The sequence below is a fragment of the Lynx canadensis genome, chromosome C2, assembly GCF_007474595.2.
Source record: "Lynx canadensis isolate LIC74 chromosome C2, mLynCan4.pri.v2, whole genome shotgun sequence".
Lineage (NCBI taxonomy): Eukaryota > Metazoa > Chordata > Mammalia > Carnivora > Felidae > Lynx > Lynx canadensis.
Window position 1 is genome coordinate 59393280 of NC_044311.2, and position 288358 is coordinate 59681637.

Consider the following 288358-nt stretch of genomic DNA (forward strand, 5'->3'; position numbering starts at 1 on the left):
TAATTCATGTATATTAGATTATGATCTCATTGTTTTAAAGAAAAACAAATTTTACTGCTGACCTCTAATAGCCTTTTTGTGAGCTTCTATTTTAAAAGAGCATTTAGTTTTCTATAAGAAAAAACATTCTAAGGAAAAGAAAATCACATTGAAACTTATGATCTTACATTTTATTTTATTTTATTTATATTAAATTTTTTTAAGTTTATTTTTTTTTTAATTTTTTTTTCAACGTTTATGTATTTTTTTGGGGGGACAGAGAGAGACAGAGCATGAACGGGGAGGGGCAGAGAGAGAGGGAGACACAGAATCGGAAACGGGCTCCAGGCTCTGAGCCATCAGCCCAGAGCCTGATGCGGGGCTCGAACTCACGGACTGCGAGATCGTGACCTGGCTGAAGTCGGCCGCTTAACCGACTGCGCCACCCAGGCGCCCCTTTAAGTTTATTTTTGAGAGAGAGAGAGAGAAAGAGAGCGCGCGCGAGAGAGAGCATGAGCAGGCGAGGGTCAGAGAGAAAGGGAGACACAGAATTTGAGGCAAGCTCCAGGATCTGACTTGTCAGCATAGCACCTGACTTGGGCTTGAACTCATCAACTGTGAGATCATGACCTGAGCCAAAGTGGAATGCTTAACTCACTGAGCCACCAGTCACCCTGATCTTACATTTTATTTTATTTATTTTTTTTTTCAACGTTTATTTATTTTTGGGACAGAGAGAGACAGAGCATGAACGGGGGAGGGGCAGAGAGAGAGGGAGACACAGAATCGGAAACAGGCTCCAGGCTCTGAGCCATCAGCCCAGAGCCCGACGCGGGGCTCGAACTCACGGACCGCGAGATCGTGACCTGGCTGAGGTCGGACGCTTAACCGACTGCGCCACCCAGGCGCCCCTGATCTTACATTTTAAATGAAATGCACATGATCCCAATACATAAAATAAAATTAGAATAAATCTGTCATTCATTATGAAATATTTTTCATTATGTATAATGTGTATTTATAATATGTGAATTTTGTGTAATGTGGTGAAATTCCAAAAGGAACGGAAAAATCACATCAAAACTGAGCAAAATGCATTTATCTGAAAACTTATGATTCTTTTTTTCTCTCTACTCAACAAAATGTTCCTTAGAGGACAGTATGATGACTATTGCTCAAGTACTATTTCCAGGAGCTTTGTAGAAGCTATTTTTACCATAAGGGTTTTAATTTACTTGTTGTGAACAGATTAAGTGCCCACTTTGCATGTAGCCCTGCCTGAGGCCTGCAGGGGATTCCTTTTCCAAACCTCAATGAGTCTTTGTGGTAAAGATATATTATTTTTACATTTAAACCTTTTATATCAAGGCTTAAAATAAATTCCACACAGAAAAAGTAGTGAGATAAACTGTTATCAGAATACTAAGGAGCAAAAAGTCTCTTTCAACAGAGGGTAAATAAAGTGGAGGTATCAGAAAACTTCAAATAGGAAGTTTCATTAATGTATATCTTTCCTGGTGCTTTGAAAGGCTGTTGTCAGTTTTATCTCCTATTCCTTTGCTGGTCAATTTTTTAGAAAATAAAACATTTGGGGGTGCCTGGGTGGCTCGGTCGGTTAAGCGTCCGACTTCGGCTCAGGTCATGATCTCACAGTCTGTGAGTTCGAGCCCCGCGTCGGGCTCTGTGCTGACAGCTCAGAGCCTGGAGCCTGTTTCAGATTCTGTGTCTCCCTCTCTCTCTGCCCCTCCCCTGTTCATGCTCTGTCTCTCTCTGTCTCAAAAATAAATAAACGTTAAAAAAAAAAAAGAAAAAAAAAAAGAAAATAAAACATTTGTCAGGGAATTTTAAAAATTGAATTTAAAAAATGCCTTAGTATACCAGATGTCATGCAAATTAGTTTCTGTTGTCAGTGTTACCCAATTCAAATGAATGAAGATGCATTTACCTAAATGGATTGATGAAGTTAAATTCCTATTTTGCCAACATAAGATATGGCCCAAAGGATAAGTTGGGTCTGCAAACATTTCTGGGATAACTATTTTTAATATATCACATATCAACTGGTCATATTTGATATCATTTAAATTAGCTAATTTAATAGCTAATTTTAAGATGTTCTTGTCACCTCTTTTTTAGTTCTTTCAGAGCATTAGGCAGCTGTGTTTCTCAAGATCTAAAGGTATGTTGTTGTGTTTTGATTGACTTTCGGAGAAAAAAATTCCAGTTTTCATGTGTCTCAGTGAAAGTTTGATGAAAGAATAAGATTAATCAATGGTATTTTTTAAATGAATAATTTTATTTAAATATTGGATGTCAAACTGCTTTGGGCAATGATTCTTTACCATGAAATCTACAAGCTAAGTGTATGGATATGAGAATATTATGACCTGTTTTCCACTGAGTGCGTGGGCTATGACCCTATGCATCCCTGCTTTAGATTTTTTCCATTTATTTATCAAACACCATATAGTGTTCTGTGCCAAGCACTACTTTAAGTGTGTGATCAAATAGCAACACAAAATGCTGGTCTTGTGAGTAAAGTATAGTTATTGTTGTGGCTATATTACAGGTGAGAAAAATGAAGACAGAGAAGTTACATACCTTGCCCAAGGTCACACAACTAGTAACTATGGGTCAGGATTTGAATGCAGGGAGTGTATCCCGAGAAGCCTACTGACTGGATTTTTTCTCTTTTCATCAGTATTCACCCATTCAGTGAGCCAATCCTCAGAACACTCTAAGGGCTCCATGAGGTCAAATAATTTTTAAATTATACTGTTATTCATCATTTTTTACTTTTATTCTTCAAAAATGTACTATGGAGTTTTCTAAGGGTGGCATGACATCTGATATAATAGGAGATTGATAGCAGAAGGGGAGAATTCAGTTGTGGTCTATGAAGCCAACATTAAAAAGTTTTGGCAAAATGTAAAAAAATGGCACTCATTATCAGATTTTTTGTGTGTTTTGGAAGTAAAGTTATTTTTATAAAAATATATTACATGACAGATAATGGATTTATTACTATTACTTTACTAATGATTATTAATACATATTTCCAAAATTTATCATTTTTAATATCTAATGTGCAAATATATAACAATTATATATTTAACAATTATATATTTAACAATTATGTATATATCTATATCTATATCTATAATCTCACACAAACAAAACCTCTTTGTGGTTCTCAAGTTTTAAGAGTATTAAGGAGTCCTGAAATAAAAATACTTAAGAATCTCTGCCTTTTAAACTTGTTTAAGCACTAAGTCATCTCATAAATTAATTATGACTTAGGAGTTATTATTTTAACTCCATAATTAACATTTAATTTTAACATGAAACTTTAGAGCTTTAAGATTTAAAAAATTAAAATAAATAAATAAAATAAATAAATAAAATGTAAATTGGAAAAAAAAACATGAAATACAATTGATGGGGCTCCTGGGTGGCTCAGTCAGTTGGGCATCTGGCTTTGGCTCAGGTCATGATCTCATGGTTCATGGGTTTGAGCCCTGCGTTGGGCTCTGGGCTGACAGCTCAGAGCCTGGAGCCTGCTACGGATTCTGTTGTCTCCCTCTCTCTCTGCCCCTCCCCCACTTGCACATGACATCTTGTCTTTCTCTCTCTCCAAAATAAACGTTAAAAAAATTAAGAAAAAATCAAATACAGTTGAAAGTGCACACACAAAAACTCAGCTGAGATTTCAAAATCTTTTATTTCCTATGCACAATTATTGTGTGACTTAAATTTCTTCCCAGCAAAGGTGGCTTTTTATCACAGATGATTCTCTTAGAGACCTCACTCATCATGCTCATTTTCACTTATGCTGAATTACTTACATATGATATATGTAGCATAACATAATAGAAAAAGGGCAAGATATTGTATTGAGTAAAGTCTAAAGTAAATTTTGGCTCCACTACCTACCAGGCATGTGTCTTTGGCCAATGTGTTTGACCTTTCTGACCAATAGCAGTCTTTCTAAAGATCTGGTGTGATGATTGTATGAAATATGAGTCATTTTATCCTAGCTAAGTATCAATCTCCTTATCAGTAAAATTATAATAAAGATTGTTTTCAAGCTTATTGCAGCTCTTCCATAAAGAGTGTTTTGAACAACTTTATTACTGAGAACGCATGAAATAATTGTTAGTGATTAAATTAGTTAACTACCATGTTGTAGACATTAATAAATAAGAGTTTCTTCCCTTCTCTCTCTCTTTTTTTTTTTACTACAACCAGATCTAAGTTTCATGACCTAAATTAAGTTCAATGTCTTCACTAAAGTCTACATTCTGCTTTGCCTTTCCTTCGCTAACTTTCAATATTGAAACACATTTATACTTATGAGCACATGTATATGTGCATAAAAGTGTAGCATTATTTATATACTTTTATGTTTACTTTGCCGTAATGCAGTAACAAGTATATTTTAGAAGTATATTGTTAAATTTATAACAAACCAGGGTTTTTATATCTTCCTGGTAAATATTAAGCAACAAAATTCTTTATCCCCAATAATTGTTTTTTATCTTGAAGTCTAATTTGCATCGTATTAATTTTGACTCATACATTTTTTTGGACAGTGAATACATTTTAATATAACTGTCTTCTCTCTTGTAATCCTTGTGTTGTTGGTTAAATTTATTGTTTCAGAAGCCTACTTTAGTAAAATTCTTATTTCATGTTACGTACTAAGGTCTTCTATTGTTTAAATTCAAGTAATGATTCAGTGGAAAAATATTTTGTGTATCCAGTTTTCCTAGCTGTATTTGTTTCACAAGTTATAAGGGAAATAATAATATGGATGTAGTCATCATAATCTCCGGAAAATGTTCTTCATTTCTCTAGCGAAGGGAGGGACATAAATGCCAGAACAATCAAGGAAGAACTGATCCCAGCTTTCAGTTTCCACCTTTTATATGTCTTTGTCCTGCATTCCCAATAGTCCCAGACTTCGTATAAATTGTGCTTTACTCAATGAGTGATTTGCAAAGTACTTGATTTATCTAATAACATGTGTTACAATATATATTAATTATTTACTCAACATCTATCCTATTAATTTTTTCTAGTTTTATTTTGTATTGTAGTAACAGTTGGCCAAAATAATATTTCATATTATGGTATCATTTCTGTTCCCTGCGGATTTAAATCACATTATTTTTTATCTTTTAAATATCTTTCAACTATAGAGTTATATCTAGCTGATTGAGAAAATGGATTAAAATGTTGTAAGTAGTGATACCAAACAGATGAACATAAGGGAAGGGAAGCGAAAATAATATAAAAACAAGGAGGGGGACAAAACCTAAGAGACTCTTAAATATGGAGAACAAACAGAGGGTTGGTGGAGGGGTTGTGGGAGGGAGGGAATGGGCTAAATGGATAAGGGGCATTAAGGAATCTACTCCTGAAATCATTGTTGCACTATATGCTAACTAACTTGGATGTAAATTTTAAAAATTTTAAAAATAGAAAAAAAAATAATAAAAATAAAATAAAATAATTTTAAATAAAAATGTTATAAGTAGTGAATATAGAAACTTAATCCACTAAAATTGAATTCATAAAGGACTTTATATTCAACATTTTCCATGATGAATGCTACATCACTTAAAAAAAATAAACAGGCTAGTATATGTAATTATCTTTTCAAGTAAACTTTGAATCGTAAAACAAAGGGAATCTCCGATACAAATGATGAGTCACAATGTTTACATTTTGAAGCTCCTAGAATATTTCCACAATGTAACCACTTTCACTGTTCTCCTTTCAAAAACTATTTTTGAATAAAAAAAAATAAAGCAGGCATAGAAGCACATATTTGTTTCAATATCAATAATTATGAAATAAGGTAAAGTATGTATGTGAAGGTAGACAGGAGACCAAGGGCAAACGGATCTTATAAACAGAGGTATAATTATTAATAAAATATTAATTAAAATGTATAAATATTTATAAGATCTATGAGTATTAATATAAATTAGTTTGTATACACTTAATGTTACAAGTTATAAAGATGTTTGCTCAAAATAAAGCACAAAATCCTTTAATGTGTACATATTGGAGAATAGCATAAATGCAATAGTGCTACCAAGGAGGTATTTTCTTTTACGTTATACAGTTTTCTAAACACATTTTTCTTCTTTTGAATTTTACATAGAGATTTTTAAAAAGCTATAATTGTAAAATATACATGATAAATTAAATACTTCCCCTCAAAAATTATGAATTTACCAACATTGTAATATACTGATAGTCATAGAATTAATATGTGCTGTAAAAATGATTCAAGATGAAATAAAAATCATTTCAAATTTATCTGCAGAGGTTAAAGATACTTGTTGCAGATTTTTCAATTATTACAATTAAATAATTAGACCTTCAAAATACGTGTACTATTACCTGGGTTGTATTAATCTATTTCCCTGATACTTGTATATTTGTCTGATTAAAAATGAAATTTCTAGGGGCGCCTGGGTGGCTCAGTTGGTTGAGCATCTGACTTCGGCTCAAGTCATGATCTCGTGGTTAATGAGTTCACGCCCTGCATCAGGCTCTGTGCTGACAGCTCAGAGGCTGGAGCTTGCTTCAGATTCTGTGTCTCCCTCTCTCTGCCTCTCCCCCACTCACTCTCTGTCTCTCTCTGTCTCTGTCTCTCTCTCTAAAAAAATAAATAACCATTAAAAAATATTTAAAAAATGAAATTTCTGGATCCAGATAGGAAATCAAATGGGATTTTACATAAGACCCAGGCTTTCAAGGCCTGGGCAAAACACCAACAGTTTATAATTATGTAGTTTTTCTGAAACCCAACGACAAAGAAGGAGGTCTCAAGCCAATGCCTAGTGTTAAGGATCAATGTTTGTTTTTTTTGCCATTTTACACAGAAGCCTGTACTCTAACGTCAAAAACAACAACATGATCAGCTTCTTTGACAGCTTGTGAGTACCTGTTAAATATAATTATATTTCTTCTTTTTTAAAGATTCTGACTTGTTAATATGCATTACACTCAGTGAATATTCATTAATTATGTCATTGCTATTATTTTACAAGCATCAAGCAGTTGTAGTCATGAAATATGACTAAATGGTAGATGGTAGATAGTTCACTCCTCAATGGAAGGCAAAGTTTGGAGTCAGGCCAATCTAACTCAGTAAAAGTCAGTACGAGTAAGTCTTACTCTCAGTAAGCATCTCTCCAGTTCTTAGATTCTTCATTTTTAAATATGTTACCTTCTTTACAATAAGCTGCTATTTTAGATGGTTAGGAACAACAATTTTTAATAGTTGTCATTCACTTATCAAGTAATTCACATATTATGTTTGCATACTGTCAAACAAGTAGTCAATTTCACATACTTTTGATGGTGATATAAAAATCACCCTAGGGAATATTGCAGGAATTGCAGAGCCGTCTCTTCCGTCTTCATGTTACTCTGAGATTTGGATGAGTCTATTTTCTCTAGTTGAAATTTGAAGAGTCTAATTTGTATGGTTAGAGTATAATATGTATAATTTGATCCTTTGACCATTGTTGAGACCAAATTATCTAGGCCTGTGGTTCTCAAATAGGGTGTGGATATAGCTAGGAGTGCCCAGACTCTTCAGGAGGTTTGCAAGGTCAAATTATTTTCATAATGCTACCCAGATGTCCAAAATTTCACTTTTGTTTTCTCATGAGTGTACAGTCATCTTCTCCAGGGACTACATGATATGTGAGATCTTAGCAGATAAAACACAGACACTGATATGAGATCCCAGCTGTTGTTTATAAAGTCAACACAAAGGAGTTTTGCAGAAATGTTGAACACAACTCTTCTGTTTTTCTTTTAAAACATAATTATTTTTTATAAACTATCTTATGTATATCAACATGTATTACCTTTAAATGAACATATCAAAGTTCTGTTATATTTACATATAACATTTACATTTAAATGTAACATATTACATTTAAATGAACATATCAAAGTTCTGTTATATTTACATATAGCATTTACATTTAAATGTAAACATATTACATTTAAATGAACATATCAAAGTTCTGTTATAATTTCTAATATATTAAGTATCAAATGACAACTCAAACCAAGAAAATTGTGCATTGTTCTCAATCATTTTTTAAGAGCCTAAATGGGTTTAAAAATAAAATTAAATAGTTGTATCCAAGATTCAAGGCTGACCATTAAAGAATAAAATCTTGGGGCCAAGTATAGTAACGACCATCAAGAAAAAAAAGAGAAAAGAAAGACATTTCTCACAAGTTATGGACACAAGAGAAAAGAGCAAGCAGAGACAGGTGGTAGAAAGAGCTCTTCTGATATCTGCTACAGCCTTTTTATCCTGGCAGGTGTTATTGCACAACAACCTGGCCTTCTGTCCTCATATGCTGCCACATTAACACAAATGATTATTGTTGGAGAAAACATGGAATGCCATTGTTAAACACAAAGCCAACTGATGGTTGTGAAGAAGGGTGTTTCTTCGCATTCAGTATTGATTTACTTTAACAAAATTCTATTAATATATTTAGGAATTAATGTTTTGCATTCTTTATGTATTGATGTATTTCTCAATATTTAAAAAGTTTTGTATTTATGAAGTACACATTTATATATTTATAAAATGTATATACTCTATAGTGATAATAGACCTTATGTCAATAGCTTTTATACATTTAAAAGTCAGTATTTTAAGTTAAAATAATTTATTTTATTATAAGGAATTAGACATTTTTGTTCTTTTTTATTTATTACTAGTAGGTGGTTTTATTTTATTTTATTTTTTATTTTGTTTTATTTTTTTATTTTATTTTATTTTTTTTTAGAGAGAGAGAAACAGAGTGCAAGCAGGGGAGAGGGAGAGAGGGAGAGAGAGAATCGCAAGCAGGCTGTAGACTCAAGCACAGAGCCCAACATGGGACTCAATCCCACCACCCTGGAATCATGGCCTGAGCTGAAGTCAAGAGTTGGATGCTCAACCAATGGAGCTGTCCAAGCGCCCCTAGAAAGTTTTATTCTATTTATTCACCCTGAACCATAATATAATTAAATATATTGTTATTTATGAATAGTAAAGTTATTTTATTTTAGAATAAAGTTTTAAGTTAAACCCAATCACTTGTAAAAAGGAAATCAAACATTTTGTCTTGAAAATGATGAGTCAGTGATGAAGAAAAAGCTTCTATTGAATCTTATTATTAACAAGGATATATTTTTATTCCATTATAGCAACCTATAAAAGCAAAGGAAGAGATAGAACAGTTAACATCCCACTGTTCTTTTGGTTTCTGACTTTGGTGGCAAGATTGCTTTTAGAAGTTAAGAAAATTCTATTTAGTTATTTTAGTTATTATTTTTTATTAATAAAAAGTAGAAGAGTTCAGATTACATTATTATGAACATGTGAGATTTAATTTTAACTAACTTCTAAAATCAAAAATGAAGCAAGTACTACTACTGCCTTTTCAGGTGATAAAATTTGATTAAGCAATTATACATAGAGATGTTTCAATGTATGGTACATAAAGATAAAATTAAGAAATAATGTTTATTTCATATGATTACTTGATGAATATATACTCAGTGTGAAAATTCACAAAATACAGACATTTCTAATGAAACAAAATCACCCATAAGCTATCACATCAAGATTATCAGCATAGGTAGTATGTTCTGGCCAGTTAATTTATGGGACATTTGATCCTTAACCAAGTGTAAATCAGATTTCTTCAGGCCAGGGTTCAACTGGATGAGAATATAGGATGCAGGATTCACTATACAGTTGTAAACTACTATTAACTTCATTTGCTATTTTCATATAAATCCATCAGAGTTAATTTGATTGCCTCCAGCCTTAATTGTAATCGTATTCTGAGCAAATCTTGGAACAATAAAAAATAAATTTCTAGAAATCCTAATTCTTGCTTAACACAGGTTGTGTGTTAAAAATTCTTTAGTTTATGCCTTTTTGAACTATTTATTGATTTATTTTTAGGAATTGGAGATATATGGCCATATGATAGGAACTATGAAAACTGTGGCTTTAATTAATGTGTACACATTTGTCCTGAAAATATGTTATGCTAAACTAGAGCAAAGATTAGAATTTAAATTTAGATGGTTTGTAATGTGCAAAACGATCTGAGTGTGAGAGACCTGGTGGTGTGGTGGTTATGAGTAGGGTGGGTGTGACTCATCTAAAAAGCCATTACCAGGCAACTCAAACAGATGGCTGTCTTGTGGCAATGCAGGTCCAGTATTGACATTGCCAGAGACTCTTATTTTTCAAGAGAGATGGAAAATCTGGATCTTAAATGAAATCCCCTGCTTTTATATTTTGACCAAGAAACAAACAAACACACTAGTGTGAGCTGCAGCAGACACGCACCTTCCTTCAAGGCACCCAGTAGGGACATGTAGTTTAATGAACTGTTTACCATTGAGAGAACATTAGCCAACATTACAAAGCTTGTAAGTGAAATATTAGAATATAGTTTTGCAACCTATATTTGGAATTTATGTGTCCAAAATTGTTTTATGACCTCTTTCCTCTTACAAACAAACAACAGCAACAAAAACCTACTTGCAGACTAGATTAAGCACTTATTATTTTTAGACTTTCTCAGTCCTAAACTTTCAAACTCCTAAACCTTCCTTTGAGACTTCGGTTCTTGAGCTATAAAAGAAATATCATTTTGTTTCCTACTGAGGTCATAAAAGAGAGTTTTTTAATAGTGTAAGAACCTTTTTTTTTCCTAACCACTTCAGGGTGCTCCACTATTTATATTCTTTGGATATAGATCTTATTGATATAGAAATTCAGAGAGAGATAAGAGGAAGAAAGTTTTTTTTCACCCATAGGCTAGTATTATTTTTGTTTGTTTTAAAACTTAGTATTTCCACCAAGATGAATTCCATCCAAACTTTACATTTGTAGCCAAATATGCCTTGAAGATTTCTTGCCCATATTTATGGTTTATGTGGGTACAGAAGAATTTTTCTTTGTGAATAAGAAAGGTGGCTGCCAGAGGATGTCCTCATGCATTTTCCAGTGTCTGGTATATGACTCACTAGTGGAACTATGCTGGACTGAAATCGGGTTTTCTCAAACCTTGTCTCCTGCCTAGTATCTGGCTAAGGGTAATTTTTGCTCCAATTGTTCTTGAGTAGGTGAAATTTCTTCTTTTATTGAATATAGGGCTAGACTCTGTTTCAGGGGCTCTTCTTGTCTTTTATATTAGGGAACTGCACATTCTACTGAGCTGTACTGTGTTATCTTTGATCACACGTAGAGGTAGAGCCATTCATGTTTGACAGAATGGACAGCACATAACTCTGGAGCCTTATAAAGCTCAGGGGTTGATTCTTCTAGTCAGTGGAGCTTATGCCTCAAGAGACTGAGCAAATGGGGGTGAAGGGTGGTGTGGATAAGCCAATAAACAGACATCTCCATATATTTCCTAGTAATCCAAACTGCGGTCCACCAGAATGAATAATGCGTGTGTCAGCAATTATGTTTTTTTTTTTTAATTTTTTTTAACATTTATTTATTTTTGAGACAGAGAGAGACAGAGCATGAACGGGGGAGGGGCAGAGAGAGAGGGAGACACAGAATATGAAACAGACTCCAGGCTCTGAGCTGTCAGCACAGAGCCCGACGCGGGGCTCGAACTCACGGACCGCGAGATCATGACCTGAGCTGAAGTCGGCCACTTAACCGACTGAGCCACCCAGGCGCCCCTTGCAATTATGTTTTTTGAATCGCAGTATTTCTGGTTGCAGTAGTTACCAGAAGCCCTACAATATTTCTGTATTGACTAAATATTGACTATTTTCTTTATACTAAAGTTATAAAATTTTTAAAAATCACTTATCAGTGTTTTGACAGAAAATAGTTAGGGTATTGTAAAGGAGTAGTAGTCTGGTACCATCTTTATACAGAACTTAAATTATTATATTTCAAAATTTACAGTGTGATACCTTTTTCTAAGAGAAAATTACACTTATACACAGTGATAAAAATTATTAACAACCAATACACATTGGGATAGAGGGAACATGCATAGCTGAAATTCATGAAAACCATAATGATTATAGTATAGTTGTAAAAAAAAAAATTTAGCTTTCCTCTCACTAAGCCATTACCAAAGGGAAAATTGCTATAATCTGTATGCTATGGACTCCCAGCAGGTCCTTGCTGACTCAGTGACTGACTAACAAGTAGACTAATTTAACTATAATATCTTCTGTTCATCCTTCATTAGTGGTGTGAAAGATTATTGAAAAGGCCAAAAGTCAGGCAAAAAGAGAGAGAAATAACAATATCTTGATAGTCTATTGAACTGGAGAATTTTGAATACCTAGAGTTTGGGTTTTAACATAACTAGTAATCTAAGTGGTTATATCCAAGTCCAATTAAGTAACTAAATCTGGGCAAATAAACAAAAGAACTATACCATTTCAGGACACATTTCTTCAATCTTTATCTACTTAGAACTCCAGAGAAATAATATTGCAACAGTGCACATGGAGGTATTACAAATCTATTGGCAGACTAACTAATTGTCAAATTATCATCATTTCTAATTGTGCCATGATATATGGATGGGGGACCAAAGTATACTTGGTAAATTTATAGAAAAAGATAAATTTTTATAGGAAATTTTATATTCATAGACAATTTTATAGGAAATGATTTTAATTTCCTCTTTGAAACAAAAAACATGTTGTGAAATATTAAATGAAATGACAAAGAGAATTTTAAATCTTGCAGTGTGAAAAAAGAAATTGTTCCTAAGGCTTTTTAGTCTAAAGATGGAAACCAGACTTGTTTACACTTCTTGGATGTGAAATTCTAATGAGTAATGACAACAGCTTCTAGGCAGATGACTCAAGTCTGTTAAGAATGCTTGTGTCATACAGATAAAAAGGAAAGAGGACAACCATAATTAGGAAGGCCATTCTGATCACTGGTTTGAAGATCAGCAGTACTTATTCCTTGGTCTTGGGATCAATGATTCCAAGACAAGTTGACTACTGAGACTACATGTGTTGTCAGACTAATTGGAGAATTTGGCACTGATGCAGTAAATGCAATTGAACTAGAGCAGCTTTAAAATGTCAACACTTCTGTGAAAGAGAGTTTGGGTTAAAAGGGAAAAAAAGTACCTCACAGTAGATAAATCAGAAATATAACAATTCTACGGGTGATGCACTATACATTACAGTTAATGGATGAATGAGCAGTGTACAGGTTGGAGGATCCTGATTACATTACCGAATTTTTCTGAGATTATTGTCTCACCTATAAAAAAGAGAAAGAGTGTTTTTCTCCCGAGGTTTAGAACAGGGATCATTTTCTTGAAGGTTAGCAAAATTATAAATTGCTATTCCAATGAGATTTTTTATAGGTTACATAGGCTTTTTGCCTATGAAGTGCTGTATGAGACGTTCCGACTTCACTCCAAAAGATTTTCTTAGTTCTTTTATAGAGTAGAATGCTCCCATGTGTACTCGTGGCCTTTGTGGCTAATTTTTCAGAAATTTAGTGGATAGGATTCTAGGAGTTTATTAAATAAGGTTTGGGAAATGTAGAGATAGACATATGTAAAAGGGTTTCTTTATTTCAGGACTTCTCAGAGACTTCAATATGCCAATGTGCTTTGTGACTTCCCAAGAACTTGTGGGAAAAAGAATCTGTTGGATCTCAAATATGTCATTCTATTGACAATTTTTCTGTGTGCAGAGATTTTTAGTTTAATGTCCTCCCACTTGCCTGTTTTTTACTTTTGTTGCTTATGTTTTTGGTGTCTATACAAGAAATCATTTCCTTGACCAATGTCATGAAGCTTTCCCCCATATCTTCTTGGAGTTTTGTGGTTTGGGGTCTTATGTTTACATTTATAATCTATTTTAAGTTGATGTTTATGTATGGTATAATGTAAAGATCCAATTTCATTCTTTATTATATGAATATGCATTTTATCCAACACGATTTTTTTGAAGATACTATACTTTCCCCATTGTTTATTTCTGACACACTTGTTGAATATTGGTTGACAGCACAAATGTGGGTTTACTTCAAAAAACAAAAGATAATAAGAATTTGTGAGGAGGTGAAGAAATTGAAACTTTTGTGTACCTTTGGTAGGAATGCTGAATGATGTAGCTACTACGGAAAACATATGGAGGTTTCTCCAAAAAAAAAAAAAAAAAAAAAAAAAAAAGGCTGCCATGTAATCCAACAATTCCATTTCTGAGTATATATCCAAAATAACTGAAATCAGGATCTCAAAGGGATAGCTGCATTTTCATGTTCAATACAGTATTACTCACAATAGCCAAGATATAGGAGCAACATACATGTGTCCATCAATAGGTGAATGGATTTAATAATGTGGTATATACACACAATGGAATGTCATTCAGTCTTTAAAAAGGAGAAAATTCTGCCATATATGACAACATGAATGAACCTGGAGAACATTATGCTAAATGAAATAAGCCAATTACAGAAAAGTAAATGCAGCATGATTCCACTTATATGACACATCTAAAATAATCAAATTCATAGAAACAGAGAATAGAATGGTGGTTTTAGGAGTGGGGAAAGGGAAATAGGGAGTTGCTATTCATTGGGCATAAAGTATCATTTATACAAGATTGATACATTCTATAGATCTCCTGTACAACCTTGTGTGTATAGATCACAATACTTTTATGTGCATTTAAAATTTAAGAGAGTAGATTCCATGTTAAGTGTTCTTTCCACAATAAAAAAGTTACTATTTTTGTTAATTTTTAGAAACAAGACTATGGCAAAATTGTGGAGAAAATAGTTTGCCTGAATTTTCTTTACTAGATACATAACTTTAACAACACGTTAGCCAATGAGTGAGTCTTAATACCAACACTATGACTGAACTTGCTTTCCTTAGGTAATACTTCCTATGCTAGAACCCTCAAATTTAACTTCCTTGGGGCCCAGTTTCTGCCAGATGATGAATTAACCTATGTATAATGAGTTCATGTGCTTCTCTTTCTGAATGAAATAGGTACTGTATCATTATTGTTTCAGGAGTTTCTTATTCAAAATGGTGCTATTGGTAAAAATTCTAGGATTGTAGATTAATTTTAAGGTATGAAGTTTCTTTTTTCATCTCTAATTCAACAAAGTGATACATCGATAGTAAATACTATGTGCCAGATATTAGTAATATAGAGGAGAATAATAACACTCTAGCAGTAGCTGCCTGCTGAATGGGGTACAGATGAAACAGAAAATAAAGACACATAAGAGTCAGTTTTTATCAAAAAGTCTATTATTGTGATTATTTGATATGCAATATTTCAATGAAACTGAAAAACTGAAAAATGTTTTGTTTTTTTTCTTACCAAATTACAATCTAGATTTGAAATGGACACTAATTGTGCCTAGTGAGACTACTTTCCCCTTGAAACAAGAATCTACAGGGGTGCCTGGTGGGCTCAGTTGGTTAAGCATCTGACATAAGCTCAGGTCATGATCTCACAGTTAGTGGGTTTAAGCCCTGCATTGAGCTCTGTGCTGACAACTCCAAGCCTGCAGCCTGCTTCGAATTCTGTGTCTTCCTCTCTCTCTCTCTCTCAAAAATAAATAAATAAATAAATAAATAAATAAATACATAAATAAATAAATAAACAAACAAATAAATAAATAAATAAATTTTTTGAAAAGAATCTACTTTATCTCATACAATTAAAAACAGTTATGTATGTTGCCTTTACTTAAATATTACTGAGAAGAGGCAGAATTGTTAGAGAATTGTTAAGTACGTGTGGATAAATATCTATCTCCTTGATTTATCTATACATTTATTCTACTTTTGCACTCTGGAGTAAAAAGAGAAGTCTACTTCTTTCACATGACAGCCCTTCAAATCCATCTACACTTTGATGTTGGGATCAATGACTCTAAGACAACTTGAACAACAAGACTACATGTGTTGTCAAGTAATCAGAGAAATAGTTATTGGTTCACTGCATGCTAATAAACTTGAGTAATGTATGAAAATTAAGACTGAGATTATGTCTCTCCCTCACCCGAATGGTTCTCTTCTCTTTGCTAAATGATTCTAATTCCAACAACCTTTATTTATAGGACACAGCTGACAGTCCTGTCATCATTCTTTATTACCTTCCTGATTCCAGTACTTAGCACAATTTTTAGCAATCTTATTAAAGTGTGCTACCCAGACTCACAGGTATGGTCAGTTGTAGACAAACAAGAATGATCCAGATTGCCTCCATCAAGGTCATGTGAGTCTTATTGTCATGTAGTGAGATAAAAACCATGATAACTTTTTTACATAAACTATTTATCAACCCACTTAATGTATTTTGAAATTAGCCAACTCACTCATCTTGGATGGAAGATACTATATTTGTTCAGGTTTATACATATGATTTCATTGTTCATTTCATATTAGTTTTCTATTTGATAAAGATATTAACATTAATCATTTCATTGACTAAGATAACCAACTCAATTTCACCTGCAAATTTTAATCATGTTTTGTGTGTAATCATCTAAGTTAAACATATAGTGAATATCATATGGCCCTTTGAGTCTTCTCTTGCATCTTTACTAGATACTGTCTCTAGTAGCTTTTCTCTAGCTTGACTTCACTATAATAATAAACTTTAAAAACTTTAATCACACATATAGTTTGAACTATTTGTCATCAAGATTTTGTTATTCAATCAGTCCCTTGAAGATATTATGAGAAATTGTGTCTAGTGGCTTCCTGAAATCAAGATAGAATAAAACTATGTCATTTTCCTTAAATCTGAAACAAACTGTTGAAACTAATCTGCCTTAAGGCCGACAAAAAAGCAAAAAAGGATAAAATACTCAGGGCTAAACAAACAAAAACAAACAAGCAAACAAACCCAAAGACAAAACAAAACAAAACAAAACAAAACAAAACAAAAAAGACGTTATGTTGGCATAAACTGATTTCTTCAAATTTGTCTCTGGGCCTCACCCTCACCCTGTTATTTAATGCACCTTGTTCTATCATGGTTCTTGATACTTGGCTTTATTAACCACATCTGATCAGTTCTTCATTTTACCCCCAGTAACATCCCATTTCATTTTCTTCCTACTTGTCTTCTTCTGGTTTTCCAATATGTGAACAGATTGAGTTCTAAGATTAGAACTGGTTCTAAGGTCTCCCATGATGACCTTCCAGTAAAATATTATCTTTTGGCTGACTTCAACTACAAAATATTTGATTCTGGTTACCATTTCCCAAACTTCTTCTTGCTGAATTCTAAACTTCAATGGTTATGATTATATATGGTGTACTTAAATTTTTATTTTGATATACTTTTATTTTTTATTTTCTATAATTAATTTATTTTCTGTATTTTATATTCAAGTTAGTTATCACATGGTGCAACAATGATTTCAGGAGTAGAATCCTTAATGCCCCTTACCCATTTAGTCCATCCCCCCTCCCGCAGCCCCTCCAGTAACCCTGTGTTTGTTGTCTGTATATGAGTTTCTTATGTTTTGTGCCCCTCCCTGATTTTATATGATTTTTTGTTTCCCTTGCCTTATTTTCAGCTATTTTGTATCTTAAAGTCCTCATATGAGTGAAGTCATATGGTATCCGTCTTTCTCTGACTGACTAATTTCACTTAGCATAATACCCTCCAGTTCCAACCACATAGTTGCAAATGGCAAGATTTCATTCTTTTTGATTGCTGAGTAACACTCCATTGTATATATATGCCACATTTTCTTTATCCATTCATCCATCGATGGACGTTTGGGCTCTTTCCATACTTTGGCTATTGTTGATAGTGCTGCTATAAACATGGGGGTGCATGTGTCTCTTCAAAACAGCACACCTGTATTCTGTGGATAAATGCCTAGTAGTGCAATTGCTGGGTCATAGGATAGTTCTATTTTTAGTTTTTTTGAGGAGACTCCATACTGTTTTCCAGAGTGGCTGTACCAGTTTGCATTTACAACAGCAGTGCAAAAGAGGTCCTCTTTCTCCTCAGTCTTGCCAGTATCTATTGTTGCCTGAGTTGTTCATGTTAGCCATTCTGACAGGTGTGAGGTGGTATCTCATTGTGGTTTTGATTTGTATTTCCGGGATGATGAGGGCTGTTGAGCATTTTTTCACATGTCGGTTGGCCATCTGGATGTCTCCTTTGGAGAAGTGTCTATTCATGTCTTTTGCCCATTTCTAAACCAGATTATTTTTTTGGGGGGGGGTGTTGAGTTTGATAATTTCTTTATAATTTTGGATATTAACCCTTTATGTGTAATGTCATTTGCAAATATCTTTTCCCATTCTGTCAGTTGCATTTTAGTTTTGCTGATTGTTTCCCTCAGTGTGCAGAAGATTTTTATTTTGATGAGTTCCCAATAGTTCATTTTTGCTTTTGCTTCCCTTGCCTACGGAGACATGTTGAGTAAGAAGTTGCTGCGGCCGAGGTCAAAGAGGTTTTTGCCTGCTTTCTCCTCAAGGATTTTGATGGCTTCCTGTCTTATGTTTAGGTCTTTCATCCATTTTGAGTTTATTTTTGTGTTTGGTGTAAGAAAGTGGTCCAGATTCATTTTTCTGCATGTCGCTGTCCAGTTTTCCCAGCACCACTTGCTGAAGAGACTGTATTTTTTCCACTGGATATTCTTTCTTGCTTTGTCAAAGATTAGTTGGCCATACTTATTTTTGTGACACAGAGAGAGAGAGAGCATGGGAGGAAGAAGGATAGAGAGAGAGGGAGACACAGAATCCGAAGCAGGCTCCAGGCTCTGAGCTATCAACACAGAGTCTGATGTGGGGCTTGAACCCATCAAATGTGAGATCATAACCTAGGCTGAAGTCGGACGTCCAACCAACTGAGCCACTCAGGAACCCCTCCCCCTTTTAAAAATAATTTCTTTAACATTTTTATTTATTTTTGAGAGACAGAGAGGGACAGAGTATGAACAGAGGAGGGGCAGAAAGAGAGGGAAACACAGAATTAATTTTGTAAGCCACGTTTAGAAATAGAAAATGAATTAGGAGAAATTCAACATTTTCTACAAATATTGCTTAGTAAGTTATAAAAATTTATAATGTTCCTTCACATAATCCCTTCAAGTGGGTTTTCAGGATTTTCCCTGATGATAAGTTTAAAGGCATGAAGTTCATAAGTTTAAGCAAAAGCCTTCATAGATATTACATAGATAATGTAATAAAAAGAGATATTAGGCTAAGCAGAAAACTATAGATTGCTAGGTCATTTATAAAGGAGAGAAAATACAATGGCAAACTCGAATGTTTTCATATATGCAGACATTTTACATGTATTCACTACTCATGTATTCACTACTCAGGTCCATGTTTTAACTACTAAAAAATGGCAAATCACCCACTACCTGCAGAAGAGCAAATGCAGGAAAATAAATATTTAATGAAAGGTGTGTCCATTTTCTATTTTTGAAAATCAAAAGCATTTTCAATATATCCATATTGAAAAAGCACTGATTGCATTTAACTGTACTAAAATTACAAAGTCTGAATCTTCATTTATTCAAAGAGAACAAATTAAGTTGAAGACGTCCACTTGGTAGCAGATATTTGTTATTAGCAGTAGACTTTTCCACTCATGTTATGCTTATGAAACTGTCCACCCATGTTCACCTTCTGATAGGGGCCCAGATGCAGCCATTTGTTTTTCTACTTTTTTTCTTTTTCTTTCTCTACTTCCTTAGCCTGAATATCCAAAATATCCCAACATGCAGCCTCCTCCTGTCTTCTCTCTGCAACCTCTGCAAACTTTGCTCTTTTTTCTTTCAGATCTGACCAGGGAGGTGCAGACTCCCCACGACAGGGAAAACACAGCCTCATCTGAAAAGTGGCTGGGGATCCCATACTAGGCCCATGCCTGACCATAATAAAACTTGGGGAAGTTTTATTAAAACTCATTACATTCCATTGTCAATACTTTGCATATTAAAGGGGGAAAAAAAACCTTAAAAATGGTTTGAACATAAAATATACTAAAATTAAATCAGTTAAAAAACAATTTTGGGAATAATAGTTTTCTTACATGGTAAAGATTATATGAGGAAAAAGGAATCTGAATTTGAATTTCAAGTCAATATTGGGTGACATTTCACTTTTTAATTTTTTTATTGTGTATAATAACCTTGATTATCAAGAATATATTAGCAAATCAGTTTGACTTTTTCTCTACAGAAAAAAGCATTTAATGATAATGCCAGTATTAAAGTCTATGAGCATTTTGAGACTTAATCAAAATGTCATGAAATATATTTTCATTACTCTACATGTACTTACACAAGGGATTTTAAAGTTTGATTGAATTCATTAATGCTATTTTAGAGAGTTCCAACATACTAACTACTTAAAATAATGTTAACATGTTAAATATTTCTTTCTAATATGTGTTTATAGTAATTATGAGCATTATAGGACATTCTAGAATAAAATTATGGTATGAAAGTGTTACAGACAGACAACACTAATTGCACATAGTGTGGATATAAAGTAAACTTTATTGGGGAAAAACTGACATGAAGTTTAAGTACAAGGACATCATAACCTCAAAAGATTAACCCTGAGCCCACAGTTTAGGCTTAATATAGATGGACTGTATCCACCATGGCCAACTGTTCAGTAGAGATGCACCTTTATTAATTACTTATAATTAATTAGTTATATTTATTGGGCCAACTTGTAAGAAACAGTTGTATAAACATGTAAAATTAGAAGTTCTCTGGTTGAAAAGGAGGCCTGGTAGAAATTAGAAATGTCCAACAGCAGTTTCTGGTATTAAACCATTCTAGTGCCAACTCAAACCTACCAAGTCAGCTCTTTACTGATCTACAAAAAGAAGGGAAGAAATTAGCCACCAACATAATCCAGATCCATCTCTTCCTAGTGTAGCCCTCATGGGAACTCACTTATGGAACTATTTCATTTTCTCCCTTTTATCTCTGTTTCACTTCGGATCATAGAGATAATTGAGATATTTTCTGGGATGTGAGAGTAAATAAGGTGTTATATAATGGCATCAGAAGGGAAGTGACATAGCCAACATTATGAGGAAGTTACTTTATGAGCTACTACCTGGGAAAATCATGGGAGGTTGATTGGAGCTTTCTGTCCCTGTCTGTTAAAAGGGAGAGACAGATTTACCACACTCCCCTGGTCTCCTAACTCTTTCAAAGATTGACTGCCATGGCTTCTCATGGGTAAGACAGACTGTTCCTATTCCCTTTTTTGGAGTGATAAGTTTCATAGAAACCCAATAATTATCTTTTTGTCACTATGAATAACAGCTGGAGGCAGAGTACAGTGGCTGTGGAATCATCTGAAAAATCCTGTGTCCTTGTTCATGTTCATCAGGTGTCTGTCATCTGAGCAACGTTATCTACCTGTTTGCTGAGGTCAAAAAAGTTAGTATAAAAGTGCAAGAATCACTTTAATTAATTGTTTCCACTCACGGTCTTTTTATCCCTGACTCTTGGATGCATAAAAAGGCTGCCATGTATGTATGTTCATGTCCACTTAAAATTTTTTTTAATGTTTATTTTATTTATTTTGAGAGAGAGAGAGAGAGAGATTGAGAGAGAGAGAGAAAGAAAGAGAGAGAGAGAGAGAGAGAGAGAGTGTAAGCAGGGGAGGGGCAGAGACAGAGGGAGATAGAGAGTCCCAAGCAGGCTCCTTGCCTTCAGTGCAGAGCCTGGTGCTGGGCTCAAACTCATGAGTCATGAGACCATGAACTGAGCCAAAATCAAGAGTCAGACACTTAACCGATTAAGCCACCCAGGCACCCCCCCACGTGTCACTTTACTAGAATGGGACTAGCTGGTCCTATAGAAGTTATCATTGAGAAGGCTGTCACAGTGGCAATTACATAAGTCAGAAAAATTTCACACTGGTCATTCTCATCCTTTCTGGTGGTTCCATTATTATGATGGGTCACAACATGGGTTTAGTGGGCTGTAGAATAGATGATGGCTAACATGCTTAGTTGGCTTTGTAAGTCCAGATGGTTTCTCTAGATTGTCATTCACATAGGCATTTATAAGTGTTATGTGAAGATCAAATTTATGTATAAGCTGTTGTATATGTTTCTAGAAGGTAGCAACGCTTTAACTAATTCAGTTCTGAATACAGGCCAATACTCCTACTCAAATAGGCCATTAGTGACTCCTCCCTTCCCTCGTTCTCCCAAAAATCCTGAATAAAGACTTACTTTAAGGGAGGTATGCTCTATAGCAGTAGTTCTCAACTGGAGGTTATTTTCCCTGCAGGACATGTGTGGCAATGTCTGGAGACATTTTTAATTGTCACATCTGGCAGTGGTAGGGGATGCTATTGGTACCTGGTAACTAGAGGCCAGAGAAGCTACTAATCATACTACAATGTCCATAATAGCCCCCAAAGAAACAATGATCTGATCTAAAATTTGAATAGTGCCCATGTTGAATAACTCTACCCTATCTTTAGGAAGGTAATTAGAAGAAAATGCACTTAATAGATTGGGGTATCAACAATTTATCATCATTAGGATGATTGCTTATAGTATTCTACTGGTTTTATCACAACTTTAGAGGTGGACTATTATATCAGTTAACCATGATACCAATTTAGGTGCTGAGTATCATAAGCAATATCTTCGTGAATCAATTTTTTTTTAAATTATCACTATATTACAAAGGCCTTCCCAGTGTATAATTGGAAATGGCTGTTTATAGTCTTGGGACTATAAGGTTTGCACTTCATTGGAGTTATAGCTTCCATTTCATAATGGAACTATATGAAACTTGTCTCACTTTATGGGCATTTATTTCTGAAAAGACCTGTGGCAGAATGAGAATGTTTGAGTAACGACTTTTCTTTCTGTGAGATGATCTCTATCAAGTAGGTCCAAGCTAGCAGTAATTGCTCAGAAACAGTTCACAGATTTAGGAAGCTCAGAAAACACAAAAGAGATTAATTAAAAAGAAAATCATACCAAATCACACTTTGTTCCAATTGCTAAAAACTATATGTTAAAAGAAATCTCAAAAGTAACCCAAGATAAAAAGATTATCACATACAGAAGAAAAAGAAAAAAAGAAAAGAAAAAGAATAGGTGACTTAGGAACAAAGGACAAAAGGAAATGGACAGAAAACTTAAATTGCTAAAAGATAAAATAAAAACAAAAACTATTAATAAAGAATTCTCTAACCAGTGAATATATACTTCAAAGTGAAGGTGGGGGAAAAAAAACACACTTTAGGATAAGTCAAAATTTATATTATTTATTTATTTATTTATTTATTTATTTATTTATTTATTATTTTGAGAGAGGGAGAGAGAGTAAACGCAAATAGGGGAGGGGCAGACAGAGAGATGGAGAGAGAGAGAGAGAATCCTAAGTAGGCCCCATGCTGTCAGGGCAGAGTCTCATGTAGGGCTCAATCCCACAATACCTGAGATCATTACCTGAGCCAAAATCAAGAGTTGGATGCTTAACCTACTGAGCCACTCAGTTTCCCCTAAGATAAGTGAAATGCTATGCTAATTACAAAAGATGAATTTGAAATTTAGGGACATAAGTGGGTTGAAAATGAGAAGATGGAAAAGATATAATCCACAGCACAATTTCTACAAAATCTGAATGCTATCAATCCATTTAACCTAATTGACATTTATAAAGTCCTCCCTCAACAAACATTAAATGATTGAAGTCATACAGAGTATGATCTGTAACCACACTGGATGAAATTAGTAAACAGTAACAATGAGGTATCTAGAAAATCCCCAAAGGATTTAAACTGAGTGACAGACCTCAAATTAACTCCTGGATTAAAGATGGAAACACCAAGGAAATTATGAAATATTCAGAACTGAATGCTTATGAAAGTAAAACTGAATTTTGTCGAACAGCTAATGAAGGACCTACACATTTCTTTTTGTTTCTATTAGAAAAAAAAAGCATCAGTGTATTCCAAAGTGTAGATATCACTGTAGCAGACTGTCTGAACATTGGCCAGCACTACATACTGCACTTAGGTTTATCAACTGTTTTGGTGATGTATCACTAATGAGTTCAGGAGCGTAAAGTCATACAACAGGGCTTGTTAGATGAAGGGAAGCTGGTTTTGGTTTTCCTCACCGAGTAAGTGATACAAGACATAGAGCATTAGCAATGTCCAAGGCTACATAGCAAGTTCCAGCCATTGCAGGCAAACGGTCCTAATTCTCAGTTATAAAGGAGCAATGGTGGCCATATTCCTACTGAAGCCCTGTTAGTCCTCAGTAGGAATTCCACTGGCCAGACTGGGCTCTGAAGCTGGAGATAGCATTGCACAGAACTTTCTCCTATTCTGAATTTTGTGGATGAAGACCTAAATTAGTTACTAGAGCTGCCATACCAAAATACCACACACTGGTTGGTTTAAACAACAAACATTTATTTTCTCACAGTTCTAGAAGCTAGAAATACATGATCCAGGTGTTGGAAGGGTTAGTTTCTTTTGAAGAAAGGCTCCATGACTTTCCTCTAGCTTTTGGTGAGTTGATGAAAATTTTTGATGTTCCCTGACTTGCAAAAGCATTATGCATTCATCTTCACATGGTGTTCTCCCTGTGTGCCTATGTCCAAATTTCCTCCTTTTAAAATGACACCAGTCATATTGAGTTTGGGTCTCACTAATTATCTCATTTTAACTTGATTACCTCTGAAAGACTCCATCTGCAGGTCGGATTTCATTCTGAGGTACTGGAAGTTAGAACTTCAATATATAAATTTGTGTGAGAATTCAAATTTGTGTGGTAAATTCAACCCAAAATGAGACCATTACATTTTCTTCTGGAATGAGACATTGTTATAACTGTCAATATTAGCAAACTTTATGAACACAAACCACTTAGTTTCATAAATTTTCCAACTTCCATAGCTGCCAAAAACAGAACCTATAAGGCTTGTAGCAAAGCAACATGTCCATGCAATCTTGCACCTAGACTATTTATATGATTTCAGTACTTAACAAAAGAAAGACAAAGACAATCCTCACACAAGAGTAAACTAGGAACCATGTAAGTCCCAATATCGAGTTACTTTAGGAATATTTCGAACATCCCCCTCTCCCCTGAAAGGAAGAACAGAGATCTATCCCCTGACCTGGTTCTTGTCTCTGCCTCATTTATCCTGTTAATTCTCCAGAATCGAGGGGAAGGGTTGACTTACGTAATTGTTGCTCCATAGTATGATAGGGAAAGATAGGGTAGAGTAGGCAGAAAGGGAGAGGCTAGGGCTCGAAAGTCCCTGGGAGCAAAACCACATATTTTAAAACATTGCTGGGAACTTCTGAGTAAAACTCCCTCAGGTCTGGCCATGGAGAAAACTCCCTCAGGTCTGACCATGAGATAAGCTTCCTCAGAAATAAAGCTTTTCTTAAGAATGTAACAAGCGTTATCTACTGCTCCCTCATGTTTCCCACAGAAATAAATAACCCAGCACCTACAGTTATCAGGCCCACAAAGGGGGAAAAAGAGGGAACAGACCAAAACCCTATAAAATAAAGTCCCTTGCCCATAGTTGGGGTTATTCATTTTCAAATACACCCTCTCTGTAAAGAGAGCTTTCCTACTATTCTTACTTTCTAATCTTATACTCTAATAAACTTTTTCTTGCTGCTCATTTTATTTTGTGTCCACCTCTTCATTCTTCTAAACGGCGAGACAACGAACCCCAGGTATTGAGGTAAAAAATCCTTCAACCAAATCCATTCTGAATTTTTGCATCAGATCATCAGCTTGGTTGTGCATTGAATCCTCATATCTGTGAGTCTGTTGGTCCCTTTGATCTTATCCTTCCCTCAGACTTATGTCATAACGTGCATGTGTTTTGCAGGGTTTTTCTGAGCTCTAAATTATCCAGCCTCCTTTTTCTCTGTTACTCATTTTACTACCCAAGGTTTTCCTTTAGTAGCAAATCAACCTTTCTTTTAAGATCTGAGTGTTTTAGGGACATTATTTGCTTTACATTTTTTATGCTCTTTCAAATTGCCTATTGTTTGGGGGTTTTGGTGAGGGACAGACTGCTGCTTCTTTGTCACCCTTAGGGTCTGGAACAAACCTTTCTGAAGGTCTGATGGCCCTATGTTAGCACATCCTATTGCTTCCATACTTGCTCTGGGGCTGGGAGCCACCACACCTATGCTCTCTGTATAGGGTTTGGAACAATTTTCTCAGTGGCCCTTTTGGAAGATGCTGAGCTGGGCCACTTCATAACCATCCTTGGATGGTATCCACGTGGATACTTGCAGAACTTGGCCACCAGCATTCCATATGACCTGCAAATGCCCCTAGAAGGGGTGTTTCCCACTATGGTGTAATCTGTGGGGGCTGGACAGATACTATTTTAAAATCCAAAAGCATTGATACCACTGGAGTGCATCCTTTTATGGCCAACACCCACCCTATACGGTAGTTACAGATACTCAGATGTTACCGACTGAATGTTGTGTTCCCTCAAAGTCCTTGAGCTGAAATTCTAACCTGTAGCATGATGGTATTAGGGGTCTCGGGGGAGTGATTAGGTCATGAGGATGGAGCCCTCATGAATGAGATTAATGCCCTTACGAAAGAACTCCAGGGAGTTCTCTCGTTTTTCCATGGGAGGATACAGCAGGAAGGTGGCTTCTCTCATAGCAGTTTTCTCACCAGACACTGACTCTTTTAGTACCGTGATCTTGGATTTTCCAGCCTCCAGAACTGTGAGAAATAAATATTTATTATTTAAGCCACTTAGTCTATGGTGTTTTAGTTATGGCAGCCCAAACGAACCAACACTCACCACTAAAGCCATCTGTGCAAATAAGATTTGATGTAAGTAAGCAAATAAGCCAGATGTAAAATAAGATTTACTGGGAAAAATTTTACTAGCACAGAGGTAATGAAGCACCTAATTTAGCAAACTTATACTTTGACACAGTTTATTCCAGAGATTGACGGACTATCTGCATTAAAGTCAAACTTTTCAGCTAAGAGGAATCCTTCTCCATAATTCTCACCATATTTATAGGAACAGTGGATGAGAAACTTCTACGTGACTACATAACAATAGAGGCTCCCTGGTAGAGGAGGGAGACTTTTCGACAAAGAACCTCTAAAATTAGCAGCTAGATTCAGGCTGTGCTACTGAGCTAACTGGGACCAGCTGAACCAACTTTCTACTAAGTACTAAAAAGTTTTAGTGTGTGTGGAGGAGGAGGAGGCAGGGAATGAGGGTTCATTACATTCAGATCTGTCTTTTCTCAAAAAGCTACAGAACTAAAATACATTAAGAGGAATAACAATTTTTTTGCAATGTATATATGTTAAACATCTTTAAAAAAGAAATATCGGTATCAGCACTAATATGGTATTTGTTGATCAGTTTCTTCGTCAGGTACAATCAAGCAATTTTACTTGACTGTCAAGCAGCTCTGCTTTCAGAACAATGGAATATCATAGTTGAATTCAATTTAATCAGATACTGACACCTTTTCTGTTATAATGGTCTAATTGTCTAAAGAGCAGCATCAGAGGAGACATGTGGGTTTATGGAAATATAGAATAATAGTTTTTAAAGGTCCGCTTGTCATTTTAAATTGCCCTGAAGAATCAGGGTAAGAAATTAAAAATAAAGTATTTTGATGCCAGTAGGAGAATTTAGAACATTTTGGAAATGTCCATTCCCTTAGAGTAATTCATGGTCCTCCAAGTTATATGAGCATATTCATCAATTATCCAAGGCACATATTCTATATTAATCCACTAGTCAGATTCTCCAGGAGATCCTTTCATATTTCCAAAATACAATGTTTATCAGTTGAAGTATGTTTAGGTCTTATTTATTTACCTACTAAAAAAGTCAAGTTAAAACATTCTATCTTAAGCCATTTAGTGGTAACAGCAGTGCTTCTTTATTTTTGAAAAATTGTCACATATTATACCAAATACAGAAGCATTTGTATTTGCAGAACTAAAACTATTCCCTGGAAAACTGCTCACAGTAAACTGCTCACAGTAAGGCTAGATAATGTCAAAGCTCTAAATTAAACATGACATCTTGCTATTGACTTACCTGTCTCTTCCTCTAATTACAGATATTTATATACTGATGACCATAAAACGAAATCTGAAGCTATTCACCAGCAGTGCCTTCTTGGGAGTCTTTTTCCTCCTAACATGAATAGCTATTTTCTACATGTCTTAACTTCTGTTTTAAAGTTCTACTGTTCTATCTAAAGAAAATTCTGTATTGCATTTCCATTAAATTATAACTGGTGATACATAATGAAAGGCGTACTTCCATTCACCCTCATCTATTTTCATATTCAGGACGATTTCGCACCTGCTCATATATTTATGTTCCAGTGTACTTTGTATCTCCCTGAGGCTCCATAAATCATCTATGCTAGTTCCTCTGTGGATACTGTGTTATGTAACATTTCTTTAGAGCAGTCAGGACTCTCCCCAGGTGAGGCTATTTTTTTTTCCTCCTGGGAAAACTTGAATATATTTTACTTGTTCGGTGACATTTTTATTTTACCTCTGTGCATAGCTCTAGCCCTGACTCAGAATTTTTAGTTACTTTCTTGAATCACATCTAGAAGATGTGGTTAGAATTAACTTGAGCTCGCTCTTTAGAACCGAGTAATATTTCTGCCTCAGATACCATGGTACATATTTAGGAGACTTCGATGTTCCTTATCTCACTAACATGTAGAAGAGTTTTCATTTCATGTATAATTTGATACTCCAAAATAAATAAATTATACATACTGTTTTATGCACACTTCCTACATTTGTTTGATCTTATTGTATTTTCCAAGTTTATTTTCAGCTGACCTCTGATTCATTTGTACATAAATATTTTTGTCTTGGCTACTCAAGCCACCCAGTAGATTATAAAAGCATTTACACAAAATAATATGACTTTATGACACCAGATCAAAGCATCCCAGTAATTACTTTTATATAATAGTTGAATTGAGAGAATGTTTACTGTGCTAATTCCACATGCACTTTCCCTTGTTACCTATTGCTGTTTGTTGTTATTCTTCACGTTGATTTTTTCCAACCATGTGTTGGAAGTTCAAGAAGGTCAGTTAAAAAGACATATATTTATCATTATAGTAATTATACTGTATATCTTAGACTACTATAACACTGTGTATTAATTATACTTTAACAAAAAATAAAATACATATATTTTTTCTTGGTTTTTTCAAGTTGGAATTGGTATCAGATAATGGTGAAAATGGAATATTAGCTCTAGTGTATATAATTCAGGAGTTCAGGTTCACTGAGGATATAGTGTCAGACATAGAAAATCTTGAATTTTGTCATATAGAAGAGATAGTTTTAGGAGTAAACTCAGAACTTAATACCCCAACTTATAGAGATAAAACTTGCTTCATATCCTGCTGAGTAAAATGATAGGTTTCTAAGCCTTGCTGTCAGTCTTGGGGTTGATATGGTCATTATTTGATAAATCACACAGGCTTTCTCTTCCTGGAGAAATTTTGCTGGGAAGGTTAAAGAGATTATTTTCAATGTATCTTGAAAATGTTGCCATCCCAACCCAGGAAAGTATCAGTAATTATGGGGTTTTATTTTTTTTTTTCTTAACTTGTTTTATTTTTTAAAATTTACATCCAAATTAGTTAGCATATAGTGAAACAATGATTTCAGGAGTAGATTCCTTGGTGCCCTTTACCCATTTAGTCAATCCCCCATCCCACAACCCCTCCAGCAACCCTCAGTTTGTTCTCCATATTTATGAGTCTCTTCTGTTTTGTCCCCCTCCCTGTTTTTATATTATTTTTGTTTCCCTTATGTTCATCTGTTTTGTCTCTTAAAGTCCTCATATGAGTGAAGTCATATGATTTTTGTCTTTCTCTGACTGACTAATTTCACTTAGCATAATACCCTCCAGTTCCATCCATGTAGTTGCAAATGGCAAGATTTCATTCTTTTTGATTGACGACTAATACTCCATTGTATATACATATCACATGTTCTTTCTCCATTCATCCATCGATAGACATTTGGGCTCTTTCCATACTTTGGCTATTGTTGATAGTGCTGCTCTAAACATGGGGGTGCATGTATCCCTTCGAAACAGCACACCTGTATCCTGTGGAAAAATGCCTAGTAGTGCCATTGCTGGGTCATAGGGTAGTTCTATTTTTAGTTTTTTTGAGGAACCTCCATACTGTTTTCCAGAGTGACTGCACCAGTTTGCATTCCCACCAACAATGCATAAGAGATCCTCTTTCTCTGCATCCTTGTCAACATCTGTTGTTGCCTGAGTTGTTCATGTTAGCCATTCTGACAGGTGTAAGGTAGCATCTCATTGTGGTTTTGATTTCTATTTCCATGATGATGAGTGATATTGAGCATTTTTTCATGTGTCAGTTGGCCATCTGGATGTCTTCTTTGGAGAAGTGTCTATTCATGTCTTTTGCCCATTTCTTCACTGGATTATTTGTTTTTTGGGTGTTGAGTTTGGTAAGTTCTTTGTAGATTTTGGATACTAACCCTTTATCTGATATGTCATTTGCAAATATCTTTTCCCATTCTGTCAGTTGCCTTTTAGTTTTGCTGATTGTTTCCTTTGCTGTGCAGAAGATTTTTATTTTGATGAGTTCCCAGTAGTTCATTTTTGCCTGTTTCCCTTGCCTCTGGAGACGTGTTGAGTAAGAAGTTGCTGCGGCCAAGATCAAAGAGGTTTTTGTCTGCTTTCTCCTCAAGGATTTTGATGGCTTCCTGTCTTACATTTAGGTCTTTCATCCATTTTGAGTTTATTTTTGTGTCTGCTGTAAGAAAGTGGTCCAGGTTCATTCTTCTGCATGTCGCTGTCCAGTTATCCCAGCACCACTTGCTGAAGAGACTGCATTTTTTCCACTGGATATTCTTTCCTGCTTTGTCAAAGATTAGTTGCCCATATGTTTGTGGGTCCATTTCTGGGTTCTCTATTCTGTTCCATTGATCTGAGTGTCTGTTCTTCTGCCAGTACCATACTGTCTTGATGATTATAGCTTTGTAGTATAGCTTGAAGCCTGGGATTGTGATGCCACCTGCTTTGGTTTTCTTTTTCAAGATCGCTTTGGCTATTTGCGGTTTTTGTGGTTCCACACAAATTTTAGGATTATTTGTTCTAGCTCTGTGAAGAATGCTGGTGTTATTTTGATAGGGATTGCATTAAATATGTAGATTGCTCTGGGTAGCATCAACATTTTAACAATATTTGTTGTTCCTATCTAGGAGCATGGAATCTTTTTCCATTTTTGTGTGTGTCTTCTTTAATTTCTTTCATAAGCTTTCTATAGTTTTCAGTGTATAGATTTTTCACCTCTTTGGTTAGATTTATTTCTAGGTATTTTATGGCTTTTTGTGCAAGTGTAAATGGGAATGATTCCTTGATTTCTGTTTCTGTCACTTCACTGCTGGTGTATAGGAATGCAACTGATTTCTGTGCATTGATTTTATATCCTGCAACTTTGCTGAATTCATGAATAAATTCTAGCAGTTTTTTGGTGGAATCTTTTGGGTTTTCCATACAGAGTATCATGTCATCTGTGAGAGTGAAAGTTTGACCTCCTCCTGGCCGATTTGGATGCCTTTTATTTCTTTGTGTTGTCTGATTGCAGAGACTAAGACTTCCAATACTATGTTGAATAACAGTGGCGAGAGTGGACATCCCTGTCTCATTCCTGACAGGGGGAAAGCTCTCAATTTTTCCCCATTGAGGATGATATTAGTGTTGGGTCAGTCTATATGGCTTTTATGATCTTGAGATATGCTCCTTCTATCCCTACTTTCTTGAGGGTTTTTATCAAGAAAGGATGCTTTATTTTGTCAAATTCTTTCTCTGCATCTTTTGAGAAGATCATATGGTTCTTGTCTTTCATTTATTGATGTGATGAATCACGTAAATTGTTTTGCAGATATTGAACCAGCCCTGCATCCCAGGTATAAATCCTGCTTGGTCGTGGTGAATAATTTTAATGTATTGTTGGGTCCAGTTGGCTAATATCTTTTGCATCCATGTTCATCAGAGAAATTAGTCTAAAGTTCTCCCTTTTAGTGGGGTCTTTGTCTGGTTTTGGAATCAAGGTAATGCTGGCTTCATAGAAAGAGTTTGGAAGTTTTCCTTCCATTTCTATTTTTTGGAACAGCTTCAAGAGAATAGGTGTTACCTCTTCCTTAAATGTTTGGTAGAATTCCCCTAGAAAGCTGTCTGGCCCTGGACTCGTTTTTTGGCAGATTTTTGATTACTAATTTGATTTCCTTACTACTTATGGGTCTGTTCAAATTTTCTATTTCTTCCTGTTTCAGTTTTGGTAGTGTATATGTCTCTAGGAATTTGTCCATTTCTTCCAGATCACCCATTTTATCGCCATACAATTGCTCATAATATTCTCTTATTATTGTTTTTATTTCTGTTGTGTTGGTTGTGATCTCTCCTCTTTCATTCTTGATTTTATTTATTTGGGTCCTTTCCTTTTTCTTTTTGATCAAACTGCCTAGTGGTTTATCAATGTTGTTAATTCTTTCAAAGAACCATCTTTTGGTTTCATTAATCTGTTCTACCATTTGTTTGGTCTCAGTAGCATTAATTTCTGCTCTTATTATTTCCTGTCTTCTGCTGGTTTTGGGTTTTATTTCCTGTTCTTTTTCCAGATCCTTAAGACCTGAGGTTAGGTTGTGTGTCTGAGATCTTTCTTCCCTCTTTAGGAAGGCCTGGATTGCTATATACTTTCCTCTTATGACTGGCTTTGCTGTGTCCCAGAGGTTTTGGGTTGTGGTGTTATCATTTTCATTGACTTCCATATACTTTTTAATTTCCTCTTTAACTTCTTGGTTAGCCCATTCATTCTTTGGTAGGATGTTCTTCAGTCTCCAAGTATTTTTTACCTTTCCAAATTTTTTTTTGTGGTTGATTTCGAGTTTCATAGTGTTGTGGTCTGAAAATATGCATGGTATGATCTCGATCTTTTTGTACTTACTTAGGGCTGATCTGTGTCCTAGTATATGGTCTATTCTGGAGAACATTCCATGTGCACTGGAGAAGAATGTATATTCTGCTGCTTTAGGATGAAATGTTCTGAATATCTGTTAAGTCCATCTGGTCCAGTGTGTCATTCAAAGCCATTGTTTCCTTGTTGATTTTTTGATTAGATGATCTGTCCATTGCTGTGAGTGAGGTGTTGAAGTCTCCTACTATTATGGTATTGCTATCGATGAGTTTCTTTATGTTTGTGATTAATTGATTTATATATTTGGGTGCCATCATATTTGGCACATAAATGTTTATAATTGTTCGGTCTTCTTGGTCTATAGACCCCTTGATTATGGTATAATGCCCTCTGCATCTCTTGATACAGTCTTTATTTTAAAGTCTAGATTGTCTGATATAAGTATGGCTACTCAGCCTTTCTTTTGTTGACCATTAGCATGATAGATGGTTCTCTATCCCCTTATTTTCAATCTGAAGGTGTCTTTAGGTATCAAGTGAGTCTCTTGTTAACAGCATATCGATGGATCTTGTTTTCTTATCCATCTGGTACCCTATGTCTTTTTATTGGAGCATTGAGTCCATTGACGTTTAGAGTGAGTACTGAAAGATATGAATTTTTTACCATTATAATGCTTGTACAGTTGGAGTTTCTGGTGGTGTTCTCTGGTCCTTTCTAATCTTTGTTGCTTTTGATATATACAAACTTTCATCTTTTCTCCCCTCAGAGAGTCCCCTTACAATTTCTTGCAGGGCTGGTTTAGTGGTCACAAACTCCTTTAATTTTTTTGTCTGGGAAACTTTTTAGCTCTCCTTCTATTTTCAATGACAGCCTTGCTGGATAAATAATTCTTGGCTGCATGTTTTTCTGATTCAGCACACTGAGTATATCCCACCACTCCTTTCTGGCCTGCCAAGTTTCTGTGGATAGGTCTGCTGCAAACCTGATCTGTCTTCCCTTGTAGGTTAGGGACTATTTTCCCTTGCTGCTTTCATGATTCTCTCCTTGCCTGAGTCTTTTTTGAATTTGTTGATGGCTGGTTTTTGTTGAATCTAATGGAGGTCCTCTGTGCTTCCTGGATTTTGATGTCTGTATCTTTCCCCAGGTTAGGAAAGTTTTCTGCTATGATTTGCTCACATAACCCTTCTACCCCTATTTCTCTCTCTTCCTCTTCTGGGACCCCTATATCTCTGATGTTGTTCCGTTTTAATGAGTCACTACTTTCTCTAATTCTTAAATCATACTTTTTGCCTTAATCTCCCTCTTTTTTTCTGCCTCATTATTCTCTATAGGTTTGTCCTCTATATCACTGATTCTCTGTTCTGCCTCATCCATCCTTGCCACCGCTGCATCCATCTGTGATTGCAGCTCAGTTACAGCATTTTTTTTTTTTAAGTTTTTTTTTCAACGTTTTTTATTTATTTTTGGGACAGAGAGAGACAGAGCATGAACGGGGGAGGGGCAGAGAGAGAGGGAGACACAGAATCGGAAACAGGCTCCAGGCTCCAAGCCATCAGCCCAGAGCCTGACGCGGGGCTCGAACTCACGGACCACAAGATCGTGACCTGGCTGAAGTCGGATGCTTAACCGACTGCGCCACCCAGGCGCCCCAGTTACAGCATTTTTAATTTCATTCTGAATATTTCTTACTTCTTTTATCTCTGCAGAAAGGGATTCTAATCTATTTTCGGCTCCAGCTAGTATTCTTGTTATTGTGATTCTAAATTCTGGTTCAGACATCTTGCTTGTATCTGTGTTGGTTAAATCCCTGGCTGTCGTTTCTTCGTGCTCTTTCTTTTGGGGTGAATTCCTTCGTTGTTTCATTTTAAAGGGACAAAAGGAATTAGAGGTAGAAAAATTAAAATTAAATAAAGTTAAAATTAAAAAATTAAAATTGAAAAACTACACACACACACACACACACACACACACAAAGCGAATAAATGATGCTAGATCCCAGGTGTGTTTCGGTCTGGGTGTTGAAAGTGGTTTGACAGATTAGAGAAGAAAAAGGGGGGTGGGGAGAAAAGGAAATCGTTTGAGAATTTGAAAAACTGAATACACTGAAGTAGACTAAAATGAGATGATAGGAGTAAAATAGAATTTGAAAAAATTTACACAAAAGTAAAGAATATAGTAAAAAAATTAAAGAAAAATATTTTTAATAAATTTAAAAATAAAAATGAATTTTTCTCTTTCTGTATTCAAGAAAAAGGAAAGAAATGAAAAAGAAAAAATAGAAAAAAAAATCGTTTGAAAATTTGAAAAATTGAATACACTGTTGTAGCCTAAAATAAAATGATGGAAGTAAAATAGAATTTGAAAAATAATTTACATAAAAGTAAAAATTATAGTAAAAAAAGTAAAGCAAAATATTTTTAATAGGAATTGAAAGTAAAAATGAAGTTTTTCTGCATTAAAGAAAAAGTAGTGTAAAAGAGAAAAAAAAAAAAAGAAAGAAAATTGAATAGATGGACCTGCCAACAGATTGAAGTAGAACTGAAGTTACTTCGTTTTTCCCTAGAAGTCAGTCTATGTAGCGCTTTATAGTCCATAAACTAAGCAGGCGGTGAGACTTGTGTTCTTGAAGAGTGAAGTTGGCCCAGTTGGGTGGGCTCAGTGTAATAGCTCCGTTCTCCACTAGATGGCGCTGCTTAGCCTACTGGAGTAGATTGTTGTGGCGCTCATAGGTGCCTGCGTACACGCATGCGTGGGAGGGGTGAAAATGGTGTTGCCCTGCTGCCCAGTCTGTTCTCCGGGATCAGCAATCGCGCACCTGTCCTCTGTCTTCAGCTTTCGTCCACTCCCCGCTTTTTCACTCTCGGTGACCAGGCCCCAGGCAGTACCTCTCTCCCGAGTTTTGTCTGAGATGTGGCTGTTTTCCACGGCCCCTTACTTCTGAAGGACTGCGGCTTTGACCCGTTCTGCCCCTCTGCGGGAGGGTCTCACCAAGCAATGGCTGAATGCTGGCTGCACCCAGGAATGCTTGCTGGACCCTGCTGCTGCCGGTGCCCTGAGACTGTGGCCAGGTGCCAGCCCGCCCCAGAAAAAGTTTGTGAGGTAGTGTAGCAGCAGCATTTCAGGGATTATGGAAAATCACAACACACATCTGGCACCAAGCTTCACCCTTAACGACCTTGTTCCAGCACCAGCGAATGTGGCCGTTTTCTGGGGTCTGCTGGGACCCAGGTGGCTTCAACAGTCTCTACCAAATGTCCTTCCAGCAGTGGAACCGCTTTTCCCCGTGTGGCCCGAGAACCTCCTGGACCCCACTCTGTTCCTGGGGATTCGCCTTTCCCACCAGAGCACCGCCAGGTATGGAGCTGCGGAGTTGCAGCCTTTGTGCTCCCCTTGTTTACAGTCTTAATGGAATTTAAACCCTCTCCTTTCTCCTTTCTCCCTTTTTAGTTTAGTCCCTCTGGCTGTTTCCAATTTTCCACTTTCTCTCCAGCTGCTTTTGGGGAGGGGTGCTTTTCCCTTATGCTCACCCCGTCCCCAGTCTCTGTCCTCTCTCCACCCGCAAAAGCGGTTCCCTGCCGGCTGCCGGCTTCTCTCTCCCCAAGTTCAACTCTCCGCACCCTATACCTGCTGAATTCTGTGGTTCAGGTTGTGCAGATTGTTGTGTTAATCCTCCAATCAGTTTTCTAGGTGTGTAGGATGGTTTAGTGTTCGCCTGGCTGTTTTTCATGGACTTGAGACACACAAAAAACTTCTATGCTGTTCTGCCATCTTCAGTAATTATGGTTCTTCAAAATATATTCATTGTAGGAAGTCAACATATTTCTACAAATGCCCCCATTTTTATTTATTTATTTATTTATTTATTTATTTAAATTTTTATTAAAAAAAAAATTAATGTTTATTTTTGAGTGGGGGCAGGGGGGCAGAGAGAGACACAGAATCTGAAACAGGCTCTAGGTTCCCAACTGTCAGCACAGAGCCAGATGTAGGGCTTGAACCCACAAATCGTGAGATCATGACCAGAGCAGAAGTCGGATGCTTAACTGACTGACTCACCCAGGTGCCCTGCAAATGCCCCATTTTTAAAACAATGGGAAATTATTTGACTAAAAGAAAGTGAATATAAGTTATTTAGCATCACATCTCTTTATTAACAGCCTGTATCCTCCTAGTCTGAACCTTGGTGGAAAATTAAAATGACACAACATCAGTTTGAAGCTGCAGATATGGCCTTTGTCCAGAATAACCCCAGATGGTTGACTTCTGGTCACTTCAGTGACACCAAATCTTTGGAAATAGATGAGATGGCATTTCTTAGCTGAGTATGCTTACTGTAAAGGGAATTATAATCCAATAGTTACTCCAAAGAAACCAGTTTCCTGAGGAATGAACTATAGTGTTTATACCTCTAGAGTGCTCCCTGGAATGACGTTTGGCCTAAGATTGTAGAACCACAGGAGAATGCAACTTTCTGTGTTGAGCCATACCTTATTTTATTTATACTATTATTTTTATTTCATTATGTGCTGCAAAGAATAGGGATAGAATTTTAAACATAGTAATGTGTTTAAACACATTAGTAGATACGTATTAGGAAATAATGATAACTGAAAATATCATGCTGCTTCATGATGGTTATGGACCATGCTTTTCGTTTCATAAAGGTCTTATTTACTAAAAGACTCAAAAACTTCTACTCTGTCATATAACCCATCCATAGTAATTGGAAGATCTTTATTCTGTAGGATTGAATTATATATAAAATATTAACAACATTTTAAACATGAATGCCATGGGGAAAACAAATTCTTGATTAGTAGGGGTTTGTAGAGTTTGGGGAATTCCTAGACTCAATGCTCTCGTCCTATTACCTTCTGTGGTACTTTGACAGTCTCAATTGCTTGTTACTATTCTCAACAGAGGAAAGAGAGAAATGAGACAACCTTCAAATTCATCAATTTTTTGTTTTCCTATATAAGTTAAAAATATTTTTAAAGAAATAGGCTGAGCTGATTCATGGCTGGGATAAGCAGCAGTGCTGTACTTACCTTGAATACAGGCAACCTTGTAGAAGGACGCTGGCCAGATACATAGGAAAGATGATGAGAACCCAAGAAAGTGGTTGACAGTAGACACGGAAAGGAGAAATCTATTCAAGGTACATCTAAGGAGCCAATATGAAGAATGCTTGGTTGTTTCAAGTAAGAAAGGGGGTCAAACTCTTGACTTCTAACATTGGTTAACGTATAAACAAAAATGTCATTAACAGAGATCAAGGCCAGAGATGAGAACTCTGGGTTGCATAGTGAGAGAGAGTTAGGATTAATTCATTTAATTTTGGATTTGAGTTCGGAATACCCCTGAGATGTCCCAATACATAGTTTCCCTTTCCCAAATTATTCTCAATAGCCAGGGATTGAAGGCAAAGTCATTGAATACTATTCAATTGATCTTTTGACCTAAACGTTGCCTCCAGGTTGCATTAAAAATATTGCCAGAAAATGGGCCATCAAAATAACACAATTAATGTTTTTCTTGACTACAGTTATAATGGCTTCTGGCATCACTCCACTCACAAGAAAATGCTAAAATCGTTATTCCTTTGCCTACTAGTTGAAGGTCCTTTCCAGATAGGTTGTTACTAGAAATAAAAGCTTTTGTTTAAAATTATACAACTCAGAACCAGAAGGAAGATAGAAAAACATACATAGAAAGTAGACACTCTCTCTCTCCTGAATCCACTTCAACCTCTCTTTTTCAACATATACAAAGACACGTTTTCCCCTTTTCAGATAATTATGGCTTAGGCTTTCATATACTGAATCTACAATTAGTAAAAAGAAATGAAGTAACAGTAAATTACAATCAGCAGGTTTCAAAAATTCCTGGTCTCAAATATTTCCATTGTTTTTGACCATAACTACATGTGATAGAACAGAGGTTGTTGGCCAGAGATTGCAAGCATTGGTTTTGAATATAGTATTACATAATTGGTTGGCTTTTGTTTTTTATTGTTTGCTTATGTTTGCATGAAAGCTTACATACGTATGTGTGAGTATGCATGGTTGTATGTGTGCATTGTAGGACATTTGTTTTCCATGACTAAAAAATGATTGAAATATTATTTCAAATAAAATCTCTGAGGGTTTTTATTGTCACATCTGAAAACCTGGCACTATTATGTTCCTAGAAAATCTCTGGAAACCCTCAACTGGTCTCTACAGTTTAGTAGTGGAGCATGATCTGACCCAAGGAAGTTCTCATCCACATTCCACCCTTAGGAGAGCTAGTGTGTCAGCATCACTTTAAGCCTATTATATATGCAGAATTCCTAGCCCCACCCCCAAACATCTGGATCAGAGACTGCATTTTAATGAAATTCCCAAATGGTATTTGGGCACAGCAAAACCTGAGACTTTTGCTCTAGACCAAAGTGCTCCATATATCAGAGACACTTCTGTAAGACAAATTCTGTGAGACGCTAAACACTGATAGCTACGGTGTTAATTTTTGTGTGCACCTGTCCAAATGAGATTAAAAAAAAGAGACCCAAGCATCAGAAAGAGCTAATGCATTTTAATTTATAGTTGAAATTGAGACAAGTGCTCATCCATTCACTACTGCATTCAATTCCAACTGTATTTCATGGGTTAGTAGTTTCCTTTCCATCAGTATAGAGAATGAACAATCTTGATTTTTTATGATAAATAAAATAAAAGCATAATGAAAGGATATACAGTGCATTGTATTTCTTAATCTATTCATACTGAGGTTTTGAAGATTTGAAGTCACTGTCCAAGACTTTGTAAATTCCTTGACTTTCTTAGTGCTATATGAATGTGTAGCAATTAGCTTTAGACTTAGGGATTTGTACTCAAAGAAAAAGAAGGAAATTGACAATTTCAAAGTATTATATGTTTGTGTGCATGTGTAATCTTTAGAAAGAAACTTATATTTTAGTATTTTACTAAAGAAACCTGCTTAGTGCTAATTTAAATACATGATAGATTCATTGTGGTATAAATATTTTAAAAACTTGATCATCATTGGGGCACCTGGGTGGCTCAGTCAAACATCTGACTTCAGCTGAGGTCATGATCTCACCGTTCATGAGTTCAAGCCTTGTGTTGAGCTCTGTGCTGACAGCTCAGAGCCTGGAATCTGCTTTGGATTCGGTGTCTCCCTCTCTCTCTTTGCTCACACTCTATTTGTGTGTCTCCCTCTCAAAAATAAACAAACATTAAAAAATGTTTTTAAAACTTATTCATTACAGTAATCAGAATACATTATGTAATCTGTTCAGTAGAAATACAAGAGTCAAAATCATCAATACAAACAGTTTACTCACTAACTTCTACAAATCCATTAATTCCACATTTTATTACTTATTCATTAACAACTGACCTTATGTTCTGAGTGATTTACTTTTTTCAGTAAATTTTCTCTGTGTTGAGTCCAATTCTTTAAAAAATATATTTATCACGAGTATGTAACAAGCAAGGGTCATCAGGCATTTTAAATTAAAGGAGTGAATTGGTCATACAGTTAATTCTGGTTTACTTAATGGAGATTTAGTCTATTTGTGGATGAAAACTGTGGCGTTATTTTTTATTTCCCTTCTCTTTTTCTTTCCTCCATGCCTCCTACTTGCCTCCTCATGGCCCTTCATCACTGTCCCCCTCTTTCTTAGACACAAACACAGATAATGTACATAATGAAAAATGTTTCTAGTACTTGTTCAATTGGAGACTAGAAATGAGAAAAGGAATCCTAATTAGATGGGTATATTATGTAAGAATGTGTGTCTCTTTAATGTATGGGTAAGAAAGGAATATTAAATTGTGCATGTTATTAGAAAAAAGTATTGTGTTGGTGCTATTTATAGATTCTAAAGAAGTAACATTGATTCAAGAAGGAGAAAAATACTGGATTAGCTTTATTATTACAAATATACTACTTTGTACTCATGCCTAAACAGCATATATTACAATAATTATTAAGCATACCAATATGTCAGATTATTTTGGGTGCAAGTGTTACCTATTTAACAACATTAAACTCTGTTTACTGCCTAGGTAAGGTTGCCTCAATTCACATATTTAGAAGACAAGGAATTCTTCCTCAGACTAAATACTTTGCTCTCTATTGAATTGTTGCTTCCATTATTTATCATCTATCATTTTCTCATAACAAATTTCCTTTCCTTTTTGGTTATAAATCTAGTAAGGAGAACAGAGTATTTAAAGCACTGTCAGTGAAAAGATATTACTATTAAGAAGAGATGTTTTGTTTTGTTTTGTTTTTGAAAAGTCATCCTAGAATTCAGAAGTACCAAGACAAACACCCCAGAGGCAATTGTGAATGAAGGAAAGGTAGTAGAAATAACAGGGTAGTGAAAAATCTGAGTAAAGGGGCGTGCCTGGAATGAATGAATGAAGCAGAATAAACTTGCCATAAACATGTGTCATGTTATGGCATTGATCAACTCTAATGTAAGTGCAGTTTGTAGGCTAGCCACATAACTCTGGCTTGCCCACTACACATGTAGAATCCTGGGCCTCATTTTCAAATTTGCTGAAAGAGAATCTCTGAGGGTAGGATCCAGGAATCTATGTTTTAACAAACTTTACAGGTTATAGATATTAAATTTCTAGAAGTGTTGTACTAGATTCTAAACACTTCAATGTTATTCAGCATTTGTCTCCAAAACCTAGGAGAGTTCCTGCCACATAGTAGACAAGCAGTGAATATTTCCTGAAAGAAATAATTACAGGGAAAGAATGCCATATACTATGTTTCAATCACTGTGAGGAAAACAAAACATTGATAGTAAACAAGACACAGAAATTTTATTCTGGGCTACTATAGCCATATATTATATGTTCATATAACGTATGTTCCATATAGTATCTTGCACTAAGAATTTATTTATACAGGGTGTCCATAAAGTCTGGGAACAGGTATTATTATTATTATTATTTTATATTGATCTCCTTCTTGATAGCATTGTGGAGATTAATCCATATTTCCCCACATTAGGGACATCCTGTATACTCTCTACCCAGATATATATACCTGAGACAGAGCTTGTACTGTGTGGCTCAGTTTAACACAATGTAACAGTGTCTCAACCAGCATGAGAGTAGTGCTTTCTCTGTCATTCAGCCTATGCTCCTCCATCCAGTCCATTCCATGAATACTCTCATGCATTTTCAAGTGTTGTTCTCAATGTGACATTTTTATAGCAGTTAACTATGTCAAAGACTCTAGTAAAGAAAATGACAATAATGATTAAAATTATTATTATGATTGTCTTAATTGTTTTCAAGTACTATTTCAGTTATTATTTTTAATCCGTGCTTCACATAAAGAAGATATAGTGATTATCCATACCCTGGGAGAAAGGGAGACTGTGAATAATTGAGATGCATGAATAATTGTTTTCCACTGATGTTGTTACATTCTATACAACCATGTGTTAGATTGTTACTAGTCAGAAAACAGTGACAGAATATTCTAAGTTTTAGTTCTTGCATCTGTCCATATCTGAATATGGATATTGCCACAAATGAAATAATTCAAATTTGGGTAATGAAGAAGAAGAAATGGTATCAAAGGAAAAGAACACTTTTCACAAATTCTATAGCCAGCCTCTAAGTTCAGGGCTTGCTTTATAAAGCACACAGGCATCCATCCATTTTGAAGAACTATGCGGTATGAAATTGTTATTAGTGGTGTATCCTCTACTGAAGAGCAAGTAGAATTAAGGACCTTTACTTCGACCGTGCATTCTCAACAGAAGCGATATTGCACCCACGGGAGCACAAACCAGTTCTTGAGGGAATGTTTACTCGTTTTATTTTCAGGTATAAAGCACAGGAATATATACAGTACATAAACAGATATACAAATATGATCTGTGACATTAAAATTTCACGTGAGATGATTAGACAAAACAAATGCCTAAAAAGGATCCATCAGAGTGATAATGAAAAAAGAGAAAAGAAGGTTGAGAAATGCTGACTTGAAGGAAAGCTAAACACAGTAGTAGCAGTTGCAACTCCAGAATTTCTATATTATGGGGAAAGGGAATTTCAAAATAATAATCTTATTGGAAATAAGACAGAGTTAGGAGGTGATTGCAGAAAAAGAGTTAGGAGACTTTGCTTGGACTTTTATTCTACTGTACACTGTGGTAGCTGGAATCCTAAGATGACTCCCAAGATTCCTAACTGCTAGTGTATGTGGCCTCTATAACTCAATCACTTTGACTGTAAGAAGGATCTGTGGAGCTGATGGATGTTAGTCCCATGATTATATTACACGGCAAGGGTGAACTCATTTACATATGAATTTAAGGCCTCAAATCAGTTGACTTTGAGTCAATAAAAAGAAAGATTATGCTCAGTGGGCCTGCCCTAATCAGGTGCAGTTCTGATGCTGAAGCATCAGAGACATCATCCTAGTCACCTGGAAGACAGCAAATGACCGTTTTGTCAATGTCCTGTGAAAAGAGATGACCACAGGATCTGAGAATCTCAGTTTCACAATGGTACGGAAATGAATTCTATCAACAACCACAGAAGCTTGGAAGAGGATTGTGACCTTCCAATAAGAGCTGAAGTCTCAGTTTATGCTTAGATTGCAATTTCCTAAGACCAGAGAAGAACCAGCTAAACTGTACTTGGACTGCTGTCCCAGGGAAATTGATAAAAAATAAATGGGTGTATTTTTTTTAAGCTGGTAAATATGAAACAATTTGTCACACAGCTATAGAAAACTAATACATATTGCAAATATTCATTTTTTAATTTAAATATGTGTTATCTGATACAGATTTGGAGGCTGATATGATAGTAAAACCTACCTACTACATCTGTGCTCCCACTGAAAGGAAAGGAATTTTAGACAAAAAATACTTGGTTAGAAGCAAAGTGTTCAACATCTTTTCTGAGTATCATCTAGGATGAACATTCTTCTAATCGTGATTTCAAATGGACTTTTTAATTGTGAGAATTCATATAGTACCTAAAACTTTAAAATACGTTTTTGTATACTTCAATTGATTTGTCTTTCAACCTAAGGAAATATCATTAAGTACACTTGAGAATGGGGAATAGTAGCATCTATACAACCAAGTTGTTGAACCCAAGAAGAGTTGATGCTTCAGTAGTGGACTAAAACCTAGAAGCTTGGTCTTCTGAGGGATTAGATGTCTTTCTCATACCCTTTCTTGATTCTGCCCCATCCTAGTGGCAGTTTCCTTATTCATTAGAATCCAGCTTTCATCTGACTCATGATATTGCTTACCAGAAAATTGTACTTTAGGGGAAGTGAACAATTTTTTTTTTTTTTTTTTTATCGCTTAAAGGTAGTGTTGTATGTGTGTCTGGAATAAACATATATAGCTATCTTTAGTACTTTTAAGTATTGCTAATTCTTTTAAAATGGCCCTAGCCATCATATCTTTTATTCAATCTTCAACTGAAAACTGACATATCCTGCAGTAGTGACTCCTTCCCAGCTGATAAATTCTCTATTCAGTTTCATATCTGTAAGTAAATTATTGATTAAGAAGCTCTATTCCGGGGAGTTTCTCTTTCCCTAAAAGTTATGAAGAAACAGGAAAATGTTTGCATCCCTCTCTGACATGGAGAGAATACCCATTTTCTGTGAACTGAGGGAATCCATTTACTTGTCAATATTTAATAAATTATTTTACCAAATATTATAATACTTATTCTCAAAAGTTATATCTGTGTCTACATATCCTCAATTCCTGAATTTTGCATTATACTTCGTATAGTTTACACTCACTGTTCAAGTTTGATAAATGCTTCTATTTCTGCTGTGAAGTTAGTTCTGAAAAATTGAAAAAGATCCCCACATTAAGCTATTTATAACTTGCACATAGCAATGTCACTTTTAGCCCCCCTCGAAATCTCTCCTGTACAGACGCTTGGGGAATATTGAGCTCCTACAGTACATACTGTGTCCCTTTGAAAGATTTTGTGAGTCAACCAGGATAAGCAGATTCTATATTCACAACTTTGATAAGTGCCTCTATAGAGGCATTTGAGGGCAAAAAGATCTTGTTCTAGCGCATCTCCAAGTGGGATTACAGAATGTGAAACTACAGGACTACAGACGGTGGAAAATTACTACAAACATCACATATGTTAGGCAAAAGCTCTTTGAGAATTTTAATTTACATTAAGAAACACATGAGCTTTTCTATATGGCAACTTCAGCCTCACAGAAGTTTTAGATACTTCATTCTTCTTCCCTTTAACATTATTCCACCTACCTTTCTCAAAAATATATATATGAAGAGTAATATTGTATCACAGGCATACCTTGTTTCATTGTGCTTGGCAAATAATGTTTTCTACAAATGAAAGTCTGTGGCAAACCCTGAGTCAAACCAGTCTACAGGTACCATTTTTTCCAATAGCAGTTGCTCACTTTGTATCTCTGTGTCACATTTACATAATTCTCACAGTATTGCAAACATTTTCATTGTTATTATATATCATATGGTCATCTGTGATCAATGATTATGAAATCTCAGATGATGGTTACCGTCTTAAAATGAAATATTTTTAATTAAGGTATATACATCATTTTTTAAAACATAATGCTATTGCACACTTAATACAGAACAGTAGAGTGTAAACATAAGTTTAACATGTACTAAGAAACCAAAAAATTCATTTGACTTGCTTTATTACAATATTCCTTTTTTTTTTTTTTTTTTTTTTTTTTTTTTTTTTTTTTTTTTTTTTTTTTTTTTTTTTTTTTTTTTTTTTTTTTTTTTTTTTTTTTTTTATATGAAGTTTATTGACAAATTGGTTTCCATACAACACCCAGTGCTCATCCCAAAAGGTGCCCTCCTCAATATCCATCACCCACCCGCCCCTCCCTCCCACCCCCCATCAACCCTCAGTTTGTTCTCAGTTTTTAACAGTCTCTTATGCTTTGGCTCTCTCCCACTCTAACGTCCTTTTTTTTTTTATTTTTTTTTTCCTTCCCCTCCCCCATGGGTTCCTGTTAAGTTTCTCAGGATCCACATAAGAGTGAAACCATATGGTATCTGTCTTTCTCTGTATGGCTTATTTCACTTAGCATCACACTCTCCAGTTCCATCCACGTTGCTACAAAAGGCCATATTTCATTTTTTCTCATTGCCACGTAGTATTCCATTGTGTATATAAACCACAATTTCTTTATCCATTCATCAGTTGATGGACATTTAGGCTCTTTCCATAATTTGGCTATTGTTGAGAGTGCTGCTATGAACATTGGGGTACAAGTGCCCCTATGCATCAGTACTCCTGTATCCCTTGGATAAATTCCTAGCAGTGCTATTGCTGGGTCATAGGGTAGGTCTATTTTTAATTTTCTGAGGAACCTCCACACTGCTTTCCAGAGCGGCTGCACCAATTTGCATTCCCACCAACAGTGCAAGAGGGTTCCCGTTTCTCCACATCCTCTCCAGCATCTATAGTCTCCTGATTTGTTCATTTTGGCCACTCTGACTGGCGTGAGGTGATACCTGAGTGTGGTTTTGATTTGTATTTCCCTGATAAGGAGCGACGCTGAACATCTTTTCATGTGCCTGTTGGCCATCTGGATGTCTTCTTTAGAGAAGTGTCTATTCATGTTTTCTGCCCATTTCTTCACTGGGTTATTTGTTTTTCGGGTGTGGAGTTTGGTGAGCTCTTTATAGATTTTAGATACTAGCCCTTTGTCCGATATGTCATTTGCAAATATCTTTTCCCATTCCGTTGGTTGCCTTTTAGTTTTGTTGGTTGTTTCCTTTGCTGTGCAGAAGCTTTTTATCTTCATAAGGTCCCAGTAATTCACTTTTGCTTTTAATTCCCTTGCCTTTGGGGATGTGTCGAGTAAGAGATTGCTACGGCTGAGGTCAGAGAGGTCTTTTCCTGCTTTCTCCTCTAAGGTTCTGATGGTTTCCTGTCTCACATTTAGGTCCTTTATCCATTTTGAGTTTATTTTTGTAAATGGTGTGAGAAAGTGGTCTAGTTTCAACCTTCTGCATGTTGCTGTCCAGTTCTCCCAGCACCATTTGTTAAAGAGGCTGTCTTTTTTCCATTGGATGTTCTTTCCTGCTTTGTCAAAGATGAGTTGGCCATATGTTTGTGGGTCTAGTTCTGGGGTTTCTATTCTATTCCATTGGTCTGTGTGTCTGTTTTTGTGCCAATACCATGCTGTCTTGATGATGACAGCTTTGTAGTAGAGGCTGAAGTCTGGGATTGTGATGCCTCCTGCTTTGGTCTTCTTCTTCAAAATTCCTTTGGCTATTCGGGGCCTTTTGTGGTTCCATATGAATTTTAGGATTGCTTGTTCTAGTTTCGAGAAGAATGCTGGTGCAATTTTGATTGGGATTGCATTGAATGTGTAGATAGCTTTGGGTAGTATTGACATTTTGACAATATTTATTTTTCCAATCCATGAGCAGGGAATGTCTTTCCATTTCTTTAAATCTTCTTCAATTGCCTTCATAAGCTTTCTATAGTTTTCAGCATACAGATCCTTTACATCTTTGGTTAGATTTATTCCTAGGTATTTTATGCTTCTTGGTGCAATTGTAAATGGGATCAGTTTCTTTATTTGTCTTTCTGTTGCTTCATTGTTAGTGTATAAGAATGCAACTGATTTCTGGACATTGATTTTGTATCCTGCAACTTTGCTGAATTCATGTATCAGTTCTAGCAGACTTTTGGTGGAGTCTATCGGATTTTCCATGTATAATATCATGTCATCTGCAAAAAGCGAAAGCTTGACTTCATCTTTGCCAATTTTGATGCCTTTGATTTCCTTTTGTTGTCTGATTGCTGATGCTAGAACTTCCAGCACTATGTTAAACAACAACGGTGAGAGTGGGCATCCCTGTCGTGTTCCTGATCTCAGGGAAAAAGCTCTCAGTTTTTCCCCGTTGAGGATGATGTTAGCTGTGGGCTTTTCATAAATGGCTTTTATGATCTTTAAGTATGTTCCTTCTATCCCGACTTTCTCAAGGGTTTTTATTAAGAAAGGGTGCTGGATTTTGTCAAAGGCCTTTTCTGCATCGATTGACAGGATCATATGGTTCTTCTCTTTTTTTTTGTTAATGTGATGTATCACGTTGATTGATTTGCGAATGTTGAACCAGCCCTGCATCCCAGGAATGAATCCCACTTGATCATGGTGAATAATTCTTTTTATATGCTGTTGAATTCGATTTGCTAGTATCTTATTGAGAATTTTTGCATCCATATTCATCAGGGATATTGGCCTGTAGTTCTCTTTTTTTACTGGGTCTCTGTCTGGTTTAGGAATCAAAGTAATACTGGCTTCATAGAATGAGTCTGGAAGTTTTCCTTCCCTTTCTATTTCTTGGAATAGCTTGAGAAGGATAGGTATTATCTCTGCTTTAAACGTCTGGTAGAACTCCCCTGGGAAGCCATCTGGTCCTGGACTCTTATTTGTTGGGAGATTTTTGATAACCGATTCAATTTCTTCGCTGGTTATGGGTCTGTTCAAGCTTTCTCTTTCCTCCTGATTGAGTTTTGGAAGAGTGTGGGTGTTTAGGAATTTGTCCATTTCTTCCAGGTTGTCCAATTTGTTGGCATATAATTTTTCATAGTATTCCCTGATAATTGTTTGTATCTCTGAGGGATTGGTTGTAATAATTCCATTTTCATTCATGATTTTATCTATTTGGGTCATCTCCCTTTTCTTTTTGAGAAGCCTGGCTAGAGGTTTGTCAATTTTGTTTATTTTTTCAAAAAACCAACTCTTGGTTTCGTTGATCTGCTCTACAGTTTTTTTAGATTCTATATTGTTTATTTCTGCTCTGATCTTTATTATTTCTCTTCTTCTGCTGGGTTTAGGCTGCCTTTGCTGTTCTGCTTCTATTTCCTTTAGGTGTGCTGTTAGATTTTGTATTTGGGATTTTTCTTGTTTCTTGAGATAGGCCTGGATTGCAATGTATTTTCCTCTCAGGACTGCCTTCGCTGCGTCCCAAAGCGTTTGGATTGTTGTATTTTCATTTTCGTTTGTTTCCATATATTTTTTGATTTCTTCTCTAATTGCCTGGTTGACCCACTCATTCGTTAGTAGGGTGTTATTTAACCTCCATGCTTTTGGAGGTTTTCCAGACTTTTTCCTGTGGTTGATTTCAAGCTTCATAGCATTGTGGTCTGAAAGTATGCATGGTATAATTTCAATTCTTGTAAACTTATGAAGGGCTGTTTTGTGACCCAGTATATGATCTATCTTGGAGAATGTTCCATGTGCACTCGAGAAGAAAGTATATTCTGTTGCTTTGGGATGCAGAGTTCTAAATATATCTGTCAAGTCCATCTGATCCAGTGTCTCATTCAGGGCCCTTGTTTCTTTATTGACTGTGTGTCTAGATGATCTATCCATTTCTGTAAGTGGGGTGTTAAAGTCCCCTGCAATTACCACATTCTTCTCAATAAGGTTGCTTCTGTTTATGAGTAATTGTTTTATATACTTGGGGGCTCCGGTATTCGGCGCATAGACATTTATAATTGTTAGCTCTTCCTGATGGATAGACCCTGTAACTATTATATAATGTCCTTCTTCATCTCTTGTTACAGCCTTTAATTTAAAGTCTAGTTTGTCTGATATAAGTATGGCTACTCCAGCTTTCTTCTGGCTTCCAGTAGCATGATAAATAGTTCTCCATCCCCTCACTCTGAATCTAAAGGTGTCCTCAGGTCTAAAATGAGTCTCTTGTAGACAGCAAATAGATGGGTCTTGTTTTTTTATCCATTCTGATACCCTATGTCTTTTGGTTGGTGCATTTAATCCGTTTACATTCAGTGTTATTATAGAAAGATACGGGTTTAGAGTCATTGTGATGTCTGTATGTTTTATGCTTGTAGTGATGTCTCTGGTACTTTGTCTCACAGGGTCCCCCTTAGGATCTCTTGTAGGGCTGGTTTAGTGGTGACAAATTCCTTCAGTTTTTGTTTGTTTGGGAAGACCTTTATCTCTCCTTCTATTCTAAATGACAGACTTGCTGGATAAAGGATTCTCGGCTGCATATTTTTGCTATCTAGCACCCTGAAAATCTCGTGCCAATTCTTTCTGGCCTGCCAAGTTTCAAAAGAGAGATCAGTCACGAGTCTTATAGGTCTCCCTTTATATGTGAGGGCACGTTTACCCCTTGCTGCTTTCAGAATTTTCTCTTTATCCTTGTATTTTGCCAGTTTCACTATGATATGTCGTGCAGAAGATCGATTCAAGTTACGTCTGAAGGGAGTTCTCTGTGCCTCTTGGATTTCAATGCCTTTTTCCTTCCCCAGTTCAGGGAAGTTCTCAGCTATTATTTCTTCAAGTACCCCTTCAGCACCTTTCCCTCTCTCTTCCTCCTCTGGGATACCAATTATGCGTATATTATTTCTTTTTAGTGTATCACTTAGTTCTCTAATTTTCCCCTCATACTCCTGGATTTTTTTATCTCTCTTTTTCTCAGCTTCCTCTTTTTCCATAACTTTATCTTCTAGTTCACCTATTCTCTCCTCTGCCTCTTCCATCCGAGCCGTGGTGGTTTGCATTTTGTTTTCCATTTCCTTTAAAGCGTTTTTCAGCTCCTCGTGACTGTTCCTTAGTCCCCTGATGTCTGTAGCAAGAGATTCTCTGCTGTCCTGTATACTGTTTTCCAGCCCAGCGATTAATTTTATGACTATTATTCTAAATTCACTTTCTGTTATATTATTTAAATCCTTTTTGATCAGCTCATTAGCTGTTGTTATTTCCTGGAGATTCTTCTGAGGGGAATTCTTCCGCTTGGTCATTTTGGATAGTCCCTGGTGTGGTGAGGGCCTGCAGGGCACTTCCCCTGTGCTGTGGTGTATAACTGGAGTTGGTGGGCGGGGCCGCAGTCCGACCTGATGTCTGCCCCCAGCCCACCGCTGGGGCCACAGTCAGACTGGTGTGTGCCTTCTCTTCCCCTCTCCTAGGGGCGGGATTCACTGTGGGGTGGCGTGGCCCGTCTGGGCTACTTGCACACTGCCAGGCTTGTGATGCTGGGGATCTGGCGTATTAGCTGGGGTGGGAAGGCAAGGTGCACGGCGGGAGGGGGGGCAGGCTTAGCTCGCTTCTCCTTAGGTGATCCACTTCAGGAGGGGCCCTGTGGCAGCCGGAGGGAGTCAAATCGCTGCCGGAGGTTTGGCTCCGCAGAAGCACAGAGTTGGGTGTTCGCGCGGAGCGAGCAATTTCCCTGGCCGGAGCCGGTTCCCTTTGGGATTTTGGCTGGGGGATGGGCGGGGGAGATGGCGCTGGCTAGCGCCTTTGTTCCCCGCCAAACTGAGCTCTGTCGTCCGGGGGCTCCGCAGCTCACCCTCCCTTTGTCCTCCGGCCTTCCCGCTTTCCGAGCAGAGCTGTTAACTTATGACCTCCCAGACGCTAAGTCGCGCTTGCTGTCTGAACACAGTCCGTCAGGCCCCTCCGCTTTTGCAAGCCGGACTCGGGGGCTCTGCTTGGCCGGCGAGCCGCCCCTCCGCCCCGGCTCCCTCCCGCCAGTCCGTGGAGCGCGCACCGCCTCGCCGCCCTTCCTACCCTCTTCCGTGGGCCTCTCGTCTGCACTTGGGTCCGGTGACTCTGTTCTGCTAATCCTCTGGCGGTTTTCTGGGTTATTTAGGCAGGTGTAGGTGGAATCTAAGTGATCAGCAGGACGCGCGGTGAGCCCAGCGTCCTCCTACGCCGCCATCTTCCCAGAATCCCCCTACAATATTCCTTTTATTGTGGTTGTCTGAGATTGAACCCAGAGCATCTCTGAGGTATGCCTGTAGTTTCCACTGGCTGATGTACCAAATTTCCACAAACTTTGTGACTTAAAACAAGAAAAATGATTCTTTTTTACAATTTTGTAGATCAGTTGTCTGACATGGACCTGACCAGGCCAGAATCAAAGTTTCATCAATTATGATGCTTTCTTGTTTCTTAGATTCTAAAGAATACTCCTTGGCTCCTGGCAATACCATTTAATCTCTGCTTCCATTATCATATCATCTTTTTTCTTTCTCTGATCTCCCACTTTTCTCTTATAAGCACATCTGTGATAAATTGGGTCCACCTAGATATCTTCTCACCTCAAAATCTTTTTTTCTTTTCCTCTTTTTTTCCCCAAAATGTTTATTTATTTATTTATTTTGAGGGAGAAAGAGCACAAGCTGGGGAGGGGCAGAGAGAGGGAGAGAGAGAGTCTTAAACAGGTTCTGCTGTCAGCATGGAGACTAATACAGGCCAATCTCACGGATGTGAGATCTTGACCTGAGCCAAAATCAAGAGTTGATGCTTAACCAACTGAGGCACCCAGGCGCCTCTCAAAATCTTTTTCTTAATCCCAACTGCAAAGTTCCCTTTGCTATGAAAAGCAACATTCACAAGTTCTGGGGGTTAGGATATGGAAATCTTTGGGGTAGTTATTCAGCTAACCACAGGTACTGAAGGTCAAGTTCATGACAATAGTTTGGGAGTCACCATTTTATGACCAGCAAAAAAAGAGCCCCCCAAAATAATAATACTTGGAGGGATTATGCTTGGAAATTCCCTGGGGAGCTTGCTGTATGGGTAAACTGAAGGGGGAAACACAAGACAACGTCGTGAGTTCGAGACCATGAGTGGCAGAGCTATTAATGTGATTGCTCTCAGGAACCTCTGAAAAACATTTTTTTGTTTTGTTTTGTTTTGTTTTGTTTGTTTTTTAAGCAGCATTTATAAAGATTAGAAACTACCTAGGCTCATTTTTGTTGTTGTTGTTTATTCAACTGTGATAGTATAGGCTGTATGATATATAAGGTGAAGTGTTGATGTGGCTTGGATGGATACATCATTAAAACATGGTCATGGAGTTTTGAAGAGCCCACTGGCTATCTAGCACTCTTTGGTGATGCTAAGAGTTCTTTGCCTGAGGATTCAGAGGGCTTCAACATCCATAGAGTTGTCAAGAACATGAAATAACAAGACCAGAAAGACATTTGAACCCAGGCAATGTGGCTTCAGGCCTGATATTCTTAAGTTAACAACTGGCACTATAGTGTCTATATGAAACTTTACCAAACTTCGTCAAACTGTACTTCTAAAATCCTGACAGGAATTATATTTAAAAATCAGCTATACATTAGTGAGAAGTGCTAACATGCCCAATGAATGAAGTCATGAAGATGACACAATTTGACAAGGAATATAAAACAGGTAAATATGGCCTACTGCGAGATAAAGCAAACAGCTTTATGGATCACTTAACTTTCCGTAAGGCAGCACTGATAGTACCCGAGGACTGAGAGCTTCATTCTCTGGTTCTGTACTCTTCTTTCATGGGGGCCCCCTTGTAGACTTCTTGACTCTATGCAGATTCATTAGTCAACATTTGTTCTACAAATTTTTTATTGAACAAAGTGATAGAAGTAGTATCATCATGGAGTCAGAATGTCTAATAGTAAACATGTATTTTCCTAAATATTTTTTTTACTACGATTGTAGCAAGGGCTACAACTATTACCCCCAAATATCATTCTTGTATCCTGACTGATGTGACACTTGCAGAAATTATTGGATGTACAAAGGTAGGCTTAAATACTTAGAATCTATATTTGTCCTATGCACATGTATTGACATCTATATACACTTTCAGCATATCTTGAGACATGCTCAACTTATTACAAATATAACTTGTCTCAAATACAGAGGCACTCGACAAAGTTACCCCTGCTTTCAGATGTTATCACAAGTCCGTGGAAAGGTGAGAAGTGAATCTTGAGGTTAAGAAAATATTAGCTTTAAAATATTAGGTTAAGGGCACTGGGTGTTGTATGGAAACCAATTTGTCAATAAATTTCATATATATAAAAAAAAATAAACGGATTTTATTTTAAATCATGCAAAAAAAATAAAATAAAATAAAATATTAGGTTAAAAATAGTACCATGGAATCCCCCCAAAAAGGTCTGTTATTATTACCATAGCTCTCTTTTCATATCTACAGTTTAACTATGAAAAGCCCTGACATTTTCTTTCTGGCTCCCCTTCCCCCAGCTATCCATCCGAATGTGAAAATTCCATACCTGCTTTTCCCATACTCTGATCCATACAAAAGGGTTTGGTTCTCGGGCATTTTGTCTGTAGTATTAGAATGTCAACGCATAAACCTTCGACTATGCCTGAAATCCCAAGCTATCTGTGTTATTTTCTAAAGGCTTCTGGTTCCCAACTCACCACCTTATCATTTCTGCTGGTGCTACTTACTGTTAATGACCTAGTCTTAGTATTTGTTTCTGTCCCTATTATACATCATTTAGCTGAGAAAATACCAGTAAAATGTGATAAGTCCTAAATGACGGTGGAGTATGATTTCATAGGCCTTTTGAAATTTATGTGGGCAGTGTTAAAATTTCCTGGCTGCATGCTGTCCCAAAGATTATCTTTATTGATCAAGAGCATTTTCTTCTATAGCTGGTTATTGTTACTCAATTGTCCTCTAACCATAATATCAGGCTTTAAAGGCATGACTGTTCTTGCTAGAAGATGCCTGCTTTCGTTTGGGTTTATACAATTTGAGAGCTTGTGTTTTTGTTTACTAAAATTATAAGTTTTAGTTTCAATACATGTTATTATTACCATGCTATTAAAATTTTCAGGCAACATCCTTTTTAATTGATTTTTATTCCCTCCAATTTATTTTCTCCTATTTTGCAAGAGATCCCTGTGTCCCTAGTAAAGTATTAAAAGTGGGTTTTGCTATATTTATCATGATTACAGAAACAGAAAATACCGTAATGACCATAAAAAAGTTAAAGCCAGTCTGTGGTGACTAATATTATGGGCCCTGGTTATAAATACCAAAACAAAATTCAATTTAGCAGAAAGAGAACATCTTGAATTTAAAGCAAGCTGCCTCTATGGGCTGTCTCCCAATTACAATAGCTCAGTGCATCTTCAAAAGAAAATAGTTAAGGGAGTATGGATTAAGGAAAAAACATAAATGCTCCAGACACCTTTTGTAAAAATAAATTTAATTTCTTCTTTATTAGCTAACGCCCTTTGTTATCTCAGATATCTCAAACAGCAGACCTAAGTGAATATTTTAATTTGTTTTATTAACATTCCCTGGAAATTATTTTTGCAGTTAAGAACTTGACTTCAGGGGTGCCTGGGTGACTCTGTTGGTTGAGCATCTGACTTCCACTCAGGTCATGAGCTCATGGTTCATGGGTTCAAACCCTGCATCGGGCTCTGTGCTGACAGCTTGGAGCCTGGAGCCTGCTTCAGGTTCTGTGTCTCCCTCTCTCTCTCCCCAACCCCTTTTCCCAACGTGTGCTCTCTCTCTCTCAAAAAATAAACATTTAAAAAAAGCGAACTTGATTTCAAATTATTTTCTGACTAGTAAGTAAAACACTGTCATCTTTTTAAAGTAAAAATTTATATTAGATTGGCCATGTAAGTTATCATAGGCTTATAGTGCCACAGATTGCTTTCTAGAGAGTGATTTTTCAGATGCTGTGGAATTCCTACACTGAATGGTACCATCTGAAAGTAACACTACAGAAGAAAACAGGTTTATAAAGATGTGAGATATTATCTTATATACCTAAAAGACAAAAACATGATAAACTTTAAGTGGCAAATAAATTATATGTGGAACTTTAAGTTAATAAGATACATTTGTCACGATATGTAAGATTTGAGGCAGTTTCTCTCTCTCTCTCTCTCTCTGTCTGTCTCTAATGTATATTTTTGCATATAGATAGTTGTATGAATAAATTCTGAAAAGGGACCATATTTGCTCCCTGATTTTTTTTAAGTAATACTGTTTCTTTTCTATAATTTATGTATTGTTCATTTTTGGATTTGGGATTTGAGTCTATTCTACGTACAACTCAATAAGTGGACCTTAATTGTTACGTATGCTAGAAGACAAGAAAGTGCTGGGTCAGAGCCATAGCACAGCAAGCAGTGTGCCCATCAGCATATTTGTGCCATTTCTCTGTGCCCCCAAGGCTCATGAAGGCAATGTGAAGTGGCCAGGGGCCCATGAATGAAGCATTCATGCGGCATACACAGTGGGTTTCTTCATAGTTGAGGACTGAGCTTGGGGAATCTACTGCTTTTGTAGCAAGCAGTAAGCAAACCTAATATTTGTTTCCTAATTCCTCACCTCCCAAGGTTGCTCACTGCAAACATGAACCTAGAAAATGGCATAAGCTAAGAGCTGTCAGAGCTTTGTATTCTTGGTGTACTCAGTAAGATGCAGGAAAACAAGGACTGCATAGTGGATTTCCAGTACTCACATGGCCCTTTCCCAAAAATGATAAAAACAATTTCAACTAGCTTGTTTACACAGTCATAGTAGACTTCAGAAGAAAGTTTACAGAACTAGTGATGTCATAGTGATGTCTGACTGTGTATTTTTAAGTGAATTTGTCATGTTTTAGAAAAGATGGACTACCTGAATAAAATTTAGACAATCAAAATTCCTGCTTTGCTCAAATTCTGGAAATGTAAAATTCTAATTATTGTGATTTTTTAATGAAGTGAATTTTTTAACAAAAGTAAAAAAATCATTTTTTAAAATAATATATTATGGTCTCATAGTAGTCCAAGATTTTTAAAATTTTTTAATGTTTATTTTTGAAAGGGACAGAGACAGAGCATGAGTGGGGGAGAGGCAAAGAGAGAGGGGACACAGAATCTGAAGCAGGCTCCAGGCTTTGAGCTGTCAGCACAGAGCCTGACGCAGAGGTTGAACTCATGAACCGCGAGATCATGATCTGACTGAAGTTAGATGTTTAACCGACTGAGCCACCAAGGCACCCCAGCTGCCCAAAGTTTACAGGTAATTGAAAAATGTATTATTATGAAACCAGAGCAACTATATGACTACTTCTCTCTTAATTTCTCAAAAATAAAAATATTCCCTGGATGAATTTAAGGAGAAAATATGTAATCAACTGTCATACTTAACAACATTTGCTTATCTGAATACAAGAGAGCTAGATGAAATTATATGAGATATAGATGCTATATTATTTTATAGGTAATAAAAATATACTAGCTTTATAAATTTAAATAAAATTTAAAAAGGCATTCAGAGAGATATAGCATATTGTAAGAAACAAAATATAACTTTGTAAATTAGTTTATTTTCCATGCAATTTTAGGTAAAATGTGGGAAAGTAGATTTTATCCATTTTAATTTTGAAGAAGTTGAAGTTCAAATTATTTAAATGGCCTGTCTAATTTCTAGGACAGTACAGCTGCTTGCAGAAACAACAATCTTAAAATTGAATCATTGAAGGCCTCCAAAACATGGCAAATCACATGATTTCTCCCTCCTGGCTTGAAATAAAGAGCATATAAAATCAGTATTATCCACATTTTTTTGCTGATCTGCCACGTACTATATCAAATGGCATATAAAATCTATAGACTTTCTGCAATGGAATAGTAATTGCTATTTTACATGTGTATGTCTTAACTTCACGTTAGATTTATTAACTCCTTGAGAGTAAAAAACTTTTGGGTTACAATTATTTATTGAACTATTATTATATGTTTTCTCCCTCATGTAATTCTCCTTTAGTTTAAACTGGGTACTGGGGATTATAATTCCTTGCTTTGTGGATTGGGGATGGGTTTAAACCAGAAGCAGTTATTAGCCAAGCCTCTATAGATTCTTTCTAATGCTTAAATATATGCAAGGGATTCTGGTTAGTAAAGATAAGGGGAGAGAGTGAAAGAATATTTGGATATTGAGATGAGAGCAGATTCTCCAAAAACCTTTGAAGGTAACGATAGTCTAAGGTCTCATTTTTATTTCTTAATGAGGTCTTTCCTGACCATTTTATTCAAATTGCTCACATGGTTTCCCTCCCCAACCTCTTCTGTGTTTTACCATATCAATTATTACTTTCTAATGTACTGTATAATTTACTCATTTGCTGTGTCTATTGTAATAGTCTGCCTTTCTCCACTAAAAAGCAAGTTCCGTGAAGACAAGCTTTTATTTTGTTCACGACTGTTTCCTATTTTACCTAACTTCAAAAGTAAAAGGCTATTATGCTTTTCAAAGTGATGGCTAGCATGGCAAAATAAGGAATAAGAATATTTAAAAAACCTGGAATTTTCTGACTCGAGGGTGGGAAAGTGAAAGATAAATGTAGCTCACATGCACACATTTCATTCAGCATATTTTATGGAGGTATCTGAACTGTATCCACTTATTTTATGAATCAATAAATAACTTGGAGTTTTTAATTAATTGGACTAATGGATGACATAGATGCAGTGTATGAATATTGTAACAGGTGACATTTACACTGATTAACAGGATAATTAAAGAATGTTAATAGTCATAGTGCATGAAAATGATTAACAATACACTACTTCATCCTTTTATGTAAAAAGGAGGAAAGTAGCAAGGCTGCTTTATTCAAAACATCAAAAAAGAGAAAGGTCTATTTTTGTCAGACAGATTTAAAAAACCCATTTTGTAAGTAGTTTCCTTTTCTTTTTCTATGAATATGCATTTTGTTAAAATAGGGAAAGAATTTGAATTTCTTTAAAATTATGCCCGATCAAGGTCTTAAAAACCGATAAATGCCCAGTCTAAATATCTTGCAGTCACAAGAAATAACACATAAAAATTAAAGCGATTGTTTATTGAAACACATTTTCAGTGTTTCCCTGTTAAAATATACCTGAAAGTTAAATAAAATGGTGATAACCTGCTTTTCACTGTTCTGTTTCAAATTAGTCCAAAGAACATTAAAAACACCTCAACCTGTCAGAATCTAAGGTGTATCTTTATATCTTCATTTATCTCTAGTTATTGTTTTCTTTTAAAATTCCCGTCTAACACAACCACAGAGAACAATATTCTAAATCTTGTCTTTGTACTTCCTCTTCTACATTTTCATCTCCCTTACCTCAAGAAGGGCTTTCAGAATTGTGAAAAAGAACACAGGATTTTAAGGAGCTATGAATTCTAGTTCTATATAGTAAGAAGGGCAAATTGCCAAACATTTTCTGAGTACCATGTTTTTCTTTTGGAAAAAGATGGATATAGAAATTTTTAACATGAAAAAACACCTATAAAGCTGCAATTACATATTATGCATTCCATGAATGTTCATTCAAGTCTCATTTCCCCAAACCCAATCCCAATACCTAATGGCGAGGGAGTGTGGGGCAGCTGAGGGCAAAGCGCAAGCTGCCGCCTCCCCCACCCAGGTGGAATATGTGTGATATTCCTTGGACGCTCCTGGCTACTCAAGAACAAAGGAAAAGGGTTTAAGTACTTGCTATGGTGTTGTGGGAAACTAGGGCAAATGAAAAACTAAATTCCCTTACTGTCTACAGCCCACTGACAAGTCCTTGCAACTGGCAGAGTAACCTCTCTCTAGGAGCTCATCTGCCTTCATGATGACACTTTGCTAGGGGCAAAAGAGAATCTTAGCTTAACATTATACTCACCCCCCAGGATCCTGTAAGTCTATTTTAACATACAAAAATTCCTTTGGAAAGTCCCTTTATCTCAACTGCCCAAAGATATATGCTGGCAGTCATATTCCAAGCTTATGGCCCCCTAATATACATCTGAAGGGTCTCATGACTAATGTTTTACTAGACAGTAATAATGGTATTTCCCTAACATCAGCCAGCCCCTCAAGGTCCTAGAAACATTGCTTCCAAAATTTCTTAGAGACTTACTCTATCCCTGACCCCATCCAAACCTGAGGGTTTATAATGAGTTACCCGGCACAACCCCAATGCAGCTTTTCCTGCCATGGGTCATGTCCCCGTGCTTTAATAAAATCATCTATTTGCATCAAAGACATCTTCAAGAATTCTTTCCTGGTCGTCGGCTCCAGACCACCCCACCATCACCCCAAAACTTCATCATCTAACAATACTCTCACATGGCCCTTGCCTTTTTTCTACTGAATAAACCCAATTAGTGTAACCTAGATTTTAATGATTCATCCTCATCTAGGGGTATTTTTGTTTTTGTTTTAATAAGTCCAAAGGGACATATTAAAACAAAGAAATTAATGTCCATTTATGGAATAGAGATGTTAACAGATGATTTAAGAATAGGGGCATTAGTACTTAATTTAATCACATATGCAGACAATTGCCTTATTCTGCTCATCACTGAGACAATTATATCCATTATATGTTTTCCTTTTTCATTTTAACTTAGTTTAGTTTATTCACAGAATTCCATAAAGTTTTGTTTTGGGGGGTTAGATTGATGAGTAAGCATATTTGGTACAATTAAACATTCATTAAGTAAATGTTAATTGAATACCTACTATGTGTATGGAATATTTCCAGGCACTGGGAATACAAATATAGGAAAAAAATAGACATAGACACATTTTATACAGAAACATCTATCTGTGACATGGAAAACATGGAAAGAACACTGAACTTGGGTAACTACAGCTAGACTTATATTTTAGAGTTAAGTCAGTTTATCATTCAGAGATTCAAAGCTCTCATTTATCAAATAATGAGGTGGAACTAGATAATTTTAAGTGTATTCTAGCCATAAGAAAGTACGTATAAGCTATTTATACCAGATGTCAATAAAGCTGGTTAGAAGAATTCAGCTAAAATGTTTAACCAATTGCTAAAGACAGAATCTGGGCTAGTATGTGAGTATAGAACTTCATGAGCTGCATACTCAAGAGGAATTCATACCTGTACTCAGGCCCTTCTCTACAAAACTCTTGAGGCATACACCAAAAAGATGAGGGTCAAAGCCAGAGACTGAAGAAACTTACCTTTGTGGTTCGAGTCAGGGTGGAGAAGAGCAACTGCTATGGAAAAAGCATGAAGTCATGTACACCTCTTCTCCTTTACCCCCTTTCTGGAGAAAGACCTTAAACTTGAGCAGGAAGGGTGCTGAACCTCACTACCAACAGGACACAGGTAACCCACTGCAGGCAGAAGTAGGACATAGACCACTAAGAACCACCTTCTGCTAGGAGAGGAAGGACAAAATCACTGAGGAAGTCCCATCCATGAGACAAAGGGACCCAGCACCTACCCAAGACTGATGATGAACAATAGCTATAGAGCAGCACTCCCAATGAAAAGCGAGCAAGAATTAAGTGAAAAAGAACTGCAATTGAATGTGAAGGAGGGGGAACAGCAAGGAGAGACATAAACTGAGTTTGGAGAAAATACTGAGAAAAATCCTATAGGAAATCAGCCTCAATGTACCCATAAAGTAACACTAGAGGAATTTAAAGTCATGGTTCTCTGAGAGTAACTATAGTGACAGCACATGCCAAATCCAACTCAGGATGTCAATGATTCAAAACCCACAGTAGAAAGAAAATGAATGCTTATTTCCAGGAATGAATAATATTTACAACATTTTCTACTGTCATACAAAAGATGTCTGACATTCAACCAATAATAATGAGACCTGTATAGGAACAAGAATAAATCCTTATACTGTCAAGAAACAAAGCAATCGACAAAATTAGATTCCAGAATGAACCAGATGTCAGCATTTTCAGACAAGGGATTCAAAACAAGTATGATTAATATGTTATGAGTTATAGTGGAGAAAATAAACAGTATGCTTGGAGAAATGGTTAATTTCAGCTGAGAGATGAGAAAAGTAATGAGGAAATGGATATGCTATCAGTGAAAACACAGTAAAAGAGATGCATGGCTTTCAATTCACTCTCAAGTTAAAACAATTGAGAAACAATATGGGCCAATACAAAGTAATCAAGCTGAAACAAAGTTAAATAAAGAGTGAAAAAAACCCAACAATGATGGGACAATATCAAATGGTCTAACTTAGTTTGAATCTCAGAAGAAGAGAGAAAGAATAAATATTTGGACATTATGTTTGAGAATTTTAAAAAATAATAAAAGGCATCAAAACAAAGATCTGAGAACTCAGAGACATCAAAAGGGATAAAACGAATAAACAAAATGGCCCTAGACTCATTATATTTAAGTAGCTGAAAATTAATGAGAAGGAGAAAGTCTTGAAGTTATCAAGAAAAAGAGATTCATTACACATAGGTCAAAGATGAGAATTATAGCACATTTCTCACCAGAACCATACAATCCAGAGGGTAAACACTAACATTCTTAAAGTTATCTAATCACACAAAATGGATTAACCCAGAACCCTTTACTTACTAAATATATCTTTCAGAAATGAAGGGTAAGTACTGATTTCCTCAGAAATACAAAAGCTGGGAGAACTTATTAAGTGGAGTTATCCTAAAGGTATAGTGAAGTGAATTCTGTAGATCAGAGGAGTAATGGCATAGGAAACAAACCTGGGTCTACCAAAGAAATTAAAACTTTAGAAATGGTATTAGTGAAGGAAAATTGATTTTTCTTTTATATTTTAATTGCTTTAAAATAATTGATTAAAGCACAAACAGTAGCAATGAATTTTGTGTTTATAATCTGTAAAAGTAAAGTATGTGATAAGATAGCCAAAAAGATCGAGAATCAATTGGAAATACAGTTTTGAGGTCCTTACACAATATGTAAAGTGAGCATAACATTTGAAATTAGATTGGGACTAATTAAAAAAAATATATATATATGTATATATATATATATATAATATGGGGTGCCTGGGTGATTCAGTTGGTTAAGCGTCCAACTTTGGCTCAGGTCATGATCTCATGGTTCATTAGTTCAAGCCCTGCATGGGGCTCTTGTGCTGACAGCTCAAAGGCTGGAGCCTGCTTCACATTCTGTGTCTCCTCTCTCTGCTCCTTCCCCACTCACGCTCTGTCTCTCACTCTCTCAAAAATAAATAAATATTAAAAAACTTAATATGTATATATTATATATTCACACCTTTTTTAAAAAGGGTATAAAAATTAAGCCAAAAGTGGAGGTAAAATCAAATGGTAAGAATTTTTCAATTATTCCAAAAGGACAGAAAAAGAGGAAAAACAAGAAACAAAGAACAAATGAAACAGATAGAAAAATAACTACCTAGATGGCAAACTGTGATACAATTATATCAATAGTTAAATATAAGGAATCTAAGCATACCTGTTGAACAGCAGAGATTATCAGAATGAATCAAAAAGTAAAATCCAATAATTAGCTATCTATAAAAACTAACTTTAAATATAAGAATATAGTTAGGTTAAAAGTAAAAAGATGTAGAATAATAAAATATATAAACATGAATCAATAGAAATGTGGGGTGACTAAACATCAGACAGAGTGTATTCAAAAATAATATTTCCAGGAATAAAGGCAAATATTATATAATGATAAAAGGATTAATTCACCAAGAAACATAATAAACCTAAATGCATATACACATAAGAACAGAGCTTCAAAATATATTAAACATAAATGGTAGAATAGAAAGAACAAATACAGAAAAACACAATCACAGTTGTAGACTATCATAACCAATGGGTTAAACAGGAAACCCCAGGAAATTAGAGAATACTTTGAGTTAAATTAAAATAAAACACAACTTAAATTCTTTTTAGATTCAAAGAAGTAGATGGCAATTATAGTGTTACATGTTTATAGGATATGAAAGGACTCTAATCAATTACCTAAGTATATACCATAACATATCAGAGAAAAAGGCACATCAATTAAGCACAAAGCAAGACAAAAAGGAAATAATAAAAATAAAAGCAGAAAAAATATTGAGAATGGGAAAAAATAGAGAAAAACAATAAAAGCCAAAGTTAGTTCTTAGAAAAATCAATAAAACTGATAAAGCACTAGCCAGACTGACCAAGGCATGATATACAAGTATTAGAAATGAAACAGGTACCTTACTATACAAGCTACACATATTAAAATGTTACTAAATGAATGCTACAAATAATTCTATGCCAATATATTTGACTGCCTAGGCTAAATGGTCAAATTTGTTGAAAGACAAAAATGTCCAAAGCTCATCAGGAAGAATTAAACAGCACAAATGGCCCTATATATGTTAAATAAATTGAATTTATAATTAAAAACATATCAAGAAAGATAATTTTCGGTTGCAATGTGTTCGTCTGAAAATACTAGCAAACATTAAGGAAGTAATACTGATTCTACACAAATTCTCCATAATATAGAAGGGACAAACCTTGCCATCCCATTTTATAGAAATAGCAATCACCTTGATTCACAAAGAAAAAACGTGCCAATTCAATATAATTAGAGACCAATATGCTCCAGGAACAAAAATGCACAAATATGCAACACAGCGCTAGATATTAAATCCAACCACGTCTAAAATATAATGCATCATGAACAAATGGAAATTATTACAGGTATTCACTTCAATCCAAGTAATTCCCCACATCAGCATATTAAAGATGAAGAATCATATGATAATCTCAATAGATGAGGCAAAAACATTTTACAAAATTTAATATCCATTTATGATAAGCACATTCAAAATGCTAGGACTATAAGGAAAAATCACGTACCAGATAAGGGTATGAACAATATCCTAATTTTGCAACAAGTCTGAAGTTGAAAGGCTGAACATTTTCCTCCTAGTGTCAGAAACATGGTATAGATACCCCCTCTCAATGCTGTTATTCTGTATTGTGCTGGAAGTCCAACCTACTGCAAAAGGACAGGAAAAAATAAAACTGCAACTATATGCAAACAACATGTTTGCCACGTAGAAAATCCCAAATAATCAAAGGCATTAGAACTAATAAATGTGTTTAGGAAGGTTGATGGATATCAGGTCAATATTTGAAAATTAATCATATTTTTTTACTATTTTTCATGGTCAATTAGAAATTAAAATTTTATAAAACACAGCACTTAGAATACAATCAAGGGTATAGAGTTCTGTATACCAGAAATTGCAAAACACTAATGAAAAATTAAAGAAAATGTACATAATTGAAGGGTTATCCATGCTTATAGTTTGAGAAACTCAAATGTTAATTTTCCCAAACACACGTGCAATGCAATCTCTATCAAAGTCTTAGTAGTGATTTTGTAGAAATTAATAAGCTAATCTTAAAATTTATATGGATAGACAAAGGAACTATAATAGCAAAAAATTTTTTGGAAAAAAATAAAGTTGGATATTTCAAACAACTCAACTCCAAGATTTAGCTACATTAATCAAAGATAGACACACTGAAATTGAATTAAGATTCCAGATTTAAATTTAAAAGTATAGGTTTTCCAATGGATTGCAATTAATTTGCAACAACTACAGAAAGGTAATTCAATGAAGAAAGAATAGCATTTTCGATATCATGCTAAGTGAATGGTATTCACCTATAAAAAAAGAGCCTCAATCCTTATATCTCACCATTTATAAACATTAACATTATCACTTATCTAAATGTGAAATATAAAATATCTAAGTATCTAGAACAAAACATAGAATAAAAGTGTTTGTTTTTTCTTCAGATGGGCAAAGATTTCTTAGACAACAGAAAGTTCATTCCATAAAATTAAAAATTGAAAAATTAACTAGAGTTAAGGATTTCTGTTCTTTGAAAGGCACTGTTAATTGAATGCACTATTAATACAAGCTACACACTGAGAAAAATAATTGCAAAATATATATCTTGTAGAAATATTTTATCCCTAATATATTAATATTGTATATAAACATGTCTCAAAGGTAAGAAAAGAGAATCCCCACTAAAAGACAGGCAAATTATTTGAACACTTTATTAAAGAAGATGTATGAATGGACATTAAAACCAGTTGGAGTTATCACTACAGAATAATACTTTATAAATAATAATAATAATAATAATAATATCAAATGCTGCTGAGTAAGTTGACTAACTTTGTGTAAGAAAGGTACAGCAGCATTGAAAAACACTGAAAAAATGTTTGGAGGTTTTATAAAGTAAAACACATATTTATGCAACGCAACAATCCCAGTTTTAGGCATTTACCCAAATTAAATGAAAAAAGTATTCTCACCTCAAAAAACTTGAAGTGTTTATAGAAATTTTATTCACAATCTTCCAAACTAAAAACAACCCAGGTATCCTTCAACTGATGAATAGATAAACTACATTACTTCTATATAACAAAATAAAAGGAAGTAGACAACTAAGGCATGCAATAACATCAATCACTATCAGATGAATGATGTTAAATGAAAGCAGCCATAATCAAAAGGTTATATGCTGTATGATTCCATTTACATGACATTCTGGAAAAGACAAGAAAATAAGGTCAGAAAACAGATCACTGGCTTCTAGGGGCTAGGATGTTAACAAAAGGCATTGGGAATTGTTGGGGGTGATAATATTGGTGTTTTTTAAGTAATTAATTAATTAATTTAGATTCAAGTTAGTTAACATATAGTGTACTCCTGGTTTCAGGAGTAGAATTTAGTAATTTATCACTTAACATAAAAGACACAGTGCTCATCCCAAACAAGTGCCCTCTTCAATGCCCTTCACTGATGTAGCCCATCCTCGCATCTACCTCACCTTCATCAACCCTCAGGTTGGTCTCTATATTTAAGAGTCTTTCCAGGCACCTGAGTGACTCTGTCAGTTGACTGACTCTTGATTTTAACTCAGGTCATGATCATGTGGTTTGTGAAATTGAGCACCAACTCGGGCTCTGCTGGGACAGTGCAGAGTCGGCCTGGGATTCCCTTTCACCCTTTATCTCTGTTCCCCCTCCTTCTCTTTCCCAAAAATTAATAAATAGGGGTGCCTGGTTTGCTCAGTTGGTTAAGCTTCCGACTCTTGATTTCAGTTCAGGTCATGATCTCATGGTTCGTGAGTTTGAGCTCTGAGTCGGGCTCTGCACAGACCGTGCAAAGCCTGCATGGAATTCTCTCTCTCCCTCTGTCTGCACCTCTCCCACTCGTGCTCTCTTAAATAAGTAAGTAAGTAAGTAAGTAAGTAAGTAAGTACTGTTTTTAACGAGTCTTATAGTTTGCCTCCCTCTCTGTTTTCATCTTATTTTATTTTCCCTTCTCTGTCCCTATGTTCATTTGTTTTGGTTCTTAAATTCCACATATGAGTGCAATCATATGGTACTTTCCTTTCTCTGACTGATTTATTTCGCTTAGCATAATATATTCTAGCTCCATCCATATTGTTGCAAATGACAAGCTTTCATTCTTTTTGATTGCCGAGTAATATTCTTTTTGATTGCTGAGTAATTCTCTCTCTCTCTCTCTCTCTCTATATATATATATATATATATATGCACATACACCACCTCTTCTTTATCCATTAATCAGTCAATGGATATTGGGCTCTTTCCATACTTTGGTTATTGTTGATAGCACTGCTATAAACATTGGGGTGCATGTGTCCCTTAGAATTAGCATTTTGGGGTCCTTTGGAGAAATATCTAGTAGTGTAACTGCTGGATTGTAGGGTAGTTGTATTTTTAATGTTTTAAGGAAACTCCAAACTGTTTTCCAGAGTGGCTTCACCAGTTGCATTCCCACCAACAATACAAGAGGGTTCTCCTTTCTCTACATCCTCACTAACACTGGTTGTTTCTTATGATTTTAATTTTAGCCAATCTGACAGGTGTGAAGGAGTATCTCATAGTGGTTTTGGTTTGTATTTCCCTGATGATGAGTGATGTTGAGCACGTTTTCGTATTGTTTATATTTTGATTGTTGTGGTTATAACTGCATAAGTGGCTAAAACTCTCTCTCTCTCCCTCTCTCTGTCTCTCTCTCAATTTTATAAGCTTATTCCTAAAGATGGAAACCTTTCAGAAGAATCGGATTTAAATTTTTTTTTTAACGTTTATTTATTTTTGAGACAGGGAGAGACAGAGCATGAACGGGGGAGGGTCAGAAAGAGAGGGAGACACAGAATCTGAAACAGGCTCCAGGCTCTGAGCTGTCAGCACAGAGCCCGACGCGGGGCTCGAACTCACAGAGTGCGAGATCGTGACCTGAGCCGAAATCGGCTGCTTAACCGACTGAGCCACCCAGGCGCCCCCAGAAGAATCAGATTTATAAAACATCATGTGTGCCTTTGGTTGCTTCTTTGTAATGAGTCATGTTAGTAAAACTAACATCTCTGTTCTAATTAAAATTAACTCTCAAGTCAAGTTTTAACATTACAGAATAAGCTCAAACAGATCACTTAACAACTCTGGCTCAATATAAAATGTTAGAATAAATAGAACAAATTCTATAGATTTACTAATTGACAGACATGTTTTGTTTATGTACTTTTGAAACAGAGAAAGAATAAAAAAGCAAGCTAAAATAGACACATATATGGAAACAGTTAAACAGCAAGTAGCACAGAAAATGATAAACCTACTTTTAAATGGAAAATAGATTTTCCAAGTTAGAACCCTGTCAGTGATCTTGTTTGTATCTCTACACTATATCCATGGTTCATTTTTCTAAACTATTTAAAAGTCTCTCTCTCTTTTTTTTTCCTAACAGTTTATTTGAGGTATAACTGATATACTAAAAAAAAGCTGTACAATTTTAATGTATACAATTTTATGAGTTTGGACAAATGCATACGTACATTCACAACACTTGACACTATCACCACAATGAAGGTAATAAACATATCCATCACCTTCACAAATTTCCTTGTGTGGTAAGAATGCTTAATATGAGATTTATCCTTTGAGCATATAGAAGCACACAATACTATGTTGTTAAGTACAGGCACCATGGTGTATCGTGGATCTCTAGAACTCATTCGTCTTACATAACTGAAACTAGAGACAACATGCATGAGCCTGAGACACTGTACTAAATAAAACAAGCCTCTCAAAGGACAAATTTGTATGATTCCATTTATAGGAGGGATCTAAAATAACCATAATTGCAAAATAAAATGGAGGTTTCTAGGGACTGGTGGGAGGGAGAATGGAATACTTAACAATCTCTGATTGATTTCCCTAATTCCTTTTTTGTCACTTTCAAATATGTCCTATAAATGATTAAAGGTTTTCAAAGTGTTTCATTTTATTTTGTAGGTAGAAACATATGAAAATTCTAAGAGCAAACCATTTTCTGACCTACAGAACAAGCTATTTCTTTAATTTAATCGAGAAATGCTTAAATTCTTTATGGGACCTATTTGATTAAATGGGCCCTGCTTACCTCTCCCACTCAGTTTTGCCATTCACATCTCTCTCTCCACTGTCCAAATCGCCATCTCTCAGTTTCTTTAATATTTCCTTCTCCTTCACAGTTAGGTTATAGTACTCCTTTACCCTCTATCTAGAAGTAACTCCACTTAATTAAACACTGTTTACCTAATTGTTCATTAGTTCTTGGCTCAGAAAATCCAACATATTATTGTCAAGTACACCCTCTGTGACCTTTCTGGACTAGATTGACTGCACTTTTACCCATCTCATAATCTTTTGTCACTTCACACTTATTAAAAGTGAAATTGAATAATTAACAGTAAAATCATTTCCTTAGCACCATTTCCATGAGATTATAAGGTTTATCGGATCAGGGGCTCTGGCTTGTTTATCACCGTATCCCCAGAACTGAATACAGACCATAGTAAATAGACTGTACTCACTATACATTTTTCAAAATAAATCTGAAAATAATTCTGAAAATAATTAATTTATTGGTAAATATTCATCAACCATGGTGGGAAAGACTTGACTGTCAAATGAGGGAGGGAATTTGTTTTTAATTTATACTAAGTTCTAGTAGAAAGTTCTGTAGCATTTTGCTTAGGAGAATGAAATCTCAATTTCTATTAATTTAATCCTAGACCTATTGTTTACTATTGGCACTCTAGGTAAAAATTCCTTGACTATTCCAGGTCACAGTTTCTACAACTGTAAAATTTCAATAAAAATGGTATCATTAAATGTTTTATGAGCCTTAAATGAGATTATAAATATAAAGCACTTAGTACAGTATCTGGTATTCAACTAATTTAGTCTATCATTGTTATCTTACTTATTCAAGACCAAAAAAACTATACAAATGCATCATTTCTAACTATAAATTTACCATTAATAGAAATATGTTTCTCTTATTTTTTTCAAAATCCTAAATTCCAAGAATAGTTTTGTAAAATGTGACATTTTTTTAGAATAATTTTCTTGGCATATGAAACAATAATTTTGTCATTTCTTGAGTGCTTCTAAGCACTATGCAGCTATCTTTTTAATACATTTAATTATCTTAAAAGCAGATATTAACTCAAGTTTGACGAATAAAGAGAGGTAAATAGGTGAATAACACATCTAATGATATAATTTGGGTATGTGCTAGAGCTATTATTTGAATATGTGTCTGCAAGATTCTAGGTCTATGCTCTTTTACTAAACCGGGATTTCACTCCATGCAAATACAGATAGATCAGATGTTTATTATTCATGACTATTTGTTTGATTATGTAAAACAAACAATGCCTCAATAATAAATAAAACTGCATAGAGGGGTGCCTGGGTGACTCAATCGGTTAAGCATCCGACTTTGGCTCAGGTCATGATCTCGTGATTTGTGAGTTCGGGCCCCACGTCGGGCTCTGTGCTGACAGCTCAGAGCCTGGAGCCTGCTTCGAATTCTATGTCTCCCTTTCTCTCTGCTCCTCCCCTGCTCATACTCTGCCTCTCTCTGTCCCTCAAAAATAAATACATCTTTAAAAAAATTGAAAAAAAAACTGCACATAGAAATTCCAACATAGTGTCTCACCTAGTTCTAGTTATTTTGATTATCTTGATAGACACATGAGCTTATTATTCCCTGGGGTTAGCAACTGAATAGTGATTAGAACAAATATTTTTGAAAATAATCAATTCAGAAATACAAAAATATATTGTTTTTAAATACTTATCTATTTTCTTATATTCCTTTTAATGTACTTTGATGTTCTTACTTTTCTGTGTACATAAGTGTTATATGAAAATGAATGTACTAAGATTAATTATTATACCTAACACCTATTTGACCTATATTACTGTGTCTCAAAATATTTAATTACAAAAATGTTAAATGTGTAAGTTCATATTAAAATAAAACACATCCATGTCCAATAGTCCATGAATATTTAAAATTGATCAGTGTTATATAAATATATTACATTCACATTTATGTCAGGAGACACAATTTTCACCACTAAAATACAGTTATCTAAGAATTAAGAAACCAAAAAAAAATGAGCAAAGGGGTTAAAAGAGAGAGAGAAAGAGAGAGGCAAACCAAGAAATAGACTCTTAACTGTAGAGGGGAAACTAATGGTTACCAGAGGGGAGGTGGGTGGGGGGATGGGTGACCTATGTGATGGGGATTAAGGATGAGCACTGGGTGTTGTAGAGAAGTGTTGAATCACTAAATTGTACACCTGAAACTAATATTACACTGTATGTCAACTAACTGGGATTTAAACAAAAACCTAAAAACTAATGTTATCTAAATACAAATGATGGTGACAAAAAAAAAGTTAAATGGAAATTTTAATAGAGTTTATAAGTTACCAATGTTTAATATTTAAAGCTTTTAGGAATTTATTTAGAAAGAACCTTAAAATGTGTTTAGTGTTTGACAATGGAATTATAGTTTTGGAAATAGGGCCTCCAATAATAATCTGCAAAGTTGAATAGCTTTTATGAACGATGGTTTTTCAGGACATGATTTTTTGGTGCCAGCTATGTCTCACCCTTCCCCCCACAAATTGTTTCAGGGCTGTCTCTCTAACTCAGATTGTGAATCTCAGTGGCCATGCTTGTACCTCAGGAATTTACACCCCAAAACAAAAAAATAATCCAGGGTGAAATACTTGCCCTAACTAAAGAACTATTAACTTTGGACAAATTATATAACCCGTTGATAATTAGTTTTCTAATACATGCACTAGAGATGGTAATACTTTGTGGTTTTGTGAGAAGTATGAGGCATTTATAAAGTTTAGTGTTTAGCTTGTAAGTACTCAGTAAAGTTAATATCCTTGAATTATTATAATTGACAAAACAGGAGTCATTGGCAAATGATGGATTAAAGCACAGATCTTAAAATTTTATATAACACATTTATTTAATGGATGATATTTAAAATATAATTATCTTGTTCTTAGTGATCCATTAAGCTCCTCGAAATTATAATATATTTAGAAATAGAAAATTATCTCCTTGGAGTTTATCGTAGATACAACATGCTTGGTAACGTGCTTGGTTACCTCTGAAAGATTATGTAAATCCTCATAGTTAACAGGATTTTGAATATTGTTAAAAAGAGTTATCGAAAATATAAACAATAATTAATAAATACTAAATAAATATTTTGATGTTTATATATATTCTTTTCTTTTAAAATTTATTTTTAATAAAATTATACATATTTAAGTTGTACAATATGATGTTTTGATATACATATACAAAGTGAAATGATTACTGCAGTCAGGTAATTAACATACCCATCTACTCACATAATTACTGTCGTGGGTGTGTGTATGTGGTGAGAACATCTGAGATCTATTCTAAAAAATTTCCAATATGCAATATATTATTATTAACTATAGTAACCATGCTATACGTTAGATCTCTAGAATTTATTAATTTTACATTATTGCAACTTTGTACCCTTTGATCAACATCTTCCCATTTTCCCCACCTACTTGTATCTGGTAACCATCAACAAAATGAAAAAGCAACATACACAATGGGAGAAAATATTTGTCATACAAATATCTGAGAAGGGATTAATATAAGGAACTATAACTCAACAGCAAAACAAATAATCCAACTAAAAAATGGTCAGAAGGGGCGCCTGGGTGGCGCAGTCGGTTAAGCGTCCGACTTCAGCCAGGTCACGATCTCGCGGTCCGTGAGTTCGAGCCCCGCGTCGGGCTCTGGGCTGATGGCTCGGAGCCTGGAGCCTGTTTCCGATTCTGTGTCTCCCTCTCTCTCTGCCCCTCCCCCGTTCATGCTCTGTCTCTCTCTGTCCCAAAAATAAATAAAATTTGAAAAAAAAAAAAAGTCAGAAAACCTGAATAGACATTTACCCCCCAAGAAAGACATACAAATGGCCAACAGGTAGATGAAAAAGAGCTCAACATCACTAATCATCAGAAAAATGCAAATCAAAATCATAGTGACATCACCCTACAACTGTTAGGAAAAGTTTTGTCAGACAAAAAAGTGCCAAGTGTTGGAGAGGATGTACAGAAAAGGGAATTTATATTCTTTTCTAAAAATAAACAACAATAATGGAAGGATAATAACAACGTTTACTTTATTTTATACATTTATGAATGTAATTCCTTCTTAGGTTTAATTCTTATTTTTAGATTCATAAAATGCTTTTCTTTAAGAAAATTATTCTAAATTATTACAGAATTATTGTCCTTCGTAGCTATATATTTGTAGACTATCTTATAGAGTACCTATCCTATTAGCAAAAACAGTGTTTGATAGTATATATGTATGTTTATCATGTAATTTCAGTTTTCCTATGTTATTTTATAAATCTAAAAGGAGAGCGTATTATTTATGAGGATTTGTTATTGCGTTCATCGTGAATAGGTCAAATACCCTCCTGTGAATTAGCCTGGGCATCAGCAACTGATGTTTACACATAAAACATAAAGTGCAAAACAGAACTTAGCTTAGCAGAGCATTGATTACAAACGATGCAAAGATCATAAAGAAAATATATATATACATTTATGAGAGTTCACTTTCAAATCTGAATCTGAGATTTTTCTCTCTCTTCAAATTGATCATTTTTTATTTATAATACTATTAGTTATTTCTAAAGTAATATTATAATTTAATAGATAAGGAAACTTAACCTCTCTGGAAGGATAAGGCCAGGCATTCCCCTTATTACATTAATTAAGCCTGAGTATGGAACAAGCACTCCATCCAAATCTTTGCATCCTCATTCCGTACCTAAGTTCCCACAATTAGTCTTTTTGTTTGTTTGTTTGTTTAGGATCAAGATACAGAGGTTGCCACTTAATACAAAATTTGGGACCAGTTATCCATTATACAATTACAAGCATTATAATTTGAACACACTCTCTCAAAAATCTGGAGGCATTAGGAAGATTTTGATAAAATCAGAAAGGGGATTCTATTCCAAATTAGCTAAATTTTCTTCTATGATAAATTGGGAAATTTTTGTGAAGCTGAGGGACAGTAGTTTACTAGAAATCAGAATGAGCTTACTAACTTGTGCAAGGTTATCTGCATTTCATGAAAGTTCAGAAACGTTTGACTTATTTCATATTTGCTGTATTGACACAGGGCACAAAAATTTCACACACTGTAGATGTAATGGCAAGTATAAGCAATTCAGTTTTTTGTTTTGATGAAAAAAACAAAATTTTTTCTACCTGGATCATTGAAAATGTTACAACAATGGTAATTTCAACCTTCATATCCACAGGAAAATTTATTCATTCTTTCTTTTCTATTCCCTATTTTTTTTTTCTCCATTTGTTAGTCAGTGATGGTTCTCTTTAAAAGCAGAGTAGAGGGCCACTGGGGTGGCTCATTGGTTAAGCATCCAACTCTTGATTTTGATTAGGTCTTGATTTCAGGGTTCATAGAGATAGCTGCTTTGGGCTCTGCGCTGAGGAAGACTGCTTTGCATTCTCTCTTCCTCTCTCTCTGTCTCTACCCAACTGATTCTCTCTCTCTCTCTCTCTCTCTCTCTCTCTCTCTCTTTAAATAAATAAATAAATAAACATTAAAACATTTTTTTTAATGTTTATTTTTGAGAGACAGACACAGTGTGACCAGGGGAGGTTCAGAGAGAGAGGGAGACACAGAATCCAAAGTAGGCTCCAGGCTCTAAGCTGCCAGCACAGAGCCCGATGTGGGGCTGGAACTCACAAACTGTGAGATCATGAACCAAGCCGAAGTTGGATGCTTAACTGATGGAGCCACTCAGGTGCCCCTAAATAAATAAACATTTGAAAAAATAAAAGCAGAGTAGAGATTTATTGGTACAGACATTAAATTTAATGCTAAAACTTCTAGAATACAGAAAGCTGCTTTCCTTTAGAAATATGATAGAACAATGCAGGCACATAATATACAAAATGTCTGCTGATTTGTCTAAATATTTAGCAATGTATAAAATATATATAAAGCTGTTTGGCAATAATATTGTAAATTTTCTGCTCCAAGCAATATTTCACAACCAGATTAAACAAACAATATATACCAAAAGTTTTTACAAAAAAATACTGAAATATTTTTAATTTTGCTGCTACTAAAATATTCATACTTAAGCACCAAATGATATGACCAGGTCATTAGCAGTTTATTGAGTTTTCCAAAGTCATGATTGGTTTATTTCCTACTTTTTAGCAGTTCTTTCTATTAAAATTTGCCATTTTCTCTCCATGGGTTTAATACAGTTTGCAAATTTTACTTATTTTATTTTATTTCATTTTATTTTATTTTATTTTTTTATCTAGGATTCATTTAACATTGGCAACATTGCGCAGAAAACTTGGTATCAAGTGTTATTATACATTAAAAACTAACTGCCTTTTAATCTGTTATAGCTGTAAGATACTTATGAAACCAGTTCATACATACAATTACTTACAAAAGTTTAAAAGATGGCCAGGCAAGGGGTGCCTGGGTGGGTCAGTGGGTTGAGCATTCGACTTCGGCTCAGGTCATGATCTCACGGTTCGTGGGTTCGAGTCCCACGTCGGGCTCCGTGCTGATCGGAGCCTGGAACCTGCTTTGGATTTTGTGTTTCGTTCTCTCTCTCCCCCTTTCCTGTTTATGCTCTATCTCATTCTGTCTCTCAAAAATAAAGAAATGTAAAAAAAAAAAAAACCTAAAAGATGGCCAAGTGAGTTGAGAAAATAGATATATCTTTCTAACTCTGTCATTAGCACCATAACGAGGAATAAATATAAACTAGCCTTAGATTTATATTGAGACCATTTAATAGTTTTGCTTACTGTTATTTTTTCTATATGAACATTAGTATCATAAAAGAAAAGTGCTGCAAAAGTGTTTTTCTAATAATTTCCATGATAACAATAAACATTTAAATAGGCAATAATCAAGCCAGGCAAAAAGAAATGCAGACATATATTTGCTGGATGATTGATAAGTACTGAGTGAATAATAAGTATCTACAGCTTTGGACACGAGCATGTTTATTTAGAGTGAAGTGTGGCCAAAGGCTACATGTAGAATAGCAAAACTGTTGGCCAGTTAATCCAGTCCATGTAAATATAGGTGGGTCCGAATCAGTGTATAGTTTTCTGTTATCGCTGTAAATACCACCAAAAACTTAGTGTTTTGAAACCACACGATAATTTATTATCTTACTGTGGTAAAGACCAGATGTCTTAAGTGGGTCTCATTGGGCTAAAATCAAGGTGTCAGCAAAACTGCATTCTCTTTGAAGCCACTGCAAGTCTCCCCATTTGCTTCCCTGTTCACTTACCTAAAGGACCCTTGTGATAATATTTGCCCCTCACCCACCATAATCTGAGACAATCATTTATTTCATAGTCAATTGATTAGCAGCCTTTGGATTAGGGACTATGAGCATGTAGGAAGCCCAAGTGCTTTGGGGGAAGGGTGAGCAGTTTATAGGCAGAGGAAGCAAATGTTCTAAGTGCTGATTAGCTGTGTATTTCAGGCAAATCCTCTAAAATGGAAAGGGAGGCACTCTTTCTTCCCAACTTCTGTCTGTCTTATGTTTCTCAGGAAAAACATGAAATCTTCCAGGGTCCTCCATGTGCTTCTTCCAGGGTACACACCTTAGTTCTGATTAAACAGCTAATGCTATTGACAGCGGAGCCAGGAAGGATTAGAGTCCACTACAAAAAATCTTGGCTGCACAATGCAGTGTTTCTTAACTTCCTATTTTTCCTGAGAAAAAAATAGTAAGTATTTTATTCAAATGAAAACAACAGCAGCAGTTTTAGTTCTCCTTTGCCATGCAACACCACATTTTCCCAAATTTAAAGAGTAGGACGTGGATATCTTTTGGGGGGAAGGGAGCATTACTCTTTCTACCATAAGAGGTCATCATAGTATAAAATGAGATACAGGTTGGTGTTATGATATGATGGAGGAAATCGGAATTACTATGTGTGAGGGGAAGGGATAAGAACAAACATTGTAATATGAAGAAGAGTTGAAGGATAATTAAAATGGGTAAGGAAATGACAATACTGTGTGTTGATGCAGTGTTTTTAACCATAATATAATTGGGAAAATTATTCTTTATTAACTTTTATTTGGGCTCAATGAAAGTCAAATTGAAGTCAAATTCATTTTGTTTAATATATCTTCTTTGTTTTCCAGCATCTAACATTCTTTACCTTTCCATTATGTTATATATTTAATAGGAGGGTTTATTTGCACTCCAAAAAAGAAAAAAAAAAAGTTCTCCTTGGTTCTGTCATGCATTTAATATCTAATAATTAAGGAATGTTTTATTAATTTGATCTAGTGAGCAGATGTTTGACATGAAGAAAAATATAAAATATATCCTTGGTGTCATAAACAAGTAAAGTCCAGACCCATCTGAAAACACTTCAGTATCTGTTTGAAAATATTTTGGTGAGGGGCGCCTGGGTGGCTCAGTCGGTTGAGCGTCCGACTTCAGCTCAGGTCACGATCTCGCGGTCCGCGAGTTCGAGTCCCGCATCGGGCTCTGGGCTGATGGCTCAGAGCCTGGAGCCTGCTTCCAATTCTGTGTCTCCCTCTCTCTCTGACCCGCCCCCGTTCATGCTGTGTCTCTCTCTGTCTCAAAAATAAATAAACGTTAAAAAAAAAAATTAAAAAAAAATAAAAGAAAATATCTTGGTGATCATAGGTAAAGGTAAAATATCCTAAGATGCCGAGACTCAGGAGCAAAGCCCAAGATCCCGTGTCTCTGAATGATTTAAGTTTCAGATTAAAGCCACTCCTCAATTTTTCTGATAATATTCCTGATTTTGGAGTTACTGAGGCATTGATGTCTATCACCTTGGGAGGAGGGAGAGGAGATGAAGTGAGAGAGGAGTGTGCAACACTGCAAGGACACGACTTGCCTGTCCTTTTTAAGTTTATTTATTTATCTATTTTGAAAGAGAGAATGAGGTGGGAGGGGAAGAGAGAGAGGGAGAAAGAGAATCCCAAGCAGGCCCTGAGCTGTCAGTGAGGACCCCAACGTGGCATTCGAACTCATGAACTGTGAGATCATGACCCGAGCTAAAACGAAGAGTTGGATGCTTCTTGGACTGAGCCACCCAGGTGCCCCCATTTTGTAACTTTTATAAACCTGATCTAAGCTTGACATAGGAAAATAAAGTGCTCAGATGTGACTAGTTGGCCTTATACCATGAATAAAATTTAAAATTGTTATTCTTTTCTGTTCATTCTGTATTTCTAAGAGATTCATGTTAGTAATATCCTGTTACTTGTAAAATATCGACCTTTGCAAGTCCCAGTTGATCTACATAGAATAGAGTTGTTAATTAGGCAACTGTCCAACTGAGAATAAGAAATAGGCATGAGGTGAAGCTGATTGGGAAATTTATTGGCTGAAAATGTTATGACATGAAGCTCCAGGCAAACTTTATTAATTACTAATATAGTTATTTTTAAGATTATGTATTCTATCTCTTGTAGTTTCTTAAGGAATAGTGCAAATAGTGCAAATATCTTTGTCATATTGCATAACTAGCTTCTGATAGTTAAAAAAAAAGTGGTTTTATTCAGGTCAGAATTTTTTTAAAGAACATGAACGAGAAAATGTCTTTTTTTTAATGTTTATTTTTTATTTTTGAGAGACATAGTGCAGGTAGGGGAGGAGCAGAGAGAGAGGGAGACAGAGGATCTGAAGCAGGCTCCATTCTGACAGCAGAGCATGATGTAGGGCTCGAACTGTGAGATCATGACCTGAGCTGAAGTCAGCCGCTCAGCCCACTGAGCCACCCAGGTGCCCCTCAGGTCAGAGTTTTTTAAATTCAGTGAGTGTAATAGGCTAGTTTTGTGTTGGGGTTTTCTTCAATGAATATCAGTAAACTTACTTTTTAAAAATTTTTAAAAATGTTTATTTTTGAAAGAGAGAGAGAGAGACAAAGCATGAGCAAGGAAGGGGCAGAGGGAGAGAGAGACACAGAATCTGAAGCAGGTTCAGGCTCTGAGCTGTCAGCACAGAGCCCGACATGGATTGAACTCACAGACCATGAGATCATGACCTGAGCCGAAGTCAGATGCTTAACCAACTGAGCCACCCAGGCACCCCAATATCAATAAACTTTTGTATTTTTTACTGGAATATATTTCTAACACATATACTCACAAATATTATCAAAGATAATATTATGTATGATTTGCCAATACTGATACAGCTTTTTTTTCCATTTTGTTCTGAAATTCTTATTGTCACATGTATAAATTTCATATTATAACAATGACATTGTACACATCATTATGTTTTCTATAAACCTTAATGTAAGACATGTTTTACTGTTTGCTTTATTATATCTGTATAAAAAAAGAATTGTCCTGTGATATTTTATATACCTTAACTCAATTAATATTTATTATCAACTAATATTTGACAAGTAGACCAAGAATACTTAATGGAGAAAAGACAGTCTCCTCAGTAAATGGTGCTGGGAAAATTGGATATTCACATGTAAAAGAATAATATTAGACCCCTATCTTATGTCACTCACAAAAATTAACTCAAAAAGGATTAAAGACTTCAATGTGAGACTTGAAATCACAATACTCTTAAAAGAAAACAAAGGGAAAAAGCTTCTGTATATTAGTCTTGGCAGTGTATTTTTGGATATGACACTTAATGCACAAGAGACAAAATTAAAATTCAACAAGTGGGATTACACCAAATTAAAGAGCTTCTGCACAGAAAAAAAAAATGATCAACAAAATTAAAAAGCAACCTATAGAATGGGAGCAAATGTTTGCAAATCATATATGCAAAATGTATAAATAACGCATATAACTCAATAGTAAAATAATAATAATAATAATTCAATTAAAAATTGGTAAAGGAAATGAATAACACTTTTTTTAAAGTTTATTTATTTATTTTGAGAGAGAGAGTATGAGTGAGGGAGAGGCAGAGAGAGAGAGAGAGAGGGAGAGAGAGAATCCAAATCAGGCTCCATGCTCACCATGCAGCCTGATGTGGGTCTCGATCTCAAGAACCATGAGATCATGACCTGAGCTGAAATCAACAGTCAGATGCTTAACTGAGTCACCCAGGCACCCTGAATAAACATTTTTCCAAAGTAGGTAACAAATGGTCAACAGGAACATGAAAAGATGCTCAATGTCACTAATCATTAGGGAAATACAAATCAAAACTACAATGAGGTATCACCTCAAGCCTCTTAGAATGGTTATCAAGAAAAGATAAGAGGTAACAAATTCTGGTAAGGATGTGAAGAAATACTTGTGAACTCTTGGTAGGAATGTAAATTGGCACAGGCACTATTGAAAACACCATGGCGGTTTCTCAAAAAGTTAAAAAACCTAGCAATATGATCTAGAAATTTCACTTCTGGGTATGTATCTGAAGGAGAAGAAATTACTGTGTCAAAGAAATAGCTGGCTTCCATGCTAAGTGCAGCTTATTTACAATAGCCAAAACACAGACACAACCTAAGAGTCTATCAATGGATGAATGGATAAAGAAGAGTGTTGCACACAATGGAATACTGTTCAACCATAAAAAAGAATGAAATCTTATCATTGGCAACAACACGGATGAAATTTGAGGGCGTTATGCTAAGTGAAATAAGTCAGACAGATAGACAAATATTGTATTATGCTCTCACTTACCTGTAGAAACCAAAACGACAACAACTGACTGAAAAAGAAAAAACATCAGATTTGTGGGTATGGTGGGGCAGAGTGGGGAGAAGAAATGGATGAAGGTGGTCAAAAGGTACACACTTCAATTACAAGTTAAATAAGTATTGAAGATGTAAGGTGCAACATGATGACTACAGGTAGGTGGCATACTTGGAAGTTGCTAAGATGGTAAATCCTTGACATTCTCATCACAAGAAAAAAACGGTTTTTTCTCTCTCTCTTTTTAAAGATAATATGTGAGTTAATGGAAGTTAACTAAAATCATTGTGGTACTCATTCTCAATATACATAAATCAAGTCATTATGCCGTACACTTACACAGTGCTATATGTCAATTATATCTCAATAAAACTGAAAGAAAAAATTAACTAAAAATAAATAAATATTTATTTATTTAATACTCTTGGACAAATACTTTCAAGGAAGTATTTAATAAATGAAAATAAATTTAAGTACTTATTCATAATTCTTCATTCAAATTGGTTCTACAAAATTCCATGGAAATCATTTCATCTTATTTGCTAAAATATATCAAAGATCATATTACTGGGCACTTTTCTCCATCTGCTTTTACCTTAGTATCTGAGATGTTTTGAACAAATGAAATGTAATCTAAAAAACATATAGTGAATATGTGCTTTACATTTTAAGACTGAAAATTTTAAAACTCAATTTTAAAGGAAAAAAGCCCATTTTAATTGGGCTTTATAACACTTCTGTAGACAGAAAAGGATATGTAGGAAGATTCTAGGCTTAGGAAACAGTAGGAAAATTCAAGGTATATTTGGGACTCTGAGTTTTTAATCAAGTAGGAAATCATGATGAGTTCATACTAGTTATAAAAGCACTTTTGTCCCTTGCTGAATGCTTTGTCTCAAATGCAAACATTTCCTGTTTACCGTTCAAGGGTTAAGTCAAAATACAAAAAGGGAAAATAAATAAATGAAATAAACCTATCAAAATAAGGTAAAATCTTAAGAGATATGAAAAAGTGAGGGGCTCCCTTGTGACTCTGTCAGTTGATGTCTGACTCTTGATTTCAGCTCAGGTCATCTCATGGTTCATGGGATTGAGCCCCACGTTGGGGTAGAGCTTGACACAGTGGAACTTGCTAAGGATTCTTTCTCTACCCCTCCCCCACTGTCTCTCTCTAAATAAAATAATTAATTAATTGATTAATTAATTTCAAAAAGGAAAAGTGAAACAAGCCAGACACAGAAAGATAAATACTGTATGATCTCACTTATATGAGGCATATAATTAGTCAAACTCATAAAAGCAGACATTAGAATGGTAGTTGCCAGGAGCTGGGGAAGGGGAACATGGGAAGGTGATGGTCAAAGGGTACAAATCTTCAGTTATGCAAGATCATTAAGTTCTGAGACCTATTACACAGCTAGTGCCTATAGCAAACACTACTGTATCATATACTGAAAATTTGCTGAGAGGATAGCTCTTACTTTCATTGTTCTTAACACAGACTCTGCTGCTGCTGCTGCTGCTACTACTACTGATAACAATAGTGAGGATAGGGTAACACTTTAGGAAATGATGGATATGTTTATGACATTGATAGTGGTGATGGTTTCATGGGCATATTGTTATCCCCAAACTCATCAAGTTGTATGTATTAAATACATGTAGCTTTTGCATGTCTATCATACCTAAATTAAGTGTAAAAAAAGTGCATAAAATATTATTTTTAAGTGAAAAGAAAATATCGATAAAGAATACAATAATACCATCATCTGAGTTAAGGTGTCATAGCAGTTAACAAATATTCTATTCCATTGAGAAGATCAGATTTCTGGTAGGAATTACTGTAGCCCTAGGAAAGGCCTTAGAGGAATTTAAGCCAACTGAGGTGGAAGGTGATAAAGGAGAGAGTTTTCTCGCAAAACAATTAGAGCAAGTAAAGTTATGAGACAGGAGAGTAGGATATCACTGGGAAGGAGTGAGTCAGTTGATCTGACTTGATCAGGACAATTCTGTAAGGAAACAGTGGGAGTCACAGTTTGAAAAGTGGATTTTAGACATCAGTCCAATAATACCAGAATAAGAAGTTTACATTTGCTGAGTAGAGAGTGAGGATCCTCTAGGATTTGTGTGTTTATTTTATCTAATGTGTGTTGTGGTTAATTTTATGTCTACTTAGCTGGCCTAAGAGATGTCCAGACAGCTGGTGAAACATTATTTTTGGGTGTGACTGTGAGGGGTTTCTGGAAAAGATTAGCATTTGGTTCAGTAGACAGAGTAGAGAGATTGCCCTCAGGAATATGGGTGAGTATCATCCATTTGTTAAGGGCTCAAATAGAACAAAAAGGCTGAGGAGGGACACATTCTTTCTCTTCTTGAACTGGGGCATCCATCTTCTCCTCCTGTTGACATCAGAGCTCCTGGTTCTGAGGGCTTCTGACTTGGAAGGGTCTGTGCCACTTGACTTTCTGGTTCTCCAGCTGGAAGGTGGCAGACTGTGGGACTTCTCAGCCTCCACAACCAATTCCTGTAATAAATCTCCTCTTCTATATGTCCAAATAGCCTCTTGGTTCTGTTTCTCTGCAGGACCCTGACTAACATGGTGTGTATTATTTTTTACAATCCTTCTTGTTTCAAGGAGGAAAATTCAGCTTATAGAGATACATAAAATTGCAAGAAGAACGTCAAAATTATGTAACAAATAAGTATTAATTTAGTTAAATAAAAAAGTATTAATAATATAAAATATTTAAGTTCATTATGAAAATGAAAATACAATAGCAAAGTGTAATTTCTGCCACTTTCAGGTGTTTGTTATTTGCATATTTGAAACTCATTTGTTTTGATGGTCTCAAAAATTATACATATAGGTTTATAGTATATTACAACTTCCTTTTCCCTCTACAATATATTATAGAATCCTTTTGTATCAATATATACAGAACTGACTCCTTTTTTCACTTTTTAAAAAGTGCGTTTAAGTATAATATGCATACAGAAAGTGCATATATAAATAAATGCACAGCTAGCTGAATGCTTACAAAGCAAACTTTTCAGTGTAAGCAGATCCCTAATCAAGAAACAGAAAATTAACAGCTCTTTGGAAACTCCACCTTCTCATGCTTCTTTATAGTATAAGTTCCTGTTTTTGAAATTTCAAGTCTTTAGTGTCAGACTTCTTTTGCTCAATTATATGTTTGTGAAATTAATTTATATTATTATGAATGATTGTAGAATATTCTGATTACTATCTTAGTATTCCTTTGTGTGATTGCACCATAATTTACTTATACAATCTACTGTTAGTAGCAGTTGAATAGGTTCTAGTTTGGAAATAATGGTAACTGCTACTATGAATATATTTGTGTCTGAGACATAAATACATACACACACAAATATACACATGTACATATACGCATTTATATTTCTGTTAGGGTAGAATTAGTGGGTTTTGGAATATTTACTTGTTTAGCTTCAGCGGATAATGCCAAATTATTTTCTAAGTGTTTAAGCAAATGAATCATCCTGCTGGCATTATATGAAGACCCTGGTTGTTTTACCTCCTCTCAAACACTTCATTTCTTTGGTGTCTTTTATTTGATATATTTCTGTGGGATTGTGATAGTATTGTGGATTTATTCTGTATTTACTTGTTGGCTCATAAGATTGAGCACTATTTCTTATGTTATTGCCATTTGGTTTATTCGAACATGTCTCTTGCCTTTAAAAAAAAAAAAAAGGCCATTTGTCCTTTTCTTACCCTTCTGTAATAGTGCTTTAAATATCTTGTACATACGGCCTATGTTGGATGGATGTATAGCAGATATTTTCTTCCACTCTGTATCTTACCTTTTCACTTTTAAGGTGTATTGTGTGCATGTTTGTGTGTTTTATAGACAATTTTCTAGAACAGTTTTAGATTCATTTTATTTTATTATTTTCTTTTATTTTTTTAATGTTTAATTTTGAGAGAGAAAGAGAGCGAGAGAGAGAGAGCAAACACACAAGCAGGGGAGGGACAGAGAGAGAGAGAGGGAACACAGAATCCAAAGCAGGCTCCAGGCTCCAAGGGGTACACACAGAGCCTGACATGTAACCATGTAACCATGTAACCAGTAACCATGAGATCTTGACCTGAGCCAAAGTTGGATGTTTAACTCACTAAGCCACCCAGGCACCCTAAACAGTTTTAGATTTAGAGAAAAATTTAAAGGATAGCACAGAGAGTTCCCCTATAGCCTGCACCTGGTTTCCCTATATTTTATCTTATGTTGATGCATACATTTTTACAAGTAATATACCAAATATTGATACATTATTATTAGCCAAAGCCCATAGTTTATTCAATTCATGGTAGAGTTTACTCAGTGTCTTGTTTCTCATCCAATATTCCATTCAGTATACATGTTACATTTATTAATTATATCTCATTAGGCTTTTCTTGATTCTTGATTATGACTGTTTCTTAGACATCACTGAGGGGAGGTGGCAGTGGTCTCATTACTCAAGTGGAGGCAAAAATCCCTATACTACACTGTGTCCCTTCTGACACCACCCCCAAGGAGAAGGAGTAGCATCTCCCTAGTGCTGGGTAATGGTGTAAGTCCAGGCTTCTTAGTGGTCTCCACTAATACTGATACAGAGAGTGGAACTTTTTACTCCCATTTCAGAGGGGATGAAAGTCCTGACTTTCTACTTCCTACTTGACCCTTTTGGGACCACTGTTGTGATTCCTGGTTGCAATCTGTGAAGGGCAAAAGTCTAGAAACCCCTGTTGACCTGTGATGGTATGGACAGAAGTGGGGCCACAGGTGTTGAACAGTGTGTGTGTGTGTGTGTGTGTGTGTGTGTGTGTGTGACTAGAATAGTTGCTTAAAATGTTTCTGACTTGCTAGACTGTCTTTTTCCCTAATACTTTTGCTAGACAGATTAAAGTTTGTTGGGTCTCAATATGTCTGTGCCTACTGGTATTTTGGGGATAGAGGAGGAAAAAGTAAAACCCATGGGATACATAGCCATGTTGTTCCTTGCATCCTGAGGTCCCTAAACAACCCACCTTCTTCTCATCACCTGTCAGAGATATCTTAGGTTTGCTTAATAATGTAGACATTTGCTAGTTGTATTAAAAATGGAAAGAATACAAAAATGTGTATCTACTCCATCAACCACAAGGGGAAACCCAATGTGCTTATCTACTTTTAAATTAGAAAATTTTTCAAGGATTTTATTATTGCTATCTCCTTTATCTCTTTTATTTTATTTTTAAAAAATCTGTTTGTTTGTTTGTTTTGATAATGACTGACTTGTCTTTTTTAAGAAACTTCAACCACTTTATATCACATCCTCACTCTGGAGACTACAGGCTTTGTAGAATGATTTCTAGCAAATATATGCTGTTATTTATCCATCTGTAGCAGCTTAACAAATCCAAGGAAAGATTTCCCACAGCCATAAGTCTGCAGGGATGCCATGGGAGTTTTTATTAATATTGTCTGCTCCAAAGCACTTTGACCATTGAAAATATTTGCTTATGAAGATTTCGCATATTTATTAATTTGATCTCACATCTCCTCAAATGTAAACATTTCCCTAGTTTTAAATGGTATAATTATCTATCTCATTTTATAATATATTTTAGGCTTATGGCTACACATATTCAAGCTGGATGTATTTCCAGTCTCACAATTTAAGTTGCTATTGACAAAAGCTCTGTGTTTTCCCAAATTGAAATCTTTAGATAGAGAAGATAAAATTGAATCATCTTTTGAACTGCTAACAATGAATATTGTCATCCTCTTTTATAACATGCTAGATTTTGTTTAGCAGTGTCTTGTATATAGTTGATACTTACAGATTTGTGGATTTTTCTAAAAATGAAATATTTCAGTCATGTTTTATTAATATGCCTTTGTTTTGTTGTTAAATTGTGCTGTATTTTCAGTAGTACTTTATTTTGTTACTTTATTTTATAAAAACAGATTCTTTAAAGTATTTTAAATGTAAAGTATGTGACAATTCCATATGTGAGTCTTCAGCAAATGACTGGGTATATAACTATTTTTATATGAAACAGAAACACATTTCTATAAACAGTTTTCTTTAGATGCTGGTTATTTTCTAAAAGATCAAATATATATACATATATATATGTATATATATATATATATACACTGCTCATATACACAAACTTTATGTAATTATATGTTTTATTAAGATAGGTAGGGACAATGTAATGACAATAACTATTTACATAGTTGGGAAGAAACCCACGTACCTCTTCTACAGATACAGAATTTTGGGTGCCAGTCTTTTGCAACTGAGTGTAGCTATTTGACTAAGTCCTCTGTGAGGAACAAGCTTAGAAGTTCCCTGAGCCTTCACTGATGGGTTAACAAGGCATGAAGAATTAGAAAGCCACAGGATGTACACACCCAAGTTTGGGTAAACAAGATTAGGTAAAAGGGGCAAGGCCCCCAGTATAGGACAAAGGTATAGGAATAATGAATCTCAGGATGAAAACATCCTAGATGAGGTAAACAAGATTAGATATTCAGAAATGCCCCCCCCCCCCAATTTAGTACAATAGCAGAAAGCTGCTTTCACAGAAAGGAAGGACCAAATTAGGTAAAAAGGTAAACAGGGCTATAGACCACAGCAGGGAGAAGTTGCCCAGAGCAGAGCTAATTAACAAGACAAAAGTGCCTTGTTGACCCTGAGGTTACATGCTTGGTCTTTCTTGTCCCCTATGCCAGTTTAGGTAAACAGAGGTGGGACCTCATGTTTGCTGCAGACACCAGAATCTTGTTTTGTATTGACCCCAAACCCCTAACAGCACGTATCTCCAAAACCCCCTTTTCCCATGCCCATGAGTTCCTGGGTTCTTTGTCTCTCTGTGCACGCCCATCATGCTTGTAAGCCTTTTGATCCTAATAAAAACAGAGCAAGGACCCTTACTCAGGTCTCTTGTCTCCTACCAGACATTACCGTGTCTACATTTTTAATCCTGTGTCCCGCTTTCTTGCTGGACAAGAGAGAACTCCAGACCCAGAGTCTACAACAGTTCTCAAACTGGAATGTGAGTGAAAGTGACATGGGCCAATTTCAGGTCTGCTCAAAACACTTTGCTTCTGTTCTTCTCTATTCTTTTTTTCTTTCCTGGGTGTGCAATGATGATAACCCAGAACCTTATTAAGTCATGCATTGGAGTTGCAGAGCTATATTTTCTCCAGATCCTTTGATATCTGTATGGAACTTACCACTCTTTTTTGGGTCTACTTTGTTGGAAAACCTATCTAGGATGTCACATCAGAGAAAATTAAACTTTTATTGAGTTTAAACAATTATGGTCTCATTGGTACAATAGATTTAGTCTAATCTTACACATTATATTTAATTCAAAATCGTATTGGATTCTCAATAAAAGAGAGGATCATTAGTTATATATATAGTATTTTTAGTTTTAATGTTGTTATATTAATATAATAAACAAAACTGGAAATTCTTGAGACCCTACCATAGTGTAGTGTAACAATTCCCTTCATTTATTCAGCTTTACAAACTTTGCTTAAAGTGGTAGATGGTGTTGAAAAATAAGGGCAAGTCCTAGATAGATGCCCCTAGCCTGGTCCATGATTTTTTTTTTTTTCATTGTAGTAAGACTTTTTCAAGTTTAATACAATGGACATGTTATATTTTTATAAACAAAAATATAAACAAACTTATTTTTAACATTATTTTATCATGTGTCTGTTGGTCATCTGGATGTCTTTTTGGAAAAGTGTCTATTCATGTCTTCTGCCCATGTCTTCACTGGGTTATTTGTTTTTCAGGTGTCCAAAAACCAAGAGCACACTTTACAAACTGTATGTTAGCCAATCTGACAGTAAATTATATTACAAAAATAAGTATATTAGTCACACCATAAAGAGAAAGCTATTGCCTTTCCTTGTATGTATTTATTGATGTCCTCCAGTCAAGGACAAATAAGTAGTTGAACAACACCTGTAGTTGAAAAAAGTCAGATTAATTGGCATTTTGCTCTGAGTGAAACCCTATATAATGCTTAACTATAGGGTTTTTCAGTAAGAGGGTATCCACAAAATGTTTTATAGGATTTATGCTTCTATTAAGTAATTTGGAGAAAGATTAAATGAAGCTGGATTTTGCTCTGGATTGGATGCTCTCAGAAAGTGGGGGTGATTTTATTTTTGAGGATCCTAATTTTCATCCAGAAGATATGAATAACAAATTGGGGTTAAAGCTATAATTTCTTTTTTTCATTTTTTAAATATTTTCGTTAATATACAGTGCCATATTGCTGTCAGAAGTAGAATTCAGTGATTCATCACTTATATAAAATAAAGCTATAATTAATAAAAATGCAGCAGTCACATATTAGTCAGAAAATGAGTGTTTAACCATTATTTTAGTTTATACAATGCTTTTGCTTTTGTCTGTGCTTAGACATGATTATTAAGTTGTTACACTTTTGTTCTTTTTGTATCATGATCACAAGATCACAAGTGGCCTTGCTTATGTTTGTGGTTGCAGGAATTTTTATGTTCAATGTGAGATCATCAGAGCTTAGTTGCAAGTATCAGACTAACTCCAGCAACACCAAGTCTTAATTCTCAAGGCCACCAAATTTCAGGTGTTACTTTTCTCTTAGTTCCTGCTTTTTTCCATGGGTAGATGAAGTGAGGACTTAGGGTATTAATCTAAGATCTTCACTGTTGCCAAGCTTTTGCTCATCAGGAGGTTGCTTCCAGAATGTTGTCTGTTGTTGGAATAGAATTAGTCTTTCCCATTCCTTTTGTTGCATTTGAAATGACAGGAGCATTTAAGATACTGAACAGGATACTTCAACAAAATGGTTTAGTCTTTGCAATAGATTTTGAAGATAGAAGCCTGAATTACCAAACTCAGACAGCAAAACCTGTCCTAAATCCAGCTGTGCTAGTTCCAAATATCCTGTAAGCTTTTCTTTTAGCCTAATCACAGACTATTCTATGCAACATACAGTATTTACATATAATCAGCAAGAAATGTTGCTGTAGTACAACTTCCTCCCTGGCTAGATGAACAGAAATCAAGGGTTATGTACTTGTTCATAACAACTTTGGCTAATAGTTTAAACTGGTCTGTTGGCCTCCCAGAGTAGAAGTTATGCTTTCATAAGGAAAAATAATTTTGGGAATATAATATTTATCAGGAGATAATCAATTATTCATTCCTTAAGGTGGGAAAAGATGGATTAAGCAGTTTTAGCAAAATGGGTTGGAATATCTCTAAAGAGAACAAACTGACTATTGCAGCAAGAATGAACCCAATATTTTTTCCATTCCTGGCTGTGGGCTATGTTTTGCTGATAGGGTTTTAATTCTTCAGCAAAAATATCTGCTGATATGGGCTCAAAGTTCAATAATAACAAGATTGAAGTTTGGAATTAATTACATGAGGAAAACTAGTATCAGAAGAAAACTTTAAAAGATGTTTATCTCCTGAAAAGTTTAAAAGGACAGCTATTAAAGTTTTTGTCAGCAGGATTTGGTAGGGAGTGACACATACATTAATTGGTTAAATTCAGAGAAATCACAAATCATCATGTTTAAAAGTAACAAGATGAGGGGCACCTGTGTGGCTTAGTAAGTTCAGTGTCCAACTCTTGATTTGGGCTCAGATCATGCTCTCATGGTTCATGAGATTGAGTCCCGTGCCTGGCTCTGCGCTGACGGCAGGGAGCCTGCTTGGGATTCTCTCTCTCCCACTCTCTCTGCCCCTCACCTAGTCACGCTCTCTCTCTCACACACAAATAAATAAACTTAAAAAAAAAAAAAAGTAACAAGAAGGGCTGCCTGGGTAGGTCAGTCTTTTGAGCATCTGACTCTTGGTTTCAGTTCAGGTTATGATCTCACAATTCAGTTCCTCAGTTAGAGCCCCACATCACACTCCACACAGAGCCTGACTGGGCAGAGCCTTTGCTCGCTGCTCCTCCCCTGCTCTCTTGCTCTCTCTCTCTCTCAAAATAAATAAATAAGCTTTTTGAAAAAAAGGTAACAAGATGAAGGTAAAAAAGAGCACATTAAGAAAATCTTTTGTTAATTGAAAGAACATGTCAGGGTGATGTCAGGGCACCTAAGTGATTCAGTCAGTTGAATGTCTGACTCTTGGTTTCAGCTCATGTCATGACCTCATGGTTTGTGGGATCGAGCCCTGCATCGGGCTCCATACTGACAACGTGGAGCTTGCATGGGATTCTCTCTCTCCGCCTCTCTCTCTGTCCCTTCACTGCTTGCATGTTCCCTCTCTCTCTCTCACTCTCAATCAAAATAAATAAGTATTTTAAAAAAGAGCATGTCAAAATGTAATAATATGGAGGATTAATGACAGAATAAAAGAAGAAAGAGGCTACTGCAGAATTAGAAATTTCATCTTGTTCTCTCATCTTGCAGAAGTTGTCTACTTTTGGAGTCATTAACCTAATTCTGTGTCTTGGGTAAAAACAGCCTACTTCCATAGTTAGTTTCTGGTGAATTTCAAACAATCCTAAATTTATGGTTTCTTAATAGCAAAGACAAGGTAGTCAAGAAAGAGTTATTTATGTCTTTTTAACTGGAAATTATAAATCAAAGGATAAACAGTGCAGGGTTTTACTGTTTGTCAATTATTAATAACAACTGATAAGGTCTTTTCCATTGCATGAAAGATCAGTTTTCCTGATAGCTTTTTTTTTTTTTTCCAGAAGACCAAATGTCCTTTTTTCAGATCATGTTAAGGCTATTGAGGTGCAAATTTTGGATATGCAAATTAAATATGATTTTACTATAGCTGTAGGTTTCATATGGATCTCTGACCATGTTTAGCCATATTACTAGTAATAGAATGAAGTCTCAAAATTATCAGATTCTTGGGATAACATATTATTTTTTAAATTTTTTTCATATTTATTTATTTTTGAGAAACAGAGCAAGACAGAGTGTGAGTGGGAGAGGGGCAGAGAGATGGGGGACAGGGCAGAGAGAAGCAGACTTCAGGCTCTGAGCTGTCAGCACAGAGTCCAAAGTAGGGCTTGAACTCATGGACTGTAGGATCATGACCTGGGCTAGTTGGACACTTAACCAACTGAGCCACCCAGGAGCCCCTTGGGACAACATATTCTTAACTCAGGAAAATTTGTGAGGCCTATATGTAGTTGATATTACCATCAAGGATACTGTCAGTACTTTGGGGCTTATAAGTATTAGGCCTTCTAAAACTTATGATTTCTATAATTACAGAATTCCATTACTTACCTTTACAATTGCTGAACTTTGTGAATAATAAGGAAAGCAACCTTTCTAAGTAAATGGTAAAGATTTATGGAGTTTTTGATAACAATGCCACTTGAAAGTGTCTCTCTTACTGTAGTGATACAGAATGGGATACTCAACACAAAGAATACATTGCTCTCCTGCAGGGAAAATCCTCAAACCATCCTGACAAGAATCAACAATAGACAGTTATAATCTGTTGGGAGGTCTTCAAATGAGCCTTAAGAGTTGGGTTCTTATTTATGCCCTATCTTGAATTCTTAACAAAATTATGTAATTGCTAAATCGGATATTCATTGAAAAATACCCTTAATATTATTCCATCAAGTTTGGTTCAATATTATTGCCAATTTGTGTCTGCTATTGTGGATATTTTCAAGCATTTTTCTCAACTTCAATTTTCTTATGGCTATTTCCTTAAGCCATAGCCAACTGTATAAAATTTCTTCAATTTGTTGTGATCTCTGTAGGTGGTTTCTACAGACAGCAAGAAATATCTGCTTCCAAAGTATCTTAATATCATCATCTAACTCATAATCATACCTCCTATTAGAATAAATATATTCTCTTCTGTCATTTGTCAGCTGGAAGATCTTGGTGAGGGCAATGAATTCAACTACAAAATTAGTTAATTTCTAGAGTGATTTTATGTTTTTAACAGTAAACTCATGACAGTGACAGCATAGCTTGCTTGGTAAGTTTTAATTTTGTTGTTTTTGTTTTAAGTTAAAAATTTTTTAATTGTATTTATTTATTTTTGAGAGAGAGCAAGCATGAGTAGGGGAGAGGCAGAGAGAGAGGGAGAGAGAGAATCCCAAGTAGGCCCTGTGATGTCAGTGCAGAGCCAGATGCAAGGCTCCATCTCACCAGCTGTGAGATCATTGCCTGAGCTGAAATCAAGAGTTAGACGCTTAACCAACTGAGACACCAAGTCACCCCAAGTTTAAAATTTTAAATAATGCTTTTCTATGGGATTTTTTAGAGAGGTTGTATATCATGTGGATAGTAGTCAAACATAGTCAAGCAATTATTGGCTTATCTTCTTCATTATCAGGGAAGGAAGGTGGCTTTATTTAGAATGTTGCACCAATGGATAGTTAAGTTATGTGTGAAGGAGAAACAATACTATAGGAGGAAGCATAATTAATGAAGAATGTGTTTTCTGTCAATAGAAGGGTGTAAAGAGTATCATTAAGTTTAGTGGAGATTATGAAATGAAAACAACTGAAGCTTTCATCAGTTTTGTTGCTACTGCTTTTATACAAGCTGGATAGCCCTAGGCTCTTGGATTTAATGAAAAATTGAAACAACAGCTCTTTAATGATTTCCATGTAATAGTCAGGGGTCTTAGTAGTGCCTGCCCAAACATTTCATGAACAAAAACGTAAAGAAACTGATTGAACACAGAATCTGGAAACAAGTCTGTTTGTAGACTTTATTTACCAGTTTTTGGATTCAATTATAAGTATGCCTTTTTTTAACTTGAAAAGTGCCTGAGCACTGCTATTCTGTGAAAAACAATGTCAAGAGAATAAGAGAACAGGCTATAGACTGAAAGGAAAATATTTGCAAAGGACACATCTGATAAAAGACTGTTATCCAAAATACACAAAAAATTCTTAAAAATCAAGATGAAAAAGAGCAACCCAATTAAAAATTGAGCTGAAGATCTGAACAGAGCTTCACAAAAGGAGATACAGATGGCATAAAGTATATGACAAAATGGCTCACATTATATGTCATCAGGGAAATACATGTTAAAGCAATAATGAAATACTGCTATATTCCTATTAGAATGTTCCAGATTTTTCTGGAACAATGTGGAAATCTTTGTGTTTCCTAGTGACCAATTTAGGAAAACCATAGTAGGTATAGGCATATATGATGTGTATTATTCATAATTTGGGGTCCGAATATGAGAAAGGCAAAGTTAATAATAGGTTTTAGACAAGACAAGCACAAAAATTTTAAGGGAAAAGCTTTTATAGACACCATTATAAAGTAATGGTAACAATATAAAGTAATAAACAACAGTGGTTGTTAGGAATTTAACATTTTAAAAAGTAAGAAATGTTTCACAGTTCTGTTTAACAATATGTTAAAAGAAAGATTTAACAGAACATTTTGATGACAAAAATGAAGCTCTACATGTGGGCAGAAAATAACATTTTACAGGAAATAAAAGACACATACTTTATTCATTACTTATGAAACAATTTCTATTAGGTTAATTGTTAATATGTTTATATATCTCTGTATTGAGACATACAGAAATATATAAACATACAAATAGACAATAAATTGAAAGCTCTTAGCTAACCACCAATATATTAAATGAAATAATATATGTATTATTAAATTTGTCCTCTTGATCAACTGTGAAAACTTTCCCAATAAACAGAGGAAAATCATATCCATTTTCTTTTCTACATATTCATACCTCTCTGTAATTTTTTTTCCTAGTTGAATCATTGATTTATACTACCATCAACTCTATATAATAATTTAAATCAAACAGTGATCAGCCAAATGTAATGATTTTCCTTTTTTTTAGCACAAGAAAAAAAACACACACAAAAAACAAAAATGAAACAATGAAAACTGTTTAGCTACTAATTTTCTTCATGAGAACTCATTTTATATTACTTTAGCAGATTTTGAGGTGACAAAATATATATATAAATATATAATATAAAATATTATTAATTAATATATATATATATATATAATACAATGAGAGGCTTTTTCATGTTTTTTTAATTTTATCCATTCAGGTAAATAAGGTAAATTACAATTATGTTAGTTATCATTGTTTATAGTATCTATTTCTATTAAGAAATCATCCTATTACACAATCCTTACATATTAATAAACATAATCATTTTGGTTAAGAATAGTATGAAATAAAGTCTTATAAATATATTAGTCATTACTATTCCATTTAGCTACATATATTAATTTGTATATTTTGCACATACAATGTATTTATTATATGTTATATATTATTTTCAATCATATGTATAATTTTGAACTAGTTATAGAAACCTGATAATTTACTTAACTCATAAATTCAATGCAGGAAATTCAAGAAGTTTAATCTTAAATCCTGAGATAGGTAATACTGATCTTGTATAAGCTAAATATTGTGCTGACATTTTTAAATGGTAAACTAAATTTTAAAGACCTTGAAAAATCATTCCAAAAGTTCTTTTTCTGTCTTAGGATCTTTTCTTTGTATCTAGCAACCATATGACTGAAGGCTATTATGCAAATACATTTTGCAATGTCATAAAAAAAAAAAAAGAAAGAAAAAATTTAATTACTAATCTTTCAAATTTCCTTTAGACATTTTTGACTGCCCTTTCAATCAGATATTCCTAGAGTATGCACATACCAATACAATTATTTTTCTCTCATCAATCTTTAAAATTTCAAAAGTGAGCAGAAAGAGGACAAGAAGAAGTAAAACAAAGAAAGGAAGGGGGATGGAGACAACTTCAGACATGTATGAAATTATCACTATGAAAAACCTAATGTTCTTTCCTCTACTAAGAGAAAGCAGAAAGTTTAGAAGCAGTAAAAGGCCTTTTGACATGTATAAAAGAAAGAAAGACTGAATGAAATTAAGAAAGAGAGAAAGGAAGGAAAGGAAAGGAAAAAGTATGATTGAAATAATAGCTTGGTCCCTTGAAAATTTTAACAAGCTGTATACTTTTTGTAATGCTTATTAATCTCCAAAGTAGAAACATGAGTGGAACATTTCATCTGTAAGCAAAATGGTTTTTTTTCCTGCTTCAAAGCTATTCATCTCTTGTTTGTTCTAAGTACTTCTCAGTAGATTAATTCTACTCATCTCAAATTTCAAAATGTAATCCCTATTTCAAATTGTCTTGATGAAATTGTGCCAATTCGAGAAATAAACATAAAGTTTAACAATATAATAAATAGACATGAATAAAGAGGATATTTGGCCTCAGAGAGTTACACTTTATATTAAGAAGGAAACATAAAATTGCAATGATCTGTAAGGATGATGCTTTTATAAACTTGTGTCTCTGGAACTTGACCAAAGGCCAATTGGCAAGCCTTCTGATTTTGAGCAGATAAACCTAAACAAAGAATTTCTCAGAGACATACAGACAAGACTGAGAAAGTTCTTTGTAAGGTGTCAAATGGTGAGTGGATGACAAATATCTCCAAACTCTGGTGTGAGGAGAAATTAAGAACTTCTCAATCCCAGAGCTGGTTCAAGGAAGTTGATCAAACCTCCATCCATTCTCCCATTTTTATTTTCTTTAAAAGTTGCAACACAAAACAAAACAAAAAGCACTCAAGAAAAAAGGCAAGTTTAAAAAACATAATAACAGAAGTTAGAAGACTGGAAAGAAATCATTTATAAGCCATAGATATATATCAGATCACCAAAATTCCCAAAGGACTTTATTTCTTGGCAAACAAACAAAACAAAATAAATCCAACAATGAAGAGCCTAGCAAAATACTGGTGCTCAATCAGCATCAGATTACCATCCAACTACAGGCTTAATCTCATTTGGGTCTATCCACAGGGATTGCTCATGTGCACAATATGTTATTAGTATTTGTCTTTGGCAGTGAGGGCTTTAGCTGAGTCTTAGTGGAACTGCCACTTCTGTCATAAACCTCAAGGGACATAACTGTGGTCAGACAAATTTGGGCATCATTGAAAAGGTAGAGACTGTACATCACGAAGATACCATAACATATCTCAGTAAGAAGACTTATGGGATATGTGCTTGTGTTAAGGTAATTTTCATGAGCATTTATAGAAGTGGAATTTGCTACATATTGGATGCTGTCTGGAATTGGATCTAATTCCAAATTTTAATCAAAAGTCAAAAGAAGAGCTGAAGTTGTCATGGTAAAGAAGCAGGCACCATTCAGTTAATTATTTTAGCTATTTTGTGGTTTGTACAATGTTCAGTGTTCTTCACTGGGGACACAGAAGTTTACCACCCTCTATGGGTGGTGTGGCTATAGCCTTGCTTTATTGTTTACAGATGTTTCTCTGATATTAGCATTCTAGAGTTCTGTGAAATTCTTGTGCTCAACAGAGACCACATGCATTATCTGTGATTACCAGGCTAGCTCCTGAATGTCAGAGGATGTTCTTCTCTTTCTCTATATTGAAATTTAAGTTTTAAATATTCACTTAACCACCATTCACCTTTTAAAAAGTTTTATCAGCTGTACCGAATAATAATTTTGTACATGAAATTGTAAAAGAAGACTCAACGCTGTACTGAATTGCAGTGGGCATGGGATATTCTCTTGATAGGTTGTGGAAATGTATGGAATCCCAGAAAACAAATAGAATGAATGCATTATTTATAACAATTACAGATGAAGGAGCCTCCTTTCATTCAAGGGTTGTTTTTTTGTTTGTTTTATAAATTCAAATTAGTTAACATACAGTGTAGTACTGGTTTCAGGAGTAGAACCCAGTGATTGATCACTTCCATATAACACCCAGTGCTCATCATAAGTGCCCTTCTTAATGCCCATCACCCATTTAGCCCATCCCCCATACATCTCCCCTCCAGCAACCCTCAGTTGTTCTCTATAGTTAAGAGTCTTTTATGGTTTGCCTTCCTTTCTGTTTTTATCATATTTTTCCTTCCTTTCCCATATGTTCATCTGTTGTGTTTCTTAAATTCCATATGAGTACAATCATATGATATATGTCTTTCTTTGACTGACTTATTTTACTTAGTATAATACACTCTAGTTCCATCCACATTGTTGCAAATTGTAAGATTTCATTCTTTTTCATTGCCAAGTAGTATTCCATTGTGTGTGCATGCGTGTGTGTGTGTGTGTGTGTGTGTGTGTGTGTGTACATGTGCGTGTGTATATCTTCTTTATCCATTCATCAGTCGATGGACATTTGGGCTCTTTCCATTATTTGGCAATTGTTCCTAGTGCTGCTATAAACATTGGGGTGAATGTGTCCCATCAAATCAGCATTTTTGTATCTTTTGAATCCATACCTATTAATGCAATTTCTGGGTCATAGGTTAGTTATATTTTTAATTTTGTGACGAACCTCCATACTGCTTTCCAGAGTGACTGTACCAGTTTTCATTCCGACCAACAGTACTGAAGTTTTTCCCTTTCTTTGCATCTTCTGCAACATCAGTTATTGCCTGAGTTGTTGATTTTAGCCATTCTGACAGGTGTGAGGTGATATCTCAGTATGGTTTTGGTTTGTATTTCTCTGATGATGAGGAATGTTGAGCATCTTTTCATGTGTCTGTTTGCCGTCTGGATGTCTTCTTTGGAAAAGTGGCTATTCATGTCTTCTGCCCATTTCCACTGGATTTTTTGGTTGTTTTTGCGTTGAGTTTGATAAGTTCTTTACAGATTTTGGATACTAACCCTTTATCTGACAGGCTATTTGCAAATATCTTCTCCCAATCCAAAGGTTGCCTTTTATTGTTTCCTTTGCTGTGCAGAAGCTTTTTATCTTGATGAGGTCCTACTAGTGCATTTTTGCTTTTGTTTCCCTTGCCTCTGAAGACCTATCTAGTAAGAAGTTGCTGTAACTGCGGTCAAAGAGGTTGCTGCCTGTGTTCTCCTCTGGGATTTTTAATGGATTCACATTTAGGTCTCTCATCTATTTCAAATTTATTTTTTGTGTGTGGTATAAGAAAGTGGTCCAGGTTTATTCTTCTGCGTGTTGCTGTCTAGTTTTCCCAGCACCATTTGCTGAAGAGACTGTCTTTTTTCCGTTGGATATTCCTTCCTGCTTTGTCAAAGATTGGTTGGCCATATGTTTGTGGGTCCATTTCTGGGTTATTTATTCTGTTCCAATGATCTATGTATCTATTTTTATACCAGTACCATACTATGTTGATTATTGCAGCTTTGTAATACAGCTTGAAGTCTGGAATAGTGATGCTGCCAGCTTTGGTTTTCTGTTTTAACATCACTTTGGCTATTCAGCGTGTGTTCTGGTTCCATACAAATTTTAGGATTGTTTGTTCTGGCTCTGTGAGGAATGCTGGTGTTATTTTGATGGGGATTACGTTGAATATGTAGATTGCTTTAGATAGTATAGACATTTTAACAATATTTACTTTTCCAATCCATGAGCATGGAATGTTTCTCCAATTCTTTGTGTCTTTTCAATTTCTTTCATAACCTTTCTATGGTTTTGAGTATACAGATATTTTACCTCTTTGGTTAGGTTTATTCCTAGGTATCCTATGGTTTTTGTTACCATAGTTAGTGGGATTGATTCCTTGATTTCTCTTTCTGCTGCTTCATTATTGGTGTATAGAAATGCACCTGATTATGTACATTGATTTTATATCCTATAACTTTGCTGAATTCATGTATCAGCTCTAGCAGATTTTTTGGTGGTGCCTTTTGGGTTTTCCCAGTAGAGTATCATCTCATCTGTGAAGAGTGAAAGTTTGATTTTTCCCTTGACATTTTGAATACTTTTTTTTCTGAGGTTAGGACTTTCAGTACTATGTTGAACATCAGTGGTGAGAGTGGACATCCCTATCATGTTCCTGACCTTACAGGGATTGCTCTCCATTTTCCCCCACTGAGGATGATATTAGTTGTGGATCTTTTATATATGGCTTTTTGGTGTTGAAGTATGTTCCTTCTATTCCTACTTTCACGCAGGTTTTTATCATGAAAGGATGCTAGTTCAAGTTTTAACAGCAACTAGGTTAAAAGACAAAGGGCACATCAGTGATAAATTTCAAAATGTTCCACAGGTCACTCATCACCTCTGCGTATGTATTCGGTTTGTTCTAGTTAAATTAATGTCGATGGGGAGCATCATGATCCCTATTTTGGGTGCCTGACATATTTTTTTAATATGAAGTGTTGTCTTACCTTTTTCTCTGAGTATAAATGTAGTTTATTCCTTTAATTCCAAATTTTCTTAGGAGAGCTTTTATAACAATTCCAAGTGTATAGTTTTATATGAGTATAAAGTTTTGTGCTTTCAAATCAATTTTCTAAACCTATAAATTAATAAACCTCTACATGTCTTAAAGCTCAACATTGCTTATAATGTTCTGAAAACAGACTTCCATTCTTTATTACCACAGAAATTTTTGTGTCAGTGGCATATTTCCCCAGAGAACTTTGGTTAATTGATCTTTCTAAATTGCAAGCTTAACAATATTTTCCTTCAAAAATTAAATTGTCTCTATTAGTGGAACTAGAATAGAACTTAAATTTCATCTAATTTTTATCTTTTTATTCATACATGGGTTTAATTTACTTTTGTAAGGTCACATGGCTAATAAATGCTGAGTAAGGACCAGAATTCAGGTCTTGTGATTATCAGAACATGTTTTGTTTTGTTTTGTTTTTTCTGTTCATTTCTCTCCTTCAAATCTCCAACGTTTCTTACATATGTGTGTGTATGTGTGTGTGTTTATGTATATGTATGTGTTATGTATATATGGGTATGTGTGTGTGTATGCTTTCAGAAACTAATCAACTCCAACCCAAGACAGTGTCTTCATTCAATAATACTGCAGTATCCTTCCAATTGACAAATTTATATAGCTTAATGTTCTATAAAATTCTGGAAATCTGAGTCTAGTTCTTGGTGGAAGTAGCCTCTTCCGGCTTTCAGGTGCAAATGCTAATTGGATTGTAAGAAATTTGTACTTTGAAGAATAAAGAGAAAAGCATGCTTGGGGCACCTGGGTGGCTCAGTTGGTTAAGCGTCTGACTTCGGCTCAGGTCATGATCTCATGGTTTGTGAGTTCAAGCCCCACATCAGGCTCTGTGCTGACAACTTTCCCAGAGCCTGGAGGCTGCTCTGGATACTGTCTTCCTTTCTCTCTGCCCCTCCCCTGCTCACACTCCATCTCTGTCTCTCTCAAAAATAAATAAACATTACAAAAAATTTAAAAAAAAAGAAAAAGTATGCTTGCTAATGTAGAAGTAGCAGGCACAAGAGCATTGGAGGGAACTGTATAGCTTTTCTCCCACCTGGCCAAAATGGTTCTTTATTTTAATTCTCTATGTAGAGGGATGAATGGATTTCCAAGGTTTGGATGGGTTGTAGACATCAACTATAGAAATTCTAAGTATTGTATGGCAATCCTACTGTTTTCTTGTAGTGTCCCAAAATAGAGTATTTTAACAGTTCCATAGTTTGTGTATAAAAAGTGCTTCCTTCTGGAATAAAAATCTATGAAATTAATTTATCTTAGATTTTCCTTGTGGGAAAAAAAAAGGTAAAAGGAGAAATTTTCTGTAAGGCCTCATGGGAAAAAAACACGATTGGCATGCAATGAGGCAGGAAATAAACAATAGTTATTGAAGAAAATTAGTCAATCATTATGCCACAAATATGTAATAGGGTTTTAATTTCCAACCAATTTGCTAGTCAAATTGCCCAATTGAAATCTTCTGTAGGAATATATTAGACTATTTTTTAATTTTTATTCATTTTTGAGAGAGGGAGAGGCAGAGTGCAAGTGGGGGAGGAGCAAAGAGAGAGGGAGATAGAATCTGAATAAGGCTCCAGGCTCTGAGCTGTCAGCACAGAGCCCAATGTGGGCTCGAATTCACAGACTGTGAGGTCATGACCTGACCCAAAGTCAGGTGCTTAACCCACTGAGCCACTCAGGTGCCCCTAGACTGTTGTTGGGAAAACTGTAAAAGTGTTTAAGGAAAATCCACTTTCTAAGGCAATTTACCAAGAAATGTTACACTTTCCATATATTCAAATATGGCCTTTTGCTAGGAACTCCTTTCTTTCCTAACACTATCTATAAGACATGGAAATGTTTTACATATCTCAAGTTGGCACTAATTATAAAACCATGAACTATACAGATTTCTCCTAATGAGCAGTGTGTGTGTGTGTGTGTGTGTGTGTGTGTGTGTGTATAACCAGAAATTATCATGTAATAAAAATAAGAACACAATAATAATTTCAAGGATATCCATTAATCACATTAAGCAAAAATTAGTTAAAAACCTTATTAACACGAAGACACACTAGGTTTAGGTAAGAAAACTAATTCTAGCTATAGGATGTTTTCAAGGCTTTCATGATTTTTTTATGATTTCACAATCATAAAGGAAGACTAAAAATAAAGGAGTGGGGGGGTGCCTGGGTGGCTCAGTCAGTTAAGCATCTGACTTCGGCTCAGGTCATGATCTCATGGTTCATGAGTTCAAGCCCTGCTTCAGACTCTGTGCTGTTGGACTCTGTGCTGTCATCTCAGAGTCTGGACCCTTTTCAGATTCTGTGTCTCCCTCTCTCTCTGTCCCTCACCTGCTCATGCTTTGTCTATCTCCCTTTCAAAAATAAATAGTAAAAAATATAAAAATTTAAATAAAAATATATAAATATTTTTTAAATGAAGGGATGGGTTAACCAGATAAAATACTATAGCAATATTCAACAAATTAGTTGAACAACAAAAAGGTAATTATAAATGGTATAATGTATAAATGACATAAAATTTATATACATGATATAAAATGATCAAGTATTATGTAAAAACCATGCATAGAAAATTATAGCTCAGAATACACAATTTCAAACTAAGAAGGATATTCACATGAAATCCACTAAGAAATTCAAGTTCCATAAAGCAGAACATCACGTCTCTAAAAATAATGCAAGAATGTTAAAGCCAACAATCTCAACAAAATAGTAGCACGTCAAATCTAACTGACATTAAAAAAAATCATTCACCACAATAAAATGAGATTATTGCTGGGATGCAAGGGTGATTCAATATTTGCAAATCAATCCATGTGATATGTAACTTCAACGAGAGAAAGAATAAGAAAACACATAAATAAATAAAAGTCATCCAAAATGGTAAGGAAGAATTTTTGTTTTACAATCTGCAGATGACAGGATACTATTTACAGGAAACCTGAAAGATTCCACCAAAAAAATTACTAAACCGATACATGAATTCCGTAAACTTGTAGGATATAAAATCAACATAAAGAAAACTATTGCATTTCTATGCAACAATAATGAAGAAACGGAAAGAAAAATAGGAAAATGGTCCCATTTACAATTACACCAAAAATAATAAAATACCTAGGAATAAACTTAACCAAGGAGGGAATAAACTTAACTAAGACCCCTGTATTCTGAAAACTATAAAACATTAATGAAAGAAATTGAAGATGACACAAACAAATGGAAAGATATTCCATGCTCATGGACTGGGAGAACAAATATTGTTAAAATGTCCATACTACCCAAAGCAACCTACAGATTTAATGCAATCCTTATCAAAATACAAACAAAATTTATCAAATAACTGGAATAAAAAATTGTTCAATTTGTATGGAAACACAAAAGACTGCAAATAGCCAAAGCAATCTTGAAAAAGAAGAACAAAACTGAAGGTATCACAACCCCAGATTTCAAGGTATACCACAAAGCTGTAGTAATCAAAACAGTATGGTAATGGCACAAATACAGACACATAGATCAACAGAACAAAATATAGAGTCCAGAAGTAAACCCACAAATATATGCTTAATTAATCTTTGACAAAGAAGGCAAAACTATGCCATGGGAAAAAAACAGTCTCTTCAACAAGTGGTGTTGGGAAAACTGGACAACTACATGTAAAAGAATGAAACCAGACCACTTTCTTACACCATACACAAAATAAACTAAAAATGGGTTAAAGATCTAAATGTGAGACCTGGTACCATGAAAATCTTATAAGAGAGTGCAAGTAGTAATTTTCTTAACATTGGCTGTAGCAACATTTTCCTATATATGGCTCCTGAGGCAAAGGAAAGTCAATTATTGGGAATACATCAAAATAAAATGCTTCTGCACAGCAAAGGAAATAATCCACAAACCTAAAAGGCAGCCTATTGAATTAGAGAAGATATTTGCAAATTACATATCATATAAAGGGTTAGTGTCCAAAATATATAAAAAACTTATATAACTCAACACCAAACAAAAACAAAAAACAAAAAAATTAACGCAGTCAAAAATTGGGTAGAAGACCTTAATAGATGTTTTCGAAAGAAGACATAGAGATGGCCAACAACATAAAAAGAGGCTCAACATCACTAATCATCAGAGAAATGCAAATCAAGACCACAGTGAGACATCATTTCACAAACTGTCAGAATGGCTAAAATAAAAAACACAAGAAACAACAAGAGTTGGCAAGAATGTGGAGAAAAACTGGTTGTTGTGCACTGTTGGTGGTAATACAAACTGGTGCAGCCACTGTGAAAAACAGTATGGAGGCTCCTAAAAATATTAAAAATAGAACTACCATATGATCCAGTAATTCCACTACTGGGCATTTACCCAAAGAATACAAAAACACTAATTCAAAAAGATATATGCACCCCTATATTTATTGCAGCATTATTTACATTAGCCAAACTATGGAAGCAACCCAAGTGTCCATCAATAGATGAATGGATAAAGAATAGCATATATAAATGAAATCTAGAGTGTATTATACTAAGTGAAATAACTTCCAGAAAAGGGCATATACCATATGATTTCACTTATATATGGAATTTGACAATACAAACAAAGGAAAAAGAGTCAAACAATAAAACAGAACTATACCACACAAACTGATGGTTATCAGAGAGGAGGTGAGTATGGGATGGGCGAAATAAGTGAAGGGAATTAAGAATGCACTTATGAAGACAAACACTAAGTAATGTATAGAATTATTGAGTCATTATATTGTCCACCTGAAACTAATATAATAATGTATGTTATGTTAATTATACTGGAATTAAAAAAATAAACTTTTAAAATAAAATAAAATTAAGTTATTTAGACAGAAAAAGAAAAAAAATGCTAAAGTCAACAACAAAAGCATAGATTTGGGAAAGAAAAAAAATTAAGTGTAATTTGAATGTCACATAAAAAAAAGCCAAACATCAAAACATGGATTATAAGTAGATTGAAAGATAAATGCCAAGCTGAGAAAAATATCATTTCACAGATAGAAATTTAGTATTACTAGAATAATAAATATTTTTAAATTAGTAGAAAAAAATCTAATATTTTACTAAATCATCATGAGTTTTCAACAAATATCTGTCAATAAATATCTGTCAACAAATATCTGTCAAAAAATTCAAATAGGCTTTACAACGTATTTTATAATGCTTAGTATACTGCAATGAATAAAAACACAATGCTGCAGGGCGCCTGGGTGGCGCAGTCGGTTAAGCGTCCGACTTCAGCCAGGTCACGATCTCGCGGTCCGTGAGTTCGAGCCCCGCATCGGGCTCTGGGCTGATGGCTCAGAGCCTGGAGCCTGTTTCCGATTCTGTGTCTCCCTCTCTCTCTACCCCTCCCCCGTTCATGCTCTGTCTCTCTCTGTCCCAAAAATAAATAAACGTTGAAAAAAAATAAAAAAATAAAATAAAAAAAACACAACGCTGCAAAAATTCATGCATTCATAATGATACTAACAAAATAATCCAATTGGTCACTATTAAGCATGGCTAGGGCTGCATCCATTCTGTCTAAACACTGAGGGGGAATAAAGGAGTAAAACCCAACATATATATCTTCTTTGTATGAATTGTACTTCATAGTAACCAAATAATTGATGTGGGGAAGTGCTTCTATCTAGAAAAAAAATCCAGCTAATGAAAACAAAATAAGTGATAAATCCTGAGCATTGTCATTTTGCAGTCCTTTGGAAATGATGGATTTAGACAGTAATTATCATTTGCAAAAATCATTATAGAGAAGGTTTATGGAAAACTTCAGAATGGGTAGATAGAGCAAATAATGTGTGAACTCACTGATCAATCTCAACATCACACACGCAAAAAAGTAACCAGACATCACATATACTTTCTTATACATCACAATAAATAATACACTGCATTGCCTATAAATTATTTTTTCCAAACACCAAAATGAATCTGATAGAATTTCTAGATCCAAATACCAATTTACCAGCAATATAGAGGATAGAGGCATACATGAACCAATGCCATGACCTGGTAATCAATCACATCCAGAATGTAGGACATTCTACTAATAAATGGCAAAAAGATAAATGTGAAGAGGGAAGTAGGTTTTTAAATATTCACCAGTCAAATTCATTACATGGAACTTGTTTTATTCTGAGTCACAGAAGCCATCTAAGAAAATAAATAAGATAATCATAGAAGTTAATCTGATATTTGCTAATATTAAGAATCAATTTAGGGGTGCCTGGGTGGCTCAGTCAGTAAAGCGTATGACTCTTGATTTTGGCTCAGATCATGATCTCAAGGCTCATGAGATAAGCCCTGTGATAAGCTCTGTGCTGACAGTGTGGAACCTGCTTGGGATTCTCTCTCTCTACCTCTCTCTCTCTTTGTCCCTCCTCTACTCTCTCTCTCTCTCTCTCTCTCTCTCTCTCTCTCTCTCTCTCTCACACACACACACTCTCTCTCTCTCTCTCTCTCTCTATCTCTCTCTCTCAAAATAATAAAAATAAAAAGAATTAATTTAGAAACTTTCCTTATTAAAAAGAAGTGTAAGTTTTCCAGCCATCCCTCCTTCTATTCAGTATTACACCCAATGTTCTAGGTAAAACAGATGAGAAGATTTAAGATTGAAAAAACTTACTGTAAGTGAATGGGCATATGATCAGCCTTAACTATCTTACAGAATCTATGTCAAAAATTAGGGTTAGAGAGTTCAGAAAGATGACCAGATAAGATAAACCTGCTTTTTTGTGTGTTTAGTAAATTTGAGTAGCTTAAGCAGAATTTAAAAAGAAAAGACAGTATGTAATACATTGTAAGTAAAACAAGCTGAGCTTTCCTAAAAATAATAGGAAAACAAATTTATGCAATAAGCTTTATTTTAAACATATTTTCTAGATATATTTTCTTTTTTTTTCAATATATGAAATTTATTGTCAAATTGGTTTCCATACAACACCCAGTGCTCATCCCAAAAGGTGCCCTCCTCAATACCCATCACCCACCCTCCCCTCCCTCCCACCCCCCATCAACCCTCAGTTTGTTCTCAGTTTTTAAGAGTCTCTTATGCTTTGTAGATAGATTTTCAATATCAAAGTAGATATAAAAATACTTCCACTCAAATTTCATTGTTTCTTTTTAAATGTGAAGAAATATTGGGAACTAATTTCATTTAAAAAGCAATAAATCAATAAATATATCATTATTATGAGAAAGAATTCCAAATTTCTGTGATTTCATTGCAGAGAAAAAGTCATCATAAGTAAAATAAAGCACATTTGATTACTGAATATTATTTTTCTTTTAGCAAAATAGAATTCTGTAAAACCATTTCACAGACAATATAACATTTCCCATCTACCTATAAATACAATTCTTTGCTTAAGTTATATATCCCTCAACCTATGAATTTTATTTTTATTGAATAACTCTAATTTACTGTAAATGTGATTATTCATTTCTGGGTCTTTGAAACCATTTCCTACTATTTGTAAATAATGGCTCTTGTGTCTTATTTTCTCCAAAATTTTAATTTTGTTTACTCAAAGGTGGCATAATATCTATTAATGAAACATTTATCTTTTTACTTGAGTGGAGCTTTTCAATTTCCTTTGGACACTAGATTTTTCATGCAATCCTCATAGAATTTTTAAAATTCTAGTGCCTTTGCAATCTTCTGAAGGGGAAAAAAAACAAAAAAAAGACTTCCAATATCCAAACAATAATAAAATTGTTTGGAAACTTTTCCTCCAAGTTAATGTAGTTCCTTGGCATTGTGTGAGGAAGCCTAGTAATTTTATACAGTAAATGACAACTTCAAAGAACACTAAAAATAACTTTCTCAATGTTTCAGTAGACTGATTATAAATATAAAAGATGGGTGCATGCCAATAAAGCATAATTTATTAAAGAATAGATTTGGCAATATATTTCTGTCTGTGGTTCAATATATGCTTTACTTTCAGAAGGCAGATAATTTAAAATTTAGAATAAGAATTTCTGATAGTAATTATTTTTTAGTAACAGTTGACACAATATAACATATTTCACGTGAAATAAATGTTTTGCAGTTTTTCAAGCCTTAAAATTTCTTATAATGTGGAGCATGGCTTAAAGTCAGGTTAAATGATGATCAGAATTCATTGTTTTTAAAGAGGCTAATGTTCATTTGTTAAACTAAAAAATGAGTCCCTTCAAATTTAATTATGATAATTTTTGGAAAATAGTTTTACCCTTAACTAGAAATATACTATCTAACAATTATACAGTACATTTTATTTTATATAATAACGTAAAATAATTGCTCAATTATATTCTTATATATGAGTATATCATATGTAAAACATTCTATTATATTTATATGATCATATATATTTTATATATTATTTATATTATTTTTCTGTAAAATGGAGGGCTTAACCCTCCATAATTTTAAGTTGGATTAAAATTCTTCCCATCACAATTTTAGCTTATAATTAAATATATGTTATATCATTCATATTTGTTATTTTCAAATCCATTATATGCAGGAATGGTTGATAAAGAAATTATAATACATTAAAAGCATTTAGAAAGTAAGAAAAATAAGGAGGAAATACCTTTTTCACCATGAGATTTTTTTTCTCCTGCTTATATTTCTGTTGTTAATGGTACATTTACCTAAGCCTCATCATCATGTCAGTCAACTTTCCATAACACATTCTTCTATCTTCTATTGGAAGGGATCATTATGCTTCACATACTGGAAAAGAAAAGAAAACAAAAACAAAAAGCCCTTTTCTCCCTCTTATAGAGCAGCTCAGTTACAAGTGTGCTCCTTAGAATTGGCAATGGGGAAATTCACTATACTACCTAAGATTCTAGGAGATAATTTAGAGCTTTTTCAACTAAATTCATGCTGCCTTTCTTGGCACATCACTTTACTATTTAGTACACAATCAAATCAGACATCAAAAACTTTTTATAGTGTTTAACTGATAAGATGTGCCTGCTGTTTTATAATGTATTAAATCATCACAAAGGAAATAATGGATTTATCTGTTATGTTCAAAGTTGGGATGCTCCTGTGTCAATTTCCGCTGTTCTCAAGTACATGTTCCTCACCTCTCAGACAACAGTCCCCATTTACCCTTAATATCTCATGCTCATTCTGAACTCAAAATCATTTTTTGTATTATTGCCTATGCTGAAATGTTTTTATCCTTTTGATCTTTTTTTTTTTTTTTTAATTTTTTTTCAACGTTTATTTATTTTTGGGACAGAGAGAGACAGAGCATGAACGGGGGAGGGGCAGAGAGAGAGGGAGACATAGAATCGGAAACAGGCTCCAGGCTCTGAGCCATCAGCCCAGAGCCTGACGCGGGGCTCAAACTCCCGGACGGCGAGATCGTGACCTGGCTGAAGTCAGACGCTTAACCGACTGCGCCACCCAGGCGCCCCTCTCCTTTTGATCTTTATATTAATGCTCATACTTGGCCATCAGCTGCCAATAAAAGGTTTATGTCCACTGATTTGTTTTTTTCCAGCCTCCTCTGGCTGACATTAGTGTCTCATTCCCTGAGCTCTGTGATACTTCTTTGTGTTATGACAAACTCACATAAAAACGTATTTCTCTGAATTGGTTTTAAATATGTAGAAGGCAAGCCCTACACCTAAGTTGGAAAGTGAAAATTCTTCTTCAGTGCTTAAAAAAGATAGACTATATTACATGAATGGGATTTGTGAGTACCTGTAGGGTGAAGGTATATGGTATTCAAATTAGAGGAATAGAGAAATGTATTCTTTTTTCTTTGTCAACTATGAATATGGAGATGACTTATTTTGTCTACTTTCTAATGCACCATTGCCACTGGAACCAGTGCATTCCAATTTCCATGCTTATGACACTTAATATGTTGACTTCTAAATGGATGTAACATTTTACTATACATGCCATCATTAGACTTTTTATCTTAAATAGAAAGAATATTTTTATTTTTGAATTTTAAAAGGTCATTTTTCCCTTAACTGACTAAACCACATCCTGCTCAAGTAAGTAATTTTATTTCCAGATCTTCTACTGGAAATTGAATTAATTGAAGCACTGTTCTTTTATAATGTATGATAGGCTTGTAAGAAAGGCTGCAACTTTACTGCAGTTGGGGAAAAAAAATCTATAAATGAATCAGTGGCAATTTCTCCAGCCAAATATAGCTAGCTGTACGTCTTTTAAAATTTTAGTGAAGATTAAAACTTTGTCATTTCAGTGCATCACTCAATTTAACATGTAAAATAATGTTCTTCAGTGAATGATGAAGGATAATGATATAAGAACTGGAAGGATATAATGACAAATGCCTGGGAGAAAACCTTCCTTATTTGAATTATTTTTTTTCCTTTTTAAAATGCTAAGGGTTTATAAACACAGGCTTCTGAGTATTATTCTATGATAACAAGCTAATAAAAGTATAGCTTCATCTGTAAACTGGGAATGATGATACTTCTAATAAAAAGTTGAAAATGCTTTACTTTGATAGATGTTTGATAATGCAAATAATTCATTTTTACTATTTTGTGCTAAAGCTAAACTGATATTGCAATTACATTAATGCATGTAAAAACTAAATTTCAACAATAGACACAAATGAATTATACCTTGAATCACTAACTACAATATACAGCAAATTCATTTAAATCATTTTAATTTTATATGTTTGATACACCTATCAAATTTGTACATGCACTTACCAAATAGAAGATTCTACTTGTGCACAAATACTGACAATTGATGTTTTTATTGAACTTATGCATCTATTTAGTAAGCTTCTTCTGTGATGTCAAACACTGTACTTGTCTACCTTTCTCATCTGACATATGTTCTGAGTTCCTGGTGTGCACACACACTAAGTTACTGAGTGACAAACTTCAAAATCATCAAGTTGGAATACTTTCTTATTACAACAGAAAAATTCAACTAATGGTGATTAATTTGCCATACAAATCACAGAACTCTCACGCTCCTACTTCCTTCCTTCCATTGCCTGTAGATTTTCAATCTAATCCTGCACTGATACTCTAGAATTTGACTGAAAATTATGTTGAGTATCAGGAACTGAATGAAGAATTTTCCTGGAATATCAAAATGAGATACCCAAATGGCTACTTGATTCCTATATATCTTTGGGTACCCCAAAGTGTACCTATATATATTTTTGCTGCAAAGAACAGTGTCCTTTTCTATTGAAAAATTATCTGTTCCTTATGTCATTAAGTTTTATTACTATAATGTACTTTACCTGTAACTACTGCAAAGGACCCCAAAGGAGACTGTAATTGAACCACAATGCGACTCTCTACTTACGCCTCTCACCTTGGGAAGTCATGCTTGTGATGGTTATTTATGTTGATTACTAATACAGTGAAAGACATACACAATCTAAATGCCCAATACAGGACATAGTATTGTGACTCAGTCAACATGAAATGAATACAAGATGATGACATATTTCTATGGGGGTTGAAAAGAATTCAAACAATAGAAGCATTAAAGAAACATAGATAACCTTTAGTTCAAATTATTGCAAGTGCAACATAAGTGTATATAAATATGTAAATTTGTACATAAAAGATGATAAGTTTCCAGTAACTAAATTGAGTGAAAAGTAAATGTGGGGTGGAAAGATGTGCAAGAAGTTACCACTGTCTAATATTGCCTTTGAATGTGTGAGAGTTTATGAGAAACGTATACTAAACAAAAAGTTCTTGTGTGTGTATATGTGTTTATGTCATGAGACAAACTCCTGTTCAGCATTTTGCATTTGAAAATGTCTCGTTGATTACAATATTTAGAGATCTTATCCCGAGAAGGGAGAAACGCCAGAAAAATATAGCCTGTTCTGCCTCTTTGCAATTCTATGTAAGACAATTTTTAAAAACTCTTATAATTCAGAGGAATTCATAGTAAAACCCATCTTATAAATGAGATCAAATGATAAGAAAATGGCTGGTGATGAAGAGATATCAGAAAACTTGAGAAGCTTATGACACCCAAAGACGCAGCTGGTAACTCTCTAGAACATTGCTGTAAACTCTCATTACCCCAGCATGATGACAATTGTTCATGCTTTTCACAGCTGTTTTTTGCATTGCCAGAACAGCTGTTACCTGCAAAAGAATATTTGAAGAGATTAGTCTCCTGTAGACCATCCAATAGCCCTCTCAAGAGTGAGACAGACGTAGGGCACAAGTAATGCTGCAACACAAGTAAAGCAGAAACAACATTAGGTTTGAGGTGTCAATTGAAGAGACATTGGTAATTCATGGGGATTAATGTTTCAATTTCTCAAACTTGTCTCTCAAGCTACTGAAGTGATTTCTGTAATTGTTTTTTTAGTCCATTTATAGGAAGAATAACTTTGGCAAATTTAATTAATTGTGAGTTGATATCTTATGCAGATAAGTTGTCTTAAATACTTACTATTGCCCTGATAACTCTTAATCTGAACACTGAATGTTTTTAGGGTTTGTGAAAGAAATAAAAGAATCTTTGAAAAATTATTTTTATCTGAGAGTTTAGAAATATTTTTTCATCACTTCAGTTAATTTTTAAACCTTTAGCATTGAACAGATGTTCAAGATCTGCTGAAAATTCATTGGTAATTTTCCACCTGTCATGGACTCTGTTTTGAAGGGATTGTAAATGGCTGATTGTTACTGACAACAGTATTTCTTTTTCTTATTTAGAATCTGTAGATATTGAGTTTGTGTGAATGGTACTAATGAAATTCAAAACACTGTATCAAATCCAGAAAATTTTGTTGTTCTGGGTGCCCTATCATTTTATATGAATTAGATCTTTTTAAAGTCTTTTCCTTCAGTTTTATTATTTTTATTAGAAGTAGTAATAAAATGCCACTTCATACAAGAGCATTGCTTCTGATCTCTCTAATAATACAAGTATATAAGAGTTTTTTTGTGAAGACTTTTCAATAGGCATATTCACTTCTTAGTAGCCCCTTCAGTTTTGTCCATAAAGGATGATATGGCCAAACACTGAAGATATATTTTTCACTATAGTCTAAAAAGATGACAGTTTGTAAGGTTTAAAATAAAGGTGACTTTCAAGTGACTGAGTTGGCTTTTTTTGCTGTTGTTGTTAGTTGATTTTATTTATTTTTTAGAGAGAGAGCATGAGTAGGGGAGGGGCAGATGGAGAGAGAATCTTAAGGAGGTTCCACAGTCAGCACAGAGTCTGACACAGGATTAAATATCATGTCCCTGGGATCATGATCTGAGCCAAAATCAAAAATCTAAAACTTAACTGAGCCATGCAGGCATTGCGAGTTGGTTTGCTTTTAGGCAGAGTAGGGTTTAATATACTTATACCCTCACAAAATAATTTTATCATGATATTGCTTTTTGCCGTGAAAGATCCTATATATTTGTTCCATCTTTGTAGTTTGCAGCTAATCTTTTCTTCATAGTCTAGTGTCTGTAAAATTCAAAGTAAATATCTAATAATAGTGACAGAATATAATCCCTTTAATATATGTTACTGTTATAAGGCATCTATACATGTATAAATAGTATTTCTTGTAAAATTTAGACATGTAATTGCTTTCAACAAGGATATTCTGAAACGTAGATATGAAAATTTATTTTATTTTTTAAAACAGTGTTGACATCAATTCTACAAAAAAAAAAGACCATTTTTAGAACTGGTTAAACAGTGTTTACAGAGTTTCAATTCCTTAAGATGGTTTAAAATTGGGACTCATATGATTACTTTGTTGTAAAATAAACTTATTTGGGAATAATGACATATTAATAATGCATTTAGCATTTCTACAATGACTAGTGTTGATTAGGAAATGGACTACAAAGAGGAATAGAGAATAAATATAGCGTAAGAAAATTACGCTGTTTATATATTTTACCTGATTTTTTAAATGTTTTTACATTTTTGCAGTTTTTCTGACAACTTATTTGTCCTTCAGGGAAAATAATTATTTTTTAAAGTTTTATTTAAATTCCAGTTAGTTAACATACAGTACACTATTAGTTTCAGGTGTAGTTTAGTGATTCAATATTTCCATACAACACCCAGTGCTCAACACAAATGCCCTCCTTAATCCCCCCATCACCCATTTAATTCATCCCTCAACACACCTACCCTCTGATAACCATCAGTTTGTTCTCTACAGTTAAGAGTCTATTTCTTGGTTTGCCTATTTATCTCTTTGGTTTCTCTTTCTGCTCGTTTGTTTTGTTTCTTTTAATTCCACATGAGTGAAAACATATGGTATTTGTCTTTCTCTGGCTGATTTATTTTGCTTAGCAAAATCTTTTCTAGTTCCATCCACATAATTGCAAATGGCAAGATTTCATTCTTCTTTTTGGTTGAGTAATATTTCATTACACACACACACACACACACACACACACACACACACACACACACAAACCATTTCTTCCTTATCCATTCATCAGTCAATGAACATTTGGGCTCTTTCCATAATTTGAGTATTGCTGATAAGGCTGCTATAACAGTTAGAATGCATTTATCCCTTTGAATTAACATTTTTGTATTCATTGTGTAAATACCTAGTACTGCAGTTCCAGGATCATAGGGTAGTTCTATTTTTAACTTTTTGAGGTATCTCCATACTATTTTCCAGAGTGGCTGCACCAGTTTGCACTTCCACCAGCACTATAAGAGGGTTCGCCTTTCTCCACATCCTTGCCAACACCTGCTGTTTCTTATGTTGTCAACTTTAGCCATTCTGACAGGTGTGAGTGATATCTCCTTGTAGTTTTGATTTGTATTTCCCTGATGATGAGTGATGTTGCACATCTTTTCATGTGTCTGTTGGCCATGTGTATGTCTTCTTTGGAAAAATGTCTGTTAATGTCTTCTGTCCATTTTTCTTAAAGTTTATTTATTTTTGAGAGAGAGAGAGAGAGAGAGAGAGAGCAAGAACATGACCGGGAGAGAGGCAGAAAGGGAGAGACTAAATCCCAAGCAGGCTCAATGCTGTCAGCACAAAGCCAGATGCAGGGCTCGAAATCACCAAGTGTGAGATCATGACCTAAGTGGAAATCAAAAGTCAGATGCTTAACCAACTGAGTCACCCAGGCGTCCCATCTTTTGCCCAGTTTTTAGTTGGATATTCCTTTTTTTGATAGATTTTGGATAATAACCCTTTATCAGATATGTCGTTTGCAAATATCTTTGCAAATATCCCATTCCATGGGTGGTCTTTTAATTTTGTTGATTATTTCCTTCACTGTGCACAAGCTTTTTATCTTTATATAGTCTTAATGGTTTATTTTTGCTTGTGTGTCCCTTGCCTCAGGAGACTATATATAGTAAGAAGTTGCTGTGGCCTATGTCAAATAGGTTACTGCCTGTTCTTCTCTAGGATTTTGATGGTTTCATGTTTCATATTTAGGTCTTTAATCCATTTTTATATAGTTTTGTGTGTGGTGTAAGAAAGTGGTCAAGTTTCATTCTTTCACATGTTGCTGTCATTTTCCCAACACCATTTGTTGAAGAGACTTCCCCCCGACCATTGGATAGTCTTTTCTGCTTTGTCAAATACTAATTGACCATATGGTTATGGGTCCATTTCTGGGTTTTCTAGTCTGTTCAATTCTTCTATGTGTCTATTTTTGTGCCAGTACCACACTATCTTGATCACTATGACTTTATAATATAACTTGAAGTCCAGAATTATGATGCCTCTAACTTTTCTTTTTCAAGGTTGCTTTGACTATTTGGGGTCTTTTGTTGTTCCATACAAATTTTAGGATTGTTTGTTCTAGTTCTGTGAAAAATGCTGGTGGTATGTTGATAAGAATTGCATTCAATGTGTAGATTGCTTTGAGTGGTATAGACATTTTAACAATATGTGTTCTTCTGATTCATGAGCATGGAATGTCTTTCCATTTGTGTCCTCTTTGAATTCTTTCATCAGTGTTTCATAGTGTTCAGAATACAAGTCTTTCCCCTCTGGTTAGGTTTATTCTTAGGTATCTTTTGTTTTTGGCGCAATTGTAAATGTGATTGATTCCTTAATTTATCTTTCTGTTGCTTCATTATTGGTGTATAGAAATGCCACATATTTCTGTAGGTTGATTTTGTATCCTTCAACTTCACTGACTTCATGTATCCATTCTGGGAATTTTTTGGTGAAGTCTTTTGGGTTTCCTATATAGAGTATCATGTCATCTGCAAATAGTGAAAGTTTTACTTCTTCTTTACTGATTTGGTGACTTTTATTTCTTTTTGTTGTCTGATTGCTATGATAGGACTTCCAGTACTATGTTGAATAACAGTGGTGAGAGTGGACATCCCTGTCTTGCTCTTGACCATAGAAAAAAAGCTCTCGGTTTTTCTCTGTTGAGTATGATGTTAGCTGTGGGTTTTTCATAAATGGCCTGTATGATGTTGATGAATGTTCCCTCTAAACCCACTTTGTTGAAGGTTTTTATCATGAATAGATGTGCTTTGTCAAATGCTTTTTCTGCATCTATTGAAGTGCTCATATGGTTTTTATATTTTCTTTTATTAATGTGGTGTATCACGTTGATTGACTTGCACCCTTGCAACCCAGGAATAAATCCCACTTGATCATGGTGAATGATTCTTTTAATGTAATCTTGGATTTGGCTTGCTAGTACATTATTCTCACAAACCAAGCTTTTACTGTATTATATTAAGAATTTTTGTTAACCATATTCATCTAGGATATTTTCCTGTCGTTGTCTTTTTTAGTGGAATCTTTCTCTGGTTTTGGTATCAGGGTCATGCTGGCCTTATGGATTGAATCTAGAATTTTTTTCCTTTTTTCTTTTTGGGATAGTTTGAGAAGAATTTAAAGAAGAATAGCTTCTTTGAGTACTTGGTAGAATTCACCTGCGAGGCCATCTGGCCCTGGACTTTTTTTATTGGGGGATTTTTTATTACTGATTAAATTTCTCGCCAATTATAGGTCTGTTAAGTTTTCTATTTCTTTGGTAGTCTATATTTTGTAGGAATTTATCCATTTCTTCCAGATTGTCCAATTTGTTCACATTTAGCTTTTCATAATGTTTTCTTATTATTGTTTATATTTCTGTGGTGTTTGTTGTTCTTTCTTCTCATTTGTGATTATATTAGAAAATAATTCTTTTTCGCTTAATTCTAAGTTCAATCTCAAAGTTTGAAAATATAAATAAAATAATCAAATCTTTCCTTTTTATGTAAAGTATATCTTGTTTACTATGTTTTGGTTAGTCTGCCAAATATTTTATATGTAATTAAGTATTCAATTTTCATAGCGATCTTAAAATATACCTATCATATAATTTGGTTGTTTGAATTACTATTTTTGCAGTACGTCTGTATACATTGAAAAGTATAAATACTAAGTGTAAAATTTCATGAATTTAGATAATGTAATCAATAATCCCCAATAATCAGTAATCAATAATCCTATCAGAATATAAATAATATAATAGGTCCACTTGCTTTCTGCCTATAAACTTCCTTTAGTATTTCATGTAAGGCAATTTTGTGACCAAATAATTCTCTCAGTGTTTATTCACCTAGGAAAGTTTTTATTTTGCTTTCATTTTTTAAAGGTAGCTTTTCTAGTCACAGGATTCTTGATAGGTTTTTTCTTTGAGCATTTTTAATGTATTATCCCACTCTTTTTTGGCCTGTTTTGTTTCTTATTGGGTTTTCCTTGTAATAACCAGTGATTAGAGTACATATTTTTCACTGAAGTATTGATCTGTTCCAATATGAGAGAAAACTTGATAGGTTGGTTTTCTTGAGAGTTGTCTCTTTCTAGGGTGAGGATAGGGCTCAAGGGTGAGTTTTTTGTAATTTTTCAAACAGTTTTTTTTTTTTTTGAGCGAGAGAGAGAGAGAGAGAGAGAGAGAGAGAGAGAGAGAGAGAGAGAAAGCACAAGTGGGGGAGGAGCAGAGGAAGAGGGAGAGAGAGAATCTTAAGCAGGCTTCACACCAGCACTAAGCTTGAGGCAGGGCTCAATCCCATGAACTGTGAGATCATGACCTGAGCTGAAATCAAGAGTTAAATGCTTAACTGACTGAGCTACTCAGGTGACCCTGTTGTAATTTGTAACTTATGGGAAACTATCCTTCATGAAAGAAATACTCCTATTGTATTGCTACAAGCAGAAATCCAGAATAAAACTTCCAGTTTTAAACCTCACAACTATTCATTGATCCTGTTTTATTTTTGCTTATTTTCATTTCTCTTTAATTCCTTTATTTATACCACTTCTGCCACTGTCTTCTTTTTTCTGTCCACTAAGGGTCTACAAACAAGACCTTCTATCTGCAATTCTTTTAATTGTGGTCAATTGTCTTCCACACTGTAGTCAGAGTTATCTTACTGTTATGCAAATTAGAAAATATTTTCCCCTGCTTAAAACTTTTGAAGGACCTTCTATTGCCCTTATGACAAAAATAAACCCCATTTACTATTTTACAAGGTTTTCCAAAATCTGATTCCTAATTTCTTCCATATCTAATTCACTCCTTTGCTTTCATATTTGACTCCCTTTAATACTCTAAGCCTAGCTAAGCTGAATTCGTCATTCCTTGAATACATCATATTTCCACTTACCTCTGAGCTTTTGCATCTCTTTACCCTGCATGGAACTAAATCTCACCTCGCTTTTTTCTACTGTCTCAGCACACCTGTCCTGTACAACTTCATCACTCTTTCTGAGTAGTTTTTTGTATATAATTCCTACCCTAGGAACTCACATAAAACATCATTTTCTTGTTAACACATTCATCTCTGGGGAAAGCAACAATTGGTCCCTTGTACACTGTTGTTTACAGCAGCAGCCTACAGTCCTTAAAACAATATTAAACCCTTTTTTGAACAGTATCTCCAAAGACCATCTTAAATCTTTGAAAAATAATTGTACATCAAACAAATGTTGAAAGTAATGCACACCGGAGAACAGATGCTTTTGAAGTTCTAAAGATATAATCTGAAGATTTGCTGTTGCAAATAATTCATGTGATTATTTATAGATATTTAAATTTAGTAGCATTTACCAAAATGTGATTCATACAGAATGATGGCTCACAACTACAAATGAATTGTCATGTACCCATGAGCCCTAAAGTGCAAACTTCAATTAAGTTACGTTCTCATGTAGAAAGCATAAAATGGGTATAATGAGAAATATATAAATTTGCATTATCCCTTAATTATAAGAATATTACTATAATAATATAATTTTTATCTTGAGAAAATCAAGGAACATTTTACATATGTCTTTGATTGAAGAGTTACTAAAAGATAGGTTGCAAAATATACATGACTATTTATGGCTATTTATCAGAAACGTATTATTTTTCCTCCTCATTTCCATGTTGGGTAATTTTATTGTGTTGCTTATTTTTATCACTTCTTTTTTATGGCAGTCTGTGAGATTTTTCTTGACTAGCCAGGATAATTATGCATTTTATATACTAGTAAGGTTATTTGAAACAAAATCAATGAGAGCATATTCAGTCGAATACTTACAGAATAAAATTTGTTAGTAAATTTATTTTTTCAGTAGGAGTTATTAGTTTGTAGAAGAAATAAGATTCCTAGTTTTATATTCAGAAAAAAAAATCTCTTAGAATTACCAACGTATTTTTCCAGATTTGTAGAAGCAAATAAGGCTGAAAATCTCAGTAATTTCTTATAATCAAGTGAAATCATGCCAACCTTATAATGATGGAGACATAAATCAATGAAAACACACAGTGTGTAATCACTAGGTGTTATTAAGTGAACAAATTGCTTTTGCCACAACAAACATTAAAGAAATTGTGCAATTATCAAAATCTTGTATTTTAATGTTATTTTATTTAAAAGAAAACAGTAATTTTGTTGTTGTTGCTAAGGATATTAACAAGACATCTCATTTTCCTTTCAACATTTCATTACATCCAAATTTGGGCTCATTTTCCCCAAGACTAGTATTATTCCTGTTTTATGAATCTTGATTAATGTTGCTTTCATCCACATCTAACAAACTCAACTTTCCTCTCATTCTTTCTATTTTAATAAATTATTGATTCCTTTTTTATTCTACCATATTTTTATCAGTTTCATTCCTTCTTTATATCCTCTGTTAACACCTTCATCTAATCCTTTCTATTTCCCCTTAAATTTTGCATAGATTTTTATCCAGAATACATTGTGCTTATTTTTTTCACACTGCTACAAGAGTTACCCTCTAAATCTTGTCACTTTTCTTCTTACAGTGTTCAATGAATCCCTACTACCATCAAGCTAAAATCTAAATTCCTTAGTATAACCTGAGATAATATTCTTTATTTTTCTACTGTATAAACTGTTTCAAGTATACTAATCAAGTTGCTCATTCCAAAAATATATTTATGTATATACATATATATTTTTTTTCATAAAGAAAACAGAAATATTGACTTGTGTATAATGGACAAAAAGACACGTTACTCCTTCTATTCCCTCACAGATCTCTTACTTTTAGTTCCAAGGTAGGTTGATTTTACAGTCGGAAGCAGAATAGATATGGTAATAGATATAACATTAGGGAATTCTCTTAGATCATGCTTTGACTGGTATAGGGTTCTTATTTTTAGAATAAGACAATTCAGGAGTGAAAAGTTATTTCTGGTCAGGTCTCACTCAGTGTATCACCTGAACACACAAGGTGTAGATGACTACTGGAGTCAATCTTCTATCGTAAAACTGTTTCCAAATTGGTAACTCATTTTTCCCAGTGCACTGACTGACCAAGAAGTAAAATTTATTTATTATTGGTTTATTTGCTTATTTATTCCTGAGGCTTACACTCTTTACATGGGTTTTATTTCTTACTTTCTCAACTTTATTGCGTAATGAGACAATCTTACGAAAATTTGAAAATGGAATAATCTTGTAACTGATATTGGTGGACCAGGTTGAGGATCCAAATTTTTCTTACTGTTCAGGGTGTTCACTTGTATGATAGGAACATAGGTTAGTTTCTATTTCAACTCAAAATTTCCCACAGGAATAACTAAAATATGTGCAGGGAGGTGGGCAAATGGAATTCTTAGAATTCATAAATCTTAAATAATTGCAGATTATTCTTTTTAAAAAAATTTTAATGTTTATTTTTGAGAGAGAGAGAGAGAGAGAGAGAGAGAGACAGCGTGAGTGCGGGAGAGGCAGAGAGACAGGGAGAGGAGAGAGAACCCCAAGCAGGCTCCAGGCTTTCAGCACAGAACCTGATGAGGGACTTGATCTCACCAAATATGAGATCATGACCTGAGCCAAAATCAAGAGTCAGACAGAAACTTAACGAACTGAGCCACCCAGGTGCCCCTGCAGATTATTTTTGTTAGCTTTTTAAAGTTTTTGATTTTATTAAAATTAGCTTTTTTGTCACAAATATTCTCTCATATCATGCTGCTCATTTGATTTTTTCATAGTGTATCATCATATCTAAATTATAAGGAAGAATATTAAAATAAGAAAAATGTTTGCTAAAATCATGGTAGAAATTCTGATTCATATAAACAACAACCTGTTTCAAACTAAAAATTTACATAGTTTGGTTACTATTTTATGTTTTCCAGCTGACGTTGACTCTTCTCATATGGCAATAGTGTATATACGCAACTTCCAATTATTTGATCTGCCCATTTTTAGTTTATACAATTACAGATGGATTTTCTAATAAATTTTGGATTTGCATTATTTCAAACTTTATGTAAAAAAGCATGCAGTAGATCTATAGCACAGAATTTCAAGTGTGCTATGATAGATATTCTCCAAAGTTACCTGCTAAAAATTCCTCTCTTCCCTGTGCTTACATGATCTGTGTTCCAGAGATGGATTTCATTTCTTATTTTCTTCAGTCTGGATTTAACTTGAAGTAACACTGTTTCTATTCTACGACTAGCTTATATGAGGTCTGGTAGCTTCTACTGGCTAAAGAAAGACCAGGGAATCAAGTCTCATAGCCAGCATCAACTGCTAGTCAAATGCATGAAGCCTTCCTGGGCACTCAGCTCCAGGCAAGTTCCATGTTGAATTCAGCCTTATGCATGGCCAAGACAAATCATGTAGAGCAGAATGCTGCATACATTCTTGACCCACAGAATAATGAGAAATAATATCTTATATTTTGAAGACTAAGTTTTGGGGAAGTTTGTCATAGAGATATAAATACATAATAAGCATTCACTTTAAATGAGGCTATATCATCTCTGCAATTCATAAGCAGATTATGTTCTTTATTTTCTCCCTAGTTGAGATAATCAGAAAGAGAATTAAAAATAATCTATTGTATATAATCTCCTGGTAACTGTTTATAATACTGTCATTCTTTAAAAACGTTTCTTGTATCTCTTTTATTTTGTACCTGGGTCAGTGTTTTTCATACAATTTACTTCCTTCCAGAAGGTATATCCTCATTGTTTCATCTTTAATTTCTACTTGTTCTTCCAAATTATATAGAGTCTACTCCTCAAAAAAATATTTTCTTTATTTACCTCCCTGAATCCACTCTTTCCTCTATCTTCTATGTTCTCTTATATGTTCAGAGATCTCTATGTTCAGAGATAGGAATTTGTGTTTTGCATTACATCTCTGCCAACTGTTGTCCAAGCTAAGCAGTTAGGCTTGTCTCTTCCATATTCTATGTCAGGAAATCAAGTGACTATATGATTAAACTCTTTGAAAAGATTGATTTCTCCCTCATCCTGACAGCTGATGAGTGCACAAAATCTACAAAAGCAAGCTAGAGACTGTAGGGCCTCTGACAATATTGGAAAGATAAACAGCTCTGTAGAAGTATACAACATTTTTCAGGATAATTTCATTAGTCATTTTGTTACCACTATGCTGCAGGTGACAACCTTCTTCTTTCAAACCCAGTGTAAAAATTCAATGATATAGATCTATTTGTACATAGACATGGTATATATCCCTTTCACAAAATTAGGAAGGAAAGATGAATGATTAAATACTGATCTGTTGCTGTCTCCCCTAGAGTTTTTTGTTAGTTTATCTTGTTATTCTTTTTATTATTGCTTAACTGTTGGCACACCAATAAGACTTATTTATAATAATAATTTTTACTATGTACAGATAAATGATTGATATGCCAAGTGTATATTAGTCTCAAGGGGAATAGCATACATGAAAATATCTTTTAAACAGTGAAGGGATCATATTGTAATGATGCAATAGTAGTGTTATTGCTTTTATTGTAACTACTTTTTATAGCTTCTAAGTTAAAATGTTGACAAAACAACAAGTTGTTACTCATCTGTAGAACAGCAAAATAAATATTTTCAAGGGAAGATTATGGGTGGAAATTTCTGTATACTGAAATATTTTAAGTATAGTAATCTTGCTTCTCCAGGTAGTAAATTGTGGAAACTAAGGGAACAGTCTGGGTTATAGCTCTATGAATGTGGTTTTTACTTGCATGTACACTTAGGATATAATTCAAGTAGAGAAGATCACCAATTCTTAACATTTGTAGAGGTACTAAATGTCTTCTCAATTTTTTCTTCTCACCTCCTTTATATCTTCTTTTTACCCACTCAGAATTTTATGACTATTTTTGTTTTATTTTATTTTCTAGACATTTGATTTGCTATCTTTATAGGACTTGTCATTTTTTATTTTTGCTTAACTGCTGGAGCAACAATAAGACTTATTTATAATAACCACTTTTACTATGTGCAGGTGATTAATAAGCCAAGTATATATTAGTGTCAAATGAGACAGAACTCTTATACTTACTTGTATAGGACTTTTGTGGTCTAAAGTCACATGATTTTAATAAGGCAGATTTTGTTTTGGCCACATATCAGGATCAATTATATCAGAATCTCCTGGGTGAAGCCCAGGAAGTAGCATTTTGGAGTGGCTCCCTCAAGTGGTTACACACACATGAACGTTTCAGCATAATTATTCTCTAGACTGAGAAAAGGGGAAATTGCCATATTATTTTAGCTATCCTTATGTAACATAAAAATAAAAATAAAATGATATAATTAGTACCCTTGATGAGGGTAAAGGGGGAAATGATGTGTTTGTTTTATTTTCCAGTTTGTGAGGTTGTCATAGAGATATGCATAGTATTATCAGAGTTTTATGGTAAATTTATAGTTTTTTTTAAATTTTTTTATGTTTATTCATTTTTGAAAGACAGAGAGAGAGCACAAGCAGGGGTGGGGTGGAGAGAGAAGGGGACACAGAATCCAAGGCAGGCTCCAGTCTCTGAGCTGTCTGCACAGAGCCCTATGAGGGGCTTGAACTCACAAACTGTGAGATCATGACCTAAGCCGAAGTCAGACGCTCAACCAGCTGAACCACCCATGTGCCCTGGTAAATTTATAGGTTTTAAAGACACTGGATTAATAGTGCATAAACTAAATTTGTTAAAATTCAGATGAAGCCTTTATAACCTATTAGAAATTAGGCTTTTCTGTTACTATTTTTTTTTCTATTTACTAATTTATTTCATAAAATATATCCTAAAATTTCTCTGTAGAGGTTTTTTTTTTAAGTAATTAGAATTACACTGGCGATAATATTGACAAGTTTTATATTAGCTTCATATTCATTTCTCACATTTTCTTAGATTTGAGAATGACAGCCATTTCATACACTTTTTAGTATCTCTTCAAACATACAATCTCTATACCATGTTTTATACACTATCTTATATGACACTTCTCAAAAATTCCTTGAATATTACAGTCTGTAGTCTCTAAATGAAGTGCTGATTTCTGCTTACCCAAATAATGTATCAGTCAGAGACCTGGCAGTCAAGGTTGATCTGTTATAGTCAAGGTTAAGAGAACCAACAATACTGAAGCATTTAAGGTCAGAAATATCCAAATACTTTTAACAATAGTCCCTCTCATTGTACTTCAGCCTAGATGGTAACACTGGCAAGAATGAACTGTATCAATGAGAGAGGAGCTACTTAATGGTAGACATGGACTTTGGTAGTGCAACAAATCATACGGAAGGATGTAGGTGGGGACATATAACTGCCTCCACCTCCTTCCTCCCTATCTTATTCTTGTGCCTCCCATTAGTCAAAGCCAACCATATGTCAGAGGGAAAAAGGATTCTGAATGATAAAGTTTATAGAGAACTTCCCAAGGCAAAGAACATGTCAGAGAGTAGGGGACTATGGATTTGAAAGATAAAAATCTGTGCTTGTCCTTTGTTTAGACAGAAAAAAAATCAGGTCAACAAACCAGAGGAAATATAAAAATCTCATTAGACTCTGCATCTTTGCAGGGAAGTTTTATTTCAATAATCACCAAAAGATTTCATATAAGGTAGTAGGGAAAAGCAGGAGATACTAAATAATTAGTGTTAGAATCTTCACTTCTGTCCTTTGTCTTCAAGTCTAAGATGATATTCCCACAGCCCTTCTACCAGAACTCCATGTTTTTTATACTCATTCAGCGTCGTGATGTATTGGGAATTTTTACTTGGTATGCTTTAATGGGACAAGAATAATAACAGGCAGCCAGAGAATGCCTGAAGGCCTGAGTATAGTCCTCCTTGTCTCCATTTGTCTCCTTGTAATCAAGATTCTAAAAGTTTAACAGTTGGAAGATTTGTCTCCTCAGTTCTTGAATTGAACTGAAAACCTTTGCTAGTTAAATACATACAAAACAGAGGATGTGTTGTTTTCCTAGAATTATTATACCACATCTGGAATCACAGCTGTGATTAATGTCACCACCTGAATAAGTTTACAATAACCCACAGTTATTATCCAAGACCCATCTGATTTTTGCACTGATCAAATAAACAAATTAAATAGGGATATGATGGGAATTATTACCCTGGCATCATTCAGATTTTTGGTAATAGCACTAACATCTGTAATTTTCTCAAATGTATAGTAATGTTTTTGGTTATTATTTTGGTGAGAGATGGGAGGCAATTCTACTTGACCTTGCCTACAAAATTAGCCTTGACTATTCTTGTGAGATTTCTCTCAGTTAATAAGTACATATCATCACTATACATTTTGTAATGAGAAAATAACTATAATTTACTTCTACATTTCCACAAAACCATTTTGTAACATGTGAATTCCATTAACCACACTTTTAACTAGAAGACTATAGTGGCATTTTGGTTCTACAAGAAACAGGAAGTTTTGAGTATTTTCAGAGGCAAAAGTTTTGAGTATTTTCCTTTCCAGAGTAAAGAGTCACCCTGATATATAGCCAATGCTCCATTTGAGGGTAGCTTAGACTAAAAGGAAGAAATAGAGTGTACATTTAGTGTTTGCATTGGAGAGTGCATTCTCAAAGTACTATGGCCTGCCCCTTAAGGATATTTATGTCTCTTGAACTGGTTTGATACCACGGAAGGTATGACCAAATACAAGTTAATTCAAACATTCCAAAAAAGGATATTCTGGAATGGGCAGAGTTGAGGAATAAATAGCATGACCTCTCTCTTCTCCCTTTCTCTAGTGTCTTGGTAGTATTTCCCTTTGATTAATTTCAGCCTAAAGATAAATGGCAAGGGAACACTGCTGATACAGCCCTCACAGAGTGGCCTCCCAGAAAATGATGAAAGCAGAGGAAGGCAAAGACTAAGTACACAATGGTTCTGAAGGAGCAAAGAGAATAAACAGGAGAAAAATAAGTCAATTTTATGCACCAACTCTCCTCTTAAATATGAGATGGGGAATCCATTACCGTTGAATAAACAGCTTAGATAGACCCTTATACTTCACAGAGCCCCTAATCATAAGCCTTAAACAAGTAGGAAAAGGGTTTAGGCAAATTAAAGAGAAATTTTCCAGACATTAGAGAATATGTATAATTTTTCTTTGGAATTGTTCAAATTGAATAGTGTCATGTGATAATAATTCCATTAATAAGAGTAACTGTTACATACAGTTGAGAATAAAATGTACAGTAGTCCATGCACAGGTAAAATATGTGCATAATTTAATTCATTTAACTGTAACAAAAATTCTACAATATTGCTACTGATAATTCTGTAAGAATTCTAAACATTCTACAAGTTTTCACAGATAAATTTTATATTTTAGTAAGCACATATTTTCAGTATCACTGCAGTAAAAAAAAGAAAAGTAGAAAAAAAAATTCGACCACTGCCATCCTTTTCATTTTTTTTAAATTTTTTTTAACGTTTATTTATTTTTGAGACAGAGAGGGACAGAGCATGAACAGGGGAGGGGCAGAGAGAGAGGGAGACACAGACTCTGAAACGGGCTCCAGGCTCTGAGCTGTCAGCACAGAGGCCGATGTGGGGCTCGAACTCACGGAGCATGAGATCATGACCTGAGCCGAAGTCGGACGCTTAACCGACTGAGCCACCCAGGTGTTACACATCCTTTTCATTTTTAAAAAAGAACTAAGTGGTGCAATGACTTTATCAAAATCAATCCACTGCCCTAACTCAGAGACTCTCTCTCTCTCTCCCTTTGTTTTTGTTTTTTAATAGTATATCTCAGTTATGCTATCTGTTCCATATATTTTAATAAACATTCATCAGCACATTTTAAAATCAGTCTACGCTACTATTCCAGATATTAATAATTCCTCATAATTTATACTATGAAAAGTCACTGATCTCATCTAGATAATCTGGCATGCAAAATTTTATAAAATATGTTTGACTATAATTTAATATAGAGATATGGATTCACATCTTCTACTCAGCTGCTGTCTGTGGGCGTGATTATGGAAGAAAGAGGCATGAAGTGAAACAGAACAGATCTGGCATACACAGTGATTCATGACATGACTCAAAAGTAGGAAGAAACTTATAAATCATTCCCGTTCCTTCTAAAAATAAATGTTAGCAGATTTTTATTGATGCCATTCTAAGTTCTCCATGTGACAACATCATTATCTAAACTTAGAAGCAATATTCCCACAGGTGAAACAAGGGAAAACTGCAAAATACCTTTGACTGTGTTTGGTTGAATGATCCCAAATGAATGATTATTTTGGATCTTTTGAGTCTTTTGAAGCATCAACATCTTTATTTGAGTTCCATGGATGAAAGAAATGGATTTTTAATGAGGACATTTGCTGAGTTCCTGAACTAAGGGCATTTGCTGAGTTCCCGAACTAAGGTATCCCTTAGTGCCCAACATCTCTGGGGCACTTCTAATTTCACTGCTGAGGTCACTCCTCAAAGCATTTAGATTTGTTCTTGTCAGTGAAGTGTCCCTGACTTTTCCACTGGAATTCCTCACACATTCACGGAATTACCTTTTTCTACAAATCTGTGACTTATATCCTTTTTAAAGACATTTTAAAAGAAAAAAAAAAGTCACGTATAACACTTAGGTACTAAAAGTATGTGTATCTATGTTTAAAATTAAATGTTGAATTTATACACCTTCATTGTTGACAAGGGAACTTAAAAAATTCTCCTAATACACTTCCCTATTATCCTTAGTGGTCTAAGCTTAAAAGGGTATCAGCCGTTCTTTTTTTTTTTAATGTTTATCTATTTTTAAGAGAGACAGAGACAGAGTGCAAGTGGGGAAGGGGCAGAGAGAAAGGGAGACAGAATCCGAAGCAGCCTCCAGGCTCCAAGCTGTCAGCACAGAGTTCGACCTGGCGCTCAAACCCACAAACCTGATCATGACCTGAGCCAAAGTCTGATGCTTAAACAACCAAGCCACCCAGGCGCCCCTGCCATTCTTAATATATGTCTCATCTCCTCAATCAAATGGGATGTTCCTGTGGCATCCATTTTTTCAAAGAACAAAAGGGGAAGGAGAGAGTGAGGCAAATAACTGTGTTTTTAAAGATGTGAGTTAGAAGTTGTACACTTTGCTTTTGTTCAGTTTGATTGGATTGAATTTAATCATATGGTTACATGTAACTGCTAGGGCTGGAAGATGAATCACCAGCTTGAAGGAAGGCAATGTGCCCTGCTAAAAATCAAAGTGAAGGAAAGAGAGGCAGGAAGAGAGAATGGGTATTTGGGAAGATTAAGAAGTTCCCAATACATTGTGCATATGCTGACAGTAGATTACTGTTACTCTTTAAATTCCATTTAAGAATAAACATATTAATGGCCTTACCTGTAAGAAAACTCTTTTTTTAATGTTTATTTATTTATTTTGAGAGAAAGAGAGAAGTCAGGGGAGATGCAGAGAGAGGTTGAGAATCCCAGGCTCAGAGTCCCATACAGGGCTCCTATCTCACAAACCAGGAGAGCTGAAATCACGAGCCAAATGCTTAACCAACTGGGCTGTACTTAGGTGCCTCCACTACCTGTAAAAACTCTTCAGATTGGCCCTTAGAATATGTGTGTGGCCATTTCATGCAACTCTATTGCAAACACAGAGAATATCAGATTGAAATGGATAATGTGCCTAATCTGTCAGGACTCACTGGACAGTGTCTTATGCATGGGCGTTAGATATGTTTTCCACTCTTCTATAAACCCTGCAGAACAAGTGGAACAATTTGGACCTTAAGCCATGTGAGATCAGGGCATGGGGTCAGGAATCAAGAGATAAGGACTCAGATTCTCTTACTTTCATTTAGTAATTGTGCAACCTTGAAAATGACTTCAGCTCCTTAGAGCTAACAAAAACATTTAGTGCTTTGGACAAGTTTATCTCTAAAAACCATTCCAGCTCTAACAGCCTGTGATTATGACTGTCTCAGCTCTACATTCCAGCTTTCCTTTCTTGCCAAAAGTCTTTGTTGCCTCCATTTTTCCTACTTTCTCTTTCACAGGGTTTCTTTGGATCTTGTATTTTGTGGACCAGAGGAAAAATACACTGTGTCTTTCTACTGATGACATTTACAAAAATGTTGGGGGAGAGGGAGGGCACAACTCATTATATATTCTTTGTATAAGAATGGTGAATTTTTCACAGGAGTACATTTCATATCCTTATAGAAAGTAGGGAGTGTAATGTGGCAAATCATTGTTTTCTGCTCTTTTCTATCATTGTGTTTGTTTGCTTTTAATATCAACAACTTACTTATGACCCTAGTTAACGCTTATGTTGTTGAATTGTTCTTCACTTTGCCTTCTCTTTGTATGTTACTTTTCTTTCTGTTGAGGTTAGACCACATTTTACTAAAATAAGGGGGAGTGTTCAGAATCACTGGTCGTTGTAAACACCATCCTTATACAACTTCTTGAAATTTTTTACTCAAGAAGAAAAGTTGGTTAATCAATGGATTGTTTCATATATAGATTGACTTTTTACCTTTGCATTACATTCAAGTAACATTGTACTTGTCAGCTTCAGGCTTCCTGTGGGGTGGCCTTCCACCTAACTGGGAGCTCAATTTCTTTGTCTTTTAACCCAGGAAAGGCAGGCTGAGCAATTCCACCCTCATTAGTTGAGGTGAGTATATATGAGATTACGCCTTGCTCTCTCTGCACTTTGCTTGCTCAACTGCATTTTTTTCCCAGCTGTTCTTCCAGATACACTTTGATGCTACTTCTAGAGCTGTGAGATTTAAAAGCAAATCTCCATTTTGTTTTAATCTATCATAGTCCTACATAAAGCAAAGTGCCTATTTATTGAATGCTCCTATTACATGAATGATAGCAAAAACAGTTATAAATGACTGACTTCTGTTTACAGTTTCTTTCTACTGGAGTTAGATATAGTAAAAAAATCTTGTAAGAGAAGAGGGGCAAGTTCCACAATACCTTCTAGAGTTAAAATTTACTCATGTTTTAAAAACATTATTTATCATTGGGGCGATCTGGGTGGTTCAGTCAGTTTGGCATATGACTCTTGATTTCGGCTCAGGTTGTGAGATCAAGCCCCAAGTTGGGCTCTGCATTGACAGTTGGAGCCTGCTTGGGATATTCTCTCTCTCTCTATCTCTCTCTCTCTCTCAAAGTAAATAAATAAACATTTGTTAAATAAAATAAAATGTTATTTATCATCACGTTGCATATTTTTATCGTATTTTCTCAGGTTATTTTATAAGGATTCTGTAGAGTCACAGATTTTGAATTTGGGGGAAGGGAAGATAGGTTAAAGTTTCCCACTTCAAATTCCAAACTCCTGTCTATCTTTGTAGGTTACTAATGCACTAAATTAAAAAGAGAAAAATTTACATTTAGTTCTGATAGTATACTTTTCTGTGCTGTCCACATCAAACAGTTATTGGATATAACCTTTGCCTAGGAACAGAGCATGACCAAGATTTAGATTTCTCTCGTCAGCTGAGGAAAATTCATGGAAAAGTCTAACAGCCAAGGGCAGTCAACCTGGAGTATCCTAGTATCTGGCAGGAATAATTCCAGGTAATTACTGAGGGAAAATCTAGAGAAAGGATTACAGCATCAATGGCAGTCCCCCTGGGCCCTGCTTAGACGTATTTTTTTTAATAAAAATTTCTAGAAGAAGAACTACAGGATTCCAATGGGCTTTTTATTTCCCCCGGGGGGAAATTTATGAGTGGGAGTTTAGTGGGACAAACTACAACATCTGTCATTCCAGCTGGTCTTGAGACCACAGTTAGTACTAGACTTTCCCTTCCTCTATCTTTAGTATCCATTTTAGATTCCCCTTATTCTCAGCCAGCACCTCTGGGTATGTGTGGTGTATTTGGTGCAATAACGTCAAACACTCTTCCCTGAAAGGTGTTTGCTATTGAGCGTTGTGATATTCTCAGGCCATGACTGCCTAACTTGTCTATTTATCATCAAAATCAGGTAAAGGGGTGTTAAGAGGTACACAAGTGATTACCTAGAAGGAAACTCTTTCTATCTAACTGTTATGTAACAGAAACTATACCTCCTGATTATCAGGGGTCTGGTTTTAAGGGATTCAGATATATATTTCAGCAACATTTCTGGTTTGACTCAAGTCTTCTTGAACTTGTGATTTCTCAACCCAAGTTGATGGGAAAAAAATGAATACATTCAGATTTCACTTTTACTAGGTGTTAAGCTAGAAACCAGTGCAACATAATGAAAGTAGCACACAAATCAAAACTAGTGATTCTTATAAAGGACCATACATCCAAATAGGTGGTGCTTGTTAATTAAGCAGTAAGGCCCTAGAACGTGTTCAGGCAGCTTGAACTGATCAGGAGGTTAGCAGTTAGGGAAAGAGAAATGTTGGGTAACAGAAGAGCCCTCAGTAGGAATTAACTGGATGACTATTGGATGAAATGGACATACAAATATATTTGCTATTTGATACATGGTTTGAGGTGTTTGACAAAGATGTTTTCATTTGTGCTAGAAAAAAATATGTTTTGAATATCAAACTATGGCTTATTTCCCCATGTCTTAAGACCAGAGTTGTTATCTGAAAATTCTGAAGATGTTTTGTCTTTTGTCTCCCAAGTGCTATTTTTTTTTAAATTGTAGTGTTTTTATTTTATTTTTGAGAGAGAGAGAGACAGATTGTTGAGTAGGGGAGGGGCAGAGAAAGGGATCACAGAATCCAAAGCAGGTTCCAGGCTCTGAGCTGTCAGCACAGAGCCCCAAGAGGGCTTGAACTCATGAGCTATGAGATCATGGCCTGAGCCAAAGTCACGCTTAACCAACTGAGCCACCCAGGCGCCCCTGCCTCCCCTGTGCTGTTGCCTGATGTTTAAAATTATCTGAATCCTTGTAAGGTAGGGTAGCTCAGCCAGAGTTTTGATATTCTATTTAGCTATCTTGTAGGATTAACAAATTTTCTAGCAGATAATTCCACAATGGATAATAAATATTGCTCTAAAACTATGGGCAAGGTAGAGAAATAAATCTTGTGTTTTAAAATGAATAAAAAAATTCTCCATTACATTGTAATATTTCATCAACATGATTCTTAATTTTGTTTTTCTGGCTGGCACATATTTGCCTTTTAAATGGAGCATCCAAATCCTATACACACAAATTATTTTAAATTGTAGATATTATATGATATTTACTATTACTGTACACCACAGGTGAGGCAAAGTTCATGGTCCAGCAGAGTGCATATTAATGAGCAACATTCCGCATAAAAAGTCAACCCAACAGAGAAGATAAAGGGAGTGTTATGAAGTTCATGACATCTTTGCATTGGTTATACAAGTATAATTTGCACCAAGTAAACAATATGCACAAAATCAAAAGCAAAGTTAAAATTTTGTAGTGGAAGCAGTGGGGAGGGGAGGGCGGGAAGACAATGGTTTATTTTTTTAGTAAAAAGAAAGCAAACATTCTTTAAATAGAAAAGTTATTATATCCTTAGCCAATACAATCCCAGAGCTGTTGTGGGTGTAAACACAGACGCTGATAAATATCTAATATTATAAAGTCTGTTTGATTCCTACAAGGCTCCAAGGCCAGCACCCTCAATGCATTCCTCCTTGGCATCCAGGTGAGAGCCCCATCTTGCTGGATGTGCAAACTTACCTTTTTTGCCCTCATTTTACATAGCTTCTCTTTATTCTGTGAATATAATACTTTTTAATGCTGTTCTTCCCCTAGATTGAAGTTTAATTTTTCATCTATTTGGACTTTGATCACTTCATCCATTACTTGCTGTTTTAGCGAATATCATTCAAGTTTTATTTTTTCTCATTTTCTGCTTTGTGGGCTGAAAACTTACTCTTCTACAAAATAATCATATCCTTTTCCAGAGCAGCAATCTCAGACATTTTCTGAAAAGCCATCTGCTGCGTTTTGGTGATCACATCTTTGTGGATGACATTGTTGTTGTCATATATGATCTACTCGAATGCAGATATATTTCTGTTAAATAGTAAACATACTAAGGTGTAGGTGTCAAAGAAGTTTCTTCCTTCCAGGAGTGACATCTCTCCTTTTGTGCTTTAGCTACAGTGATTGACAGAGGGATAAGTTCTCTTGGAGAAAGTAAGAGTTTCAGCTGCCCCTGCAGCCAGAGGGAAACTTTGCAGACAGTGTCATATTGAACAGGGCGTGATCAGGCAACCACTTGCTTCTACTCTCTATGGGCGTATGCTTAGTGCCCACTGCTTGGCTAGACAGTTCCCAGTCTCCAAGTCCTAATTGGCTTTAGGGTCTGGTAATGCAGAACTAACTGGTGACCTTGGATAAGTGGTGATTGGAAAGTCTGATTGGACTGAATGTCCAGGAAACAGGAAGAAGCAAGCCTTTTGTGGAGTATGGTTCTACACTGGAACTTAGTACTTGCCCAGAAGATGCAGGGATAAAACATCTAAGAGGTCTCTGTTTTGTTTTTCAATAAAATATAGTATGTTTGTATAGGGTAATAATGTAAGTGCGTGTGGTGGGGGGCGGGGAATAAGGATTCATTAGTGAAAGGAGATACTTTCAAGAGCAAAATCTCTGAGTACATTAAAGAGTTGGGATCCTGGTCAGGACTAGAGGGGTTGGGACTTGGGAACGTGTAAGTGCAGTTCATCCACTGTAAAGGGAATTGGCAAAGCAGGGACTATGCGTTCCAACATAGTTTTATGTGTTTATTCCTGAGTCTGATTTTTGCGCTGATTGTCCTTAAATGTCTGACAGTTCTTGGACTTATGTTCAAATTTCAAGGACATGATTATTAATTGCTATAGACAGTTTAAGTATATCTCATTGTGAGAAAAGACTGCCCACTGGATCTATGGATGTTGGTGACAAGTCCACACTGAAGGTCTCGATGTATGGTGCTGGCAAAGAGCAAATAGGGAGTCTGCCCCTCCCTAACATTATGCGATGAAAGGGAAGAATGTGCCATGCCGGCCAGTCCATCTTCACTCTGGGAAACCTGCCCAATATATTGTTCAGTACCTTTAGATATGTATGATGTGCTTAGTTGCAGTTTTGGGCCAGATCTACTACTCCCGCAAGACAGAAGAAGTGGGGAGAAGAATCCTCACACTCCTGACTTTCCATCAACTAATTCTTCTCAGTCCAACATTGTAACCCTACTGTTGTGTGACAAAGTCACTCCTCTTTGCTTTCAGAATTGAGACTTTACCTGGGAAGACTTCATCTTAAAAAGTTATTTTCCCAATTGCCAACATTTAGTCTCCTAATCCTGCTTTAGGTTATTTCAAATGTAGATAGTGGTGATACATTTGAGTAGAGACTTCATTACAAGGGTGCTGACTGACCATTTATTTCCCTTTTAAAATCTTGCAATAGCTTTATGACCTTCCATTTCTTTAACTCTTCCTCCTGAATGTATTTAAAAAGTTATTGCTTTGGTTTGTGTTTTGTATCAAGACTCACAGTTAATTCATTGAGTTCACCCACTTTCTGTTGTCTTATTTGTTTGATTCTTAATTTTGCCAATTCCTTCTCTACGTCTTAGAGATTTAAAGCATGTAATAAGAAATTTAGTATTCACTTTTGCCTGGACAATAAGATATAATAGGAAAACATCTTTATTATGCTCATGAATTTTTGCAATTAAAACAAATATGTGCTGGGTTTTGATTTTTAAAAATGTATTTTGAAAAGCTTAATTGATTCTTTTTATACTTTCTCTTTTTATGTATAAAGTAATTTCTAAGAAGCTTTTCCAAATGAAGCAATTCTTTTTCTTCATTCCCAACAAATGCTAAAAATGGTAACTGTCCCTAGTGTCAGTAGAAGTTTTGCTTGTGTAAACTGCCAAATCAGGTCCCGTGGGTGGAATTTGACAGCTGTATAATGCCATACTGCAAATTTCTCGACAGCTGAGCACAGGAAGAAATTCCATTTGAAGATTTGAAAGTTCAGGATAAATTTAGTTGAGAAGGGAATTTCACAAATTGGAATATACATAAGCTTTTGAAACTGTTTTTGTTTTTTTCCCTTAAAAAGTGTCAATGACCATAAATGGTTAAGACCTCAATTTTATATCACAAAACATATACTATCCAGCTTCCCTGCTTCTTTGTCTGTCTAATCTTCCAGTTTAGTGACTGAAATAATTCATTGTTTCAATAGCAATTTAAAAAATCCTTTGTGGTCAAAAATTGATTACCTAAGATAATACCTCTCATTTTGTATATTAACGTAGAATTTTATATCTAGGAAAGAACATGAGGTAATGTGTAGGCTTCAGTGTTAGAATTAAAGCTTCCACGAATAACCCCTTTTGAAATGAACTCTTACAAATGAAATACTCAATTTTCTGGCAGTGCTGAAATCAATTATATTATTCTTGCATTCATTTATTAATTATTAAGTGTAAGGTATCTGCCAGGCAATAGTCTAGAAATTAGTAGTCAACCATAATAGATAGGCTACTGTGCTAGGATTTTAGTTTATTTCATTCTATTGAGGGAATCAAGACAATAAATTTTTCAAACTAATCATAATAGGAATTATTACATAGGGATAGTGTATCAGGTTCTTAAAAATCAGATAAACCTTGATTAAAACAGTAGAACCACCGCTAACACATTTAGTAATATTACCTATTCAATAATGTATTTAAAATTTAAAAAGATAATGTTTTTGTGCTTAACAAATAGTAAGTATTCAATACACTTTAGCTATTATTTTAGTATTAGCATCAGCTATAATTTTCCAGAATCATGATTAATGTGCTATGGAAATGCAGAAAACGTACCTTATGATTATCCTGAGAGCCTCAAAAATTTGATTTTATTTGCCAAGAACTTAAAAGAGTAATAAAATTTTCTAAGTATTCAAGGGTGTATAATTTTCAAAAATTAAAACAGCCCAAAAAAGGTCTTAGTGGTTTTTAAAGAATTAGGCACATACAATATGACTGGGTCAAAGAGTGCCCAGCAATAAGATAGGAAAGTTAGTCAGTATTCAGATCCATGAAATATTTTATATCACATGATCACTAACACTAATCAGAGCAAGGAAGGTCCTGAATTTCTACTTAGCTACATGGCTCTTGAGAGAGTACTGAAAATGATTGAATGAGTTTGCAACTTCACTAGATCTTTCGGTTAACAATATTAGTTAAAAAGGAGCTTGCAGTTGAAGGGAAAAAATAAAACAAAATTACAGATATTACAAGAAAACAAGAATATTGTGACACTCAAATTTAAAAAGAAATAAAAGACATCCTTGTATTTACATCTGGGTAAGATAAACAGTAAAAAAGAGATGCTTTAGGTAACTGATAAATCCAAAGATTTAAAGGAAAGTAAATTTCTCATCAACTTTTTTGTGAAATTATAAAATTGGAGTTTTAATCATCATTGATATCTTAAAAGATATGAATAGACACATCTTTAAAGAGGCAGACACAGTATTAAAATCATCAATCATCATGGGGCACCTGGGTGGCTCAGTCGGTTAAGCAGCCGACTTCAGCTCAGGTCATGATCTCGCGGTCTGTGAGTTCGAGCCCTGCGTCAGGCTCTGTGCTGACAGCTCAGAGCCTGGAGCCTGTTTCAGATTCTGTGTCTCCCTCTCTCTCTGACCCTCCCCCGTTCATGCTCTGTCTCTCTCTGTCTCAAAAATAAATAAATGTTTAAAAAAAACCATCAATCATCAACATATTAATCAGCTTATATATACTCTGAAACAAGCAACTAGTAACGTTATTCAGAAAATCTATTTTATAGAGAAAACGAATACTGACCTGTTGATGTTTGAAAAAGAAAAATAAATTGGTTTGGTTGACAATTAGTGGGAACAAAAGGCATTCTTTCTTTTGTCTGGAGAGTAATACTCAGCCTCAAGGGGCATAAGGCAGTTTTGACCTCCACCTTTTAGTACAACTGCCGGCAGCTAGTGATGGTACCTTGTTTCACAAATGTAAGAGAACAGTGTTTTGCTTTAATTCACATCGAATCTTTGTAGCCAAAATTAACTATGCTTCTCTAATGTTTCTGTATTTTTTGACCATTTCTGAGATGTGCGTTAGCTCTCAAACTGACCTTGTTTAATTTATGAGTGAATTGTACAGAGTAGTTCATGGGCACAGGAATATTGTAATAATGGTATTAAAATGATTTTTATTTTGTAGTTTCAGCCAAAGGCATGGTTATCCACACATGCTGGAACAAGTGTCATTTTCTGCTGTCCTAGGAACAGGCTGTTCTGGTTGTATATCTTTTTGCCAGAGAGATATTAAACCCTGCCATACCTACCCAATCATCGGGTACCCAGCATTGACGTTGAACAAAACATGACACGTCCCAGAAATACACCAGGTGCTACGTAGATCCCATTAACAAAAAAGAGAAAGTTAAAGCATTCAGAGTTTATGAAGGCAGTACAGCTATCAACTTGAAGACATCATTGTTTAAGCTTAAATTTTCTTAAAATAAATATTTTTCTTAAAAGAGAATATGCTTTCATCCAGAGGGCCACAAACTTGGAGGTTTCTAGTACCAGCAGCCTGTTGAGAGCATTTCTTAAGCCCATAGTATTCTTCCTCAGACATCACTGCATTATGTCACAAGCTTATAACATGTAAAACAGGCATGTGTTCTTATAAAAGCCACAAGCTGTGAGCTTCAGAGGGCGACTGTAAATAAGCAGACTCATTCATGTCTCTGAAAGGCAGCAGTGGCTCTAGCTAATCAACATGTTACCTGAACCAAGGTAACACATAATTGGTAGAAAACTGTGATTACGGGATGTTTGATCTGGGATGCAGCAAACCATCTGCTGACGTATTTATTATGTTCTTCCAGAATCTCATAAGACACACAGGACAGAAATGCATTATCTTTACCATAACCAGCAATATCAAAATACTTGTGATGAGGATTTAGATGTCCTATAACAAAGACACCAGCCTCATCTGTCAGCTATTTTATAATAGGATCCTTACAAATCTTCCAATTCTTTCTTGAAACCTCTTGATATAAAGGTGGCAACTACAATAGATGCCAAAATCCTCTGCAAAACAAAAAATTTTCTTTAATAGGTTTTGCTCTCAGACATTTCTGAGGGACTCATCACACAAAAAAACAACAATATGATTTATAAACAGCACAGTTCAGAAAAAGAGTTAGTAGGCAGAAGAATAACTTGAAAACATATAGTTAATTATCCTACAAATTCTACTTAAATATAAGGGGCCACTATCACAGTCAGATAATTGAAAAAAACTCATGAGTTCCACAGAGTATACTCATGTAGGGATTTTGTAAAGAAAAAGACCTATAAACATCAGGAACAAACTAATGGCTGCCAGAGGGACAGGAGTTGGAGGTATGGGCAAAACAGGTGAAGGAGAGTGGGAGATACAGTTATAGAATGAATAAGTCATGAGAATAACAGGTATAGCATAGGCAATATGGAATATAGTCAGTAATGTTGTAACAGCATTGTATGGTGACAGATGGTAGCTACACTTGTGGTGAGCATAGCATAGCATATAGAGATATTGAATTGCTATGTTGTACACCTGAAACTAATGCAACATTGTGAGTCAACTACACTCAAAAACTTTTTAAAAAAGAAGAAAAAGAATGTGGTACAGCAAGAGAAATAGAGTACAGACAAATAGCTAAGAAATCTAAGATTTCCTGTTAAGTCACCAGGGCCTGTTCTCAATCACACAGAATGTGCTCTGTCTTCCAGTCACCAAGACACATGCATGATGCCTTTTTAGACTCCTCTGGTAATATAGCCAACTTCAGGCTGCATGACCATTCTCAATGACAGAAACCAAGAGACCATAATGAAAATCGTGCAAAACCCATGAATGTGTGTATTTTCTGTAAACATCATTAACAATCTAGTTCAGTCTGCTCTGTGACCTATCTCAGACCTTAGTAGGTACAGGAGTATTATCATTGTTGGTTAGTTCATTTCAATCAAGTTTGGCTAAGATCAGCACCACGACTTCAGGCATCACCAGAGATAAGCTCTGGGTTACCACAGACCAGCTGATATGACTCCTATACCTATAAATAGGGAAACTAATATATGGAATGTTTTCAGAAAAACAAAGGCAAAATATGATTTATAAAAAGCATTCAAAATTAAATGACAAATTCATAAATGGTTTGGAAAGACTGAATTTTGATTATTTAGGAATGTGGTAAATAATAAAGCTGTCATCTGGGAGTCACTCTGAGCATTCTATCTTTGATTAGGCTGACCAAGATTATAAAAAAGAAAAAAATCAGTTGTTTACAAATTCTGCATATAACATTGATGTTTCTGGAAGAATATGCCATTTACTTTGCTAAAATTTCCATCTTAATCCCGATCTACACCATTTTTCTCATCAGGATTTCTTTATCACTTGGACAATGAGAGACAGAAAGACGGAGAGATAGAAAGAAAGAGAGAGATCTTTACATCTTGGGATGCACAGGTTTAGAAAGAGTCCACTATGTTCAAATATGGTGCTTTTTAGACATTAACTGTTGAGGAATTCATTCAGACATGACTCTGTCATCTAAACTACACCCTTGTTGCAGTAACTATGATATATCTCAGAACATCAGCCAAAGTAATATAGAAAGTTGTTACACATGGATAGCTGAATTTGTGACTATCTTTGATGTATTTTTAAAAAAATCTAGAATTGCTATCATAAGCCACTTCTCTAATAAAGTACAATACCTTCATTTTATATCCAACATAGGTTATAAGGCTCAGCAAAGCAAGCCCTTTGATTAGGAAATATCTCTCATGTTTTTTTTTTCAACGTAATAGACACAAATAAATATATTTTGGGTGTTTTTAACACAGTATTATCACAATGATCAATTTTGGAATCAAAAAGTCATTTGGAACTATTTTAGCACAGGAGAGATTTCACTGGGTATAATGGTAACTACCTAATTGTGAAGATTGCCAAGCCTTTAAAATATATATGCTGTCTAATTCAAACACATCTTCTTGGTTTATCACCCCTAGATACAGAAAGGAAACAAATGAATGCAACTGGATGAAGAACTAAGCCATTGAACAAGTCAATCAATTGTTCTAGTATTAATTCTTCTTTAAAATTTATTAATTAACTAGATCTTTCTGAAGCATGTTTTAAAATGGCTGAAGGGGAACCTGGGTGGCTCAGTTGGTTAAGCATCTGACTTTGGCTCTGGTCATGATCTCAAGGTTTGTGAGTTTCAGCCACACATTAGGCTCCATGCTGACAGTGTAGAGCCTGCCTGGGATTCTCTCTTGCTCCTTCTCTATCTCTGCCCTTCCCCCTCCCCTGAGCAGCTGCTTGAAAGCACTCTGCTCTCTCTCTCTCTTTCAAAATAAATAAATAAACTTTAAAAACAAACAAAAAAACTATAAATAAATAAAATTACCAAAATTACTTGATTACTATCAACAAAACTTTTTAAAACTTATTTTTTTTTAATTTAAGTGTAGTTGACACACAATGTTACCTTAGTTTCAGGTATACAAAATAGTAATTCAACATCTCCACACTTTATGCCATGCTCACCACAGGGGTAGCTACCATCTGTCACCATACAAAGGCTATTGCAATATCATTGACTATCTTCCCTATTCTTTAACTTTTATTTCCATAACTTATTCATTCCATGAGCGGAAACCTGTATCTCCCCTTCCCCTTCACCCATTTTATCTAGTTCCCCCCCCCTTTCCTCTGGCAAATGTCAGTTCTCTGTATTTATAGGTCCGATTTTGTGTTTTGTTTATTCATAAACTACTTTATAAAAGATACTACTTTATAAAAGGTATGCCATGAGGAATTAATTCTAAACCAGATAGAATAAAGGAGATGCATTTTGACTGCCTTGAAAAATGTTGTCATTCTTTTTTTATTTAAAGTGCAAGAGGGGGGAGAGCAGAAAGAGAGGGATACACAGAATCTGAAGCAGGCTCCAGGCTCCAAGCTGTCAGCACAGAGCCCGAAGCAGGCTCGAACTCATGGACAGTGAGGTCATGATCTGAGCCGAAGTCAGACACTTAACCGACAGCCACTCAGGCACCACTGTCATTCTTTATTTTAAACATTTAGGAAAAAATAAATCGGACTTGCAGCATACGTATGAGAGATATAAAATGAAAATTATCATAGATAAGTAGTCTCTGTTGCCTGTAGTTAACATTTGGACTACTACCACTGACCTCCTGCAAAGTTATTTGGCTTTTTTCCTCCTGGATAACCACCTGTAAAGACTCCTATTTTTGTTTTTAGGTATAATGGATTATAAACAAACATTCTAATGAAACACTTTTGTTCTATAGACAATCTTTAAGAAAACACAAATTTGTCATTACAATAGGAGAGCAAGCAAAAAATAGCTTTCCTATATAAAAATTTATCTATAATAATGTGAAGAATCCCAAAATATGTAAAATTCCACTTCTTGGGATGTAATTGACTAATTCTATCAGAAAAGCTGGTGGATTTAGTATAGATGAAACTATACCATTAGCCAATATGCCAACATCAGCTAACCAACTAAAACAAGTAATGAGTCCATGAAATGTTAAAACTAAATTACTTTCTTCTCTATGTTAATGGAAATGATGTTTTGGTTTTCTTCACTGCCATTTGATAGATCAATAATTACATAAGTATTCTTTTTCTTTCTATCAACCATAATCTTGTGACGTTGAAGGTGATCTGCTTTTGTTAAATGTATATAAAAATCATGATAATAAGATGATGGAGATTCAAACGTTTTGCATTATTTACTTTTCCCAGAATAATTAGTATATATATTTAATATAATATAATAATATATTATATATTATGTTATTATATTTTCTATATTAATTATATATATCATATTATATAACATATAATAATAATGTATTACTATAATAATATATATTATATAGTGTATATAATACGTAAATTAGTGTGGGTCACAGGAACTTTATTCACCCAAAACAAACAAAACAAGACAAATAGTATATACTACTGTTATTTCATCATTAGCGTGATTGTGTTTTCTGTCCTGCAGCTTGCTGGCAGAGATGAAACATGTCTCTCAGGGAAAACAAAAAAAGCTGAAGGGTTTTTACAGGAGGAGTAGGTTCTGATCATCCCTTCTTTTGCCTCAGAAGAGTGGGGATGAGAGTAAGGAAGAGGCAGGCAGGAAGAGGAGGAAGGAGACGGAGAGAGAGAAGGGGAGAGAGGAGACAGCAGAGGGTGTGGGAGTGAAGGCAAGACTTAGGGAGAGGATCTGAGAGCACAAGAGTGAAAGTGAAGGAGGTTCAGAAGGACTTAGAGAGCAGGCAGTGCGGAAGGAGAGGGTATCAGAGAGGAAGGAGATTACAAGAGTGCGGCCTGAGTAGGAAAGGATGTGTAGGAGGACAGACAGAGGAGAAGGGGCTATAAGGCAGATTCCAGAGGGGACAGTGGAGAAGCACCAAAGCTGTGAGAGAAAGAGCGCCAGTAGGAGGCAGTGTGCAAGCAAGAAAGAAGCTGAGAAGGGAGTGTGAGAGCAAGTGAGAGTGCGGAAAATCAAAGATGGTGTGTATGTGTGAGAAAAGTAGGGAAAGAATGTGTCAGAGGGAGAGAGGCAAGGAGAAATCTATGGTCTAGTGGAGAACAAAGAATTTGAGTCTATTTGGACATTTCTTATTTAATGAAATGTAATGTGGTCCTGAAAATATAGGACTACACCCAGCTGCAAATGTAGTCCTGTCAGAGTGTGTCTGTGTAAGAGAGAGAGTGGGTGGGTGTGGGTGAATATGGGGAAGGGTTAGAGGATCAAAATAAGCATTAGTACAATTACTCTCTGGAGTTGGGAGAAAGACCTAAAGAAACTCATCTCTCTTCAAGAAGCTTAAATATATTTAATTCTGTCATTCTCCTCCCCAATGGAGAGAGACTCATTGAGACTAAAATTTAAAGAGAAATAAACGTGTCTGTATAAGTACAGTGTAAACACTACACATGGATGTTACCACCAAAATTTGGATGATTTTTTTTCTCCTTTTTTACTATCTTGATAGCAGGTGATAAAATTAGAATTCAGTAAAGATCATTATGTCTAAAGATGAGCCAGTTTCAGGGTGCCTGGGTTGCTCAATCGGTTAAGCGTCCGCCTTTGGCTCAGGTCATGATCTCGCTGTCTGGGAGTTCGAGTCCCATGTTGGGCTCTGTGCTGACAGCTCAGAGCCTGGAGCCTGCTTCAGATTCTGTGTCTCCCTCTCTTTCTGCCCTCCCCCGCGCATGCTCTGTCTCTGTCTCTCTCTCTGTCAAAAGTAAATAAACATTTTTTAAAAATGAGCCAGTTTCTTGCTGCAATACAGTGTATAAGTGGTATAGGAGCAAAATTAAATAGTTAAAAGATGAAATCATAAAAAATATATCTAATTTTCTTATGTCGGTTGTCCTTTACCCACGTTTTGTTGTATTTAGCTTTGTGAGTGTGAGTACTCTTTGAACAATAGGAAATAGGAATTCATGCAATAGCTCATCACTGAAATATTCAACAACAAATTTCCACTGGATTTGATGATTCCCAACTCCGTACTCTTTTTCTGGTTTGCAATCGCTGTGGCATTTTTTAATGTTAATTTTATTGCTTAACATTGATGAGATATTAACTTTTTTTCATTGTAGAAGATATATTTTAAAAATTAAAAATAAGCATTGTGAAAATATAAATGTCAAAACTGCCAAAAATGATTCAAAAATTAGAAAAAGAAATGAAGGCAACACAGGAGTGAGATTTTATGTTAGAAACAGCATTGAAACCAACTTGTGATGATGATTAAGATATAATCAGACTGTGTAGTTTGGATATTAATATTTGTGAATTAGTTTTATTTCTTTAAATATCTTATTGTGTTGGATTTTGGCCAAACTCAGAAATTTTGGCTGGTGCACTTTTTTCCCTTTGTTTTTTGTTTTCTTTTTCCCTTCTCTTCCCTCCCTTTCCCTTCTCTTCCCTCTTTCTTTCTTTCTTTCTTTCTTTCTTTCTTTCTTTCTTTCTTCTTCATTGTCATCTTAGACTAAGATGTACTTATTATTATTCAACTGGAAAAAAAGCAACTCATGCTAATATAATAAATATTGTACTCTAAAGCAGTTAACTACTTTGACATAACTGTGTGAATAGGGGGGAAATGTTTACATCTTTCTAATAATTAATAATTTCTCCCTTATACTGAAAATTCTAATACCCTAATTCAATACAATTATTTTTTTCTAAGAAGAGTATTTTATATCTCTATTGATATGACAATCAGTGGCTTAGCTGCTAATGTTTTCTTTCAGTAATCACCTTCATACTCAGGAGGGCAAACAGTAGCTGACCCTGTAAGCTTTCAATGAAAGGAGCTACCTTTGTAGGCTGGGTTCCCTGTACATGTGTGCAGGAGGTTTAGCAGGGAATGCACTTGAGAATAACATCTGTAAGGGTATAGGAACACAGACTTATGCAGGGAGAGGGTGAACTGTGACTCAGCTGTGACAGAGGTGCCAGCCAAAAGTAGGAAGAGTTCAGGGGCTAAGATGCCCTCTGAGACATGTCCTGAAATGAGTCCCAGTGGCTAGGCCTTTGGACAAGGACACCAACCAGTCATGGGATGCAGGCTGCTCCCATGGAAAGTGGATAATTTTGGGTGTCCTTTGGGCAGGGAAATTCCCGGGGAAGAATTTAACTAGACACCTTCAATAGCCAATACAATTTAAGGATAAATTCATTTGATATTATATACACTTTCTTCTTTCAAGTGTTTTCTAGGAGTTTGGTCCTGGGATAGGCATGGGTGATATAGAGACAAGTCAGATGTGCTCATGGTGATGTTTGCTCTCAATGAGAGGGTACAATATGAGGGAATGATATGCCTCAGGGCATACTTGCAATAGGAAAAATAAGTGCAATAGGAAAAATAAGCCTAGATCAGTTATTTAAATTCAAGATTATTTTGCCTCTTGGGAATATTGAACAAAGTCTGGAAATATTTTTGGTTGCAGGAACTTGGTGGAATGCTACTAGCATGCTAGTTAGCAGGGGCCAGAGATGCTGCTAAACATTACAATGTCCAAAACAAGATTTATCTGGTCTAAATTGTCAATAACTTTAAGGGTGAGAAACCCTGACTTAGATGCTTTGACTGAAATATGTATTGGATGCAGTGGAATAAAGTAATGAATATAGAAATATTAAGGGTTTTATTAGGCAGTGATCCATGGAATAAGTAATTGGAAAGTATTCATCATGTAGGAAAGGTGAGGGATACAGTAATGAAGACAAAGATGCAAGAAACATACAGTGTAGCTGGAATGTGCTGAGCAGAGTACTTTCAGTGGATATTGAAGAAATTGCCAGCACCAGAGAAAAGTATTTATATCTCACTCAAAGTATTAAACAAAGTCATTGGTTGATTTCAAGTAAATTGGCAATTTTCTTTACCCGAGCCCTCACCTCACATGTAGGAGGTGAGTTGTTTTGCACTTTGGGTAGGTTCTCCTCTCTCATTCACTCCACTACCTTCCTCCTGGATACGGGTTTGACATTTCTACTCCAGAATTAGGGTGCTGGCACCAACTCTCTTCCAGATCTCCTCAGATCTACCATTGATAGAAGAGGAAAGAAAAGAATCGATCAGTCAGATAAATTAACCAGTTAATTATGGGTTAACCAGTTAATTAATTATTAATAATTATCTTATGCTAATCACTATTACACTATACTGAATCAAATACATTATACTCTCTTTAAAAATTGGAGTGGAGACAAGTTACAGTTTCTCTCCATCCTCTTGCATTTTTATTCCCTTTGCTATTTGAAGTTGCACATGGTGTTTTTTAATCCCATTTAAATAAATCAGTGAGATGAGGTGTTAATATTTTATTAGATAGCTATCATCATCCTTCTGAAAAAGAATATGTTGTTTCATTATCAATAGTATATTATCTTAAAAAGATATTGCTTCTTGGCATGTAGGTGAATTTCAGAGTTTTCATCAGGAAAGTTCAGAGAAATCTGGATAAAATGCAGTCCTGAAATTCATCCCATTGATTTGTGTGTGTCAACAATTTTTTTTTAAATATTTACAAATTGATACAACCTTCTGAAAGCAATATATATCACAGTGTTAAAAATCTACATACCCTGGTCTACTGTAAAAACTTTGCAGACCATAATCAATCTTATTTTTCAAGATACCACTCTACATCAAATATATTCAATAATATATCAAATAAATTAAAATATGTTTATTTTAATTATATTTTTGCTATAATTTTAAATGGTGCTTATAAAATAGCTTGCCTATGTGGAGTGTAATTATATGTTTGTTTCTGATTTTCATACGACAATTATGCCTACGTAAAATTTCTTACTTCATAAGAAATTTTAAGCAACAAAATGTGTCTACTAGGTGATATTTTAACAAATTAAATGCAATCACCAATAAAGTAACAGTGTTACCTTTCAATTATTAATTTTGATTTTGTTGCTTTACTTAAATATTTTTTAACTAACTCCTTACTCTTTTGTGACTCAAGTATTTTTCCAGTGCCTTGAAAATGTCATGAGTATTAGGTGTCTATATGTGTGAGGTGACCATAAAATTTCATATATAAAATGGCCCCATATATACCCTTGCTATGAAAAGTCCACCTATAGGAATTTATAGTAAAAAATGAAAATAAATAATATAATAAATCACTGACAAATATACTTATTGTAGAACATGTATTGTTTATAAAAGCAAAAATCTATTTCTTGAAATGAGTTTAATGTGTAAAGTTCATATTTATAATGCAATAACAGGTGGTCATTAAATGTGATTGTTGTAGAATTTTATTCTCCATGGAATAATATGTTAAAATTTTTAAAGTTTATAAAATAGAATCCATATCCTGAGTCCTTTTATAACATATGTATAAAGATATCAAGTCTGAATGATACATAGTGACATGCATAAAAAAGGTATTTCTATGTAGTGAGAGGTTTTGTGATTTTCATTTCTTCATTTTTATTTTCTTTATTTTCTACTTTTACTGCTTTTACTATGAGCATGTGTTACTGATTTTTACAATCATTCAGTAAATATTTATTCAACAATATGCACTACACTATTCCAGTCCTCAAGAAGAATACAAACACATTCTCAGTGTGTTTATGGCCAAGTGACAAGATAGGTATGTAATGTAGAAACGTAATAGAACTTTTGATGAGGTTGGAAATGAGTCAGTGCTATGGGTTTACATATGAAAGATAAAAATAATCATAGTTAAAACTGGTAAAACATATACAGGAAGATAATAAATTGATATTTAAAAAAAAACCCAATAGCTACTCAATAGATTCTAAAGCTAGTGTTGTATACTATTAGTAATGCTTCATATTTATACTTTGATATGTGTTATTTTTTAGTAAAATATTTTTTCAAGTTGAGACAACAACAACAACAACACCCACTAACCACTGGGTAAAAACCAATAGTTAGGGGCACCTGATTGGCTCAGTTGATTAAGCTTCCAACCTTGGCTCAGGTCATTGATCTCACAGTTTGTGGGTTCAAGCTCCATGTCAGACTCTGTGCTGACAGCTCAGAGCCTGCAGCTTGCTTCAGATATTGGGTCTCACTTTCTCTCTCTGCCCATCCTCCACTGTTCTCACTCTCTCTCTCTCTCTCTCTCTCTTTCTCTCTCAAAAATAAATTAACATTAAAAAAAACCAATAGTTAAAAATAAATAAGTAACCCATGAAACTACAAGCAAGTACATCAGGCTTAATATTCATATAGTAACAATATTCTCAAGCTATTAAATTGCATATGCTGTATAAAAGTTGCATCTTTTCTTTCTTTAAATTTCAAATAATTACATTCCAAAATTGCTGCTTGTTGATTACTCACTCCTATTTATTTCATTTTTAAAAATCTTATCTTGTTACAGTTTCCTAACTAAAACTATTCATGATTTTAGATTATGCATGTTTGTCCTTATTGAAAAGTTCACACTTTTCTTCTGGAAAGTTTCCATAAATGAACTATGCAAGAATCCTTAATGATATCTTCTTCAGTGACTTACCAAGTCAGGGGCTATAGAAGTGATCTACCATATGGGAGAAGAAGACTTTATCATCAACATTGTTTAGAATTGGTAACACATGACAATGATAAAAAGCAGACTGAAATCAGTAAGTTGATTGCACAACTTGATCTTGGCTCAGGTCATGATGTCATGGTTTGTGAAATCGAGACTGCCCTCAGGCTCTGGGCTGACAGAGTGGAGCCTGCTTGGAACTCTCTCACTCCCTCTCTCACTCTGCCTCTATGCTACTTGCTCACTCTCATTCTCTCTCCCTCTCAAAATAAATAAAGACACATTTAAAAAGTATGAATTTCCAAATTCATAAGGAAAAGGTTATATGTTAATTATAGAATGACACATAAGCCTGTAAGCTTTTTGGGGAAGCTAAATTAGATACCTAAAGAAATAATTAGCTAAAGTACCAATTTAATAACTTGTGAATTCAGATTTATGATGAAAGTGCTCATTTAGAATCTTACTGGTTTGAGTGTTATTTATGAGAAATGTTGGTGCCACAATTGTAAATGTAGATAATGTCAATGGAAGGATTGCATTTTAAGTTTTAGTGAGAACTAGCTAACTTCTTGATATAAATAAACAGGGAGGGAGGGAGGCAAACCATAAGAGACTCTTAAATACAGAGAACAAGCTGAGGGTGGATGGGGTGGGGGTGGGGGAGATGGGAATGGGTGATGGGCATTGAGAAGGGCACTTCTTGGGATGAGCACTGGGTGTTGTATGTAAGCGATGAACCACGGGAATCTATCCCCAAAACCAAAAGCACACCGTACACACTGTATGTTAGCCATTTTGACAATAAATGTTTAAATAAATAAATAAATAAATAAATAAATAAATAAATAAATATAAGAGATGACACTAAATGGTTAATAAACTAAACCTACTTATTCATTGCTCAAAAATGTATTTCATTGATATTCATCATGAGTGTGCATAGTGAATTCTGGCCATAAAATAATTTAAAGAAAATAATGAGGTCATGAAAAACTGGTAGATGTATTCAATTTCCTACATTATAGTCCATATGCAAAAATGTCAGTTTGTTTCTTCTCACAATAGCCACTTTTAAAAGATACAATATAACAATCTGAGCATCATTTTGTTTATTTTTATTTTCATTGTCTTTATGGTTCACACTTCCCTGAGGCCACAAAAGTTCTTTGTTTTGAGATTTCCTCTCTGCTTTCTGCTGAGTAAATGTAAACAGTGATAATGCTAAGGACTTAATTAATCAGAATAGGTGACTTTAAAAAACATTAGACTTAGCTTTGCAATTTAGATGTTTTGAATGTTGATACAGGAGAATGAACTCTTTTCTGTGTGGAACAAAAATAAAATTGACAGGTTCACTGTAATGGCTTACTAATTGAAAGTACTAATAGAACATTAAAAAATAGAATCATCAGCAATAAACACAAATTTAATGAAACAACTATTGGGGGGAAATCATCTACCAAATGTTCACTTACTCTAGACCATGTGGCATGATATATTTACAATTCTTTTAACTTACTCTTAATTATTAGGCATATATTCCACATTTCCAAATTTCTATTAATTTTAGACTTGAATTAAAATGCATATCACTAAGATGATACATATCCAAATAAGGAGCCATCTGACATGCTTTTGAAAGCCTCTTTGTTTGGAAAAAACTTCCAAATGCACACAAACACCCATATGCAGTGTTCCAATTTGTGAATTCCTTTATAAAACAATCACTTCTAGAGACAGTAACAAGGTTCTATCCACAGCAGAAAAGTTATGGGTGAGTGTTGACATATTTTGGTAATAGAGTGATTCTATTTTCAAAATAATTGACAAAATAAATATATTTTCATAAAAAAAGTCTTCACGGTTGTTATTTATAGACAAGGAAGATATCAAAGTGTAATTTTAAAGCATTCAACAAGTGTGTATTAGTTATCTATTGCCGCGTAATAAAACATTAGCACAAACATACAGCTTAAAACAATACACATTTATTATCTCGTTGTTTCGGTGGGTCTGGCCGGGTCTCCTGCAGGGCCATAATCCAAGTGTTAGCCTTGCAGTCTCTCACACTGAGGGCTTCAGTTGCTTGCTGGCTATCAGCTGGAGGCTTTTCTCAGTCCTTTGCCATGTAGATCTTTTCCTAAGCTACCTCAAAACATGTCAGCAACCTTCTTCAAAAACAGGAAAGGGGAGTCTGTCCACCACAAATACTTTTCCTTTTTATGTGATTTTAAACGTGCAGAACATATTGTTTCTGTGGAATTTGTGCCACTAGCATGTGATAATAATTCGCAGGAATTATCTAAACCACTAGATCCATTAGGAGATATTGAGTAGTTTCTGAGATTATCTACTTAAAATCTACAGTGACAATTTTGAAAAAAGTGTGGAGATATCAGGTATGTTGGTGGTAGTTGTAGTGGAAGATACCTATTGTTAGTATCTAAACCTTAAAAACACACTGAATCCACCTATGATATTGTGGCAGACACTGCTGCTTTTCTAAAGACATTTCTAATCATGTTTCTTACTACTCTCCTCTATATTACCTAGAGAGCCATATATACTCACTTCCCTGGCCACCCTTGTGTATAGTGGTGGCAAAATTACTGTTTTAGTACATAACAAATAACAGATAAACTTTGGGGGAAGCTTCTACTTTTTTGGTTAAAAGAAAGCCATGCCTGGTATGACCCTTCTCCCTTTTCTAGCTTAAAGGTGAAAAACACCTTGCAACATTACTGAATATTTAAGATAATCAGAGAAGTATCAGTGATGTTTTAGTACATAACAAATAACAGATAAACTTTGGGGGAAGCTTCTACTTTTTTGGTTAAAAGAAAGCCATGCCTGGTATGACCCTTCTCCCTTTTCTAGCTTAAAGGTGAAAAACACCTTGCAACATTACTGAATATTTAAGATAATCAGAGAAGTATCAGTGATGTTGTTGAGGAAATAAAAGAGCAGCATAACTTTTGCATCTGTGGTGCTGAGTTTTGTGTTTCTTGCAGCTGAAAGAAATCTTTAACTACTTGAGGAATTTATAATGCAAACCACAGAAATAACACTAAGCCAAGATAGCATAGAAACAATCATGGATTAAAATAATTGATAAATACTGACCTTTAAGTTATTAAAGAGGTCTATTACATATTTTCCCAGTGGGTGTCTTCTGTTAGTTTTCCAGCGCTTCCTAAACATTTATGTGTTTTTCAATCACCCGGGGATCTTGACAAAATGCAAGTTCTGTTTCTGTAGACATGGTGTGAGGATTCATATTCTGCATTTCTCAAGTGATTCCAAGTGATGCCCATGCTAGGGGTCATACAATACACTGGAGGTAGCAGATTTTATAGCCCTTATTTTTCCTGCTGTCTGATTTCTGTTCATAACAATAAAAATGTATTATCCATCTCATGGAGGACAGATACTTGATCTATTTAGTTTACTGCCTTATCCTCATTGTCCATAATGTTTCTTTGCAAGTAATGAATGCTGAATAAGTGCTTGTTTAAGGAATAAATGCAGATATTCAATACAAAACTGAGTTGTTTCTTTAATGGGCATAAAATCCTGATGATAAGGGCACATGGGTGGCTCATTTAGTTAAGCATCCGACTCTTGATCTCAGCTCTGGTTTTGATCTCAGGGCTGTGAGTTCAAGCCCCAAGTTGGGCTTCGTACCTTAAAAAAAAAATCCTGATGATAACGGGTTCAAGAAATAGTGGGAGATAAATAAGTGGAAGTTTTTGTGTGGAAAGCTCTTTGTGTATATTTAGGAGCAATATGTGGAGAAATATTAGGGTCAAGGGCAGGTTTTTTTAAGGTGAGAATTTACAGAATTTTTGTACTCTGATGTGAATGTTTATTTTCTTATAATTCTGGCGGAGAGAAGTCTGACATCAAGACTGACAACTCTTTCTTTGACTTGTAGATGGCTGTCTTCTTGTGTCCTCACATGTCTTTTGTCTGTTTGTGCCTGCGTCTTAATTTCTTCTAATGAGGACACCAGGCATATTGGATTAGGGCCCACACTGATAACCTCATTGTAATTTACTCTTAAAAGACCCTATCTCAAAATATAGTCACATTCTGAGGTACTAAGGGTTACAACTCAAACATACAAATTTGGGGAGGGGTGGGAAACAATTTGTCCTTTACCACATACCTAAAGATTATAAGACGTTGTTGGGTATTGTATAACTTACAAAGTCATAAGGGTACTAGAGACTCAGTGCATGAATAAAAACTCTGTTTTCTAAAAAACAGATAAATAGAATGTGTAGAATCCAGTATAATGTGGTTCTTCTTCAATAAACATATGATCTGTTCTTCTCATGTGGTAAGAGAGTACAGATGAATATGTCCATTGCCAATGAATAAACATCTGCGTCCACAAAAAAAAAAAAATTGGTTAAACAAACACAAAAGAACTACTTTATTGTGACTTTTTAAACACAACTTTTCTAATATATCTACATCAGCATAATTCTCTATCGTTATTGTCTCTAGTTATTGTATTCTGTGCTTAAAATATCAAAAAAAAATGGATAATTGGGGGAAGTAACTGTGTACTGAGGAGTTCCATTTCACTTACAACAAGTTTAAGCCTATTAGTGGTCACTATAGCTAAATCCCAAAGCAAACATGATATCTGACTTTGAGAAAAACAGTGTATGATTCACAAAGGCTAACTTCCATTGAGTTTATGATGTTTGGTTTGTTGTACATAGTATATGATGATTCTGAAACGTTTAAGATCAGCATAGGGAACAGTCTCAACCTTGAAAGGATAAAAGATTAGGAACTGCAATGGTGGAAATATTTAGCGTTTTTCAAATATAGAACATACACAGTAGTAGCTGGCTTTCGTAAGTCTTCCCTGGCATTTAGACAGGAAGTGATGGATTTAAGTTGCGGAAGAAGTTGAACATTGAAAATACTTATTCACCTTCATGGTGATACAATTGAATAATATCTTTTTCTGTAAGTTATTTGTGAAAATAATTAATTTCTATATTCTCAAATGTTTTCAATATAGACTTGCCAAAATATCAAATGAACTTGAACTATCTTTAAATAGTTTCAGGTTCATTTATCAGTAAAACTAATAAAAACGAATCCAGCTAAATTCACTCATTTTCAAAGATATCTTTGGCTTAGTACATATTTACTAAAGTATAATAAGTCAAAATATATTGATTATAAATACAGCACTATGCCTAATATTTAGGAAGTCAAGATTTACACACTTGGAAGAGAGAAATCTCAGGATAAAAGACCATGTTTTTTTATAGGACTGAGATAGCTTCAGATAAGCTAGAAACCTCAAAATGATCCTAACAAAATATATGATGCATGTGAGTGGAGAAGAGGGAAAATACTACACAGGAGAAAAAGTTACAAAAGATCATTCAAGGTATAGTTAGTAGATACTTCTTTCTGAGCTACAGAATTTATGTAAGAGAACATGGGAGAAGAGAGGTTGGGAATCAATGTTTATTGATGCTCTACCTTCTTATCTGAAAACATGTCCATTTTTAATAGACATGGGATGTCAAGAGAGCTGATAAGTTTTCATGTTAATAATAGTAATAATAATAAAAATGAAATACATGGCAAAATGCATACACAATGAGGTAAGTTTAAAATATGTATTTGTTGTTGCCCAATATTTCTACATGTCAGTTATTATGTTAGGGAAACAGCCAACAACTGCAAGGAGAAATATACAAGGATGTCTAATATAGCAGATTTGCACCACCACAAAAATTGAGTAAATGCTTAATGCCAACCAGTAGGGATATAGATAAACAAGCTCTAATTAATTCATACTATGGAATACTATGTAAATATGTGTAGCTTTAAGAGTACTACTATAAAAACATTGCTAAGATATACTGTTAAAATTGAAAAGTCATACTAAACGAACTGATACCTAATATTGTATTAATTTTGTATTTTTTAGGACATACAAAAGTTGTATAAATGGAAAGAAAAATGTAGGAAAATATGAGAGGGAGGAGAGTCCAATTCAGAGTTAGAAGACATTGCCAACTTTATCTTAGTTTAATATAAATTTTTGTTGCTGAATAAACACAAAATTATTTGCATAACTAAATTAACTAAATGTACATATTTAGAATTTAATAGAATTCCCACCAATCACTATGTTTTGGAGGACAAAACAGACAAAGGTGAGCCATGAGCTATAAACAAATATTGTTAGATTATCAAATTCATCTGTTTAGGTAGTAATTTAGCAATTATTTATTAAACATTTACTATATGCCATTCATTATTTGGTGATTTACATCTTTACTCTTGGAGTATTTTATGAATTTTTAAGCCAGGATGAATTTATCATTATAATATAAGGGGCTTAAAACTTTATAGAAAATATTGGTCAGATTAGTTTTTTTTATTTTTTATATTTCTTTACTTTCTGACTTTTCATTATACCCTTTGTGTGGCTCAGATGATAAAAATTCCTAGTGTCCTTTTCTCCATCTGAAGTACCTTTCATGTCCTATTCAGTGGAAATGATCTGCCAAAAACATAGATAAAGAGATACATCTTTAATCTTACAAGCTGTCTCCTTGCACAGGATCAGGAAAATGATTTTTCTTTTAACAGTTGTCAGCATGCTTGACATCTGTCACAAAGGCTTAGGCTCTATTTTTATTTTTCCTATTGAAATCATGCTCCAACACCTGCCCCTTTGATACTTTCAGACTGATGCAGTAAAGAACTGAGTGCTTTTCAGTCAAAGAACTCACCACATTTCCTTTCTTTTTTGTTTGGTTCAAAAATACGATTAAAAATAAAACTTACCTTCAGTAGGATAGATGTGTAGAAATATCCAAATTAAGTAAAAATCATTACTATGTTGTGAACAATGATGTTTCCTTTAAAAAAAGATACAGCTGATCTACATATTCAGTTTTCTCAAAAAGTTTAAATCACATATTCAAAATTATCTTCTATATTCATTACATTAGAGGTATTAAGCATTAAAAAATAGGTATGTGTTTGTCAGTCGTTTCTGAGTAAAACCTAATCACAAATGCTATAGCAACCATAATAGATGTATTAAAAGTTCATAACATGTTTATAAATTTTAAAATGGTATTTGCACCATTTTTTAAAAAATTCATTATTTTAAGGGTACCTGGGTGGCTCAATCAGTTCAGCGTCTGACTGTTGGTTTTGACTCAGGTCATTCATGATCTCATGCGTCATGATTTCAAGGTCTGAATTGGGCTTCAGGCTGACAGTGCGGAGCCTTCTTGGGATTCTCTCCCTCTCTCTTCCCCTCTCTTATTTTCCTTGTCTCTCTCTTGAAATAAAAAACAAAAACTTGAAAAAAATATTTTTAAAACCGTTATTATTTTATGCGACATGTCAGGCGGTGTGAAGAATTGTGATGCTTGCATAAGGAAGAGTAAGATAGTGTTAAATGCCAGAAGTTATTAGCTTCACTGTATAGTAACAAAATTGCCAAAGTAGCATCCCCAAGTAAAGGAATTGTTGTGTATGAGGCTGGTATTTTGCCCTAAACAATATAATAGATAAATATCTTGGACAATAACATCAGAAAACTGATAGAGTAGGCAGCTCAAAACTCTCATTTCTCATGAATTTTTTTTTTTTTTAAAGAGGCACAAATTGTCAGAAACAACTTTGTGAGACTTCTGGAAGATAGAGATTTACAACAACCAGTGAAACACTGAATCAAGAAAAAAACAATTTGAAAACAGTAGGAAAGTTGTGGGTATTTCCATTTGTACTTGGCCCATCCCACTCCCAGTATGACGACAGCCTTGAATTGGCTGCATACTGTGTCCCCAGTGTCAACCCCTGATTCCTGGTGCTGGAGTAAATATATTTTATTTAGAAATAACTATACATACTTATGCTAACCTGTCTGAGAACTACCTGAAGGACTAATGCAAGGTACCCAACTTTGTTTTGCCTAACTTATAACTCTTATAACTTATAACTTATAGCCAGAAGTGAGAGGCATTGCTTATAAAATTCTGGCAGGAAATCTTACAACCTACATAATGTTTAAAATTAAGATTTACACTAGAACAGTTAAGATCTGGGAAGAAAAGTCAGGGCAGATTCTTGGAAAAATTAGGATGTTCAAAAACACCTGAGTATATAGGGAAATTTAGAAAGCCACATGCTTGCCCAGGTCAATATTCGTACTCAGAAAAGACATGAGAAGATTAAGCTTTCACCTGTGCTGAGCCCAAGGCTCAATGTGAACCTGGATAAGTGGTGAAGAAATACCCCAGAAAAAAAGGTAATCTACACAGACTGAGATATGAGTTTGCTTTTTTTTTTGTTGTTGTTGTTGTTGTTTTATTGTGTTGTTTGATTTTGTTTTGTTACTTTCTGTAATTTTTTGTCACTGGTAATTTTGTTTCTTTTTCTTTTTCTTTTTCTTTTTTTTGCTTTCAAGCTCTTTCCTGTCAAAGACATATCTGTGAAAGCACTTAGCTAAACATAAGAAACCTAGACTTCACTGACAACAAATGACGAAGAATATGGTCTTTGCAAAAAAACAGTTTGGAAAAATCACTAAACAAATGGACCACCTTAGCCTTCCAATATTTTATATAAGCTAAATCATGAGAAAGAGAGAATTTTATTTCTAGTGCTACCATATTATACACAAATGTCCAGTTTTCAACAACAAAAACTGACAAGCCATACAAAGAATTGGGGAACAAAATAGATTGATAGAAATCATCCATGAAGAAGCCCAGACATGAAACCTACTGAGGGGGTGGGGGGGGGAGCAACTTTAAAACAACTGTCTTAATTAATGTTCAAATGACTAAGGACAAAAAAAAACTAAAAAAAAAAAAAAAAAGAGAGAGAGAGCGAGAAAGAAAAGGAAAGAAAAAAAAGAAAATCAGGAAAACAATGTATACACAAAATGAAAATATCAATAAAGACATAGAAATTATAAAAAGAGACTGAACAGAAATTCTACAGGTAAAGAATGCAATAACTGAGATGAAAAAAATTAGTAAATGAGTTCAACAACAGATTTGAGCAGGCAGAAGAAAGAATCAGTGAATTTGAAGATAGGACAATTGAATTCTCTAAGTTGGAGAAACAGAAAGAAAAAAAAAATGAAGGAAGAAAAGTAAACAGAACCTAAGGAACCAATGGGACACCAATAATCACACCAACATGTATAGTATGAAAGCCCCAGAAAGAAAATAGGAAAAGAGGGAAATTATTGAAGAAATATGTCTCACATCAGGTGAAGGACATAAATTTACAAGTCTAAGAAGATCAATGAACTCTAAGTGCGATAAATTCAAAGAGGTCTTTACCTAGACCAATTACAATCAAAGTGTCAAAAGGAATTACAAAGAGAGGAGAGTGAAAGAAGCAGGAGAGAAGCAACTCATAATGCACAATAAAACTAATAGCCAATTTTTCATCAGAAACTCTGGAAGGCAAGAGGCTGTGATGTGACACATTTAAAGCACTGAAAGAAAATGAAGGTAAACAATTTTGTATCTGCGAAAACTGTCCTTTATAAGTTAGGGAGAAATTATTGACATTCCCAGATAAGCAGAAGCTGAAGTAGTTTATTACCACCAGACAAGAACTCTGAAAGGAATCTTTCTAAGTTGAAATGAAAGAACACTAGACAGTAACGTGAAGCTATATGAAGAAATAAAGATTTCTGGTAATGGTAAATATATGGTCAAATGTAAAAGCCAGTATTATTATAATTTTTCCTTGTAACTGAAATTTTATTTCCTACATGATTTAAAAAGAAAATTCATAAAATACAATTAACAGCCTATGCTATTCAGATACAAAATATAAGAAGATGTACTTTTTGACAGTAAGATAAAGATGGATGCTATAGAGGAGCACAGTTTTTATATGTGATTGCAATTAAGTTTGTATATACCAAATTAGATTGTTATAAATTTAGTATGTTAAATGTAGTCACCATGGCAATGATAAAGAAAACATCTAAAGAATATACATGAATGGAAATGAAATAGCAATCAAAATGTTTCACTATAAAAATCAACTAACCACAGAAGAAGGCAGTAATAGAGGGAATGAGAGATGTAAGTAATTAAGGAATACAAAAATAAATAGAAAAATGGCAGACATAAGTCCTTCCTCATCAGCAATTACTTTAAATGTAAGTGGTTTAAACTCTTCAATCAAAAGCCAAAGATTTGCAGAATGAACTAGAAAAAACAAAAGATAACTATATGCTTTCTATAAGGGACTCAGTTTAGATCAGACACAAATAGGCTGAGAGTGAAAGATTGAAAAAAAGATATTCCATGAAAATAGTAAGCAAGAGATAGTAAGGAAACTATACTAACAGACTAAATAAAAAACTGTTACAAGAAAAAAAATAACACTTTATATATACATAAATATGTGTATATTAGAGAGAGAGAGAGAGAAACACTCACTTGGGGAAGGATCCACTTTTAAACTCACGTGGTTTGGCAGAATTTCAGTTCCTGCAGGTCTATTTCACTATGGGCCTCAATTCCTAGCTGGCTATTCCCCAAGGACTACCCTAATTTATTGTTAACTGGCCTCACCAATATGTTAACTGGCTTCAAGTCAGCAAGGGAGAGAATATGCTATGGATACAAACTCCTAATCTTATATAACTCAATCATGAAAGTGACATTTCACACTTTTGCTGTATTCTATCATTTAGAAGCAACTTACTAGGCCAGTCTCCATTCAAGGAAAGGGTATTACACAGAGTGTGAATCCCTGGAAGCTGAGATAATTGGGGACCATCTTAGAGACTGCTTGCCACAACCTCTATGATATTTAATACATATACATTTGCGTAAATGTCACAACAAATAATACAGAAGAGTTCTATCATTCCCCCCAAATTCTCTAATATTCTCCTTTACAGTCAGAGCCATCACCATACTTAACTCCTGGTAACCGTTGATCAATTATCCATCACTGGAGCTTTGTCTTTAAAAAATGTCAAAAAATGTATGAAATCAAACAGTACTTTTTGAAACCAGCTTATTTCATTCACATAATGCCTTTGAGAGTCATCCAAAGTACTGGTTGTAACAATAGTCTGTAACTTTTATGTTTTTAGTAGTATTCCATTGCATGGATGTGCCACCATTGTTAATCCATTCACCCTTTGGAAAGCATTTGGATACCTTCTGGTTGGGGTATTATGTATAGATATGAACATCTGTGTAAACGTTTCATGTAAATATAAAGTTTGCATTCTTACCATCAATGTATAAGAGTTGTAATTGTTCTACATCTTCACCAGCAGTTGGGATGATAATTTTGTTGTTGTGTTTTGGGTTTTGTTTGCTTGTTTGTATTTAGCCATTCTAATATTTATGTAGTGGTGTCCTTATGGTTTTCATTTGTATTTATCTAATAGCTAATGCCTCTGAACCTACTTTTGTGTACTTATTTTTTATCTTTGATTCCTGTTTGGTAAAGTGTATTTTTAGATTTTTGCCCATGTTTAATTGGGTTGCCTGTTTTCTTCATGCTGAATTTTAACAGTTCTTTACATATTATTTATATAAATCCTTCTTTAGATGTGAATTGCAAATATTTTCCTCAGTCTGAAACCTGGTTTTTTCTTCTCTTTCATGTGGCAAAAATTTGTAACTTTGTTAAAGTTTAATTGATACATTTTTCTTTTATGCATTGTGCTTTGGGTGTCATGTATATGAACTGTTTCCCTAATCCATGTCATGAAGATTTCCTCCTACATTGGTCTCCTAAGAATTTTGTAACTTTTTTGTTTTCTTATACAATTATATGCAGGATGCATTTTATTTTATTAATTTTATTTTATTTTATTTTATTATGCATTTTAAATTAATTTTTGTATGAGATATCACAGTTAGGTCAAGGTTCTTTTTGCTTTTTCTCTTTTTTGTATATGATAATAGCAAATTATTCCTATACCACTTGTTCAGAAGATTATTCTTTTTTAAATGTATTTTGCACTTCTCAAAAGTCAAATGGCCATATTTGTCTGGGTCTATTTTTGGACCTTCTGTTCCATTGGTCGATTTCTCTTTGCCTTTGTGAATACCACACTTACTTATTTTCCTAGCTTAAAGGTAAGTCTTAAAATCAGGTAATGATGTGTATTAGTTTCCTATGTCACTGTGATAAATAGCACAAATTTAGTGGCTTAGAACAATAAGAAGTTATATTTTTAAAGTTTATTTATATATTTTGAGAGAGAGAGAGAGAGAGAGAGAGACAGAGACAGAGACATTGAATGCAGAAAGGACAGAGAGAGAGAGAGGGAGACACAGAATCCCAAGCAGGCTCTACACCATCATCTCAGAGACATATGTGGGGCTTGAACTCATGAACTGTGAGATCATGACCTGAGTGGGATGCTTAACTGACTGAGCCACCCAGGCATCCCTAAGCTATTATTATATAGTTCTGCAATTCAAAAGCCCAAAATCAGTCTTACTGAGTTAAAATTATGATTTTGGTAAAACTATGTTCCTTCTGAAGTTTCCCAGGATTCTGTTTCCTTGCTATTTCCAGCTTTTAGAGGCTGCTCACATTCAACAACTTGTGGCCATCCTGCAGCAGTGGCACCACACTGACATCTACCTCTGTAGACACATCTTTCTCTGACTTCGATTGGCTTATCTTATAATGATTTTTGGGCCTATCCAGGTAATCCAAAATAATCTTCCCATCTCAAAATCCTTAACTTAGTCACATCAGCAGTCCCTTTTGATGTGTAGGATAACATATTAAAAGGTTTAGGAGATGAGGATGTGGATATATTGGAGGGTCATTTTTCTGAATACTAAATGGTGAGAGAATCTAGTTTATATGATTTCAATTATTTCAAAATTTAAAGGTTTGTTTTATAACCCATGATATGGGTCATGCTGAATATGAATAATCTACCTTGAATATGTATGTGCACTTGATGTGAGAACATTTCTTATTTTTATTTTTATGTTTTGACAGAGATAGTATGAGCAGGAGAGAGGGGCAGAGGGAGAGAGAGAGAGAGAGAGAGAGAGAGAGAGAGAGAGAGAGAGAGAACATCTCAAGTAAGATCCACGCTAAGCATGAAGCCCAAGGCAAGGCTCAATCCCATGACTCTAGGGACATGACTTGAGCTGAAATCAAGAGTGGGATGCTCAACTGACTGAGCCACCCAGGAACCTCAACAGTTTTTTTTAAACACCCTACAGTCTTCAATTAAGGTCATAGATAGTATGATCTAATTCTCTATCTAATTAAAAGAAATAAATAGATGAAATATGTGCCGGGGATTCAGAGTACACTTAACCATGATGAACACTGAGTAAAGTACAGAATTGTTGAATCATTATATTGTATACCTGACAGTAATATAACACTGTATGTTATTATATTTATATATTGTACTCAAATTAAAAAAAAATCAATATAATGCCTATTGTTTTAGATTATTTTCCAGAAAACATTTACTCTGTCCCCCCACCAAACTTCCATGGAAGACATGTACTTTCCCACAGCATTAATGCTGTACATAGTCACATGTCTTGCTTTGAACTCATGATGAGTGTGTGTATATCCTCACTCTTTGATTTTTTGGTTTGGTCATATGACTTGCTTTGGTGAACTAATGTTAACAGATGCCATATGAACACAGATTTGAATTGTGCTCATTCATTTGAGCTATATACTTTATGCTCCTGTATTTGAACAAAAAGAATATGTTTCAGATTGTCTCTGGCCCAAGGAGGAAAGATGTTGGAGCAGCCCTGACCGCAATTTTCTGATTGTAGACAAGTCTACCCTAAGTCATCCAAAACCTGGACTATTCAATAGTTAACACAAAAGTAAGAAATTAATAGAAATATATATATTTTCGTCTTTATTTATTTTTGAGAGAGAAGAGAGAGAGCACAAGCAGGAGAGGAACAGAGAGGAAGAGACACAGAATCCGAAGCAGGATCCAGGCTCTGAGTGGTCAACACAGAGCCCAATGTGGGGCTCAAACTCAGGAACGGTGAGATCATGACCTGAACTGAAGTCGGGTGCTTAACCGACTGAGACACTCAGGCACCCCCGAAATTAATAGAAATATTTATGTGCGATGGAATTTGTGGCTGAGTTCTAATGCAGCATCATTGGGGAAATAATTGACAAATACTATGAATAAATGGAAATTTCATTAATAAGCGTCTTTGAAATTATGTGAAAATATTTTCCGTTCACATATGAAACAGAGTAAGTCTTATGCTAGGACAAATTATACATAGGTTTGTCACCCACACAATGTTTTATAGGTCATTTGAAAGTCCTGTGGCATAGTGTTTATCTGTGTAAGCAGTTTGGATACCTACCAAGACTTTTATCATCTTTATTCCCCGGTTATTGAATAAAAGGAGCTCACAACCATTCTGACAAACAAAAACACTTCTACAAATCTTTAAAGTGTCTTCCTAGTGGACAATATAAACCATACATGAAAATCATAGGTTTAAATGTATAGTAAACCTAAGAATATTATAAAAGGAGGAACTCAATTTCTAAATATTTGAAAAATAGAGTACAAAGGGTCTCCATAATGAGCAAACAATCTAGAATGCCCTCCAAGCATTAGGTATACTCCTGGGTATCGCAAATATAAAAGGAGAATGCATCAATGAGTTTAAAACTTAGATAACAGAAAGATAACTGTGGAAAATAGGGATTAATTGGAAATGATCTGAGTTAGCAGTCCAACTACATAAACCCAGAAAAACTTCCCATTATTAGTATATATCTCAAAGGGAAAGCTTCACAAAGAAGCTACTAAATGTTCCCTGACACACATTTCAATTCTAGACTCATATTGATAATTATATCATAAATCCAAATAACTATCTTAGCAAATGCTCTGGTGTTAATTAAAGTGCACTTAATGGATATATCCAAACCCTCAGTAGTGTTGAAAGAGCCACTTTTCCATGCAGTTAGAACAAACTGCATAATAGAATTTCACTGTAGTCTTTGACTTGTGATACATATGAGGTAGGGGAAGCAGGGAATTTCAGAAAATAAAACTAGAATAAGAAAACAACTATGAAAATACTTAATTCAGGTTAATTGTTTAGACTGCTGAAATAATTCCTGGTCGAACAGACAGGTAAGCTTATGGATCGTTATTCTAAGCATTGAGAGGTCTCATTTAAATTTGATTTATTCCAGTCAAGAGAGCTAAGAATAATAGCCTGCAGGATAGGGTAAAGGGTGACAGACAATTTTAAGCACATTTATTAATAGTCTTTTCTTCAATCTTAAAAGTCTTTTTTTTTTATAAATTAACATCTCTAAAATTAGATTGCATCTTGCAAATTATGGTTTCTTATATTAGATAAAATACTGTAGTGTGTCAATCTTTACTCATTTAAATAGTCTATTTTAGGTACTCAGATAAAAATCCATTCTTCTGGAATATTCTCTTGTTCCCTAAAAAGACATTTGGCAGACTCAGCACATGCATGAAATTGCAGTGGAAGGAGTGGGGATACCTGGAATCCACAGAGGATCAATTGTTTTCTTCTTTGCCTTCTGACTTCCACATTAGTGCCTTGCTCAGGTTTTTATATAGTTTGTTGGCATCTGCCACTGAAATCTCAAGTGTTGAACCCATGTTTTGTTTATTTGGCTTATTTAGGGCTCAGTGTCTGTCCTTCTGTAATATGTCTGTGCTGCTTTGATATTGCCTCACAGTGCTGTAGACACATTGCCTTTCAGCCATATTCTCTACTTGATCTATGGGGCAGCTCAGCCCCCATAAAGCCGCTGCAGTCTGTTTCCTTTTCTTTGCCATAGAGACTCTCCTGCATGGTGCTGGAGCTCAGCTTCATTGTCTTTAATTTTATGGAGCCTGGGGAAACATATGCATTACTTCCATGCTACATTGAGAATTAAGGTAGATCTGGGAGGTCTAATTCATGCCTTTTCACTGCTGATCTAAGTGTTGACAGTATAGTTCTTTGTTTCATCTATGCCCATGGATATAGGTCCACTCTGTAACCCTGGAAGAGACTGCTGTGTACAAACCCCTGCCTGCCCCCACCCCATTTTGTTTTGTTTTTTACTTCTCCCATCTGTATATTTGACAGTACTATTCTGTTCCAAGCACAAAGCATCAAAAGGAGTCTTAGTGCAAAAATATCTTCTAATCATTTTTGAGGAATAGAGAATCTATCAGATAGATCTGATGATTAACTGTATTTTACAGATGGATACATCTTATTGTCATATACAATTAAATCAAGTAATTAATATTTTTATTCTAAGTTCTTTCTCATTAAGAAACTTTTTGACAATTTCCTTTCACATAAAGTAACTTATTCAGAAAACATTATACTCAAGCATAGTCAAAGAACTAATTTCTTAGGTCCTGTATTCATAATTTAACTTAAAAATATACAGTATATATATAGTATATATACTGTATATACACCCAGGGCTCCTGGGTGGCTCAGTCAGATAAACCTCTGACTTTGGCTTAGGTCATGGTGTCAAGGTTTGTGGGTTCAAGCCCCGCCTAGGGCTCTGTGCTGACAGCTTCCAGCCTGGAGCCTGCTTCACATTCTTTGTCTCACTCTCTATCCACCCCTTCCCCGCTCACGCTATCTCTCTCTCTCTCAAAAATAAAATAAACATTAAAAAAAATTAAAAATATGCAGTATACTATATGGTATAGGTCTGTCAGTCGCTTGTGGGCTTTGCTAATATGAATCTACATTCTCAAAGACTCTCTGAGACTCCAATAAGAATTTATAAAACTACAAGTCTGGGATCAAAATTGAGACTATAATGAATTCAAGGAGGTAATATGTCTCTGAGGATATATCTAGGTAGCTTTCCAGATTTCTACAAGTACCATCTCCCTATCTGCCTACAAAATTTAGATTTTTGCACCCAAATGCTCATAAATATTTCTTATCTCTACCACATTATAGCTTGCCTCAAATCCCCCATCGAAAATGTTCCTAAATAGGGGCGCCTGGGTGGCTCATTTGGTTAAGTGACTTCAGCTCAGATCATGACCTCTGGGTTGTGAGTTTGAGCCCTGAGTTTGGGCTCTAAGCTGTCAGCCCAGAGACTGGAGCCTGCTTCGGATTCTGTGCCTCCCTCTCTGTCTGCCCCTCCCTTGCTTGCTCTTTCTGTCCCTCTCTCAAAAATAAGTAAATAATAAAAAAAAAAAAAAATTAAGTGTACCTAAATAGATTTAAGTAACTAAGAATTTATGTTAAGGACTAAAAGCTCTTTACTATGTTGGACTAATTGTTAAAAAAAAAAAAAAAATAGCAAAAAAAAGTGCCCAAAGCATAGTGTTGTCCTCAATACGTAATAGAATTTTTTATATCTTAAAAGTATTAAAAATGATTTTAAAAAGTTGGTTACTATAAGTCAGTTTATAAGTTACTATAAAATAGTTTATATTATAAAATTTAACGACAAGGAGACATCAATATAAACTAAATACTGTGAGCCAAATATTAGCCTGATAGTCTGAGATTTAGCTAAATTTAATTTAAGTTTTTTATCCAATTACTTGTAGGAAGTTTAAAGTCACTCCACAATTTCTGGAATTTTCAGGAAAACTCATGATTATTTTTACTTGAACATCCAAGATTTCAATCCTTGGCTCTAATGGAATGTTATTATGATATGGAGTTTATCTCACCCTGGTATTTTTTCATTACTCTGCACAAACTCAGATGTCATCTTTTTTTCATTACAACTGGGTGATCATGGCAGTGGGGGACTTATGAGGTATTCATAGGGAACAGGACTTACTATAACATTGTGTTAGCAGTCAGAATATATACTGAAGTAAAAGGAACTAATAAAAATCGAATATTATCCATCAGTGCTTGTAAAAAATTCTTGAATCACCTTGTTCCTTCATCATTTGGAATTTATTGGTCATTGCTATGGACTGAATGTGCCCCTCCCTCCAAGTATATGTTTAGGCCTTCACCCCAAAAGTGTGATGGTACTTGGAGATAGTGCCTTTGAGAGGTAATCAGATTAGGTGATGAGGGTGGGATCTTCACGATGGGATTAATACCTTATGAAAAGAGAGACAGGAGATAGCTTTTTGTCTCTTTGTTCCCTTTCCCCCTCATGAGAGAGTACAGGAGAGAGTATCACCATCATGAGAGAGTATAGCAAGCATGTAGCCATTTGCAAATCAAGAAGAGGACTCTTACCAGAAACTGATTCTGTGAACACTTTAATCTTAGAATTCCTTAGAATTGCATCAAGAATTGTGATAAATAAGTGTGGGTTTTTCTTGTTGTTTAAATCAACTAGTCTATGGTATTTTTGTTATAGAAGCCTAAACTATAACAATCATCTTTCTCTATATGCTCCAATATTCTAGGATATTACATAGACTGTATCTGCTCTTACACTCCTACCATGCTTTCTGTTTTAGACAATTTCCAAATCATCTTCATTACTAATCCCAAGCAAGATATATAGTTAAATTTGACATCGTCCCTGAAGCTTAACCTTAAACTTATAAAGTCCATTTTCCCCTTACCTCTCTAGGAAATAGTTTTAAATCATATGTCAATAATGTAATAACACAGAAATTATCAATGGCTAATTTTGTTATTTCTAAATTTATTTTGATGTTATTGGTCTTTGGCCAATTTAGTGGTACTGCAGGACATAAATGATCTATCCCAGAACTGTATTATAAAACAAACTAACAAAAACTAGCAAAAAAGTAGAACACTTAATCCTATAGTTGACTAATTTAAATATCCTGGAAACAGTAATTATTTTCTAATTTACATTTTTGACAGTTACCTCTTTATAATCACCTGCTGGATCAGTTGAAAGCCAGAATTACAGATGGAGGATAGATATGAGTAATTTACCAACTGGATTGACAATAATCATACACTAAAGGTGAATATATTAAGTAGCTTCATTCTTAAGGGAGACAAAAATGCATTTTAAACTTGTTAAGTATAAAAACAAAAATTAAATAAATTATGCAAATTATTGAATTGTTTTTAATGTATTTCTTTTTTCAATAGAACACTTTTTCATCTGAATCTGCTTTTCTATTTTTCATCTGAAAATATTTTTTATTAAGGTGAAAAGAAATATGAAAATAATAGGGAATATGTTATCTCCAGTGTGCACTTATATGGCACACATCAAGTCATATAGGCTAAAATTTATGTTCATATATATATCCTTCAAAAAAATTATTTAAGCACCTTCAAAAATGCATATAGGGTATTTATAATAGGAAGATCCTCTCCCCTAAATGTATCACTCTCTTTGATTAGTGGATTGAATACTCTGATCAGTTGAACAGTTGGCTGCTCCATTTCTTCCTCAGTGTTGACACTGACAATGTGGATGTATCTCCTTACAAAAGAAAACAAAAATGTCCTTTAAACAAAAATTTTCAAGTGATTCTACTTACCTTCCAGGAACTTAGTGCTGTGCTTTGAAAGTTATTATTAAACTTCAAGAAACACTTCTTACTTCAGAAATACTAGTTTTACCAACCATTGTCAAAAATATATTCCCTTTATAAGATTTATATGCATACTTCCTCCTTTTAATTTTTAATACAGTAAATTTGTCATTTAATACTTAATATATTTGTTTGACCAATGTAAGGATGGTGTTCCAAGGAAGTGTCACAAAAATTGGCTATAGTTACATTTTTTTTTCTCTTTCGGTTCATCGGTTGAAAATTCTTCTTTATGCATGTATTATTGGCAGTTACATTACTCAGTTCTGATTATTAGTATAGTCTAAGGTCAGAAGAAATAGCTATAAAAGAATTGCCTTTTTTTGGAAAATATTTTTAAAGTTTATTTTTAAACTTTAATCTTTAATTACTTTCAGTATGTGATCAGAAGGAAAGGGGCTTTGGGAATTTCAATTTTAGGAATGAAAACTACTTATTTCTTTTTTTTTTTTTTTAAATGCAGGGAATTTTAATTAAATTGGCATAGTTAAGACTAAAAAGATAAAGTGGACATTGCCAGCTTATCTTCAGCCCTTGCCTTTAACAGGCTAACACAACTTTTGAAACACAGCTGAGTCTTGCTGTTCTGATACAGTGAAGGGATTTCCTCAGTATTTAAATATATTAATATAACCAGTTATATAAATCTAAATATAAAACCAATCTCCTGTAAGTTTAGAGATGGCATTTACCATCTCTGTGAAAAGCTCAACAATCTAATCAATTCCAATCATATTCAAAGGGGAAAAGAGTGACAGCACTTGCTGAACCAGAATTACTATCAAAGGTCAAAAAGTGAATCATATTCATTTAACCACAAGCCAATCTTATTTAAATCAGGACTGTCCAAAAGAAATATTCTATCAGCCATTCATGATCTGAATTCTGGTGTATGTGATCAATTTAAATATGGTACACATAAAAAAAGTCATGAGACATTTTTGTTTTGTAATAAATAAGGCAACAGCCAACTATTACTCCATAGTAGCTTTTTTGAGATAAGCTATCAAGTCTGCTCTTTCCCCTGGCTTCTTAATGCCAGCGAAGATCATTTTTGTTCCAGGGATGTACTTCTTGGGATTCTCCAAATACTCCATCAGTGTCTCCTCTCCCCAGGTGATGCCTTTGTTCTTGTTGGCATCCGTGTAAGAAAACCCAGGGGCTTGGCCTGTCTTTCGCCCAAATAAACCGTGGAGATTTGGCCCAGTCTTGTGCTTGCCTCCCTTTTCCACAGTATGGCACTGGGCACACTTCTGAACAAAAATCTTCTTGCCCTTCTCAACATCACCCATTTTTAAATCAACGCAATTGCGTGCTCCTACGGCTGCGCTTCCCGCCCGCTTTGGCCTTCCAGCTTTGCGCTCACCGTTCTTTGGTTGCGCGCGAAAAGAAAGTGCCCGCTCTCAAGCCGGACGTCCAGCTCTCTCCGAAACTACTTATTTCTTAATAATATTCACCAGTTTGCTTAAAAAAGAATAGCACTAACTCCTAAGGAACAAAATAAATAACCCAACAGACACTTTTCTCTTTATACTTCTTGTTTAACTGTGGAGTGGGGAGTAGTGCACAGGCCGTGTTGGGCATCCTGAAGATTTTTTAGAAACAGTTTGCCTTTGGAGGATACGAGTGATAAGTAGATATCTTTAAGGACGGAGGTACAGGAACAATGCCTCTTCTAACTCTTCTGGCCATGAATTTTTTTTTTAATATTTTTATTTATTTTTGAGAGACAAAGTACAAGTGGGGGAAGGGCAGAGAGAGAGGGAGACACAGAATCTGAAGCAGGTTCCAGGCTCTGAGCTATCAACACAGAGCTCAACTCAGGGCTCAGACTCACCAACTGTGAGATCATGACCTGAGCCAAAGTCAGATGCTCAACCAACTGAGCCACCCAGGTGCCCCTAGCCACAAAGTTTAAGAAGTAAAGAAGCTCAGCTTTCTCAGAGGCTGTGTCTGCACAGTGAAACGTAACAGAGAAAAGTATTTTTGCAAACTTGCTTTAAGTAAATTATCCACTAGGATTATCCTTGTCCCTTAAAAAAGATTTTTTTTTTTTCATTCCTTTTTAATGACTTAAGGCCTTTTTGGTCACACACTATCAATGGACTCATTCAGACCTTTGTTTCTTTGTTTTAAATGTCTTTTCTGATCATTTGATTCAGAGAATTGGTCTAAAATGCAAATAGTTGTGGTAATCCTTAGGCAATCATACTCATTAAGGTTTTTTCATCTGAAGCTTTGTTTCATCATAACTGTAAAAAAATTGTTTTTGACAGTTATTTATTTTTTGAGAGACAGACAGAGCAAGAGCAGAGGGGCAGAGAGAGAGGGAATCAATCACAGATTCCCCAAGCAGGCTCCAGGCTCTGCGCTGTCAGCACCGAGCCCAACATGGGGCTGGAATTCATGGACCACAAGATCATGACCTGAGCAGGAAGTCAGATGCTTAACCGACTGAACCACCCAGGCACCCCAACTTTCACTGTTTTTTTGTTTTTGTTTTTGTTTTTTTAATTCTGAGGTTTATTTAAGATTGGGATTTTGAATTTTCATGTCCTAAGGTAGGAGGGAAGGGCATAGCCTACCCATTCATTCTCTCTCTGGCAGCTCTAGGGTTGCCTGCAGCTTTTTGCAAACCAGCACAGAGTGGTTTGTTTTCTTTCTTGACTCTTGTTCTTCCTTCTTTTAACTCTTTTCCTGCCCTAATGTTCTCTCTACCCCTCTAAGTGAAATTTTCTAACAGACTGTAGGAAAGGGGATAAAGATACAAAACCAAAAAATAATAAAACTGGACATGACATCAGAAATCTTGATTTTATAGAGCACAGCTCTCTGTACCACCGGGCAGCTTCTTTCATCTTAAAGGTGATGAAAGTTCATTTGATCCTATTCAGTGAATTTTGTGTGATAAAGCTCCATTACAGTATATTCATGTCAGTTATTTTGCCTGAATTTTGGAATAATGCTATTGATTATGAATTGGGAAAAATAAAATGTAACACATCACAAAATTAAGAAAAAAACTGAGGAACAATTGATGATTTAAAGTAAAATATTTCAATATCACTTTGAGTTATAAGGTAGAGCTACAACTATTCCACCTTTCATGGAAAGGTGAAAATTATTGTAGCACTGCTTGTTCTGGGACTTACTCTATAAAGCACTTGCCATGTAAATATTCTTTAAAAAGTATAGGTAAGTTTTATTTGCTATTGCATATTTTCAAACTGATTTTAATTATCAGTCCAAAACCACACTCCAAATTTTCACTCTTAGTATTGACCTTTTTTCTTTGACAACCAGTTTGGGGTTTCTGTAAGTACAAATAAAGTTTTATGTTAACTTCAGCATGCTTTTACCGTTCAGATTACTAATATACAAAATAATGGATTTCATTCGCTTGTTGATAACTAAATTGTCAACTGCAGCAGCTAAAATAAATCATGTATCTATCACTATATATAACAAGTAAATAAAAATTGTAAGTTTCTCATAGTGAAATATATTTATAATTGAGATTAGTTTTCATCATTATTTCCAGATATCTTAGAATGTATACTAAATTACATGTTATTTATTATTTAAATGCACTTGACTATCATTTAGCTCTGAAAATATCTTTTTTGGGGGGTGCCTGGGTGGCTAAGTGGGTTAAGCATCCTACTTCACCTCAGGTCATGATCTCGCAGTTCATGAGTTTGAGCCCCACATGGGGCTCTGTGCTGACAGCTTGGAGCATGGAGCCTGCTGCTTCAGATTCTGTATCTCTTTCTCTCTCTGCACCGCACTCCCTCCCCCCACCACCACTTGTACTCGGTCTCTCTCTCAAAAATTAATAAACATTAAAAAATTTTTTTAAACATCTTTTTTTCTAACAACTGAAATATACTTAGCATCAAAGGTACTGATTGTCAAGCAAATGAATTACTACATATAAGATGCAATAACAGAGATAATATTCTGTACACAGTTACAGTATTTTCTGCATCCGGTTTCTAAGAGAAAACTTTAATATTTTAACCAATAATGATTATAAACACAATATTTTGGTGAATCATTTATCTGTGAATTTCTGGGCCATTTTTTATTTGTCAACTAATTATCAAGATAGCATCTCCATTTGGAGCACCTTGCTGGCTCAGTTGGTAGAGCATGTGACTCTTCATCTCGGGGTCATGAGTTCAAGCCCCATGTTGTATATAGAGATTGCTTAAAAAAGTAAAAATAAAATACATTGGTTAAAATAACAAAGGTTGCATGTACTCTACCTGAATAAAATAAAAAAACCATATATATATATATATATATATATATATATATATGGCATCTACCCAAGTGTAATTATTTTTGCTATTAAGTATATGTATCCATTCTCCATATCCCAATCCTTAGACATTCATCTTTTTCCTTTTCCAAACTATCTCTATTCAGTTCTTTTAACCCACTTATATGGTGTTTTGGGCTTTACACCTCTTCTTTAATTCCCATGGTTGCTTCCTCATTCCAGGCATCTCTCCTCTGGCTTATTACAATAGCTTCAATGCCTCTGTTGGGAGATGATTCTCGATTCTCTCTCGTCAGTCCCTCACATTTCTGCCCATCTTGTGAACAGATACTGACTAACTTGGTTCCAGACTATCTTTTCAAGGATGTTTGTATAACAAACAGCCTTGGAATATAGACCCAGTATGTCCTTCCAGATCAAAGTGCATGTTTGTTTATGGTGCATCATAATAAAGATAATGTCTCTTCAGGGCAAAAGTCAAGGACACTTACTGGCCTTTAAAAAAGATTGCTCCATGATGTTCTCTCTAGTCTTCCTTTTCCTAGATAGAAGAAAACTCACTTCTATGTTGTCCTAATATTTAATTTACAATTCTCTCAAGCAAATTCCAGTTTGAATTAATCTCATTGTAAATATGCCTATTGCTTTTGCACATTTTAAATCCCTTACATTTAAAACTTTGTAAATGTTTGAACTAAATCTAGATAACCCATCCTTCAGAACTTCAGAGTTTTAAATGGTCTTAGATATCAGTTGGTTGAGGTGTGAAAGAGTCCCTCATTGAAGTTATTGTTCTTCCATCAGATCAATGGCCATTTACCTCACCAAGGTAGGACAACTCAAAGGTATTTGACCGGGTGGTTATTCTATCACTCAGATTAAAAAGATTAATAAGAGAAAAGTACTCATATGTATGTACCTTTCCTGCCTCCATCTCATCTTTTCTGCCCTTAAAAAGGAAATCAAAATGCATAGAGCGATAGGTGTAGAGGTGAAATAACCAAGAAGATTCTGGGTGCTCAAGTCCCACCCTTTGGAATTTTTGCTTTTGCTTTTATTTTGTGGTGATGTTAGACTACGTTTGGAATAGATATGTCATTTTGTTTTCTTTTTTCCTTTTTTCTCCATGAGTTTGTTTGCTGCTGCTTCTTTTTGATAAAAAAGAAACTCAGGACCTCAGTATATTATGTTAATAAAAAGAAGCTTATTTATTTTGGATAAAGTAGAAACAAATGTTCAGAACTCCTGATCTTTCTTTTATTTATTATTTTTTTCCTTCACTCCTTTAAAGCAGTCCCTATGGTATCTCCATTAAATCCTAGTCTTTGGTGAAAGCGACTTGAAGTTCTAATCTAATCGAGTTTTTTTAACTTTAAAAGACCTATAGAAGTATCAAAAGAAAGCCTTTTGGCTTCTCGTTAAAATTCATTTTTGTTTATAATGCTATTCTTGTAATATAAAATATGAAATTTCTCTTAAGTTTTTAAAACTTTTCTTAAAATTGTAAATTAGGTATTCAAATTGCCATAGCAAAAATATCTGAAGCTATTTGCTAGTATTCTGAATGTGTGTGTATGTGTGTATGAGAATGTATACATATATGTGTGCACATATACATATATGTGTGTATATATTGCATACATTTATATAAGTGATTACATGTGACATAGTTTATAATGTGTATTTTATATATATATATAAAATATTTAACCCCTTTGTGGTCGGCTATATGCTAGGTGACTCAGAAATAAATTATTTCTTTCAAATCTCTAGCATACTAACAGAGCAGCAGTCATTTAAGAATTTGAGGGGCGCCTGGGTGGCGCAGTCGGTTGGGCGTCCGACTTCAGCCAGGTCACGATCTCGCGGTCCGTGAGTTCGAGCCCCGCGTCAGGCTCTGGGCTGATGGTTCAGAGCCTGGAGCCTGTTTCCGATTCTGTGTCTCCCTCTCTCTCTGCCCCTCCCCCGTTCATGCTCTGTCTCTCTCTGTCCCAAAAATAAATAAACGTTGAAAAATAAAAAAAAAAAAAAAAAGAATTTAAGAAAGCAACTTGCCACATAGTGACAAATTTAAAATGACTTCATTCTGAACTGCCATTTGAACATAATTTCTGTAGTGTGAAAAAAAAAGCACAATGTTGCAAGATTTTAAGTGTTTTGGCCTTTTCCAATTCTTAAAAAATAGCCTTTAGACTTCCTTTTGACTTTTAAGAACTTACTAAGATGATCTTTTCCCCCCAAATTTTGTCTACTAAAAGGTCAAGAAAACTATGGAGATCACTTAAGAAATTGTATAGGTTAGATACTTAATTTAAAGAGCTGTTATTAAGAACATGACCTATCTAAGATGATACATATTCCTCAATTTACAGAAAATGAGACTTTTTCAGAGTTATTTGAATATTCTCTGTGTTTCTGCAAGAATAATAAAATTATCATTAAAATTGGAGTGGAAAGTTGAAAAACAAATCACTCCTTTATTTACTGTCAGGGTTTTAAATTTGTATACTGTGCCAAAGTGTAAGAGTTTAAATCTAATGATCAAATCTTCAAAATTGTGATCCATGAATAATTTTAAACTACTGAAAAGCTTCAGACTGTGATCCATCTGATTCTCTTCATGCAGTGCATAAGTGCATGTGTTCCCAAATCAATAAGTTTTATAGAAACTGGTCCGATACCTCTCCAGCTCTGTCCTTCTCCTTAGCATATTAAAAACAGGTTCACCTATGCATGCAGATTGCTAGGACATTTGAAATATGCATTTTTCATTTCTTTATTTAATAAACTGTAGACACACTAAAACTGATTTTCTCTGTGGGGTCACATCCACTTTCCTTTTTATCTTCCACTTCTCTACACTATTGTATTGTTAAAATTCCAATTTTGTTAGACTAATATGTATCATTCACCTTTTAGTCACAACGTAAGCATTACTTTTTCTTAAATAGCTTATATGAACCCCAAACGATGCTCATTTATACATTGTATAAATAGCATACTATTTTTGTCCATTTTGGTATGTATCACACTTTCATTTAATTGCACAATGGCCATTTTTCATGCCACATTTTAAAGTTTTTGAGACCATGGACTATTCTCTTTCCACTGTATTATCAGGGTCTAGAATTTAAAGCCTAGAATATAGTAGGGACCAACAATGTTCACAGATTAAGTAAATCGCCTATGCTTTTCTTTGTTGGCCAGGACATGGATCTTAAGAGTCTTAGGCTTCTTAGGGTTCTTTCTGCAACTCCCTAAACACATGTTGCTTTATTTTTCCTCTTCTTTTGATACTCCAATATTCTCCTTTACCGAGTTCTAAGGTTCTGTGTTGGCTATTACATGATGGATGATGAACTTTATCAATACCATCCCTGTCTTGAGCCACCTTTTCTTCTCCTTCTATATTTTATTCCTAGATGACACATTCCTTATTTTACTATAATCACTATACATAGGTCCTAAATTCTCATCATACAAGTAAAACTATCTATATTTGCATCCTCATGTATATCTTGCAAGGGATTCAAACTACAAAAGATCAAAAATGATTTATGATACCTCTCTCAAATCTACTCATCATGTTCTGTAGGTTGTTAAATGATAGTTCCATTCATTTAATTTTATTACCTAGAAAAACAATCCTATGTGTTTACGTTTACATTGTTTTTCTTATTTTATTCTTTAATACCTTTTGAATCTGCCCATTTTTCTCCACTCCTACTGACTTCAAACTAGAATGGGTAATCATACCATTTTATAACCATTTCCTACCATATCTATTGCAAAAGTAAATAGAATGGAGTCTGGAAAAACTGATCTGTGTATTGGAATTCCAAAGAGAAGTGATTTGTTAATAGTTCAAATAGAAAAATCAAGCAAGTGACACTCAAGAAGAGTATGGTCCAAACAATCAACAATGTTTATTGAAGGCATACAACTAAAAAGAAGATGGACTTGTTAGGGCAAAAGTTGGGAGTCTGTCTGTTCAAAATCCTGGAGAAGCATGGGGTCAGGAGATACAAAGACAGTTGAAAGTAAGGCAGCAGATTGGGTGATTAATTGAAGATCTGTACAGAATCAACCTTATCTTTATTTTACCCCATTCCTCCCTCAGCACTACCACCTTCCTTCATCTCTAGGCAAGTCTCTGAGGAAACCGAACAAACTACTTCAGGGATGCAAGGACTTTAGTGTGAGTATTACAGAGTAAAGTTCTCCCTGTTTTTACATTCTAGAGAGTACAGTTTGTTCCTTGGCCACATTCCCATAGGTCATAAAGAAAAACCTACTGGGGAAAATACTATAAATGGGTATTAAACTTCTAGCTATTTACCAATTCAAAAACCATTGGGAAATATAATAGCAAAGGGAACTCCTGCTTTCCAGTATCCCAACCAGCTTATTCTTTCCATTTCAAGAATAAATGATGAAATAAGCATGAACAGATACATGGAATATCCATTAAAAAGAAAACACCAACATGAACAGGGAAATAATTGAGAATTTTTCAAAAGGAAATAGTATCCCAACATAATTTTTTAAAATTATCTGACAGATCTATCTGACATTAGTAATATTTATGTATTTAAAAATTATAATATATATGTGTGTGTGTGTGTGTGTGTGTATTTAGACAGACAGAGAGAACGAGCATGAGTAGGGGAGTGGCAGAGAGAACGAGAGAGAGAATCTTAAGCAGGCCCCATGCTCAGTGCAGAGCCCAGCATGGGGCTCAACTAATCCCATGGCCCTGGGGTCATGACCTAAGCTGAAATCAAGGGTTGAACACTCAACTGACTGAGCCATCCAGGTGCCCCAGTAATTTTGTATTTAGTATAAAACACTGGGTAGAATGGTTAGAAGAATGATTTCACGAGTCTAGAATATAGCAAACGAGGAAAGAAATGGTAAACTTAAGAGAAAAATAAGTGTTACAGAGAAATTTCCCATTAGTTCAACAAAGAAAAATGAAACAATTAATTTGAGAAAGGGAGGTTATTAATGAAATGGTTAAAAACAAGTCCTTTTGACCTAAAGAAGGAAAAAAATTTTGGGAGGCCGTTAGGTGGCCTGGTTAAGTGCCAGACTCTTGACTTCCGCTCATTAAATGATCTCACAGTTGATAAGATCGAGCCCCGAATTTAATAAGCTCTGCACTGCTTGGGATTCTCTCTCCCTCTTTCTCTGTCCCTCCCCTGCCTGCATGCTATCTCTCTCAAAAGATAAATAAACATTTTTTTTAAGAAAGAAACAAATTTTAAAATTAAAACAATTCATTGAGTAGGGTGAATTAACAAAAATAAAACTATGCTGGAATTGCAAAAGTTGAAGGATAAAGAAGACAATTCTAAAAGTTTTTAAAAGATAAAAAAATGAAGTTAACAAAGAAAAAAAAGGATTTACTATAAAACAATAAGATTCAGACTGACATGGGCCTTCTCATATAGAAATTATTTTCTGTCTAGAATTCTAAAATATAAATTATCTCTCAAAGTTATGATTATCTATACAAATAGTTGGAAATTCATAAAGAAAGGATCAAATGGAAGATGCAATCAAGAAAAAGGGAAATATGAGATCTAGAAAACAGTAGATCTAATGCAGTATTATAGTGTAGGAAAATGCAATGGCACGATTAAGTAGAATTCTGAAAGAAGTCTTTTTTAATATCTGATCCAGATTGGAGTAGAAAGCAAGAGGTATCCAAAAGGAGGAACACTCCAGTGAGAATATGGATCTTTTGATTCAGAGAATAAGACTAATGATGTTGATAAACTTGAGGCTATGACCAAGACAATCTTTTGCGAACAGCAATAAAAATGAGTAACAATATAATTTAAAAATAAAATGACTTAGAAATAAGACTAAAAGATGTACAAAAGCATCATGGCCAAATAGGAAAAAAAAAAATAGAATGTGCCATGATTTTGCACAATTGGCAGAACATAAAAGAGGCTAATCCAGATAACATTGCACATTCTCTTTTGCTTTGAATCAGAATAATGGCCTTGGGTTTGGGTGCAGTATTTACATCATAAAAATCATATAATTATTTTGATTTTTATAAAGAATGTACAGGAAAACATCATTATGTATTTAATTATGATTACTGTGCAAGCATTCAGTTACAGAGCAATGACAGGAACTTAAAGAACAAAGTTATTGATGTCTATGAAAGTATTTTTATTAAAATATGAGAGTCAAAAGGATATGAACATCTATATGTACAGAAGCAATTACACAAAGCCAGACAATGTGCATACTCTCAGTTGAAGGTACAAAGTACCTTGGTTCTTGAAACCTATTAAGGGACCTCACATTACAATATTACCATTCAAATACTTGAAAACCCCTGGTTTGCCATTTTCAGGTTTTCCTTTTCTATCTGCCTGGCCCATCCTGACTGTTTTGCAGATTCTCAACCTGTCTGCTTAAATGTCAGATAATTAATACAAACTAAACTCAGCATATTCATGAATACCTAGATGGAGGCCAAGTGAATTGAACATTCATTCCCAGACATCCCTACCTTTATGGTAGGAACAGTCGTCAGAACTGAATGCATATATAGTTAATATTATCAATCTGAAAACAATAATATAGTTAACTAAAACCATGAAGTAAAAGTGGGAAGGGAAATCTAAAATGCTAATAACCATATATCATAGATAAGGGAGTAAGAGATAGTGTCTGAAGCTAATAAAATATGGAAATTGCAATATATTATAAAGTGTCAAAAAAGTTAAAAATAACAAGACAATATAACTATCAAAAATATGGAGAGAGTATAAGTTATGCAAGATAAACTTATATCTATCTTACTGCTGAATTAATAATAATATCTAGAGTTGACAAAATAATGAAAGAGTCATAAACACGTTACTTGGAGCTATACTAGGAGCCTCATTGGGAACAGAAGAGTGAATCTGGGACTGTGGGGGGCGGGATCTCTATTTTAACTCTAAGTTCATCCAAGTAGAACTTTTTTTTTCACCATGTTATATCACTTCATTACTTCAATAATACTGTATACAAATACCTGCAAAATCAGTGACATAAACACAATAAGCACTTATTTCTTGCTAACATAGCTGTAGTTCAGCTAGTGCCACTTTACCCTGGGCTCTGGGATACACGTTTTATTCTTGAGGGCAAATTGCAGCCAGTTGCTACCCATGGTGTCCTTCTTATTGAGATGGCAGAGGCTCAAGAGAGCAATGCCAATCATACAAGCACAGAGAAAACCTCTACAAATATAATGCCCACTAACATTCCATCATCCCAAACAAGATAAATGATCCAGGTCCAAGTCAAGAGACTGGAAAATACACTTCACTATGAGATTTTGGCAAGTGTGGGTACATGTAATTCTTATTTAGAGAAGTAAAGAATCAGGACCAATAAATTAAATTTATCATACTTGTCCATAATTTACTTTGAAGAAAATTAATGATTTTTAAATTTTACATAAATGTGAAGAAATCTATCTTGCCATGTCACTACTCTGAACAAAACCTTTCAATGCTTTCTATTTTCACCTGAATAAAAAATTCCAAAATAATTAATATATCCTGAAAGACATTTCATGATACAAATTTATATATTTTTTCATTTGGATAGACTCAGCCTCATTCACTAATCATATTGGACTTCTTTTTAGTCTTCATGTACTTTATACATTTTCCCTTTACATGTATACTCTTTTATTCTGTTGGAGTGTTATCTACACTTGCTTTTGACTACTTTGTAATCATTTTTTGAGTACTACTTGGCTTTAGATTAATGTTTTTTACGATCTTAGTTTTACCTTGTACTTTTTATAAGAAATGATCAACCATCATGACATTATTTGTACAGGGACTTTCCTTCCCTGGTAAGCTAATGGGTACATAAGGAAATGACCTTTCCTTTTCAACACAACATCACCGGATGAAATATACTGCCTGGCACATATTTATAGAATGAATAGTCTATCAACCCTTTTTAGTATACATAATCTATCCATTTCTACCTGAACTAGTTCCATGAAAAAGTGGAAGCTCTTAAAAAATTTCCTTTCTCATGCTTTATTTAAGCAGGTAGTAAAATCAATCATATTTGATCTGTGTTTGTTATATTGGATGTAATTAATGTTTTAATTCATGTATCAGCAGAACATTTATTAGATGTTAACTATACCTACCTTAGAAATTACTATATAAAACTTGTTGAAAATGCACTGACTTTAGAAAGATGTTAATGTTCATACAAGTGTTAATAAAACACATCAGTGTTGGTATACTGAAATATGAACTATATGAAAAAGTATAAGTAATTATATTTAGTATATCTGTTTATCTGTAACTATTATCCAAGCAAATTAAGTATAGTAGATGCAACTGTGTGCTATTATTTCCTTCTATACAAGTGTCAACCTGAAAGTAAGAAGTGTAATGAGAGACAATGGAGTGTTTATTTGGAATCAAAAATTATAATCCAAGGAGAACAAATCCAGGCATATACCAAAATAGTGTCTTGCCTGTAGGGTGAAACCGTAGGTATTTTATGGGGCAAAAGAAGGGAGCAACTACATGAGTTGAAGGAAATAACAAATTTTTCTATGGATGTTAACAACAACGATTTTTCATTCATTAACTACTGATTCTGTCTTCAGAAAGTCCACAACCATCAATCTTATTATCAGGATATCTGGTTTCCCATTGATTTCTCAAGCAATTGCTCAAAACAATTGCTGTTTTGCTAAGTCCAAAGGTTTTGACCTGAGTCAAACAAGTCAGGTAAGACAGTCTTTCTGCTGTGACCATATAGGCTGCATTTTAAAATGGCTATAATCATGTCAAATTTTTGCACAAGTAAACACAGAAATTCAACAAATTGAATTGATTACATCCCACACCTCTCCACACACTTCACTGTAAGATATTCTTAAATTAGAGTCATACAATATATGATTTTTTTTAACTTAAGCACTATTATAAAACTAATCTCAGAGTTAAACCATTTCTTTTCAGTGTGAGAGGGAGGGAGGGAAAATATATATACTATAATGTCACACAGCAATAATTACTATAAGAAAAAATAACATATATTTAGAGTAGTGAGAACATTTTTTTTGATAGAGACAACTAGGAAGGCTTCTCTGAGATGATATTCAAGTGAATACAAAGACAGGAGTGATCTGGGGGGCAGCATCAGTAAAAATGTTGAAACCACATTATGAGAAACTGAGGAATTAAACTTTGTAAATTGAATTGAGAAATTCAGTAAAATAAAATATTGAAGTTTGAGTTAAAATGGCCAAGAGCATTAACATTCTCTTATAGTAGAGTGTTAATGGATAAATAACCATCAATATGGGACTACAAGACTCAAACTCTTGTTGAGTCCTCACTGGAGTATGAAACATCTGTCATTGTGATCCTCTTCTGTCTTAGTTGGTAAGCAATAGAAAAGAGAATTGTTTTTGAAAGCTACTTGAAGTTTTTAACAACTAATTAACATTCTAGGGGAAAATATATCTTTTTTAAAAAACTAAACCTTAGAGTATTAAGTACTTGAAATTGAATAAATATGAAAACACTGCACATTGAAGTCTAAACAAACCAGAAGACTTATTATAATTTCTATTATCCTGACATCCCCCCACTGATTATACAACTATTCAATTTCTATCATCACAACATCTATGAGTATTTATGAAGATGGCTCAGTAATTTTGATTTACATCATAATCATTTATATTTAATTGTTTTTTACCTTTGTATGAGAGGATAACCGTGCCATCGATCAATTTACTGCATTTGTAGATATGTTTCTAATGAAGAGATTGTAGATTCAAAACTAAAGAGAGAGAATAAATGAGATACAAAAATATTTATGAGAGAGAGATTGAGGTAAGCAGAGGATTAAAATTGAGTAGCTTCACATACATACATTGTGACTAAAAACAAAGAACCTACTTGGATAAAAGGAATTCTATTAGGGATTTACTGAATTTAAAGTGTGACTGAATGAAATTAGGCAACTAATAAACTAAATGTAGACATGAAAATAAGCAGTAACAGTGGTATCTAAAAGATAACTAAGATATAAATACCATATGGTGTTCTTGTTTAGGATGATGGACATGTGTTCATCCACATTCCCTTACAAACATAATATTAAAATGATGAAAACATCATAAAAAGTTGCAAGAATGGGGGCACCTGGGCTGCTCAGTTGGTTAAGCATCTGACTCTTGGTTTCAGCTAGGTCACGATCTCAGGGTTCATGAGTCCAAGCCCCGTATCTGGGCTCTGTGCTGACAGTGTGGAGCCTGCTTGGGATTCTCTCTCCCTCTCTCTCTGCTCCTCCCACTCTCTCTTTCTCTCTCTCTCAAAGAAATAAATCTTTTAACAAAGGTTTCAAGAATGAGAAGAACTGAAAAGCCCATTATAGAATGAAATATTTCAGGGGCGCCTGGGTGGCGCAGTCGGTTAAGCGTCCGACTTCAGCCAGGTCACGATCTCGCGGTTCGTGAGTTCGAGCCCCGCGTCAGGCTCTGGGCTGATGGCTTGGAGCCTGGAGCCTGTTTCTGATTCTGTGTCTCCCTCTCTCTCTGCCCCTCCCCCATTCATGCTCTGTCTCTCTCTGTCCCAAAAATAAATAAAAAACGTTGAAAAAAAAATTTAAAAAAAATAAATAAATAAATAAAAAGAAATATTTCAAAAGCCATTTTGTCAGATGAAAGGCACATGGAAGACCATGATGAGTAAACTTTGAAGCATTGGTAAGGAGGTCAAAATCTATGTCAAAAGCAGCTCATTTGCCCTGAAGAATCTTAAGAAGCCTAGATATTAAAAAAACTAAGGTTAAAAGTATGGCAGGAATGAAATACTTCTGAAATAGCAATTAAAGATCTACAAATGGAGCATCACCTCAGTCACTACAATCATACGCACATAACAGCATCATGAGATGAGTGCCCATTCACTGAGGTTCATTTCTACAGAAGTAGAATAAACTCTCTGAGGAAAAAAAATGTACAGATAATGTGGGTATTATTCAGGGCACAGATCTTCCAATTTACTTATTTATGGGCAGTATGCCAAATAATTGCTTCTCTAATTTATTAAAAAATATATCAGATGTTGAGTTATAATGAACTGTACTAATTTCATATTAAATTATAATAAGAAAACCAAGAATCACAAGTCATCTGAGTAAAGCTTGCAACAGGAAGAGGAATAAAGCAAAATAAACAGAGTAAATTACTCCCTTGGAAATATAAATAATGTAAAGAACATGGGAGAATAATAAACTAATGCAAAAATCTCTGGTTATCACCTCAGATTTTTTGTTAGTTTGTTTTGATATTACATCCATTATGTAAGTTTCTAGGAGAAAGAATTTCCAGCACAATAAAGGTAATTTAAAATAAAAATGATTTCAACAAATGGTACTGGGGCAATTGGATATTTATGTGCAAAAAAAAAAAAATCTGGATAAAGGTCTTATACTCCTCACAAAACTGAAAACTGAACTCAAAGTGGACCACAGACCTAAATGTAAAATGTAAATGGTAAAAGCCTAGAAAATAACAAAAGAAAATCTAGATGACCTTGAATATGGCAACAAAATTTTCAATACAACACTAAAGACACAATCCATGACAGAAATAATTATTAAGCTGGACTTCATTAAAAGTAAAAACTTCTGCTCTGTGACAATATTCAGAGAATTACAAGACAAGCCACAGAGTAGGAGAAAATATGTATATGAGATACATCTGTGAAAAATGCCTTTGGAAATTTGATAGGGATTAAATTAAATCAATTATATCAATGCATGCATTAAATCAATGCATGACTTTGGATAGTATGGGCATTTTAACAATAGTCATTTTTACAGTCCATAAACATGGGATAATTTTCCATTTGTTTGTGCCTTCTTCAATTCCTTTCATTAAAGTCATATAGTTTTCATTGCAAGGATCTTTCAATTCCTTGTTTTGATTTATTCCCAAGTAATTTATTATATTGATACCACTGAAAATGGGATAGTTTTCTTCATTTATTTTTCAGATATTTTATTATTGTGTGTAGAAATGCAACTGATTTCTCTATGTTGATGTTATATCTTGCAGCTTTATTGAATTCATTGATTAGTTCCAATAATTTCTTGGTTGAGTTTTTAGGATTTTCTATACATTGGAACATATCATTTGCAAATAATGACAATTTTACTTCTTTCTTTCCAATTTGGATGTTTTTATTTCTTTGTCTTGCCTAATTGCTCTAGCTAGGACTTTCAGCACAATGTTGCATCAGAGTGGTGAGAGTGGGTAACTTGTCTTGTTCCTGATCTTAGAGGAAAAGCTTTCAAACTTTCACTGTTGTGAATGATGTGAGCTGTGTGTTTGTCATATATGGCCTTTATTATGTTGAGGTATGTTCCTTCTATACCCAATTTGTTGAGTTTTTGTCAGAAAAAGTGTTAAATGTTATATCTTCTCAAATACTTTTTATGCATCTATTGAGATGATCATATGATTTTTATCTTTCATTCTATTAATGTGGTATACTACATTTATTGATTTACATATGTTGAACCAACCTTGTCTCCCAGTGATAAATCCCACTTGCTCACGTTGTATGATTTCATTAATTTATTGTTGAATTAACTGCTAATTTTTTGAGAAATTTTGCATCCAAATTCATCAAGAATATTAGTCTATAGTTTCTTTCTCACAGAGATAAAGAAATTCTAAAATTTGTATGGAGCTACAAAAGACCCCATATAGCCAAACCAATCCTGAGAATCAACAAAGCTGGGGCACCACCCTTCCTATTTCAAACTATACTACAAGGCTACATTAATTTTAAAAGTATTGCAATGGCATGAAAAGACACATAGACCAATGGAAGAGAATAGAGAGCCCAGAAATAACTCCCCACATGTATGGTCAACTATATTTGTCAAAGTTATCAAGAACACTCAATGGGGAAAGGACAGTCTTGTCAACAAATGTTGGGAAAATTGAATAATCATGTGCAGAAAAATGAAGTTGGAGCCTTACTTCACACCACCCACAAAAATTAACTTGAAATGGACCAAAAACTTAAGCATAAGACCTGATACCATAACACTTTTAGAGGGAAAAGAGATGAGATGCTTGACAGTGGTCTTGGCAATGTTTTTTTTTTGTTTTGTTTTGTTTTGTTTTTTTTAATATGGCACCTTAAGCACATGTGACAAAAGGAAAAATCAACAAATGGGACTATATCAGACTAAAGAGCTTCTGCACAGCAAAGAAAAATGGAAAGGCAAACTACGTAATGGGAGAAAATATTTTCAAATATATTATACACACACAGAAATAAAAAACTCATACAACTCAATAAAAAAATTGAAAGATTCCAATTAAAACACAGGCTGAGGAACTGAATAGATATTTTGCCAAAGAAGACACCCAAATGACCAATAAGTACATGAAAAGATGCTCAATATCACTAATCATAAGGAAAATGCAAATCTAAACAACAGGGATATATCATTTCACACCTGTTAGAATGGCTACCATCAAAGAGACAAGAGATAAGTGTTGGTGAAGATGTGGAAAAAGGGGAACTCTTGTGCACTATTGGTCAGAATGTAAATTGGTTCCACTGCTATGGAAAACAGTATAAAGGTTCCTCAAACAATTAAAAATACAACTACCACATGATCCAATAGTCCCACTTCTGGGTATACATCCAAAGGAAATTAAAACAATATATCAAAAAGACATCTGCACCCTCATGTTTTTTGCAGTATCATATAAAATAGCCAAGAATGGGAATTAAATGTCCTTCAGTGGATGAATGGATAAAGAATATGTGATCCAAACACACACACACACACGCACACACACACACACACACACACACACACACACACACAAAAGAATATTAGTCAGCTATGATAAAGTAAAAGAGGAAATTGTTGCTATTTTGCAACAATATGGATGGACATTGAGGGCATTATGCTAAGTGAGAGTAGTAGACAGAGAAAGACATACTGCATGACACCACTTATATGTGGGATCTGAAAAAGCTGAACTCATGGAAACATAGTAGAATGATGGGCTTGGCAGGGTGGAGATATTGAGGAAATGTTAAAAGGTCAAAACTTATAACTAGTGCATAAATAAGTTGTGGAGATGTAATGCACAGCTGAGGGATTATCATCAGCAATACTGTATTTTAAACTCCAAATTTGCTAAGAGACTAAATACTAATTGTTTTCACCACAAAAAAAGACATGATCATTCTGTAATGTGACAGAGGTGTTGTCTAATGCTACAGCTGTAATCATGCTGCAATATATAAATGTATCAAATTAACATATTGTACACCTTAAATGTATACAATGTTATATGTCAATTATATCTCAGTTAAAAAAATACATCTAATGCGGGACTGTTATTTAAAATATACAAAGAACTCTTGGGGCACACGAGTGGCTCAGTTGGTTAAGTGTCTGACTCTTGATTTCGGATCAGGTCATGATCTCATGGGTCATGAGCTCAAGCCCAGCATCAGGCTCTTCACTGGTACTGGGGAGCCTTGTTGGGATTTTTTCTCTCTGTCCCTCTCTCTCTCTGTCTCTGCACCCCCTGCTCATGTTTCCTCTCTCTTTCTCAAAATAAATAAATAAACATTAAAATAAAAATAAAATAAAACAAAATAAAATATACAAAAACATCTTAAACTCAATAAGAAAACAACCTGATTAAAAAATGAGACAAAGGGGCACCTGGGTGGCGCAGTCGGTTAAGCATTGGACTTCAGCCAGGTCACGATCTCGCGGTCCGTGAGTTCGAGCCCCGCGTCAGGCTCTGGGCTGATGGCTCAGAGCCTGGAGCCTGTTTCCGATTCTGTGTCTCCCTCTCTCTCTGCTCCTCCCCCGTTCATGCTCTGTCTCTCTCTGTCCCAAAAATAAATGTTGAAAAAAAAAATGAGACAAAGACATTACAGGCACACCTTATCACAGGAAAAAACACAGATGGAAAATAAGCAGATGAAAAGATGCTCCATATCATATGTCAACAGGGAAATGATAATTAAAACAATGCTTAGATACCAGTACAAATTTATTAGCATGCCCAAAATCTAGGACACTGACACCACACCAAATGCTGGAGAGGATGTGGAACAATAGAAACTCTCATTCGTTGCTAATGGGAATGCAAAATGATATAGCCACTTTGGAAGATAGGTTGGTGGTTTCTTAAAAAACAAAACATACTATAACCATATGACCAAGCAAAGGCACAAGTTCATATTTACACAAAGGAGTTGAACATATGCCCACACAAAAATCTGCACATGGATGTTTACAACCAAAAATTGGAAGTTACCAAGATGTCCTCAGTAAGTGACTGAATAAATAATCTGTGGCACATCCAGACAATGGAATACTAGTCAATGCTAAAAACAAATGAGCTATTAACTCATGAAAAGACATGGCATTATCTTAAACACTTATTATGGAGTGATAGAAGATAATATTTTAGAGATTTATAAAATTCATTGTTATAGTTAAAAGAGTTTAAGAAGAATAATGTTGCAATATATACATAGATCATTCGGTTGTACACTGAAGCTAATATAATGTTGTATGTCAGCTATGCTTCAACAAAAAGACAAAAAATGAAAGCTTCTCCTTTTTTTTGTTTTAATCCATGTATTACTTAAAATTTAAACACATTTTAACATTTATTAAAACTGTTTCAAGATCCAGTGTAGCTAAAAAATCCCAACTTGCTTGACATATAAATACATTTTCATTTACCTATATTATTTGCATATAGTTTTTGTTATTTAACTTAAAAATTTGGCCTCATTTGAGCTAATATTGTGATTTTGAGAAAAAAATGGCTCAATTGAGTTAATGATAAAGTAGCTACATGGTTGTCAACTTGGTTGAGACAAAAAGATTGACTTAATGTGGCACTGAAAACTTCTAAAATATCTTACCTTGAATAATCTTTTATACAGGCTTGAATAACCCACTCAGTAACAGTAAAAGGGAATTAGAAAAAAAATCACAAAGCATTTAGATATGTTGGGGAAAAAAACAATAAGCCATCTGACTTGAATATAAGATTTTATTTCAAGAAACATTATACTGTAAGTGAATCATGTTTTGAAAATTTGTCAAATATATTTTAAATTGTTGTTATATTTACTATTTCCCTCAGTTCTAGGGCACAACAGTGTCTGAAACTTATTAAATTCATTTTTTTTGAAAATTATAAAGTTTACTACATTTTAATATTAAACCATTCACTTTTAGAAAATGAAGTATTTTTCCCAGTGTTCAAAAACAATTACTTTTTATGAGTTGACGCAGTTTTTGATTGAGTCTGTCAGAAAAACTTGTTTAGTTCTCTTGCTATAATAAATGGAATATTTGGGCTCTAATTTCCATAAAAATAGATTTTAGAAAATAACAATTCTGGGATTTATTAGATTTTCCAGCAAAGCACTGTAATTATCTCATACATCAACCATAACTAGTGCTTATTACAAGTGCCAGTTGTAATCATTTGCTGATTTTGTTCATGTTCAAAGAATACTGAAGATGTATTTGCAGTTTACCTTAAAATGATGAGTTCAGAACCCTACATTTTCTTTAAATTTTTTGATAAATATTCATACAGAGAATATAATGGCATGATATCAGAATTTACATGGCTGCATGAAAGGTTAACTGCCCTTTTAGGATCAAGTAAAAGGGCATTAGGTATCTAACTCTTGGGTTGTGAAATCCAGAGCCTCTGTCCTGTTTTGCTTTGCCTCCTTTGATTGTTCTTGCTATGCACTTGACTATTCCTCAAATAATCTGAACTGATACTTGAGTGCAGCTTTCATTGTACCAATGAGAAAGCTTGGATCCAGGAAGAAATAGAAGATGACTTCTTGGACATGATAAAGTATTTAGTAAGTAAAGTAATTTTTTTAAAAAGGTCCAAATATAGTTTCATGCACCCCCTCCCTCTCACCAAGATTTAGCAATTCAAAAACATAATCTACCATATAATCACTCTGCATATTCTTTAAATTTAAGTGTGATATGCTCTGTTCCAGTGATATGTAAAGTTACACATTTGTGAAAGATGAAATAGAAAAACTCTGTATAATCATCTTATTATCACTACGGTGGTTTATTTGTGATATTTTCACATTGTATTTGTATTTTCAATGAGATTATGCTATATGATTCTGGACTGAGTAATGATTAATAAATAAGAGGCTAAAACGTACACATTATTATAAAACTCACAAAATGATTTAGGGATAAGTTATTGATATAAACTAGGGTGCTCAGGGCATAGTTAAGTGATGGTAGTTTTAAGCAATATTATCAGAGGGTTTGACAATTGAGGGTCAAAGTAAAAGTATTGCTGATATGTGTTTTCCTTCTATATTTTTCATCTTGCAGATTCACAACAAATAGTAGGTCATTAAAAGAACTGAGATACCCTGTAATAAAATATGGCTTACGTTTTAGTGGCAATCATTTGAAAAAGAAATATTTTTCTACTTTGGGAATAACATTTGTAAACCTTACCTATTAACACTACTTAGAACCATTTTTTCTTAGCACTAACTGTGGTAAAGTGGAAATTAAGTATAAGGAAGTGCAAAAACCTATGGCATATCTTCTTATCTATCATCAAAGATCTGACGCCAATTTTAAATGTGTGATTTAGCGGCAGAATACATAGCTAAAATTCTGGCATACATAAGCCATTCTGAGTCTGTGGTTCCCGATATAATACAACTATTGCACCAATTTTATTATCACACTTTGATAGTAACTAAGTTAAATAAATTTGGACTTGTGAGGTCTATCATTTATTCCATTCATTAACAAGTGTGATTAAGTCTGTACTCAGTCTTTCACTATAAATACGGTATTCCTAGTTATAACTCAGTATCTCTGGTGGCACAGATCAAACTCTCTCTTACTTTTATAATTCAGTATTTTAGATTATCCATAAACATTTTACTAAAGGTTAGCTTTAACAATTCTCAAGCCAGGATGACAATCCTTGATCTGTTATTTCTTTCATTCCCTTTTTCCTATCCCTCCCTTTACTCCAAATCATCAAAACAGCAAATCATACACTATATCACTTAATGGTGAGCTATGTTCAACGTTCCAACATGCTTATGAAGTAGGCAGAGGTTTACTTCACTCCCAAGTTGATTTCCACTAATTTTGTTTACACAGAGTAACACTGCATTACATTATAGGCAAACTTACTTTATATATGAATTCTATTCTGCTTTGACTAGTTTTCTGGCACATTGATAATATAATAGTCCTCAGATTTATTTTGAATATTTTTTTAATTATGCACCAACTGTGAGGAAATACTTTGTGGGCAATGCATTAGTTTAAAAACTTTAGTTAATCTTGGTTGCATTTTGGGTGTTAAAACTGGTTTAACATCTTATTTCACTGGATTTAGGATGTGACCATGTCCCCAGGAGATTTTTAAGAACATGTGAGTTTAAAGATTAAGAATATATATTTGATTATTAATTTTTTTGAAAATCACAATAAAAAGACTGCCCTCTCAACAAGGTTTTATAGATTATTGAACAGAAGGCAGCTACCCAAAACCTGATGTATGCCTGGATGAGATGATTTTATGGAAATTGTATTCTTATCAAAAAAGATTAAAAATTTTCAGAAAATCTCACAGGTAATTATTCAGTCAGCTTTTGGCATATGATTGATTGCTTTTGAAACACATTAGAACCCCTTGAGCGGAAGCAGAGTTAAAAGCTTAAGTCTAGACATGAGGTCATCATTCTTCATTATCACATTCTATGGAAAGAAAAAGTGATATCCTCCTGATTAAAATATAGGTTCTTATTGATAGAGTTTTCCATTTAAAACTTAATTATTCTTGCTTGAATCCACTGTGTTTCTCACATCTGAGGATTCATGTCTTTAGCCTAACTTGGAAAACCACGCGCGCTATCTCTTCAAATAATAATTCTCTTCAATTTTCTCTACTCATGACTTCTAGAATCCTATTAGATTGGTGTTGGCCCTTCACAAAGCTTTGAAAGCCTATTTATGTTGTCCTACCTCCAGCATCCACATGAATAAAATTTTTGTCTCATTTCATGGAAGCCAGGTCTATTGTGCCTTTTCCAAGATGAAAAAAGCCTGAGCTTGGCAATTATGGCAAATTAGCAGCTGCAGAAACAGTAAAACCTCACTTAGTAAGCATATGTGCTATTTGGAATAGTATTTGAATCAGTTGGGACATTTGTTTGCAGGTAACCAGAAAACTTACTTCCGACATTAAAAGGAAAGCAAATTTATTTTATAGGTTCCATATTCCACAATGGGTCCTTGCTATTTTCCTATTCCTTTCTCCTTTTCCTCTTTCCATCTTCAGATACAGCTTTTTCTTCAAAATTCTACATATCATCAGGTCTCACCATGTCTATATCTTTTGACTTAATTCACTTACATGAGCATGACGAAAATGGCTGCTAGCTGGTAGACCAAGACCCAAGGTCCAAAAACAACAACAACAACAACAACAAAAAAAAAAAAAAAAAAAAAAAAAAAAAGGAGGGGGAGAATTTTTGTTTTGTTTTACTTTATTTTCTTCTGACAGGCTTTTACACATGTCCAGGATCCATTCTGATTGAAACATTTTAATGGTAATGTTTCAACTGATATGAATCAATGTGGTCAGAGTGATCAAACTGCACTCTTTGGACAGGCATGTGTCACACAGTGACTATGGAGTGTTGTGCTCTTTGACCCAAGGTGGGGTCACACATCCCAAACTTAGAGTTATAGATAGTAAATAAAATACATGTACCCTAAGTGGGCAAGATGTAATTCCTAAAAGACATTTCAAGCACTCTTACTAGTAGAAAATGGAATGCTTATTGGATGAGCAAAATCAGCATATGTTTACTTTAATAAGATATGGAGGTAATTGACCAGAAACCAAATTTCACAACTATTTCCATAATTAGAAAAAAAAAAAGGATATGCATGATATATATTAACAGAATGCAAAATTACGTAAGTGTGAAGTTAACATATTTATTATATGTTATATGTTGAGATAGATTTTATTAATGTTTCCTAAATATTCAATTTTATTCCTGTTGTGCCCTTCTCTGAATCAGAAATATATATGCTTGCCCTAGAGACCTCAGGATTGACTTGGCTTGGCCAATGAAATGTGAATATAAGTGCCATATGTCACTTTTTGGCAGAAGCTTTAAAGCCATTGTGTGATTTCCCATGTCTTTTTTCACTCATTCACAGTGACTTTGAATGTACTCAGAGGTTGGGGAATGAAATAAAGATTCAGTGGAGCTGGGTGAGGCTAATATGGATAGACATGTTGATTGAGTAAAAAAATAAATATTTTTTGATATAAGTTACTAAGAGTTTGAGGTTATTTGTTGTCATATAACTACAAATCCTTACTGATAGGATCTTTTTATCTTAAAATAATGCTTATCAGGAACTCTTATGGTCAAAATAATTAAAAAGGTAAACTTATTAACTTACCAAAGACTATTTAAGGTATTCTTCTACCTTAATTTTGGAGGATGGCAAATTAGCACAATTTAACTGTAGATCATCTGAAAACAAAGAAACAAAAACAAGAAAATAAACATCACCTGTGTCCCCCACTATTAAATTATCTGAGAATGCTATTGTGAAGAATATCTTTTGAAGACAGGTTGTATTATTCTGAAACCAAAAATAATACCACGTTTCTTTCTTTGGATACACATATTTGTATTATGCAGGCTTGCACCCTGCTTGACTATAGAAGATTATTTTATTCCTTTAACCTTGAGAAATGTCACAGAATGCTTATGCTTAGATATTCTACAAATTAGTCCTTGCCATGCACTCGATTCTTTCCCTCCTTAAATCATTAATCTAGCCCACTCAACTAGCTGCTGCTCCCCTGTGATTTTTATATCAAGCATGAATACAGGCCTATCCCCTAGTACTTTATTACACAGCAAACACAAGACTATTTCGCTTGAAGAAACAAAGTTCCTGAAGGCTTTGAGGATAAAAGAGAAACTTTAAACAAAGACAACTTAAAGGTGTCTTTTTTTAATGTATATTTATTTTTGAAAGAGAGACAGACAGACAGATGGTAAGCAGGGGAGGTGCAGAGAGAGTGGAAGACACAGAATCTGAAGCAGGCTCCAGGCTCTGAGCTGTCAGCACAGAGCCTGATGTGGGGCTCAAACTCACGAACCCTGGAACCATGACCTGAGCCAAAGTCAGACATTCAAACTGAGCCACCCAGGCGCCCCTAAACAACGACAATTTAAAACATTCCACTGATACTATTATTATCAAAGAATTTTAACCCCTGTTCCTCTTCATTCAACAGTGGCTTTAATTTTGCATAACTAAATACCCAAATGTAAACAATTTTCTATATGCTGGACCCCAAGAGGTTCTTTTCTAAACAATCAATAAGAATAACAACAAATAAAGAATCAATAAGAGCAAAACTATGTATTCCCAAGCTTAATATTTATTTTTTTATACTTTTATGGAATACGGCTTTACAATGTATCTAAGAATCTGGTCTTATTCAGAATATTTTCTGACAAAAAAAAAAATCTCAGGCATGAAATACATATACACTTTTTTCTCTATGGCTTATTCTGCATTTTCAACATTTATGTCCCCACTGATAATAGAAAACACAAATGAGTCAGTTCTATAGGGACTTGATCAATTCAGTATTTTCTAAGTCATTTCATGTTTAATTGAATTCAATTCCAGATTTCTGCATACTATCTTATCTTCCCAAGATGGCATGCACATTAGAGCTATGTGAATTCCATACATCAGTGGCGAAGGAGTGTCTGATCCAAAACCATCCTTGGTTTTCTCATCATCCTTGGTCATTGAGCCATGAACTCTTTCTTTTCCTTATCTTGTTACATTTGTTACTTTTCACCCTACTAGAAACATTCAGATGCTCCCTCATACTTTTCTTTGCAAAGAGAAGACTCTGTGATCACCTTGGCACAACAAACTTCGTACAGATGTTTGTAGTTCCCCTAAGCTTCAACAGGAAATAAAGCAAAACAGTCCGCTTGACCTAAAATCCTTTCCTGTATCCAGGGCTCCTACTGCACGTGCTTTCTCCTGCATCAGTTCTTGGTACCTTTACAAGGACTGAGAATAAACCAGTGTTTCTTCTGTTGCTCTCTTTAGGGATCTGCTTCATCTGCCTAGCTAACATTTATATAACCAAGGAGGGTTAAGTACTATAGTCTCCTATCTGTTCTCTTACCAATGTACTGATATGGCTTAGCTGGCTCTGCATCTTCCACAGCTTAGACCTTAAACTCAAAATGTTTTTTCTTAGTGATACACATGCTGTAGTATCTATAATAAAGTATGTTGGTGTTTGCAAATTACCTGCAAAAGCATCCAGAAGCAAAATGAATAGAGTTACATATAAATGGATAAATATGTGATAAAGCAAATATATTGAAATATTAGTGGTAAAATCTAGGAGTAGATGCAGGTGTTCCCAATAAACTTTTCAACATTTCTTTTTTAAAAAAATTTTTTAATGTTTATTCATTTTTGAGAGAGAGATAGAGTGCAAGTGGGGGAGGGGCAGAGACAGAGAAGGAGACACAGAATCTGAAGCAGGTTCAAACCCATGACCTATGAGATAATTACCTGAGCTGAAGTCGAACGCTTAACTGACTGAGCCACCCGGGTGTCCCTCAACATTTCTATATGTATGAGATTTTTAATAAAAAATTGGGGGAAATTTCTCAAAATCATCATGAGTTTCAAGAGTCCATTTCGTATGTAAAACACAAAGAAATCAGATCTTTGATGTCTGAGTTCTGAGTATTTCTTCTCCTGAGGAAATACGTGCCTTTGACTTCATAGATAAAAGTCACAATGTTCTAAGAAAATGTGTGAAAGGTAATAGAATAGAATCTTGTTTAATATTCTAAAATTGTGGGACACCTGGGTGGCTCAGTGGATTAAGCATCAGACTCTTGATTTCAGCTTAGGTCATGATCTTGTGGTTCCTGGTTTCTAGCCCTGCATTGGGCTCTGCAGTGACAGTTTGGAGCCTGCTTGGGATTCTCTCTCTCTCTCTCTCTCTCTCTGTCTCTCTCTGTCTCTCTCTCTCTCCCTCTCACTCCCTTTGTCTCCCCCCCAACACATACACACTCTCTGCCCCTACCTGGCTCTCATACTCTCTCTTTCTCAAAATAAATACATAAACTTTATCAAAAATATTCTAAAATTGTATTGATATATATAGGAATTTATTTATGCATATATCCTATACATTACACCATATTTTTAAATATAAGCAAACTACAGTATGGGCAGCTTAGATTCTTGGTTTTTTTTGTTTGTTTGTTTGTTTGTTTGTTTGTTTGTTTTACTTTTCCACCAAGCTCTACATCATGAAATCTGTCAGTTTTTTGAAATTAATTACAGTATATGGTATTTCTTTGCTATAGAACATTTTGTGGTTAGAATATTTCAATATTAATTTTGATACCTCTGATTTTTATGTGTAATTTATTTCCAAATTTCTTCCATAAATAATAATAATAATAATAATAATAATGATAATAAAAGACAAGATAAAAATAATAAAATGGTATTTTTGAGAATCCCCTCAAATTATTTAAGGGTAGAATCCTAAGGAGTGGTATCATTGAGTGAAATAATATGGATATGTTTCAGATTTTTGTTATGTACTACAATACTTCTCTCTAAACGATTGCATACATACCCTCCCATAAAAGATCCACATATCCATTTTGGCACATTTCTTCAACATCATAAATGACATATTTTCCTCTTTGTCAAATTCATAGGTAAATTACTCTTTAAAAATTAATTTCTTTGATTTTTAGCAAAGTTTAACTATGTCTACATATATATTTGTATATATAGTTTGCAAATTTTCTATTCATGTCCTTTGTCAGTTTTAAAAAAGCAATTTATACACTATTTTATAGATTTTAATCCTCTATAATATATTACAAATATACTTTCTGAATTAGTTATTTTACTTTTAATTCTGTTTGTGTTATTTTAAGGACTGTAGAATCTGTTAACTTATAAGTATAAAAGTCTTTCCCATTTACATTTATGTTTTTTCTTAGCATTTATGCTCACCAAGATTTTTGCATGATTGACCTAACTAAATATTTAAGTATAATATCTAGTTCTTTTATAGCTTCATGTAATATATAAATATTAATATATATTTAGACATTATACTAATGACATCTATCTATCCATCCATCTATCTATCCATCTATCTATCCATCTGTCCATCCATCAAATATAGTTAACCAATTATCATAATTACTTTGGTAAAACCCTTATTACTACTCTACTGCACAAACCCACTTTGAAATAATTCTCCCTTACCTCTTTTACCTGATTACATATTAGACATTTAGATTTACTTCAGATACCCCTTGGAAGTTATTATTGACCTGTTAACATTGTAATGTGCATACAATGGACATCTCCTCTGATGTAATTCCATAGTATTTTGACATAATTCCTATTAGAAAACAGATAGCAGAGTACTATCTCCTGATAGTACGCTATCAGTATACTATTCATTATGTATAAATGAATATTTAACTGAATATTTAAAAACTGTAGATTTATATTTTTAATGATGTTTTGGAAATCGAGGATTAGGATTCTGGAAGGAGTGCTACCTTTTTTATGTTATTCCTCTCTTAAATCAGAACTACATAAACTTATCAGTCAGAATTTATTTCTTATTCACACTACATATCTATTTTATAACAGGAGGAGGTTCTTTTCCATGTTATTTTTACGCAAGGACCCAGAGTGAAAGAAACATTTAAAATTATCTAAATTATCATCAGTAAGGCGCAGCAGGGTGAACACAGAGAGGATTGGAAACATAGAGTCACATGTTGGCTTTTCTTAGCTTGTGCCTGGATTCCATGCATCAATTTCATTCATACTTTACTGATGAAAACAAACAACATGGCTTCATTTAACATCAAAAGAGAGAGGATATGCAACCTTATCATGATGGCCAAAGATTGGAGTCACTAATATTCATGAACATCTCCATAACCATAAGGTAAACAGTTAATATAGGAGGGAGGAAAGGGAAACTATGTGAGGTGAAGGTGAAGAATTACTACGTTGCTGGAACCCAGATCAATGTTTGAACTCAGATATTAAAATTAAATGGACTTAAACAAGCTAGACAAGTGTGTAGCCATGAAAGTCACAAATATATTTCTTTTAAAAAGGAGGTACCAGGGGCGCCTGGTGGCTCATTTGGTTGAGCGTCTGACTTTGGCTCAGGTCATGATCTCACAGTTTGTGAGTTCAAGCCCCACATCGGGCTCTGTGCTGACAGCCCACAGTCTGGAACCTGCTTCAGATTCTGTGTCTCCCTCTCTCTCTACCCCTCCCCTGCTCACACTCTGTCTCTCCACAATAAATGTTAAAAAAAATTTAAAAAGGAAGTACCAAATACAGATGATATGTGAGTACTTTATATAAACTTGAGGACTGTCTGGCTTTTTTTAAGCTTTAAAGTATATAATTATATAGCTTTGAAATTCCTCTACACATTTCATATATATTATATGAAAGAAGCATAAATTATTAACAAAAATTTAACAAGTATAGCACAAAAAAGGAAAGATTACAGAAAAGTCTTCATCAAAATGTTATCACATGTAATCCAGCAACATAGATTAAGAAAAGAATAATAGAACTTGATTAAGCTAGGTATATCAAGGAATGCATGGTTTATAAACAGTTAAATTTAATATTTAAAGAGAGTATCCTTTCCTTATTCAAGAATTTCACCCTAATACGCTGTTGACAATAGGTGTTACATACACATCTAAATGGAGCTAAGTTGCTGTTATCATCCTATTGGGTTTACTAAGAGGTAGTCAAGTTGGTCCTTCATTTCTCCTGCTATGTCCCAGTTAATTTATTTGCCAAAGGTTATATAGTAAGTAGCAGGCAGGAGATTTTGATCCAATTCTAGTCAACATTAATACTGATATTAATACTCATGTCACATAACACTAGCTAATGGTGTTTTCCATAAGGAAAGTGTTTCAGATAAATGCCTTCATTCAAAGTAAATAGGGGTGTCTGGGTGGCTCAGTCGGTTAAGCATCCAGCTCTTGATTTAGGCTCAGGTCATGATCTCAGAGTTTGTGAGTTTGAGCCCCATTTAAGGTCTTCACTGACAGTGCAGAGCATGCTTGGAATTTTTTTTTCTGTCTCTCTCTGCCCCTCCTCTGCGCACACACACACACACACACACACGCTCTCTCTCTCTCTCTCAAATATAAATATATAAGCTTAAAAAATATTTTATTAAAATCATTAGTTTTTTTATAAATGTCCTTGACAAATATTTTAAAATTAAATAATAAAAGATACAATTCATAAACTTAATAAGACTATCCAAATACAATTATAAGTAGATTTATGAAATACTCATATGGAGGGGGAAATATTTTTAGAAACATCAGGTAAGAAACATTTAAAAATAGTTTCCCTCTTATGTCTTGCATAGCCAAGTCCTAAGGGTGTGACCTTTCTTGTGTCCTCTATCACTTGATAGGTGACTAGCAAGTTAAGCGCATATGAGAAGACATTATGAAATTGATAGAATATTGTGTTCCTGAATTAGATGACATAATATTGTAAAGACGTTAATTTTCTATAAAACTCCATACAAATTTAAATTCATTCCATTTAAAACTTTGATAAAAAAATGGAACTTTACAAAATTATTCTGACATCATCTAGAAGAATGATAGCTAAGGAAAATTTTAAAAGAAAAATAATTGGAGGGAAATGATCTACCAGATACTAAAATGTTTTATATGCTACAGTAAATTAAGGCAGTATTTTACTGGCCCAAATATATTAAAGCAGAACTAGTATAACAAAGTAAAGAGTGATAAATCCACCTTGCTGTTTCTTTAATACATACTTATTGAGCTTCTAGGGAAACACTAAGCTCTGTGGATACACACTGGGAAAAAAGATTAGGTCCCTTCTGTAAGTACTATTGGTACATTTTTCTAATATATTTTGCTTTTTAGTATCTTGAGCATGCTCTATTTTTTTTTTAATTTTTTTTTCAACGTTTATTTATTTTGGGGACAGAGAGAGACAGAGCATGAACGGGGGAGGGGCAGAGAGAGAGAGGGAGACACAGAATCGGAAACAGGCTCCAGGCTCTGAGCCATCAGCCCAGAGCCCGACGAGGGGCTCGAACTCCCGGACCGCGAGATCGTGACCTGACTGAAGTCGGACGCTTAACCGACTGCGCCACCCAGGCGCCCTGAACATGCTCTATTTTTTTAACAACATGGATTCTTCTCATTGGTCTCTTATGTTTATTGTCTTTTAAAATGTTTTTATTGACCTAACTTTGATAAGGGGGTGTTATTTTCTGTTCTGTGGGTTACCTGAGAATATAGTGGATATATTCTCCCTGAGTACCCTCATACATGACTATCTACTCATAGATAGTGAACATTCTTTTTAAATAATAAGAAGTATGGTCTATGTGTTTATCCACCGGTCTACTTTGGAAACTTCTGCAGTTGTTAGGAGAGACCCCAGGACCCTGCTCCACACAAAGGCAAGTGACATTTATTCTAAAGCAGTCACAGTACTCATCCTGACACATATCCTGCCAGTTTCACAAGTCTGGATTTAAAGTCGCATCCTGTATTCACTTCTGTAGATAGATATGTTACTTTGCTTAATTTTTTTCCTTTTATAAAAATAAATGGTATTAATGTAGAAAAAAACAGAATATTCTGATTCTGTTTATACCAAAAGACAGCTTTCAGACAACAGAGTTTTTATTTCTCCCCCTGTTTAATTAGATTTCTATGTCCCTGTTGTAGAGAGAATGGAAATATTATACCACATTTTGACCCTTACATGTAACATGTACAGTGTAACAATGTTAGGTATTTTAGAATCACAATTAATGTTTTATATTATAAGATCTTTCATTTGTGATATATATTAATACACTTTAATACTGTAATAAGAATATGTGTACATACACACTTTTTTTTTACATTTATGATAGCACTGATATGTTTAAATGTTTCAAATTTGTCACATTATTTTGTCTTATATTTACTAGGTATATATTGTTATTTACTGTATTTCTTTTTTTTTTATTTTTTTTTTATTTTTAAATTTTTTTTTTTCAACGTTTATTTATTTTTCGGACAGAGAGAGACAGAGCATGAACGGGGGAGGGGCAGAGAGAGAGGGAGACACAGAATCGGAAACAGGCTCCAGGCTCTGAGCCATCAGCCCAGAGCCCGACGCGGGGCTCGAACTCCCGGACCGCGAGATCGTGACCTGGCTGAAGTCGGACGCTTAACCGACTGCGCCACCCAGGCGCCCCTATTTACTGTATTTCTCTATGAATTTTGTTTTCTTTGTTCTTCCCTGAATTCCTTTGTTTTTTAAGGAAGATTTTATTTTTTTTCCTGTGGTTATCTTTGTATCAGTATCTTTTGTAATGCCTTTGTCCTTTCATCATCCAGGGTTGTTTTTTTTTTTTTTTTTTCCAATTGTTTATTCAAATTCTCGTTAGTTAACATATAGTATAATATTGGTTTCAGGAGTAGAATTTAGTGATTCATCACTTACATCTAATACTCAGTACTCAACACAAGTGCCCTCTTAAATACCCACCTAGATTTCTAATTGCTGTTTTGCCAGCTTTAAAAAACGGCTTTGAATCCTACTATCCCCAATGCAGCAATCAATACAGCTACTTCACTAGAATTTTTCTACTTTTTCTCCCGTGTTTAAGCTATATACTTTCTATTTTATTAGAGAACATAAGGCTCACATGTCATTCTCTCTCTCCTCCATACCCATCATGGTATTAATCCATGGTATAATCCAATTAAGTATATAAAATACAGTCAGTCTATGTGCCAGTTTCCTTGGTCATTTCTTAAAAATCTTTTTTTTTTAACGTTTATTTATTTTTGAGACAGAGAGAGACAGAGCATGAACAGGGGAGGGGCAGAGAGAGGGAGACACAGAATCTGAAACAGGCTCCAGGCTCTGAGCTGTCAGCACAGAGCCCGACGCGGGGCTCGAACTCACGGACTGTGAGATCATGACCTGAGCCGAAGTGGGCCACTTAACCGACTGAGCCATCCAGGCGCCCCTCCTTGGTCATTTCTTAATTGAATAAAGTTTATATTCCAGTAGATTTCTCAAAAAGAGCTAATTAGTACGCTATTCCCTAAATTCTTACACATTTAAACTTTCCAGCAGCCATTATACTTGAAAGACAGTTTAGCTGGTATAAAACCCTTGACTCAAACATTCTTGAGTTTCTTTGAAAGGATGCTCCATTGTTGATGATTTCTCTATTGCTATCAAGAAGTTTCATGTCAGACTTATTCCTTCATTCATGATTTTCCTTTGTTCATTGTCAGTGCAAGGATCTTTTTTAGTTTTGTGCCTTAAAAATTTAATGATTCTATTAGAATATACTCAAAATTGACTGGCTTATTTTTATTTCCATGCAAATGACTAAGTCTTTACATATGGAGATGCAGATTTTCTTCTATTCCTAGAAGCTTTTTGGGATTATGGCTGATTGTTTCACTTTCCTCCTTCTCTTTCCCTACCTTCTCCCCCTCTCCCTCCTCTTCCTTTACTTCTTCTTCCTATAATGCAATAGTTGGGTCTTGGTCCACTTATTGATGGATCTTTATGACTGTTTCCATTATTTTTGTTTTTTCTCCTGGCCATTGTCCTCCTCTCCTCATTAGAGGAAATTTTAAATTAATTTTCAGTTTTTAGATAAATTCATCTTAATCTTTAAAATTTTTATTTCTGAGATCTGTCAACTTTCATTTCTTTCATTCTGTTTGGATACTTTATGGTTTTTTCCTATTATTGTGTAGCTTTATGATCTTGTGTATTTGCCTATATCCAATTATGTAAGAATATTTAGTTTACATAGAGTATTGTATTATGGTTTCTTTAGTTTGGTGGCATTTTTGAGGAATATTTTCAGTTGCAGAATTTATTTGCTTCTGATGGTTCCTTTCTTTTTAAAATAGTTTTGTTACCTTTTCTTATTTTTTTAACGTTTATTCATTTTTTGAGAGACAGACAGAGACAGAGCACAAGCCGGGGAGGGGCAGAGAGAGAGAGAGAGAGAGAGAGAGAGACAGAATCCGAAGCAGGCTCCAGGTTCTGAGCTGTCCGCACAGACCCCAATGCAGGGCTTGAACCCATGAACCATGAAATCATGACCTAAGCCCAAGTCAGAGGCTTAACCAATTGAACCACCCCGGTGCCTCTAAAATAGATTTTTTCTTTTATTTATTTATTTATTTATTTATTTATTTATTTATTTATTTATGTTTATTTATTTCTGAGACAGAGACAGAGCATGAGTGGGGGAGGGGCAGAGAGAGAGGGAGACACAGAATCAGAAGCAGGCTCCAGACTCTGAGCTGTCAGCACAGAACCCAATGCGGAGCTCCAACTCACAAACCCTGAGATCATGACCTGAGCCAAAGTTGGTCACTCAATCAACTGAGCGACCCAGGCGCCCCTAGATTTTTTCCTTTAGAAGTTACCTGCTATCTTTGTAAATGTTGAAAAATCTCCCTGTATCAGTAAGAGCAGGTGTTTTGAAGCAGACAGCAGTAATGATTTTGGGTGGTTTACTAGGTTGTTTTTACTTCTTAGCAGACTTGTCTTTCTTCTCCTCATCCTTCTCCTCTTCCTCCTCCTCCTCCTTCTTTTTCTCCTTCTTATTTTTCTCCATCTTCTCCTTCTCCTCCTTCTCCTTCTCTTCCTCCACCTCCTCCTCCTCCTCCTCCTCCTTCTCTTTCTCCTTCTTTTTCTCCATCTTCTCCTCCTTCTCCTCTTCTTCTTCTTCTTCTTCTTCTTCTTCTTCTTCCTCTTCTTCTTCTTCTTCCTCTTCTTCTTCTTTTTCTTCATTAACTAATGAACCATGAGATCATGCACCTGAACCAAAATCAAGAATCAGATGCTTAACCCAGGCGCCCCCTAGCAGACTTTTCTGTTGGTATAGAGATGTGTAATTTCTTAAATAGATAATGTCTTTATTGAAGAGGAGGGGAGGGATTGGAGGTTCTTTTTGTGTGATGATACTGTTTTTGTTGAATCCACAAATTTCATCACATCTTCTTCTCTCCTTTTTTGTCAAGAGTAAGCCTCCAAGAGATAGTCTTTTTCAACTTGCTTCTGTAATCTCTAAATTTGTGCTTTCTCAAGGCTGCCACTTCTGCTCTCATGCTTTCAAGTTCATTCCTGTTCGGTTCCCCAGTGCAGGGGTGGAACGTGCCACTCAGGGCTTTATTACTCCATTTGTCTGAGGTTTTATTTATTCTAATTCTTTCATAGTTGATGATACAGTTTGCTGAAAACATAACCTCTTTTCCTACATGTATTCTTTTATTCCTCCTCTTATGTAACTGAAATACCTAAATTGATTGTTGTAGAGTGGTAAATGATATTTGTAAACTTTTGATTCTTTTCCATTTTAGATTTAATAATGCATGTATGTCTGCATCAGAGAGTATAGAGATAATTTTTCTTGAGGTAAAGACATTTGGTAGCATGCACAACTAGTTTCTTATTAATTTATGGTAGGTGCCATAGCCTCCCAAATAAGTAGGCTCACGTTATTGTTTTAGCCTCACATTGTTTACTTTTATGTTTTCTTCTACTAATTTAGAGATGTATAACCTATTGTGGGTAATTTTTAAATTTTTTTTATTGTTTATTTATTTTTGAAGGACAGACAGAGCATGAGCGAGGAGGGGCAGAGAGAGAGGGAGACTCAGAAACTGAAACAGGCTCTCAGGCTCTGAGCTGTCAGCACAGAGCCCGACATGGAGCTTGAACTAACAAACTGTGAGATCAGGACCTGAGTGGGGGTCAGATGCTTAACCAACTGAGCCACCCAGGTGCCCCTATTGTGAGTAATTTAATACATAAAATATAATAACTTTGGATAGTAAAAAATAAATCACAAGGTTCTTCCAGATTCCAAAATCTTCTGTTTTAAACAATGATTTCTGCATGGATAATTAAACTCATGAAGAATTGGCATATGATAGTTAATTTCAGAGTGACTTGCTTATTATTCAAACATCTCTGCTTTTTTGTCTATGTCATTCAAAGTGAATAAATCCCAGCATTACCACTCAGTTGTACACCAACATGCACTGCTATAAAATATGAAGTAAATGTGAGCATAGTTGAACAAGCTCTAATGGCAGCTTCTGCATACAAGTATTTATGGTTTATCGCTTTCTATTTGTCTTCATTTCACTAATTTACTTAGCAACACTAAATTCTCAACTAAAATTTAGTAACTTCGAACATGAATTTCCTTAGGCAAATACAAGGGTAATGGATAAAGTAAAATGTGTTGGATAATTGGGAACAACTTACCACCTTTTACCTAAAATAATGGGGCATAATTGAAATGCTAATGAAACTGATGACAGCTGCTATCTTCTCATACCTTTGCCACTGTGTATCTATGCTTTCGTTTTGCTTTCCTTATTGTCTTTTTTTTTTTTTTTTGGTAAATATTTGCATTGTATCGGGGCGCCTGGGTGGCTCAGTCCGTTGAGCGGCCGACTTCACTCAGGTCATGATCTCGCCGTCCATGAGTTTGAGCCCCGCGTAGGGCTCTGTGCTGACAGCTCAGAGCCTGGAGCCTGTTTCAGATTCTGTGTCTCCCTCTCTCTGACCCTCCCCCGTTCATGCTCTGTCTCTCTCTGTCTCAAAAATAAATAAACGTTAAAAAAAATGTTTAAAAAAAACTTTAAAAAATATATTTGCATTGTATCTATGGTGTACATTACATTATATTCATTGCTGTGACACATCTTGATCATCTCCACTCTTAAAATATTTTTCTTTACCTGATTACCTGAATTCAATTGCTTACAAGTTTGGGAGGTTTCATAGAAAGAAACCTTTTTATAACACTCATTAACCTTTTTGATACTACATGGAAATGGGACAGATATTACATATAAATTAAAAGGTAACAGCTAGAGAATGGATGCAATTAAAATTTAATATTGAATATTAGACCCTAAATGGTAAATTTTGATGTGAACTACTTAGTTTTTCATCTTTTGGGGCTTGTTACATAGCATATCTTTATAGAAACTGGTATAGAAGTGTGTGAAAAGACAAGGCTACCTTTAAAACATTTCATTCTTCCTAAAATTTTATTCTCAGAAGCTTCGAGAGGTGGTCAGGCAAAACAAAACAAAACACTATAGATCCATGTCCTTCTGAAGACTACAGTAAAGCATTTGATGATAGAGTAAGTCATAAATGCTAAAATAGCAGCAAGATTTTCAACTATATGTGTAATATTTCTTCCAGTGGGATTATCTTTCTAGTCCAGAGCTTCACACTTTCCTTCTTCCTATTTTCTTGGGAAGACTCAGATTTTTTTTTAGTTATATGATTTTGGTAAGTGCATTTAAAGTAATAGAAGGATTATGAACATAGAGTATCTCAGGCACTTCTTCAAAAGTAATTCACCAGCATATACTGAATAGGTTGGTGCAGGAAATATGTGGTCCTAATTTACAAAGAAATACTATGAAACAGACATACAAACATTTAGAGGGATGGTATAACACAGTGGTTTAGAGGGGACTTTTAAATCAAACTTCATATGTTCAAATCCTGGATCTACCACTGATATCTTTTTTACTAAGCAGTTTACCTTATATTTTGTGCCTGAGTTTCCTCACTGAGAAAATAAGCATACTATCTACCTAATAAAAACTGAGGATTAAACCATTTAGTTTATGGAAGGAAATGTACTGTGTTTATTGTCATAAAATGAGTCATCTTCAATGAGTAATAGGGATTATTACTTAGAACAGTGGGTCTCAAACTGTGGCCCATTTAGCTCCCAGGGTCATCGATGTACTTTGAGGGGATCAGCATGTTAATACCATTGTCATTAATCATACTGAATGGTATTTTTATCTTTCAGTATTTTAATATTTTCATTGATGGTGAAAAGGCAATAGCAGACAAACATTTTGGTCTCTTAGTCCAAATAAAGGCAAGGGCACAAAACTGGTAGTCATTCATACTTCTTTACCATACACACTAAGAAAAAAGAAAATCAGTTTCACTTAAGAATGCATTCATGAAGCAGTACATTTATTAATGATGTTAAACTGTGACCATTGGGTATATGTATTTTGAAATGGAAATGTACATAAAGTACTTCTGTTGTATATTAAAGTAGGATGATTGATTTGACAAAAAGTATTTTGTGCAGTTGTTTGAGTTGCATGCTAAACTAGCTGTTTTATTCTGTTGAAATACAATATTCATAAGAATGGCTATCAGACCAATTGTATTATTCAAAATTGGGTATTTGAAAAGTTTTTGAAAGTAAACAAAGTTTGTTACTTCAAAGGAAAATCCTGGCAGTATTTGTTGCCAGTGATAAAGTTTGAGCCTTCAAGTGAAAATTAAAATTTTCTATGTATCTAGCACCTTGAGTTTGAGAACTGTCTAATATGTAAATGCCTTTTTAATGAGCTTGCTGGTGATACCACCATATGGTATTTTTGGTATTCTATACCAAAATATGTCAGCATTTAGAAGATATGAATAACTCAATGAACAGTATTTTCAAAATCACTGGTGATTAATGCTACAAAATCATATACTAAATGAGTCATTCCAAATGCAAGATAGGCCGATGGATTTTAATGTAACCTAACAACTGAACAACAACAAAAGTTTACTCATAATCCACATTGCAACTAAGTTTTAAGAAGCTGGCAGTTGCCAAGATGGGGTACAGCATCAAAAACAATATCCACCATTATCTAAAATACTTCTATTTCAAGTAACATGTCTGAGTTATTTTCTTCATATGCATCATCAACAACAACAACAACAAGAACAACAACAACAACAAAAGAGCACATGCTGTATAGATTGAATGAAGTTATGAAAACATAATTTTCCTTTATTAAGCCAGACATTTTGTTTGTTTGTTTTGTCTGAATATGTTTTTTTTTTAATATAAATTTTAGTTACATGCAGTGCAGTATTGGTTTCAGGGGTAGAATTCAGTGATTCATCACTTACATACAACACCCATTGCTCATCACAAGTGTACTCATTAACACCCATCTAACCCATATTCTCACTCACCTCCCTCCATCAACCTTCAGTTTGTTTTCTATTGTTAACAGTCTCTTGTGGTTTGTTTCCCTCTCTTCTATTTTCCCCCTTTCCCATATGTTCATCTGTTCTGTTTCTTAAATTCCACATATGAGTAAAATCATATGGTATTTGTCTATCTCTGACTTCTTTTGCTTAGCATAATACGTTCTAACCCCATCCACATCGTTGCAAATGGCAAGATTTCATTCTTTTTGATGGCTGAGTAACATTCCACTGTATATAGATACGACATCTTTATCCATTCAGTCAATGGACATTTGGGTTGCTTCTATAATTTGACTATTGTTGATAATGCTGATATAAACACTGGAGTGCATGTACCCTTTCAAATCTTTATTTCTGTATCCTTTGGGTTAATACCTAATAATGCAATTGTTGGATCAGAGGGTAGTTCTATTTTTTTTTTTTTTTTTGCAGAACGTCCATACTGTTCTTGAGTGGCTGCACCAGTTTGCATTCCCACCAATAGTGCAATGGTGTTCCCCTTTCACCAACACCTTTTGTTTCTGGAATTAATTTTCGTCATTATGACAGGTGTGAGGTGATATCTCATCATGGTTTTGATTTGTATTTCCCTGATGACAAGTGATGTTGAGCATCTTTTAATGTGTCTGTAAGCCATCTGGATGTCTTCTTTGGAAAAGTGTCTGTTCATGTCTCCTTAAGCCAGACATTCAAAAGTTTGCAAATAAGGAAAATAATGCCACTCTTAAAAAATGTTTTGCTTTCAAAAATGTAGTTTTTTTAAATGTCATTTTTACCAACTTATAATAGATGTATTACTGTTATTTTCATATAAATTAATAAATTAAACACAGTCTTTATCTTTAATATATAAATATCAGTAGATATAGCCGATGATGTACTGGAGTTGGCTCATACTGACACATGAGAGCCAATTGCTTAATATTCCAAAATTTTAAGAGGTAGTTCTTAAACTATTGGCATCTAGAAATCTGAGATGATACGAAGATTTACTCCAGACAAATCACAGAGGTTAGAAAGTGGGACTTTTTTCGGATATCTGGCTTGCCAGCCACCACTGACATAACCCACATACCACATAGACAAAAGCTCTTTGGAGTCCTTGGCAATTTTTCAGAGCATAAATATTCTTGAGATTAGAAAGCTTGAGACTGGCTTCAAATTTAATATGATATATTATATTTACAATTAATCCCAATTTCTAAAATTAAATATAATTCAAAATCTTTGGTAGGTAAAGATTATTTTAATTATGGACAGTGATGGGAAAGAGACTAATATTTGTTGAACACCTAATATGAACCAAGATATTGTGTGATATGATTTTCCATATTGTACTTTGGATATGAAGTAACTGTAGCTATAATAAACTATGTGAAAAACGTCAGTGACTCAGATATAAAATGTAAACTTCTGGTAGGCTTCTTTTGTGGCGTTACAATTTAAGGGGATCTAAAAGATGAGAACAATACTTAAGTGGGGTGGGAGTAGAGGTAGTCAAATGTACCCAGATATTAATGACTGATTTTGATCTTTTATGGTATCACTTTAATTCCAGCTCATCATTCTTCTTTTGGATTATTGAAATAACTTTTTAATTGGTCTCTCTGGTTCATTTGTGCCATCTCAACATATTTTTAACAAAAGTAGGTACAAAAATTGTTTAATGTTATTTAGATTGTGTAATCTTCTGATAAAATTTTTATAATGGTACCACATCTCATTAAGAATCAGTCAGAGTCTTGGTAGTAAGCTACCACCCCACAATATGGATCTGGGGTAACTACTTTTGTTACTATTCTTCCACTTACTTCTACTCATCCAGCCATGCATGATCTCATGCTGTTATTTGAAGAAACCAAACATGACACTGTATTAAGGCCCTGGAACACATTGTTATTTCTACCTTGAACTTCCTTCACATAGATAGCCACATGGCCTTTATAATATCTCATATGCCTTTACTCACATCTTTCTCTATTAGACTCTCCCTGATAACTGTATTTAAATTGTAACCTTCTGGGGCTCCTGTGTGGCTCAGTCGGTTGGGCATCCAACTTTGGCTTAGGTCATGATTCTGTGGTTCATGAGTTCAAGACCAGCATCGGGCTCTGTGCTGGCAGCTCAGAGCCTGGAGCCTGCTTCAGGTTCTGTGCCTCCCTCCCTCTCTGCCCCTTCCCTGCTCACACTCTGTCTCTCTCTCAAAAATAAATAAACATTAAAAAATTTTTTAAAAAACAAATTGCAACCCTCCCTTGAGCCGTCTTGCTCCCCTTCCCTGTTTTATTTGTCGAATTTCATATCTTCTACCATAAAAATATTGCATACATTTTGTTTATGGACAAACACTGGAATGGATGCTCTTTTAAGGGGAATATTTTCCCTCATTTTAATTATTTCTATATCTTTAGCAACAATAAAAATGCCCAACGTATAATTGGTGCTTATAAAATGTTTTTTGAGTGAATGAACAAACAAGAACAGAAGACAAAACCTTAATCTAATACAGCATTTGGGGACATACAATAATGCAAAGTCAATAGAACTTAAAAACATGTGTTTGCAGAGGGACAGGGAAGGGCAGAAACAGGGGATGAAGTAAGCAAGGTAAAATCATAAAAAGTTATTCATACCATGTATAACAAGGAAAGTTTGAATCACATGAGTATGAAATAACCAGAATTAAAAATTTTAACATAGAAATAAGGAAGAGAAAAGTAGAGGAAAAGAAAAATGAGAGGAGGAGACATAAGAACTAGGTCAGAGGAAGAGTAGAAGGCTTTATAAATAAACTTAGTTATAATGAGGGCATCAGTGGAAGCTGAAGACAGGAGATTGATATAATTGGTTTAATTTCAATTAGAGAAGACAGAAATGAGACTGAAAAGGAAACCCTTAGAAAATAGAAATGTTTAACAGAAAGGTCAAAGAATAGGAGCAGTGAATGGGGTGTTGATACTGTAGGGAAGTAGATATTGGAAGCAGTGGCTTACAGAGTTCATTTAGTTTGGCATCTAGGAAATCATGTATACCTTTGATAACAAAGTTTCATTAGTGTGGTCATGACAGATGCCTGATTTTCATGTGTGTTAAAATGAGAAACCTACAATACCCAAGGGGAATGGCCTGTTTAAGACTGCTCACAGGTTATTTCCCAAGATCTTAATTTTGATGAGATCTGGTTTCTTGTCAGTTGACTAATGGGTTTTTCTTATCTAGAAATCCTTTCGATATGTGGACAATAACAATAATTGAAGCCAGAATCTCCCAAGAATGTTTATTATGTTACATTAACCTCACCCAATGGGCAAACTAGTGGTAGCAGGCATTACTGGCATAAGTAAGGTAATAGTAAATGAAGTAGAGGCAGCAAGAAATTGACTTTATTGCAAGAGGTAGAATGGTTATGGGAAAAAATAGTGATACCTTGAGAGAGACAGTAAATTTTTTAAAAGGCAAGTGTGTTTTCAATTATATGTGTAGTACATAAGTGCATATATATGAGTATGTATAACTGGTAATCTATTGATCAGATATTTTGTTCATAGAAGAGAGGACACAAGTATGGTATCTCCTTGGCAAATCCTTAAATGCAATTCTGTTACTTAAGAACTTCATTCAACTGTGAAAAAGTGGCATTATTTGCTACATATATTTCATCTACAATATCTCCTCACCATAAAGCTGGTTATAAGCATTAGAATTAGTGAGGGAAGTCAAGGACGACTTTATTGAACACATTTCACAAACAATCCATTAGATTGGCAAGAGAAGATGGTTCTCATTATCCCGTAAGATCACTTTGATATTACTTTAGTGCTGTGCTAATGAAAAATGGGACATGCAGCAGAAGCCTACATTCCCAAATAAGAAAACCTAAGTACAGATGACCAATTGATTTTGAAACAGAAGTGAGCACTCCACCTGTTTCTTCATGCCCTGAATTTCACAATTTGTGATTCTCCCACCCTGCCCCTGGTATATTCTAGGCATGTGAAAATATAACAAAGTTAAATGTTTGACAACAGGCGGAAAAACAGACAATGACCACTCTAATTACAATATTAGTTTTTGTCATTTGACACTCCTTCAAAACTTCCAAAATAGCTGTGAACTTTAAGGAATGACGTAAGCAAAGAGTTTACGGCAGCATTCATCTATATCATTAGTCAACTGCGTGGGAGGAAAAAAAAATGGTTAAACGTATGTAGGTGTCTTTAATTCAAAATCCCAGTAATATTAAATTAAACACCATTTGTTATTATTCTTTTTTATTTTGTTATATGAGCTATAGTAAAGGTCAGTGAATCTAATCTGTATGAGAAGTGGATGTCACCAACAGAGTCCTTGTCATGGAAAAGTCTGTATGATCCTGTACAATAACTGTTTCAACAGTGACTAATGGTTACTACACACCAGTCATTCCTCCTCCATTTTATTTTTTATGGGATAAGCCCCAGGGTCCTCGCATAAACCTAGGCGAATGGGTAAAAATATACCAAAGGGGTACATACTGGAGACTTTACACTAACTTTTTCAAGTAAAATCTCAAAGCCAAGTTTGATTTAAATGAATACATGCCATAAATCTTGCAACTCGAAAATCATAAAACAATTTATACTTGTTTAATGAAAAATTCCTGTGGTCATCTAGTATTTATTATACTGATTATAGGTTACCTGGAATAATTTATCTCAAATAAAGCCTACTAACAAATTTAACTAGAAGTGAAAAGATGTGAGAATATAAAATTAGAAAAATAAAGAAACTATTTTATTTCAATTTTTTCTTTTAAAACTTGAACAATTCATGTGTAAAAGATCACAAAATTGTGTGTTAATGACTTGGTACGATAAAAAATATTGCAAATAGTTTAAGGATTTTTCACTAATGTAGAAATAGAGCAAAAAGGATTTCATTTTCCTGTTAAACTTTGTTGGTATAAGAAAAAAAAGCAAATAAATGCACAATCTTTGTGTTTCACCTCTATCCAAATTCAAGGTTTCAGGCTTTAATCAATGATGCTCAAAAATAACATCAAAGTAAAATAGAGATTGCTTTTGCATGATTTAGGCTGGAAATGTAAAGAAAAATAATATTAGTATCATTACTGAAATCTCTACTTATGTCAGTGAAGTGATATTTTGCATCCTTGTTATGGAGAAAAGATTAAAGCATTTTAGAGTAGAGGTTAAAGAAGCTCTTTACAGACACATTATTTAGCACACAGATGTAACTTCCTTAAACAGTGATCTCGAAGAACATCATTGTAAACAACACAGGCTTTTTCTTTCTGATCTGATTGTCTACATCCTAGGAGTGTGACATTTTAATACACTGCACAAAGTTGACTAACAACTCAGGCTTCTTCCTTAGTGTGGCATTATCATCACCAAAGTCATTTAAAATGACTTTCAAAACTAAAATGGCTGAATTTATAGCCACAGAGTTTTCACACTTTTTAGCACACGACTAAAAAAAGCACTTTCCTGATCTTTGGAAGGCAAGTGTATAGATGTAAAAAAGGGAAAGAAATGATTAAGAGAAAAATCAAAGGTACTCTTTAAAATTAGTAACTTATTTAACTATATATTCTATAATGTTATGCTAGATTAGTCTATAGTGAATATTAAGCTAAGTAGTTTGAACACATTCATTTATTCTCTGCCACATTCACATTAGACTTTAATGTGAATTATTCAAGCATTTGCAACACAACATGGATTTGTCAATCTCATGACAACCCTGAGATCATGACCTGAACTGAAAACAAGTCAGATGTTTAACCAACTGAGCCACCAAGGCGCCCCTCAGTATCTGCTCTTATGTTGTTGACACATTTATCATTTTTCATTCTATTACTACTTCTTATGTAGCTTTCAAACAATCTTTTCTCTTTTTATCAACTTTTTTTTGAGACACTGATAGATTCACAGAAATTGTTGCAAAGATAGTACAGAGGGGTTCCATGTAACTTTGCTCAGTCTCCCCAGTTATGATGTTTTATATAACTGCAGTATAATATAAAAACCAGGAAACTGTCACTGATACAATGTGTATATGTAGTTCAATGGCATTTTATCACATGTATAGATGTATATGACCATCACCACAGTCAAGATTCAGAAATATTTTATTACACCCGCTTCCCTAACCTCTGCAACCACTCATCTATTCTCTAGCTCTAAAATTTTGTCATTTTTAGAATGTTGTAACTTTTTGATTTTGGCTTTTTTTTCCACTCAGCATAATGCTCTTAAGGTCCATCCAAACTGGTGTATTGATAGTTTCTTTTTATTGCTGCATGTAGTTGAGTTACATTTTTAGTTTTTAATCTACTTTGCCAATGTTTTTAACTGATTTTTTTAGAGTCTCATTTTTTGTTTCTTCTGTTTTTTTTCTTGCCTTTCTACGGATTGACATTTTTAGAATTTCATTTTGAATTATCTATAGTGTGTTTTTAGTGTATCCTTTTGTAAAAGTTTTTAAATAATTGTTCTATGTGTTATATTACATGCTCATAACAGAAACAATCTACCTGTGTCCATTTATCAATTTGAGTGAAGTGTAGAAACCTTATGTCTTTTTGTCTTCTTTGACCTTTCCTCTTTATAATGCCCTAAATATTTCCTTTCATAATTTACAACTACATAATACAACATTATAATTTTTGTTTTGACAAGAAAACATAACTTAGAAAACTCTAGAAGAGGAGGAAAATCTACTATACTTATCTGTATTTCTACTCTGTAAATGGTACTGTTTTCCTGATCTTGTAACATTTCTTTTTTTTAAAAAATCATTTTCTTTGTTTGGGGAACTTCCTCTAGCAAGTATTTGATGGTCAGTCTGCTAGCAACAGATTCACTTTTCCTTTCATCTGAGGTTTTGATTTTCCCTTCACTCCTGAAATATATTTTTGCCGGTTATACGGTTTGGGATTGACAATTATCCTTCATGACTGGAAAAATATGTCACTTCTCATTGGCCTCCATGTTTTTGATGAAAATTTTACTGACACATAAATTATTTCTCTCTATAAGATGTCATTTCTCTTTCACTTTCAAGATACTTGTTTCTGTTTTTAGTTTTAGATTATGATGGGTCTTAATGTAAATTTCTTTGAGATTATTCTGTTTTGTGGTTCAATCAGCTTCATGAGTCTGTAATTTTGTATATTTCATGATTTGAGGTTTGGTCATGATGTCCTTATATTTATTTTATAACCCCACCATCTTTTTCATTTCTTTCTGAACTATGATGACATAAATGCTAGATCTTCTGTTATAGTACCACTTTTCCCTGAAGCTCTGTTCATAATTTTTTCATTCTGTTTTCTCTCAGTTGTTCATGTTATATAATTTCTATTGTGCACTATTCATGTTCACGGATTCTTCTTCCTTCAGAAGTTCAGCACATTTGTTGATTTTTTTTTAAATTTTCAGTTATTTTAGTTTTCTGGTACACAAAATGTATCCCATTACTGATAGATAGGGTTGAAGTCCAAGTTTCTTCCTTAAACTCATTACTGCTGATTGAGAGTCTCAACTTGGCTTCCGTTGATATCATCTTGGCTGAGAAGGGTAGGAGTGCCTTTCGGTGCTCCCTTTGCTATTTCCATTGACACGGTGAGGGCTACTCTCCTTGATGAAAGCTCTGACTCACCATAGGCCTCTTCTGGTAACACCCAGCAAGTACTGTTACTTCCAGTTGAGAGTGGAGCTCCAGGATGCCCACATGGTATCCATGGACACTTAAAGTAGAAGAAGGTTTGTTGCCAAAAACCAGGGATAAGAGTCCCAGCTCCACACTTGTCCATCTCTGACATCATAGGTGGTGTGTGTGTGTGTGTGTGTGCGCGTGCGCGTGCGCAAGAGAGATAAGCCTTTTACAATCTTGCAAGATATAAAGTGTAGGCTCTTTACTCAACCTTTGCTGACAGAACTGGGGACATAGATTTTACTGAGAACCGTGGTGTTTGCCTGTAGTAGAATGATTATTGTCTAGAAGTTTTATGTCTTGTCAAACCTGCTCTTGTTTTTCCTTTGGATAAACAGACCAGTCTTTTGGGGGATTTTCTTAGCTCATTGGAATTCCCAGGTTGCTGGTTTCCTTAATATCAAGGCCAGGATGTATGAAGAAAAGTGAAAACCCAGGGGACAAACCATTGTGTTGTTCCTCAGATCCCAAGGTCCGTAGCTGGTATGCTTTCTTCTTTTTAAGCTTTCAGAGTCTTAAGCTATCTCTTTTATGTATAATGCCCAGAGAGTTAGCGCTACTTAGTAGGACAAAAAGGGAAAAGTTCATCTACTCCATATTTTCAGAGGTTAAAGTTAATTATTTTACCTACAACATAGAATATTTTAAAAATGCAAAATAATACTGTAACAGCTCTGCAATATTTAAAGTATGTTAATATAAATCAGCACCTATCAATTCGCTACCCAATCCAAGAAGCACATAAGCCTATGTCCATTCCCCTGGCCCCAGGTATAAAATTTTGTTTTGTTTTGTTTTGTTTTTTTCATCAGCCCCTTCATTTTAATAGGCTTAGCAAGTTTTAACTATTTTATCCATTTGAAAATCCTATTTGTTCACATAAAAGCGTATAGGTCTTTTCATCTAAGCTAAATGGGGTCATCTCTACATCCTGTTCCACAATTTGCTTATTAAGGTAACTATACTTTGATATCTTTGCAAGCTTTTCCTACAAAACATATATTCTTGAACAATAGTATTCTTGACAAAACATTTGAAACAGAGTTGGTATTAATGTATTATGCTTGGCTTTATTCAGTTTGGCAAACGTATTGCTTTTCTTCATTTGACTTTGGCTCATTCAACTTTTCTGTACATCCAGTATTCCTTTGAGATACATACATAAGCTAGATAAAGAATTAGGATATGCTAGTTTTATCCACTGCTCCTCATTTTCTGGATAAGACATATGGATGTAGGCACAGTTTTAGCTTGTTTAATATTATTCACATGTTCATTCGCAGAACCATAAGTTGTATCCTGAAAGGGGTCATGACACCTAACTTACTCCAAATGTCACTTCTCATTTCAGCATCTCAAACTGTGGTATAAATTAAATAGTTTGGATTTCCCACCTGTCATACTTTTTAAAGTCAAAGTAGAAGAGCACATTCCAGTTAATGAGCACAAACTTTAACCAAGTTCAAGAAATTCACAGGCAATAATATGCTCAGCTGCTGCTTCTCCATAAACCTGTGAGTTCTTTGTTCCTTTAAGTAAAATCTACACTGGCAGGGTATGCAGAACAGAAGTGTGCATCAGAAACTGATGTAAATGCATCATTAAGTGAAAGGACCCATGGATATTGATTGGCTTTGGATATGATTATGGTGTATTATCTCCAGTTCCTTCTAATAACAGATCATAGAACAACCCTTAATAATTTTAAGGGTTAGCTAAATTTATAATGAAAGTTTGTTATGAATGATATTTAGAATTTTGCTTAGGGATAACATACATTTATTGGTTCTTATTCTCTCTTTTTAAACAGAAATCTAATTTGGAGAATTATAAATCCAGTAGAAATACAATATTAATCAGAAAAAAGTCAGGTAATTTTTCCCATTCAAATCATTGTTCAAAAAATTTGACAAATTTATTTGAGAAATAGTAGTCACTGTGCCAGTAACATTTAAAGTATTTTAGGGGCGCCTGGGTGGCGCAGTCGGTTAAGCGTCCGACTTCAGCCAGGTCACGATCTCGTGGTCCATGAGTTCGAGCCCCGCGTCGGGCTCTGGGCTGATGGCTCAGAGCCTGGAGCCTGTTTCCGATTCTGTGTCTCCCTCTCTCTCTGCCCCTCCCCCGTTCATGCTCTGTCTCTCTCTGTCCCAAAAATAAATAAATGTTGAAAAAAAAATTTAAAAAAAAAATAAATAAAGTATTTTATAAATGTTAACTTAGGTTATCTTCATAACAATCTTTTGAGGTAGACACTATTAGAATCCCTATATTATAGGTGAGGAAATTGAGGCATAGAGAGATTAAGTTATTGCCAAAGGACACACAGCTAGTTAGGGGTAGAACTAGGATACAAATCCAGGCAATCTGCTTCCAGAGTCTTCATTCTTTACTATTAATCTCTGTTGTCTCAATTATCCACCCCCCCCCAATATTGAGGTGATATTAAAATTAACAGCAAAAAATAAAATTAACTTTTTAAAGAATAAACAAGCAAAGCTCTTAAGCAGTAAATTTTTTGAGACTTGTATTTTTGTTCTATCTTTATGTATGATTTTTCTACTTCTGGTTAACACCAAATAACCAATTACCTTTCTGATCGATACTTGCTGATCTATGTCATTATCCCCATTAAAATCTACCTATAATCACCTTTTCTTAAGCCATATTTCCTGAGTAGTTCCAGTCATTTCTTTATTAGGTGTTCTTTCTTGTCTCTTCCATACTTTTATCATGTACGTGTTGATTGACTTGACTCTTTAAGTGAATTTGTGTGAATGCCTGTATGTCAACTCAGCTGTTTAGTTAAGAGTGTTGGAGGGCAGGCACTGAGTGTAAGGACCCAGGGAAGGGGTGTGCTCCACAGTCTAATTTAACAATAGCTGGGATGTGGTAACAGAGAGAAAAGGAAAGTGGTGCTCATTTTACTGCTCTAGGCTTATCTCAGAATTTTTCTTTTCCTCCAGTCAGCAGAAATACAACTTTTCTGTCATCTGCCTACAGAAAAACTTTTCAGTTTTCTGGTCAGAGTATAAAATCACAACAATGTGCCTTGAGAATTCTATGTATATAAAAGTGGTTCTTGTTAGGTACCAGTAAATGGACTCAGTTGATTCATAGCCACACTTCATATTAATCAATCAATTGCAAGTAGCCAATGGTCAAACAAAATCTTAGCGTAACAAATGTGTTATATTGTAACACTGATATTTTTACAAATTTAGACAAAAGTCTGATAAATATGTATAAAAAAGATAAATGGGGTTCAGTTGGTTAAACATCTGACTCTTGATTTTGGCTCAGGTCTCGTGATATGTGGGTTCAATCCCAGCATCAGGCTCTGTGTTGACAGCGCAGAGTCTGCTTGGGATTCTCTGTCTCCCTCTCTCTCTCTCTGACCCTCCCCTGCTCCCTCTCTCTGTCTCCCAAAAATAAACATTAAGAAAAAAAGAAAAGAAAAAATGGGTAAATGAGATTAAGGCTCAAAAGTGATTTTCCCAGTTTGCCTTCCAAACATATTTATTTCAGTGACTTCTTTGGGAGACAAGTTTTAAAACAAACACTGTTTGAACCAATAAATGGATGTATGGATAAGTAAATAAATATTGTATAGCTCAGAAATAGTTTTTCTTGTTACCTATTACCACCTGTGAACAAAATTACATCTATAGAAAAATATCCGCTGTTTGGGGGTACAAAATGTTCTTCCTGTGTTCCATCCTGCCCCACCCCACACCATATTAGTTTACAACAGCTGCTGTAACAAATCACCATAAATTTAGTGACTTAAACAACACAAAGTATTACCTTTCAGTTCTGGAGGCCAGAAGTCCAAACTGAGTCTTAAAGAGCTAAACTCAAGGTATCAGCACAGTTGATTCCTTCTGGGGGCTCTACAAGAGAATCCACTACTTCTAGCTTCTAGAAGTTACTGGCATTCCTTGGCTCCTGGCCACACCACTCCAATTTCCTTTCTCCTTCCCACTTACAAATACCTTACAAGTACACTGAGCCCACCTGGATAATCCAGTCTACTTATCTCAAAATCCTTAAATTAATCACACGTATAGCACCCCTTTAATAAGTGAGCTAACTCATTCAGTTTCCAGATATTAGAATGTGAGCATCTTTGAGGAGCTGTTATCCAGCATATTGCCTCCCCCACCAAGAATACTCAAAATACATGTGTTTCCAGAATGCTGGGTCATGGATAATTAAATATATTTATATTTAAAATGATGGATAAATCATGGGTAGTGAAATCAAGGATAATAAAGTAAAAATAATTGATAATTAAATACTTTTCTGCTTCAATCAAAGAAAGATTTTCAGAAATTTGGGGTTTCCCAGGCTAACTTGACTCTTTCATATTAATTTTAGGTGTAGACAGGACTTAAATACCACTGTGCACTTTAGTTGGCCCCCTAAAAATATTGTACAAATTATTAGTTGTAGAGAAATATCAAAGGAGGACTTGAGTGAAATAAAATAAGATAAATGTAGCTGGTTTGAGGAATGGATATTAAAAATAGGACAAGTAGGGAGATATAGGAGGAACAGATTTTTTCTCCATATTTTGATATGAAGCAGAATTGTGGTATGATCCTTTAAAGAACAAAAATATTTTGTTGATGTACTACTCAGGAATGTATTTAGGTGCATGTAACAGAAACCTGATGAGGTCTTAAACAAACAACAGTCTTAGTTTCCTTACTTAAAAAGCAATCTGGAAGTAGGAACTTCAGTGTGGGCTTGATAGCTCCTTCTATCTCCTCTGCCATACATAGGTGTATCACAAGATGCTTTCCACCTTCAGATAGCTTATCTGCATTTCAGAGATCAGAAAGAAAGAAAGTAACAAAAGTGTAATCCTGTGTTGGTTGCATCTGCCCCTTTTTATCAGGAACACAAAGATTTTCCCTGAAGCTTATACCCACAACTCTTTTACAATGCATTTGCAAGACTCTGTGACATGGCTATGCCAATCGCATAGCCTTGGAAGTAAGTAGGCATACTACTTTCTCCAAGTAGGAGATGAGATTTTGACTAGGCCACTACCAATGTCTGTCTGAGTTTATTAACAGTGTTCTTATATAATTGTTTCATCATACGATTCATAATCAAGGCTGGTGGTCCTCAAGAAAGGTTCTGTGGGCGGCATTTTTGAATCACCTTGGAAGTGTCATCAAAACACCCATGACCCGGGGCGCCTGGGTGGCGCAGTCGGTTAAGCGTCCGACTTCAGCCAGGTCACGATCTCGCGGTCCGTGAGTTCGAGCCCCGCGTCGGGCTCTGGGCTGATGGCCCAGAGCCTGGAGCCTGTTTCCGGTTCTGTGTCTCCCTCTCTCTCTGCCCCTCCCCCATTCGTGCTCTGTCTCTCTCTGTCCCAAAAATAAATAAACGTTGAAAAAAAAAAAATTAAAAAAAAAAAAAAAAAACACCCATGACCCAAGCTTCTATTATGATTATGACATTATGAGATACACTGTGGGCATAAGGACATAAACATAGATATTCTGGAGAGAAATTCCCTACCTTTTCTTCCCCATCTCCTAACATTTGAGAACTATCACACTATATGCATCACTATACACATAGTGAACAATGAGCCACATACCCAACATATAGGTCTCTAATTTGCATACAAATATTGTCCAAGAGAAAATTAAACTGAGGTGTTTTTTACTCTATTTTCTACATTTCTGGTTAGCCACCAACTAAAGGTGAGAAATATCTAATAAATGAGACCTACAAGATCTAAGAGACACAGGGTCAAAACAGGTAACCCCACATTACTCAAAATGAGATGATGACTCTTTTAAACAAAGAAAAACTTGAATGAAAAACTCAGTCTTTTAGGAGACATATCAGCTTAAAATGATTTACACACCATTACTGAGAGAGATGATGTTTTGCAGACCATTAATTTCTATCACTTTTATTTCTTATAAATTGATGTATATAAATATATTTATAAGGGATAATTTACAGCTCTTGTTCAAGAAAAAAACATAATACCTTGAAAAATACAACATATTTTTGGTTATACATTTACCTACAATATTTTCCCTGAATTAAAAAATAAAACCTGACACATTCTTTACTAAAGTTTAGATGCAATATAGCAGTAATTATCTAAATTCTCCCTCTAATTAACTGAGTAATTTCATTGTGTTTAATATAAAAATGAATCAATGAATAATTTTATTTAATATGATCTGTAAAAACTATGGTGGGTGACAAAGCAAATATCTCTTTTCCTTAAATGAAGCAATTTAAAGTATCTTCAATTTATTTTTTCGTAAGAACCTATAAAATAGAAGACATTTTCAGACTTAGTGCTACAGCTTTTTTCAATTATATTTTGTTAGTTTATTGAAAAGGGAAAGAGTAAGCAGAAGGAAATAAAAACTGCAAGATTCATAGTGGAGGAAAACAAATACGAATTGGAATAATGAACATTTTCATACCACCAAGAAGACTGTTTCTGCATTTCCATAACTTTTGACAAGGCACTTTTATATTTTAACAGCCTTGTTGTTCATGAATGAGGGATAATCCTTGAGGTCATTAATTTTTATACCAAAAGACAGTTAAAAATTCTCATTTACTAGAATTACTGTGTATGAACAGACAAAATAATGAACTGGAATGGACACATACATCATATTAGAACATTACAGATTTTAAAAAGTATTTTAGAGTTAGGTTTCAGAAGCTGACAATGGTCTGAAAAAAGGGTCTATTTTGTTTTATTTGTGTGCTTTGGTTTCACATTCTTTCTGAGAATAACTGCTTATACAATATCCTCAAGGGGTGGTAGTTTATTTGTATTTACATACATGTAACTAGGTTCTAGAATGACTTTATTATCAGGTCACAGCTAGTTTTCACCAAAACTAGGCAATGAATACATGTATATATACAATGTGGGTGTATATGTTTGTATGCATCCATGTGTACACTTGCCATTAGCCTTAGCCTAAGAAATGGTCTGGTTAAATAAAACTGTCCCAAAAAGATGGTAATAACCAAATTTAGGTAATCATATTGTCTTGCAGGTTGGGAAATGGTTGAGTACTAAGTTTTCAATGAAAATTTCAATCTTCTGTGGGAACTATTGTTCTCCAGAAGTTAATCAGTAGAATTGTTATCAACATTCTAGAACTACTCCTGTGTGTTATAATGATATTGCAGACTGTGAAACTTAGCCACAGGGTCAAGTTTTCTGCTATTCTCATATCCAAATGTATCCATATTATTAACCTGCATTTCTAGATATAAACTGAATGATTCTGTTTCTTGCAAACTGGAAGAGTGTGGAGAATTGCACAAATAACATTCATTGTAGCAAACCTCCATTATGTCGTTACTTTCCAGGGTTTGATGGTAGTTTAGGTAAAGACAGATGATGTAGAAATTCTGTGCATGGGGTTTAAAGTAATAAAAAATTTCTTGCCATATTTTTGAGAATGTCTGTATACCAGAAGTTTGCTAGTCCCTGGACATCAGCTTGATAACAGAGCCCAACCATTGTGTGTGTACAATACATTAATAAAGAACATCATGTGGAAGCTGAGAATGATTTTCACACATTCTATATTGTTAAGCTTCTTGAGAGAAGAAAAAATGAAAAGAACTGATTTTGAAATATGATACAGGGAGGCTGAGCCTCCGACTAGCACTCACACAGTCAGGGACCTCTGGCTTTGCCGTTTATTAACAATGATGCTGGTTTACATGACACTTTTATGTAGAAGCAGAAGGCTACTTGGGATTTTAAAATGTGAATTATAGTTCCATTGTACTTCCACTGAATTATGAGCCAGGGAATTATTTAATATTATTGGAGTTGTTCACTCAGAAGCTGATTATGTGTTCTCTTTGGTGTGTTAATGAAGAAGGGGATTTCTTGCATCTGCAGGATAACTTAATTGTCATTCTGAGAATTCTTTTTCAGGTAAATTGCATATTTCAATGTTAGTTTGGCAGGAAAAATTCTAACATGAAGATAATATTATTGACACTAAAAAAACAAGGGAATATTACAGTTTCTTAAATTATTCTCAGACTTTGGAAATATAATTAAATATTTTGTGACTAATCTTGCTTAAGTAACTATAGTATGGGGAAAAGTATAAGGTGCATTTTTCAGGACTGGGTGTGAAGAGGATTGATTATTCTTACAAAATAGTCTGTAATTTGCAACCCAATATAGTTCAATAGAAAGACTCAGAGATGATTCGTACATAATCTAGTAAAATGCCATTCTAAATTCATCTTTGCCTTGTTGTGATGTGTTCCCGATGTGACAAACATGTAGCATTGTACTTATTTTGATTTATTTTGCTCTTAACACAATCCTATATTGATAATAACTACAATCGTTATTGCTCTTATTATTTTTTAATGTTTCTCTATTTATTTTGAGAGAGAGAGGGAGAGAGAACGAGCAGGGGAAAGGCAGAGAAAGATGGAGAGAGAATGCCAAGCAGAATCTGTGCTGATTTGATCTCACAGTTTGTGAGACCTGAGCTGAAATCTAGAGTCAGACACTTAACTGACTGAGCCACCTAGGTGCCCCGTTATCTATATTATTGTACTTGCAGTTTTTTACTGTGTACCAGAGAGTGTGCTAATTTCTTTACATATATGATTTCACTTTATAGTCAAACCAAGCTAATGCAATAGGTATCAATAGAGTAGTTAATTGGATTGGCTTTAGAGTCAGATGCACATGCTCTATTTTCTGCTCTACCAATCAATAATGAGCTTTGTGATCTTATTTACCACTTTATGTGTTAGTTATCAATAACATGAAAGTAATAATATGTACTATTAAGACTGTTGTGCGGATTAAATGAGTTATTTGCATATGATAAGCAATTTGTAAATTATAGTTGTTAATTATCTCCATTTTATAGTTCAGAAAACTGAGGCTTAAATGTATAGCAATTTGTCAATATCCTATAGCTACTAAAAAGATTATAAAGGATTTGGATCCAGGTCTTCTTTCTGAAATCAGAACTACATTTCCAAATACTATGGCTGTACTGTCAAATATCCAATACATATAGGTATATTTACATCTAATATAATTTTATCAATTATTTTTAATATCTTAATCCTTTTTCCATGTAGAAACTCAAATTCTACATATAAAGAGAGTGAGTGATTTACTGAATATGACTGAAGATGGGGGGGGCTTGATACTCTATCTTGGGTATAGTAAATATTAATCAGAATTATATGTAAATAAGAAGGTGTGATCTTCATATTTTGAGAAATGTCCCTTTGCTAGCACATACTAAATATTTCATGTTGGAGAGAAACCTTATAATAACCTTATAAACAGATGCATGTACTCCTGTGTATAAATTGAAGAATGAATATAAATTAGCACTTGCAAATTGAGGGATGGAGGAAACATGACAATTAATATTGATGGAGAAATAGAGCTAATAATTACTGATAGAGTACTGTGGTTCTACATGTTCATTCTTACATTAATTATCAAATAATCCCATACAACTGATAATCATCAATGTTGGGTATCTTGCTCACCATCAAATAATCCCATACTGAGAATACAACTGATAATCATCAATGTTGGGTATCTTGCTCACCATCAGAGTAAAAGATTAATATCAACTAAGAAAGAAAGAGAACTTTGGTTAGAAATATAAATGCCTGTTGCAATTAAACTTGAAGGCCATCTAGAATTGTACTCTAACATCTGGTGACAGTTTTAAATAAACACCTTGGAGGTGCATTGTTTGATGATTTTGGCCAATGCCATTCCCAGCACCAAACCAGTGATAAGCTGTTTTCCCAATATCACTTAGTGATGCAGTTCTTTGATTCAGTATGCATTTCCCTTATTTTACTGTTCAATCCTTTCGTATTTATCACATTTTGATTGTGTTTTTAAGCCAAATTTATTCCATTTGGTTAACTTGATCTATTTGGGGGCTTAGTTAATAAATTCCTAAAGAGGAGATGAAAACTACTCAGATAGAATTAGTAAAAGCTGACCTTTGTCAAAGTTACTAAATAATGGAATCAGGCCAAGTAGGTATATTTGTGCTAGATAAACCCCATATATGAAGCATGATAATATTATTAAGGAGTTTGGAGTTATAGGAGCATTGTCTCCAACTCCTCAGTGGAAAAGTTATTCAGCAGAAATGTATGGGTCAGTTAGCCTTCCCTGAGAGTCTCCATTGAAAGCCAGTCCAATTTGCTCTGGTTGAAAGATGAAATAAATCAAGCACAGGACTGTAGAAAAAAGGTGTTTATTCTGTTAAATACATTCCTTCAGTTTTGGGACACACTGCCTATTTTATCCTGAAGACAAACTATTATTAAAAGAAATGGGGATGTAAAAGGAAAAATAAGTTTCAGATTAGATAGGAGGGTAATCAAGGCATGAAGTTGATCTCATTTATTTTATCTAAAATAGGGATAACACTATCATTGATTTATAACCTCCTTTGGAGCTTCGTGGGTGAAATCTGAAATCAGGGCCAAGGCAGGGGGAAACGAAAGAGGCTGAACAAGATTGGTAAGTGGCAGGTTTAAGAAGCAAGGGAACTTAACACAGGAAGCTTGTCTTGGACGGCTGCAAAAAGAAAAGATCTCCACACCTTCCCACCAAATCTTAAAAGTTTATATAGAGGACTTAACTGAGTTAAGTCATGAATGCCTTCCAGATGTTCTTAAGAACACATCACTATTTTAAGGCTGTATTCTTGGGAAGCTCCTGCGAACGGGAAAAGCAAGTGGAATGCATATTCCTGGGACAGGTCACAAATCTCTGATTGCCAGGGTCCAGCTCAGCAGTCAACTGGCTGTCAAGTCTTCTTAATGGCCTTTCCTAAAATAATATATTCATCACAGGATTGTCCTAAAGATTAATTTCGATTACATGTAGGATAGACATAACACATAATACAAACTGCAATTTTATTTTGTTCTCCTTTCTTAAACCCCTCTACACAGAAACAAAATAAAAGCCTCCACTTATGGATTAAGTTAGCTGTATCAGGTTTCCCTCAAGGAATATCAAGTTGAACCACAATTTTAAGCATTCTTGTCTTTTGTGATCTGCGGCTCTTCCTAATATCTCTTTGCAGAGCCACGATTCCTGACAGGAAGTATGCGTGTGCTCTGGGACCAAGAGACTCCAAATTAAAATGTAAATCTCCTTTTCAGTAAAACTTGCAATTTCTGTAGGCAGTAAGCAAGCTAATGGCATGCTGACTTTATCCAATACGGTTCAATTTATTGTGTTGCCCACAGATAGTCCTTACCTTGAGGCAACTGGGATCCATTCCCACAAATGAAATGCCTGAGCTGAAGCCAAGGAGACTGGGGAGGAAGACAATGGGGAATCTTATTTTCTTCTCTATTTCTTGATTCGAAGTTGGCTGCAAATGAGTGGATGTAGATAACAGAGATAACCCACTAGCTAAGAAACTTCATGACCCTCATCAAGGCCATCATTTGGAATAGAGATGACCTATATTATCAGTTAAATAATCCGAAAAATAGAAAGCTACCCATCTTGATATTATAAATTGTAAATATGGTCAAAAGGTTGCAAGACAGTAGGTAACTTTTAGTTAATTTTTAAAGGGTTGCAGTATTTGTTTTTGTTCTGAATGTGGTCTAAAATGTCTGATCCCAAGAATCTTAAAGTACATACTGTAATGCTTTTCTTTTCCTTCTGTGCATGTTGCATTCTCTTTTTAAGCCATTTTTATCCTTACAATTCCAAAACTATTTTTTCAAGAATCTACACTCCAGTTTCTTATTTTTAGTATTCACATATTTCAACAAACCCATGGAACTTTACTTGTGTTTCACTGGAGAATGACATATTTTATATCAATATTCTTTTACTATCAGTATTATTCTCTATGGAATTCATTTAACATATAAATTAATTAGATGATTACTGTGCTAGGTATGAGAAACACAAAGATTATTGAGACAATTAGGCCCTACTTTGTAGACTTCATAGTTTAGTGCATCACTATTCAGTAGAAATATATTAAAATAACATAGATATTTTATTTTATTATTTTTTTCACATAGGTAATTTTAGGTTTCGCAGTGGTAACTTTCAAAAACTAAAATAAAACAGGTAAATCAACTTGAATTATTTATTACTATAGGCAAAATATTATTTCAAAAGGTAATGAATATAAAAATTACTGAGATATTTTATATTCTTTTCTTCATATCTCAATTTGTACTATCTACATTTCAAGTGCTCAAAAGTAATATGTAATTAGTGGCTACTGTATTCGATATTTCAGGTTCAATGGGTCAATAAAGATATATGTAAATGATATAAAATGTACTTTGAAGCAGTTATTTTGAGGAATGCTAATGGTATATTGTAAGGGAGATTTTAAAACTAGTTTATGGTGGAGAGACTCTTCAGTAGAATAAACATGTATCATAAAAAATGCTTTCTTACATAGTCATGAAAACAAAGCAGCCAGTAATTAAGTGGAATTAACTTTTTAAATTTATTTCCACAGCAGCAGATGCAGAAATGCTGAGTCAGTAAAATGAGTTAAACTAGAGTTTAGAAACCCTGTCTTGTTTCAGAAACTTAAATTTGGAGGAGTAAATCAGGCACACTCCTGAGTGGTCATAAAACAGAGAAAGTTGTTTGACAGACTCTAAGCTACTTTGGAAAATATGTCAGCTTAAGTACCCTATTTCCCTTGAGAGAAACCTCTGGATATAAGTGAAATTGAGCCCTACAGATGTTCATACTCTATGGTTCTGAGATTCTGTGTATTTCCTAATGAGATAATCTAACATATAAAACTCAAGAAATTACTACAGAAGTGGGCAGGGTTATCAATTCTAATTTTTATATATGAATGTGTAAATATTTCAGTGTTAAGTATTTTCAGAGCTACTACTTTATCCATTTGGAAAACTTGTCTTTGACAAGTATTTTCATAGGGTAACATTTGTGAAATAAGTTATCTATGCATGATTCTTTTGAATGTTCACTAGATGGTTCAAAAATCATGGTCCTCAAATTTTACTCAATTCTCTTACAGTTTCCAGATTTATCAGGTTTTCTCAACCCCAATACAACTGATATTTCAGAATAGGTCATTCTTTTTTGTAAAGAAAAATACATTTAGTGCATAATTGATTATTAAACTTACTCTTTTTTTTAATTCATTGCTTCCAAAAGAGTGTGAACACTAGGTATTATATATCAGTGATGAATCACTAAATTCTACTCCTGAAACCAATATTATACTATACCTTATCTAGAATTTAAATAAAAACTTGAAGCATTGAAAAAAGAAAGTAACATAAAAAGATTTAAAAATGCTATCAGCATATAGAATGAAATAAGAATTGCAGATTTATTTCAGTGGCAAAACCCCATGACGCAAATGAAGCGTAAGCTTTAAATTTCTTCAATTTGTATGTCCTAGAAGTAGTTCTAGCGATGTATTCACAATTTTTTTAAGTTGCAAAAGTAGGGTATTTTAACCACCCTATGTTAAAATCACTCTCTTTTTGATTCCCACTCCTACCAGTTTTTTCCTCTTGTTGGGTGATGTTAGAAAACTTACATGCTTTTCTGGAAACTAGCAGAATTTTCATTGCAAGCACATTTAGTTAAGGTGTACCGAGCTATATTCATATGATCGGGAGTCCCTTTTGTGTACATTTTAGTTATTATGTGTTTTCATGGTGTAGGAATAAAATCATAGAAACTCTGCTGCGTACTATTCAGACATACCTGATGTCACGTCATAAAAGTGAAGCACCAAAGGCCACATTCCTGAGCAGGACCTGCCGAGCCAAGCATCAGTATAATGTGAGGAGTGGAGAAATGAGATTTGACAAGTAAGGAACGAGAAACTAATTTATGAAAAATTCTTCCAATCCTCAGATGTGGAAAGCTGTAAGTGGAGGATTCCGTTTTTATTGACATTAGTCATAATGGAAATTCTCTCCAGGGAGGAATATAGGAATATACACTTAATATAAAATACGCAGCAATAAATGTCACAAACACACACGTACATACACACTTAGAAAAAAATAAAGCTTATCAGAATTGTGTTTTAAAGAAAAAAACAGAAGGGGTTTATAAACAGCAAGCCTGTCTGTGTATTGAGTTTCATGAATTTTTCATCTCAACACATCAGATCATGCCTTAGTACATCTAATGCATCCTTTGTGATGAAGACTGTCTGTTTCAGACAAACAACCTGCCAAAATGCTACCATGTATGATACTATGGTTTGAAGAAGTACTCCAATGAGAAGTCTCCTACATGTGTTTGTCAACAAGTAAATGTAGGTAGCATAAGATTAATTGAATAAACAGTTATGCAGCTCAGAACAACATAGTAGCAATTTAAAAATGTATTTGAATTATTCTGGTATATGCTATAATTTGAGATTAACTTTGTATGTTCATTTGCATGTTTCATTCAGAATTGCTGATTACATTAGCATCCAAAATGAGTCATTAATTAAAAGTATATCACACAGTAAATTAATAAATGTATTACATAATTTTTCTAGATTTGGGAAAATGTTATATTTATTTATTTTGTACTTATTTTGTTTTCATAATGTTGTACATTTCTAAAAGAGTCTCTATCATTTTTATAGATTTCAAATCATAAATCCTAGATCCATGCCCTCATTTGAATTACAGAAAATGGTAACCAGTTTGGCAAGGCCATTCATATTTCTTTCTACAGTTGGGATGCCCAACATCCATTTCCCAAGTATTTTATACCTATTGTATAATTTCACAAAAATAAGCATAAACCACTACCTTTCTGAGCAAACTAGGGTGTAGAATCAATCCTTATAGAAGCATCAGTAGTCTTAGATTATAAGTTTTCCCATGTTTATAGTCAATATAATTACACCACACATTTTAGTGATGCTTTGAGGATTAAATTAGATAGAATTATTTTTTAGTTTGAATTTCATATGAATATCATATCTTACTATTATTATTTTTCTTGTTGAGTTTTTTTAGTTACTGAGATATGCTCTCAAAATAATTTAACATGACCTAATTTCCTAAAGTTCCAAATCCTTTAACTCATTATACCTTTTATTGAGCTTTATGTACTCTATGAAAGAATCACTTAATGCCATTAAAAATTATTCCATTTTTGGGGCGCCTGGGTGGCGCAGTCGGTTAAGCGTCCGACTTCAGCCAGGTCACGATCTCGCAGTCCGTGAGTTTGAGCCCCAAGTCGGGCTCTGGGCTGATGGCTCAGAGCCTGGAACCTGTTTCCGATTCTGTGTCTCCCTCTCTCTCTGCCCCTCCCCTGTTCATGCTCTGTCTCTCTCTGTCCCAAAAATAAATAAATGTTGAAAAAAAATTAAAAAAAAAAAAGTTATTCCATTTCCTTTCTTTTCCACCATCATGAGTCCATCAAACAGGAAAGTATTTTGCTCTCAGATCATTTGTTTTGTTGGTTGAATGTCAGGTTACATTAGGGTAAAGCTAACTTTAACGGGTGTTTTCTTTTAAAACTCATTTTTCTTTGTGATGTAAAAGGCTTCTCTCTTTCTAAAGTGAATTAATATGAATTTAACTAGCATGGGGAGAGCTTCTTTTCTTTTCTTTTTCTTGTCTTTTCCTTTTTTTTTTTTTTTATTGAGTTACTTCCCTGAAATGATGCTATGTTTACTTATGAACAATTCTCTCTTTCTTATTTACCCTGGGAAAAGAAACTGAGGGTTGTCCTGGAAATATTTATTTGATAGTTGTTTCTCCTTGCTGGGTGGAGAAAGTTAGGTATCTATTCTCATAGGCATCTTCTTATAGAGTCCTTTCCTTCATTTCAAAACTCCTAGTCTAGGAAGTAATCTAGTTAGGTTCTCAAGTATGTTGGTTCCAATTCTTTTAAAGTTCATATGAATAGTATATCAAAATTAGCTGTCTTTCATTAATAGATATGAATTATTCAGCCAAGTCATTCATTTAATACAATAATTAATTAATCATTAATACAATGATTCAGACACACTCCAGTGCTCCATGAGCTAGTATATTCCAAGAAATTAGTCCTTACCTGTTTCTGTTTCCAGTCCTTTCCTGAATGAAATACTAGACACTTCATTAATCACATGCTCTTTACTTTTTCTTCAAAGTCACTTCATACACCAGTGCACTTCTCATATGCTTCTCCATCTAGTCAAAGATAAAGAATAATGGTGAGTCCTAGTGCAATTTTAATTTTTTTAACGTTTTATTTATTTTTGAGACAGGGAGAGACAGAGCATGAACAGGGGAGGGTCAGAGAGAGGGAGACACAGAATCCGAAACAGGCTCCAGGCTCTGAGCTGTCAGCACAGAGCCCCACGTGGGGCTCGAACCCATGGACCGCGAGATCATGACCTGAGCCGGTCAGCCGCTCAACCGACTGAGCCACCCAGGCCTCCTAGGTGCAATTTTAAAGTTAACTTTTGGTAGACTCTTTCTTGGAAAGTGACAACATTCGGTTGCATAAAATTCCAGTGGACAGTGATAATTAGGAAAACCTGAGAACAGAACCCCAAAACTATTTTCAGTCATGCAGAAAAACATCAAATTTATTTTTTGTCAGATAAGTCCAGTTGTACATGAAAGGATATGGAAAGAGATAACTTTCCTTAAAGCAGGCCATAGGTCGTCAGGCTCAAATTAAAGGACCATAGAGAATTTTCTATGAGGTGGGGAGAACCTAGAGATAGGGAAACCTTCATCCAGGAAATTTACAATGACCAGGCCAAAAGGTAACAGCATTTTATCTATTAGACTTAAAGTTAAGGCAAATTTAGTTCTTCATTGGGAATAAAAGTAGAAAAATAAGGATAAACCTTAACCTGGAGAGTCTGATGGAGCTTGTAATCAATAAGGCTAGAGCTGAGACCTAGGAAAGTGACACTGGGGGAAAAAAAAGTCACTACCAATATGGTACAACCTTCACTGGACTAAATATGTAACATGCATTATTTTGTTTAATACACACACGTGTGTGTATCATTATTATGTCCATTTCATCATTTTGCAAATTAAATTCATGTAAGCAAAAGTTTAAATACCATGTAACAACACTGTTATTAAGGACACAGTGTGTACTTCTAAAAGTATGAGTAAGGGGGCACCTGGGTGGCTTAGTCGGTTAAGCATCCAACTTCAGCTCAGGTCATGATCTCCCGGCTCATGGTTAGAGCCCCAAGTCAGGCTCTATGCTGACAGCTCAGAGTCTGGAGCCTGCTTCAAATTCTGTGCCTCCCTCTGTCTCTGACCCTCCCCTGCTCATGCTCTCTCTCTCTCTCAAAAATAAATAAACATTAAAAATAAATAAATAAATAAATAAATAAATAAATAAATAAATATTAGTATGTATTCACAAAAGATCCAGGTTCAAATCACCTCCTGTAAGAACCCTTTCCTGACTATTCCAAGAATCAAGATTTGGTTATTAGGTATCCTGAAGTCCTCTAAAACCTACGTTATTCTTAGTGCCAGGTATTATTTTACTCTTCAAGACAGTCTCTCCCGTAGACTTTGAACTCCTTAAAGGCCGTGAATAAGCCTTTGTATCCTTAGAGTAATTAGTATGCAATACAGTGTCTAACAAATGACATACACTATATCTTTTTTCAGTGAAGCAATTTGTTTGCTTTCAGGTCTCCCACATGGTACTTAAACTTTTGTTTATATGAAAGTAATCTACAGTTGAAAATAACTCATAATAAGGAAATCCAGTCACCATTTCTGGGATGCAAAGAGGACAATGAAAGAGCATCATGTGACTCAATTCTAATAATTGAATGTTGGATTACAGTTATTTAGGAAACTCTGTCTCAGAGAAGTTTTGGCTTTAAGGACAAAACTGAACTTAAGCTAACATAAGATTCAAGTATTTTCAGCTATGGATACAGGGAAATATGATGCCTGAAACTTAATCAGGGCTTAGTACAGATTTTCACAATAATATATAATCTTTTTGTCTCCAAAAGATTTTTGAGTTGTCAATAGTTTAGACTTCAAGAGTGTTCTTTTTAAAAGAGGAACATTGGGAATAGAGCAAGTGTTAATGTAAAAGAATACATTTCTAGCACTAAGACTAAAAATTAACATATCATTGAAAAAATAATTTTGAAAACTATGGTAAACTATCACAAAATGCAATAAGTATCTTTTTTTAATGTTTATTTTTGAGAGACAGAGAGAGAGAATATGTGCACAAGTGGGGGAGGAACAGAGAGAGATGGAGACACAGAATCTGAAGCAGGCTGCAGGCTCTGAGCTGTCAGCACAGAGCCCAATGTGGGGCTTGAACCCATGAACTGTGAGATCATGACCTGAGCCCAATTTGGACGCTTAACCGACTGAGCCACCCAGGTGCCCTGCAATATGTATCTTTTAACCCCAAAAGTAGAATTTTTGTTAACATGGTATGGTAGATAATCTTAGCACTCACACCAATATGTGTATTATACTTTTTCTAGACACATGGAAGAGTTATACTTCTCATTTCTCCCATAAGTTGGGTATAAATACGCATCTTTATTTAACCAAAGAAATGTGAAAAGAAATGTGTCATGTTTGGAATAAAGCATTGAAAACATTTGAAAGCTGGAGTGTGATTCTCTATGATCTATTCTCCTACAATTACAAATGAGGAAACTCATGCTTCTTCAGTAGAGACAAAAGAGAGTGGACCTTTAGTTAACCTGGATCCTTAGGTGTGTGCAAGTGGAAATAAACCTCCATCAACCCACTGTTCATATGTCGTAGAAACAAGATATAAACTTTTGTCTTTTCAGCCACAGAACTTTGACAGTTGATAGATTCTTCTGCATAAACTACCTTATTATTGCTGATTCACATGGTTTCCTTCTCTCTTCATTCCTTTCTATTTTTTTTCATTATCACATCAATAGGTATGCCTTATAAAAATTATATTACAGTGAACTTTTAATAATTGTGACTGAGTGATGCAATCTCACAACCTTCCCATAGGTGATTATTGTTGAAGGACTGAAATAAAATGTGGGGAATGTCCCATTCTCCTTTCCATGTGAATCATACCCCCTTTGTTCCACAATTATTGTCTTGCTTGCTCTCCTAATACAGACTATAACTTATAATCATACTTGGTACGTTTTCATGGAACACACTTTTTCAAGACTGTGGTGGTCTGCTGGGGTCTGTTATGGCTCAAATTGTGTCTCCCACAAAAGCTATGTTGGAGGCTTAAAACCTAGTACCTCATAATGTGACCTTATTTGGAAATAAGGTCTTTACAGAGGTAATAAAGTTAATATGAGGTCATTGGGAGCTGGGCCTTAATCCAATATGATGGCTATCCTTATTATAAGGGGAAATTTGAACACAGAGATAGACATCTACAGAGGAAATACAATGTGAAGACACAAAATGGATGCCTCCTACAAGCCACAGAATGCAATGCTACCAGAAGCTGGGGGAGGGATAGGCAACAAGTTGTTCCTCACAGCCCTCAGAGGGGACAAACCATGCAGACATCTTAATCTAGGATTTTGAGGCTCCAGAACTGTTGAGACAATTAATTTCTGTTGTTTGAGACTCCCAGTCTGTGCTGCTTTGTTACTGCTGCCCTTGGAAAGTAATTCATGCTCAGAGAAAATATCCTCAACACACTTGTTTGCATAATTTTCAATCTCTTAAGTTTGAGTTAGCTTCTATTTTATTTTGCTATCTGTTGAAAATTATTTTACTAACTTCTAAGTACGAAAAAAGAGAAGAAGTTACAAATCATTACCTTGGAATTCACTTTAAATCTTAGCAATTAATGTTATGTGTAAATCATAATATAACTTTAAGCTAAAGTATTCCATTTTAAAAATATTGTTACTGTTTTAAGAAATAATGCCATCCTATGGAACTAATAAAACTTTTAAAATAAATACTGAATATGGTTGTGACTCAGCACATAACTCCTTTGTGAATTATGTCAGTAGATTACCTTACATAGGATACATTTTTTAAAGCTTGAACAGTACAAATAACTGATTTTCAATGATGTTATATATCTTTTCTATGCCTGATTAGCTGCTTACATTATTTATAGCTCGAAGTTTGTGATGGAAACATAGGTTAAGAGTCATGAATCTTTATGCCTTAGTTGACAAGGCAACTAATATATCACTAAGCCTCCCCATTCTTGTTAAACTTACCTGTAAACCAATAGTGTCAGTCCTGAATTATTTTTGATATTGATTCTATTGATGAACTGCAAAGGTTAAAATTAAAGTGTGATTTATGCTGTGATCAAGAGCATGGTGTTAGAGCACCAAGTGATCTGTGCAAATTATAACCATAAATATACTTCAGATTCTGCTTTATAGCTCTGCTATGAAGCTCTGCATTCTCTTTCTTTCTCCCTCAAGGAGATTCCTTAGGATAAGAATGCTGATAAAAATCAGTGTCTTAGATCCTGACGACTTTGTGAACAAAGCACCTGTTTTCCCCACTTATAGTTGTGTTCAGCTGGAATTTTAAGGCTTTGAAACGATGAATTTGAACAATGTGATCTGTTCTCTATTATTTGTAGGCAAGCATTATGGATCAGAAAATCACTCACTGTATTTCCTGATAGTTCAGAAGAGCTTGATATCTCTCTTAGTTAAGGGAATATATGAGTCACTGAAAGCTTTATTTTTCCACATCTCTAGGCTCGATTTGAAGGCTAGCATATCAGTTCTCTCCAACTTATCTCATTTAAGCAGACAGGTTTCAATGATAGCACATTATCAAGAGACATGTAGGCATAGATGAATTCAAATATGAAAAATAATGATAAACCCACTGGACCAAGATGGTAGAATATCAAAGGTTGCGTATTAAATTGGAATTTCTATTGGATTATCTTAAATGTAAATGAGTAAATATCATCAAGCCTGAGGATGCTCACAGCAGGAGTCTCAGAAACGCTATTACTTCTTCCCAAATATTAGATATGACCTAACTAGCCCATGGGATTGCATTAACAGCTTAATCATTAAATCTCGCCAACAGATGAAAGAAATGAGCTTTTCCCTTCAATATTCTTTTCTCTACTTTTTGATCCTGAAGCAGATGTCAATGAGTAGCATTTCTCTTGTATTAAGTGTTTAATGTGTGTCTATTTGTAAGCAATATATGATCACAATTTTAAGTTTAAAAAGAGTCATCTCTGGATCTATTCATGTTTGTGTATATAAAAGAGCACATGTAAATACATTTTAATGGTTATAATAAAGTCACATAATGTAATGGGTTTCCTTATCAGATTGTATAAATAGTAGTGGAAAAGAAATAATATTTATCTAATATATAAGTGGTCAATTGTGTATAAAATGATTTGAAAATGAATTATTTTCAATTTACTTGGGAGATGTGAGATGTAAATATATATGTAACAGTAAGAATCCATTCACAGAGTAGAGTCCTGTCAATTAAAGTTTAACAAACTTTCAATAATGTAGAAATATATTTTTCTGACAGATATTAAAACTTATTAAATGCCAGTAAATTCTATGGAGAAATGAGTGATAAAATTTTTATTGAAAAAAATATAGCATTTCAATGACCAATTTTTCAAATTTGTATTTTATAGGTACTTAAGGAGGAGAACAGGGTCTCAGGAAGTGACAGTCTCATGGGAATAGTTTTTTCTTCTCTGCCTTGAATAGGGTAATGTATGTTTGATTTCTTGAAGTAAACAAATTTCCACTATCCCATAAATGCATAAGACTCAATTAATGACTGCATAAAAGCTGTAGCATTATTCATTCAAAGTTTGCATTTTAGGAATATTAATATTACTGTTTTCTATGGTAAAATATTTACAAATTTTACTCAGTTTACATGTTCATTTTAGCTGTCACTCATTTCCCTTCCATTTTCTTATAGGAATAAAGTTATATATAGCCTAATAGAGTATTCTTTATCATTTCTCTGCTATTTTATATCCTAATACATACTGTTTTCATTAACAATGGCTTCCTAAGCAATGCCAATCAAACCAACAATGTGGGCTGGCAGGCCATATTTTTCTCCTTCACTGAGTGAATGGATATATGTTTTCTAAAGAAGTTCCATACTGCCTGCCCTCATTATTCACAGGAAATCACTGGTCTATGAAACAGATGTATTTATATGTGTGAATATACAAAAATATAAGCTTTAGTGTAAGATAAAAAGGAATACATTTTTAAAATATGTTATGTTTAAAATGTGTTATAATTTTTGAAGGAAAAGTTCTTTCCTTATATTGCAGATATTTCAGTGAAATTATTTAATTAACATCAACATTTAGTAAAGTTTAAATATTTCACAAGCTACTAGAGATAATAACATAAATAAGACAGTAGCCCTTTCTTTTTGTTTAAGAGAGAATAGGGATCACCAAATTTTCCATTTATCTATTTTTCTGAGTATCTCTAAGTAGTTAGGCTGGGGACGATATGATTAATTTTATCCAATGAGCCTCGAGTATAAGTGATATGGACCATTTTTAATTCAATTACTTACCAGTTCTTGTCAATTCTGTGTGCGGTGACTTCAGCTGTCAGAGTGACAGCAGGATCATGTATTAAGATGGTATTGAGTCATAAGATTGAAATGGTCTGAAAACTTGAATCACTACCTGAAAGGGAAGTGCCTTGAAGTGACTTCCAACCTTGCCTCAAGCCACTGAGAGAGTTGTGATTTGCTTGTCACTGCAGCAAATAGGGTCCAAGTTGCTTTAATTACAAGATGAAAAATCCCAATTGGAATTGACGAATCAAGCAAAATACATGGAAAGTACTGCAGTGATACTGAGTTACCATGGTGTATCATCTCAAATAGAAAATGTAAGGGTACAGACAGACTTTAAAGAGAACTGGAAACAGTGTTTTTGACACCTCAAGGAAGAGTTTGATCTCTAATCTCTGCTTCTCTGTACAGTGACATTATTCATTTCATGGCCAACAGGTTTTCTTCACATGGAAATAAATATGGCTCTGGGACCTCCAAAACCCTAAACTAAGCTTTCAATGTCTGTCACTGAAATGCTCCCTTTTCCTTAGGGAAAAAAAATGGGAATATTCCAAGTAACACACTATTTTGGTTACTTTTGTTCAGTTGAGCATGCTCAAATCAATTTGAGCGCCAATTGAGTGGAGCTCAATTTGAGTCACAAAATGAAACTTTGATAAGAAAATTATGGCAGATATGTAGATTATGATGGTTCACATTTGAATCTCTTGTTTGAAGTGATAAGGTAGAGCTTTTCCAAGAAAAAAAAATTATTATTATTTTCTAGGAGTAGCAGCGGTTGGTATTTTTAAAATGTATGTAATTCAATAAATAATTTTAAAATTAGCAAAATCAAATTCATATGGTTTGTTCATTCTAAAAATATTTATGGAACTTCTACTAGATGCCAGATACTGTTGTGGGTATTGAGCATAATGTAATACACAAAACAAATAAGGTCTATGCCCTCATTATGTTTATATTCTAAATTCTTGCCCTTAATTTTCCTTTGGCATTAAATACCAAGAAAAAAAGAATAGTCAAGATACTGTCAGTTCCCATGGGGCTGAAAATAGTCCTTAGGTAACTAATATTTAAATAAAGTTATTAAGTAAACTAAAGCAAATTTGTGGGGCACCTGGGTGGCTCAGTCAGTTAAGCATCTGGCTCTTGGTTTCAGCTCTGGTCATGAACTCACAGTTCATGAGTTTGAGCCTCAAGTGGGGCTCTGTGGAGCCTGCTTGGGATTCTCTCTCACTCTTGCTCTCACTGCCTCTCCCCTGCTAATTCACACACTCTCTCTCCCTCAAAATAAATAAATAAAATTTTAAAAGTATAAAAAATAAAACAAATTTGCCCTATTAAATATCTGTGCTCTGAGCATTAGGAAAAAGAACAGGCAAATACCCCAAGCATTGAGAATAAGGGAAAGTGTGAGGGTTGAGATTTAACATGGCTTCTCAATGTACAGTAATTTTAGTATATTTACCAGTCATTTTTCAGTCAGAAAAGCACAGTTACTCTGAGTAATATGAGTACTGGTGATGTATTATGACAGGTGCACCTAACACATATGTGGGAAGAGCTGGTGAAGGAAGTGCAGGAGGACAGGAAAAAAGTCAACAATTACCTGACTGAAACACTGGTGTGAATAGACAAATAAGACTCTCAAGGAATTCTGAGACAGCCATTGCTTCTTGCCCCTGCAATGAATTTACAAAAGGGAACTTGTAGAAAGATCTGTGGAAATCTGTTGCCTTTGCATACGTACTGCTTCATTGGATCTGCATGCAAGCACCCAGTGATGAGCTTGGGGACAATGTTGTACAACAGACTCAACAGTTGGAAAGACAATGATTGGAAAACACGAAACAGTGTGACCTGTCAGTTACTCTGTGGGTCTATCATCATATCTGGCTATGATAACCTTCCAGTAAAATGGCTGTTACTTCATGTTTACATAAAAACGGTTCACATAATATTTATATATTTCATTACGTTATTGAGATTTCACTGGTGAACATCTAAAGTAAGTTTTTGTGTTATTGACACTTTGGAATTATCAATGCATCTGAGATTTCCCTCTGACTACTCATTCAGAAAATTATTATAGTCAGAGCACATCTTAGTCTTAGATATCAGAAATACATATCATACTTGTTTAAATACAAAGGGGGTTATTTGTTTATAAAATGAAGAGTTCAAAAGGAAGCCTTCAGGTACAGATGGATGGAAGTACCTAAATGTATCAGGATGCTTTCTCTCTCAGTGTTCCAATTTTCTGTGTTGGCTTCATTAATAGCCAACCTCTATTCATACGGTAGAATAATAAAACTGGTCAAGAGCTCTTTGAATGTTTCATTCTAACATCCACCACCTGAGAGTATCTCTTTCCCATAGCTGAAACAAAAATTCAAGAGGTGGTGCTCATTAGCTAAGGTAGCTTAGCCATATTCCAGTCTCTAGAACAATCAATGTGACCGGGGATACAGCAATGATTGGCCTGACTTAATTCATGTGTCCATTTCTGCCGAGGTGGGAAAGATTCATTCACATTCAAGCATCTTAAGCAGGTTACTAAAAGAAAGAGAGCTAATGTTGCTAGAACTAGGAAGAATGGATTGTGGGAAGGTGTTGCAGGTTGAATTTTGTCCCTTCCAAGATTCATATATTGAGGTCCTGAGAATGTGTCCTTATTTGGCAATAGAATCATTGCAGATGTGAATAAAGTTAAGATGAGATAATTAGGTTGGGCATTAATACATTATGATTGGAGTCCTTTAAAAAGGGTAAATTATGACATGAAGATGCTCATACAAGGAGAGTGCCATGTGAAGATAAACTCACAGAGTAGGCTGATTCTTCTACAAGCTAAGCCAAGGAATGCCAAGGATTCCTAGAAAACCACCAAAAGCTAGGTGAGAGGCATGGAACAGATTATCATTAATAATCCTCAAAAGGATAATTAATTTTGTAACCAATCCTGCTTACAACTTTATCTTGGACTTCTGGTTTCCATGACTTTAAATTTGAGACAATAAATTTCTGTTGTTTAAGCCATCCAGTTGGACATTCTTTGTTACAGCAATCTTTGCAAACTAGTACAGAAGGCAAAACTAATAATGTTCCATTACACAGAAATTCTAAATGACCATTCTTAGATATATGCCAGTATTTATCATAATGTGCCAAAAGTCTAATTATGCAATTTCTAAGCTTTTTTTTTAACTTTTTAAATTCAAAAAGTGAGATACTGAAGGTTCAAATCCATAGGCGTGGTAGCCTATTCCTGTTGATTATCATTGATAGAAGTATTTGTGTCTGACTGATATCAGATGTCCCCCAGACATCAGATATGTGATGTCCCCCAGAATGTAACAGAATTTCTTGAATGACTAAATAGGTATTAAATAAATATTTATTGGTTTAAGGAACTGTAATTGTGGTATTTACAGTAAGAATCTACTAACATTAGTGTCAGTGGAATGTGGTAGCCAACGGACTAGCTACTATCATGGAGAGAAAGAAGCAAAGGACACAAAACTTCACTTTGAGAAGTGTATTCATTTCCCAGTGCTGTGAAAACAAATTACTACAAACCTAGTAACTTTAAAACAATAAATTTATGTTACATTATACTCCTGTAAATTAGAAATCTAATATGGGGCTCAGTTGGCTACATTTTCGGTGTCAGCAGAGCTGTGTTCCTTTCTGGAGGATCTAGGAAAGGTCCATTTCCTTGCTTTTTCCAGCTTCTAGTGATTACCCACATTCCTTGCTTCACCCTGAGCCCCCTTTCTCCATTCCAAAACCAATAAATCTGTATCCTTGATTATTTTTCCACAGTCACATCACCCTCTGACTCTATCTGGCCTCCCTTTACACGTTTTACAACCCTTATGATTACATTTGGTTCACTTGGATAATCCAGGATAATTTCCCAATTTTAAGGTCATCTGATTAAAAGCTTTAATTCCATCTCCAGTTTAATCAATCTTTGCAATATAATATAACATATTCACTGATCCAATGGATTAGAATGTGAACATCTTTGGGTGGCCATTATTCTACCTATGACAAGAAGCCCACAGTCATTTTCTTGGGGTGAGATGGGAAAACAGAAAGTAGAGATAAATTTTTAAGGCTTCCAATGGAATGCCATATTGTTTTTTCCCTCTTAACTGATATAATGGATACTTAACTGAAATAGTGTGTCACAGCAGTCACTTAATTTTTCATTTCCCCTTTGGGAGTTGTTAGTACAAGAACAATTACACGCTTGTGTTGTAGCTTTTATACAAGGCAATGTATTCAGAAATTTTAGTACTATCTTACTTTTTAAATCTATTGATTAATTTTGATACTTTCAGACCATTTTTAAAAATCATTTTGAATTCTACTCACATCCTCTAAAGTGTTAACTTCAATTCAGTACTATATTAATATGAAGCTTAATGGTGATCTATGTTTAGGAATATGTATTTTTAGTGTTTCAAAGTTATGCAAAATCAACCAAAATATTTTCCTAATCCAAAAGAGTACTAAACTATGCAGAGTTAATTAGATGAGAGATGACAGGAAATAAAATATGACCCACAGACATAGTTGGAAGGATGGAAATGAAACCTTTTACTTTTTTTTTTTCTCCAGCATTTTCAGCAATCAGAAAATCTGCAAATATAAAATGCCCAATGGATAGTAAGACACAGTGTTACAGTTATTTTGCCCTCAAAGATGAAATTATAATGAGAAATCACACTTTAGGACTTTGCAGAATCAGGGTGACCTGAAGTGCAGAACTATATAATTCCCAAATCTTCTGGTTACAAACCTTTTTAAAAGAGTCCAGTCCTTGAAAGGTGAGCTGTAAGGGTTTTCTATAAATAAATGCATTGCCATCAAGGGGTTCAAAACCAATCACAGACTCCGAAGTATTAGAGGAGTTGAATTTTGGTCTAAAGTTATGATGAAGATTATGAGCCATTGCTTAAGACTTTGTCCATGCTTCATTCTTATGATGTATATTAGATCTTACTGTTGAGATTTGTTATGTGTAAGAAAAAAGTCTTCTATGAAGACATTTTGGGCTAATTTCTTACTCTATATAGAGATTTTCCGCCTTAAATTCCATAATCTGATTTCTGAGCTAAGAGAGATCAATATATTCAGGTTAAAAGAGAAAACAGCCACCTCAACCTTTCACTTACTCTCTGAACTAAAGCTTCAGAAACATTTTGTAAATCATATCCCTGCAACAGTTTTTCACAACTTAATATCAACCTTTTATAACTCAACAGAGTAGCTTGACTGGTGTTTATAGCTCCCGAATAATTAGGACAGCAGGATAAATTGCTTTGCCTTTATAAGACTTTCTGGGTCTTCTTTGGGTCATGCGGAAATATTGCATTTTCTCTGTGCTCTGTTTGTTTTTTTACTTTTTTTGGGGGGGGGGGCAGGTGGGCAGAAGCTGAAAAACCATCACTGTAATGACAGTGATGTGAACAATTCTATTGTCTGAACTTTGCCTCAGAGTTTCCATGTAGATTTAAAATATAAAGTTTTTATGGGTGACAAGGACAGAGGTCATGGAGAGGAGGAATTATGATTCAATTTAGTTTCACTGATTCCCATTGATATAAAACTTCAACCAACCAATTTGATCACAATGACTGGATCTTTCTGGTTTTCACTGAATTTAAGTCCACTGGTATAGCTTTGACATGTTAATAGCCTGCAATCAAAAGATATTCAAAGATTAATAGGTTGATTTGAATTTCCTGGATGGATCAGAGGAGGAAAGAACAGATTTGGCTACATATTTGAAGTATGGAAATATAATACATATTATTTACACATATTGAATACCTCATTTCCTATAGCTCAAGTAAATAAAATAAAAATGGTAAGTTCTAGTTTTTACGACCTTCTTATCTCTATTAAAAATGAAGTAGAGAGGCGCAGGAAGATGGCGGCGTAGGAGGACACTGGGCTCACCGCGCGTCCTGCTGATCACTTAGATTCCACCTACACCTGCCTAAATAACCCAGAAAACCGCCAGAGGATTAGCAGAACGGAGTCACCGGACCCAAGTGCAGACCAGAGGCCCACGGAAGAGGGTAGGAAGGGCGGCGAGGCGGTGCGCGCTCCACGGACTGGCGGGAGGGAGCCGGGGCGGAGGGGCGGCTCGCCAGCCAAGCAGAGCCCTCGAGTCCGGCTTGCAAAAGCGGAGGGGCCTGACGGACTGTGTTCCAACAGCAAGCGCGACTTAGCGTCTGGGAGGTCATAAGTTAACAGCTCTGCTCGGAAAGCGGGAAGGCTGGAGGACAAAGGGAGGGTGAGCTGCGGAGCCCCCGGACGACAGAGCTCAGTTTGGCGGGGAACAAAGGCGCTCGCCAGCGCCATCTCCCCCGCCCATCCCCCAGCCAAAATCCCAAAGGGAACCGGTTCCGGCCAGGGAAATTGCTCGCTCCGCGCAAACACCCAACTCTGTGCTTCTGCGGAGCCAAACCTCCGGCAGCGGATCTGACTCCCTCCGGCTGCCACAGGGCCCCTCCTGAAGTGGATCACCTAAGGAGAAGCGAGCTAAGCCTGCCCCCCCTGCCGCCGTGCACCTTGCCTTCCCACCCCAGCTAATACGCCAGATCCCCAGCATCACAAGCCTGGCAGTGTGCAAGTAGCCCAGACGGGCCACGCCACCCCACAGTGAATCCCACCCCTAGGAGAGGGGAAGAGAAGGCACACACCAGTCTGACTGTGGCCCCAGCGGTGGGCTGGGGGCAGACATCAGGACTGACTGCGGCCCCGCCCACCAACTCCAGTTATACACCACAGCACAGGGGAAGTGCCCTGCAGGTCCTCACCACACCAGGGACTATCCAAAATGACCAAGCGGAAGAATTCCCCTCAGAAGAATCTCCAGGAAATAACAACAGCTAATGAGCTGATCAAAAAGGATTTAAATAATATAACAGAAAGTGAATTTAGGATAATAGTCATAAAATTAATCGCTGGGCTGGAAAACAGTATACAGGACAGCAGAGAATCTCTTGCTACAGAGATCAAGGGACTAAGGAACAGTCACGAGGAGCTGAAAAACGCTTTAAAGGAAATGCAAAACAAAATGCAAACCACCACAGCTCGGATGGAAGAGGCAGAGGAGAGAATAGGTGAACTAGAAGATAAAGTTATGGAAAAAGAAGAAGCTGAAAAAAAGAGAGATAAAAAAATCCAGGAGTATGAGGGGAAAATTAGAGAACTAAGTGATACACTAAAAAGAAATAATATACGCATAATTGGTATTCCAGAGGAGGAAGAGAGAGGGAAAGGTGCTGAAGGGGTACTTGAAGAAATAATAGCTGAGAACTTCCCTGAACTGGGGAAGGAAAAAGGATATTTGAAATCCAAGAGGCACAGAGAACTCCCTTCAGACGTAACTTGAATCGATCTTCTGCACGACATATCATAGTGAAACTGGCAAAATACAAGGATAAAGAGAAAATTCTGAAAGCAGCAAGGGGTAAACGTGCCCTCACATATAAAGGGAGACCTATAAGACTCGTGACTGATCTCTCTTTTGAAACTTGGCAGGCCAGAAAGAATTGGCACGAGATTTTCAGGGTGCTAGACAGCAAAAATATGCAGCCGAGAATCCTTTATCCAGCAAGTCTGTCATTTAGAATAGAAGGAGAGATAAAGGTCTTCCCAAACAAACAAAAACTGAAGGAATTTGTCACCACTAAACCAGCCCTACAAGAGATCCTAAGGGGGACCCTGTGAGACAAAGTACCAGAGACATCACTACAAGCATAAAACATACAGACATCACAGTGACTCTAAACCCGTATCTTTCTATAATAACACTGAATGTAAACGGATTAAATGCGCCAACCAAAAGACACAGGGTATCAGAATGGATAAAAAAACAAGACCCATCTATTTGCTGTCTACAAGAGACTCATTTTAGACCTGAGGACACCTTTAGATTCAGAGTGAGGGGATGGAGAACTATTTATCATGCTACTGGAAGCCAAAAGAAAGCTGGAGTAGCCATACTTATATCAGACAAACTAGACTTTAAATTAAAGGCTGTAACAAGAGATGAAGAAGGACATTATATAATAGTTACAGGGTCTATCCATCAGGAAGAGCTAACAATTATAAATGTCTATGCGCCGAATACCGGAGCCCCCAAGTATATAAAACAATTACTCATAAACAGAAGCAACCTTATTGATAAGAATGTGGTAATTGCAGGGGACTTAACACCCCACTTACAGAAATGGATAGATCATCTAGACACACAGTCAATAAAGAAACAAGGGCCCTGAATGAGACATTGGATCAGATGGACTTGACAGATATATTTAGAACTCTGCATCCCAAAGCAACAGAATATACTTTCTTCTCGAGTGCACATGGGAACATTCTCCAAGATAGATCATATACTGGGTCACAAAACAGCCCTTCATAAGTTTACAAGAATTGAAATTATACCATGCATACTTTCAGACCACAATGCTATGAAGCTTGAAATCAACCACAGGAAAAAGTCTGGAAAACCTCCAAAAGCAGTAGAGGTTAAAGAACACCCTACTAACGAATGAGTGGGTCAACCAGGCAATTAGAGAAGAAATCAAAAAATATATGGAAACAAACGAAAATGAAAATACAACAATCCAAACGCTTTGGGACGCAGCGAAGGCAGTCCTGAGAGGAAAATACATTGCAATCCAGGCCTATCTCAAGAAACAAGAAAAATCCCAAATACAAAATCTAACAGCACACCTAAAGGAAATAGAAGCAGAACAGCAAAGGCAGCCTAAACCCAGCAGAAGAAGAGAAATAATAAAGATCAGAGCAGAAATAAACAATATAGAATCTAAAAAAACTGTAGAGCAGATCAACGAAACCAAGAGTTGGTTTTTTGAAAAAATAAACAAATTGACAAACCTCTAGCCAGGCTTCTCAAAAAGAAAAGGGAGATGACCCAAATAGATAAAATCATGAATGAAAATGGAATGATTACAACCAATCCCTCAGAGATACAAACAATTATCAGGGAATACTATGAAAATTATATGCCAACAAATTGGACAACCTGGAAGAAATGGACACATTCCTGAACACCCACACTCTTCCAAAACTCAATCAGGAGGAAATAGAAAGCTTGAACAGACCCATAACCAGCGAAGAAATTGAATCAGTTATCAAAAATCTCCCAACAAATAAGAGTCCAGGACCAGATGGCTTCCCAGGGGAGTTCTACCAGACGTTTAAAGCAGAGATAATACCTATCCTTCTCAAGCTATTCCAAGAAATAGAAAGGGAAGGAAAACTTCCAGACTCATTCTATGAAGCCAGTATTACTTTGATTCCTAAACCAGACAGAGACCCAGTAAAAAAAGAGAACTACAGGCCAATATCCCTGATGAATATGGATGCAAAAATTCTCAATAAGATACTAGCAAATCGAATTCAACAGCATATAAAAAGAATTATTCACCATGATCAAGTGGGATTCATTCCTGGGATGCAGGGCTGGTTCAACATTCGCAAATCAATCAACGTGATACATCACATTAACAAAAAAAAAGAGAAGAACCATATGATCCTGTCAATCGATGCAGAAAAGGCCTTTGACAAAATCCAGCACCCTTTCTTAATAAAAACCCTTGAGAAAGTCGGGATAGAAGGAAGCATACTTAAAGATCATAAAAGCCATTTATGAAAAGCCCACAGCTAACATCATCCTCAACGGGGAAAAACTGAGAGCTTTTTCCCTGAGATCAGGAACACGACAGGGATGCCCACTCTCACCGCTGTTGTTTAACATAGTGCTGGAAGTTCTAGCATCAGCAATCAGACAACAAAAGGAAATCAAAGGCATCCAAATTGGCAAAGATGAAGTCAAGCTTTCGCTTTTTGCAGATGACATGATATTATACATGGAAAATCCGATAGACTCCACCAAAAGTCTGCTAGAACTGATACATGAATTCAGCAAAGTTGCAGGATACAAAATCAATGTCCAGAAATCAGTTGCATTCTTATACACTAACAATGAAGCAACAGAAAGACAAATAAAGAAACTGATCCCATTCACAATTGCACCAAGAAGCATAAATACCTAGGAATAAATCTAACCAAAGATGTAAAGGATCTGTATGCTGAAAACTATAGAAAGCTTATGAAGGTAATTGAAGAAGACTTAAAGAAATGGAAAGACATTCCCTGCTCATGGATTGGAAAAATAAATATTGTCAAAATGTCAATACTACCCAAAGCTATCTACACATTCAATGCAATCCCAATCAAAATTGCACCAGCATTCTTCTCGAAACTAGAACAAGCAATCCTAAAATTCATATGGAACCACAAAAGGCCCCGAATAGCCAAAGGAATTTTGAAGAAGAAGACCAAAGCAGGAGGCATCACAATCCCAGACTTTAGCCTCTACTACAAAGCTGTAATCATCAAGACAGCATGGTATTGGCACAAAAACAGACACACAGACCAATGGAATAGAATAGAAACCCCAGAACTAGACCCACAAACGTATGGCCAACTCATCTTTGACAAAGCAGGAAAGAACATCCAATGGAAAAAGACAGCCTCTTTAACAAATGGTGCTGGGAGAACTGGACAGCAACATGCAGAAGGTTGAAACTAGACCACTTTCTCACACCATTTACAAAAATAAACTCAAAATGGATAAAGGACCTAAATGTGAGACAGGAAACCATCAGAACCTTAGAGGAGAAAGCAGGAAAAGACCTCTCTGACCTCAGCCGTAGCAATCTCTTCCTCGACACATCCCCAAAGGCAAGGGAATTAAAAGCAAAAGTGAATTACTGGGACCTTATGAAGATAAAAAGCTTCTGCACAGCCAAGGAAACAACCAACAAAACTAAAAGGCAACCAACGGAATGGGAAAAGATATTTGCAAATGACATATCGGACAAAGGGCTAGTATCTAAAATCTATAAAGAGCTCACCAACTCCACACCCGAAAAACAAATAACCCAGTGAAGAAATGGGCAGAAAACATGAATAGACACTTCTCTAAAGAAGACATCCAGATGGCCAACAGGCACATGAAAAGATGTTCAGCGTCGCTCCTTATCAGGGAAATACAAATCAAAACCACACTCAGGTATCACCTCACGCCAGTCAGAGTGGCCAAAATGAACAAATCAGGAGACTATAGATGCTGGAGAGGATGTGGAGAAACGGGAACCCTCTTGCACTGTTGGTGGGAATGCAAATTGGTGCAGCCTCTCTGGAAAGCAGTGTGGAGGTTCCTCAGAAAATTAAAAATAGACCTACCCTATGACCCCGCAATAGCACTGCTAGGAATTTATCCAAGGGATACAGGAGTACTGATGCATAGGGGCACTTGTACCCCAATGTTCATAGCAGCACTCTCAACAATAGCCAAATTATGGAAAGAGCCTAAATGTCCATCAACTGATGAATGGATAAAGAAATTGTGGTATTATACACAATGGAGTACTATGTGGCAATGAGAAAAAATGAAATATGGCCCTTTGTAGCAACGTGGATGGAACTGGAGAGTGTGATGCTAAGTGAAATAAGCCATACAGAGAAAGACAGATACCATATGTTTCACTCTTATGTGGATCCTGAGAAACTTAACAGGAACCCATGGGGGAGGGGAAGGAAAAAAAAAAAAAAGAGGTTAGAGTGGGAGAGAGCCAAAGCATAAGAGACTGTTAAAAACTGAGAACAAACTGAGGGTTGATGGGGGGTGGGAGGGAGGGGAGGGTGGGTGATGGGTATTGAGGAGGGCACCTTTTGGGATGAGCACTGGGTGTTGTATGGAAACCAATTTGTCAATAAATTTCATAAAAAAAATAAATAAATAAATAAATAAATAAATAAATAAATAAATAAATAAAAATGAAGTAGAATGTGGCTAAAAGTAGAATAACGTCTTAGATAAGGACTTAAATTGGTAAAGTAAGGGTGTCATAGTACTTCTTTTAATTTAATTTAATTTAATTTAATTTAATTTAATTTTATTTTATTTTATTTTATTTTATTTTATTTTTATTTACATCCAAATTACTTAGCATATAGTGCAGCAATGATTTCAGGAGTAGATTCCTTAGTGCCCCTTACCCATTTAGCCCATCCCCCCCTCCCACAACCCCTCCAGTAACCCTTTGCTTGTTCTTCATATTTAAGAGTCTCTTCTGTTTTGTTCTCCTCCTTGTTTTTATATTATTTTTGTTTCCCTTCCCTTAGGTTCATCTGTTTTGTCTCTTAAGGTCCTCATATGAGTGAAGTCATATGATTTTTGTTTTTCTCTGACTGACTAATTTCACTTAGCGTATACCCTCCGGTTCCATCCACGTAGTTGCAAATGGCAAGATTTCATTCTTTTTGATCACCGAGTAATACTTCATTGTATATATATACCACATCTTCTTTATCCATTCATCCATCAATGGACATTTGGGCTCTTTTCCATATTTTGGCTATTGTTGATAGAGCTGCTATAAACATGGGGGTGCATGCGTCCCTTCAAAACAGCACACCTGTACCCCTTGGATAAATGCCTAGTAGTGCAATTCCTGGGTCATAGGGTAGTTCTATTTTTACTTTTTTCAGGAACCTCCATACTGTTTGCCAGACTGACTGCACCAGCTTGCATTTCCACCAACAGTGCATAAGAGATCCTCTTTCTCTGCATCCTAGCCAACATCTGTTGTTGCCTGAACTGTTAATATTAGCCATTCTGACAGGTGTAAGGTGGTATCTCATTGCGGTTTTGATTTGTATTTCCCTGATAATGAGTGATGTTTAGCATTTTTTCATGTGTCGGTTGGCCATCTGGATGTCTTCTTTGGAGAAATGTCTATTCATGTCTCTTGCCCATTTCTTCACTGGATTATTTGTTTTTGGGTGTTGAGTTTGGTAAGTTCTTTATAGATTTTTGATACTAACCCTTTATCTGATATGTCATTTGCATCTTCTCCCATTCTGTCGGTTGCCTTTTAGTTTTGCTGATTGTTTCCTTCACTGTGCAGAAGCTTTTTATTTTGATAAGGTCCCAGTAGTTCAATTTTGCTTTTGTTTCCCTTATCTCCGGAGACGTGTTGAGTAAGAAGTTGCTGCGGCCAAGATCAAAGAGGTTTTTGCCTGCTTTCTCCTCAAGGATTTTGATGGCTTCCTGTCTTATGTTTAGGTCTTTATCCATTTTGAGTTTATTTTTCTGTATGGTGTAAGAAAGTGGTCCAGCTTCAATCTTCTGCATGTTTCCCAGCACCACTTGCTGAAGAGACTGTCTTTATTCCATTGGATATTCATTCCTGCTTTGTCCAAGATTAGTTGGCCATATGTTTGTGGGTCCATTTCTGGGTTCTCTATTCTGTTCCATTTATCTGAGTGTCTGTTCTTATGCCAGTATCACTCTGTCTTGATAATTACAGCTTTGTAGTATAGCTTGAAGTCTGGGATTGTGATGCCTCCTGCTTTGGTTTTCTTTTCCAAGATCGCTTTGGCTATTCAGTGTCTTTTTTGGTTCCATACAAATTTTAGGATTATTTGTTCTAGCTCTGTGAAGAATGCTAGTGTTACTTTGATAGGGATTTCATTGAATATGTAGATTGCTTTGGGTAGCATCGACATTTTAACAATATTTGTTCTTCCTATCCCGGAGCATGGAAACTTTTTCCATTGTTTTGTGTCTTCTTCAATTTCTTTCATAACCTTTCTATACTTTTCAGTGTATAGATTTTTCACCTCTTTGGTTAGATTTATTTCTAGATATTTTATGTTTTTTGTGCAACTGTAAATGGGATCAATTCCTTGATTTCTCTTTCATTCGCTTCATTGTTGCGACTGTATAGGAATGCAACCGATTTCTGTGCATTGATTTTATATCCTACAATTTTGTTGTATTCATGGATCAGTTCTAGCAGTTTTTTGGTGGAATCTTTTGGGTTTTCCATATAGAGTATCATGTCATCTGTGAGAGTGAAAGTTTGACCTCCTCCTGGCCAATTTGGATGCCTTTTATTTCTTTGTGTTGTCTGATTGCAGAGGCTAAGACTCCCAATACTATGTTGAATAACAGTGGTTAAGAGTGGACATGCCTGTCTTGTTCCTGACTTTAGGGGGAAAGCTCTCAGTTTTTCCCCATTGAGGGATGACAGCGTTGGGTCGTTCATATATTGCTTTTATGATCTCGAAGTATGCTCCTTCTATCCCTACTTTCTTGAGGGTTTTTATCAAGAAAGGATGCTGTGTTTTGTCATATGCTTTCTCTGCATCTATTGAGAGGATCATATGGTTATTGTCTTTTCTTTTATTGATGTGACAAATCACGTTACTTGTTTTTGCAGATGTTGAACCAGCCCTGCATCCCAGGTATAAATTCTGCTTGGTTGTGGTGAATATTTTTTTTTTCAATGTATGAAGTTTATTGTCAAATTGGTTTCCATACAACACCCAGTGCTCATCCCAAAAGGTGCCCTCCTCAATAACCATCACGCACCATCTCCTCCCTCCCACTCCCCATCAACCCTCAGTTTGTTCTCAGTTTTTAACAGTCTCTTATGCTTTGGCTCTCTCCCACTCTAACCTCCTTTTTTTTTCCTTCCCCTCCCCCATGGGTTTCTGTTAAGTTTCTCACGATCCACATAAGAGTGAAAACATATGGTATCTGTCTTTCTCTGTATGGCTTATTTCACTTAGCATCACACTCTCCAGTTCCATCCACGTTGCTACAAAGGGCCATATTTCGTTCTTTCTCATTGCCATGTAGTACTCCATTATGTATATAAACCACAATTTCTTTATCCATTCATCAGTTGATGGACATTTAGGCTCTTTCCATAATTTGGCTATTGTTGAGAGTGCTGCTATAAACATTGGGGTACAAGTGCCCCTATGCCTCAGTACTCCTGTATCCCTTGGGTAAATTCCTAGCAGTGCTATTGCTGGGTCATAGGGTAGGTCTATTTTTAATTTTCTGAGGAACCTCCACACTGTTTTCCAGAGTGGCTGCACCAATTTGCATTCCCACCGACAGTGCAAGAGGGTTCCCGTTTCTCCACATCCTCTCCAGCATCTATAGTCTCCTGATTTGTTCATTTTGGCCACTCTGACTGGTGTGAGGTGATATCTGAGTGTGGTTTTGATTTGTATTTCCCTGATAAGGAGCGACGTTGAGCATCTTTTCATGTGCCTGTTGGCCATCCGGATGTCTTCTTTAGAGAAGTGTCTATTCATGTTTTCTGCCCATTTCTTCACTGGGTTATTTGTTTTTCAGGTGTGGAGTTTGGTGAGCTCTTTATAGATTTTGGATACTAGCCCTTTGTCTGATATGTCATTTGCAAATATCTTTTCCCATTCCGTTGGTTGCCTTTTAGTTTTGTTGGTTGTTTCCTTTGCTGTGCAGAAGCTTTTTATCTTCATGAGGTCCCAGTAGTTCATTTTTGCTTTTAATTCCCTTGCCTTTGGGGATGTGTCAAGTAAGAGATTGCTACGGCTGAGGTCAAAGAGGTCTTTTCCTGCTTTCTTCTCTAGGGTTTTGATGGTTTCCTGTCTCACATTCAGGTCCTTTATCCATTTTGAGTTTATTTTTGTGAATGGTGTGAGAAAATGGTCTAGTTTCAACCTCCTGCATGTTGCTGTCCAGTTCTCCCAGCACCATTTGTTAAAGAGACTGTCTTTTTCCATTGGATATTCTTTCCTGCTTTGTCAAAGATGAGTTGGCCATACGTTTGTGGGTCTAGTTCTGGGGTTTCTATTCTATTCCATTGGTCTATGTGTCTGTTTTTGTGCCAATACCATGCTGTCTTGATGATTACAGCTTTGTAGTAGAGGCTGAAGTCTGGGATTGTGATGCCTCCTGCTTTGGTCTTCTTCTTCAAAATTACTTTAGCTATTTGGGGCCTTTTGTGATTCCATATGGATTTTAGGATTGCTTGTTCTAGTTTCGAGAAGAATGCTGGTGCAATTTTGATTGGGACTGCATTGAATGTGTAGATTGTTTTGGGTAGTATTGACATTTTGACAATATTTATTCTTCCAATCCATGAGCAGGGAATGTTTTCCCAATTCTTTATATCTTCTTCAATTTCCTTCATAAGTTTTCTATATTTTTCAGCATACAGATCTTTTACATCTTTGTTTAGATTTATTCCTAGGTATTTTATGCTTCTTGGTGCAATTGTGAATGGGATCAGTGTCTGTATTTGTCTTTCTGTTGCTTCATTATTAGTGTATACGAATGCAACTGATTTCTGTACATTGATTTTGTATCCTGTAACTTTGCTAAATTCATGTATCAGTTCTAGCAGACTTCTGGTGGAGTCTATCGTATTTTCCATGTATAATATCATGTCATCTGTAAAAAGTGAAAGCTTAACTTCATCTTTGCCAATTTTGATGCCTTTGATTTCCTTTTGTTGTCTGACTTCTGATGCTAGACTTTCCAACACTATGTTAAACAAAGGTGGTGAGAGTGGACATCCCTGTCGTGTTCCTGATCTCAGGGAAAAAGCTCTCAGTTTTTCCCCATTGAGGATGATGTTAGCTGTGGGCTTTTCATAAATGGCTTTTGTGATCTTTAAGTATGTTCCTTCTATCCCGACTTTCTCGAGGCTTTTTATTAAGAAACGTTGCTGAATTTTGTCAAAGGCCTTTTCTGCATCGATTTACAGGATCATATCGTTCTTATCTTTTCTTTGATTAATGTGATGTCTCACATTGATTGATTTGTGAATGTTGAACCAGCCCTGCATCCCAGGAATGAATCCCACTTGATCATGGTGAATAATTCTCTTTATATGCTGTTGAATTCGATTTGCTAGTATCTTATTGAGAATTTTTGCATCCATATTCATCAGGGATATTGGCCTGTAGTTCTCTTTTTTTTACTAGGTCTCTGTCTGGTTTAGGAATCAAAGTAATAGTGGGTTCATAGAATGAGTCTGTAAGTTTTCCTTCCCTTTCTATTTTTTGGAATAGCTTGAGAAAGATAGGTGTTATCTCTGCTTTAAACGTCTGGTAGAACTCCCCTGGGAAGCCATCTGGTCCCGGACTCTTATTTGTTGGGAGATTTTTGATGACTGATTCAATTTCTTCGCTGGTTATGGGTCTGTTCAAGCTTTCTATTTCTTCCTGATTGAGTTTTGGAAGGGTGTGGGTGTTTAGGAATTTGTCCATTTTTTCCAGGTTGTCCAATTTGTTGGCATATAATTTTTCATAGTATTCCCTGATAATTGTTTGTATCTCTGAGGGATTGGTTGTAATCATTCCATTTTCATTCATGATTTTATCTATTGGGTCATCTCCCTTTTCTTTTTGAGAAGCCTGGCTAGAGGTTTGTCAATTTTGTTTATTTTTTCAAAAAACCAACTCTTGGTTTCGTTGATCTGCTCTACAGTTTTTTTAGATTCTATATTGTTTATTTCTGCTCTGATCTTTATTATTTCTCTTCTTCTGCTGGGTTTAGGCTGTCTTTGCTGTTCTGCTTCTATTTCCTTTAGGTGTGCTGTTAGATTTTGTATTTGGGATTTTTCTTGTTTCTTGAGATAGGCCTGGATTGCAATGTATTTTCCTCTCAGGAGTGCCTTCGCCGCACCCCAAAGCGTTTGGATTGTTGTATTTTCATTTTCGTTTGTTTCCATATATTTTAAAATTTCTTCTCTAATTGCCTGGTTGACCCATTCATTCTTTAGTAGGGTGTTCTTTAACCTCCATGTGTTTGGAGGTTTTCCAGACTTTTTCCTGTGGTTGATTTCAAGCTTCATAGCATTGTGGTGTGAAAGTATGCATGGTATGATTTCAATTCTTGTATACTTATGAAGGGCTGTTTTGTGACCCAGTATGTGATCTATCTTGGAGAATGTTCCATGTGCACTTGAGAAGAAAGTATATTCTGTTGCTTTGGGATGCAGAGTTCTAAATATATCTGTCAAGTCCATCTGATCCAATGTATCATTCAGGGCCCTTGTTTCTTTATTGATCATGTGTCTAGATGATCTATCCATTTCTGTAAGTGGAGTGTTAAAGTCCCCTGCAGTTACCACATTCTTATCAGTAAGGTTGCTTATGTTTGTGAGTAATTGTTTTATATACTTGGGGGCTCCTGTATTTGGCACATAGACATTTATAATTGTTAGCTCTTCCTGATGGATAGACCCTGTGATTATTATATAATGCCCTTCTTCATCTCTTGTTACAGCCTTTAATTGAAAGTCTAGTTTGTCTGATATAAGTATGGCTACTCCAGCTTTCTTTTGACTTCCAGTGGCATGATAAACAGTTCTCCATCACCTTACTCTCAATCTGAAGGTGTCCTCAGGTCTAAAATGAGTCTCTTGTAGACAGCAAATAGATGGGTCTTGTTTCTTTATCCATTCTGATACCCTATGTCTTCTGGTTGGCACATTTAGTCCATTTACATTTAGTGTTATTATAGAAAGATATGGGTTTAGAGTCATTGTGATGTCCGTAGGCTTCATGCTTGTAGTGATGTCTCTGGTACTTTGTCTCACAGGATCCCCCTTAGGATCTCTTGTAGGGCTGGTTGAGTGGTGATGAATTCCTTCAGTGTTTGTTTGTTGGGAAGACCTTTATCTCTCCTTCTATTCTAAATGACAGACTTGCTGGATAAAGGATTCTCAGCTGCGTATTTTTTCTGTTCATCACATGGAAGATCTCGTGCCATTCCTTTCTGGCCTGCCAAGTTTCAGTAGAGAGATCCGTCACGAGTCTTATAGGTCTCCCTTTATATGTTAGAGCGTGTTTATCCCTAGCTGCTTTCAGAATTTTCTCTTTATCCTTGTATTTTGCCGGTTTCACTATGATATGTCATGCAGAAGATCGATTCAAGTTACGTCTGAAGGGAGTTCTCTGTGCCTCTTGGATTTCAATCCCCTTTCCTTCCCCAGATCAGGGAAGTTCTTAGCTATGATTTCTTCAAGTACACCTTCAGCACCTTTCCCTTTCTCTTCCTCCTCTGGAATACCAATTACGCATAGATTATTTCTCTTTAGTGCATCACTTATTTCTCTAATTTTCCCCTCATACTCCTGGATTTTTTTATCTCTCTTTCTCTCAGCTTCTTCTTTTTTCATAATTTTATCTTCCAGTTCACCTATTGTCTCCTCTGCCTCTTCAATCCGAGCCGTGGTTGTCTCCATTTTATTTTGCAGGTCATTGATAGCATTTTTTAGCTCCTCCTGGCTGTTCCTTAGTCCCTTGATCTCTGTAGCAAGAGATTCTCTGCTGTCCTTTATACCGTTTTCAAGCCCAGCGATTAATTTTATGACTATTATTCTAAATTCACTTTCTGTTATATTGTTTAAATCGTTTTTGATCAGTTCGATAGCTGTTGTTATTTCCTGGACGTTTTTTTGAGGGGAATTCTTCCATTTCGTCATTTTGGATAGTCCCTGGAGTGGTGCGGAACTGCGGGGCACTTCCCCTGTGCTGTCTTGAATACCTTGAGTTGGTGGGTAGGGCTGTAGTCAGACCTGATGTCTACCCCCATCCCACCGCTGGGGCCACAGTCAGACTGGTGTGTGCCTTCTCTTCCCCTCTCCTAGGGGTGGGATTCACTATGGGGTGGCATGGCCGTCTGGTCTACTTGCACACTGCCAGGCTTGTGGTGTTGGGGATTTGGCATATTAGCTGGGGTGAATCAGCAAGGTGCACAGGGGCTGGAGGGGTAGGCTCAGCTCGCTTTTCCTTCAGAGATCTGCTTCGGGAGGGGCCCTGTGGCACCGGGAGTCAGACCCGCCGGAGGGATGGATCCACAGAAGCACGAGGTTGGGTGTTTGCACAGTGCAAGCAAGTTCCCTGGCAGGAACTGGTTCCCTTTGGGATGTTGGCTGGTGGATGGGCGAGGGAGATAGCGCTGGCTAGCGCCTTTGTTCCCCACCAAGCTGAGCTCTGTCGTCCGGGGCTCAACAATTCTCCCTCCCGTTGTCCTCCAGCCCTCCCGTTCTCCGAGCAGCGCTGTTAGCTTATAACCTTCCAGATGTCAAGTCCCTTTTGCTGTGGGAACACACTCCGTCCGGCCCCTCTGCTTTTGCCAGCCAGTCTCGGGGTCTCTGCTTGGCCGCGGGCCTCCCCTCTGCCCCGGCTCCCTCCTGCCAGTCCGTGTAGTGCGCACCACCTTGCCGCCCTTCCTACCCTCTTCCGTGGGCCTCTCGTCTGCGCTTGGCTCTGGAGACTCCATTCTGCTAGTCTTCTGGCAGTTTTCTGGGCTATTTAGGCCGGTGTAGGTGGAATCTAAGTGATCAGCAGGATGCATGGTGAGCCCAGAGTCCTCCTACGCTGCCATCTTCCCAGGATCCCCCTGAATAATTTTTTTAATGTATTGTTGGATCCAGTTGGCTAATATTTGTTGAGGATTTTTGCATCCATGTTCATCAGGGAAATTGGTCTGAAGTTCTCCTTTTTAGTGGGGTCTATGTCTGCTTTTGGAATCAAGTTAATGCTGGCTTCATAGAAAGAGTTTGGAATTTGCCTTCCATTTCTATTTTTTGGAACACCTTCAAGAGAATAGGTGTTAACTCTTCCTTAAATGTTTGGTAGAATTCCCCTGGAAAGCCATCTGACCCTGGACTCTTGCTTTTTGGCAGATTTTTTATTACTAATTTGATTTCCTTACTGCTTATGGGTCTGTTCAAATTTTCTATTTCTTCCTGTTTCAGTTTTGGTAGTGTATATGTTTCTAGGAATTTGTCCATTTCTTCCAGATCACCCATTTTATTGGCATATAATTGCTCATAATATTCTCTTATTATTGTTTTTATTTCTGCTGTGTTGGTTGTGATCTCTCCCCTTTCATTCTTGATTTTATTTATTTGGGTCCTTTCCTTTTTCTTTTTGATCAAACTGCATAGTGGTTTATCAATTTTGTTAATTCTTTCAAAGAATCTACTTCTGATTTCATTAATCTGTTCTACTATTTGTTTGGTTTTGATAGCATTAATTTCTGCTCTAATCTTTATTATTCCCTGTCTTCTGCTGGTTTTGGGTTTTATTTGTTATTGTTTTTCCAGCTCCTTAGGTGTCGGTTTAGGTTGTGTATCTGAGATCTTTCTTCCTTCTTTGGGAAGGCCTGTATTGCTATACACTTTCCTCTTATGACTGCCTTTGCTGTGTCCCAGAGGTTTTGCGCTGTGGTGTTATCATTTTCATTGACTTCCATATACTTTTTAATTTCCTGTTTAACTGCTTGGTTAGCCCATTCATTCTTTAGTAGGATGTTCTTCAGTCTCCAAGTATTTGTTACCTTTCCATTTTTTTTCTTGTGGTTGATTTAGAGTTTCATAGCATTGTGGTCTGAAAACATGCACGGTATGATCTCAGTGTTTTTGTACTTACTTAGGGCTTATTTGTGTCCCAGTATATGGCTCTTCTGGAGAACGTTACATGTGCATTGTAGAAGAATGTATATTCTGCTGCTTTAGGATGAGATGTTCTGAAAATATTTGTTAAGTCCATCTGGTCCAGGGTGTCATTCAAAGCCATTGTTTCTTGTTGATTTTTTGATTAGATGATCTGTCCATTGCTGTGAGTGGGGTGTTGAAGTCTCCTACTATTATCATATTGCTATTGATATGTTTCTTTATGTTTGTGATTAATTGATTTATATATTTGGGTGCTTTCACATTTGGCGAATAAATGTTTACAATTGTTAGGTCTTCTTGGTCTATAGACCCCTTGATTATGATATAATGCCCTTCTGCATCTCTTGATACAGTCTTGATTTTAAAGTCTAGATTGTCTGATGTAAGTATGGCTACTCTGGCTTTCTTTTGTGGACCATTAGCATGATAGATGGTTCTCCATCCCCTTATTTTCAATCTGAAGGTGTCTTTAGGTTTAAAGTGGGTCTCTTGTAAACAGCATATCGATGGATCTTATTTTCTTATCCATTCTGTTACCCTATGTCTTTTCATTGGAGCATTGAGTCCATTGACATTTAGAGTGAGTACTGAAAGATATGAATTTATTGCCATTATGATGCTCATAGAGTTGGTGTTTCTGGTGGTGTTCTCTGGTCCTTTCTAATCTTTGTTGTTTTTGGTGTTTATATATATTATATATATATTATTTATATATATAATTAATGTATATAGTATATAAATATACATATATAAACACACACATATAAATGTATATATATACATATATGTAAACATATGTATATATATACACATAAACATATATATACATAAACACACACACACACACACACACACATATACATATAAACACCAAAAGTAACAAAGAGTAGAAAAGATGAAAAAAATATATATATATATATAAATGGATATATATATATATATATAAATGTATACATATATGTGTGTATATATTATATATAATATATATATATATTATATATAATATATATATATTTTCATCTTTTCTCCCCTCAGAGAGTCCCCCTGAAAATTTCTTGCAGTGCTGGTTTAGTGGCCACAAACTCCTTTAGTTTTTATTTGCGAAGCTTTTAATCTCTCCTTCTATTTTGAATGACAGCCTTGCTGGATAAAGAATTCTTGGCGGCATATTTTTCTGATTCAGCACATTGAATATGTACTGCCACTCCTGGCCTGTGAAGTTTCTGTGGATAGGTCTGCTGCAAACCTGATCTGTCTTCCCTTCCCTGTTTTTCCCTTGGTCGTTTCATGATTCTCTCTTTGCCTGAGTATTTTGTGAATTTGACTATGATATGCCTTGTTGATGGTCGGTTTTTGTTTAACTAATGAGGGTCCTCTGTGCTTCCTGGATTTTGATGTCTGTGTCTTTCCCCAGGTTAGGAAAGGTTTCTGCTGTGATTTGCTCACATAACCCTTCTACCCCTATTTCTCTCTATTACTCTTCTGGGACCCCTATGATTCTGATGTTCCTTTTTAATGAGTCACTGATTTCTCTAATTCTTAAGTCGTGCTCTTTTGCCTTCATCTCCCTCTTTTTTTCGGCTTCATTATTCTCTATGAGTTTGTCCTCTATATCGCTTATTCTCTATTCTGCCTCATCCATCCTTGCTAATGCTGCATCCATCCATGATTGCAGCTCAGTTATAGAATTTTTAATTTCATTCTGGCTATTTTTACTTCTTTTATCTCTGAAGAAAGGGATTCTAATCTATTTTCGACTCCAGCTAGTATTCTTCTTGTGATTCTAAATTCTGTTTCAAACATCTTGCTTGTATCTGTGTTGTTTAAATCCCTGGCTGTCGTTTCTTCGTGCTCTTTCTTTTGGGGTGAATTCCTTCGTTTTGTCATTTTGAAGGGAGAAAAGGAATTAATGAGGTAGAAAAATTAAAATTAAAAAATAAAATTAAACAAATATTAAAATTAAGAAAATTAAACACACACACACACATCAATCGAATAAATGATGCTAGATCCTAGGTGTGTTTTGGTCTGGGTGTTGTAAGTGGTTTGACAGATTAGAGAAAAAAAAGCGGGGGGGGGGGAGGAAATTGTTTGAGAATTTGAAAAAATGAATACACTGAAATAGACTAAAATGAGATGATGGAAGTAAAATAAAATTTGAAAAAATATACACAAAAGTAAAGAATATTGTAGAAAATAATTAAAGAAAAATATTTTTAATAAAATTTAAAAATAAATATGAATTTTTTTTCTATATTCAAGAAAAAGAAACAAAAAAGAGGGAAAGATAAAAAAAAGAAAAGAAAAAAAGGAAATCGTTTGAAATTTTGAAAAAGTGAATACACTGTTGTAGACTAAAATAAAATGATGGAAGTAAAATAGAATTTGAAAAAAATTACATAAAAGCAAAAATTATAGTAATAAAAATTAAAAATATTTTAATAGAAATTAAAAGTAAAAATGAAGTTTTTCTCTTTTTGCATTCAAGAAAAAGAAAAGAAACAAAAAACAAAGAAAAGGAAAGAAAAGAAATTGTTTGAAAATTTGAAAAAGTGAATACACTGAAGAAGATTAAAATAAAATGATGGAAGTAAAATAAAATTTGAAAAATATTGCACAAAAGTAAAACATATAGTAATAAAAATTAAAGAAAATATTTTTAATAAAAATTGAAAATAAAAATGAATTTTTTCTCTCTGTATTCAAGAAAAAGAAGTGTAAAAGAGAAAAAAAAGAAAATTGAATAGATCGACCTGCTAACAGATTGAAGTAGGACTGAAATTACTTCGTTTTCCTCTAGAAGTCAGTCTATGTAGCACTTTATAGTCCATAAACTAAGCCAGCGGTGAGACTTGTGTTCTTGAGGAGCGAAGTTGGCCCAGTTGGGCGGGGCTCAGTGTAATGACTCCAATCTCCACTAGATGGCGCTGCTATTCCACTGTAGTGGATTGTTGCAGTGCTCGTAGGTGCATATGCGCATGTGCGGGAGTGGTGAAAATGGCCATCCTCTGTCTTCAGCTTTCATCCGCTCCCCACTTTTTCACTGTCTGTGACCAGGCCCCAGGCAGTACCTCTCTCCCAAGTTTTGTCTCAGATGCAGCTGTTTTCCCCAGCCCCTTACTTCCAAAGGACTGCGGCTTTGACCCATTCTGCCCTCTGCAGGAGGGCCTCACCAAGCAGTGGCCAAATGAGCAATGGCCGAATGTTGGCTGCACCTAGGAATGCTTGCTGGACCCTGCTGCTGCCTGTGCCCTGAGACTCTGGCCAGGTGCCAACCTGCCCCAGAAAAAGTTGGCTAGATAGTGTTGCAGCAGTGTTTCAGGGATTATGGAAAATCACAACACACATCTGGCACCAGGCTTCACCCTTAACGACCTTGTTTCAGCACCAGCGAATGTGGCCGCCTTCTGGGGTCTGCTGGGACCAGGTGGCTTCAACAGTCTCTACCAAATGTCCTTCCAGCAGTGGAACCGCTTTTGCCCGTGTGGCCCGAGAACCTCCCAGACCCCACTCTGTTCCTGGGGATTCGCCCTTCCCACCAGAGCACCGCCGGGTATGGAGCTGCGGAGTTGCAGCCTTTGTGCTCCCCTTGTTTACAGTCTTAATGGAATTTGAACCCTCTCCTTTCTCCTTTCTCCCTTTTTAGTTTAGTCCCAGTGGCTGTTTCCAATTTTCCACTTTCTCTCCAGCTGCTTTTGGGGAGGGGTGCTTTTCCCGTTTTCCTCCCCCCACCTAGTCTCTATCCTCTCTCTGCTCGCAAAAGCACCTCCCTTTCTGTGCCTTCTCACTCCCCAAGTTCACCTCTCCGCACCGTGTATCTGCTGAATTCTGTGGTTCAGGTTGTTCAGATTGTTGTGTTAATCCTCCAATCAGTTTTCTAGGTGTGTTGGATGTTTTATTGTTGGTCTGGCTGTATTTTACAGACGAGAGACACACAAAAAGCTTCCATGCTGTTCCGCCATCTTGGCTCCTCCCCAGAGTACTTCTTAAAATACATGGTATAACACAAGGAAGAAACATACATAATATGCTATAAGTTACTAAAATATTGTGCATATTGCATCAAATTCCAAAATTTGATGTCTCTTTACAATCAAAATGACAAATCTAAGGGACTCACTGGGCTTTAATGCATGCTTCTTAACATGCTTTTCTTCAAGCAACGATATTTATTAAAAACCTATTGTGTTAACCTTTGGAGTAGCAAAGATTTTAAAAAAGACATGGTATATTAGTCAGTAGCTCCACATATAAAGAAGGAGGGAATATGTATAGCTGTAATTTCAGTTCAAAGTATCCATTTTGATAAGTATTACAAATATATGTTTGCACACAGTGAATAATGAGGAGTGACTGACTTTGCCTGAGGCCCACAGCAACACAGAAGGGATTTAGGTCTGGCAGAGATCTTACATTGTATCTTGTTGAAAGGTATCAGCATAAAAGGGGGGGGGGGAAGATACCAGGTAAAAAGAAAAGTGTGTTCATCAGAGTCTAATCAGAAGACAGAAACCACATTCATTAATCTGAACAGGAAAATAGAATTGTTAACCATTAACATTTAGCCACATTTTGGGCTAAAAGAGGAAAAAGAGAACTGAGAAGTATAAAGAAATAATAAATACAGAAAGTGCTACTACCTCTAAGAATGAGGGAGAACACCCAAAGGTGGAACAAATTTGAAAAAGTGCACCACCCCAACTCCCAACCCAACCCCAGAATAAGGGTCAAACCTCATTGGAGAGTGTGAACAAGCAACTTGCTGCTGGTGAAGAAATATACCAGAAAGTCGGGACTCAAGATGGTTTGGGGCACAGCCTCGTATGGGACTAAGAAACCTGCTAGGCCAGAGTTGGTCCACAAGAACCAGGGCTATGTGGGTGAAGTGCTCACTGCGGTGCCTGCTGGCAAGAGTCGGTCCAGAAGATGGAGAGTGAGTGTCGCTAGACCACCCTTTAGCCACTAGCTGCTGTATTACAGGAGGAGGGTGGAATCCCTTTGGACCAAAAAGAGAAGCCTATTCTTTGTTATGGTCTCGCAGTGGCTTTTCTGCATCCTTTATTGACAAAGCCTTACATTGCACCAGGTGGTCATGGAAAAATACAGAGTTAAGTCTCACAAAGTATGGTAAAGACAAGTGGATCGGAGCTGAGAAACAATACAACTTGTGGGATTTGGGCTTCATTGAGCATGAAAAAGCATGGATAACTTAGAAAACATCAAACAGTTGAGTGTGGCTTGGAGAGAATAACTTTGGTAAGATGTATAGAGGGTCTGGAATAGTCGAAGCCAGATAGTCAAAGCAGTGTAAAACAATTCTGAGCAGATCTTAAGGACAGTGATAAGGTGAGATTTGTTCTGAATGCTTTCATCATGGAGGATGAACCAAATGATTTTAAGGCTTTAGGGAATGAATCTCACCCTTGAAAATGTCGCAGAATCACCTGGAAAGACATAAAGTATCATAGGATTCTGTGTTTATTTTTATCTTTCCCACATCAAAATCTATAGGCTAACACTCTTAAACCAGGAGATTCTAGTGTTAACTGACCTGAGTTTTTCAACTATAGTGAAAAAATGACAATGATTCAAATCAAAGCAGTTAGTAGTGAAGGTAGAATTGGGAAAACTTAATCTTCTAAAGTTGCATATTTTTAAGTGACTTCGTATATGAAACATATGTAGAGTTGTTTCAAGGCAAACTTTCATCTTCAGTATTCTTCCTCTTTGATGCTCTCTCAACAAGTAACTCAAATACTCACCTATCAAAATTTGTCAGGAAAGGTTCTCATGTCAATCACTTGTATGTAAGTGTGAATTCAAACCAAAGTGTTTCTTTTTCCTAGATGTATATGAAGTTTGTGTCTGACCTTGTACTGCAGAATATACAATTTTGTTCTTATTAAAAGACTTCAAGTATCATGGAATTAGGCAAGTTGGGTGGCCCTCTGATATCCCATATACACAAATAAATGATTGCTAAATCTGGCAACATTTAAGGCTGTTATAATTGTTATCTGAGAGAGAGAGAGAGAGAGAGTGAGAGAGAGTGCTTAATGCTCAGAACCCAAGTTCTCATGATTCTGGATTAATAAATCATCTTGTATGGATGCTTAGAGAAAGACAGATAGACTGATAAATAGATGAATATGTACTTTGTTTCCACTTTAGTAGACCCAGTTCATTTGTAATTTTCTATCTGGTAAGGTTTATATAAAAGAGACAAGGTACTCTAATACGCCTTGTGTATTTGGATTTTTGGTCATGCTGAAGCTGTTCTCCTGTGCCTAAAGAACCAGAAAATAAAGATACTAAAGGAAGTGCAGAAGCTCATTTAATGATTATATACTTAACAAAGTCTGAGGATCTTGAAGCAAAGACTATGATATCTAAAGAATTTTTAAGTACCCTGGTAGAATAATTAACAAATCATTACTGAAACAAAACTTATATGACATTTTCTGACATTTAATTATGTTTAAGGTCTAAAATAACGCAGTGTGTTATGTTGACAATTAAAAAAATAGATTTGGAAAGGTTGCATGCTTCAGTGCAATTTATTTTAGTGTCTGAAAAATTAGTTTGATCAAAAAATGGTTCCTCCCCTTAAAATGGCCAGTGCTAGCAATTAAAATGAAAATAAAGGTCCACTTGGTTTATTTCTATGTGAAACATATTGAGCAGATCTGCTTTAGAAATTGTAAGGCTTTCAAATCTGCAGGAAATGTACTGCACTCTTGATACCCCTTTATGTATTGGCTTATTGGAAAATAGCTCACAAGGTTTGGAATTGTGGTTAATTAAAACAGAGACAAAGAGAAAAGGCAACTGCTCTCAAGTTGTTGTCTGGAGTTCCCAGTTTCTGACTCATTCCATTAGCAAAACTGTCACAACATAGCACTTCATTGGCAATATGCAGAACAGCTTTTCAGGACCACCTGACAGAGAAAACCAAGGCTGCTTGTTATATCTTACATCTTGACTGGTTGTTAAAGTTCCATCAAAGCCAAATATGATTCTATTACAGACCCATTTTCAATCATTTAAATTATTTCCCCTTTAGCTTAATCCACAAAGTGTCCAAATAACATGCAGATGTTAGGGAAAGGAGGGTAACAATGATTGTTTAATATTTCAGTGAATTATTTGAGGTTATCTGGTACATTATATTTTCAAGTCTCCAGGTAAAGAAGCCTATGTACGGTTGGTGTTGATTGAAAAATAATAAATAAAGTTTATAACCATGGTTGGTAATCCATGTCAGATAAATAAAAGGGAATCCTGAAATTTGGTTGAAGGGAAATAAGATTCATATTTGAAAAGTGAAAAAATATTTTGAAGATAATACTTAGTTAACCAAGAATTCAGCTCAAATGATCACAAAACGCATCTGGTCAACACAAGAGTGAGTGTGGAAAGAACTGAAAACCCTGTGTAAAGGGCACATGGCAAACACCATTAGTGAAGATACAGGGCTTATTGGGGAAAAAAATATAGACAGGCATCTAGTCAAGTAAACATAACCCCTCACCCCTAACCCTCATTATCTGATGGCTTAGGACAGACATACCTGGTCAGCATTCATCGTGACCAGCACAGAGTGTCCAATAGAGAGTGTACCTGTTTCTGTAATACTCTTAACTATTTATTGGGTCAGGGAGCAGACTACATCCATAAACCTATAAACTTACTGGTCAGAGAAGTAGACATGTTATAAATGGGAGGCTCTGGAGGTTGCTGGCATATGTCAGCTTGTTCTTCTGTTGACATCACTCAGACCTGTTGTAACAGCTCTTCTCTAAGCTGCTACAAGGGGAGAGATAGTCTCCAAACCTTCAGTGACTTTATTCAGGAAACTGACTGTACTTTTCCTTTATTCCATGTGTTTATTATATCACTGCTTACTTTCATCATTGTTAATGTATTCCCTGGATAAAATTATGCCAGAATCAATGTAGGGTTTGTATGCTCGATATGTGGAAAGCTCCACAGCAGGCCCTGCCTTCCATTGTCATCCTTTCTCACTTTCTTGTCTTCTTCACAAAAAAAATGTATTAATGACCTGTAATTCCAGAAGTTGAAAGGCCCCTGTTCTGGTGTTAATTTATCTTGGAATCAAGTGGCTGTGGCAAATAAATTGATTTTTCAGAATCATTCTGTTCACTAAGTCTGTCAGCAGCATTCAAAGAACTAGCACTTAGAGGTTTAGATGGCTGGTCCTACACATGTATTTTTAAGGGCTATGTATTCGGACAGTCCTTGATACAGGGACAGTCCTTGATATAAGCACTTGTTTTCCTCATTCTTCTCCAATCCCTTAAATCAATCTCTCTTTCAGTCTCATCCCAATTACGGGTCCAATATATTCCAGCTATAGCACTAGTATTGAGTATCCCAATAGTGTGATCCATAGTGTAGGCAGGTGAAAAATCATGAGTAGGCACTACTCACATTTTGGACCATATCATTCTTTGTTGAAAGAGTCTATCCTGTGCATTTTAGAATGCTTATCAGCATCCCCAGCCTCTACCTACTAGATGCCAATAGCAACCTTCTTCAATTGTGACAATCAAAATGGTCTCTACACATTGTGAAATACTCCTTGGTGAGCAAAACTCATTCTCTCTCTCTCTTTTTTTAATGTTAATTTATTTTTGAAACAGAGAGAGAGACAGAGCATGAGCAAGGGAAGGTCAGAGAGTGACAGAGACACAGAATTCGAAGCAGGATCCAGGCTCTAAGCTGCCAGCACAAAGTCCAATGTGGGACTTGAACCCACAAACCACGAGATCATGACCTGAGCTGAAGTCAGTTGCTTAACCAACTGAGCCACCCAGGCACCTTGAGCAAAACTCATTCTTAATTAAAAACCACTGATACATATGTCTGTGTGTGTGTGTGTGTGTGTGTGTGTGTGTGTGTGTGTGTGTGAGAGAGAGAGAGAGAGAGAGAGAGAGAGAGAGAGAGAAAGAGAGAGAAGGTTAGAGAAAGAGAGAGAGATACATATCACATGCACATATGCATATATATAATACACACCCATAAACATGCATGTATCCTACATTGCCTAGCACAGAAACTCAGAATAAACGGATGTTTACTACAAGCTGAAGAGAGGAAGAGAAACAGTGATGATAAGAGGAAGAAAAGGAAAGAAAGAAAAAGGATGAAAGAAGAAAGCAAGATTTATTAACATTTACTATTATGTATAATTTTTTGTTTACACTTAGATTATTCCAATTCTGTAATTGACAAATAAGTACCTCGTAAAATCTTTCAACAAAATAAATATAGGCTACAAGTATGTATGGGTTCAGGATTCCTTGAATATGAATCATTTTTATGTAAGTTTTACAACAGGTGTGATGTTGACATCTCATTTTATTTTTATCCCAGTCTAATGGGTTACAAGAAGTTGACATAAAGATACTGAACCTGGAATCTTTGCCTCATCTCTAACAGAACCCTAAGTGCCTTAAGTTCCCTTTTGGTTTTTACCTCTCACATCTTCTAAGAGGGGTTATTTCCCTGTTTCTTGCTATTTCCCTGGCTCTCTGCTACCATTCAGTGCAATCAGTTAACATCCATGTTTCCTTCCATCTTTAGTTGACTCTTAGTTAAGAATAATTCGAGTTACCTAGATGAAGAAGGGTATAAAGACAATTCCTTTAAACCCATCCAAGTGAGTGGAAAGTACTGTTAGTATCTTTCTGTCTGAACAGTAGGTATATCTACAAGGGATACAGTGGACATGGAATTTAGTGACTCCAAAATTTCATATTCATGTCTTAATGTCATGGTAGCTTAACCACACTCTCTATGAGAATGATGCACCTAGTAGTGAATTCACTGGTAAGAATTTGTCAAAGACTTTGGCTTATCAACTATTGTTCTCCCAACTTGTCACTTGTTCAAGTGGGAAGTTCAAGACTCAAGTCTTGATCTGGTCAGTGTGGATGAACACAATAGTAAGAGATGCTGGAACTCCTGTGTGGCTCAGTTGGTTAAGCATCTGAATCTTGACTTCAGCTCAGGTCATGATCTTACGGGCTCATGAGATAGAGCCCCACGTCAGACTCTGTGCTGACAGTGTGGACACTGCTTGGGATTCTCTCCCTCCCTCTCTCTCTGCTCCTCTCATGTGTGTGCTCTCTGTCTCTCTATCAAAATAAATAAGCATTTTTAAAAATAGTAAGAGATGTTAAAAACTACTGCTATCTTTGGAAATAGGACTCTTTAGAAGTAGGATTTATGTTTTATGTATGTATATGTGTGTGTATTTATTACTTACTTATTTTTTGTTTGTGTGTTTTATCATTTCCTTACAAACTCCTAATACCTACTTACTAGGTGTGTATATCTACTTTCCACTGAGTCGGTGACCTCATCATGCTTAGTGACATAAAATTTAGTGGCCCTAGGAAATAAAATTTAAGAGTTGGAATCTGCTGTTTAATATAAGTTCTTACTTTTGCCTATCTAGCATAGTACATGATGGGATATACTAAGAGATGCTCACACACTTTTTTTATATCTTAAGGAGAGGTCATTGAAAATAAGTTTAAGAATTCTCTTACTCCATAGCTCAGATCCCAGCTTTTTTCTTTGGTTCCATTCAATGAACTAGAAATCATAGCAGCAACAACTCAGAACAAAGGAATATTTTCCTCACTCTTAGGGGAATCTTCTCCTTTATAGATAAGGTCAACTTCCTAGGAGGCCCACATATATTTTACATAGAAAAAAATGAATGAAAGCTTGGTACTAATAGTACTTGGTATAAATAGAACTTCTGTTTGGCTATGACACAGACTAAATTTGCTTGTGGAATTATCTTGGAGCAAACCCTCTTTATCTTGTGGTGTCCAAAAGAAAATATTCTGAGTCTGGAATAACTACTGTAATAAGTAAACATTCAGAACACAATCTTGAAAATTGATTACAAACAGCTTTCTTTCTGTTTCTGCCTCTCATTACATCTTTGAGTTTAATATAAATATATATAATGGGGGCGCCTGGGTGGCTCAGTCGGTTAAGCGGCCGACTTCGGCTCAGGTCATGATCTCGCGGCTCGTGAGTTCGAGCCCCGCGTCGGGCTCTGTGCTGACAGCTCAGAGCCTGGAGCCTGTTTCCGATTCTGTGTCTCCCTCTCTCTCTGACCCTCCCCCGTTCATGCTCTGTCTCTCTCTGTCTGAAAAATAAATAAACGTTAAAAAAATTAAAAAAAAAATTTTAAATATATATAATGTATGTATATATGTAAACATCTTATAATCTTAAGTCAGATGAAAAATATTAGTATCTGGTTAGAGAATATATAGTATTGAAGTGTTTAAAAATACATTTTATGGCAGCTAAATGTAATATTGTTGATATACATTGGAGATAAAAAGAAAATGGAAAATAGCCTTGCTCAAAATCCTTTAAAAACATCACATTGTTAAAGTGTGCTCATAATACTTAATAAGAGTGTATGTCCTATATCAAAGTGTGAAATACTGTGATAATGCCATGTTATATAACTTAAATTTTAAATTATTTTTATGAACATGTCTAGAAAGATAAATTTTGAAATATTTTATCATTTTGATTAGTGGTTTTATTGATTTGCAGCCTATCATTCTATGCAAAATTCAATATTAACTCAATTATCTTCAGTCATTACCTAGGGATCAATTTTAAGAACCCTCTTATTCCCACTATTAAATAAAAGCAACACTAATGATATTCTGTCAGCTTCAAATTGACTGATTTATCACATCATTACACAGCCATTCTGCATCTGCACTTTGTTTGTGGAATAATATAGCTTGAAAATAACAAATCACTATGTTCTCTACTAGTGAAATTGTTAGTAGAAAGGCAACTCACACACCAAGAAACAAATGGAACTGCAATGTTTAGGGGCATTTGACTTATATATTAGCTATGTGTCAGTCGCACTTCCAAACATTTACAACTGCTCCATTTCTAAGATTTCTAATTCTCTCTCCTCACTGCTTCTGACTGCTTGCTCTGCTTTGACCATTTGATAGATACACCTCTGAAATCAATCCACCTGTACAAAATATCTGGTTCTGGTTTGTTCTGACCATTGACCTTATAAAGATGGATTTTATGATCATAACTTTTAAGTTGATAATGGTCATTTATTTAGCACGTTGATGGTCAGAACAACTTGAATTCCAGAAAAGTTGAGGAATTTTGACTGGTAAACCCCTACACTTCTGACTCATGGATTTTTAGTAAAAAAAATTTAGTAAAAAAAAATACAATTATATATTGTAGATGCAGAGAGCCACTATTTTCACTTCCTTTTAGTTTTTCATTTATGGATATATACAGAATAACAGGGAAAAATGTAATATGAAATTATGTGTTTTTTTTTTCTCTTTAAATGACTTAAATTATTTTATCAACCATATGATTGCTTTTGGTTTCAGAGCAGTGCTGAAAGTATCCTAAGTATTACATTAACCAAATTAAACTTATATTTGGTTAGATTATGTAGGAGGCACATTACCTGTATTTTTTAATAATTACAAATGAAAAAAGTAGAATATCCTAAAAACTTAAATTAAAAAAGATTATTGAGACGCGTTTGGTGGCTCAGTTGGTTGGGAGACCAACTTCGGCTCAGGTCATGATCTCGCAATTTGTGAGTCCGAGCCCTGCGGCGGCTCTATGCTTATAGCTCAGAGCCTGGAGCCTACTTCGGATTCTGTGTCTCCCCCTCTCTCTACCCCTCCCCTGCTCACGCTCTGTGTCTGTCTCTCAATTATAAATAAATGTTAAAAAAAAATAAAAAAAAGATTATTGAGAAATTCAATCATTTCACTATGGTAAATTAGCTTCATTAATTAAAAAAAGTTGAATCTAGTTAGCATCCTATTCTAAATGATTCCCTCAACTTATTTGGAACAATTTCCAATTGATTTTAAGAAACCAAGTGGGAATTGTGGAGTAGCTTTTAATAATATTATGCTTTTAAGAATTCATCAATGTTAATTGTTGTTATTTAAAACATCAGTCTCAGGCTATTACTCTAATTACTAGGTATGGAATATTCTAATGGAAGCATTTGCTCTTTGTATTATTAAATTTTCTCATTATCATTTAAGCATAGTCCTGAGTATTTAAATGTTACCTGAAAAAAAAGTTCATTATATAAAATTGTTGTTATGGCAACAATCCTGGCTGAAGTTAATTGTTCACAGAGTGTACTCACATCTTCAAGTGTGAGTCAGGTAGCTCTCAACCACTTTGTTAAAATGAATCTATCTCTAGCTTTTGTTCAAAAGTGATTCTAATAAAGGCAAGTTCCTATAGCAAGTGTATATATATATATATATCGAGATATATATATATATATGGATATATATATATGGATATATATATGGATATATATATGATATATATATATGGATATATATGTATATGTGTGTATACGCACATATTTAGAATTAGCATCATTAACACTAATATAATTAACTGTATTGTCGACAGTATCTACAGTTGTATTAAGGAAAAAATGTGAACTTAAAAACGGAATATGTTTAGTATTCCATAGATTTGGAATTTGTTCTTTTAGTTGATATAATCATGAATTACTATATAACAGAGCTTATCATTATAATATCACCAGTTGATAAGAAACTACATAAATCAAATTTTATAAATACTAATAAACATTACCATTAGCTTGATTGAAAGATAAGAGTTGTAAAATCACATTAGAAACAATCTCAAAGTGCATGGCTCCTGCCCTATCTCCAAGAAAATAGAATATACTCAGTGTTCCTTGAAATATCTCTGTGAGTCAGTAATGCTACATGATATTAATCTGAAATATATGACCACATTCATACTGACACTTAGGTTAAAAGCATAAGCAGGCCACAGAACTTATTCTCACAGCAAGCAGTCTTATACTTTTGTAATTTTCTTGTTTCAGTCTTACTAGGTACCGTTTAAATTGATCTTGCTTATTCTCTTCTGTCCCACCCTCTATGCAACACACGTGAGCACACTCACTCTTGACTATTGAACAAGAATTTGAGTGTAATCTCCAAGCTGAGGCTCACTCCATCATTTCTCTTCATTTATGGCAAAAGGAGCCTGATTCAGGGCTTGAACTCACAAACTGTGAGATCATAACCAGAGCCGAAGTCAGACAGGTGACCGATTGAGCTGCCCAGGCACCCCTGTACATTGTATCTTAATCCCTTGGGGAAAAGTGGGTTGAGAAAAGGCTGTACTGGATACTGTCAGGAGGGCCTTGTCTTTATTGGATATATATTTATGATATAAATAGGGGGTTTAGCTTGAAGAAAGAAGTGAAACTAAAAGAGTCTAAGATATAAGATACTCTTTGGAGGACTAAAAAACATCTGAATGATTATTTTTTTGTAATTCATTTTGTTATGTTGAATGATGTATTGGTGATATATATTTCCTCTAGGTGTAGAAAACAGAAATGATAATGTTCTAAACATCTGCATCTTAAAAATTCTGAGTACTATTTTATTTATATAAAGAGAGTTATCCAGCAATTTTTATTCTCCATTACATTTCAAAAATCTAGAATTGATTTAAAAATACAAATATAAATTAAATATCACAGTTTCTTCAACAAAATTTATGCATCACATATCACAGAGAAATGTGATTTTATAAACTAACATATTGAAATAATCGTCATCATGAGAAAAGGGAGGAGGAGGAGCAGAAGGGGAGATAAGAAGTGGGGTGGACGTGGGGCGCCTGGGTGGCTCAGTCGGTTAAGCGTCGGACTTCAGCTCAGGTCACGATCTCACCTTTTGCGAGTTCGAGCCCGCGTCAGGCTCTGGGCTGATGGCTCAGAGCCTGGAGCCTGCTTCCAATTCTGTGTCTCCCTCTCTCTCTGCCCCTCCCCCGTTCATGCTCTGTCTCTCTCTGCCTCAAAAAATAAACGTTAAAAAAAAAAAAAAGAAGTGGGGTGGAGGAAGGAAGGAAGAAGAAACTCAGTACCATTAACAAAGGAAAAAAATTTCCAACACATTTCTTAGAATTTTGAGGAAATCAATGTATAAAAACAAATCTATGCATAAATTTTTGAGGATATCAATATATAAAAGGTAAACTTCATGATTTAAATTTAATATTGACTATTGTAAAGAAGATAGAAAAGTATGCATCACAAGGTACAAGGATTTTGATATGTGTTGTTAAAATATGATTTGCTTTTTGTTTGCCATATATGCTCATTTAACTTATATTCACAATCAGCCTCTTGAAATGTTTAATTCTTTTTTTTAATTTTTTAATGTTTATTTTTGAGAGAGGGAGACAGAGACAGAGCATGAGCATGGAAGGGACAGAGAGAGAAGGAGACACAGAATTAGAAGCAGACTCTAAGGCTCTGAGCCCAATGCAGGGCTTGAACCCACAAACTGTGAGATCATGACCTGAGTCAAAGTTGGACACTCAAGCAATGGAGTCATTTCGGAGCCCTGAGATGTTTACTTCTTAATTATTTTTTAATGTTTATTTATTTTTGAAGGAGGGAGAGAAAGAGCATGAGCAAGGAGGTGCAGAGAAAGAGGGACACACCAGAATCTGAAGCAGGCTCCAGGCTCCAAGCTGTCAGCATAGAGCCCAATGCAGGGCTTGAACTCACAAAACGTGAGATCGTGACCTGAGCTGAAGTCGGACACTTAACCTATTGAGCCACCCAGGCACCCCGCCAGATGTTTACTTCTTTAATAAACAAGATAAATGCCATGTCCTGAAGCAGGATTTTCACACAGAGAGATGGGACATCGAGGCTTTTCTTTCCAGGAAGCAATTTTATTCATTGTCCCAAGCATGGGTTCAGTGGGTTTGTACCCAAAAAACTGAGCCTGGAGCACAGCAGGATGTAGCCTTTTATGCAGTTTCTACTCTTTGTCTCCCATATATGATGACATATAGTCTAATTGGACACAGCCCAAGTTACAGAGTCATTTCAGAGCTATGTATGCCTGTATAGGAGTTGATTGAGACACATTGCTTTCCTTTGTTCTGTGGAGGCCTCTAGCACATTCCTTAGGAAGGGGCTCTACCACAGTCTCTCTCTCTCTCTCTCTCTCTCTCAATGTTTTTTTTTTTTTTTTATTTTTGAGAGAGAGAGAAACAGAGTGAGCGGGAGAGGAGCAGAAAGAGAGAGACTGAGACACAGAATCCGACGCAGGCTCCAGGCTCTGAGCTGTCAGCACAGAGCCCTACAAGGGGCTCAAACTCATGAGCCATGAGATCATGACCTGAGCCGAAGTTGGATGTCAACTGACTGAATCAACCAGGTGCCCCTCTACCACAGTCTCTCTTAAACAAAAGAAATTTTTGAGAGTCTTTGATTCTGGACTTTTGAGAGTGTTCTACATGGTAAGATGCATTTAGAATTTGAAGAGGAAATCACTGTGTAGTTTCTCCCAACATTATTTGTAAAAAGAACTCTCCTGTGGAGTTCTCTCACTTCACTTTGAAAAATACAGCTCTACTGCTTGTTCCTTTTTTCTTAACGCGTTGCTTCTGAGCTGTTGTGTGGGAATGCGACATGTTATCCAAGTAATTATTTACTTATTTACATGTTTATTTTGTACATGTCATTGCTCATGCATGGAGCAAGCTTCTGGAAATATAAAGATGAATGAGAGAGTTCATGCTCCCAAGAGCTTATATTCTGAGTGGAGGAGGAAGGCAGGTAAATACTCAATTATCATACTTACTGGTATGTGCTGTACTAGAGCACAAGCATGGAACCCTTAAATATAAGAAAGCATTTCACCCAGACTAATGAATTTGCGTCTATAAAGTGTTCTCTGAGAAGTGACATAAAAGTGAATCTAAAAAGACAGGTAATGGTTAGCTGTGCAATGTAGAAGGGGTGATGGTATAGGGAGAAAGGATAAAACAGTTCGCAGGCTGAGGGAAAGCACTGACTAAGCTCTGGAAGTGAAGGCACTGGTTATGGAAGGTTCTTATGAATTAACAAGAAGAAAAGAAAGGTGAGATTGGAGATGTAAGCCAGGGCCTGACAGTCCAGTGCACTATCCTAGGACCATTATACTTGACTGAGGGCTATCAGGAATGAGAAAAGGTGTTTTAATAAAGGGTAACATAATGATATTTATATTTTAGAAAAATCCAGAGGCTGTTTGGAAAATCGACTGTCAGAGCAAGGCACAAGAAAGGGAGATAGGTTTGTTTTTTTTTTTTCAACGTTTATTTATTTTTGGGACAGAGAGAGACAGAGCATGAACGGGGGAGGGGCAGAGAGAGAGGGAGACACAGAATCGGAAACAGGCTCCAGGCTCTGAGCCATCAGCCCAGAGCCTGACGCGGGGCTCGAACTCCCGGACCGCGAGATCGTGACCTGGCTGAAGTCGGACGCTTAACCGACTGCGCCACCCAGGCGCCCCATGAGGTAGGTTTTTTAAGGTAGGGATCCAAACAAGAGATGAGGAGAACTTGGAAACAGTGTCCTTACACTGTTTACATATAAAATGAATTGTGAAGCATATAATACAGCTATGAGATGAAAATGTGTATGTAAAATCATGATATTTTCTACAAAAAAAGAATCAATTTCAATATACATTTATAAAATGAAGTGTTTTATAGTTCTGGAATGTTATAATATGATTGGGTCAATTTTAGTTTTGTGGACCTTGCACATAAACATTGGAAGAAACATGCTAAGTAGACATGTAATACAATATGCCATGATTTTGTAAGTAGAATATATAATTGAAATATTGTTTTACCCAAATCACACTTAACACTATAAAACACATTCTCTCCATGGCAGATTTTTAATTACTTCTTTCTATAGTAATCCTATTAACTTTTCTTTTGTAAGGTAAATAGAGATATTTTTAAGTGTACAGTGAAATTACATACAAATTCAGTGTATTTTTATTTTTATTTAACATTTTGAAATACAATTTGGATTTCTAAAACTTTTAAGAAACACTAAAGTTTTAATTTTATGGAACTTATGTATACACACATACCTATATTTGTATATATATTTTCTATTAATAGAACTCCTATGAATGGCACATATACTTATGTATCTATGTCAGTATCTATGTTTACTATCAATAGAACTCCTGTAAATAGATGCAAAATAATTTATCTTGTCCCCTACTCATGTGCAGTTTTTCTTAATTTTTACTTTTAAAAACAATTCTACATGGGTGTCTGGGTGGCTCAGTGGGTTAAAATTAGATCCTTGATTTCAGCTCGGGTCATGATCTCACCATCATGGGATTGAGCCCCGCCTCAGGCTTTGTGCTGACAGTGCAGAGCCTGCTTCGAATACTTTCTCTTTTCTTCTCTCTCTTCCCTTCTCCTGTTCTGTCTCTTTCTCTCTGGCTTAAAATAAATAAATAAACTTAAGAAAAAAAAACACAATCCTGCAATAAATTTCATTGTATTTAAATGTGTGTAAGACCACATTTAGAGGTAGTGTCTGAAATGGTTCAATCAAATAATACATTTTTTCTCAAATTTTGAATTACCAAAATTCCTTTCACTTGCACCAATTTATTCCACCATTTACTAGGCTAAAAATGTCTATTTCTCCACAACCTCACCAAATACTAGTATTATCAAGCCTGTTGGTCTTGCCAATATTGTGAAAAATATTGTATTTTTTTTAATTGTGGAAGAAGTTGAGCTTCTCCCTTAGGATCAACAGGATTAGTCACCACCCCATGATGGCCAGCTGCAGGAATGACTTAGAGCAGAAATCTAGTCTCCAGCTGCTGAAAGAAAGAGCTCTTTGCTCTGATTCACACTAAGCTATCACAGTAGCCAGTAGAGGCACTGATTTGCTCAGATATTCTTTGGCTACCATTCTATGGAATTGTTAAAATCTGTCTTAGAGCTATGACTTTTTTTTAATGTTAAGCATGTTTATTCTTTGTCTTATGTGCTGCAAGTTCATTTCAGAATTTCATTTTGGTTGGTTTTATTTTTATCTGTAGAATTTTTTTTCACCATAAGAAGTTTTAAATTTTTGTCTAAAGTTTATCACCGTTTCCTTCTTATGCTTATAAAGACATTACATTCTCTAGCAAAAGGGAATATTATGCATATTTTCTTTTATATATTTAAAGTCACATATTTATGTTAAAATTTTGATACCTAGAATACATTGTGCTGTAGGACTGAGCTAGAAACCAGTTTTATCTTATCTCCAAATAACTAATAATTTTCCCCTCGTTGAAATGTCACTTAAAAAAATGTTTATTTTTGAGAGAGTGTGCACAAGTGGGGGAGGGGCAGAGAGAGAGAAGAGGACACAGGATCCCAAGTGGGCTCTGCACTAACAGCAGAGAGCCCCATGCAGGAGGGAGAGGGAACAGGAGATGGAAGGGGGTGGATTGAACTCAGAAACCCTGAGATCATGACCCGAGCCGAAGTCAGACTCTTAACCAACTAAGCCACCCAGGCGCCCCCTGAAATGTCACTTTTAATATCACTTCTAATTTATTTTGAAATGTGTTTCTGGATGTTTTTATTGCTCTGGTTATTTATCCAAGTACACTGGGCTATTTTACTATTCTAGGTTTATAATATGATTTCAAGTACAGGAAAATTAATGATATCTCCCTTTTTCCCCCTAGATTCAGTGGCTTGATCTTAAATGTTTAGTATTATAGGGAATTTTTAGTTCCAAATTAAATAATATAGCGGTCATTTAAATTGATATAACGTTTAATTTAGAGATAAAAAAAATTGGTTTACATGTGAATGGAAACAATACAAAACTAGAAGGCAGAGGAGATAATTATATGAAAATATGTCTGGGGAAAAAAAAAGGAGCTAATAAATTGGAAACAGAATACAGAAAATTTTGGATAAAATGAGACAATGTTTAAGGAGTTGTACTGCTCATCAGTGATGACTTATGGAATCTTTTAGCTTTCATAAATTCTAATTTTGCTTCATATCCAGTTTCCCTTTGCTTAATTACACCTATCCGCATTAGACCTGCAAGATCATCCCTATGCTTTACAACAATGTTGTGTTCTGTTGATATTTGGGCCGTTGAGGTCACACTCCTTTTACCCCCTTGGATTGCCCTATTTGTAGTTTTATTTTGCAAATTAATATCTATAGACCTGTCTCCAAGTATAGATGCCATGCCTATATCTTAATATTTAGACAAGCTGGATTTTATCTCACCTTGCCGGTTATTCTAGATGCCATGCCCCATATTTCCCTGTCTATTCCAAATTTATGCTGCTGGAATGAGAAGTTCAAATTATAAATTTAAAACATGCTAAATGCTGGAAAAGATAGAAAATAAATATAAAATATAAACTTCATCAGCATCTAGCTGAAAAACTTGCACTAAGGTAGTTTCATTTTCGTAAAATCACTAATTTGTAGCACTTCTATTATACCCATACATCCACTCATCTATAATATCAAAATAATTGAGGGGGGCTTGGGTGGCTCAGTCAGTTAAGCATCAGACTCTTGATTTTGGTTCAGGTCATGATCTCTCAGTTGGTGAGTTCGAGCCTCACATCAGGTTCTGTGCTGACATCATGGAGCCTGCTTGGGATCCTCTCTTCTCTCTCTCCCTCTCTCTGTCTCTCCAAAATAAATAAACTTAAAAAAATTGACAGAAGTACTATTAAATCATACTCCTGTAATTGGGCAAACAAATAGGACAAACACTAAGAAAGTGATATTTGTCTTTGATATCCCAGAGCCTAGAAGAAGTTTTCCTCATAGATGCTTTATGGTAGGCACTCAATAATATTTAATGAACAAGCAAGTAGAAAAGGAGCTACTTTTTGGAGAAAACATTATATTTTAAATTTTAATGGTATTTGAATATCAGTGTTAAATTTTGGAACTTTTATTAAAATAAAAATCAATATAGCACATGTTGAATCATTACATTGTGCGGTTGAAAGTAAGGTAACTTTGTGTGTAAACTATACTTCAGAGACAAAAAATCAATATAGCACAGGTAAGGGTAAATTTTAGGATGAGAATATATAAGAGTAAGTTTTCTTGGTGCCACACAGACTCTGTTAGAGTAAAGGAGTCATCTAGTTTATAACAATATGTTTCTTACTTAATGAGTATTTAATATTTTAATATTATGAAATTAATATTTAAAATTTTAATATGTTAATTATTTAATATTTTCCATAGAACTCATAGGCAAATTTGTCAGGTGCTATGGCTGCTTGAAGATATCAAATTGAACAATCTACCCCTAGTTGAGGCCTGCAGAGTTCATATCCAGTGATCTGTGTCTACTTGTACTAGAGATCATAATATATTTCAGAATGTGTCCAAGTTCCACATATAAAACATTTTCATAAGACCAAAAAAAATGAGAATGTATACAAGGTGGAATTTTTAAAAATGAACACTTATATTTCATCTAAGTTGGACCAAACACAACTGATCTAATCCACAACTGTTAGCAAAACTGTGAAACCAGGTCATAGAAATTAAATAAACTTTCTTATTTGTCTTAGGAGCATTTTATATGAACATATGAATAAAGTGGTGAAGGAGGAATTCATAATAGATAAAATCAAATAATGCCCTATGAAAATATAAAAACCTGGTACCAATCTTATTTTAAGGAGAGTCATGACTCTTGATTCCTGCATTTTACTAATTTGATGATTGGGAAGTAGCTATCATCTGGCCAAAAGGCTAATTTAATCATTTGGATATGAATGTCCCCATGGTGAAGTTATTTCAATATTGGCACATTTTTAGGTCTCTGCTCATAATTAATCTTATGCACACCATTTTTACATAATGTAAATCTATTTCTTACTTCTAGTAATTGCATATCTAATTTACTGTGAAAAGAAGCAGCCAATATTGCATCTGCTAAAGTAACTAAAAAGCACAACTGAAAACATCATCCACTAATGATTTTTATCACTTAGCTTTACTTTGTTAACTTTTGGAACTTTGCAAAATACAGTTGCTTTTGGCCAGAACTTTGAATTACAACTTCAATTTGGAAGAGGAATTATGTCTTGGCATGAAACAATACTTTATTTTAAACACAAGTTTCTTGTTGATGGTTATGTAAAGAAAGCAATCCAAAAACCACTACTGATAGGAAACATTACACTTAAATAAAGCTGATTTTCTTTTTTTTTAGCTGAAGCCCAAGGGATGAATGTGAAGCAGTAGAAAACATTTCAAACAATGCAGTTGTAAAATATGTTTTAAGAAGTGCTTACTTCGTTATAGTTGTTCTCTCTGGTTGTAAACCATTCTGCTCCATGGAAAATCTTGAGCACAATGCTGACTTCTGGTACTCTCTAGATTTTGAGAAATACAAACTTATGTTTGTTTGTTTCTTTGTTTTACTTCTATAGAATAAAAAATCTAAAGGTGATTTTTAATTTTTTTTTCCTTTTTCCTTTGTAGCTGTGACATCTTCCTCTCAGTTTATCTCCTGAGTTGGTTTTTGATGTGACAACTTGATGTCCAGTTATTCCTCCCATTTTTTTGAGTTTTTTTCCCCCAAGGTATTGTTGTTAATAGAATATAATGATAAATCATGAGACAAAAGAGAATTTTCCTTGGTATGGGGTATTCTACAATTCCCTGCTGGAATATCCAGTCAAAATCTCAAGGTACATGTGTACTATTAATGGCCCCGACCTCAAATTTCATCAAGAAATATTTATCTTCTTCCAAAGTTTACTAATGATTTCCTAACCACAGAGCAGCAAACTATTTCTGTTCATGTGAAAACATTGTTTTTCCCATTTTTTCTTGATTCAAATCAATGGTTGTGATCTTTAAATCTTAGAGAATTAATGAGGTATTTATTTTACCTTTTTGATTCATCAAATTTCATATGAGCAGCATGGTTTTATAAAAACCTCAATAAAAATTTTCCATTGATCATATTTCCTAGCTGCTACTTAAATTTGAATTCCTACCTCTACATAGCAATTTTTTCTGAAATTTTCCTAACTTTATTTTTTGGTAGTACATTTTATGAAAATTTAAATTTCCTTTTTTTTTTTTTTGAAAGAGAGAGAGAGAGAGTGCATACACACACAAGAGAGAGCAGGAGAGGGGCAGAGGGAGAGGGAAAGAGAATCTCAAACAAGCTTCATGCCCAAAGTGGAGCCCAATGGGGGGATGGATCTCACCACTGTGAGATTATATACCTGAGTGAGATTATGACCTGAGTTAAAATCATGAGTTGAACATTTAAATGACTGAGCCACCCAGGCACCTCTAAAAATTTAAATTTCATGGAAAGTGTGGAGTTTTACTTAACACCCCAGAAACAAACAATCCATTAAAAAATGGTCAGAAGACATGAACAGACATTTCTCGAAAGAAGACATACAGATGAAAACATGCTCATTATCACTTTTCACCAGGGAGATGCAAATCAAAACTACAATGAGATATCACCTCATACCTGTCAGAATAGCTAAAATCAACAACACAAGAAACAACAAGTGTTGGCAAGGATGGGGAGAAAAAGGAATATTCATGCACTGTTGGTAGGAATGCAAACTGGTGAAGTCACTATGGAAAACAGTACAGAGTTTCCTCAGAAAAGTTAAAAATAGAACTACCCTATGATCCAGCAATCACACTACTAGGCATATACCCAAAGAACACAAGAACACTAGTAGCAACATTATTTACAATAGCCAAGATACAGAAGTAGCCCAAGTGTGCATCAACTGATGAATAGATAAAGAAGTGATATATAAATGTATATATATATATAGATATGTATATATAGATAGATGTATATATATATAGATATATATATATAGATATATATATAGATATATATATAGATATATATATATCTTACCTATATTTTATCTATATATCATATATAATTATCTATAATATAATCATAATATATAATTTATATATATAATTATATATTAAATATATAAAAATATATACATATATAATATATATACACATGTATACATATAAATACATATAAATATATACATATATTATATACAATATAAATGTATAAATATATATATAACTATATATAATTGATATATATATTAATATATATGTGAGATATATAGCCCATGTCCATCAACTGATAAATAGATAAATAAGTGAAAAAATATATATATATGTATGTATTTAATAGATTACTCAACCATAACAAAGAATGAAATCTTGCCATTGGCAAGGACATGAATAGAGCTAGAGAGTACAATGCTGAGCAAAATCAGTTAGAGAAAGACAAATACCATACTATTTCACTCACATGTTGAATTTAAGAATCAAAAAAAAACCCCAAAAAACAAGCAAATGGAAAAAAAATGAGAGAGAGAGATCGAGAAACACACTTTTAATTACAAAGAACAAACTGATGGTTACCAGAGGGGAGGGAGAAGTGAGGGGTAAAATAAGTGATGGGGATTAAGAAGTAAACTTGTGATAGCACTGGGTGTTATATGGAAGTGTTGAATCATGATATTGTACACCTGAAACTAATATAATACTGCATTTTACCTAACTGGAATTAAAAATAAAAATAAAGTCAAATAAAAAGAAAGTGTGGTGTTAAATGAAATTCAGTTTGAGATGGGATGTAAGATCTATCTGTCATTTACCTGATTTTTCTAGCCTAAAGTCAAGCTAATAGATCGTCTTCATTTCCAGTTTCATGTTAGGGGGTTAGCAGCAGAGATTAAAACATTATGTCAAATCCATTACATTCTTTGTATTGTTATTTGAAGAGTTTGCAAGTAAAGTAAAAGGGGTATATTTTTAAAATTCGTGTGTAAGTATTTATTCCACTGCTTGGTTAAATCTTTGTTTTGATACCTGATTTCTATGTGAACCTCAGCCAAAACTGTGTTACGAGTAGGTGTTTATGGTTTTACAAAGGCATTTTGGGGTCTGCAGATAGACTTTTGTGGGAGGAATCAAGATAATCACTCTAAAAATTGAGTTCTAAATTATAGTCTATTATTTTCTCATGAAGGGCAATATTATCCTATAACCCAATGGCCTAACCCTGAAAAGTCACAAATCCTAGATTTTTATAATGTATTTCTTCCACTGTAACAAAGAATGGGAAATAATTTAATAATAAAAAGTTCTAAGTAGCATATATCTATGTATAAAAGTTACCACTTCATAATTATAAGAAAGATACTTAAACTTTTTGTTTATATCTTCATTTCTACACTTCAAGTATGCATATATTTTTTTTTATTAACTCAGATGAACTCCTAATCATATCATCCCTATTGAGCATACTCACCTAAAAACTTTTATTAGAAAATGCTTCCCTAGCTACATATTGGATAATTTTAAAGTATTCTGCATTTTTAAAAATCCCCTATTATTAAAATGTCAGACATCTCTATTTACTCTAATTGAAAAATGTATACTAATGTAAAGATTTCAGAGTTATATATTTGCTTTACCTCTTTTATTAAAACAAAAAAACCAGTCCTTTTGATATATAATTATTATTAGTGACATTGTAAAAGAACATGCTGTAAATTCTTAAGCACTTGGTTACTATTTTGACTTTACTTTCACAATTTTGCAATAATTTCACATAATTTTATTAGAGCATAGCATCCTAATTAAATATATGCATTTACCTTCTTCCATAAAAGTTAAAACAGATAGGTGATTAATTTGTTTATATTAAAATAAGGACAGTGGTCAGAGTTTATGTTGTTCCAATAATATTTACTATCAGTTAATGTTATATATTCTAAATTTTTAAAAATTATATTCACCTAATTTTCTTGTCCTTCCTAATGTATCTTGTAATTATCAATTAGAAAACAATTATAGATTCATTTCTTTATTTCCTTTATTAAACTCATATGACAAATTTAAATGGCAATCTTACCATTATCAAACATTGCAACACGCTGTTTGGTTTTACCTAGCATTTTAAAAAAATTAACCATACATTAAATGATTTACCTACCAAATTTAATTAGTTTGACATAAGAGGGAAGTCAGGCTATTCAGAAGATTTCTTTCATAATAGACCTTGAACTATTTGCTCCTTATTAATAGTGAATCTCTGAAAGAATTTTTTTCACCTACCATACAAATGCCATTTATGAAAATACCAAATGATATCTGGTAAATGCAATTTGTTCAAGATTTGGACAAGAACATTAAACTGAGCCCGGAATTCAAATATGTGACCATATGATGTTGGCCTTATGCTTTAGTTTAAGACAGTGGCTGATGTTTTAAAGTTGTCTGCCTAGTGGGAAGACCAACAACTAATAATGCTCATGGTTTTTCATTAGTTGCTCCTGGCTCCTCCTTGATTCAACTTCCTTCCTCATTTTAATGTAGGATTTCTGCTTCTGCATTAGCAGAGGCCTCTCCAATTGTCATTCGATTAAATTCCAATCCTCCTGAGGCCTTATGTTGATAACATTAATTTCAAATTCAGTTAGCCGATTTCCTTTTGCAATGGCCAGCTCCAATCTGTGATATGATGTTTGTTTAATCTACCTGTCAACATAGAATGCTGAGTGATAAATCACTGGTCTATTTCTAGTCTAGTCTATTTCACTGTCATGTCATATTCTGATTGGTTGGTTTCAAAATGGTAGCATATGGTGCTCTTCTTCATTTCTTGGGTGCATATTATAAACTTTTTGGGTAATTCTGCTCTGGTCATTCACCAGCTTGTCTCCACTAAAACAACTTGACTATTATATTTTGGTAGTTTGAGTGTCACATTAGTTTATGTCATTTATAACAATTAGATCCTGGCACTCATCCCATTTTCTAATGATGGGTTTGAACTTTGTTGAAAGCACTGTTGTCTTTTTTATTTCTTTGTTGTAGCAAAAAGTAACTTTGGAATAAGCTGACAATGAATTCACTGGGGTCCAAAGTCAGCTATGGTTACCAGTTCTGTTGGAGGATGTGTGCATTTACAGCTAAGTGGGTATAAGTGTTACTTTAATTTAAAGTTTTACTGTTTAGTGTCTCATTATTATTTAATCTCTGTCTGTGTAGTTTATAAATAATGGATTTACTTGACATATGAGCAGTATACAATATGCCACATTTCACTTTTGGTTATCCCATCTTTCTTATTTTTAATTTTTAAAATTTTTAAAATTTATTTATTTACTTTGACAGAAAGCAAGCAGGGGAGGAGAAGAGGGAGAGAGGGAGAGAGAAAATCTCAAACAGGCTCCATGCTGTCATAGCAGAGCCCAATGCAGGGCTTGAACTCACGAACCGCTCTGATCATGACCTGAGCTGAAACCAAGAGTCAGATGCCTAGCCAACTGAGCCACCCAGGTGGCCCTTCCATCTTATTTTCTAATGGCATCAAAATGTCTTCAAAAATTTTTAGGACCTATCAGTTGAGTTACTTTTAGAAATGAGTTATTTAGTTAAAAAAATAAAAACTATTAAACAAGCTCTAATTTACGACAAATAAAACCAGGAGATGTATGGGATAAAGTAAAAAGAACTGATGTATTTCAAAGGATCTCATTCATTGTCTTTCAAGGTACATACTGATGCTCACTCTGCCTTATTCAGGTATTTGCATTGTACACACCAATATTTTAATTTTAGTCACACTAGTTTATGACAAACCAGTGGAAGTGATGAGAAGAGAGAGGATGTTGAAGAAAACTAAAGAGTGATGCAATGATTTACAGAAGTTGGCTAGAAGAAAACCAGTGTTTCTTAAATCAGGAGAGCCAAACTGAGAAACTGAATGTCAATTTCAGGTTAGTTTATCAGTCTTCTCAGGCTGCCATAAAAGGTACCACATACTGGGTGGCTTAAACAACAGAAAAAAAATTTTTCTCATAGTTCTGGAAGCTGGAAATCCAAGGTCAAGGTGCTGACAGGTTTGCTTTCTCCTGAGGCCCCTCTTGTTGGTTTGTAAATGGCCGTGTTCTCACATAGCCTTTCTTCTATACACACACATTTCTGGTGTCTCTTCTTCTCCTAAGGACATCAGCTCTACTGGATTAAAGGCCTACATTTATGACCTCATTCAGCCTTAATTATGTCTTTGAAGGCTCTGTTTCTGAATGCAGTCACACTAGGGTTTAGGGCCTGAGTGTATGAATTTGAGAGGGTCACAATTCAAATCTATAAGAGTTAGCAATGCACAAATCAGTACAAAACCATGCCGGAAGATGACACACTCTTAGGCTACATCTATCAATTGTATTCTCAATAGAGTCTTGACATGGTTTGAAATGAAAATACCCTCATCAGCTACAAATAGCAATGCCAGGAAGCAAAGGAAACTACCAGACCAGTGGAAAGCCATGAAGTGTGAATGGGCTAGAATTCATGCTTTCTATGAGATTTTTGGTCTTAAAATCTCTTCATTAATAACAACAATGAACAAATGGAACTTGAAATTAATAAGGCAATACAACTTACATTAGCAACCCCCAAATAAAATACATAGGCATAGATCTAACAAAATATG

The 288358-nt window shown here is 35.0% G+C and overlaps 1 protein-coding gene and 1 pseudogene across 1 annotated transcript; both read right to left on the reverse strand.

Moving 5' to 3' along the window:
- Positions 1 to 19601: 19601 nt before the first annotated feature.
- Positions 19602 to 19885, reverse strand: LOC115524285 (annotated as a pseudogene).
- A 149415-nt stretch (positions 19886 to 169300) lies between these two features.
- LOC115523946 (cytochrome c) lies at positions 169301 to 169942 on the reverse strand. Its single transcript, XM_030330241.1, has 2 exons — positions 169886 to 169942; positions 169301 to 169819 (listed from the first exon to the last, which is right to left on the reverse strand). Exon 2 carries the CDS (start codon positions 169809 to 169811, stop codon positions 169494 to 169496), a length of 318 nt encoding a protein of 105 aa, XP_030186101.1. The 5' UTR covers positions 169812 to 169819; positions 169886 to 169942; the 3' UTR covers positions 169301 to 169493.
- Between the last annotated feature and the right edge of the window lie 118416 nt (positions 169943 to 288358).

Bases quoted from the DNA above. Each gene is read 5' to 3' on its own strand.
- LOC115523946 (XM_030330241.1), bottom strand. From the start codon at position 169,811: ATGGGTGATGTTGAGAAGGGCAAGAAGATTTTTGTTCAGAAGTGTGCC.